General features: G+C 41.7%; 2 protein-coding genes across 2 annotated transcripts in view; both read right to left on the reverse strand.

The window, feature by feature from the left end:
- FGF12 (fibroblast growth factor 12) overlaps positions 1-6,948 on the reverse strand; it is a 561,802-nt gene extending 554,854 nt beyond the window's left edge. The window contains exons 1-2 of the mRNA XM_004745274.3: positions 6,816-6,948; positions 6,508-6,650 (exon numbers count right to left, since the gene is read on the reverse strand). Coding sequence (XP_004745331.1) covers positions 6,508-6,520 — 13 coding nt within the window. The 5' untranslated portion in view covers positions 6,521-6,650; positions 6,816-6,948. The remainder of the gene's footprint in view (positions 1-6,507; positions 6,651-6,815) is intronic.
- A 62,830-nt stretch (positions 6,949-69,778) lies between these two features.
- On the reverse strand, positions 69,779-181,082 carry MB21D2 (Mab-21 domain containing 2). The gene is made up of 2 exons (XM_004745276.3): positions 180,346-181,082; positions 69,779-72,673 (listed from the first exon to the last, which is right to left on the reverse strand). Exons 1-2 carry the CDS (start codon positions 180,554-180,556, stop codon positions 71,409-71,411), a joined length of 1,476 nt encoding a protein of 491 aa, XP_004745333.1. The 5' UTR covers positions 180,557-181,082; the 3' UTR covers positions 69,779-71,408.
- Between the last annotated feature and the right edge of the window lie 107,276 nt (positions 181,083-288,358).

Raw genomic sequence — 288,358 nt, forward strand, 5'->3', positions numbered from 1 at the left:
TAAAATCTTTAAAAGAAAAAAAAAAGTAAATGGAGAGAAGAGCCAACTAAAATTAGAACTATAGGCAGAGATCCTGGGGGGGGGGGGAAGAAAAGAAAAAACATCCACCATGTTCTGAATGCAAGGATGCTAATGAGGAGATGAAGACAAAGATATTGGGGGAAACGATGTGTCTTCTTAGCCTCAGACACTTACCATCTACTGACCTGTCTATTTGCTATCCCAAGCCTGTAGTACAGGAATTAGGTCTCTTGTCTACACGTCACTCTCTTAACACTATAGATAATAATACTCAAGATCCAGGCAGTAGGAGTCCTTAGTGTTCCTGATAAAGGATTCAGGTGCATGTTATGGTTTCATAATCCCCTGTGGCTCATCTATTGACTCATAATGGAAAGTGAATACCTTAATCATCTAAGGTGCTTTGTAAATACCCCAGTCCCGTGTCCCATGCATTCTCAATGACTCTGATGTGTACCTCTGATGGAGAATGCTATTAATCATCTGATTTCACGTGGTCAGTGTCTGAAACCCATTCAAGGTGTAATACTGGACCTAATGCATCTCCATCCCCAAACCCACACGATGTTATGTAACTGCCTCACGACTAAGTCCTAGCAAAACAGAGACAAATGCAGATGTCTGAGAAATTACTACAGAAATACCGAATATGCACAAAAGGAATGGAGATGATTTGTTGAGCATCTTTATGGCATACAGAGTTGGCGAAGGACCAGTTGTTCCCCTCCAGGATCTCAGTTCTCATGAAAAGACAAACAGCTAATAGTACCAAAAGACAATAATTCTAGGGAACTCTACCTGCTTTACTGCTATAAGCTTTATCTCATAATCATGATAGTATGGTATGGGGCTTGGGGTGGCTACAATAATTCTTATTTTATTTTATTATTTCTTTTATTTTATTATTTATATTATATTATGTTAGTATATATTATATTATTTATTTTATGTACTTATTATTTATTTTATTATTAATTAATTCTTATTTTACAGAGAAACAAAAATAAGATGAGTTGCCTAAGTCACTTAGTCTTTCTGAGCCTCTGTTTTTTATCTCTAAAATGAAGTTAAAATGCCTGACCACAGGGTTTGAAGGGCAATGATATATATTAAAAGCCCTCTGAAAGATACAAAGTATCTCGTGAATGTTATTTATGACTGCTAGTATGTAACAAGTCAGAAAATCCAATATACCACAATTGGCCACTTAATGGGTACAGAACACCATGCCTAATAGGGTCAGTACATCAGAAGCTTAAAGGCAATAACAAGACAGAGATAAGGAGATGACACTCCTGACCACCTCTAGACTCATTCCCAATGCTAACAAGCCTCATGATAAGCACCTAAGTCAGACAATAGGTTACTAGCAAGGGGGCTGGTCGGTCAGTACCACTTTTAGAATACTTAGCTTGAGTTCAAATGTTTTCCCCACACAACAACTTTGTGTCGATAAACCAAAGGAGGAACAAAAGGTAGGCACTGTTGCTGTGAAATGTGAAAAGCCTCTACAGAAGCCACAATCACTGGAAGACTTTATTCCAACCATTAGAACTCTGAAAAATGAATGAGGAAAAAACACACCATGTTGGAAATCAACAACTCTTGGGCCTGTCCATGTACCCCAAGACTGGAAGCTTCTAGAAAGCAAACCAATACACTATTTCTTTCCCCTCCCCTGCATTTAACAATGTGCTTGGAACAATGCAGCAGCTAAATAAATATTTTGAATTGAATGAAATGAACTCCCTTGAATATTGAAGAATCAGGAGACTCAGAGAGGGAAAATGATTTGTCCAAGGTTACATATTAGAACCGGGTAGGAACACGGATCTCCTAAGCCCAATGCCTATTCTAGATGCTTTTCACTGCCTTAAAGTTTTGCTTATCCCACCACAATGGCTCAGAATTTTGGATTCTTTTCTAACCACAAAATAGCTTTTCTTAAAATCACTTCCCCTCTCTGCTAAACTAGTTACTTCATATATATTTCCTTTCTCTCCTGCAGAGTGGACCACCCTGGTTTCTAAGAAATGACTGTTCTATGCCTTAAATAAACCAGCCCCTGGTTCGACTCTAATGATTGGTGTGAAACCCAGAACAGAGGTGAATCTTCACTGGGAATACATGCGCAGTTCTCTACAGAGAAAGCAGGTCACGTTACTGAGTTCTGTGGTCTGGAATTAAACCGGTGTTTTTGGTAACCAAACATCCTTCACCTTTTCCAATGTACCATCTCCTGGATGCATGAACACGGCCTGGTAAACTAAGTAAGACCATTCAATTCAACACATGTAACCTATAGTAAACAAAAACATTTTGTCTGAAGCCGGCAGCTGGGTAGCTGCAGGAATGTTAGGTTCAAATGATGCCCACAGGAAGGTTAATCTATTAGTGGAGACTTGAGAGGGAGATCTTTAAGACCGGAAATTGCATCTTCATGTTCTTTTACAGTCTCAGGAGTAAGCACACTGAGAATATACCAGGTGCTCAATAAATATTAATTAAGTAAAGAACACAAAAACTGCAATGCTGATTGTAGGAAATGTCTTACATGGGGGACAAAAAGGTACTTAGGTCATATAAAGTATGCCAACAAAATACTAATTAGGTGTGGGAGGTCAGAGAAGATTTTATGGAGCAAGGGGTACATAAAATGAATCTCAAAAGAGTTGAACAGGGACATATAATCATGGGAAGAGGCTAAGGCTATATTCCCTGTAAGACATACCTTGATTTAAGCAGTCTAACATCATACTAATCTGGGTTAATACCAAGGAGGTGGTTAGAAGCTCAGATTGAACCTATAGAATAAGTGTTTAAAGATAATCAGGGGTTGAAAACAAATGGCTTGAGGAAAAGCAAGAGGGTATTTAAAAATGAGTCCATTTTCTGATCTAACTATGAAGCAAGGAATTTCTTATCATCTCATCTCCATTTTTCCAAAACCAACCAAAGACCTTGAACATAATCACATATTCAGGAGCTTCCGTATTGATTCGAGGATATCACATCCTCTAGACTGATCTGGCAGTCTCAGATACAGTCAGTTCCCTAAGATCTAGACCAGTGCTGCTTAAATTTTAATGTGCATGTGAACAACCAGCAGATTTTCCTGAAAGACCTACTGGATTCAGTAAGTCTAGGGTAGGGCCTGAGTTTCTGCATCCCAGATGATGTTAATACTACTTGACTATGGGCTACACCTTGAGCAGCAAGGGCCTAGGCCAGTGGTTGAGTCTGACCACCCATTAGCATCACCTGGGGAGCTTTTTAAAAATACCTACACTAAGGTCCCACTCCAGAACCAATTAAATTAGAATGTCTAGAAGGGTTCCCTAAGCATCTTTATGCTTTCAGTGCTCCACAGGTGTTTCTAATATGCCAGCCTGAGGTTGAGAATCTAGCTTAACAAAGAAAAGATGTGGTGCAGGCAGAAAAGGAAAAAAAAAACGTAGAAGAGAGAGAGCGGGACAAAGAACCGCTTTCCTGACACTTAATCAATGCATCCCAAACTTAATCTGCATGTACATTACCTGGGGATGTTGTTAAAAATCAGATTCTGACTCAATAAGCCTGTAGTAAAGATCCAGATTTTGTGGTTCTAAAAAGACCAGTTTTCAAATCACATTTTGGTTATCAAAAGTCTAAATGAGTGGCTCCCAAACAATGCCACACCTGGCACCTTAAAACAAACAAACAAACAAACAAACAAACACCTGTGTTTCTCTCACCTCAACATTCTGATGTCACTGGGATGGCTTTGGCAGGGCATAAGGATGTTTAAGAAGCATGCCAGGGAATACTAATGCACAGTGAAGTCTGTGAACCAGTACAAGGCACAAATTCTGTCAAAGTTGGTCAGACTGTGCACCAACCCAAATCTTTGAGGTGATATTAATTACCATGTACATAAAAATCTCTAAAATTAAATCTTGATTGATTGTTCAGTCTATTGATTCATTTTCCTCTCTTCTTTACCCTAGATGATAGGAAGTGATGCAAAGTACTAAGTAAGGGGGCAAACATTTTTTATCTTATTTATAAATGACATGTTCTGCTTGAGACTCTGGACAAGTGTTCTAAGAAACGTTTTTCAAATGTTGGAGGTAACAGGAAGGATGTCAAAGGCTGGCAATGAGATTTAAAGTTAAGTGGGCCATTTAATTCTTTTATAAAATGGAGAACTCTTGAACCTTCAACTGAGTCATGCAATAACACTATTTGAATCTGTGTTAGAGTTTCCAGTAGAAAAAAAAAATTTTTAATGTACTTACATTTGAGAATGTCTTCCTAGAATTAAACTGAAATCTGCTGGGGGAAGAAGTCTGCACATGACAGCATAAAGTATGAAAGACACACAGATTAGAATAAAATATGGATACACTCCTCTTACTATACTCTTTCTCTTTCTTCTCGAATAAAAATTTCAAGTTAGCTACCATTGTTAGCTGTGCCTTTTGCATCAACTGAGAAAGTGAGGACAATGTTTAAGTAATTAGCCATTCTTAATATGATCACTACCTGGCTAATTCAGTGTTATAAGGGAGTCTAAGAACTAAATGTATAACTACTTGCAATGTGTCTTTTACCTGATCCAGGTACTTACACTACCTCTGCAAAATGACCACAATATTGGCTTGGGGCAAATTCTTCATTGCCTTTGGGTCGGTGCTGTGAATCACGCCTGTATCACTGCACTCTGGATTGGCATAGAACTTCTGGCCTGATTCTTCTTAGATATATTTTTTTCTCCATTCCAAATTCCCAAGACTAGCAGTACTTAATAGCTAGAACACTACTGTTATCGATCCGAGATATAAACCACCTGGAAATTTGAGTGACAGGTATCATATTTTATGGGCAAAGAAGGGAAATTTTAAAAAAAAGTATCACCAAGAGATAAATCCTCTTTATATCATGGATCAAGAATTAGTGTATAAATCGGAGGCAAAAGTGTTACTAAGAACCCTTGCCAAATAACCAAATAGCAGGTGTCATCTGAGTACAAAAAACTGCTTTAGAGTAAAATGATACTTTCTCTGTTGTTAACTTATGTGCCAGAAATACTTAATCAACTAGGATATTACAGACCTCTATGAGTTAAAACTGGCTTCTCCATTAAAAATGGATTACAGAAGAGAGTTAATAAATATATGCCTTGTGTATATGGAGACATGGATCCTCTCATGTATGTACATCACTGTCGATCATAGAAATGCCCATCAGCAAATCATAAGAATAATTTGTCTACTTTGAAAATTGCCAACCAGTCTAAATCCATGTCAATTTAGTTCTCTTCACACTGTAAGTCCTCACCTAGGTTCAAATACTTAAGCCTTCTAATGAAATACTTAAAATACTTTCTTGAACACATACCTGCTATCATTCAACACTTCATTTTTATTAATCAGCTCAGAAATAGGTAACCCACCACCACTCCCTGATTCTGAGCACATTACCACGATGACTGACATGCCCAGTTTAAAAATAAAACCTTGTTTCAAATATAGCTTCTCGAGTTCTGGGTAATGAATATAGTTTCATAAAAGTTGACATCATTTCTTCTGATTTCACCAGAATTAAATACATCCAATGTTCCTACTGGATATCTGACCACATCATTCAAGGTTCTTGCAACCTGGTGGGTGTTTTAAGGGGGAGGAAGAAGAGGAGGAGGAAGAAGAAACCTGCATAGATGGAGTTAAACCCAAAGGATCGCCAACCTTACAATTCACAAAAATTACATTCTGTTTATGTGTGTTAAATATGCCATCACAAGTTGATTTTTACAGTTCATTTACCAGTTCGTATGCGTGTAGTATACAGATTTGCTTACGAGGAGAATATTAATGTATACATGTCCAGAACTAGTAAATGCATCATGCATGGGAGCCAAGCAGTACTGATACACTGTTCTCCTTAGAGGTCAGTTCTAACGCACACTGTTTCAAATAGACCCAATTTCTCTGCTGATATATATTCAAAATGCAGTAGGATGTGGTCATACACACCCAGAAATACCATCTTTATGGGGTGGGGGTGGAGAAATCCAAACATTTTTTATAGCAATGCATTATTGGATATCAGATACGAACATGCCTGTCAGCAATCCTAAAGCAAATGAAATATCTGTATTCGAGCCCATCCATTCTATAGGAAAGAAACTGCTTTACCAACATCTCTCTCCTCCCCCACCATCTAAAGACTCTCCCCCCACCCACCCAAAAAGAAAAAAAAAAAAAAAAAAACTCATCACACTTCACTACGCAACTGATGGAGTATTAAACACTGTCTTCCAAGCGGTGGGAGTTAAAAAGAAGTCGCCTTCCTGCCACACTCCCCGGGTGCTGCAACGGACATAGCATCTCCTCCTATCGACCTAGTATGATGCTCTCTCCCCAAGCACTGCAGTCCCCTCGCTGAGGACTGCCCTGGCCACACGCACATGCAGCGGGAAGTCCCCCGATGGGGACAACCACATACCTTTGCTCTCCATTTCGGTCCCTTTCGAGTGCTGGAAGTTCAATGGAAGTTGGCCGGAAGATGTGGGCCCGCTTCAGATTCCCAGAGCTGGGAAGCCAATCTGATGATTTCGCCCGTACTTCCTTCCTTCCCCCTCAGGCTTCCTGAAAGATGGGATTTCTTAAACCTTGAAGCTGCAATCCGCCACCAAAGGACACTTAGCAGCAGCAGCAGCAGATTGCCTTTACTGGGGCTAGGTTGCGACGCGCATCTGGTATTGAAATGCATGCACGATGCCCGCTCTTTTTTTTTTTTTTTTTTTTTTTTACCTGGGTCTGGAAGCTGCGAGCAAGAGCTGTCCTCCGAGCGTGGTGCTGCAGGTGTAGTGACAGATCATCCCACTTTGCTCTCTGGATGTACAGCAGATTTGCATGGGCGCTGGCACGCATGCGCAGGGCCTCCCACCTCCCCTTTTCGCCGCCTCCCGTTCCCCCGCCCCCTCCGCCTCTCTCCCCAATACGGTCCTCAGTTATCCCAGTTGAAGAGCTGTAGCATTCGGTCACAGGGAAGCGCTGCTAAAAATAAACGCCGGACCGGATTTTCCTTTGCAAACTAGAAAATGGATTGGATTGGGATTGTGCATCAATCCCAAACGATTTTCCAGGATGGATTATGGAAGCCTTACAAGAGGCTAGGGTTTCTGAGCTGGGTTTGGTTTTATTCAGAAGCAGAAGGGGGAGAAGAGGAGGAGATTTATGAATCCTATTCAGTGGTCTCAATTTGGGGTTCTCAGTTGCTGCAGTAACTTTCCAGGTGTATGTTTCCCCTTCCTCTACCCACTTACCCGACTTTATATTTCTCTTTACATTCCCCTGTTTGTTTTGTTTTGTTTTGTTTTGTTTTATTTGGGGGGGGATGAGGTGGGAGTCATCCTGGACCTATTAAAGGTTAATATTCTCCCGCTTCTCTGCTACTCAGATTCAGAGTTTGCTGGCTTCCATGAGATCTCTTTGGCCTCCCCTCAAAACTGTTCCAAGAGGCTTCAGCGCTTCTAAAGTTCTCCCAACAAAGCCCCTGAAGACATTGTGAGGTGTTCTTTTTAGCTTCTTTTCAACAATCTACCAAGAAGCAAAGTCCCCTAATATGGGGAGTCACCTTATTGATAATATGTACTTTAAAACTATGCATGTAATCATCATCCAAATGCAGAGGAAGAGAGTGTTTTTCTTGTGTGAGGTTCTGAGGGAAGGTTGCAAAGCCAAAAATCCCTTGAAGTACTACTTTTCTATCAGAATATTTTAAAAATAGTATTTTAAACAATACTATATATTGTTTATCTGCAAAATGTTTAGTAGGGAAAAAATGTTTATTATCTTTTTCTTTCAGTAGTCCAAGTTATCCTGAGAGAAGACTCTCTCCTTCACAATAAGTCTTATTCTCAGGCATAAAAACAAACCTAAAACACTTTGTTATCTGGAATGGTTAAGGAGAGAGATGTGCGGATAAATCACACACTCCAGATTACACAAAGATCCCTCCACAGTTAAATTCTAGTCCCAATTTTCAATACCTTGAAATACAATAAAATATACTCCCAATAAGAAACCTGAGGTAGCCTATAATTCAGGCTTCTGGTGATTCAGACAGCATCCTGGGATTTTCCAATGCCTTAGGGCCATGATTACAAATATTAATCATGAGGGTTCAGCCAAACATGGACATTTATTAGTGGAGGACTCCTGCTGAACGTGAGAAAACCTGCCTGCGTTTAGCACTGGGGAGTTAAAACTTGAATGTGTGGCATTGCAGAGCCCACAACCTAGGGTCTACTAATATTTAGGCTTTTCTATTGCATGCCTAAGTAAATACATGGAAAAATCAGAAAACTCAGGGTTTCTTTAAAATTTGATAGTTTTAGGAAGTAGAGAAGAGTGATAGTAGAGTCAATTGTTCCTTAAGAACAATTACCTATTTCATTGGAATAAATAATTTCTGCTCCTAACACTGTACCCATTACATGTTCTTTCCCTCTCAAAAGTTTCAGGAAAGAAGATACCTTTAGAACCATCTAGACACATCCTTAATATTTACCACTTTACAAATGGAGAGGCAGGAAGAGTACTTGGCTTGGTAAGAGTGACATACTGAAGCTGATCCAGGCTCAGAACCCAAGGGTCCTGCCTAGCTGACCCTCTACTCCAGGATGATTTTTTTTTTAAGATTTTATTTATTTGACAGACAGAGATCACAAGTAGGCAGAAAGAGAGGGTAAGCAGGCTCCCTGCTGAGCAGAGAGCCCCATCCATGCAGGGTTTGATCCCAGGACCCCGGGCTTTAACCCACTGAGCCACCCAGGCGCCCCTCCAGGATGATTTTTGTATAGCCACCTCCCCATTATCTACAGTGAAAGGAAACAAGGAGAACCTCCTAGTTCATGAATTTTCATTATTTTTATTTATAGTTTTTAAAACCCAGATGTTTTATTAAATGGAAAATAAAATCTAATGCAAAATCTGTGGTCTGATTTGAGACCTTTTTATTATCTGAATCCAAACTACCTTAAAGGCTTCTCCAACCCTAACTCCTAGACAATATTTGCTGTTACCTTAAGCAAACTTCAAGATTTTACTTTTTTGTACCTTTACTTACATAGTCGTTCTTATAATATCTTCACCTCCTGACACCAATAACACAAATGGCTACATATGCAAATCTTACATTTTCCTCAAGATTATCTGAAAATGTTCTCTATTAAAAGTAACAGTGTTGCTGTATCTTTACCTGTCTTCAATCACTTATAATTATTTATATACACATCTCATTTCTCTTCCCCACCCTTACTAAAAAATAGGTTCCTGATTCATCTTGGTAGTATATAGTATCTTGAATACTGGAAACACTAATAAATGTTTGATGAATTAATAAGTAGTATACATGTTTCTGTGTATATGACATTGACTATGGGCATTATGATAACAAATAATGATGACAATAATATTGGACTAACATTATTAAAAGCTGCTTATGTACCAGACACTATTATAAGGATTCCAAATGTTTTAGTTAATGTTATCTTTGTAAAACTCCATGAGGTTAGTACTGTTATTATCTGTGTTTTAAAGATGAGCAACCAGAGTCACAGACAGGTTAAAGTATGAATAAAACATGATCTCTGCCCTACAGAAGCATAGAGCTTATTAAAGGTGATAGAAACATAAATGATTTTAAAAGATATGGTAAGGTATAAGGTAGAGATTATCACAGGTGTAGTGGGAGCACAGATGAGGTTGGACAGTTAGCCAGACCATAGCTTTTAAGAATAAGAGGCTAGATGCCTTCAAATACCTCATTGTAGAAAGAGAAAGAAAGAAAAGAAGAGAAATCCAACCCCTCTCCAAAACACAAAGTGAAAAAGGATTTAAGGACAGAAGTGCTTTCTGAAAGTGTTAATAAGAAATCATTTGACCTAGTTATAATGAAATTGTTTGATGATGAACTTGGAAGAGGGGAAATACACAACTAGCCTGACAACTTGTTATTTAAAAATGCCAAGAATTGGGTAGGACTAGATCCCTAATATTGGGGTTTCCCATTTCACCATCAAAAACTGTCCTAGTTCAGACGATACGTGGCCATATTACTTGTATTACACAACTGAATGAGAGTTAACACCACCAATATTGACATTCCAGCCTAATTCTGGTTAACCCATGTAATTGATTGGCTATGTATGCATATTCAGTTTCTCTAGCTTTGGTTCTTAGTAGAATGTACAGAAACAAAATAAATGATTGAGTTAATTAAAAACAATGTAGTACATTACAATTAACAATTAAAGAGCCTTGCTAATATGTCAGATCAATTACTGGTTAGCATAGATTTTCCCCCCCATATATTCACTATGTTCTTCCAGAGCGCTGAATATAAATTGAAAGGAATTTGTGGCCTTTTTTGTGCTTCATTATTTTCTTACTATTCGTCTTTTATAACTCATGATCTATTACAAAAACAGCTGGGGCACCTGGGTGGCTCAGTGGGTTAAAACCTCTGCCTTCGCCTCAGGGCATGATCCCAGACCCCCCCCCAATCAGGTCCTCTGCTCAGCAGGGAGCCTGCTTCCCACCCCCCCAACCCTCCCTGCCTCTCTGCCTACTTGTGATCTCCATCTGTCAAATAAATAAATAAATAATCTTAAAAACAACAACAAAAAAAAACAACTAACACCTGACCCTTTAGAACTCTTTTTGGTGACAATATTGAAGTCAACTCACCATTATAAATGAGTATTCACTGCAAATTGGTTACAGTCTCTATTGAGGGTATCAGTTCCAAACTGCCACCAGAGTGTAAGCTCCACAAGGTCAAAGGCTATGTCCACTTGTTCACTGTTGTATCTGCAGCATCTAGAACAGCATGTGGAACTTAGAAGATTTGATTTAATACCTGATGAGTAAATGAATGAGTTGGATGAAATAATGCTTTTTCCATGGCCACAAAGCCAGTTTACTTGGCAACTGAAAACCATCAATCAGCAATCCTGACAGTGTAAACAGGATCACAAGTGACCGGTGAGGCAGCAAGATTGTCACAAAGCAGTTAACGAATGTGCTCAGTGTCTACTCTTTGGCAAAGACCATAAATAATCAGGTCTAGGTTTAAGTATCTCTTGGACTGGCTAATAGGAGGGCCATGCCTTCACAAAAAGCCTAGGAAGCTGAAAGAAATTAGTTACAAAAGAAGGAGGAATAAAGTAGATGACAGAAATTTCAAAGGACAAAAAAATGATGAGTCAGCCTGGCAAAAGCCATGTGAGAATAACGATGCTATAGAAATTAGGTAGCATCTCTCAGAAGGCAAGCCTTTCTTGATTACCTACTGTGTGTGAATTTTTCACTCTCTTTCTTGGGTGAAGGTGAAGTAACAGTCTTCCTAAGAAGAAAATGGTAAGTGATAAAGTTTCAATAAAAGTAATTCTTGTCGCAGGTGTGTAATGGAGGTAAGGAATAGTCTATGAAAGATGAGAAATGGCAGAAGAGTATATAGGTCATTGGGATGTATTTTGCCCAGGAATCACCCATCCACATGCTTTAACATTGATTTCTCAGGGGACTATTAAGAGTCTAAAGAGAATTGCAGAGTAATGATGCATGGGTAAGGCATCTGGAAGCCAACTGACAAACGTTTTTGACATTTCTTGTTAAGGAGTTTGTCCATTTGACAATATTAGAGACTTATACACAAGCTATCAACTGACAATTTCAAGGACCATCTGTTACACTGGCATAATGCCCACTTAAAATGGGGTGTGCCAATCTCATTAATGTTTAGGTCCCAAGTACACACAGGTTGAAATGATCAGTCCAAATAGAATATTGAAAAACAACACTTTTCAACCGATTGCCTTTTTTTTCCCTTTTGGGGATAAGAAATCACATGGCAAATGACATGCAAAGGTAACTTCTTAAATCTTATTGGAATCATTATGAAAACTAAGCCAATAAAAGGAGACAAAATGTATACCAAGCTTTAGTCTAAAGATGCACAATAAGGGGCATCTGGGTGGTGCTTAATCAGTTAAGCCTCTGAATCTTGGTTTTAGCTCAGATTGTGATCTCAGGGTCATGATCTCAGGATCCTGAGATCAAGCCCCTCATCAGCCCCCTTACTCAGCACAGAGTTTGCTTAAGATTCTCTCTCCCTTCTCCCCTCCCTGTCATGCTCGTGCTCTCTCAAATAAATAAATAGATTTTTAAAGAAAGAGATGCACAATAAAAATGCTACCTCAAAGGCAGGTAATCATTTGCAACAAAGCCATTTCTTCACCCTATACCCACCCCCAAATTCCAAATATATGGAAGGTCAATATTTTTTCTGGTAAATATAGCACATGAATCAGTAGTCTTAAAACAGTCAACCAATATAACCGAAGTCTGTCATTCATTCATTAAACAAATATTTATTGAGAACCTATCAGGTATTGGGGTGTACCTAGAGTCCATTTGTATCATAGCATTTACATTGTAGTTTTGCAACTGAAATATTTAATACATTTTGTAATCCAAACATTTGTAATACAAAATTGGAAAGTAAGTTGAGGCCCACAGTGGGAGAAAACAACTTTTCCCAAGTCCAGTACCAAGCTACAAACAAAATTAGGAGTTAAATCTGTTAGTGCGCCATTTCATGACAGCTTTCTCCATAATGATATGCACATGTGTGTGCAATCTTTGGCTGGAGAACTTGTACTAGCTGTATTAATCTACAAACTATTATTTCAGAACTCTCTTCATTTCACTTGATAAGCACAACCAGAAGATCTTGGTAAAGGGCTAGAAAAAGTTACTAACTATACTAAATGTGTTGCCAGTGATAAACCACCTCCATACTGTGTTCTACATGATGCCGGAGAGATGTAGCACAGTGTATCATTTGTGGGGTGACTAATAACAAATATTTCTCTCACTACTAGTGTTCTTACTTGGTGAAAATCTTTCTGGTTTATGTTTATATTCAAATCCCAATTCACTTAGCAGCTGTGGCTACCCAAGCAAAGTAAAATGCAAAAATAAAGCAATTAGCCATGATACTAGTGCCAAAAAAACTTGCTATTAAAAAGGGAGGAAAAGATTAATAAGTAATTTCAGCCAACTGAAATTAAATAACAGCAAAAGAATACAATAGCACAATGGATCCCACAGGTGTATTAGCCCAAGGGCATTATTAACAGGAACTTAGAGGTTCATGACCAATGGCTGATAATAAGGACACTCTACAATTTGCCAAAAAAAAACTTTAAAAGAAAGGAAAAAGACAAATGGATTTTCATATTTGCCATCTTTAAAAATGTTTTCCAGAATTTCACTTTTTTTTTAACCTCTGTGACCATTTTATCCTGCTGAGATGACTCTACTGAATTAAATGTTAAGGAAGCAAAGACAAGAGTCATAGTTAGAGGTGGACCCAATCTGCTGCTCTGCACAGAGGGTACCTTGTATACTGACTTCCAGGCTATGAGGTTGTAAGACCATGATCCTGCTGATATCCCCAGGCCCTCTCTTAAGTTACTTGAAGTCCATCTTAATTTAAAATTGCTTTTCCCTTTATATATATATATATATATATATATATATATATATATATATATATTATGACTGGCAAACCTTTCAATCAGCCTACCCAATCCCTTCCAGATTCATTGAATAAACATTTTTCCCTTCTCTCTGAAGAACTGCAAGGTATACATAATTAATAATTAATAGCCATTATTGCAATGATATGGGAAGGGTTGAGACATAATCCTGGTTTCTTCCTCTGTGAAACAAAAGACTGGAACAACATAATCTATAAGGCCCCTTCCAACCCCTACTCTGGGAGTCTCTGCATGTGGACCACAGCCTATTAGAAAGCATGCTAACCCTTGGTTATCACACAGGATGCCACATTCCTTTTAGCATTGATGTCAGAGGTCAAAGGACCACTGGGGTTCCTCTAGCCCAACTCCTTCAATTTATAAATGAGAAACTGATCGCCAGAGAGGTAAAGACTCTCAGAACTAAACTTGGAACTGCATGAATCCAAAGTCAGTCTTTTGACCCATTATTATACTGCCACTGATATTTCCTATATTGATGAAATATGAAGTACTTGCATACAAAACAAAGAATATGTGGAAGTGAAGAAAGAGTAATCTACTAGGCCCCATGAATACTGTTCAACCACTGAATGAGAAGTTACAAATCCCATCAAAATAGTCTTCTTCTGGGATGCCTGGGTGGCTCAGTTGGTTGGACAACTGCCTTCGGCTCAGGTCATGATCCCGGAGTCCCGGGATCGAGTCCCGCATCGGTCTCCCAGCTCCATGGGGAGTCTGCTTCTCTCTCTGACCTTCTCCTCACTCATGTTCTCTCTCACTGTCTCTCTCTCTCAAATAAATAAATAAAATCTTTTTTTAAAAAAAAAGTCTTCTTCTACCTACCTCTCTGCCCCTTTCTCCTCTCTATCTTTTCACTTGTTCCATTCTTTTTCACCACCTACATCATACCAGCAACCCAAGTTAGCAGATGATGCAGGGCTATAATAAATAAAGAAGGAAAAATTCAATTTCGTAGAGCTATGGGATTGGACGGATCCTTTGGATTCACTCTTTCTCTGCCTAGGAAACTAACTTATTCTTCAGATTCCAGTTAAAACTTATCCTGAGGAACGATCTCTGAATTTTCATAGTATTTTCAGTACTGTTCATTCATGCCTATCATTTACTAATGTTTGTCTAAAGAGTATTTCTATCATATAGCATAGTGCCCAGTACATGGTAGATATAGAATTATTATTTTCTGATTTCATTAATGAATCAGAGAGTCAATGACTAAATGAATGAAGGACCAGGTTTTTCCTAAAAGTCTCTTTCTTTCTTTCTCTTTCTTTCTTTCTTTCTTTCTTTCTTTCTTTTTTTTAAACTCAAATTAGCCAACATACAGTACATTGTTAGTTTTTAGTGTAGTGTTCAATGATTCATCACTTGCATATAACAACATCCAGTGCTCATCACATCACGTGCCCTCCTTAATGCCCATCACCCAGTCAGCCCATCCCCTGACCCTCCTCCCTCTCCACAGTCCTCATTTTGTTTTCCAGGGTCAAGAGTCTCTCATGGTTTGGCTCCCTCTCTGATTTCTTCCCATTCAGTTTTCCCTCCTTTCCCCTATGATCTATCTGTACCCCAAAGTTCATAGCAGCAATGTTCACAACAGCCAAACTGTGGAAGGAGCCAAGACGTCCTGGAACTTACATTTCAGGTGCATCACTTATTAATTTTACCCCGTGAGTAAATAAAAGTGAACTCTGAATAGCAGAGCTTGTTCTGCACTCAACTACTACTAGATTTCTCAGTGTTGCCCATCAATCTACTTTATTCTTATTCAGTTCTCTCTAAATCTTCAGGCTGTAGAAGCAAAGGTCTCTACTTCTATCTTCTTAAATGTAAGCTTTCTTAACTCTTTATTTCTTCTCCCTGTGGTCTTGGGATTTCCCATCTCCCCAACTGCCCACTTTCCTCCCACTAACACACACACACACACAGAGAGAGAGAGAGAGAGAGTACCTACTAACAATCTCCCTGCTTGGCTCCAGAGACCCTCATAAACTGAACTAGTATCCTGACTCAGTCAAGGGAAGAAGGAATGATTTGCAAAATAATTAGTGAATGACAAATATTCCATAGATTTAGATTTTCTAGTTTCAAGTCCTAAATATAACTGAATGTTACCGTTTGATCCTCTTACCCAATTTCTTTAATTTTGTTCCAATTGTTTTCCTCCTTTTAGGCAAGTAACTTAAAATACCTCAATTCTTGGTGTACTCTCTGAATAGAGGGCTTTTTTTTTTTTTTCTCCTTAAGTGAGATGTTAGCTTCCATGGCTAAATATAGCAATCATCTATCAATAATCCTTCCAGAATACAAAGAGCCTTTCTATCTTTCTAATAATGGATGTGGTGTTTATCTTGGCTGAAAGTAAAAATGTTCAAGATGCACATTTTAAAAGATGATGTATTCTTGCAGGTACATTACTGTGCATCTGTAAACCTGTTTCCACGTTGATGTACATGCCAGATCATTTGTTATTATTACATTCAGCATTATTTGCTCCAGACAATAGTGCCAAAAGACTAATGTCTTGTGAGTACAGAAAGCAGACATTTTTGAGTAGCACAGATGGAGATGGGAGAATCACCAATAGAATCGAGCCTTTTTACACTAGAGTTTCATTTTTTAATTATTTTCAAGGGTAAAGATCATGCAAGAAGTATCGCTCAGGCCCCGAATGGAGGGCCATGCAAGTCTGAATGCAATCAAACTGAAAAGAAATGGAAAAAGAACCAAAAAAATGAAATTGTTCATCCATCTCAATGATAAACTGAAAATCAGAATGCTGAAGAGAAATCAAAACTGAAAAAAAATACGCTTATAAAATTAACTTAAACATCTTTCTTGGTGGATTATACATCCAATAAGATTTAAATGTCACCATTTTATCACTCTAATAAAATTACTAAGAGAGGAAAATGATTTGTTCTTGTGTGACATCAGAGAATTTACCAAAGGACACAGTGTGATAATGCAGGAAAACAAACTTCTTTCTTGAGCCAAAGGTTGCCCCCAAAACTCAGTATAAGATACTTGGCTAGTTCATATTTATATTATGAATTACATACATTGAATTTAACAAACATTTTAATTTTTATCTAACATCATGCTGGTTTGTATCTTTCTACCCACTACCCACTATCTTATTAAATCCCTTAACAACACTGATAGGAACTGAGACTCCCAGGAGGTACATTATTTGCCCAAAATACACATCAAGTGAGCTATAGAGTTAGAAGTCCAACCAGTCACTTTCAGAATTTTTAAACATTTGGCCTTTGTATATGCCTTTGGGACACTAGTTGGTGGGTCAGGCTAGCAGTCTTATCTGGTAGATAAGACCACCATGACCTGTGTTGGGACTAGTGTTCCAGAAGCCCAAAAGAAGGAGTTCATTTCTTCACCAGGGAGAGAAGTGACAGGGAATGCTAAAGGATGCAACAGTCCAGCCAGGAAGAAAAAGCCATTTCTGGCAGAAGTTTCAGCACTAAACTCTAAGTGGGGAGAACATGTAGGGCAGATCTGAGGTGCAGTCTGCTGCTGGAGCAAAGATGAGAGGAAAAGTGTCGCCCTCGGCCCGCAAGTACGACAATGAGCCTGGTATGGTGTTAATGCTTCATTTCCGTTTATTTAATCAACTTCCTTAGCTTATATACAGCAGGGTGACCAATAAGGGGTCAAGCAATGGGGAGAGCCAATGAGAGTCCTGTTACTATGCTGATTAAATTTGATACAGCCAATAACTATGTCCTCCTTTAGGCGGGCTTCACCAGAAAGTTCATTGTATACTTGCAGCATGTTTTGCTAGCAGTGAGCCAAGCACCTTCTTGTAATGGCGGGGACTTTCCCGGCCGGAGGCAGTCCCCGACAGAAAAGCAGGGCTGAATTGAGGGAGGTGCCACAGCCACCCTAGGATTCCCATTAGAACAAGGCCATTATTGTATCTGAGAAGCCAATTTTAATTTTAGCCCCAATGGTCTTAGCCATTTGGAGTGGTTACTACAGTGTCGGAGCAGGAGTATTGCCTAGATGGAAAGACCTTCCAGCGTAATGCATTTACCTCTATGAAACTCTAGACACGGTCTCCCTGTTTTGGCATTGACTGTTTTTCATGTTTACTTACCTTGTCCATCTCAGTTCACTCACTGCAAAGACCAACTCTCACACATATATCTGCCATCAAACCTACCCTTTCCAGTGCAGCTCCTTTGAGGGTCCAACCTTGACTTTCTGGCATTGAGACTGCACAGTTGAAATCTGGGCCACATGCAAATTTAGATCTTCATCTTTTGACCTCATCCCCCACTCAGCAGTTTGATCCTGGATTCTTTCCCTCCACTTTGCTACCAGCCTTGCATCTGACTCGCATTTACATTCTTACCTCTCTGGTCAGCATGATGCACGATCCAACTTTTGACCTCCCAGCTGGGCTTTTGTCTCTCTTCCTTAACTCCATGAGCTCTAGAACAACCTTCAGGATAGCAGCCCTTACAGCTCTACTTCTCCCAGGACTTCTGCTCCCACAGAAGTCCTACTGGTTCACCTTCCCCATCTGTCCTGCTCTCAAGGTGGGTTCAGGAGAGTACTTGGCACAGAGCCTGAAAGTGATAGCACTTTTACTTTTATTTTAAGTGATAGTGCTTTAATTTTTTACCCACTCACTCTATATACTATGCACGGTGTATACATTATTTCTAATCCTTATAACTCTTCTGGTGTGTAAATGATTATTCCTAAGGTTCACAAGGTTATCAAGCAAAGAAAACTAACAAAAGTGGTTGAACTTCACATATGGTTGGAATTACTAATCATTAGTAAACTGAATTTCAACACTTCTCTCCCATTGTAATTTCTTTTTTTTTTTTTTTTTTTTTTTTTTAAGATTTTATTTATTTATCAGAGAGAGAGAGGGCGAGAGCAAGCACAGGCAGACAGAATAGCAGGCAGAGGCAGAGGGAGAAGCAGGCTCCCTGCCGAGCAAGGAGCCCGATGCGGGACTCGATCCCAGGACGCTGGGATCATGACCTGAGCCGAAGGCAGCTGCCCAACCAACTGAGCCACCCAGGCGTCCCCCATTGTAATTTCTAACTTAAACTTTTTCTCCCCTCTTTTCCTGTTCAGGTTTTAATAGGTCACTACTAAAGTAAACATGAAAAATTGTCTCTATTTGAATACTTAGGAAATTGTGCTGAGAAATGAAAAATATCTTGAATGTCTATAGACAAGGGAACTACCTTAGGATAAATACTACTAAGTAGTTCAACTCTTACTACTCTCAAGAATATGTTAATATTCGGACTGTTTATTAAAGCACTTTGGTGAACATTTAAATGAACAGTTGTAAAATTTTATATTGTGGAAGGACATCATTTCCATACTTCTTTATCTCTTGACATTGTTAATAGGTCTCAGTGAAGGCAGCAGATCTTTTTAAATATTTGCTTACATTTGAGAAATGGTATATGTATTTGAAATGACTATTTCGTTGAAATCTAGACTCTCTGCAATACTAATTTTGCCAATCTTTAAAACATGAATATGTTTAACTTGTATTTTTAATTCAATCCATAAAAGATAGTTACTACTAGCAGTAGTGATATTCACAGTTTTGCCTAAAGGACTTTCATCATTTCCAGTCCCATGTGTCACCTCTCCCCATGCTTATCCCTTTCTCCAAGTACCTGATACATGTCATTCATGTCTCTGTCCATTCTTCTGCGCTGTTCTCCCTGCCTGTAAAGAGTTCGTGCCCCTTGTTCTCTTGAATTCACTCACAATTCAGCACCAGTTTCAGTCCCTCCAGGAAGCATCTTTATATCCTCCAGTGTGATTTGGTACTTCCTCACCCTGGGCTCTCATAGAACCCTGGATATTCTTTTTTCATGATTCAAACTCCTGGGGGAACTTAGGTCTCCCTCTTCAGACGTTAAGGTTTAGGAAAAGCACAATGGAACTGTATGTACAATATCCAGCACATTGCACCTCACTTAACATACATCAATAAATACTAGTGGAAGGCAAGAAAGCCAGGGGGTTTTCCTGAAGGAAAATTGAGTCCCAGAGCAAGTGTGAGACTTGCCCAACATCAGAGAGCAGAGGCCCTACAGAATGCACCTGCCTGCATTTCTGGGCCTGGCCTGATCCACGGTTCTATATTGCTCTCATCGCCGGCTGGAGATCTAGGTACTTCAGAAGAAGTGGTGCTCTGTACATACTCATATACATACTCCTTTGGAGAACAATAAAGAATTTGAAACAGAAATACTTAAAACTGAATGCATAATGGAGTAGCAGAAAGAGAAATTAAGAAAACAGTCCCATTTACAGTTACACCAAAAAGATTAAAATGCATAGAAATACACTTAACCAGTGAGGGAAAGACCTGTTCTCTGAAAACTATAAAACATTGATTGAAGAAATTGAAGATGACACAAATGGAAAGATATCCCATGCTCATGGATTGGGAGAACAAATATTGTTAAAATACTCATGGTGCCCAAAGCAATCTACACATTTAATGTATTCAAGTACCAACAGCATCTTTCACAGAACAAGAAAAAATAATCCTAAAATTTGTATGGAACCACAAAAGACCCCAAATACCCAAAGCAATCTTGAAACAGAGGAACAAAACGAGGTATCACAATTCCACATTTCAAGATGTACGACAAAGCAATCAAAACAATAGGGTACTGGTATAAACACAGACACATAGATCAATAGAACATAATAGCGAGCCCAGAAATAAACCCATGCTTATACAGCCAATTAATCTTCAACAAAGGAGACAAGAATATCTGACAGTGTCTTCAAGGGATGGTGTGGGGAAAACTGGACAGCTACAGGCAAAAGAATGACATTGAACCACTCTCTTTTACCTTGCACCCCAAAAAATAAACTCAGCATGGATTAAAGACCTATGTGTGAGACCTGAAAACATAAAAACCCTAGATGAGAGCACAAGGAGTAATTTCTCTGACATTGGCCATAGCAACATTCTTCTAGGTGTATCTCTTAAGGCAAGGGAAACAAAAGTAAAAATAAACTATTGGGGCTAAATCAAAATACACTTCTGCACAGCAAAGGAAATAAAGAACAAAACTAAAAGACAACCTACTGAATGGGAGAAGAATTTTGAAATGACATTTCTGATAATATATTAGTATATAAAATATATTTAAAAAATATATAATTCAACACCAAAAAAACCCAAATAATCCAACTTAAAAATGAAAAGAAGATATTAATAAAAATTTCTTCAAAGAAGACATACAGATGGCCCACAGATGCAGGAAAAGATGCTCAACATCACTCATCGTCAGGGAAATGCAACTCAAAACCACAATGAACTCTTATCTCCCACTTGTCAAAATGGCAAAAATCAAAAACACAAGAAACAAGTGTGAGAAAGGATGTGGAAAGAAAGGAACTCTCGTACATTATTGGGGGAGTTGCAACCTGGTGCAGCCACTGTAGAAAAGAGTATGGAGGTTCTTAAAAAAAAAATTAAAAATAGAACTATTGTATGATCCAGTAATTATACCAATGGGTATTTATCCAAAGAATAAAACCCCACTAATTCAAAAAGATACATGCCCCTATGTTTATTGCAACATTATTTACAATGAAGTGTCCATCAATAGATGAATGGATAAAGAAGGGGCAGTGTATACACACACACACACACACACACTGGAATATTGTTCAGCCATAAAAAATAATTAAATCTTGCCATTTATAGCATCATGGATGGATCTAGAGAGTATAATGCTAAGAAAGACAAATACCATATGATTTCCCTCATATATGAAATTTAAGAAACAAAACAAATGAATAAAGAGAAAATGAAACCAACAACAACAACAAAAAACTCTTAACTATGAAGAACAAATTGATGGTTACTAGAGGGGAGGGGTGAGGGGATGGGTGAAATAGATTAAGAGCACACTTATCATGCTGAGCACTGAGTAATGCATGGGATTGTTGAATCATTATATTGTACACCTGAAACTAATAGAACACTATATGTGAACTACACTAGAAATTTTTTAACAAGTGAATGCATTACTTTGATGAAAAATAAACAGCTAGATAAATACACCAATTCCTAAATCACTGAGAATATTGTAACAACCAAGTAAAGAACAAGAGAAAGCTAACTCTAAAAAAATTACCTATATATTTTCTTATATTTAAAGTGATTCATTGATTCAAAGAAATATAATCAAAAAGAAGATATGGAATTTCCTTTTTTGTTATCTCACCCAAGCCAAAATATTATTTATTCAAACCAATGACCCATCATGGTTATTGAATTTCTGGGGCCATTTTGCCAAAAGCAAGAAAATTATTCGTGGTAGTCACACCAAATCCCACCTAAAGTAGTAATTGGAAAAGCCATTGTGGTAGACCTTTCTAAGCTTTCTTTCATCAGGAATTACAATGTCACTTATTACTTCAGAAGAAGCCAGATTTCCATTGCTCAGAGCACTTTCTGGCATATAAGACACTGGGTGAATTTGAACTAGTAATTAGAGACCAAAGATTTAGGTTGCACACAAGCTATCATTAAATGGCTCCAAACAGCACTTTCAAAGTTGTGCAGCATTGCCTAGCCAATTAAACAGAAGTTAGGTTTGCTGTCAAGGTGACCCACAAGGATCTTTTCTTGTAACATTTGCCTGTTGTCCTCTCCAATCTGTTCTAACAGGACCACTCTGGGTGCCCGGGAACGGCTTCTGCCTCCCTCTCTTGTTTGTCTCTGGAATGTACTTGTCCTATCCTTCCTTCCTTCCTTCCTTCCTTCCTTCCTTCCTTCCTTCCTTCCTTCCTTCCTTTCTTTCTTTCTTTCTTTTTAATATTTAATTTACTTATTTGACAGACAGAGGTCACAAGTAGGCAGAGAGGCAGGCAAAGAGAGAGAGGGGAAGCAGGCTCCCTGCCGAGCAGAGAGCCCGATGTGGGGCTCGATCCCAGGACCCTGGGAGCATGACCTGAGCTGAAGGCAGAGGCTTTAACCCACTGAGTCACCCAGGTGCCCCTGTCCCATCCATTCTTTCTTTAACAGCTTTACTGAGGTATGACTGATCTACAAAAAGTGTCACATATTTAATGTACACAATTTGATGAGTTTGGACATACTGATACCCCTATGAGTCCATCACCACACTCAAGGTAATAAACCTATCCGTTACCACCCAAACTTTCTTTGTGTCCATTTGTTATTTGCTCCTTTTTTTAATGTTAAGGACATGGCACCCGAGAGCTACCTTCTTTTTTTTTTTTTTTTTAAGATTTTATTTATTTATTTGACAGAGAGATATCACGAACAGGCAGAGAGGCAGGCAGAGAGAGAGGTAGAGGGAAGCAAGCTCCCTGCTGAGCAGAGAGCCTGATGCGGGACTTGATCCCAGGACCCCGAGATCATGACCCGAGCCGAAGGCAGCGGCTTAACCCACTGAGCCACCCAGGTGCCCCAAGAGCTACCTTCTTAACAAATGTTTAGGTACATGATACAATACTGTGCACTATAGGCACTGTGTTGTACCACACATCTCTAGAACCTCTTCTTGCAGAACCGAAACTTTATATCCTTTGAACAATCTTTTCTCTCCTAATTTTCTCAGTTACCTAGAAAGCTATCAGAAATACCATATTCCAGAAATAAAACAAAACAAAAATCCTTTCCTGGATCTACTAAATCCTTTTTGCTCTTTGAAGAATATGACTTTTGCCAACAAAATTTTGTCAAGAACTATTTGTTCAATAAGTGACCCCATCGAATTATTTTAATATGCTCTTAATTACCCCATAGCGAGCTTTTGGAGGGAGAAGTTCCCATCATCTTTCTTTCTTTAGGTCCATAATCCCTCAGCAAGTGTGTCAAATTGACCATCAACAATCATATCATTGAAAATGGTACAAATGATCTACGTTATTTTCCTGGACTGGCTAAAACCATTGGAATATTCCAAAACTGTGGAAGCTTACTAAGCCCTTGGGTAGGAAATGTCTTTGAGAGTTACACAACTGAAAATGGGAACTAGGCTTCATGCTCCCTTGTAGCACCTTGGACTGGCCTACCACATCCTTGCTGACTCTCTGCTCTCTGAGTCACCTGCCTGCACATGAAAGGCAAGCTTTTATCCAGGCATCTTAGAAATCCTGCACTTGGAAGAAAAAAGCCTGTCCTCTCTGGAGGATAAAAGGGAAACTGCAACTCTGTGAAATGTGTCTGCAGCCAGGTGCGGGGCTCGGCAGGAGTCAGCTCTGGGACAGACTCAAATCCCTCTCAATCAATAGCTACATTTAACTTTCCTTTCCAAAGTGTCTGAAACTGAGCCGACCAAAGCAGTTCAGAAACCTGACCCATGTAACTTGGGTCACACAATGTGCCTTTCAGCCACTGACATCATTTCTTGTTATGGGCAAATAAGGCAAAGACACAGTTTGCTATAGATGGAGATCCGTGACTCAAACCAGAGGTGCCCAGCTGCGGTTCATGAAATACGATTATGCTTCTGACAATGTAGGCCACTAACCACCCTAAGCTCTGAGCTGCACGCCTGACTCCCACCCTGTCTACGCACGCAGCTGTGGAAAAGTCCCTTTTCTACTATGAATCTGCATTCCCCACAATGCAGCAGGACATTAGCATTATCGATGGCCTATCTGTGTCCAAAATAGCGCCCGACCCCTTAGCAGGTATACAGTAAACATTTGTGGAGCAAATGATGGAATGGAAATTGATTAAAGAATGATGAACCCAGCTTTTAACAGCTCTTGAGCTCAGAGGAAAGGCACTCCGTAAATAAGGACCCAGGTCTATCAGCACTGACTGGCTGTTGTTCAACCCCATATTTGTATTATATAAACTTCTAAATACAGTCTGTACACTTAGAGGCTCAAAGGAGCTCAAGGGACCACATCTATGATCCATGGAAATGACTTCTAAAATAATAATAACGATAATGAGATTAACCCCTCTTACAGGTGGAGTTCTTTTCAGTTTGTAAAGCACTTCTAATCCATTATCACGCTAACTCCTCCCAATAACCTTGTGAAACAGATCTCATTGTCTTGGATTGAAGAAATTAGCATCAGAGAAGTGCATGACTTGCCTAATGTCACACAGCTAGTAAAAAACTCAACAGTTTCTGTAACTGTCCCCAGGAAAAATCCACAGGCAATTTTTTTCTACTACATGGAACCTACCTTTGAATGTTTGTTTGGTTTTTTTTAAAGAAACAGAAATAGTTCAGCCAAAAGAGTTTAGTTTTTGATTGGACAAGGCTCAATTATAACTTTGTAAAATGTATCTTACTTCTAAATAGATTCTTATTAACCTTCCTTCAGAACAGGTGTGATATGACTTTTAAATCATAGAGAGTTCCCGTTTGAAGGGCCCCTAGATCTCATTCATCCCTTTGCTCATTAGATGCTTATTAAGCTCTGACTTCACCAAGCAACAGCTCTGGCCAGGGGACAGGACATGGGGATGTGCTTGTTGATCCCAGTCAGATAACAGCATGAGATATATAACAACTATAATACAAGATGGAAATTGTAGAGAATCAACCACAAGTCAAACAAATGACCAGTGGATTAGGAAGGGGTCCCCACTTCCAGTTGGGGAGTTCAGGGAAAGCATCATGGCCCCTGTGCTGGCGTTAAAAACAGAAGATAGAACATGAGGAGAACAAATCACAGAGAGAGTGGCTTAAAGAAGCAAACGCAGAGGCAGGCTGCCTTGCAGGCAAGAGAGAAAAGCTGGGTGTTTTGGAGTAGAGTGGGAGGGCAGTGGTGTTCCAGAAGGTCAGAGCTAGAAGGCAGCAGGCCTTGAATGCCAGATGAGGAAAACCAGCCAGAGAGGTTATGTCCTCTCCTCCTTATGTCCTCTGTTCTACATTTTGGCCACTGCATAGGTCAAAATCTTCTCAGCTCACAAGGAAAATCTGTGTCTTGACAAACAAAAACAAAAGCACTTCTTGACTATTTTCTCTCCAAATATAATAGAGTCAAGTATAGAAAATGCTGTTCGACCTAAGCCCACACTAGGCTGTACGAAACTCTTGGACAGGAGGCAGGTCAGAAGTGTGTTTTCTCTGGGAATGCCACTGCTTCTCAATTGACCATGGCCCCTCTTCCCACACAGACTTTTCTGGCCTCTGTCTGTTTCCCCCAGAGCACTCCGGCTGAGCATTTCTTTTTCTTTCTTTTTTTATTTGACAGACAGAGATCACAGGTAGGCAGAGAGGCAGGCAGAGAGAGAGGGGGAAGGGAAGCAGGCTCCCTGCTGAGCAGAGACCCTGCTGTGGAGCTCCATCCAAGGACCCTGGGATCACGACCTGAGCCCCGAAGGCAGAGGCTTTAACCCACTGAGCCACCCAGGCGCCCCCAGCTGAGCATTTCATTGGCACTGTCCCATCTCCTATAACGACCCTAAAAACCAACAACTATTGAGGTTCAAAACAAAGTATCAGGGGGCACCTGGGTAGCTCAGTCGTTCAGCCTCTGCCTTTGGCTCAGGTCATGATCCCAGGGTCCTGGGATCGAGCCCCACATCGGGCTCCCTGCTCAGCGAGGAGCCTGCTTCTCCCTCTCCCACTCCCCCTGCTTGTGTTCCCTCTTTCGTTGTGACTCTGTCAAATGAATAATTAAAATCTTTAAAAAAATAAATAAATAAAATTAAAAAAACAAAGTATCAGTAATTTTTCTGTGTACAACCAATCATAAGTAATGTTCTTTCCTATTGTGAACACACAATGGGGGTGCATTTCCATGATACTTCTGAGCAAGGCACCTCTGAAACTAGTGGAGTACTGAGGTCGAGTGGAAAGAACACAGGCAAGCCTGCCAGAGGGTCAGAAGACCTGGTCTAGCCTTTCTTCACTAGACACCAGTTTGTTCTGCGACCTTGGTCAACTAACTTCCACTCTCTCTGAGCTTATTTGGAAGAGAATAATAATACCAAGGTGCCCAGCACATCCTAGTGTGTTGTAAGTGTCCAATGACCTAATGCTGTGAAAGCTGTCTACAAACAATACTTTTTTGGGGTGCCTTGGTGGCTCAGCCAGTTAAGCGTCTGCCTTTGGCTCAGGTCATGATCTCAGGGTCCTGGGATCAAGCCCCACATCGACGTCTCTGCCCAGCAGGGAGCCTGCTTCCTTTCCTCTCTCTCTGCCTGCCTTTATGCCTACTTGTGGTCTCTTGCCTGTCAAATAAATAATGTCTTTTTTAAAAAATCTTTAAAAAAAAAACCCATAATAATTGTTAAACAAACTGGGACTGCATTGTAATTATCATTATTCACCTCATTGTTTGCAGGCTCTGGATTAACCATAAAAGACCGCTCAGAGATCACCAGGTGAAGCCTCTGGTTTTCTACATGAGGAGTTAAGTCTAGAGAGGAGAAGTGACATGCTCAAGGTCACGGTGGAAATTAATATCAAACATGAAACTAAAGTCATGACTCCCAACCCTCACCCCTAAAGCTGCTACCCTGTAACCAAAAGCTATGCTATCAAGTAGCCATCCAAACAGGGCCCGTGTGGCACTGAAAGTCTCTTGTTAATGATATTTTATGTATTGATCCAGAATACCTTAAGAAAAGCTATTCACATCATCCAACTTAAATGAAAGGGGGTGGGGAGGAGGCCCAAAGATCAAGGGATTGGGTCAAGTTCCAACAAAGAGAGATGAATAAGAAGGAAAGAGCAGAACTTCGGCTTCTCCCTGGAGGTCAACCTGCTAGATGAGACAGCATTGCCAAATTCCTGAAACGACTGCATTCTATTGCCATTTCAAATCACCGTGGCTCGCATCCTCAGAAGCCTGTGCACTACACACCCAGATATTTTGACCTAAAGACTTCATCTGAAGAATTCCATGACCCCACTCGCCGTAATTGGAGTCAGGCAGAGGGAGGATTGGCAGGTCCGCACGAATGACTCACCTTCTCATCCGTACCTGTTCTGCTGGCTTCAGTGTCAGCTCATTTCCCGGCAACTTGGGGCACATCACCCCTTCTGCTGAAGCTTGCGCCCTGCCCCTAGCCATACCACACGTAATTTCAGTCCTTGGGACAGAGTAGTCACTCGAGTCCAGACTCTAATTTCCTTGCCTCAAATTTTTGGAATGCATACATATTACAAGAATTCATACTCATTGAGATTTTAGAAAGCGAGTAGTTCACCACCTTTCTTAATATATTACAAACCCCTCAGCAGAATCTGGGCCAGGACCCCATAGTCCAATGCTTTAGCATTTCTTCAGCAAAGCATACAAATATTCTCAATACGTGGGATAAGCAAAGGTTACCTAAACAGCCTCACTTCAGGACAGGTTGAGTTTTGTTACCAAGGGAGTTCACAGCATGTTTATAGAAAACCAATCAGATTTCAGAGCTTTCTGGATTTCAGAAGTGCAAATAGGGCATAGTGGGTCTGTACCACTTCTTAGTTTGTACGACTACTCAGCTCAAGTCAACTAATATGGATGTTTTCTTTTATCTCCCTAAGAGACTCATCGATGTTAGTGGATTGCTCCTGTGGATGTTCTCTGTCTTCATAAGGAAAAGCCACAGGAAATAAAATAGATGTTAGGTGCCATGCCTGGGAGATATTTGTGCGTCCATCTTCCTTTTAAAAGCAGCATCTTTGTTATTGACAGTGAAAACAGCAAGTCCCTGCCTCCGTCTGAATCATCAGCGTGACCATAGGGACTTGCAGAAAGACAAAGGCTTGTCTGAAGGTGATTGTTTCTATGGACCGAATTTTATCCCTCCAAGATTCATATGTTGAAGCCCTAACCTTACAGTGAGACTGTATTTGGAGATAAAGGCTCTAAGGAGGTAATTAAGGTTAGATGAAGTTAAAAGGGTGGGTTCTAATCCAATGGGATTAGTGCCCTTATAAGGAGACACCAGAGTTGCTTTCCTCTCCCTCCCTCCTCCATTCCCTCTTTTTCTCTCCCCATCACATGAAGACACAAAAAGAAGGGAGCCATCTGCCTGCAAACCAGGAGGAGACCTTATCGCCCTCGCCCCGCAAGGACGACAAGACGCCCTGGTTCGGATGCATCTTCTCTCTCTCTCTTTATTTCCGCAAGTCTACACACTTATATACGCTTACGTGACCAATCAGCGAGCAGGGTACAAGAGGGAGCGAATCAGGCTGTGTACCTAAACGAACAACTTCACTAGCAACCAATGCTGTTTACTTCCTCTTTGGGCGTTCTGCTTAGTCTCACGAGGCAATCCTAACCTGGCAACTAGCCAGGCGCCATCTTTTAATGGCGGAGGCCACCCTGGCCAGGGGCCTGCCTCCGACAAGACCTCTCACCAGGAACTGAATTGACTAGCACCATGATCTTGGACTTCTAGCCTCCAAAACTATGAAGAATATTTCTGTGATAGAAGCCACTCCATCTTGGGTACTCTGATGGCAGCTGGGCTGGCTAAGCCAATTGTCGCTAAACTTGTTCTCATACTGGCTGCCTGCTCAGGCTTTATGCAGAGTCATGACTTTATTTAACGTAATTTTGTTTGGGGTACACAGTACAATGCCCTGCTGGTTGCAGAACATTTATTACACACTTAGCTCAGTGCTGGGAGACCCAAATTCTAGATTTAGCTCTGCCACCAACAAGGTGCATGAACTTGGACAAGTCCATTCCTTTCACTGGGGCTCAGAGAGTTAGGTACTAGATAATCTCTAAGGTTTCTTCCAGCACCAAGCTCCTAAAATATGGAGAATTTAACCACACCCAGGTTCTATTTCCCAGCAATGCTTTTTGGCAAAGCCAGGAAACCTCTCAAGAATCATTAAGCCATCCCTCAGCCTCACTCCACCCCAAGACCATTTTATTGTTCTCACATTTACCTCTAGGGTGTTAGTAAGATCGATGGAACTGTTTGTGTTTCTCGGATGGAAAAGCTCCTCACAAGAGTCCTTGCAGCTTGACTGTGGTTAGAGCTGCTCCATGAATTGCTGAAGACATGCTCATCTGAAAGATGCCGAGGTAAATGTAAATTATGGCAGGGTCATTTTGGGGGTAGGAAGTAATCCTTCCCAAGATGCCCATCTGACATGAGCCCATGAGGTCAGGATCAGAGGAATAGCCTCTACATCTGTGAGCTACATCGCCAGCAAAGGCCAAGTCAAGAAAGGAGAAACAGAGACATGGAAATGAATTATTCCATCAAAAGAGCTTTTGTTTCTGCTTTTGCTTTTCCCCTTACTTCGGCCAGAGATGCCTGGTGCTATGTTTGTCCTTGGGAGTTGGGCAGAGGAGTCACTCCATTTCCTCTGCCCACCCTCTACTTCTTACTCCATTCTTACATAACATCTTGTGCTCTGATCTTCAATTCTTTCCCATCCTTCCACCAAACCCTCTAAAAACCCAAGTTTGACTGCACTACGTTCTGTCTTCTCTTCATCCTAGCACATCAGTGGGATAGTAACCCCATAAGGGGAAATGGTTAACTATACTATCAAATCAGTACTCACACTGCAATGTGACTGATGTTTCACAATCAACTTGACCTACAATGGTCTTTAAGTTGCATTTCCACATCTGCAAAATAGGTGTAAAAGCATTTCTGCCAGACATTTCCAATTCTGGCAGTGAAACGGAATCAACTGAACATCTCGTTAAAAAATGCAGGTTCCCAGGCCAAACTGCAGACATCCTGACCTGAAACCTGCAGGAGTGGTGCCCTGGAATCTGGAATTGGCACATTAACAAGCTCCCCAGGACTTCTTAGGCACCTAGCCTAACCTTAGTCCTTTAGGAAATACTAATGTTGGTTTCCTATAGAAGCAGACTTCATGTCTTCAGTCTTGGTGCTGGTATTAATTTTAAAACTTTGCTGCATGTAACAAAGATAAAATTCTCAATAATTCAACCAAAACTGGAGATTTATTGTAAGGATGCTGGATTGGGTCATGAAACACCAAGAAAGAACGCAGCTAGGCTTGAGAACAACTAGAAAGTCACCTCTAGGACTCTGTCTCACATTTGACTGACTTCTAAATAACTACTCATTTTTTCTGTCTTGCCTCAGAGAGGCTTTTTCCTCTACTCCATGGCAGAAAGTGACTGCTATCCTTTTCCAAGTGCTACATGTTTTAGTCCATATACCCAGATAATTTTCTCTTCTGTAAGTTCAAATTCTTGGGGAAAATTGTCTTGGAAGGCATCAGGGGTCCACTCTTCCCAAAATAAATACACATACACATATTCATTCTCTCTCTCTATCTCTCTCATGAATGATGGCACAGTCTATTAAAGTATATCTGAATCTCTTATTTTATTATTAGGTGATTCCTCTGACTAGTTTCCATGGCTGAGATAAGGTGACACGCAAATCACTTCATGCTAGAGATAGGTGCGTAATGGCAGTTCTCAGAAAACTCTGTGAGATTCCTATAAAGGACAGCTGGAGGGGTGCCTGGGTGGCTCAGTCAAGCATCTGGCTCTTGATTTTGGCTCAGCATCAAATGATCTTAGGATCATGATCTCAGGGTCATGAGATCAAGCCCCAAGTTGGGCTTTACATTCAGTGGGGATCTGCTTGAGAGTCTCTCTCCCTCTGTCCCCCACCCCTGTGCTTGCTCAGTCTCTCTTTCAAATAAATAAATCTTTAAATGAAAATAAAGAACAGCTGGAGGAAGAAGTGCTAGGTGAGCTCATTACAATATACCTCTTTTGGTGCCCATTATGGGACTTTGTTCCTAATAAGCATTCATTAAATGGAGACTGAGCCAGAAGTAGTCAGAAGATGTGATTTCAAAGGCCAGTAAGAATACTGACTAGCTATGTGAACATCAAATCTCTAAATCAGTTTCTTCATCTTAAAAGTGGAAATACTATATGGTTATTCAGTGGACAGACAAAAATTAAAAATACTACACACACATACACACTTTTATTTTTTTTAATTTTTTTTAAGATTTTATTTATTTATTTGACAGACAGAGATCACAAGTAGGCAGAGAAGCAGGCAGAGAGAGAGGAGGAAGCAGGCTCGCGGATCCCAGGATCCTGGGACCATGACCTGAGCCAAAGGCAGAGGCTTTAACCCATTGAGCCACCCAGACACCCCCACTTTTATTTATATATAAAAGAACAGTAAACCACAAAAACTCTATAAATACTAAATACTATTTTTAATGATCTAAACTATATGTTTGGATTGAATTCTCCCCATTCGTTGTTAAGGACTTGTATGCTTGGGGTGCCCGGGTGGCTCAGTGGGTTAAAGCCTCTGCCTTCGGCTCAGGTCATTGTCCCAGGGCCCTGGCATCAAGCCCCACATTGGGCTCTCTGTTTGGTGAGGAACCTGCTTCCTCCTCTCTCTCTGCCTGTCTCTCTGCCTACTTGTGATCTCTGTCTGTCCAATAAATAAATAAAATCTTTAAAAAAAAAGACTTTTATGCTTGATTTCATAAGGTTATTTATTTATGGGAATACAAACAGAAACCTAGTATCCACTTTGCTGGAACATCTTCCCTTTTAACAAAGTCATCTAGAGTTTAAATGTCGTACATCAATACAGCCTACTCTGAGAGGAGCCACTGAACTCCTACCACATACTGACCATTATGCTAAGTCCTGTACACATATTCTCTCATTTAATACACATAACAATCCTTTGAATTAAATATAAACAGTATCTCCATTTTACATAGAAGGAAGTTGAGTCTCAGAAAGATTGGGTAATTTGCCCAAGGACACATGGATAATAAGCCCTAGAACTTAGATTTGAACCAAAGTCCTCAATAAAATGAGTGTGTTTGAACTTGTCTTTCTAAAAATGTCATGGAGGAGGAGTCAAGATGGCGGAGAAGTAGCAGGCTGAGACTACTTCAGCTAGCCGGAGATCAGCTAGATAGCTTATCTAAAGATTGCAAACACCTGAAAATCCATCGGCAGATCGAAGAGAAGAAGAACAGCAACTCTGGAAACAGAAAAATAACCACTTTCTGAAAGGTAGGACCGGCGGAGAAGTGAATCCAAAGCGACGGGAAGATAGACCCCGGGGGGAGGGGCCGGCTCCTGGCAAGTGGCAGAGCAACCGCGCACAAAATCAGGACTTTTAAAAGTCTGTTCCGCAGAGGGACATCGCTCCAGAGGCTACCCGGGGCAAAGCCCACACGGGGTCAGCGTGGCCTCAGGTCCTGCAGGGTCACAGAAGGATCGGGGGTGTCTGAGTGTCGCAGAGCTTGCGGGTATTGGAACGGGAAAGCCGGCTACAGAGACAGAGCCAACAGTAAGCTCGCAGCTCGGGGTGACCTTGAACCGGTCGCAGGCTCGTTGAGCTCGGAGCACTGCCGGAGGTCAGGCAGACGGGAGTAACTGGGCGCGGTTCTCTGAGCGCACACTGAGGAGTGCGGCCCTGGGCTCTCGGCTCCTCCCGGCCGGAGACCAGGAGGCCGCCATTTGTATTCCCGTCCTCTGGAACTCTACGGAAAGCGCTCAGGGAACAAAAGCTCCTGAAAGCAAACCCAAGCGGATTACTCACCCCGGCCCCGGGTAAGGGCGGTGTAATTCCGCCTGGGGCAGACACTTGAGAATCACTACACCAGGCCCCTCCCCCAGAAGATCAACAAGAAATCCAGCCGAGACCAAGTTCACCTACCAAGGAGTGCGGTTTCAATACCAAGGAGAGCAGCAGAATTCTAGAGGAGGAGAAAGCAAAGCACGGAACTCATGGCTTTTTCCCTGTGATTTTTTTTAGTCTTGCAGTTAATTTAATTTTTTTCTTTTACATTTTTTGTTTTTTTTTCTCGCCTTCGGGTAAAATTTTTTTTTAATTGTTACCTTTTTCTTTTTTAACGATTTTTTACTAGTTTATCTAATATATATATTTTTTCTTTTTTATATTTTTCTTAGGTGTTTTCCTTTTTTTTAAATTTTTTTTCTTTTTTTTTCTCTTTCTTTTTTTTTTCTTTCTTCCTTTTTGAACCTCTTTTTATCCCCTTTCTCCCCCCTCACGATTTTGGATCTCTTCTAATTTGGTTAAAGCATATTTTCCTGGGGTTGTTGCCACCCTTTTAGTATTTTACTTGCCCCTTCATATACTCTTACCTGGACAAAATGACAAGACGGAAAAATTCAACACAAAAAAAAGAACAAGAGGCAGTACCGAAGGCTAGGGACCTAATCAATACAGACATTGGTAATATGTCAGATCTAGAGTTCAGAATGACAATTCTCAAGGTTCTAGCCAGGCTCGAAAAAGGCATGGAAGATATGAGAGAAACCCTCTCAAGAGATATAAAAGCCCTTTCTGGAGAAATAAAAGAACTAAAATCTAACCAAGTTGAAATCAAAAAAGCTATTAATGAGGTGCAATCAAAAATGGAGGCTCTCACTGCTAGGATAAATGAGGCAGAAGAAAGAATTAGTGATATAAAAGACCAAATGACAGAGAATAACGAAGCTGAGCAAAAGAGGGACAAACAGCTACTGGATCATGAGGGGAGAATTCGAGAGATAAGTGACACCATAAGACGAAACAACATTAGAATAATTGGGATTCCAGAAGAAGAAGAAAGAGAGAGGGGAGCAGAAGGTATACTGGAGAGAATTATTGGGGAGAATTTCCCCAATATGGCAAAGGGAACGAGCATCAAAATTCAGGAGGTTCAGAGAACGCCCCTCAAAATCAATAAGAATAGGCCCACACCCCGTGACCTAATAGTAAAATTTACAAGTCTCAGTGACAAAGAGAAAATCCTGAAAGCAGCCCGGGAAAAGAAGTCTGTAACATACAATGGTAAAAATATTAGATTGGCAGCTGACTTATCCACAGAGACCTGGCAGGCCAGAAAGAGCTGGCATGATATTTTCAGAGCACTAAATGAGAAAAACATGCAGCCCAGAATACTATATCCAGCTAGGCTATCATTGAAAATAGAAAGAGAGATTAAAAGCTTCCAGGACAAACAACAACTGAAAGAATTTGCAAACACCAAACCAGCTCTACAGGAAATCTTGAAAGGGGTCCTCTAAGCAAAGAGAGAGCCTACAAGTGGTAGATCAGTAAGGAACAGAGACCATATACAGTAACAGTCACCTTACAGGCAATACAATGGCCCTAAATTCATATCTCTCAATAGTTACCCTGAATGTTAATGGGCTAAATGCCCCTGTCAAAAGACACAGGGTATCAGAATGGATAAAAAAACAAAACCCATCTATATGTTGCCTCCAAGAAACTCATTTTAAGCCCGAAGACACCTCCAGATTTAAAGTGAGGGGGTGGAAAAGAATTTACCATGCTAATGGACATCAGAAGAAAGCAGGAGTGGCAATCCTTATATCAGATCAATTAGATTTTAAGCCAAAGACTATAATAAGAGATGAGGAAGGACACTATATCATAATCAAAGGGTCTGTCCGACAAGAAGATTTAACAATTTTAAATATCTATGCCCCCAACGTGGGAGCAGCCAACTATATAAACCAATTAATAACAAAATCAAAGAAACACATCAACAATAATACAATAATAGTAGGGGACTTTAACACTCAACTCACTGAAATGGACAGATCATACAAGCAAAAGATCAGCAAGGAAATAAAGGCCTTAAACGACACACTGGACCAGATGGACATCACAGATATATTCAGAACATTTCATCCCAAAGCAACAGAATACACATTCTTCTCTAGTGCACATGGAACATTCTCCAGAATAGATCACATCCTCGGTCCTAAATCAGGACTCAACCGGTATCAAAAGATTGGGATCATTCCCTGCATATTTTCAGACCACAATGCTCTAAAGCTAGAACTCAACCACAAAAGGAAGTTTGAAAAGAACCAAAATACATGGAGACTAAACAGCATCCTTCTAAAGAATGAATGGGTCAACCGGGAAATTAAAGAAGAATTGAAAAAAATCATGGAAACAAATGATAATGAAAATACAACGGTTCAAAATCTGTGGGACACAACAAAGGCAGTCCTGAGAGGAAAATATATAGCGGTACAAGCCTTTCTCAAGAAACAAGAAAGGTCTCAGGTACACAATCTAACCCTACACCTAAAGGAGCTGGAGAAAGAACAAGAAAGAAACCCTAAGCCCAGCAGGAGAAGAGAAATCATAAAGATCAGAGCAGAAATCAATGAAATAGAAACCAAAAAAACAATAGAACAAATCAACGAAAGTAGGAGCTGGTTCTTTGAAAGAATTAATAAAATTGATAAACCCCTGGCCCGACTTATCAAAAAGAAAAGAGAAAGGACCCAAATAAATAAAATCATGAATGAAAGAGGAGAGATCACAACTAACACCAAAGAAATACAAACTATTATAAGAACATACTATGAGCAACTCTACGGCAATAAATTTGACAATCTGGAAGAAATGGATGCATTCCTAGAAAAATATAAACTACCACAACTGAACCAGGAAGAAATAGAAAGCCTGAACAGACCCATAACCAGTAATGAGATTGAAACAGTCATTAAAAATCTCCAAACAAACAAAAGCCCAGGGCCAGACGGCTTCCCGGGGGAATTCTACCAAACATTTAAAGAAGAACTAATTCCTATTCTCCTAAAACTGTTCCAAAAAATAGAAATGGAAGGAAAACTTCCAAACTCATTTTATGAGGCCAGCATCACCTTGATCCCAAAACCAAGCAAGGATCCCACCAAAAAAGAGAGCTATAGACCAATATCCTTGATGAACACAGATGCGAAAATACTCAACAAAATACTAGCCAATAGGATTCAACAGTACATTAAAAAGATTATTCACCACAACCAAGTGGGATTTATTCCAGGGCTGCAAGGTTGGTTCAACATCCGCAAATCAGTCAATGTGATACAACACATCAATAAAAGAAAGAACAAGAACCATATGATACTCTCAATAGATGCTGAAAAAGCATTTGACAAAGTACAGCATCCCTTCCTGATCAAAACTCTTCAAAGTGTAGGGATAGAGGGCACATACCTCAATATCCTCAAAGCCATCTATGAAAAACCCACCGCAAATATCATTCTCAATGGAGAAAAACTGAAAGCTTTTCCGCTAAGGTCAGGAACACGGCAGGGATGTCCATTATCACCACTGCTATTCAACATAGTACTAGAGGTCCTAGCCTCAGCAATCAGACAACAAAAGGAAATTAAAGGCATCCAAATCGGCAAAGAAGAAGTCAAATTATCACTCTTCGCAGATGATATGATACTATAAGTGGAAAACCCAAAAGACTCCACTCCAAAACTGCTAGAACTTATACAGGAATTCAGTAAAGTGTCAGGATATAAAATCAATGCACAGAAATCAGTTGCATTTCTCTACACCAACAGCAAGACAGAAGAAAGGGAAATTAAGGAGTCAATCCCATTTACAATTGCACCCAAAACCATAAGATACCTAGGAATAAACCTAACCAAAGAGACACAGAATCTATACTCAGAAAACTATAAAGTACTCATGAAAGAAATTGAGGAAGACACAAAGAAATGGAAAAATGTTCCATGCTCCTGGATTGGAAGAATAAATATTGTGAAAATGTCTATGCTACCTAAAGCAATCTACACATTTAATGCAATTCCTATCAAAGTACCATCCATCTTTTTCAAAGAAATGGAACAAATAATTCTAAAATTTATATGGAACCAGAAAAGACCTCGAATAGCCAAAGGGATATTGAAAAAGAAAGCCAACGTTGGTGGCATCACAATTCCGGACTTCAAACTCTATTACAAAGCTGTTATCATCAAGACAGCATGGTACTGGCACAAAAACAGACACATAGATCAATGGAACAGAATAGAGAGCCCAGAAATAGACCCTCAACTCTATGGTCAACTCATCTTCGACAAAGCAGGAAAGACTGTCCAATGGAAAAAAGACAGCCTCTTCAATAAATGGTGCTGGGAAAATTGGACAGCCACATGCAGAAAAATGAAATTGGGCCATTTCCTTACACCACACACAAATATAGACTCAAAATGGATGAAGGACCTCAATGTGCGAAAGAAATCCATCAAAATCCTTGAGGAGAACACAGGCAGCAACCTCTTCGACCTCAGCCGCAGCAACATCTTCCTAGGAACAACGCCAAAGGCAAGGGAAGCAAGGGCAAAAATGAACTATTGGGATTTCATCAAGATCAAAAGCTTTTGCACAGCAAAGGAAACAGTTAACAAAATCAAAAGACAACTGACAGAATGGGAGAAGATATTTGCAAACGACATATCAGATAAAGGACTAGTGTCCAGAATCTCTAAAGAACTTAGCAAACTTAACACCTAAAGAACAAATAATCCAATCAAGAAATGGGCAGAGGGGCGCCTGGGTGGCTCAGTGGGTTAAGCCGCTGCCTTCGGCTCAGGTCATGATCTCAGGGTCCTGGGATCAAGTCCCGCATCGGACTCTCTGCTCGGCAGGGAGCCTGCTTCCCTCTCTCTCTCTCTGCCTGCCTCTCCATCTACTTGTGATTTCTCTGTCAGATAAATAAATAAAATCTTTAAAAAAAAAGAAAAAGAAAAAGAAATGGGCAGAGGACATGAACAGACATTTCTGCAAAGAAGATATCCAGATGGCCAACAGACACATGAAAAAGTGCTCCATATCACTCGGCATCAGGGAAATACAAATCAAAACCACGATGCGATATCACCTCACACCAGTCAGAATGGCTAAAATCAACAAGTCAGGAAATGACAGATGCTGGCGAGGATGCGGAGAAAGGGGAACCCTCCTACACTGTTGGTGGGAATGCAAGCTGGTGCAACCTCTCTGGAAAACAGCATGGAGGTTCCTCAAAATGTTGAAAATAGAACTGCCCTATGACCCAGCAATTGCACTATTGGGTATTTACCCTAAAGATACAAACGTAGTGATCCAAAGGGGCACGTGTACCCGAATGTTTATAGCAGCAATGTCCACAATAGCCAAACTATGGAAAGAACCTAGATGTCCATCAACAGATGAATGGATCAAGAAGATGTGGTATATATACACAATGGAATACTATGCAGCCATCAAAAGAAATGAAATCTTGCCATTTGCGACAACATGGATGGAACTAGAGCATATCATGCTTAGCGAAATAAGTCAAGCAGAGAAAGACAGCTATCATATGATCTTCCTGATATGAGGAAGTGGTGATGCAACATGGGGGCTTAAGTGGGTACGAGAAGAATAAATGAAAGAAAATGGGATTCGGAGGGAGACAAACCATAAGTGACTCTTAATCTCACAAAACAAACTGAGGGTTGCTGGGGGGAGGGGGTTTGGGAGAAGGGGGTGGGATTATGGACATTGGGGAGGGTATGTGCTTTGGTGAGTGCTGTGAAGTGTGTAAACCTGGTGATTCACAGACCTGTACCCCTGGGGATAAAAATATATGTTTATAAAAAATAAAAAATTATATTAAAAAAAAAGCAAAAAAAAATAAAATAAAAATAAAAATGTCATGGAAATGTCTACATTACCCAGAAACACATTATTGTTAATAGTCGCCCTATAACTTGCTTTAAGATATGACTAATTCAATACTACCATTATGGCTAAGCCTTTTAAAATATAACACACTTCATCCGCAAGGCTGAAGCTGTTAAGTGTTCTCCACTGAATTATTTCCTGAACCTGATCCTGATGTATTTTTAATTGAAAAACATTCTGCTTAGACTAATTGCAAAAAATCTAAACAGCAAATCTGTTTGTAAGCCAGATGTAAGCAGCAAGATGACTCCTAAAAAACCTATAAAGGCTCAACTTGTAAATTGCCAACAAATAAATCAATTAAATTCTGCTCTTAATTTGTGTCACTTCTGAGTTTTTTGTCCTTCTGGTTTAGCTCTTCTCCTCTCTTACAATCTTTTCTTTCTCTCTTATAAGTAGAACTTCAACTTAGGTTTTCAAATAAAATCAAAGTCCTCTGACATATAAAAACTGCTTACTGATTTTATGCAGCAAAAAAATCATTGAATCATAGACTATTATAGCCAAAGTGAATCTTAGTGGTTATTTGGTATACCCCCTCAGCTTACAGATGACAAACGGAGGCCCAGAAAGGTCATACATCAAGAAGTATCCTTCTTCTCATAGAGAACTCCATAGGAAACACTGACCCAGAACTCAGGAAACCATAGTCACATTGTTAATACTATAAGGCAATTCCCCATTCTTGCCTCAGTTTATCCACCTGGAAACAATGTAAAGAGTGAATTAGGTCATCTCTAAGAAAACTCCAATCTCTAATGTAATTTTTCTTAATTTCTTCTCAGTCCTAAAGAGAAATGCATCTATGTCACACACAGATTCACATCCATATCTATATTTCTTCCTATGCTTGATCCATATCTATATTTCTTCCTATGCTTGGGTATGATATGAATACTGGATAGTGGATAGGTACTATTCCAAGTTAACTCAATATCCAAAATTATGAACTTACTGATTTGTAGAGAACTATTGGTGGACTAGTTTTCATAGTCTTCAACTTCAATCTCAAGCCCATTCTGCAGAGACCATGGATATTACATGATATCATTTTCTAATAACATGGCATTTCATCTAGCTCCATTAGACACTGTTGATAATCAGATACAAGGTAATAAAAGGAAGATGTATGAGATTCTCTTTGGTCTAAGTGACAAAATCCCTTCATACTTGAGCCAAATGAGAATATATTGGAAGAACACACAAGTATCTTAGAAAGTATTTGAACGGCAAAGCCATATCTGGCTTTGGAAATGGCTGGATGGTGATGTTACCAGGGTATTTAGGATGACCCCACCTCTCTTTACAGCTTCTCTCTAGAAATAGCCTCATTCTGTTCAATAGACTACCTCTCTCTATACTTTGCAAAGTACAGCAGATAACACCAATGATGTTCTACATGTAAACTTTCAGCCCATAACAAAACAATGACCTTATTCTTCAACCAAAGATCAAAAATCTCAGAGAGAAATGACCCTGACCTGGCTCATATTCTGTGTGCCCACTTCTGAACCAAACAGGTGGGGTCAATGGTCAGCTATGAGGCACCAATGTAATTATTCTCTTAATAAGCAGATTGATGATAAAAAGGCACTTATAGAAAAGGGGTCCTCAGCAGACTGTCTCTAGGTTTCTACTCCACCAATAAAGTTCTGGATTCCCTGAGTCCAAGGTCGGTATTGGAGATCAAGAGGAATATTATTTTCTGGGGTATCAAGAATAATTTAAAGATAAAACTTAAAAAAAAAAAAAGATAACACTGAGCCTGGGATGATACTGCAATGGGAAATTCATGGTCTGTTTGTGAGCTCAACTCCAAAAACACTTCCACTCATTTTGTACATGCCAATACAGTATGGAGATTGCAAGCAACTTAAACTTTTCTAAACAAAAAATATTAATTCATGGTATTGGAAGCACTGTTTTACATGGCAACATATTTTTCATTTGCAACAACTGACAATGGTGGAAAAATAGAATTTGTTTCATATAAATTCATGTTCGACACTTTCCATTTCAAGTGAATTGCCAAATATTTGCATTTATTCTTGAAAACATGATTACTACACATGTGATAACTCTATATGTCATACATTCCCTCAAAGTCTACCTAAGCTTTCTTTTATATTTTTCAATTTCTTTCCCCTACTCTGTTGGGGGCAAATAGCTCATGACAGCAGGAAAGCATATGCTGTTGGTGAAGGCTATGTCCCGGAGTGTCCATGCTTTCCAGTAATGCTTTATCTTGTTCCTGAGTTTATAGGTTAGAGTAACTACCAACTAGCAGCTTGGATAGTGTAAAGAAGAGATGAGAATACCAACACTATTTTTCTTGTGCCAAGAGTCACAGCAGTACTGTTCCCTGGGGAGTTGAGTGATGAGGAAGGAAGTTTGCATCATGAATATTTACCAGTTGTTTTGAATTATAATAAACCAAACATGAGATTTGTTTTACTTTTCTGGAAATGCGATAAATTAATTTAAAACATTCTGGGTGTGAGACTATATTTAAGAGACTTTTTTAGAGCAGTTTGTGGTTCACAGCAAAATGGAGAGAAAGGTACAAAGATACCCCATCTATGCTCTGGCCACACATGCATAGCCTTCCCCATCGTCAACTTCCCCCACAAATGGGTACATTTGTTACAATTATTGAATCTATATAGAAACCCCATTATTATCTGGAGTCCACTTAGTACTTTAGAGTTCATTTTTGGTGGTGTACATTTTACTGGTTTGGACAAATGTAAAATGACAGGTACCAACCATTATGGTAACACACAAAGGGTATTTCCACTGGCCTAAAAATCATCTATGCTCTATTCATTCCTCCCTCCCTATTAACCTCTCCCTCAAAACCTCTGTTTCTATCATTTTTAGTCTCCATAGTTTTGCTTTTTCTAGAATGTCATATATTTAAAACCATATAGTATAAGTAACCTTCTCAGGTTAGCTTATTTTACGTAGTAAGATAAATTTATTTCCTCCATGTCTTTTCATGGCTTGATAGCTCTTTTCTTTTTAGCACTGACTAATATTCCCTGGTCTGGATATACCAGTTTACTTATTATTCAATCACCTACTGAAAGACATCTTGGTTGCTTCCAAGTTTTGGCAATTTGAATAAAGCTACTAAAATCATCCACATGTAGGTTTCTGTTCAAAAATATATTTTTAGCCTCTTTAGTTAAATACCAAGATTGAAATTGCTGGATCATATGGTAAGAGTATGTTAGTTTTGTAAGAAACTGCCAAACTACCTTCCAAAGTAGCTGTACTATTTTTCATCTCATCAGCAATGACTGAGAATTCCAGTTGCTCTACATCCTTGCCAGCATTTGGTATTGTCAGTGTTCTGGATTTTTGCCATTCTCATAGGTATATAATAGCATCTCATTGTTAGACCCACAAAAATATAGTCAACTGATCTTTGATAAAGGAGTAAAAACAATACGATGGAGAAAAGATAGCCTTTTCAATAAATCATGTTAGAACAAAGTACATCAACTTGCCCAAAAATGAATCTAGACACAGACCTTATATCCTTCACAAAAAGTAATTTAAAATGGATTACAGACTTAAGTTTTAAAGCAAAACTTAAAATCCCAGAAGACAGCATAGGAAAAAATTAGATGGCCTTGAGCTGGGCACATTTTAGATATGACATTAAAAGCACAATCCAGGGGCTCCTGGGTGGCTCAGTGGGTTAAGCCTCTGCCTTCGTCTCAGGTCATGATCTCAGGGTCCTGGGATCGAGGCCCGTGTCAGGCTCCCTGCAGGGAGCCTGCTTCCCCCCTCTCTCTGCCTGCCTCTCTGCCTACTTGTGATCTTTCTCTCTCTCTCAAATAAATGAATAAAATCTTAAATAAATAAATAAATAAAAGCACCATCCATATAAGAAAGAATTGAGAAGCTGGGCTTTATTAAAATTAAAAAATTTCTTCTCTGTGAAAGATGCTGTCAAGTGAATGAGAAGACAAGCCACTGGAAAAAAATTATTTGCAAAGGACACATTTGATAAAAGACTGTTATCCAAAATATACAAAGAACTCTTGAAACTCAACAAAAAGAAAACAAAGAAACCAATTTAAAAATGGACCACAGAAACCTTACCAAAGAAGATGTACAGATGGCAAATAAGCACATGAAAAGATGTTCCCCATCATATGTCCTCAAATGTAAGACTTTTTATTAAAAAAAAAAAAAAAGGAGGATTAAGTTGCTCAGTTTTCAACAACAGTTTGAGATTAGAGTTCTTCATGACAATGTAACTAACATTCAGTCTCACATTTTAAAGTTTATCTGTTAGAGACATTTATCTTACTTGTAAAATGACTATTTACTAGGTACAGCACCTAAAATATATTTTCGTTCTAAGAGAATATATACCGTTTTGGTTATATATTAAGTTAACTAAAGAAAATTGGTCAGATTATTTTTTAAAAATTAGTCGGTTAATTATCACAGTTTTTTTTTTTTTAAGATTTTAATTATTTATTTAGAGATCACAAGCAGGCAGAAAGGCAGGCAGAGAGAGAGGGTGAAGCAGGCTTCCTGCTGAGCAGAGAGCCCAATGTGGGGCTTGATCCCAGGACCCTGAGCTGAAGGCAGAGGCTTAACCCACTGAGCCACCTAGGTGCCCCAATTATCACCGTTTTTGAGGAAACATAAACTCCCATAATAGTTTGATTTAAAATAAATAAATACAGTTTTCTACAACAATATTTTCCCCAAAATACATTTAATTACAATAAACATTTAATTACAATAAAGATCTCAACTAGCTTTGGAACTATTAAAATAAAAAGTGTTAATATTGCAGGAAACTTTCTCACTCCCTTTTAGCAAACTAATGGAGATACAGACTCCATTTTCTTTAATAGGAAGACACAGGTAAATACAGATTTACTTAAATGGTGTAGTAAATGATCTGTAAACATTTACCAACCTTCTCCTCTGTCTATTTAAACATAAGCTTATAACTAACTATTCCATCTTCCATTCTCAAAAGCACTCATATCAACAATTTATCAGACCCAGAAGTTTTCTGCTTTAAAGAAAACAACTTGCAGACTCAGCCTTCAATTTTCATTTTGATCAGGGATAACTTAAAGATATCTTAAGATTTAAAGTAATTTATTCCTTCAGAAATACAGAATTTCACCAGAACTATAAAATGACAGAATTTTCAGAGACCATCTAGCCCAAATCCCTTAATTTTACAAATAGGGAAAACAATACTGGAAAATGGAAATAAATCTTCCTAACATCACAAAGCAAATTAACATCAGAGGTAGACTTGAGAATCCAGGGGTCCCCTGATTCCCAGTCCTCTGACTCCTAACCTGCCAAACTTCTTTCAAAGTCACATTGCATTAGGCAAAGTTGACCTGAGATAAGCACCTATTGTTTTCATTGAAATATGCTAAAATCATTGGTTGCTAGATTTGTTGAAAAGATAGAAAAACATAAGCACTGTCCTCAAAGGCAATATATTCCTATGGAACAACTGAGGTAGACACATATGAAAGATAAAATATCATGTAGTTTTTTCCTAATTATTTAGAGTAACCGAAGGAAACAATGATGCACTTACTTAAAATAAATATAATCCCAAGAAACAGACTTATGTAGAGCCCCTGCCCCAATTTCTATCCCTCTTTAAAAAAAAATTTTTTTTTTAATTGGCTCCATGGGGTCCAACATGGGGTTCGAACTCAAAACAATGACCCTTAGATCAAGAGCTGAGCTGAAATCAGGAGTCACATGCTTACACTGATTGAGCCATCCTGACACCCCTTTATCCGTCTTTTAACAAATACCACATGTAGAGAAGGACAGATACATTAGACACAATTTAGAAGACAGGAAAAGACAGGAGGAGCCAGTGGTTCTAAGCATAACCTGAAAAAGACAAAGCTGTGTCACAGGTATATGGAAAACACTGTTACAGTCCTAGAAAGAGGGACATGAAGAAAGAAAGAGAGGGTAAGAGAGGGAGGGAAAGAGAGAGAGAGAAAAGGGGGGAGAAAAAGAGGAAGAGAGGGAAGGGGAAGCATACATTAGGCTACTAGATTTCAACAATAGGTTGAGATGATGATTAGATCTGGAAGATATGGAAGAAACAATGTAATAGTGTGATACCTTTAGCATGTCTCAGATATTCAGTTTGGCCCACATTTAAATGATTCTTTCCTAGGTGCAGCAGGAGACAAGACTTTTACCAGCCTTACCTCTCAGGGTTTGATCTTATGTCCTTCTGTAGAAGTGACAATGACAACTAAGATTCCATATTTCAGATCCTTTCAGGCTTCAGAATTCATAACCAGTTGCTGGGTTGTACAGCTCTGAAGTTGCCTGACTTATATTCATGGAGGGTAAGGGAGTGGTCTGTTCCTATCAATTCCTATAATTTCTATCAAGAATTATATCAGGCAGGGACTCCTGGGTGGCTCAGTCAGATTAAGCCACTGCCTTTGGCTCAGGTCATGATTTCAGGGTCCTGGGATCAAGTCCTGCATCAGGCTACTTGCTTAGCGGGGAGCCTGCCTCTGCCGCCACTCTGCCTGCTTATGCTTTCTCTCTCTTTCTCTGACAAATAAATAAATAAATAAAATCTTAAAAAAAAAAAAAGAATTATATCAGGCAAGAATGATGTGTAGATATCAGCAAAAATACTACTTTAAATGTTGGGAAAGAAACAAAGGAAAAAAAGAAAAATCTGTATGCAGATCAATCTGGGTGATTAAGCTTTTTATCTTCAGATAGTATCGTTCTTTTCCGTGAAGGGGGATTGTAATTGTTGCATGTCTGTCTTGATCATTTATTCTATTTTAACATTAACTTCAATAGCCCTACGTGTCTCAACAATGATTATGACTGCAGTTGAGGATTATGCCATGGAAGTCGATATCAGAAGGAAATCCAACTGGCTGCTCCGTTCTTATTAGATGATAAAACAAATTCATATCAGATCATACCAGGCAATCTGGATTATCTAATAAACACTATCTTAAATACTGAAAATGAAGCAACTTTGTGATCTTGGACATAAGCCAAGTGTAAAGACTTAAATCATAAGACAAAAAGACGATTCTCAAGGAGGTTAAAAAAAAAAAGTCAGACTGAGTGTCCTAACTAAGTTTCTGAGTCTCAGAAACTCAGAGCATGTTTTCTTCCTATTTTGTGTAGAGGGGCAGATGAACATCTTGGTGGTCATGGCAAGTGATAATATTGTATGACACCCTAAAGAACATTGAAATAACAGAAAGTTATTTAAGAAATCTTTTAAAGGTTTGGTTTTTTAAAAACTGTTAGATTTTCTTTTTAATATATAAGATAAATAAATAATAATTGGGAAATATATTAAATATTAAATCTGATAACACTTATGAATATAATCTTTCCAGAAATTTAAAGAGAAAGCTGAAATTTTGCCAATGAGCATCAGATTTTGAACTCAGGTTTTATGATTGGAATGGTCAGGATGAACTCTTCAGATTCTTGGTAATCATCATTGACGAGAAACCATGCACAAAGCAGAAGATAAAATATTTAAAGCCACTGCTTAAAGCCACTGTTTTCTTCAATAACCACCTAAATATTTAAAACAGTTGAAATTACATTTAAAGAATCAAATGAATTTTCCTTAACTTGCATTAACAAATGTAATAGTGAATTTTCTTGTGATTTGTAAGTGGGATTAGGCTTTAACTTGCAGATGGTACCTGCATTGTTAGAACAGTTGCACCTCAACATTAAGCACCTGAGACAGAAATCCAGGTGGAGGAATACGTCCTCTAGGGGGACACTTGGGGCTTCTTGTCAGAACTGAGAATGCTGGCTTTCGTTCTTGTTGATGCAAGTGGTAAGTTGGTCAGATTCTCACTGCACATGCGTTAAACCGAGCACAGGACCCTGGATGGGAAGCTCTGTTTAGATAACAACTAGCACGCCTCTATGACTTTCTTTTACAAGTATCAAAGTTCTCCATTTTTAGGCAAAGGTTAGGGAGCAACATATTGTTGTCAGAGGAACTCTTGACAACTGTCTTTGTTTTCTTCAGTTCCATTGATTGATGGATGAGTTCATCATGAGTTCATCTATTTATTTGACAACGATTGATCAAATGCTTATTCTTTGCCAGACACTAATGTTAGTCTAACTAGTGTTGCCAATGCAAGTTGGAGAAAGGTTCAGCAATCTTTCACTTAAGCACTGGGAATCTAGAATCTAGAAAACTCCAGAATAAAGCCATTTACCATTCCATCCCACACCCACACCACACCACATCATATACCAAGCAAGCTAACCAGTCATGACAGACACTTTTTCACAGGGTGTGTCACCCTTTCACTAGTTGATTCGTAAGATCTATGTTTTTCTCAGTATTTGTCTGATATATTAAGTGAGGGGGAAGTACCCAAGCATCAAAGACCAAAAAGTCCTGGATATTTTAATAATGAAGCCCCAGAATTTCGAGATGCCTACACCTCACAAAAAAGAAGCTGCAAGGGCAACAATGAGCAAAGGTCGTGTAATGAGTTGACTTATTTTATCTTTCCCCGGGGAAGTCCCTCCTTCCTCTCCCCCATGTCCTTACCTTGTAATGTTGTAGCAAAGTGAGGGCTCTTATTGCTTGTTTCCCTCCGGGCTTTCTGGCTTCAACCTATTAATAAGATCTCCTCATTTTCTGCAAACCAAGTTAATCTCCATTCTCTTAAGGACCCTAAAGAACCGTGAAAACCACTAATACTGACAAAGGCGATTCCTGGTTCTTATCTTCAGAGTATATTAACGTAGATATGCTTTAGAGAAGAGGGGCATGAGGGCAAAACTAACCGCCTTATCTTCCGTACTTCCTCCTGTGGACCTAATATCACACTTGAGCCAAACAGCTCCCCATTGCCCAAATGTGCATTATGTCCTTTAACCTCTCCGTGTTCTTTCTCTTGCTACTCATTCTTTCTCTAAGGCCTGGTCTCTGTGTCAACCACACGCGTAGTCCTCCCCACCCTATAGTCACGGTTCTTGATGTCCTTTGTGCATTTCCTCGAGGCACCTAACACATCATACTTAAGATTTGTTTATATGTCTCCATACCACATTTACCAGAAAAATCCTTGATACACATCTCAAGGGCCTGTCCCAGGTCAAGTACTCAAGCAACACTAGATAAAAAGGTAAACATTACCCTCTGTGGGATTTAATCGCCACAAAGCCAGCTCTCATTTCAAGTTCAGTTAATTCTGCCTTCAGAACATACTTGTATCTATTTCCTGGATCCTGACATGCTGATATTTTTCTACTCTTGTCTTCTGGTCTTCCTCTCAGGCTGGGCTTCCCCACCATCCTGGGACTCCTTCCTTCAGACTCCTTCCATAACTGCCAAGTAGATGGCAGCTGCTACTCTGCTGCCCCCTAGGGGGCCAACAAGGCTTTACTTCAGTGATGAAAGGACCCTCAAGCAATTGATGGATGTTTGAGAATAGAATAGAATAGAATAGAATAGAATAGAATAGAATAGAATAGAATGGAATAGCCGTCGCTGTCAACAACTGCCAGCCGTTGACAAAATAGTAAGTTAAGCCTCAGGTTGAAACGGTCTTCCATGATGGAGCCGATCTCTGAGTAGCTCTGATCCCACAGACAGTGTTGCAATAATGTTGTGTCAGCTGGGCTTCCTGACTGTCTGGATGTTACGTTTCAGGTTAAACTTCAACATTTTCAAACAATTTTTCCAAAAGGCTGAAGCCGAGAAGTATAAATGATAAAACACTAGGTGAGTCTTTCAGCCTTCCTAAGACTTCAGTTTCCTCTGTTCCTGTTGGCTAAAATGAAGCATAATGAAGTTGTATAGAAAGAATCTTAATTGTTAGGGATCCTTTCTAATAACATTTTCCACAAGACAATGCTTATAAAGCACTCTGGATGTCTTTTTTTTTTTTTTTTTAGATTTTATTTATTTAATAGCAAGAGAGAGAGATTGATCACAAGTAGGCAGAGAGGCAGGGGGAAGCAGGCTCCCCACTGAGCAGAGAGCCTGATGCTGGGCTCGATCCCAGGACCCTGAGATCATGACCCAAGCCGAAGGCAGAGGCTTAAACCACTGACCCACTCAGGCGCCCCACTCTGGGTGACTCTAATGAAAGTAATCTCTGTACAGTAATGCAAAATACTTTCTGTATTACTGTTATAGGGATGGGGGCTTTAAATAGATGCATTCCAGTAGCCATCACAGAAAGAACAGAACTCAAGGAACTGGATATAGAGTGGAGACATTTGTAAGTTACCAGAGACTCACAATAAAGCCTGCAGAGAAAGAGGTTGAATGGATTTTTATAATGTTTTAAGTTCTAGACCTGAGAACTTTTTCTCTTCTAAATTTGAAGGTACCTAAATTTTGAATTAGTGTAGGTGGCAGTCACTGAAGAAAACATATATACAGAAAAAAAATATTTTTATATCATTGGTCAAATCCAAGATCACTGTCATTCTCCTAAAATGATGCTATCTTGAATTTTTCGTTATCATAACCCAACTCTTGTCCCCAAAAGGTCACCTTCTATTAATAAAACTGTTAGTCACTGAACTGACTCAAGGGAGTATAACTGAGAGAAGCATACATAAAGAACAAAATAACCTACATCCCTCACACACTTACTTCATAGAAGCACTTGTCATGTTTGGGTGAGGAAAATCTAAGACTTTTAAAAATGAACAGAACTTGGCAGGTCTCATTAATACAAAACTATCATAAGAATGAGACAGAAAGTATGAATGAAAATATTTAGCTAATGAAAATTGTCTACCAAAACAATAGTTACCAAGTAAAGAAAATGTTGGGCTGGCAGAAAGGGCTACTTAAGATGGCGAAAGTTCCCGCCACAAGACCTGAGCTCAGACAGGAGAACAAAGGCCCAAGCAGAAAGCTGAGACCCCCGCCCTGGGCTCCAGTGGACCAATGGGACCCCGACGAGCAGGTGAGATATCCTAATAAGGGAAACTTGCCAAAAGACCCCTGAGCTCCCCTTGAGACCCCTTAAAAGCCCTCTCCTCCCTGCCTAGGGCGCGATTTCCACCACTCTGCTTTCCAGAGTCGTGGAACCTCGCCCGAGGGTGCCCACCTCCTCCTGGCTCAACTTTCCTGGCTCCTCTTCTCCTGAGCCCTGAAACTTTGCCGAAGAGTGTTTTTAATAAATCTTGCCTTGCACCCACTTTGCCTGGTGTTGTGTTTATCTCACCAATAAAAACTTTACAGAAAACTGTACCAAAATGCTCCAATATGAATTCAAAACAATTAAACAAGAATTTGCAGATATGAAAGAGCATTTCAATTCAGAAATTTAAAAAAACCCAGAACAGAAGTAAATAAAGAAAGAAGATTGTGAAACAAAAGTTCACTAAGACTGAGAAAGATCAGAGAAGGCAGAATCTTCTCAAGTCAACATCATATCACAAGGTGCCCAGAGAAATAGATTTCACTGAAAACATAATAAGAAAATAATTACTGGACAGTTGAGTTAAAAAATATATCATTTATAAGCTCATCAAAAATGTCTAATACCTAAGAATAAATCCAATAAAATATGTGCCAGATTGCTAACTTAAAAAAAAAAAAAACAAAAAAAAACTTTAGAATATATCTGAGAGAAATTAAAGAAGGCCTTGTTTTTTTAAAATTAACATATATGTACTATTTGTTTCAGAGGTATAGGTCTGTGATGCATCAGTGTTACACAATTCACAGCACTCACCATAGTACATACCCTCCCCAAAGTCCATCACCCCACCACCTCATCCCTCCCACCCCCTTCCACCCCAGAAACCCTCTGTTTGTTTCCTGTGACCAAGAGTCTCTTAAAGTTGGTCTCCCTCTCTGGTTTCATCTTGTTTCCTTTTCTCTCCCTTCCCCTACGATCCTCTGTCTTGTTTCTCAAATTCCTCATATCAGTGAGATCATATGACAATTGTCCCTCTCTGACTGACTTATTTTACTTAGCATAATACTCTCTAGTTCCATCCACATGGTTGAAACTGACAAGTTGTGTTTTTTTTTTAAGATTTTATTTATTTATTTGACAGAGAGAGAGAGAGATCGCAAGTAAGCAGAGAGGAAGGCAGAGGGAGAAAAGGGGAAGCAGGCTCCCTGCTGAGCAGAGAGCCCAATGCAGGGCTCAATTCCAGGACCCGGGGATCATGACCAGAGCTGAAGACAGAGGCTTACCCCACTGAGCCACCCAGGCACCCCAAGAAGAAACAAAAGATACTATCTTCATAACATTTTTGGGTAGGTGAAGATTTTTTGACAGAACACAAGTAACAACAGTTATAAAAGAAAAGAACTTGAGAAATTAGATTTTGTTACAAATAAGTTTCTGTTCATCAAAGACATTATTAGGAGAGTGAAAAGACAAGGTATAGTCTAAGGAAAATGTTGACATTTATATAATAAAGGACTTGTTTGTGGGATATATAGAGAATGTTTACATGTTAATAGGGAAAAACCAAACAACCCAATTTCAAAAGTGGGCAAATAACTTGAGCAGGTAGTTTACCAAAGAAGATATACAAATATCCAATAAACATGGTAAAAATTATTCAATGTCATTAAGTATTGGAAAACACTATTTCTTTTTTAAGATTTATTTATTTATTTGACAGACAGAGATCACAAGTAGGCAGAGAGAGAGGAGGAAGCAGGCTCCCCACTGAGCAGAGAGCCTGATGCGGGGCTCGATTCCTGGACGCTGGGATCATGACCTGAGCCAAAGGCAGAGGCTTTAACCCACTGAGCCACCCAGGTGCCCCAGAAAATACAATTTTAAATGGCAGTGAAACACAACATACAGCCACCAAAATGATCACAAATAAAAGGCTAGCAATATTAGGTGCTGGAATGTATGGGGAAAAACTAGAAATCTCATCCATTGCTGATGGATGTATAAATTGTCACAACACTTTAGATAACTGGAATTATCTACTCTCATCAGAACCAGAAATTCTTTTCATAGATACACACCCAGAAGGAAAAAATGCATGTGTCCAATAAAAAGATAGGTACAAAATGCATAAAGAAACTTTATTCCTGGGGGGCCTGGGGGGCTCAGTGGGTTAAGCCTCTGCCTTCGGCCCAGGTCATGGTCTCAGGGTCCTGGGATCAAGCCCCACATTGGGCTCTCTGTTCAGTGAGGATCCTGCTTCCGCCCCCTCTCTCTTTGCCTGCCTCTTTGCCTACTTGTGATCTCTCTCTCTCTGTCAAATAAATAAATAAAATCTTAAAAAGAAAAAAAAGAAACTTTACTCCTAACCATTCAAACTGTCAAAAACAGGCAAAATTTGGAAACAACTCTCATGTTGCCAGATGGACTGTAGACATAAACTTGAAAAGAAAAACTATAAACCTTTTAGAAAATAAATGGGAAAGTGGCTTCAACCATCAGGTCAGGAAGAAATTGCTGAATAGGATGAAAATATTGATAAATTTTATATTAAGATAACATTAAGAATGTCTGCTTATCAAACAATATCATTAAGAGAATGAAAAGGCAAGTCATAGAAAGGAGAGGATATTCAAAACATTTATAACTATGTCCAAAAAATATGCCTATAAGTAGCAGGAGGCATGGATAAGAATGTTCATAACAGTGTTATTTACAGTAACTAAAAACTAGAAACAACTCAAATACCCATCAGCAGAAAGAAGTTAGATAAACAGAGCTGTGTTTGTGGAATGGAGTATCAGACATTGGAAATTAGCAAACTGCCGTTTCCTGAAGCAATGTGCACGAATCTCACAAACACAAAGTCGAGTGAAAGAAATAAGACACAAAAGATTGATTCATTTGTATAAAATTCAAAACACAGTCAAACTAAACTGTATCATTTAAAGGTGGAGCAGCATACAGAGAAGCTATAAAAAAAGTAAAGAAGAACTTAGAAAATTAAGCGAAGTTACATTTGTTAGAGCCAAAGGGGGTTGTACTTGGAAAGAAGCACAGAGAGGTTTTGAGGGTATTGGCGATGTTGTTTCCTGATCTGGGCAGTAAACAGGGTTTGTTTTTTTGTTTTTTTAAGAATTTACTTATCTATTTGGCAAAGACAGAGAGAGCACAAGCAGGGGAGGGGCGGGCACAGGGAGGGGGACTCTCTTCCTGGAATCATGACCTGGGCCACTCAGGGGCCCACCCAGCTCATCTTTTAAAAGGAGGGCTAGACACCGCTGGCCAGCATATAGGAAGAAACTTCTTCTAAGTTACAAGGTAACTCAACAGGAAATTTAGTCCCGGGAGAATTTCCGCCCCGTACAATCAGATCATCACTCCTTGTAGTGGAAACCAGGTAAATTAAGACGACTGTCTTCACAGACATTTGCAGTGAGGAGCCTGGATCCCTAACTGCTGGTTTGCAACATGGCCAGGCATGGAGGGTGATGAGAGAGAGAGAGAGAAGGAAGAGCAGACCCCTCCAGATTTGCAGGCGGCAAGAAGCTTAGACAGGTCTGTCTTGGGCTCGGCCGACCAGCAGATCTCCACACCGCGGTCGGAATCTCGGAAGTTTACTAGAGGCCATAAGTACCTGGATTTAGTGGTAGAAACTGTTCCAAAGCTTTCAGCAACACCTCACTCTCTCAAGACTGTGTCCTTCAAAGAGCCGTACTGTGGGAATGGGGGACAGAATGTATATTTCAAGGACAGGGCAGGGGGCCCACTCGCAGGACAACGTAGGTCACGTCCCCTGGATGACCTCCTCCCACATGCCTTTTAGCCAACACTTACTAGCTCTGTGGCTTAGAAAAAGTCATCCTGTTCAAGATCTAGTTTTGTGAACAGTAAAATGAAAGAAGTAATCTTTGCCCTAAGTATCCAGTAAGATGGTCTAAGAAACAAACAAAGTAATTGTGAATTCGTCTTATACATAACAAAAGGATAAACATATATGAAGGATTCGGGCGTGTTTTATAAACTCTGAAAAGGGGATTTACTACGTGTGTTGTGGGTAGTGGGCAATCAACATGGTGTTTCCTACAGCAATTCAAACAGTAACCCAGGGAATCACTGGCATTAATAGTATTCCATAACAACCTTGGGTAAGCTTTGTCCCTCTGTCCCCTTGGGTTGGGACAGGGATTAGACTGACAAATGCTGCTCCAGAAGTTATAATGGGGACTTGAATAGAAAACTAATCAATGACTTATTTTAAGATTAAAGCTTTCAACCTTCCAGAATTAGTTTAGGCAGTGATAACATGAAAAGAAGGACTTGTGAAAAATACTGAAACTCAGATTATTTTGCTAGTTTAATAGTTATTGAATATAAGCGTATTTGCCAGTTTATTCGGTTAAAATAAATTCTGGAGACACTAAGAAGCAAAGAACATGTCTTATGTCAGTACCCCCAACACTGTGCAGTGTCTGGCATATGATGTTTATGAAATGACTGAATTAAGTGGATGGTTTCGTCTCTCTTATGCCCTATAAAATCTATTAAAAACTTTATAGATGCAAATGTAGCCCTCCCACAACATGGCATCAGTCCTAGTTAGGTTTTAATGGAAGTTCCTTAAATATTCAAGGAATAGAAAATTCTTAATATTTAAGCTCTTTAAATGAATTTTTAATGACAATCTTTCCCATTAATTTCATAAGGCTAGTCTTCTTTTGATATTAAATTTTTCTCTATAGCTATAGTAACTATTAAGAAACTATATAATGAAAAAAGAGTAGAAATTACATTTGCAGTAATAAGAATACTGGAAAAAATCAGAATACTTTGCTGATATACTGACAAAAAAAAAATGAATTCCATGTTTCAGAAAGGGTATAAAATAACAATTAACCAATTTAACAAAGTGCCTCAAAAATAGATGGATTGTCTAAGACAAATTTTGGAAAAATAATGGGAGTGAGATAAACTTATTATATATTCATATAATATGTTATATTATAGTAATGTATTAATAATATAAATATATTAATAATATATTATATAAAATATATTATAACACAATATATAAAATATAACATTATGTTTCATATAATAAAACACATATTCAAGATAAAATCATTAAGACACTGTGGATCTCTGGGGCACCTGGGTGGCTCAGGGGGTTAAGCCTCTGCCTTTGGCTCAGGTCATGATCTCCCCCTCCCCCTCCACCTGTCTCTCTGTCTACTTGTGATCTCTCTCTTTGTCAAATAAATAAATAAATAGAATCTTTAAAAAAAAAAAAGACACTGTGGATCTGAAACAGAAACTGAATAACAGATGATTGGAATAAAATAGTACATTGAGCTCCAGAAAGTCCATATTAGAATTTAATACATTTTTTGGCTTCGCATAACAGTGGGGAAAAGAGATATAAACAAATGGTAGAGGGAGAACAGACCAACCATTCATTCATAACAGTAAATAAATTAGACATATAATTTAAACCTTACATAACAATAAATTCCTGTAGGATTAGGGAATTAAATATTTTCAAAATGTACAAAATAAAACATGAAAAGGAAATATACATGAACATTCTTTTTTTTCTTTTTAAGATTTTATTTATTTATTTGACAGACAGAGATCACAAGTAGGCAGAGAGGCAAGCTGTGGGGGTGGGGTGGGGTGGCGAAGCAGGCTCCCAGCTGAGCAGAGAGCCCTGATTTGGGGCTCCATCCCAGGACCCTGAGATCATGAGCCGAGCTGAGGGCAGAGGCTCAACCCACTGAGCCACCCGGGTGCCCCTATACATGAACATTCTTATAATCAAAGGCCTCTCTAAGAATAATTTTAGAATCAAAGTCACAAATGAAAAGATTGGTAGGTTTTAGGTAACAAGCCTTAATAGTTCTGTGCGTGAACACATAAACAATGGCTGAAAACTTGTGAAGGAGTGAAGTAAAGACATCCCTGCTCATTTTTTTAGCCTTCAGTCAAAAGCAACAACTGAAGGGAGAAAAAAACAAAAATCCTGAGACAAAACTAAGAAACACCCATGCCCCAAGTCAAATATATTTGAAGAAGAGTGAGCCGTCAAGCGCAGTAACAACTGAACCAGGGAAGGGAGGTTGTGCAGGGAGCATGCTCACTACAGAGCTCCGGTGGAACCAGCTGACATGGTGGCCTCTAAGAGAGGAGGAGACCCGAAAGGGGGCAGAATCACTGGGAGATGAGGAAGTAGAACCTGGAACAGCACTGAATCCCTCTTAGCACCCCAAAGAGGTGAAGGAAGTAAGGACCAGTAAGGAAAGAAAGAAAAGAAGCTTTCAACAGGCCAGCTCGGCTACCACGTGACAGACCAGGAGAGACTCTGTGGTGCAGGAGGAAGTCTTTAGGGGCTACTCTTTCTGGGCCAAGTGAAGAACAGGGCTTAACCCCTTAAAAACACAAACCATGCTTCACTGTGGGGCTTCATTCCAAACCCGAAAGAATTCCTGGCCTGCTGTTTTATTCTGTTGCAAGTAACCGGCCTAGGAAGAATTCGCTTCTTTCAAAAACCAGGATCCCTGTAGTAGGTTGGCATTGCATCACGTGGCTCTCAATTACACCAAAATTTCCTGAAAAGGAAACACAACCACCAATACAGGGAGGGTAAAAGGACATCATCTTCAACAAGATCCCCCTAAAAGTTATTTGTGACCAAACCATCAACAGCAGCAGGACCTGCATGAAATAAATGTCGTGTGGTGGAAATCCACCCTCGTATCTTAAAAGCTATCAAAATGAAAAAATGACTAAATTCTCATGCACAAGGAGAGAAAATACCATCCTGATGAGAAACTAATATGGATCATTCTGAGAAATACCAATAGGGAAAGATTCTCAGAAGGTCAGAATTTTGGTAAATACAAAAAAAGGTGGGGGGAGCAGGTCATATGGTTTCAAAAATGCTAAGAACATTTGGAACCTTGAAAATCTCAGAAATAACTATCAAGCATTCATTTCCAAAAGGATAAACTTAATCTTTTTAAAAAGACTTATTTTATTATTTGAGAGAGAGACAGAAAAGGAGAGAGGGAGAGAAAGAGAGAGAGAGGCAAAGAGAGCAGAGGGAGAAAGGGAAACTTCAGTAGATTCTTCATTCAGTGCAGAGTCTGACACAGGACTCGATCTCTCAACTCTGAGATCATTACCCGAGCTGAAACCAAGAGTCAGATGCCTAACTGACTGAGCCACCCAGGGGTCCCAAAGATAAACTCCATCTAGAGGGAAAAGTACTGGAAACAAAAACCAAGTTGCACAGAGCAAGACAGTGAAGGTAAAAAAGAGGAAGGACTCAAAGGAAACCCAACCCAGGAAGTTCTGTAACAGCAAAGCACAGTCTGTAGCGTAGAGTTCCAACATGGACACAAAGGAGATTGGAGGCCACAGGGCTAGAGGCAGAAAAATGTTACTGAGTCCAAAATGGCCTTGAATCCAGTATTAGTGAATCCAGCTAGGCTACACAGAGAGGCCATATATTAAGCTTTTCATGGAAGTAACAGAGAAGGGAGTCACTGAGTTCTGAAGCTGGGAAAGATACCCTACTCCAGCCCTCCTACCCAATAGGCAATTCCTTCTAACAGCCCAGAAGGAAACGCACCTTATCTAAACACAAAAGGAAAAAAGGAATACCATTTGACCCCGTAATACACAAATTACAAGAAAAAATATTAAAAGAAACTTTATAATATTCTGACTATGAGAATACAGAAAAATATGCTCACAAATCAGGTTAAAAACTAAGATTCTAAAGGAACTAAAAGACATCAAGAAAATTACTGCACCTTTGAAAGAACAGTACAAGTCAGATAGAGAAAGCTTCAAGAGTTAAATAGTTGGAAATCACATGGAGAATATGAAATAAGAAACAAGAGATCACTAGAAATAATTAAGAAAGAAAAAAAATCTCTTTCCACAAACAATTTAATCCAAAACTACTAGACAAGGCCAAACATGTAGGCATCCATAGTAAGTGTCTTTGTATGTGTCGGGGGGTGCTAGCCGGTGTTAGCCTGGAGAAGGTGCACAACCTGGTAAGGAGAGTGTCTTACTGGGGAGAGAAGCAGCCCAGGGAGCCATGTCAGAACTCAAATGGGATGAGGAGGGAGTCCACTTTGGGAATTGGAAGTGGCTATGAAGTGGCTAAAGGAAGAAAAGATTGGTTATGTACAGAAACATTGTCATATAAATATATTCAGGCCAGTTTTCTCAGAGAATGAAGATACAATATGAAAAGGTGAAAAGAAAGAAAACAGAAATGAACTCTATGGAGGTGGATTGGAATTGGAAATGTTGGGATGACCTCATGGTTTTCAAAATATAGAGAAATAAAAATAAGTGTGTGTGCGTGCGTGCGTGAGTGTGTGTGTGTGTGTATATACCATAGTTTGCTACACTGAGCAGGACTGGGAGAAGTGCCAATTAGCAGCCCCAGGACCCAGATCTTGGTTTCTAATTATCCATTTTCTACTAAAAGGAACCAGAGTTCCTTGAGAAAATGAATGACTAAAGATCTGGGACAGGAAAGGTATAAGATTAGCTTGGAACATGGTGGTGTGCATGAAAAATAAGTGCTCAAAGAGTGATGGGGTCTGGTCAAGAGGACACAGAAACCATCATTAAGTGATTCTCACTGGCCAAATCTGGGATTGTTTAAACATCAAAATAAAGAATGATAATAATGGATTATAGGCCATTAAATAAAAAAACCACAAGTCCATTCTAATGTTAATAAGTGAATTCAGTAGTAATATGATGAAGAATAGGGTATTTACATAGTTTGAAAGAACCTCCTTACAGAATGTTTTAAGAAGTTACCTTTATGATGGAGAAACTTGGCAGATAATAATTTAATCAAGTGGTCAAGTTAACATTACCAGTAATAGGAAAATCTAAATAATGTGCCACAGAATAAGAATGCATTAAGAACTCAGCATAGATTTTATTTAGATACGTGTTTTTACTGCCAATTGTGCAAACATTAATTCTAAACAGGCAGGGAAAACTAACAAGTCTAAATTGAGGGGCATTCTACAAATTTACTATCTAGTAGTCTTTGAAAATGTCAAGGCCCTAAAGCTAAGGACGGAGAAATGGTTCTGAGTAGCAGGAGACTCAAGAAATGTCACAACTAAATGCAGTGTAAGAATTTGGACAAGATCCTTTTGCTACAAAGGACAATATTAGGAAAACTTAAATGAAGTCTGAGGATTAGATGGTCATAACATATTAAAGACAATCTCTAATCAGACAGTTGTGGTTATGCAAGAAAATGTCCTTGTTAATAGAAAATCCACAAAAGTATTTGGTTATGATGGGGCATCATATCTACAACATAATTTCAAAAGGTTCAGGAAATAAAATATCTTTCTATTGTACTTTCAAATTTTCTGTAAGTTTGACATTGTTTCCCAAAAAAGAGGAAAGAGTAAATTAGAAGGAAGATAAGAAAAGACACAAAGAAAACTTTGCAAAGAAAATGAAAACTGTAAGAGATAAAATAAAAAATAGAAAATAAGAGCAAGAAAAAAGATTTTTTTTTTATTTTTAAGATTTTATTTACTTATTTGACAGAGAGAGAAATCACAAGTAGATGGAGAGGCAGGCAGAGAGAGAGAGAGAGGGAAGCAGGCTCCCTGCTGAGCAGAGAGCCCGATGCAGGACTCGATCCCAGGACCCCGAGATCATGACCTGAGCTGAAGGCAGCAGCTCAACCCACTGAGCCACCCAGGCGCCCGCAAGAAAAAAGATTTTTAAGACAATGACAGATATGGAAGACTAGCAAAGGGAATAGAATATGGGTATAGATAAAAACCCAGAAGGAAAAAAATCAAAGCAAAAACAAATATTTAAAACTGTATCTTAGAAAGCTTCTTAAAATTAAAAAAAAAAAAATCACCCTAGATTGTATGCTGAAGTGAATCTCCAGGGAACTAGCAAATATTTCCCAGAACGGTCAATACCAAAGTGTTTGCTAATGTGGAGTTTCAATGCTAGAGAAAGTAAGCAACAACAACAACAAACTAAAAAACAGTGGGAGGGGATAACCTGAACAGAAGACAAATGACATTGAGAGCGAAAATTTAAAAACAAGACAAATTAGTTTGGGTGGGTTTCCTTGGCTCTGGAGGAGTTCATAAGAGTTATTAATATTGCTCAGTTGTTTATTTGAGGAGTCAGTGCAGAGTCTGACATGACTGAAGAATTAGCTTCTTCTAGTCTGTATGGAAAAACTACAGGTGAAACATTTTCAAAGTCAGAAAACAAAACAAAACACGAACCCCCAATCTGAAGTGGAATCTGCCAAGATGTGTGACAGCTGATGGTGGTGAAAACAGGTATGGAGCAGAACCAAAGCTTAGATGGACCGATGTACGAAACCTGTGAAACTGGAATGTTCAAACCTGTTATTATTCATTGGACTACTCATCAGCTGGTACTTTGAAGACAGTATTGGAACTGATCGTGTGTTACAAACACAGCAGCATCAACAGTGAACTTTGCGTATTCTTGTAGACTTACCATTGGCAGTTTGAGAATTTTTGTTCAGAAATAGAAGCTGAATATCCTAAACTGTTCAACCACACAGGAAGTCAGTAACTTAGCATTGGTAAACGTTTTTTATAGCTCTTTCGGGCTGAGATTAAAATGTTTCTGAATGAGAACAGCTCTCATTGGCTATTGTTTAACCTTGTGTGGCTTTGGAAAACAGCTGTTGCTACAACGTGATAATGTTTCTTAATGAACTGAACCAAAAATAACGAGGCAAAACAGTGCTTATATGTGAGACTTATTCAGCAGTAAAGTCATTTCAATGACAATTAATGTTTGAATTTCAAATACTAACTGCTTTATATACTTTCCATGCTGTCAAAAAATAAAGCAAGAAGTTTCCATTTCCATACAAATTTGCAACAGATATATTTTCCAAGTTCAAATTACACTTCCAGCGGCACTTTTCAGATCTCAATGTGTGAAAGAACAGAATGATTTGGATTTCTTTATCCTTTATTCCTATATGTCGCCCCTCCCTACCTCCTTTCTAAGATTCTCCCTCATTCTACACGTTCCCAGGCATCTCTATGGTTTTATGGATCCTCTTATCCTTTGAAGCGTTCCCTAAATGTCTCAGCCTAGGATTCTTAAGTCCAACTCCTGTGATAATTATTTTTTTTTAAGATTTTATTTATTTATTTGACAGAGAAATCACAAGTAGTCGGAGAGGCAGAGAGAGAGAGAGGGAAGCAGGCTCCCTGCTGAGCAGAGAGCCTGATGCGGGACTCGATCCCAGGACCCTGAGATCATGACCTGAGCCGAAGGCAGCAGCTTAACCCACTAAGCCACCCAGGCGCCCTCCTGTGATAATTATTATCTGGTCTTTTATTTGACCTTCCTGTATACTGCTTTTTCTGCTAATATATATCCACTATGCAGTTAATATTTCCCTGTGTGCACTATAGGCACACAGGAGAAGTGGAGAAGCTACAATTCAAAGATAACCCACAGTCCCTGCTCGCAAGCTGTGAAACTTTAGAAAATGTTAGTTGATTACTTGCTTGAGCAAGTATTTATAGTTACGTAGAAGTGCTTAGTGAAGGATTATGAAAAGACTCATTGACACGTTGTTTTTACAAATTTAATTCAGCTAACATTTCCTAGGTATTTACTTGCTTTTGGCTAGTAATAGAAATGAACCTGAAATTATCTCTATCCTCAGGAAGTGAGTGGTAGAGTAGAATTATTTACTCCAGTGGTTCTCCACTAACAACAATTTTGCTCCACAGAGGATGGCAATGTCTGATGACATTTCGTCTTCAGACAAAACCGAGAAGGTCAGGATGCTGCTGGCATATAGTGAGTAGAGTCCAGGGGTACTGCTAAGCATCCTAATACACAGAGAAGTCATTCAAAACACACAATTGTCTGGTCCAAAATGTCAACACCGAGGTTCAGAAACCATAATTTAGTATGCCAGTATGGGCTGAAATATGGGAAAACGGTTTATAATATTTGTTTTCTTCATCTTCTAAATTATGAAATTGTCATAGGACTTTTTAAAAAAATATCTGAGAATCTAGGGCTGGTGTCTTCCTCCTCGTTTATCATCATTTTACGAGGCTTAAAACCTCCCAAAATGGGAAACCAGTTCTCTTTCTTTGAAGAGTCTAGTAAATGTTTGATGAGTCTATGCGCTCAATAAATATTTGTTAAATGAATAAAGTGTTGAGGTGTTATCTGCTCTTCCTTCACTCCCCAATGCATTGGTCTAATATCTGCTTTCTAGAACTACTGTGATTCTTCAGACATCTAAAAGGACATTTAGAGATAATCTCATCACACACTTTTTACTATTCATTAAGATGGTGACACTTTTTCTATAAATACTTTCTCATGAAAAATTCTGACATATGAGGCAGATAAGAATAGAGATGCTTTAAAGGTGAGGAATCTGGTGCCCAACCTCCAGCAGCACATTGCGGTGTCTCCTAAGGTCAGCATTGAAAAACCAATGCAAATTACACTCAAATACCAATAGACAAAACTGAAGTAGGGAGAAAAAGTAACCAAAATAAAGTCACATAGCTAGGTAGTGGTAGGTCGCTAGTTAAAGCTGCATTCATTCATTAGGTACCCTGAGAGGCAGGTGTAAAGCAAAAGTTCCTAGTTTGTTGAATTAACCTAATACCACACTATACTAATGTGTGTGGGGGGGTGGGGCAGGGGTGGTTAGGAACTCTATTGTTTATATCTGATCATCTAGGGCTAGTGTTCTCCCCACCAACTTCTCTTCACAGCAGGAATTCAATACTTAAAACACGTGGATTAACTGGGCTATAGAGATATTTCTTTGTGAATCATCTTCCCCCCAATTAAGACAGGTTCTTTGATGAGGTTAATTAAAGCAGAAGAAATTTAGGAAAGTCCTTCAACATCCATTTACCCTTCTATGTAGAGAAATGATTCTTAATGGAAGAGGGTTGTTGCATAATGGTATTTTGGTATTAGGAAAATGTGTAGTTTGAAAAAGCACTGTCTCTAAATTTATTTTTAACACCCCCCCATACCTGTAATTTTCATAATACAAACCTCAGAGAAAGCCTGTCAAAATATTTTTGGCTGGCTGGTGGGAATACTTAGAAGATAGTCATTCTCTAATGAATAATAGAAAAGTGAAAAGGGGGTGTCTATGGATCTTACAAAAAAAGGTTGAAGCATGAGGTTTTTGTGTTTATCAAAAGATTATGAGATATTTGGGGCACCTGGGTGGCTCGTGGGTTAAGCCTCTGCCTACAGCTTGGTCATGATCTCAGGGTCCTGGGATCGAGCCCTGCATCGGGCTCTCTGCTCAGCAGGGAACCTGCTTCCCTCTCGCTCTCTGCATGCCCCTCTGCCTACTTGTGATTTCTTTCTGTCAAATAAATAAATAAAATCTTTAAAAAATTAAAAAAAAAAGATTATGAGATATTTAAAGGTGGGAGGTAGGAAACAGGGAATTTTATGTAATGACCTGGGGCCATTCAGTGTCCTACATAGCCATTGTTAAAAACAATATAAAGAGGGTTGAGTCTGGGCATAGAACATAGAGAAAACAGACAGGCAATGCCAAAGTTCTGAGAACTTCCAGGCTAGGACCTTCCTGGTAAAGATGAGGAAACCATTCTTGGATAATGTTATTTTGTTCTATTCCCTGTTATGCTTTGCTATGATCCTTCTCCACACTATCAGCTTAAAAAACAAAAACAAAAACAAAAAAACCCTACAAAATGACTGGAAGGTCAATATGAGAGCAAGGAAGGATCCCTCTGGCTGGAGTCATGCTGGGATCCTGTCAGCGTCACAGGGTTATCCTGGGAGACACTGCCCCAAAAGTTTTTATCATGATGTGACCATGCAATAGGTGGAGATCTACTTTACACAGATTATATATGCAATCTAGACTTACCTTCTTCGCACATGAACCACCAAATGTGTTCCTTTCTCTCAGAACTTTTGTATCAAACACCTGAAGACAAAACTGATGTGTGAGTTACCTCAGGTCAATGCTTGAGCTATATTTAGTGATCTGAGAGTCAAAAAAGGTTTCAACGTCCCAGGAAAATCCTTCTGTCAGCAATAGCTTTATAAAATGCCACAAACAGAGCTGCGTGGAGGACCCAAAGGGATCTGTACCTATGAATGTGAGACGGACCTTGGGGAGCTCTCAGAACAATGATATCATCCTGGAGAGCAGAAAGGAGAAGGGAATAACCAAAAGAATGTCCTATCATTAGTCTCGCCTATCTGAGCACTCTCTGCCCTTTCCGTCTACCTCAGCTCATCCCACTGCTGATTCCGTTTAACCGTCACAAACTGTCATTGACTAATCTTCCCTTGTGTCCAGCTTCTGTCTTTGTGTTTTTTTTTTTCTTCCATAGCAAACAGCTCTTCACAGAAGGAGGTGTCCTTAGAAGTCATAGATCTCACTCCTCAATTTACAAATAAGAAGAGCCAGAGTAGGGACAGCCTTTGCCCAGGGTCACACAATAAATGTTCGAATGAATCTAGGAGGTTCAGCTCTTGATCTGGTGTCCTCACTGTTGGTGCCAGTTGTCTCAGCCTGATCCTACCCACCCTCTAAAGCTTGTTGCTCTTGCTTCACCAGCGTCCTCTTCAGAGAACAGTCATTCGGGGCATTTCAGGAAGCATTATAGAAAACACCTGCCAATCACTGCGAAAAGATCAGATGTACTTCATTTTATTATCATGTGAAAAGAAAGACTTCTTTGCGTTAATTTAGTCCCATGAATAAGGAAGAGCTTGGCTCACCATGACCAACACTTGCTTCAGTCTATGAAGCACAGCCCGTGTTGAGGCTGGAAGAAACAAGAATCGGAAACAAACATTTATGTCGTGATTGTTATAAGCAGAAAATGCCATCTTGTCCCTTCGGTCCACCACTGAAGTCATCCTTAAAATCATCTCACTGTCTCTAATTTGGTGATAGCCTATAAAAGCTGGTTTAAGAGTTTGGTTTACTATGAAAAGATTTATAATTGTAAATGAATAACATATTGATTTATAAAATGTAAGTGGTGAGATTTTGTAGTAAGTTTCATCAACTGAAGTTCTAGCAAATGCCCAGAAATTTTTACAAACACCATCATATTACAAAAACCTTAAAATACAGAAATAGTTTTTATTAAGATTTTATTTATTAGTTTGACAGAGAGAAATTACAAGTAGATGGAGAGGCAGGCAGAGAAAGAGAGATAGGGAAGCAGGCTCCCTGCTGAGTAGAGAGCCCGACTCGGGACTCGATCCCAGGACCCTGAGATCATGACCTGAGCCAAAGGCAGCAGCTTAATTCACTGAGCCACCCAGGCACCCTACAGAAATAGTTTTAAAAGTACAAGATGGTCTATTTACACATATATCTTTTATTTTTTCTCAATGCCAGCTGACAGATTCATTTAAGTTGTCACTTGTAGCTAATTTTTAAATATAACTCAATTCCTGACTTCATATATATGTATTTTTCTTTTTGAAGACAATACCTCTCTCCCTACATCTTAGGGAGGTGGGGGGAAGAGTAGTATTCTGCTACTAGTAACAGTTCTTCCACTGCCCAGCTGTGAGCTCAGGAATGCAAATGGTGGGAGGGACATTTGTTCATTCCTTACCTCATTCATCCAGAAACTTCCCCAAAAGTGATTATCTCTCTTCTACCAGGATCTGTTGGTGACAGAAAATTAACTTTCTCTAAATAGCCCGTTTATTCTGCTCATAAAAAGCTCTAAAGGAAAGTTTGCTCAGGTTCTGTTATTTAAGGCTTACCTTTTATCTAAAGGCTGGTCCTCTATAAATGCACATAATGGAATTTATCCCAAGTGACAGACTCTCATATGAGAGCAGGGGGGAATCAGAAAGTTCTTAATTTTAGAAAATGACAATGTGTTCAAATCCTGGCTCTGCCTTACCACTCAATTATCTACGGAACTTTGAACAAGTTGTTCGATTTCTGAGTCTTGGGTTCCTTAGATGTTTAGAGACTTAAATAGGTTCATGAGTACAAAGCACCTAGCAAGAACATCTGTACTGGAAAGTACTCAATACATGTTTGCTGTGTCCCACTATATATGTGGGTACAATTGACAAGATTTTTAAAAATAATATTCTGCCAAAATGAATACACCAGCTTTGTAAACAGGTGGATGTGCCAATCCAAAATTGAGATTATTTCAGAAACAAAGGCAATCGTGGATTGAGAAACCCAGAAAGGAAGAGAATAGCTGCCCAATTATGCATGTTACAGATTAAGGTACAAAGTCAAAGGATGTAAAATCAAAGTTTAAGCTTCACGCACACTTACCACCCTTTAGCTTCTGTGTTTAGTTGGTAGAGAGGATTGTATATGAAAAATGTGTCAATGTGTCCAACCTTACCAAGGTCACAGTAAGAGCCCACTCATCCTGAAGAGGAAAAGTGGTCCAGAAATAAAACATCCTCATCTCAGCTGCTATACTAAGGGGAATATATATATATATATATATATATATATATATATGTATGTATATATATATATATTTATATATATATTTTATTTTATTTTTTGAGAGGGAGTATGCAGGGGGAGTAAAGAGGGCAGAGGGGGAGGGGGAGAGGGAGAATCTAAGCAGATTCTGAACTGAGCTGGACATGGGTCTTGATCCTACAACCCCAAAATCAGGACCTGAGCCAAAATCAAGAGTTGGACACTTAACTGAGCCACTCAGGTGCCCTAAGGGTAAATATGTCTTTAAAGATGGTTACACAACAGCACTTTTATATGGGGGGATAAATTGACTTCTCTCAAATTTCTCCATTATTCTTAACCACACAGGTATGGTCTCCCTGATGTTTGATGAATGTTGGGACCCCAATGTGGATTGAAAACTGTCAATCCAAACTTAGACAACCAGGGTCATGCTATGGTAGTCTAAATGTTTTGTGCCATACAGCAAATGGTGCACTTTATGAACCAGAATGCTTTCGAATATACTGCTAATAGGGTATGAATGCTATGATATAGGCATAGAGAAACACAGTTATTGTAGTTAAACTATTACAAGCTTGATTTGTACTCTATATAATGTATGTATTCTTAAAAAAATAAAAAGTACACTTCATCAACTAATTAACAGAAGGTAGAATTCTAGACATGTTGCCAATAATTCTTCAATGGCCAATACCTATTCTAAACAATGTAGATGTCTTTGTTTACCTACTGAAGAAACTACACACATTCCTAAAACTATTTTTCTCACAGAGGAGCACTAATTACATTGATTCAATTGGTTAAAAAAATACACATTATTTACCTGATTATTAATGAAGTAACAGTAACAGAAATGATCCCCATCCTTCCTGAGTATATGTAGTCATTAGTGCTCCATTTAATGGCAAAAAGCTTTCATTCTCTGAATCAGAATATGGGATGGAAAGTATGAAATAAAAGTCTTTCCCTGACCCCTAAGAATGACCGGTTGGGCAGTCACCCCCTTGGGTGACTCAAGTTAAGAGGTTTTGGAGGACAGCAAATCAGGTGGGAAGTTGAGGTACTTCTCCAAAGAGGAGCACAGAGATCGGAGGCAGCAGGAAGCCACCTAACTCCAGGATTCCACAGCTGCTGCTAAGTGCCAGCTTCCTTTTCCTTCCCAGCAATCTCTTCCAAGGCTGAACTCCAAGTCAGGAAATTTTTCTCAGCAAGGTAATGATCTGATCCAAAATAATCAACACTTAGCTGTGACCAGCCAATGGGCTCAATTCTCCCTGGAAGTGTTACAAAATAGTCTAGAGAAATTTCCAGTCGATGAAGTGAAGGCAAGCCTGTATGCCTGTGTGTGCATGTGCATAAGGGGGTGGTACAGAAGTCACTCGGAGCTCTTCAACTAGCCCCAGGAGGTTCCCCACTGCTTCCCCACATCCCCACCTGAAAGTAAAATTAGCCACATGTACCCACCACTCCTTTCTCCGGAATAATTCTGTATAGTAATTTCAGGGGTATTATTTTTATAATCTCTGATCCTAATTGGCTCCTTCCCCTCTGAAACCAATCCTTATTTGCATCTTTGGATCATCCATGTTCAAATTAGAAAGGCAAAGGCTAGAAAATAACCTACTTTTGGAATATGTGAAACCAGATCTCATTAGGGAATTAAAATACTATTGAGTTTCAGCTTGTAAATTCCCACAACCAAAAAAATCAGTTATAAGCTATGTTGAAGTTATGATTCATCTTAATGTATTTTTTATTGCACGTGAAACAGAAGTGATTTTAACCAATCTTCTGGGCTTCAGAAAGAGAGTTGGTAAGTAATTCAATGATTTACTAAGTTTCAGACAGGAAAGGGTACCTGACTACATTCCATTTCTATCCATTCTTCAACAATGTCTGACCTGAGTCTTAGATTTATGGTGCTGATGGAAAATTCCAGAAACTAAAAAATATTTAAGTTTTAAAATTACTAGATCTCAGGGGGCACTTGGGTGGCTCTGTTGGTTAAGCGTCTGACCCTTGATTTTGGCTCAGGTCATGATCTGTCACTCTCCCTCTGCCCCTCCCCTTTCTAATTAAAAAAAAAAATTACTGAACTTTTTTTTTTAATGACATTTATCCAATACCTTGGAGAAAGTGTTCTTACTAGGACTAGACATAGCAAAAAGAAAAACATGCCAAAAGGATCACTGAAACTAGGTTTTTATCACACCTGAAATGAAATTGTGTCTGCAAACACAGCATCTAAAATATCGTAGATGTTGTTAATTGTATTTGAGAGGCCAATTCAAAGCACAGTTATGGCGGTTTACAGGGACATTAAAGGGAACCAATGCCTTTGAATATGCTTGCTACCTTAGTGGTTAATAACAGTTTCTTTTAATCAAGGAAGTGTAATGTAATGGTCAAAGTATAATAAATTTTAACAGTCTCTTCCAGATGCATATTTACTAGTTACGAGGCTGTGATACTCTTTGGACTTAATTAAATCAGATAGCATAAACCAGTGTTTAGATAAATTAGATAGACATTCCTGATACCTATCCACAGAAAGAAAAGAGACACACAGCAACTGAAATGGTTTGGTATGTCAGTTTAAATATTTTGATGAGTTGGACCAAATTTAAACTGGCTAAAAGAACTAAATGTTGACTCATTTAATAAGAAAATTCAGTATGGGGTGTGTCTTATGGCTCATGGTTTTCTTTCTCTTCTCTCCACAGTATCACACAATGTCAGTTTCATCCTCACGCTGGCTCCAGTCAAGATTGATCTCAGGGTGACAGAGGCCAAGTGCTTCGTCTTCCACATCCAGAGGCCTGCATCTTCCCCAGCATTCCAAGCCAGAATCCTGAGCACGTCCCTGACCGGAATAGCTCATGTTATATGATGAATCCCTAGCTAATCACTGTGGCTAAGGAAATGGTTATGTCAATCAGTTCATACCACGTCTCTGGGAATGGAGTCATTTCATGAGAAGGACATAGATCATGTGGAGGATAGGTAGATACTCGGAGGAAAACTGGGGAAATGGACAAAGGAATACTGGAGGTTCACTACAAATAATACTGGATGCTACTGAAAGACAACAGCAAACCCAGCGTTGTATTTACTGAAAATGATTATTGGTTTCACTAACAAGAAAATAGTTTCTGGATCACAAACTAACAACAGCAACAACAACAAAATTCCAAGGCCAGTATGTTTCTTTTATTATTTTGTGTTTGACTTAAGATGGTTGAATGACTTCATTTTCAGTTATAAGCATTACATTAATTCCCATGCAAAAACCCAAGACCGCATATGCCGGATTTCAATTGGCCAAATTCCAACCTGTGAGTCTGGACATTCGAGATCAAATCCAAAATGTTGCTTGACCTTTCCAATAGTAGATATCATGGTCATCCTTTGAGACATCAGCAGGGCCCCTGACCTCTCAAACACCACCGTTTGCCATGAGTCCATACCAGAACAAGGAGCCAATGCCTTGCGGCACCTAAACATGGCAAACGACTTCACTCATGAAGAGAAGACACCTCTACACGAAGCTACCACTCACAGATATGCCCTCGCTCCTGCTCTGTAGAACACCTGCTTTTGAATAGGCATGCTATCTTCTGTTGGGGATTATAAATTCTTTCTGCCAGTTTTCCCCACAACTCCCAGTAGAAGCAAAGAGACATTACAAAAAAAGCTTACCTCTATAACCCCCAAAGCAGTACATACAAAGACAACTACTCTATCAAGTATGTATTTTCTCCGGCTTCAGATGGTCATTTAGCAGGTGTAAAGCTTTGCAAACCTCTCTCAGTGAGACAGGAACCAGGAATATCAAAGAGGGCAAAAAACAGGACCCCACAATTAAAGGAGAACAAAACAAATGCAAATAATCCTTCTATTGATTGAGAAAAATGGGCTTAAAAAAAAAAAGATAGCATTTCAACAGTGGATGTCAATTTATATTGAAACACCTACATCGGAAACTCTGACAATGGCCGAGATTTCATTAGTGCAAATAACAATTATAATGGTATGTTCTTTCATAGGATTTAAATAAGGCTTCAAATAATTACACACACTAAAACTACCATTTGGAAACCTTAATTCTGTTTGGAGAGTTGTCAAACACAGCCTCCAAACCATCCAAAGTTCTGATCTGAGGAAAATTACATTCAATGAAGTTGCTCCAAAACACAACTGGTAGCATTATCACTTTCAAAGTCTACATCGTTTGGTGGAAAGAGGGAAACTACTCTGGTCGCTGGTCAAAAGAAATAAATCCAGCTAACATACCAGGTAGTTTCCAGGTTCAGATGATTCTCAAATATCTGTAGTGATGAAAGCTCATTGAAAAAAAAAAAAAAAAAAAAGACAAAAAAAAAATAGCATCCTGAAGCATCAGAAAGGTATCTGTTGCCCTACCCTCATTAACAAATTTACACAAAGCATGAAACAGTAAAAAGCAAGAGAATTCATGGGCATTTCATCTATGGCTCAAGTTCTCCTTAAAAAAAAAAAAAAAAACAACAACAACAAAAAACCCCAAAACAAACCCGAACCAAAAACAATGTGACAATAACTACAAAGAGTAAACAACCAAATCAGAGGCAGAATATGAAATAGTAATATACTGTTTCAGAGCCTGCACCGTCCTGCAGAACCAGGAAACTTAAAATGTGTTCTTAACAGATCCAATCTAGGCTGGATATGTAAAAAACGGCAAGTCAGCATCACAAACCACACTACACATTATGAGAGTTTTAGAACCCGGGAAAAGAAAAAAAAAAAGAAAGAAAAAGAAAAAAGGCAGCAGAATGCTCAGAAAAATTTATCATCGATTCTGAAATGGGGCCTCGTGACATCATCAGGGTTAATAAAGACAGAGATGGACTTCCCCGGGTTCTCAGTCACCAGCTGCTGCAGTTTTTTGGCCAAACGGTCGTCGGGCTGGTTGGGGTCCCCTCCGTCAGACTGCGGGGAGGGGATGCTGGTGGTGCTCCCCCGCCTCTGCAGCTCCAGCGTCAGCCGGTTGGCCGCCTTGACGTGCTCGATGGCGGTGCGCAGGTGCTCGGCCGGGTCTGAGCGCACGGAGGAGAGCTTCCGCGCGTGGAGCATCACGGTCTCCTCCGACAGGTGCTCCAGCATGTTGCACTGAGGGATGAAATAATTGGGGCACATCTTGTTGACCAGACAGTGTTGTAGGTCATCAATGAGTCCCAGCAAAAAGTGGGCTGCATAGTCTTCTTGGGCCAAGTAGTTAGCAGGAAGTCTGTCACAGGCCCAAAGCATCATGCTCCGCAGGTGATAGGGGCTGATCGCCTTGGGCCGGGACAGGAGTTTAATGATGATGGCTTTGCAGGCCTGGTAGGCCTGCATGAGGCTACCAGAGATGCATTTCTTCAGCTGTACCTCGCTCCTGGCGAAGGACAGCCGCCACTCATTGTCCTTCTTGCCCTTGTAGGAGCAAGCAGGCACCAAATAAAACCCACTGATGACCTCTTCCTCGGTGATCTTCCCATCCCAAAAGTGGTTCTCCATGAGCCAGCTCTGGGCCACAGCGGGCCAGCCTTTGAAAGAGACCACAGGGACAATATCATACAACATGCGACTGCTCCCCACGCCCAGGATGATGGAGATGATGGTCCCGTTCTTTTCTACCTTTTCCACCTTGGGCATCCCTCGCTGGGGTTTCTTCTGGATCTCTGACAGGACAATGCTGATGGAGTCATAGAACCAGTCCGCCACTTTGGTTGGGGAGAAGAAGTAATTGGTGGCACCATTGATGTGATCCACGATGGTGCAGCAGTCTTTCCACTTACTGATTGTCCCCTCATCAAAGAGCCGGAGGCTCAGCCAAGAGTGGCACAGGGCTGAGTGGCGCATATCGAGTGTCACAGGCTGATTACGGTCATGTAGCTTAAGGGCTGGCACCAGAAGAGTGAAGTCCATATCATAGTCTGTCCCTCGGGCATACACGTTAAGCTCATCTAAGTCCAGGTCCACCACGCCTTCCCGGACTCCCCCAGAGAGCAACAGGTACTCATTGGCCACTGGAAGTTTTTGGTCCAGCTTTTGCACCATTCCTAGAAACAGAAAAAGAAAACACTATTAGAGGAAACACAGACACCAGAGTCCTTTGCATCAGCACAGAACACGCTGAGTTTCTAAGACCCACTGTTTGTTAGAAGTATAAAGTCAGATCTTGTTGCACGGGTCCAGCCAGCAGCATACATTGTTCTTGCTCGTCAGTGACAGAATGCATCCTTTACCAAGTGGGAGAATTATGATCCATTTTCCTCTTGTGGCAAGAGCAGTATCTTTTAAATTTTCTTTTAATTTTTAATTTTTTAATTTTTATTTTATTTTAATTTTAAGATTTTATTTATTTATTTGACAGACAGAGACGACAAGTAGGCAGAGAGGCAGGCAGAGAGAGAGGAAGGGGAGCAGACTCCCTGCTGAGCAGAAAGCCTGAGGCAGGGCTTGATCCCAGGACCCTGAGATCATGACCTGAGCGAAGGCAGAGGCTTTAATGCACTGAGCCACCCAGGTGCTCAGTGCATTAAAGCAGTATCTTTTTAAATCATAAACTGGGGCTCTTCTTCCCCCAGTCATTACCTTGGTTAGTGGCATTGCCATCCACTAGGTCACTCAGGCTAAACACCTCAGTAAGCTTTGAGTCTTTGTTGGCTTCTACTGCCAGATTTTATCTGTATAACCCCTGCGACATTTCTCATTCCTTCCCTGTTCTCCATCTCTGCTGCCATCATATAAAGCCAGGCTCTTCTATCTCTCGCCCATGCAGCCTCCCACCCCTAGGTTCTTCCTGCTTAAACCTTCCTTTATCCCAGGGATTCTCCGTGTGGGCTATGGACACTGAATGTGAGAGGTCACAACTCTCCCCATAATAACGCTAACATATTATTTGCCTTGTTTACTGTCTTGACACTTGAACTGACTCTTGATGGGACAAAAGCAAATGGTGGGTCACAGTGCTCGGCGTTCGTGAAGACAGTGGCACCAAACCACAGTGGCAATCACTGGACTCCTTATTGCTGACATGTACCAGCATTTAAAAAAAAAAAAAAAAAAAGTTCAGCCACATTGAATAAAAATCCCTCATGGAAAAGAAAAATGGGTTAATTTTTCTTAAATCCCAACTCTAGAAGTACCTTTCTAATGTTCTGTGCAACAAAATGGTAAGTGACCATAGAGCACTCTTGCCTCATACTGAAATACAAGAGCTGTCTTCAAGAAATGTGCCTGTCTTGGAGCTGTGGGCTAAGCTAGCGGCTCTGTTCATGGAAGACCATTTTTACTTTAAAGAACAACCGATCAACTATGGGCATCCAGACTTGGGTATCTGGTAGACATTTTCATTTAAAAATGAACAAAGTTAGCCTGTCTTTGCAAAAACAACTAAAATATTTATTGCCAATGGGGGATAAGACAAAACAAAACTGGAGATTTAAAAAAAAAAAAAAGCTGAATTTTACGAAAACTCATCTCTTGCAGCAGGAGCTTAATATCTTCCCAAATGGTATAGTTTTCTGGTAAGATTGGTGGTGACATAAAAAAATGTAATTTTTGGATGTTAATTGAGCTCTCTAAGAGTGCGGACCATGTCTCAAATCCGTATTAAGCATGCATTGGGCTCTGCAACCAGTATCATAAAGCTGGAGCTGTGACTGGATGGCAAAGGGAGAAAAGGATGGAATTACTGGGACTTCCCCATGAAGAGCTGAAATAATTAGACTAAATGTAAATGACTGATTCGTTGATGAACAAATGTCCCCTCCCTGCCAGCTCTCTCTGCGACTTAATTTAATCTTTTCTCCAAAAATTACAAAGAGCTATCACAAACTAAAATTCCCTTACTCACTGCAATTACTTTTAATCAACATAGTTTATTATTCATAGAACAACTCCAGTGCAAATCAATAAGCCTTGTATGTGTGTTTGTGCTACCATTTTATTTCAGAATTTAATACTCAAATGAAATAAAAATGTGCTCTTTTCATTCTTTCCAATCCTGTTTTCCAAACCATATGAACCATGAAAAATTCATACTTAGTACCATTTCCTTACGTATAGATAGACAGACATACAGCAAGCTATCACTTTTGTCTTAACACAATCAAAAAGTTATCCAACTTTAAAGAATCCACAACTAGGAAGCCTGGGTTAAGCCTGGGTTAAGCCTCTGTCTTCGGCTCAGGTCATTGTCTCAGGGTCCTGGGCTTGAGCCCCACATCAGGCTCTCTGCTCAGCAGGGAGCCTGCTTCCTCCTCTCTCTGCCTGCTTCTCTGCCTACTTGTGGTCTCTCTCTCTCTCTTTCTGTCAAAAAAAATAAAAAGAGATGTGCTCGCTTCGGCAGCACATATACTAAAAAAAATAAAAAGAGAATCCACAACTAGTCAGAAAGATAATTCAGTGTACTGGACTTTTGAGGCTGTTTCTCACACGCCTTGTGCTGTGCCACCCAGATTCCTTTCCAGTAAAGGACTTCCTGTCTTAGCTGCTGGGAATCTGTCAGTGTAATCCCTTAAGGACTAGCTGCAAAGAGCCAGCTCAACCAAAGTGATGTCCTGTGTTTGGGGTAAGGGTAGGGGGTACACATCAATGTGAGAATGCCCTGGTTTAGGATACTCTGAAGAATTACTCAAATCCAGAGTTTCCAGGGGGGCTGTGGGCTGCAAAGGAACTGGACTTCTCCCTCTGCCTGATCCTGCTTTGGGTCCCTACTTTCTACCACAGTGGTGGATCCTAGAGGGGTTTCTTAATAAATATCCTAGGGGCACTTGGGTGGCTTAGTCGGTTGAGTGCCCAACTCTTGATTTCGGCTCAGGTCATGATCTCCTGGGTTGTAGGTTCGGGCCCGGAGTCGGAGATTCAAGAGAATCTCTCTCTGCCCCTCCCCACCACCAACTCAAGCATGTGTGTGGGGGTGTGGGGCGAGGTGGGCGGGCGCATGCTCTCTCTCTCTCTCAAATAAATAAATAAATCTTCTAAAATAAATAAATAAATAAATATCCTAACTCCATTCGAAGGCTGCTTCTTGAGGAACCCAATCTAAGACACTACGTTCTAACCAAGCAAAAACAGCCTTCACTGTTAAGTCAGCTTGGAAAATTTATCTTCCTTTTAAAAGTGGTTTTCGAAAACCAAATTTAGTAACCAAGGATTGAAAGTTATGGTAAGCACCAAACCCAAGATTCATTTCTCAACTGTCATGTTTCAGTATTCACCTCATCTTTATGATGTAACAAATCTTACCACTCAGAGTTTTAGCTATAGCTATGAACAGATAAGATTTGTTTCTCAGAATCCAGGGTAGGTTGGGAAAATCATTTTCACAATATTATAAGTTCACAGGCAGGTAGTTACTTTCAAAGATAAACGTTTAATAATGAAATAATTTATTCATCATTCATTCAAATATGTTTAAATTCTAGCACTTGGTGCCATAAATACACATAGGAACCATGTTGAAATGTGTTATGATTAATAAGTAAGAGCTGAATAAATTAGAAGTGGTGTTATAATTTGGATACCAAACCACTGTTCCCTCTTAGGTATCCATGATTCAAAACTCTGTACATTCTATTTTGTCCTAGACAGGATCAAACTAGTTCTGAGCATACTAGCAAGGACTTGTCTAGACAACCAGAATAAGTTGTGCATTAACAGGCTGGGTAGAATTTGTTTACAAAAATGCCGCTGGATTTTGCCTTGGACTATCAATTTTGGTTTGAATCATCATAGGTAAGAAAAGCTAAAACTCCCTTCTGCCCTCTACTGGATTAAAGAAGTTTTAACATGTTTTTCACTAATTAGCATGTACACTAGAACACTCCTGCTAGTAATAAAATATTCTTTTTCCTCCCAGATGTGGCTTTTGCACCTAGTTAAAATGTCGTCCCTCCTTTCGGAAGTCATGAAAGTATGTGGCTAAATTCTGTTATCAGGAATTCGGTTAATTTGGGACACCTACTCCTTTAAAGGACAGAAAGAAGTTTTGCAGCAAAGAAAATATTACTGAGGCTCTTTGCTAAGCTCCTAAAAGGTAGAAAGAAAGTCCCCAAGGCCACGTATTTCTGGAAGCTGATCCCCTGTGACACCCACATTTACCTTTAGGCCGCCGAAGCCCATTAGTCTGCAGTTTCACCAATGATTTGGTAACACAAACCAGAGCCTGCCCAGCATTCTACTCAAATGCCCTTCTTGAAAAACTTTTCTGGGCTAAGTTTAAATGAAAATGAGCTGACATCAGCTATCATGGCAGATGGGTTGCCACGCAACTAAAACACAGCCACGGGCTGGAGGGAAAAAGGCAGAGGAGAGAAAAAAATTCAACCATATACTCCGAACACAGGCACCAGTTCCAACAAGTGCCTTCTCAGAACAGATCCAAGGATTTCTGTGTAATTACAGGAGGGTGACATCAAGTGACTGGCTGTTTAGCTATTAGCAATTTATCCAAAACTGTGAGAACAAAAGGAAGAATCACATATAACAATGACCTTGTTAGCCTGAGAAATGGCTTCTTGCCCTGGTGAGTCTCTTCTTTTTCATGGAATCAAGGGCATATGTTTGCTCTTAAAAACACAAAACTGCCTCCCAGTCTCCCCTCCTGTAATGGATTCTTTGATTTTGCTTTATTTAGTAGTTTCTACTTAAGAAGACCTTAATATTACTGGTGAAACCGGTAACTAATGAGTTAACAGGGCATATAAGCCAGGTGGCAACTCTTTTACCCAAATCTGCTTGTTCTCAGGAATGCTGTCTGCCACCACATTTCTGTAGCCTCATATTCTTGCCTGACACCAAGATAACCAAGTGTTAGTTTTACTGTTTTGCAGAGACTCAAGATTTCATCAAAAAGCCAACCAGACCAGTCAGTGGCCTCCTCTTTCAGTGCAAAGAAAGGAAGTTAACACTCCCCTGCTCAGTAACTTCCTCTGTCCCCTCCTGACACACCATAGCTCCTCTCCCCTTTACTCACTGCCTTCTCCATTTGGCTTTAGAAATCCTGGCACCTGTAGTGGCTCAGGGGGCTAAGGGTCAGCTCTGGTCCTGGGATCTAGACCCGAATCAGGCTCTCTGCTCAGTGGGGAGCCTGCTTCCCCCTCTCTCTCTGCCTGCCTCTCTGCCTACTTGTGATCTCTCTCTGTCAAATAAATAAATAAAATCTTAAAAAAAAAAAAAAAAAGAAAGAAATCCTGGACTCTCTCACATTTCCCCTCCTCCCTGGGGAAGTGGATTTAAGGCTTGCCCCCCAACCTCCTCATCTAGCTGCCTCTTGAAGAGACCCCTTCCTAGCTGCACACTCCATGTCTCAGTGATTGTCCCTCCCCTGGTGCAGGGGACAGAGGGACTTGGGTTCTGTTTACACTGTGGTACCACGTTTAAGGAACGACTTCCATGTCATCCACTTAGTCCTTTGCTGATTATCTTTAGAATATCAAGTGAAAAATGGAACTCTTGTCCTGACACCCTTATATTCTAGTGAACAAAACTTTATCACATCCAACCAAATTCAAATTACAAGCTGCCATCACTCAAGCCCATAATGCCAGATTGTTAAGCACATATGAATCAGGTATGGTTTCCAGACTCACAGCTTCTCTCCAGGAGGTATGTGTGTGTGTGTAATTTAATAAATATTAAGTAGACACAGGAAATGGTACTTGTGCAGATTCCGTAAAAACACAAAACAAAACAAAGCTGTCACCTATGTTGGGGGTGCAGAGATAGATCAAAGAACTAAAATGTTTATATCTCATTATTAAGGCTACAGAATTAGATAAATCTTGTCTCTGTATCTTTGACTATGTACAGCAAGGATTTTTTATTTAAAAAGGCCGAAGTACCTTGACAATATTCTTTTCATTAAAAAATGTTATCTTTTCCACCCAACCCATGTGGCACACTAATGACAGTGCCTTACTATAGCGGTGACTCAACAGTAGGAAGGGAATGGGGTGGAATGATGCTGACAAAGTGCTTCTGTGACTCTGATACATCTCCTTGGGGAACAGTCTATTGGTTGTTAATAAATAATATAAAATTTTCCTATAAAAACTGATTTATACTTCAAAGAAATAACTATTTTTGTCAAGCTTATTGACATCTTGAGAAGTAGGCATGGCCACCTTCTAAGAAAGGCACCAAATCAATGGGATTTTTTAATGACTCCTATTTGGGGAAGATTTTAGTATTTTCCTTTTTTGTGGCCAGAAATATATGTAGAGTCCCTCACCTTGCAGGTAAAAAATCTGAGATTGAGAAAGGAGAACTAACTCATTCACGGTCACACAGCCCTAGACAGAGATTAACAGCATTGTCTTATTCCCACAATTGTTGCAAAGGTCAGAATGGCATATACCTACTGCTTTCCTTAAGACAACAACTGAACTTGACATAAATGTAGAAGAGTCTGAAAGGGAACCAGCAGGGGGTCTCAAGGCAAAGCGTCATCTTTGTGCTTTTATGGGTCAAAGCTGTGCGTGACCTTGGACAAGCAGGAGAACAGGTCCAAGCATCCACAGTTATCATAAAGAGAAAAGACCTTATCTGTCTTGCAGGAAGCTATTAGTATTCTAAAATAAATGGAAGAGAAGGAAGATTCCGATGAAGTTCTCAGCTTTTTCAATAACCTGCTGAATGATCATTAATATTAATAGTTTTAACAATAATCTTAAGGCAAAGAGCCCGTTTTATTTGGCATAATTTCTGAGACAACTGCATGTAACATTATCTAAATCTTTCAGAAAACTGATTAACTCATGTATGGTAATGACCCACTTTTTTTTTTTTTTTTTAAAGATCTATTTATTTGACAGAGAGGGAGCAGAGAGAGAGAGAGCACACAAACAGGGGTAAGGGCAGAGGGAGAGGAACAGGCAGACTCCCCGCTGAGCAGGGAGCCTGATGCGGGGCTCCATTTCCAGGAGGCTGAGATCATGACCTGAGCCTGAGCCAAAGACAGCCATTTAACTAAATGAGTCACCCAGGTACCCCTGGTAATGATCTATCGCCCAAATACATATAGTCACAGGTCTGATTCAAAAGATGACTCTTCACAAGATGGTCTCTCTTGCTTGCTCCTTCCTTGTTTCTATACAGATATGTGTGCAAGAGCGTTGGAGTAAGACAGGCTTGGGTTTAAATCTGGCCTTGTCATTAAGTAAGCCAGACAAGTTATTTAACCTTTGAGCTTCCAATTCATCATATATTTAAAACAAACGAACAAACAAACCATAAAACCGCCCACTTGGAGTTGATGTGAAATGCCTAAGCACATGGTAGATACTTCGCCCATTTTCCCCATATGTTCTTCCCCTTCTCCACCACCTATAAAACTGAAGAGCAAACAACACCTATTCCACAGACTTATTCTGAAGACTTAACTAAACCTGTCTAAAGCTTCCAGCACATGCAAAGTGTACAAAACATGTTAGAGGAAGTGAAACGAACAGAGTATTCTCTCCCCTCGCTGCACTCAGGCTGCTGCTAGCCTCTAGAGGCTTCCTCTGATGAGTGCCATCGTGTGGCATGGCGCACAGCTTGGCAAGTAAAGGGCAGGCGGATTTCGGCCCTTTCTTGTTCCTTCTGAAGGAGTGCCCTGCAGAGTAAATAATCTGCAGGCCCCCATGGAGGGCCTTTAGCACTTTCTATGCATATTGAATAGTGGGCCCTGCTCATGGGTTGTTTTCCCCCCTGAATAGGATAACAATATAGAGCATTTGACACACTAATTGGCACAGAAGCTCAGCAAATGGAAGATACAGTCACAGTCGATCATCCATAAGCTTCCAGAGTCAGGTTTTATGACTGCAGTGACTAACACAGATCTTGGGATCAGAAGGCAACTGCTTGTTGAGTGTATGAATGCCCCAATAACCATTATCTTGGAGATCAAAAATTTGCCACACAATATAATATGAAATACTGTCAGCACATACCTATAAGATCACTTAGTAATAATTAAAAAGTCAGAGTGGAAAAAAAGCTTAATTTTTCATTTAAAAAAGTTAAAGTTCTAAAAATTGGTGAGATTTGTCAAAGTCTGCTAAGCTATTTTGAACATAATGAGTATGAGTTAGGCCTGGGTTCAAATCAGATCCACCCATGACCAACATAATTAACCCACTCTGCGACTCCGCTGGGGAATGAAGTTGGGGAATGACAACGGATTTTAGTGGGATCGTCACAGGGATAAGAAATGAAAATGCACACTAAATTACTCAACACATGCTCCGATACCTACTTGGCAGCCAATAAAGAGGGTTCTAAGCACAGACACACACCCCCCAAAAACACACATTATCAATATATTTTCCCTATCTCCTAAGTCTTGCCTTTTTTTTCTTTCTAGTTCTTAAGGTCGTTTAAAAACTCATGGTTTCTGCCAATCAGAACTTAATGGCAAAACCCAAAGCGACATCTTATTAGTCCCACCTGCCAGCTTCCCACAGCTGCAACGGGGCCTGAAAGCTACGTATTGTCAATTTATAAGGAGTCTTCACTTTAGAAGGCTCATCCTTGAGAGAGAAAAACAACAGCCAGTAGAAAGCAAGTGTAATGCCAATACGGTATTAAATGGCTATCTACGGACACAGAAACGCCTCAGTGATGACCATATCACCTTTCTCCTGATCTGCAAAAGAAGGAATAAGCTTGCGATGATGTTCAGAATCAAGTCAGCTGTAGCCCCCTCGCCTCTGCCTGCGATCCTCAATGGGGGTAGTTTGCACTCCTTTTCCCTCTGAGGTCATCTATGCTATGAGAAACCACTGAATTTCTCTGAAACTGGAAAGCTGGGTTGGACTGGGGGAGAGGGCTGTCTACATTTTAGAAGAGAAATGATGAAGTAAGCCAAGTTCAGGAACTGGCAGAAATGATGGCGATAGGATTCAAAACTCAGGTTTAATTTATTCATGCACGCAGCCCACAGTCTTAGTGTCTCTTCTGAGCCAGAACTAGGCTAGCTGGTGAAGAGAAACACACAGCCTTCACTGCATAATGCTTATCATGTAGCGAGAAAGCCCGATATAACTGTATCAGTGAGGAGAGAGGTAGTTAATGTTGAGAAACAAAGTTAAAGCCTCAGTGGCAGAAAGCAACAAAGTCTTCTTTCATTCAGGCTTTGTGACCATCAGGTGTTGGCTCGGGGGCTCTTCTTTTCTTAATCCAGGACCCAGGTGGATAGAGAACATCACGGTTACTCTAGAGCAGAGAAAGAAAGCCCTGGAGAATCTATTTTCAGCAGCTAATTTTCATTTCCGGCCTAAAAAGGACACCGGTATCATTTTCATTCATAAATCCCTGGCCCAAACTAGTCACATGGTCTCACTCACCTTACGGGAGAAAGTGCAATTCTACCTCTGGCTGGGAAGGTAGAGAGCCAGAAATATTTGAAGAGCCATGTGAACAGCTCTCACACTGATCAAATAATCACACGCTAATAAACATAGAATTATAAGCTGAGATAATAACACTTAAGGAAACAAATAAAGGTCCTAGCCAAAACATAGAAGAGGAAGAGGAGTGCATATTATTAAGCTTGAAGAATAGAACATTCGAGAAGGCCACGGGATCTGCCTTCAAATATTCGATGAGTTGTCCTGGTAAAGAAATGGGCTTTACCTGTGGGATTCCAGGAAGCAGAAGACAAAGAGAAAGAAATATTCTGTCTCATATGTCAGTGAAAGACCTTAGAGTTTTCTGACAATGCTGCCAGTGGAAAGTGGGCATTTCCTGTCCCAAGGGATGATCAATCAGAATCTTGGGGGATGGAGCAGGAGACCCAAAATACAAACATGTGAGGAAGCTACTACTGAGGACAGACGATGACAGAGTCCTGAAGACACCTGTGGCCATGCCATGGGGGCCCCAGAAACAGTGGCCAGAACAAATCCAAGGCGCATATCATGCTCCATGCTGCTATGGTCTCTCACCGAGTTTATTCATCTGTTTTTAACCTGCAGCCCAGCTGTGATCACATCCTCTGACCTCTGCCAGTGTTAAAAGGGGAGAGCACGAAACTAGCAATAACACATAAGGGCAATGGAAGGACTGACTTTATAGAGCACCTTTTCAAAGCACGGCTCCCAGAGAATCAGCTCTACGATGCATTAAGGCATAGGCAGAATTTTTTTTTAATATTTTATTTATTTATTTGACAGAGATCACAAGTAGGCAGAGAAGAGACAGGCAGAGAGAGAGGAGGAAGCAGGTTCCCTGCTGAGCAGAGACCCTGATGTGGGGCTCGATCCCAGGACCTGAGATCATGACCTGAGCCGAAGGCAGAGGCTTTAATCCACTGAGCCACCCAGGGGCCTCTAGGCAGAATGTTGTATCTGTTATCTCATCCAATGCCCTTGGCTTCTTCAAGTACATGATATTGGCCCCATTTTACAGACAAGAAAATCAGGATAAGTAAGAGTGAAATAAGTTGTTCGTGGTCATGACAATCCAGCTGGGATCCAAATTCAAGTTGACTCCATAGTCTTCTCATTACCCTATGCTCCTTTCCATCACTAAGAGTGCTCTTCTAAGAGAACAAACAATTTAATATCTTCAAGCCTTTAAAATCGCCATGTACAACACTACAGGAAATAGTGGAAGCTTATTTCTCTATCTAAAAATAAAATGGATTCTATTCTGGAATGAAATGATTTCCAAAGCAGATGATTAGCTGATTTTAGCCATCCCTGAGGAATGAGTTATATGAGCAAAGTGGGTCATGGATCATAGGAAAGGCATGATTAAAAGTGACTTAAAAAAAAAAAAAGCCAGAGGCGCCTGGGTGGCTCAGTGGGTTAAGCCGCTGCCTTCGGCTCAGGTCATGATCTCAGGGTCCTGGGATCGAGTCCCGCATTGGGCTCTCTGCTCAGCAGGGAGCCTGCTTCCTCCTCTCTCTGCCTGCCTCTCTACCTATTTGTGATCTCTCTCTGTCAAAAAAAAAAAAAAAAAGCCATCCAGTGCTGTAACACCTAGCTACGTGTGCACGCACGTATATGTGTTGCACACTTTAACTCTTAGACCATCTTCAGAGAGTATCCCACAAGTGTTTTCTTCACAACAACATCCATGGCATTCTTTGAGGACCCCAGGACAAACTCTGAGAACATTCCAACCTATTTAGATGCATAGTCCAACCTACATATTTTAATCTAACAGGAAGCCTTCATTTTAAAGTCAAATCCCCTAAATTTCTATGACTAGTTGGGGAGCCCAATTGATAGTCACTGAGAGCGTCATGACCAAAGGAAATCATAACCACAAAGCCATTAGTTCTGAGTTCTGAAGTAGGAAAATCCTTCTCCTCTGACACAGTATCTATAGGAGTCACCCCTCTTTTCTGGGTAAAACTAAGCTCAGACACACTGAGAGCCAGGGGGAAAGAAACATGAGGAATTCTGTGCCTTCTCTAAACACAGCCCTCTCCCTCACCAAAAAACAAACACCAAAAACCATATGGTATCCCTGAGCCTAAATGATATCTTGCTTGTGACCCAGCAGCCTAAGAAAATACAACACTGGGGCACCTGGGTGGCTCAGTGGGTTAAGCCTCTGCCTTCAGCTCAGGTCATGATCCCAGGGTCCTGGAATCAAGCCCCGCATTGGGCTCTCTGCTTGGTGGGGATCCTGCTCCCCCGCCCCCCGCCGCCCCCCACCTGCCTCTCTGCCTACTTGTGATCCCTCTCTCTGTCAAAGAAATAAAGAAAATCTTAAAAAAAAAAAAAAGAAAGAAAGAAAGAAAAGAAAAAAGAAAAAGAAAATACAACACTGTGGCTTAAAACTGAACTCTAGGTTTATGGTCTATACTGCACACTTAGAGTTGCTACATTACCTCAAAATGATCCCAATGTATACAAAGAAGGCCCCTCTAGAGGATTTTAAAATCATCATTTGCTAGCGATGGCCTTAAAATTAGTTTACTTTTGAAAATTTCAAACATACACAAGAGTAGAGATAATACAACAACAAATCACCATGTAGCCAACACCCAGCTTCAACAATTATGGTTGCCATCACTGTTCCACTCATGCCCACTTTTTTTTTTTTCTGTCATATTTTAAAGTAAATCCCATACCACTTCACCCATAAACACTTCAGGACTACCTGCCAAAGACCTTTTTTTTTTTTTTTTAATTTTTAAAGATTTTATTTATTTATTTGACAAAGATCACAAGTAGGCAGAGGCAGGCAGAGAGAGAGGGGAGGAAGCAGGCTCCCCTCGGAGCAGAGGGCCTGATGCGGGGCTCGATCCCAGGAGCCTGGGATCATGACCTGAGCCGAAGACAGAGGCTTTAACCCACTGAGTCACCCAGGCTCCCCAAAGACCTTTTAAAAACCGCAACCACCCGTTCTCCTATCTAAATAAAATTAATAAAAATTCCTTACTTTTGCTGACTTCATTTTACCTCTCTTCTGACACGTGTGAATATATGAGTGTGTGGTGTGCGTGCTCACGTGCACGCGGGCAGCAGACACTGCTGACACCCTGCTCCGCTCCCTCAGCGGCGGGAGGCAGTTTCCCGCAATCTGGAGGCTTCCCTCCTCCAGGCCAAGGAGTCTTCTCCTTTGCCTGAGCGCCGGCTCAACTCTGGCATGACTAGGAAGTACCTGGGACATAATGCACAAGGATGGACACCCCCAGTGGCCGTCCTCACCCACTGGAGGCCAGGAATCTGTAAGTAAATGTCCCAGCTTACCCATACCTGCTGGGACAACTCTAAAATGGGCTCTACACAACTTCCCAGAGGTCTCCCAAGATCACTCTGCTCATTAGCTCAATAACAAACACTTCATTGGCTTTTCTCTCTGCTCTGTTACAAAGGCTCTATTCCCTTCCCTGTGCTTCTCAGCACTATACTGAGGCAGTTCTTGTTTCTGGAGTGGTGTGTGTGCGCGTGTGTGTGTGCGTGCGTGTATGCGTGTGTGTGCAGCAGTGCTAGACAGGCTCATCTCTGATAATTCTGGGTGAAATTATAACACGTCAGATGTGTCCATGAGAACAGAAGCATAAGCCAATGAAAATTCCTTGTTCTTTCCCACAATCAAGGTACAAATCTAGGATATGTGGCTTATAAAACTGCATCTGAGCAGAACTCTCAGAGTTCATCACCTTTCTTCACTCGACAAGCCTGTTTTCCACTGCATTTGCAGTTCGTACCCTGCCTATTCATTTACTGCTCTGCTGATACTCCAAATCTCATTTCCCAAAGGACACACTAAAACCTCTTCTAATTCTGGAAACCTCTGGAGAGATGAAAATTTATATGTTACTTTGAAATGGGCCTTTCTTCCTCAAACTACAAAGAAAATAATGGAGAGTAAGGTTTGAGGAGAAAAAGCCTGGCTTCCCAGTATACTGCAGAAACCAATCTTCAGAATGGAGCTTTGTTCAAGTGCATCAGCCTTATTCATATGGAAAAGGTCAAACCAAATTCACAAACCAAAATAACCTTCTCTTTCAGCCTCCACCTGGGATTATTCTGTCTCTGTTCCTCTAAATTGTATGGAAAAAATTGCAAATGACATATTTAGTCTCTCCGTTCGATGACCTTTGTCCATGCTTTCTTTAGTGTAGGGCTTGGACCAGTTATCAATTATTTGTTGGCCTGTCGGCGTCCCTCCATCTAAAGACCTGTGTGTTTCCTAAGCGAACACAACAGAAATTCAACAGATGCCACTTGAATGAAGAGATGGTAGAGACTAAAGACGGAGTTTATAAGAATCTTCCAGGATGAAAACTGCCAGGGTGTTATGCTTAGACTGATAGAGTCAATCTGACATTGTCATTTCTAGACACAATGAAAGACTCCAGAGCCACTCTATCTGACAGCAAAGGAATCCTTTATCACATCCACAGAAGAGATGGAAGGGGGAAGCTAGGACCCTGTTAATGAGCTGGCCATAAACTCACTATGTTGTATTTACACAAAGGCATCTCTCATTCTCCAAGAATAATTTAAGTAGAGGACATTTTCCAAAGCACCAGTTTTTAGCCAACAATCATAGCCAGAGATTAGAAGAAAAGCTACTATGTAATTACAGTGTGCTCTAAGATCAAAGTCTAATGACTGCTTTTTAAAAAAATGAGAATAGTGCATTTTTCTTTTGATGAGCAAGAAAAAAAACTCCATAAATAAATGGATTGTCTTACCAAGCAATTTCTAATAACTGCCAGGAGATGGCGCTCATACCCTATTCATCTACCAAGCATATACCGCTGGGACCCATCCTCCAAAAATCTGAAAACAGAGGCTTAGCAAGGGGGTAAGATTTGATAAGACTGTATTACAAGCAACCCACCAGTGGGGGGGGGAGGCTTAATTCAAGATACCACCCAGGGACTCCTACCTTTGCCTTTTGGTTTCCCGGAGAAAATCTGTTGGTAATTCAAGAGCTCACAGGCTCCATCTAGGTTCAGCCAAGACTAAAAAGAAGCTTTGTCTGGGCAGGCCATGTGATTGACAACGGACTCTCAAAGTATATTGAAGACCTTGCTGCAAGCTACAGGTTGCAAAGCACATCTCCGCTGAATACAGTTTCAGGTGGCAGGAATAAGGGGTACAGAGAAGGCAGAGGAAATAGTCCTTGATGTTCTGAGGTCAAGGCCCTCCTCTTTCTGAAAATGGATTCTGTTCTTATTATATGCTTAGTCTACAAATAAGTGAGTACACTAAAAGATTTAAGAACAGGTTATTAATAAAAACGAAACTGATTTTTGGACCTGCCTTCAATCGATAAAATCAAAACAAAACTGATTTACACTATGTGTACCGTACACATGTATGTTTTGCAACTTCCAGAGAACGGCCGGTCTTTTTCTCATTTTTTCCCAGCAGTCATTCTGGGAAAAGCATTCAAGTTCTCATTGTGCAGACATGGGAACTGAGGCTCTTGGCGGCTAAGTGACCGGTAAATATAATTGCACAAAATATCTCCATGGTTCTCTGGCTTAAATTAGATGAAAAGCTCATCTGATCACCCTCAATAATCTTCAAGTTGTGGATTCCTTACCAGGTTACTAATTGGTTTGCTGCAGGTTGGGCAGGAAGGTCACGAGAGGTTTCGAAATGTAAAGCCTGCTCTGTTAGGGGCCGTCTACATACCATAAGCCTAGAGGTCTTGGTTATGCCTACACTGTCTGGGTTATTGATAACATGCCCTCCTTTATCTACCAGCAAAATAAACTTAGATCATTCTTAGGAGATAACTAATCTTGAAGTGCCAAGTCAATAGTTATTAATCAATTTTCCATATGGCTTGTTGCTGTAATGCCTAATACATTAATAGTGATGACCCCTTGCCTACATTGCCTTTATCTTCATTTAAATCAATCTTATTTCAAATATTAATACTCTCAATCAAGTTTCCAAGCAACAAAGTAGCAACATCCTAACAATCTGCTATTTAAAAAAATAACTCCGTTAATAAGTCTTAAAAGTTTTCCTGTTATATAAAATCAGAATGTTCCACACCAAAGTCTGGATTAGTATAACTACACCCATACCTGTAATTTAAGGAAGAATATTTCCAAGCAAAACAGACACAGAATAAAAGTACTGACAATGTGACAGACTCATAAGGAGCAGAATCTACTTCAGAGCCACAATTGTCTACCTGATAATTACTTTCGGTATCTGGGTAAAAACACACTTTATTGTTCGCGCTTGAAAACGTTCACATGAAAAGAAGCCAGACTTAAAAAACAACCCATCAAAGCCTTGTGCGGAGGTTGAAATTTGCAGTTTAAAAACCATGAGTAGATAATTTGAAAGAGGGTCAAATTGTTTCAGTGTTTTTAAATCAGTGCCTACACAATAAAGAAGGGAAAGTCAAAGAGAAAGTCAAAAAGTGAATCTTTTAATGATGAAGTAGGAAAGTGATATTTGGGGAGATAGCTTTTTTCTTCTACTTCTACTTGTTTTCCAACAATCAAAAAATGGAGCAAGAGTCAGTAGTGTGGGGCTGAAAAGGGCGATTCAATATTTAGCCATTGTGAACTAACACGGTGGCTGTTAAGGAAGAAATAAGAGATTTTTTTTTTTTAAACTTTGTAGTGTTAAAGATTATTGTTTGAATTGGTTGCCATTTCAGTAACTCTTGGGACTCCTGGAGACAAAGTTTCAGCTGTATAAATGGATCACTGATGACTAGAACCAGAACAGACTTTCAAGGTTATATACTGTTAAGGGATAGAGCAGGTTGCTGAAGCCCAAAAGGCCAAAGTGACACAGCAGGACTCCTGCCACAGTGGTGCTAGGAATGAATCTCAAGTCCTTATCCTCAATCCAGGGCTCTCTCCACTCCCATAGGTGGATCCCTAACCAGGAGTTTGTGGAAAATATGGCTCCCCAGTCCCCACTCGGGACTGATACATAATCTCCAAGGATACATATGTGTTTTAAACTAGCAATATTGAAATGCTTTTAAAAATTGAGATTGTCTGCTCCGTCCCTCAATTTCAAAGCAGACAGTTTAATTGCATGGATTCAGGAAAGACAAAACTGTCAAGGCAGAGGAGGGGGTTTGTCGTCCCAGTAATTCTCTAAAATCTTTAAGAGCTGAGGTTACCTGTTCTCCAAATCAAGAAAGACACAACTTTGATGAAACTTTTGGAAACATGACAGTATTTGAGATTCAGCAAACAGAGGACATCTCTCATACCTCATGTCTGGGGGATTCACTAACGCCTGCAATCTCCCACTTGTTCATTTCGCTTCGAATGAAAAAGGTCTGGGTTTTTGGGGCTAGATTTCTTTCAGTTTCTTTTTTCACATCCTCTGTCTCTCTCCACCCATGAGATAGTGGCTGATTTTGGTCCTCTACTTTAATCTTAAACTTGGACAAAGCAATTGTGTAATCAACAGAGAATCCTTGAGGGCTCTTGGCACATGCCTCTCCTCACTTGGGAGCACAATTGTGGGTCAGTGAGTATGTGCTGTGGGGCCGACTTGGCAGCCAAACAGTAAGACCTATGGTGATGGGCACGATTATAGCTCAGTTCCCGAAACCAAAGATTACACAGTTTGGATAGAAGTGTACAGTTTCCAAAGCTATCAACTGTCCCGAAGGCAAGCTGAGACACAATGGGTTCAATACAGACACTCATATTCATACAGTGGCCCTTCCAAAAAATCCAGTCAGATTAGAATTTATAGATAAGTGGGGAAAAGACTAAATAATAACAATTCTTTTTAAGAGATGGTGTGTGCTTGAGAAAGGTCATTAAAAGACTCAAAGCCAAGTGTAGTGTGAATTTGAGATGCAGAAACCCCATTTTTAAGGTCGTGACAAAAATGATCTCTGTGTACAAACCCAAATCTTATCATGAGAGGAGATTTCAGGTCAGAAATTCCAGAATTCCATTTTAAACATGGCAAGGAGGTAGTCTGGAAGTGGTCTGCAAACAGGAAGTTTGCAGTGTTTCCACTAGAGGTCGGGCATTCCTCATTCCTAAGTTTCTTTCATTCTTTCTTTCTTTCTTTTTTTTTTTTTTTGAACAGTTGGGACAGATTCCAACAAAAAAAAAATAAGAAGAAAAAGGCCTGAAGATTGGATAGATTGGATATAATTTTTAATTCACACTTGATTTTACTGAGACGCTTTGAAAGTGAGTCATAAAATGGATTTGGGTTTCAGAACAGTACTAGTCTCTGATGAATCCGAAATGCCCACATGCTGTTTGCAGCAAGCCTGTTCAAGTGGTGGGATGTCACACATCCACTGACAAAATTCCTTCGCTTTGGGATGAAAAAGGCACACAGAAAAGAAAGATGCTTAAGAGGTAACGTGAATGATGTGACAGGGAGCTTATGAATTTAGGATACAGAAAAGTTAGAATGTGAACACTTCCTTCATGATTTATTAGCTATGTGACATTCGGGGAAGTTACTTGACTTTCTGAAACTTTAGTTTCCTCACTTTTTTTTTTTTTAAAAATGAGGATACCACCACCTGTTTCACAAGATTATTATGAGGCCTGGTGGAGAAAAAGTTTCAAAAAGATTTCAATACAGTTTCCAGAAATTTGCAAATGTTGAGAAAATAGAATTTTCTTTTTTTTTTTTTTAATTTTATTTATTTATTTGACAGACAGATCACAAGTAGGCAGAGAGAGAGGAGGAAGCAGGCTCCCTGCTGAGCGGGGAGCCCAGTTGCAGGGCTCCATCCCAAGACCCTGAGATCATGACCTGAGCCGAAGGCAGAGGCTTAACCCACGGAGCCACCCAGGCACCTCTGGAATTTTCTCTTTAAAATAGCATCATTTCACACTTCTCTCAGTCAGTAAAGGACACTGGTCTTATCTGAGCATGTGACTTTTTAAAAAGAAATGTAACAGGATTTATCTATCTATTCAACCATCTCCCTCCCTCCTTGTTCTTTTCTTTTGATTTCAGTTTTCTGGAGCTTTGTAAGTGTCAAGTAATGTGGGTTGAAGGAAGGAGAGCTCACGACCAACTCTGGCAGCTTTGTAAGGAACAGAAGACACTTTAAATGAAGTTACCACAGTGTCCTTGGTTGACAGGATGACAGAGGAAGGGACTGGAGGGTGCGGTGGGTCGGAAATGGAAGAGAGAAAGACAGATGGACTAATTGTTAGGGTCAGTTTTCACTCAATCCTGTCCCTCCTGTTCTCTGATGACTCTGATATACAAGCGGAGATCACAGATGCCAGACTCTGTCTTCTTACCACAGTGGTTTTCTTTCTTTCTTTTTGCTTTTCAATTATTTATTTGACACACACACACACACACACAGAGGGACAGAGAGAGGAGAGAGAGCATAGCAGGGGGAACAGCAAGCAGGGGGAGAGGGAGAAGTAGGCTTCCCTCTGAGCAGGAAGCCAGATGTGGGGCTCCATCCCAGGATTCTGAGATCCTGACCTGAGCCAAACGCAGAGGCTTAACCCACTGAGCCACCCAGGGACCCACCACAGTGGTTTTCTGACTACCATGGAGAATCATCTGGAGAAATTATTAAGACATAGATTTCTGGACCTTGGCCCTCTGGGTTCCTACTTCATTGCTCTGGTGCAGGGTTCAAGAATTTGCTTTTTGAGGAAGCTCCCAAGTGATTCTGAAGCTGTTGGTCCAGGACCACACTTTGAGAACCAGTGGTTTAGCACAGCACCAGAATTTATAATCCAACTGTGGGAAAAGAGAAGGGACGCACGGTAAGAAACCTAGGCTCTAGTTCTGGATCTTCCATTAATTCCCCATAGGATAGGGAAGGTCATTTGTTGTCATACCTGCATTTGCTCACCTGTGAAAGGAACAATGTTTGTTTACCAGTGAGGTCAAATGAAGGTCAAAAAAGAAACAGGTAAATTAAAACTTTGAAAAGTTAGAAAATACTCTGTAAGAACAAAGTACCATGATCAACAATTCCAAAAAGCACCGGGTAGCAAATCTGCCTTTGTGTCAACCTGAGATCATCAGGGAATGCCCAGATTTCGGGTTGAGTGTTTGTGTGTGTGTGCCTCTGAGTGTGTTTCTAGATGAGATTAGCATTTGAACTGGGCTAAGTAGATTGCCTTTTCCAGTGTGGGTGGGCAAAAGACCAAAAAAAAAAAAAAAAAGAGTGGAGGAAAGAGGAATTTTCCCCTTTTTTCTGCCCCACTGCTCAAGCTCTCATCTTTTCCCATCCTCGAACTAGGATTTACATCATAGACTCCCCCTCATTCTCAGACCTTCAGAGCAAACTGCCAAATCACACCACCTGTGAAAGGAACAATGTTTGTTCATTCCTAGGCCTCCAGCTTGTAGGCCACAGGTAGTGGGGATTCTCAGCCTTCATGAATGTATGAGCCAATTCCTCAAAATAAATCTCCTTTTATCTTCTATCGGTTCCATCTCTCTGGAAAATGCTAACACACAGCCATTACTTCAGAGGTTTTCTAAAAATTAGTGAGTGACAGTCCTAGGTTCTATTCCAGGGTTAGCCTCTGACCTACTCTGGATACACACTTGACCTTTCTGGGCCCTAGTATTCCATACAGCAAGGGATTTAAAGATGATTTCTAGGGGCGCCTGGGTGGCTCAGTGGGTTAAAGCCTCTGCCTTCAGGCTCAGGTCATGATCTCAGGTCCTGGGATCGAGCCCCACATCGGGCTTTCTGCTCAGCAGGGAGCCTGCTTCCTCCTCTCTCTCTGTCTGCCTCTCTGCCTACTTGTGATCTCTGTCTGTCAAATAAATAAATAAATAAATAAATAAATTCTTAAAAAAAAAAAAAAAAAGATGATTTCTAAGGTCTTCCAAATTTAAGGTCTTCCAAAATTTAAAAATGTGTGGTTCTATGGTCAGAACATGAGCAGGGACTGGGGCTCCAGGCAGGTCTCAAAATACGGAACATCATGGCCCCTCCCAGAACTGGCATAGATCGCCCAGTGGTAACCCAAAACACGGCGCACTTTGCCCACACTTCAGTATTAACCCGTGCACAGAACCCAGGTACTGGATGGTACTAGACCATCCATCCACTCAAGAGATCAACACTTGAGAATCTGCTGTAAGATGTCTCGTATCATGCCCTCCCTGAACGTCCCACTGCCACCGTGGGTCAGCATCGTCACCGTGCAGCTCAGGCCCTCACATCTCTCACGGGGACTACTGCCATACCTCTTAATGGGATCCTTCTTCCCAGCACCATCACACAGCATAACCTGCCAAAAGGACCTTCTGACAGGACAGCTCTATCATTCTCCTGCTCAAAATTCTTTGATGGTGCTTACATTCCTCTCAAGGCCTCTGACATTCAGAGGCCAACCTCTATTTCAACCTTGTCCTACTGTTCCCTTAGGTTCCTCACCGGTTCCAGCTCCAAAGTGGAACCCCCAAACTATACCAGTCCCCCAAATATTTCCTATGCTTCCTGGCTCCAAGCCTTTGCTCATTCTCTTCTTTTTGCCCTCTCTCTTCACCTGGTGAAATCCTGCCAATTCTTCTCCCACAAGCTTTTGCCTCCTTGTCCCCCACCCCTAGACATATTCTTTCCTCTCTTTCCATAGCCTTTGATTCACCTGATAGGAAATTTCACAAGATTTAGTGTGACGGGTATTACGGTTCTCTGTGTTCATTTACCTCCCGGTCTCACACAAGATCATGAGACGGATCTTGAGGACAGGGGTGGAGCCTTATTCATCACCTCTATCCCTGAGCTCACTGCCCAGGGGTGAGGCTGCTGAGCCCTGGAACAGTCTGTCTGGATACAGAATGTGTCACTGTAACATGAACTAGCTTGTACAGCACTGGCATTATGTCTGCACAAGGAAAGTAGTGTTAGGTTCATTCGCAGTTTTCCAAGAATGTTAGTATTTTGTACAACCAAGGAATAGCCACTAAACAAAACATGCTCGAACACAGCAGAATGCAGCCATCCCGCAGAGGGAATGATGCTCACGTTCCCCTTCACTCAGACTGGGGTGTCATCTGTCATGGAAATGCTTTTCTTTTGATTATTATTATCCATGATTTTAAGGGCAGTCTATCTTTGTCTCCAAAATACAACAAATGTTATGTATTCTTTTTTTTTTTTTTCCTAAAATGCTCTTTGTCAAGCCTTGAACTTTTTTTCAAGGTAAAGCCCTATACTGGAGTGATATTTATTTTTCAGTATTGCTGTTGCTCTTCTGAACGCCTTGGTTACAAAGTCAAATAGGTCTTGAGTGATCGGCACACAAGCCCTGTCACTTTTGGAAGGCAATTTGGCAGCATGCGAGGATTTTAAGGAATCCTCCTTATTCTGTAACTGCACTGTTACATAAATGTCTAGACTAGTACTCAACCATGGACAGAAGTCAGACTGCTGTTTGTAAAAAAGGAACCATTACCAAGCCCCTGAATATGATTCCTCTGCATGTCAGTTACTAGGCCAGCTCTTAAGGAACGGAAACTCAGAGAGGCAGGAACGGAGCTGTTCTGCTAGAATCCAGAAATGCCAAAGGAAAAGCTCCTGGGGACGGGGACGACAGAGCTGTCCCAAGCAGCCACTAGAATACAAGTGACTCAGTTTTCCTGGAAAGCTGAGCGTGTCTGGCAGACTGCTGGTGCCAGAGGCCTCTGGGCTTCTGAAGAAGGAGGGGACATCTAACGGATAGCAGCATAGACAGTGGGAAGGAAAACAAAACAAAACAAAAAAGATAAAAAGAGAGGTGGGAATCAACACTTACAGTGTATCTGCTATGAACCAAGTTGATTATTTGTTATCTCAATACTTACATGAAAAAAATCCTTCAGTCTGAAGCTTTATACTCAATTTACAAGAAAAGAAAAATCAGGCTCTGTGGTTAAAGCATTTGTCAACAGTGACCAACACAGGGTTGCCTGACTTGCAAAGTTCACTGGCAGTTCATGGCAATGGTAGCTTCCAAACTGAGCAGGGTTGGGGATGGGGAGCAGGCCTCCCACGGAGTAGGTGAGAAGGGTAAGGAAGCGTTCTGCACCCCAAGGGCAGAACCCGGGCCTCCCGCCGCCTCTTCAACCATCTTTTATCTGTTTTACATATCGGGCTTCCTCTGCCATCTCTATTTGAAGTAAGAGTACTGCAGCTTTAACAGAGAGGGAAAGAAGGTTTGAAAACCCCTGCATCACATCCAGCTGGCTAGTCCCCAATTCTGCCTGAGGCTAGCCTTCAGCAGAAAAATAAATCAGTGCTTACAAAAGATCTACTCTATACAGAACGCTGTTGGGGGGGGCTCCCAATTCCCTGCTCTAATCGTTCTAAAGCTGTCTAAAAAAGACTTCACTTTTTGCCAACTTTACTCGTTCATTTGACTATTTCTACCCACACCTTCACAGACCCTGCGAGGCAGGTCAGGGGCTTGGAGAAGCACAGGCAGCATGCAGAGTGGACCCTCCAGCTTCACAGCAATGGTGGGGGGGGGGGTAAGTCAGAGAAGCCAGGGATCCCCAAAGAACTCCAAGTGTGAACCTGGATACTTGACGCTCCTGAGGCACATCAGGGGTCCTCTTTACTTCTCTCCAGCCCACGTCTGCACGACCAAGTGAGGTGGTCAGACCAGATGGTCTTCACTGCTTTTTCGGACTCTTGGGAGCCCAGACAGAGAAAGGGTGCTGTGTGCCCAAGTGGAGGGAAAGCAGAGCTGTAGAAACAGTGAGTTTGTAAAAGCAAGGCAGAGTGAGCAGGTGGTAAGCACATGCCTCCTGGGTCTGCGCAGAGGCAAACACAGACCCTGCAGACAGATGATTTCTCTCCAACTCATGCGTACTGGGGAATACATGGAAACAAAAAGGAAACGAAGATGTACTGAGTGCCGATATAACTTACACGCAGAATGGAACAGAATACATCTTTAATTCGCCGGAAACAACAACTCCAAACAACACAAGAGGTAATTTCAGACCATTCCAAAGTCCTTTCGAAGTCTAGAGGTGAGTGTGTTGCAGGGAAAAGACACGTGCAGAAGTTTCTCTAGAGCAGTCAGAGAGAAAATAGCAGGTGCTGGATTTACAGACAGACTCTGGGCAATGAACGATCTGGCACCTTCTCTTTGGTATTGATTCTCGCCTCAGACAGGCGATGAAGGCCTGCCGAAGAAAGCGTGTGGTCCCAGGGGCTGCTCAGGCTGGGTGCGAGTCCTCTTCCAGCATCCTACCTGGGGCTTCTCAGCCGCCTCTCCCGGGAGCAGTCTAGTCGGCCTCATCTGCACACATCTGGAGGTACTACCCTTGGGCTACCTGCATGGCACGCGGCCTTACCACCCATTTTCTGTTCCCCGAAATCGGTTTAAAACAATCAGAGGGGCCTCTGACATTAGGAACCCTTCAAATAGCAGCATCTGAAATAACAAATCACTTATCTGAAATCTCTGATCACGGCTGCCTTCCAGGTGTTGCTCAGGCCTCTAACCACCCCTGACCTCCTATCAACATAGCCCCTTTACTGAGCATCTTCTTCGGGCCAAAGGTTGTTTCTGTATTAATTTTTGTAACGTCCCTGGGTAGTGTGAAGAAATGGACGCTCTGACGTTAAATAATGGCCCAAAGTTTCATAGCCTGTGGATCTGATCCTTGAACACAGGTACGGGACTTAAAAGACAAAACTGACTTACAGATGTCACAGGGGTAAATGGTAAGGACTGTCCCCATCTGCCTTCCCTAGTCCTCCTGCTCATCCTCATTAACACACCCTCTACCACTGCCTGGGAGAGGACTGAGTAACCCAAGCTTTCAAACACTAAGGGGTCCAGAAATGGACAAAACTGGAAAAGCTAGGGGCAGACAAGGAAAATTGAACCAGGAGACAGACTTCCAGACCAAAATTTTCTGTCTTTTCCCTCTTCTCTTGCCAGAAATTCTACCAGTTAGGTTCATTTTCACAATTATAAAAAGACAATGGAATAATGCTTCTTGGGAGTTAGGGCTCAAATTACCCTGTACTCCTAAGTATAAACATGTTCAATCAGAGTGCGACCTTCTCACTGCTGTGGTGACCACCTGCCCTGTCCAAATGGGAGTTCTGTTTCAGAGGGGACAGAGCCATCTGTTGATTAACAAGGTACCATGGTGGGACATCAGAGTGCTGGGGGGCACGGAGGACAGAAGTTAAGAGACTGAGAGGCTGCAACAGGGGGTGCCTGGGAGATGACTCTTATCAATTTCCAAACTGCTCCCTTCTTTCCCTCTCCCTCACTGCAGAACGAACTCTAGCTCCTCAAACACAAGCTGGTCAGACTAGAATTATAGTCTGGCTGCAAATGGAGTAAACATGGCACTGGTGTACCTAGGCGCTGCTTGGGAGGTTTTTATATAAAATACATAATTTGAGGGATGCGAGGATGGCTCAGTCGGTTAGGCATCTGCTTTTAGCTCAGGTCATGATCCTAGCATCCTGGGATCAAGCCCCATGTCAGGCTCCCTACTCAGCAGGGCATCTGCTTCTCCCTCTTCCTCTGCTGCCTGTTTATTCTTTCTCTCTCAAATAAATAAAATCTTGAAAAACAATAAAATATGCAGTTTGATTCTAAACAAATGAATACATACCTATCATATTGTTAAATGTGAGGCTACTAAGAGACATCATTAGTAGCAAGCCAAAAGATGCTAATTACACATGCCCCAAACAAGCTTGATGGTATTAATCCAAAGGAAAATAGGGAGTGGAGAATCTGCTTAAATTCTTCATTATTTTTTTTTTAAGATTTTATTTATTTATTTATTTGAAAGTGAGAAAGGTATTGAGAGTGAGCGAGAACGGGTGGGTTGAAGGGCAGAGGGAGAAGCAGACTCCCCACTGAGCAGGGAACCTGATGCAGGGCTCAATCCTGGAACTCCCGGATCATGACCTGAGCCAAAGGCAGATGCTTAACCTACTGAGCCACCTGGGTGCCCCTGAATTCTTCATTCTCAGTAGAAGTTGTTTCTAAATGTAGTTGAGAAGAGGAAGAACCCTGAAGAGTGGCTTCTATTGCTTCACTTTAATCTCTGGTTTCTCCCCAAAATAAGACTCAATAGAAAAAGTATATAGGACCCTAATTTTGATCGCATGGTGGGACTATTAAAATGGGACTTTGCCAACTGACTTCACTACTATCACACTTTCAAATACCCACTAGAAGTTATCCTAACAGACACAGGAGCAAATGCGAATGACCAGGCTTTGTAAACAATAAAGGGCCACACCAGGGAGGTGTTCCCAGGGTGGCCGTGAGGTCCAAAGGGATGTAGAGCTCCCAGCCAGCTGAAAGAGCCTGGCCATGCTTACTGAGCTGGTGACTCTTCCAGTCATCGTTGAGGGCTTTTCCTTCTCTGCGTGCATGACAGAAACGCTCTATCGCTCACATTCATCTGTCTCCAAAGTGCGTGGGTCCAGAGAATTTCTAGTCTAACCACTTCATCCAGCATCCATGAAAACTGAATGCCCAACAGGCATGGCAAGTAAAGGAAACTTACAAAGCTAGTGAGTATCTAGATGAAGGTTTCCGAATTCTTCAACCTGTGCTCTGCCGTCCTGGTTTAACAGTCAGGCACTACGATACAGAAGTGGTGAAATGGGCTGTAACTGTACAAATATAAATCCTTTCATGACAGCCTGGCCAACATACTAATGCCAACAATCAACTGACATTCGACGTCTATACTTTCTACTAAACAGAGATGATAGAATATGATAATATAATATGATAGACACATTTATAAACTAGTAGTCGTTCAAAGTTAAATTTGCATTTTTATGCATATTATTTTCACACTGAATATTCTGAGCTCTGGTTTATTTATAGGTGGCCTTAACCAAGCACATTTAAAATAAAGAAAATCAATATTACCTGCAAAGAAATTCTGGTTAGAACAGCTTTAATATTAATTAATGCCATAAAAAAAAAATAGATCCAATTGGCTTTAAAAACACTGAGTAAATAAATGTCTGATAATCTCTAAAATGACTTACAGCTGGAGAATGCCTAGCTGCATCTACTCACAGCTTAACAAAATGCATTTCTCCAAGATAAATCTACTCTTCTGACTAAGAGATGAAGAGAAGGAAAAAGATTATTCATGGCTGGCTTGGACTTCAAGATATACAAATTCATATATGTCAAAGGTTAACTTGGAAAGTCCAGGACTCATGCCAACCTATTTTATTCAAATTGATTTCTGGTTTTGAATAAATTAACAGAGTAAGAGGATGAGAAAATATAAAAATCATGGAAATTATAACAAACATTTCTCCTAGAAGGGTATCCCACAGACATGATGATCTTTGGTGCAAAAAAGACAAAAATCACCATACCTCCTCTCTCTGCTGATATATATATTTAGTAGGAATTTGTTTCTGTGGGAACTCTGGGAGTAAAAGTAGCAATGTTTTATGTTGGCAAAACACCCAGCTTCATCAAGAGAATCCTGGACGGTAAGAATAGGGTCAGATGATTGAGGGACTTGAATCCGAAAGAAAGAACTTAAGAGTTCATCCTATGAAACCATGTCATCCACCTGTCCTCAGACCACAAGCTTGCCCAGTGCAAAAGCAATGCACCCCAGTACCTATGGCCCTCGGTATAAAAGTCCAGTGGAGATCTGTTAGATTAAAGAAGAAAAAATAAATTACTAAAGAATGTCAGGAGGTGTAATAAGACTTCAAATAACTTGGCAAAAACTATGAGGGAAGGTTTACAGTTGGAGTTTGTTAGCCAAGTGGGAAAGAATAGTATATGGGAGAAAACTTTCTAGACAAGATAATATCTTGAGTTAACCTATGACAAAAGAAGGTGGTCTGGTTATGTGGGGTGATTTCTAGAGCTAGTTCTGCTATTAAACTATCTGAATTCTGGGGAAAAGAAACCATGAACTTTTCTTTCCATTAATTGTCTTGTGTATAAAATGAGAACAACAACATATAAAGGATTTTCAGCTCTAACAATCGGACTAAAATAGTTGATGTTCGTAAAGAGGTAATTGAACTTAATTGCAGTACACAGACTACCTTTAAGGAGGGAATGATGAAATAAATACTTTTAAGATTGTCACTTATAATTTTTAACCTTTTAAAAGCATCAGCACTTTGTTAACTTCTGCCGTCTCTGCTCCAAAAAAAAAATCATTCCTTTTTCTCTCTACTTTGTGTTTCCATATCATGCCATGCTGCTGTTTTAGGACATTCTCAAAATCCCCTTCTAGGAGCCACATACAGAAAAGATGTTCAGGAAGTCCTGGGAGAGACTCAGAAGAAAAGTCCATGCAAATACTCCTTCCTCCCAATCTTCACCTTCTTATTTCAAGGGGCAACTTAAGATATTACATGCTCCGAACAGCTTTCCATGAAGATGTCCAGCTTAGGGGACCCTCCTGTGTGCCTGGATACTGCTCCGTGCAACCCCAGGATGTCCCTGACCTGCTCTACTTACTTATCTGTCTCCCTGTTACAATATAAACTCATGTGAGAAGGGGCTTAGTGGTGCCCTGGCCCCCTTCCCACTTTACCAGTTCCTCACACTGTAACTGGCACATCATAAGCATCCCGAATGCTTTTTGAATGAAGAAGAAAATGAATGGGAAAACAGAGGCCTGGATAAATGTGTGTGTAGGGGAATGCAATTCATTTCAGGCAGATTCTCTTGCCAAGGAACGAAAAAAATGGAGCGTGGAAGGGACCTCAGAGATCATCTGGTCCAACCCCCTCATTTTCCAGAAGCCAAGGAATCTTGGCAGTGTGCCCCATGAAGGAGAAAAGAATATTTCAGGAAACATGCAAAAGAATATTAGGAAAAGCAAACATTCTCCCTAATGAATGAGGAGACCAGCCCACACAATCTGCAAATGGAACTTAAATAATTAAAAAAATGTTCACGGCGCTAATTTTATTTGGCCTTTATTAGTGCCTTCAGCGAGTCTACCTACCACCCAGTGGTGTCAAGTCTCCATCACGCAGGCTCAATTACTTAGTATGTAGATCAGGCAAGATTCTCCCTTGTCTCCCTCCTGTATTTCTCTGGCCTTTCAATGCTCATTAGCACCTCCAACAGAAGGCTGAGGAAATGAAACTCCAATTTATCAATGTCAACTGTTGAACCAGCAAATTGCATCAATCCCGCCCCCACATGGAAGTGTTTGGACAATTCTGAATCAACAAGATGTTGGCAGCTGTGTTCCTATGGTTCAGTAATTGCATTGTTTCCTACTGTGCTCTACGGGTTGTGAAATGAATTTATTAAATAACCAACACAAAGGGGATGTGGTGTGGGCTAGCGGAAACAGCTCTGGGCTGGTGTTGGGATTCTGTCTTCAGTCTCCCCCACTTTGACCACCAGCCTTGACAATAGCTTTTCTTGTCCTCAGGCTCCTAACCATTTAAGAAGACAATTCTCCCCTGGGGAGTAGAGAAATCTATGGTACCTAAAATATCTTGTGCTTTTCACCCCATGTACAGATTTAGCATTGATCATATTCTCTATCTGTTGGAACCTCGTATGGTTACTTTCACCTCAAATGATGCCCATTGTGTGTTATATCCATGACACGAAAACGGTACACCATTCTTGACAGGATGTACTAGGATCCGTATGTCTAATAGGCCATGTCACACTGGAAGACAATGGTTAGAGGAGGACAGTCGAGTCCAGGCACATGAAGCACATAACGGAGGCATCTCAACATCCAATTCTACAGTCTTTGGTAAGTTTGCCAGTTGGTAGTTTGCTGGTTGTCTTAGGTGATTAAAACTAGTTGATGTTTTGTAAATCCATGCTGATACTTGCTGTGTGACAGACTGAGAAATATTTCTAAATGAAGAGGGAAAGCTTACTTCGTATATTATCCCAGCTCTCAAAGAAGAAAAACAAACAAGTTTCATAAAATCAACCCTATTCAGTTCCTCTTGAGTCAGCCTTGGACTCTCAGAAGGCAGGCAAGGTTTTTGAGTCCTGAGAATGTCCGCAGAGGGTCACCCTGTGGAGGGGCAGATGGGAAGTCTCCTTGGCTCTCTGGTTTGAGCTGGGCCCAAACTAGCACAAGGTCTCCTCGGTTGCTGGAGAATTTTTTCTGGACAAAGAGAGGAGGCCAAGTGAAGATGAGACCGGGGAGGACACCTTCTCTTCAAGTGGGAGTTTGACACTCGGGGCCCTCATTCTGGCCTTGTTTTCCTGTTCTTTCTTTAAAAGGAAATAATGACAACGACAACAATGTTTTTTAACAACAACAACAACAATACTTTCTTTCAAACTAAGAGCAGAATTTCACTCTTCCCAATCTCCCGACCCAGTTATTTTATAAACAGGGCTCAATTCAGATCCGCCATCACTCAGTGCAATCTACACACAGCCCAGTGGTTCTGGCCAGGAGGTATAATTGCTGGCAGACTATCTACCGTCGGCTGATCGTCTCCACAATGGGGATCGTGGCTGTTAAGGGTTCAGATAATTTATGTAAAGCACATGGCCCAGTGATGAATGTACTAGAGAAGTCTATCACACCCAGGCCTGGAATTCTATTTCCCAATCTCTGATTTACACATCGTAAAAACCCTGTGAAGTAGGAATTATGGTCACTATCCTGCAGGCAGAGAAGTTAAGTGGCTACCCAAGGACACGACGTTAGAAAGGAAAAGATTTAGGAACTAAAATCAGGACTGGCTTCACTCCGAAGCGCACCTGCTTTCTGCAACAAGATGTTGGTGTAAATCTCCAGGATATTTTGTTCTTTCTGGACTGACTGGGTGGTGATGTCCTACAAGGCATAATTCCAAATACATTAACATCCTGTTTTGCCATTTTCCCCCTTTCCCCCAAAAATGGAATGGAATAGGTACACAGAGGTTTATTATTGGAGTTATATATTCTTGGATTCTGGCTAAATGCAATTTACTTTTTTTTTTTTTTTTTCTAATTAGGAGCCCTCCAGCCAAACTGCAGTTCAACAGCCGATTGGGCCTCACAGTAGAGGGTGAGTTTTTAAAAGTCACCCTCAGTGCTGCACTGAGTGCTGGGGATCAGCACTCACGACCTGTCTAGAACATGCTGTGGTCTATGACAGGAGGCCAAGGTTCCAGCTCACTTCAGCCTCAGGGCTGGGGTGAGAAACCTGTATGCCCAACGCACATCTACTTAGCAAGTCATTTTCTCATCTGGGCCAAGTATTCCCATCTGGAAAATGGCAGGTGTGGACTGGTTCATACCGCGTTTACGGAGGTATAACTTACAGGCAATAAAATTTATCCCCTTGATACAGTTTGATGAGTTTGACAAAGGTTTACAGTTTTGTAACTATAGCCACAATTAAGACACAGAAAATTTCCATCACTCTCCCCACCCCTATTTCTTCATGCCCATTTGCAGTCGATTCCTTTCCCAGGTCCCAGAAGTTCTGACCTGACTTCTGTCCCTATAGGTTTGCCATTTCCTAACCCGTACATAAATGACAAGTCATGTAGCCTTTCATGGCTGGCTTCTCTCACTTAGTGTGACACTTTTAAGATTCATCTGTATTACTGAATCCATCAGATCAATAGCTTGCTCCTTCTTATTGCCATCCATTGCATGGATATGAGGCTTTGTTCATCCACTCAACAGCTGACACACAATTGGGTTGTTTCTGTTTTTGCTACTATGAGCAAAAGTATTGCAAACATCTGTGTACAGGTCTTTTTTGCGGACATACCTTCCATTTCTCTCTCAGAAACAGGAGTGTGGTAGCTGTGCAATTTGTTAAGTGAATATGTTTAACTTTCTTACAAAGTGTCACACTGACTCTCAAAGTAGTTGTACCATGTGGCATTCCCACCAGCCATGTATGGTCTGGTTGGTATTTCATGGGCAGCCTCAGCTAATGACTGTGATGTCTACCCACACCACATTCATGTGTGGATTCTTGCATCTCAGTACCCTGCACAGCAGCAAGGGACCAAGGGCAGGTGCAGACTAAGTATATGAACTCAGTGTTAAGAGCCCTTCGGGCTTTGATAGCTGCCGTTCTGTTCTCTTCTCTGGACATCTTATTCTGCGATGGTGAGCACCAAGTAACAGCCCTAGGTTGAAATCACTATAATTTGGAGACAGACTCCACAACTACCATCTACTAGCTGTATAAAGAAACCTCACAGGCTTGGTTTCCCCTTTGCAAACTGGGTGTGATCATTACCTTCCTCTCAGGTCGTTGGAGGATTAATAGTATAAATGCTTGGTGCATAGTAAGTACGCAGGAAACAGCTATTTTCAGCTTCTACAGTTATAGAATTGCATGGCTGATGGAGAAGTGGTAGGTGATACACTTGATCCCCTTCCCAAGGTCCCCAGTGACCACTAGATATGTGAGGATGGAGGTCCCTGTGTTCCATCACAAGTTTCAAGGTCCCCCTTACATGTTAGTATGGTTTATTCACACCCTATTCATTTATAATGTATGCGTATGTGTGTGGTATGACTTAGAGATGAGCAAAAAAAAAAAAAAAAAGACACAGCTCCTCCCTTGGAGCTTACAGTCTAATAAGCTCCTCTTAACTGATGTGTAGAAAGACACTGGGCAGAAGGTTTGCCTTGGGCAAGAAGAAAGGCAGAGTGCCAGGACCAGCATTCCAGATCACAGCAAAGCAGCTTCAAGTGGGAGCACTTAGGGGATTTCAGCTCTGATTTTCAGTTTATTCAGGGAAATACATTGTGGGTCTAGAGGTTTCCTGAGTGCTCACGTGTGTGCATAAGAGGGAGAAGGGAGAGGCGAGCAAGGAGGATGAGGAATCCACCGACGGGCATCTGAGCTCTGAATAATGCATTGACACGTTTCATTTCAAGCACTGTTTGTGTTCCATCCCACCCCAACCCCCCGCAAACTAATTACCTCGCCATTTTGAGCACCCAGCTGTTGCTGTCTGAAACCTGACCTTCAAAGGGAAGAAGCTCACAGCTGCAGTGAGCTGTCTACCTAATAATGCAGGGGCTCACATCGGTTTCGTACCTCTCCTTCCCTCCACCACTTTAGTGGAGGTTCCCCTAGTTCCCCTGCCTCTCAGACAAAATGAAAGGAGGAGACCCAGAAGCAAGGTTATAGGGTTGCTGGTCAGAATGCAAACTCTCAGGCTGCCTTTAAACCTACTGGATCAGAATCTGTGTTTCAGCAAAAGGCCCAGGGAATTTGTAGGCACATTAAAATTTCTGAAGTGCCATAATAGGACATAAATCCCAAAGAGTTTTCATTCATTCCACTTGAGAACCTGACCTAAGCATACGAGAGGGCCAAGCTGATTAGGACAGCATGATATTGGAAAAGGAGTGTGGTGTGAAGGCAACAGCCAGCGTGAGCCTCACTTTTTGATATCCACGCCCTTGAGCAGACCCCTCGAACAGAGTCAGGTCTGTGTGGCAACCTGAAGGTGTAAGTGTTGACAACATGCAACTTGGGAAGTGAGGTCATAAAAGGCACTTAACATTTTCTCACCATGGCCCCTTGGATCACCTGCTCTGGGGGAAGCTGGCCACTACATTATGGGCACTCTGAAGAACTCACGGAGATGAACTGAGGCCCCCCTCCCATACTGGCACCAACTGGCCAGCCATATGAGTGAGCCTGTCTGTATGTGGAACCCTCCGGCCCCAATCAAGCTGGCAGATGAATGTACATCCCAGCTGGTTACTTGACCATTAACAACCACAAAAGGACAAGAGCACTGGGTCTGCTCTTGTCCACCCCAACTGGTGGTGGATCTCCAAGGTCACATTACCTTCTTGGTGCCTCAGGTACCTCCTCTAGAAAAGGAGCGACTACAGTTTATCAGACCTTCGACACCTTTGACTAGAAAGATGCACTGTTATTTTATATATTTTTATATCCCAAAGACCAAAAAAAAAAAGTGCCACCAAATTCCTACATCATCAATTCTAAAACGCATACGGATTTTAGAGACGTAAAATGGATGAAATACGGTATACTTCTTTTGCCTACCACAGGGAGATGTTCTCAGGATCTAGGGTGTTACAGATGACAAGGCTCCTGGAGGGGCTGACAGGCAGCTTCCCAAAGCATCGTAGCTCGAGGAAAGGGAGTCACATTAGGGCTCCAGACCAGCTAATTAATCAGGCTCTGCTGGGCTTCGTCCCCTCTCTCGCATCAGGCTTCTATCACCGTTGATGCTCAAAATGACTGTTTTGGGCTCAAAAGCCCACCCAAGAAGGAAAAAGTCAAGGAAAACCATTTGTGGCAGTGCTCCCTAAATCTGCTGGAGTATAAGAAATCACTTGGTGCATTTGGTAAACACACACCCAGGCCCTTAGCAAGAGACTTTGATTCAGCAAATCTGGAGGAGCATAGAATCCATATTTTAACAAGGGCCCCAGGCCATTCTTGTGAACACACAGGTTTTCAAACCCCAGTGGAAACAGGGTGATATCTGTCCACTTACTGATATTTTCTCCTTGTATGAAATCATAATAGAAAACTGCAAACCTGGACTGCCTTAGCTATGTCCCCATATAAGAAACACCTTCAATCAAGTATAAGATTTTACTGGAGGTCCACCTAAAAGAGCTGTCTCACCAAGCAGTGTTTGCCATTGGCTGGAAAACTTATGGAAGCTACAGAAACTTCTATGCTTCAATGTTTACAGTATAAAAATCGGTGTAATACATATATTAAAGCATAGATCTCCTGACAGGCTGACCTGCTTTCTTTTTTATCAGTCAACGCAAGTTGCTAGGCAACCCTTCTCCCCTTTTTTGCTTAGACTTCCAGGGATCTTTCACCTAAAATTCATGCCCCCAAACAAGAACAATATTAGCAATAGTTCTATACCTTGGTCCCCCCCCCCAAAAAAAAAGGCAAACAAAAGTCCAGTTGCTGTTAGACAAAACTTCTTGTGAGGTTTCAGCTTTGTCCTGTATTTTAATGGTGATCTATATACTCGGGTCTTTTTTCTTTCAAGACCTTTAAGTCCTTTTGGAAGACAGGAAAGGGAACACATTTTACAACCAATCCTGTTAGTTTTGTTCTGTTCCTCATCACATTTAGACTAAGCGACCAAAACCCAGTTTCCAACACCACTGCAGGAACGCTAACTGTGTCTTGGCAGAGAGACTCTATTTCCTGTTCAAGCCAAATACTTAAGAGAATAAACCAAATAATTTTAGAGCATCTCTAAAAAAGCTCTTCTTGTCTTTCTTTCTCTGGTGGATAACAGAATATTCTGACAATCTGACCCAACTAGGAAGCACAGAAAAGCCAGTAAGATCCTTCCCTACAAAGACAAAATGAAACAAACTCAAAAAATCCCCTTTGAAACAAAACAAAATACCCCTTGTACTTCATTTTTAAACGTCTTACTTGTGTGCCTTCAGTTCTGCAACAGAAATTTATCCTTGACCTGCACTTCGAAATATCCCACAAATAATAATTAAGTGGCTAGAACCCTGCTGGGTAAAGGGCATTTTCTGACAGATGGGCAACCAAGCCAGAGCCCGAGAACTGTTTCCTCTTCCCCAGCCTCCCGCAGCAAGGAGATTAGGGGCAAGGATTTCCATAGCCATCCTTGGAAACTGGGGTGCATGCAGAATCCCCAAAGGACATATTATAAATACTTTAGAGTACAGAGTAATGTTACTGAGTATGGTCCCAGTGACTATTTCCAGCCTTCACGGATTGTTCGCTACCATGCCAGCTGCCCAGGCTGACATCGCCCTGCTTTCTGGGGAAAGGTCTTTGTACCAGGTGAAGTCCTTCAGGTTGCCATTCTCCTCCCACCAGGGCTAATCCCGCTGTCATGTGTCTTTCCATGACGCTCACGATACAGCACCACAATCGGCCGCCTCATCTGTCTCTGCAGCTGGGTCGAGCCGCTTAGGATCCCTGATTCCAGTTAACTTCACCTTTGCATGTCAGGACCAATCAGATTATCTGGTACACAGTAGGCGCTCAGGCAATTTGTGTAAATAAGACAATCTAGTTCAGGGACGCTGAGGTCCCTCAGATTCTCTAATTGATGCAAATAAGGACATGCGGCCCAAAGAAGTAAAGTGATTTTTCCCCGAAGTCACGCCGGAAAAAGAAAGAAGACACACAAGAATCCATATTCTCTCCTTCCCTACCTGTGGTTTCCCATTCTTCCTCCTGCCCGTCGGACCCTTGCATCCCAGCTGAGTCTCCCCCTTCCCCACCATTTCTCACCCTACAGTGAGGTTCCCAGGGAAGCCTTCCAGCCTGGGGCAGGCCCCTTGGATACCTGCTCCTGGAGCTCCTAGAATCACGTTCCTTTCTTTTGGGAAATTCAGCCCAACTTGCAGTTTTACTTTCAAAAGTGAAATTATCTTACGAAGGCCTCCCTAAAATAAAACTCCCTGAGAGCAGGAGCAGGTCTCTGTGGCAGCTCTTGGCCTGCTCTATCAATAGTGCCCCACGCAGGAAGCGTCTCTAAATATTCGTTGAATGAATAAATATTTTTGGAATCCTCTGAAAACAGGGAGTGGGTCTGTGGTGCAAATATTGTGTCTCATGAACAGCAGACATACAATAAAAGTGGCAAATCATTCTTGTACAAGACTAAAAGATATCTCTATTTTTGCATTCAGATGATTCACTTTATAAATAATAGGTAGCCAGTGCTTAAACACAGCTGTCCCTGTTTCAGACTCTGGGAAAACCTGGCAGCCTTTCTCTCTGTAGGTTAACAAGGATATATTATTTCATCATGGGAGTAAGACAAATGAGGACCACCAATGGGAGGCTCACAGAATTTCTTTCACAAAACAAATGGAAATGTCTGTTGAATGAGGTAAATGACTGGTTTCTATCACAGATACAGATACTTGACAGGATTATTCTTATCTGATTTACCCATGATCTTTAAAAAAAAAAAAAAATTCCTAAAAGTATAAAATGGTAGTTGTAAATTTTATTCCACTTAACCCAGAGAAGGTGCCAGGTCACATCTCCGATTCCCAAGCCACTTACGGATTCCAGAAAGAAAAAAATAACAATCTGATGTAATTTCTTAAAACATTTCAACAGTCTGCTGGATTCTAAAAGTATTTGACATCAAAAATTGTTCCCAGTCCTGACCCCAAAATTAAGCTAAAAAATTCGGTGGATCACTTCTATTACTGTTCCTCGCTCTTCTTCACCGGTTTAAATATAACAAGACTCTGCCATTTTACAGATTTACCACCCTTGATCCTAGATCTCGTGGTGAGAGACCTGCCCCGCTCAGGAGACCAAGAAGAAAGTGTTGAAAAAAGCCCTCTCCTGGACAAAAAGCTTTTGATTACAGAATGTCACTATTTTTGGAATGTTCTTAGCACATCCCTGGGAAGTACCATTATATCTTCCCCTCCTTGGAGCCTGGAAAAATGTCATACCGCTCCTAATTTGGGGTGTCTCAGAGGTACTGGAGGGAAGCACCAGTGAGGACAGAAGCTATGGTTATGTACTCTGATTTGTCTTCCAGCAGAAGTAATTGGATTATAAACCAAGAAACCTAATTATAAACATAGTACAATCCCTCTCTACCCCTCCACCTCCTCTAATGTTAAATAGGGGCAGTACTTGAAAATCCTCTTTCCTGATCGCATTCTGTGACTTTGACTCTTCTGACATAGAGAGATAATCTCAGAACTTGCTTCCGGAAAAGCGGAGAAAGGACCAGATGTCTTAAGGGGGTTTCCTCTGTCTGTCCTACCTCTGCCAAAGACAGCCAACGGGGCCCCACACCTACCCCCAGCCAGCGCTTCTCTAGTAACTGTGAAGGTAATCTGGATGCTTGTTATGGGCTGAACTGTGCTCCTCCCAACTCATTATTTTGAAGCTCTCACTCCCCAAGAACTCCAACTGTGACTGTATTTAAAGATGGAGCCTTTAAAGAAATTAAGTTAAAATGAGGCCACTAGGGCGGGCCCCAATCCGATTTGACTGGTGTTCCTGTAAGAGAAGGAAATTCAACACATGACAAGACATAGAGAACCCACATACACAGAGGAAAGGCCAAGTGAGGATACAGCGAGAAGAAAGCCATCTGCAAGACAGGGAGTGAGGTCTCAGTTAAACCCGCTGACACCTTGATCTTGGATTTCCAGCCTCGAGAAGCGAGAGAAAATAAATCTGTTGTTTAAGCCACCCAGCCTGCGATATCTTGTAAGAGCTGCCCTCGTCAACCTCGATGATGCTGAACTGATTCACCTGTTCAGATGAGAACTTGGATCATCTGTCTACATCTCTCCCTTCTCCAATGAAAAGACTTGAGTTGTAAAGCAGGAAAAAACTTTTCCAAAGCCACACACTTACTGAGTGTCAGGAGGGATTTTCGACCAGAGCTCACGGGGGAAATAGGTACACTCTCCCTTTGAAAAATGCAGATCAGACAACAAATATTGACACTTGGCATACACGTCCAGATGGTATACATCACAGAAACGACACCCAGGGCACAGTAATAATGTTTGAAGAACTAATTTTATTTGTTTCTTTTGTTTGTTTGTTTTTTGAGGATTGGAGTCCTATTTAGGATCTCAGCCAAAGTTCACATTTTTGTACACTAGATGTTGTCTGCATTATTTCTCCTCAGCTGTCATCCATAGCAATACGCAGGTGCAGACTCCAGGCCCACCTTCATCTCCACCGTTGTGCCAAAGGCCTGTACATCACAGGGCAGAGCCCTACACTCTCCTAGGGCTCCTGGACCCACGAGCATCCACATTGGATGAACAACTGATTTTATATTAGGATTAGAATATTTCATTGAAGAACAAACACACCTCCAGAATATGCCCTGTTTGTGCCACAACTCTGTCGGCATCTAGTGACCAGACGATGGGATTAGGACTTCTTCCTTCATTTTAGAAGGCCAACAAGTTGCACCCCAGAGAGTCCTCACCATAGCGACCAGTTCTCCTCTGCGCTCCTTCCTTTCTCGGAAGGAAACTTCTTAAGTCCCTATCCATGAAGAGATGCTCAAACATACACACACCTGATTCTGAGACTAATCTCAGGCATTAGATTCAAGATTTACACTGGAACCTGTCTCTGTTCTCGCTCTAGGTCCCAAGGAGTGCCTGGACAGGCCGTCCCCTAAGCCTGGTCTGACGTGGGCTCCATGCCAAGCACAAGACGGAACTTCAACTGGGGCGGTGTGGGGGGGGATCAACCTGTAGATCTGACAATGACTCTTCATTCCGAGACACGTTCCCCTACCACGGAAGACTCTAAGATAAGGCCCTGCAAGAGAACTCGACGCAATTATCCATAACAAACCTTGATGATCAGAACTGAAATACGGAGAAAGCATTCCAGTCCAGTGTTTCTCAAACAATACCCCTTGGACAAGTGGAGGCTGGCTGTATCTGAATCATCTTTATTTAAAAAAAAAAAAAAAAAAAAAAAACATAAATTCCAAAACCCCGTCCTTAGGATGTTCTATTTCATGAGTTAGATTGTGGGCTTTTAAATGATCCCCAGGTGAAACCCTCGAAACTGGGAAACCCTCGAAACTGCTGTGCATTTTTTCAGAGTTAAAAGAAAATAACAGAGAATGAGCTGGTGTGTATAAATCACAGTGGGTATCACTGAGTCACTAACATTAACGACCAGAAACATCGTGAGCCTGGAGCTCTTGGGGTGAATGTCCATTCGTTTCCATATTAGTTTGTGCACTATTACATAACAGAACACCCAAAACTTAAACCACACATTTCTTATCTTTCAGTTTCTGTACAGAAGGACTTTGGGCACGGTAGGGCTGGCTATTTCTAACTTAGGGCCCTCTGTGAGGCTGCCATTAAGTAATTAACTGAAGGCCTAATTGGGGCTAAGTAATCCATTTCCGAGTTGTTGACCAGGGGCCTCAGTTTATCACCACATGGGACTCTACATAGGACTTCCTAAGCATCCTCGTGACATGGCAGCTAACTTCCCTCAGAGTAAGCGATCCAGCAGAAAGGGCAAGGAGGAAGCCACAGTGCCTTTTATAATCTAATCTCTAAAGATACGCATTGCCATTTTCACTTTTTTTCTCCTCGTTAGAAATGGGTCGCTAAGTCCAACCCACATTTCAGGAGAATACGCTCCATCTTTTGAAGGGACTGTCAAAGAATTTCTGGACATATTTTAAACCACCATGATTTCCAATGTCTGTCATATTCTGAGCAATGAACAGAAACTAGAAATACAAAAGGATCTCTGGTCTTGACCTCATGAAATATAGGAGCAGAGGTGGAAGAAAGCAGCAGTAATAGAACGAGAAACATATCATCCTCCGTGTATGAAGTCAAGCTAGTGAATGCACAGTTAGCTTAGGGACAGAGACAGATAAGTGTACTAAATGAGAAGTCGAAAAGGCTTGGGTTCTTGGGGGATAAAAAAGGCTTGGGTTTGAAATTCTACTTTCCCAGCTGGAGCTAGGTACATCATTTAGCCGCTGAGCTACTACTAGCGTCTGTCTTTACAAAACGAACAGGACTCAGTGCTTCATGGTGGTGAGGGAGTAGAGCTGGGGGCAGGGATTCTGTGAAGCTAAAGAAGGTAAGACCCATGACAGTGCGGGACGGAACAGCTAAGTGCTTGCATACATATAATAATGACTGCTGCCATGTTTATTATACGTGAAGGTATACCTACTAGAAGGGACTGAGACCAACATACCAGGTCACCTTCATTCCTTTTGTGTCTACCCTCTGGAATAATGTACTCTACCTTCTAGGGACAAAGCAGCCCTTTGGGTGCTAAGGAAATCTTACCTAAAGGGACACTTATCTTGCTGCTCCAAACTGTTTTCTTTCTGGTGGGCAAGTCTTACCTATGGCATTCCTAGGAATTGTGTCTGTGTAGGCCCCATAGAATGGACCTCGACTGACCAAAGCTACCTGACCAGGTAACTTCTCTCAAGGATTTAGAGTTGCTCCCCTGAATACTGAAATGCCCATTTATGTCGGGGGTGAGAGTGAGAAGGAACTGCAAACACATACGGATGTTTCTGGAAATACTGGGCACTTAAGGGTATGCCTCCACATAAATATTTAAGTATTATTTGCATATAGATAGAGATCCCAGCAGACCTGAAAACAAAATAGTGACACACAATTCTACTGTCATCAGAACGGGAACTTTCTCAGAGCTCCCGAGAAAAGAATTTGACTCCTGAGTACTCCGCTCAAGAGAATGTCAGTCTCCGTGGAAAACCACTTAAAATCACCCAGGAATACGAAAGTACCTGAGAAAGCTCATTCCCAATTCTTCTTCAAATCCCCTCCTCCTCCCCAGTGTCTTCAGACTCTTTAAAGAGATCCAAGAAATTCCACAGTTTTGAAGAAACTCAGCGTGGTGAGACATGAAATATTTAAACCACCCCACGGCCGTGACGGGGGTGGGAAAGGAATAAAAAATGAAAAGCAGACCTACGCAGAGATAAGAAAAGAGCTTGAAAAACAATACTAAAAACTTTTCTAGGCCTAAGGAGTGGAGGACATACCTAAATCAAGAATATTATAGGAAAAAAAAAAAAGTACCTTTAGCCAGTAAGTCAAAAATCCAAAGGAGCATTACCCATAAGTCTAAATGCCCCCTGCAGACTTAAAAGATGATCATGAGAGGGAACACAAAAACTCTGAAGGGTTCAAGTTTTCGAAAGCCACCTGCCATGTTCCCCTTTCTGCAGAGAATAAAGGAAGAATGACTGAAATTAGAAACACTTGTACTCATTCCACACTTTGAAAGTCAACTCTGGGGGCCAGAGTTTTGTTCAAAATGAAAAAGAAAATCAAAGCTCCTTTAATTCAACCACCAGAACTTTGTGTTCGAGGGTACAGCAAGGACTTTCCTCTTCCTTTTCCCCTTTTTTTTCTCTTCTCTTCTTCCTGTTCCCCACCCCGCCATCACACCAACCTTCCAGTGAACGGAGTCACAGTATCTAGGACAATTTATCAGGAGATATTCCAGCTTAAATTACGGCTCCAGCCCACCAAACCTAGAGAACCTAGAGTCTGTTCTCATTCTGTTTGAAGCAGATGAGTAAGGTTTTGTGAAAGGCAATGTCTCGTGGTGGAAGATACCAGATGAGACCTAGGAGATCTGCTCCCCCCCACTCACCCAACACCCACCCCCCCGCCAGGAGTGAAACATGGCACTCATAAGGGCCTCTTAAGCTTCCCTGCTCAGTACAACAGTCAGATAAATCACGGGCTGTGATTAAACAGTTGCTGAATAAATGAAAGCACAGAAGATGAGGTTTCAGTTCATTAGGACAACGTCTTAGAAACTCTTTCTGTCTTGGAACTGCTTTATAGAAGAAAGACCCCTGCCTCACTGGGTGCCACCAAATTGTTCCTTTTAATTATCACCAAAGCTGAGAGGCAAGAAGAAGGTTGTAGCCAATATTTTACAGAAGTCAAAATCAGTAAATTATTTATAAAATGCAAAAAAACATAAATTTTAGATCAGGAAGACCTAGGAGTGAATTCACAAACGGTCATATAGTAGCTGGTTGACTTACATTAATCCCTCTGGGCCTTAGTTTCCTGCACATGTTTTAATTAATTAGTTTTTAAAAAGCCCAACAGGTTATCATGAAGGTAAAATAAGCATCTCCAGGAAAAAGCACTTGGAAGTAGGGAAGCAACGACAGTGAATGAGACCAGTCTCTCATCTCTAACAGTCCCCAGGCTAGCTGGAAAAGCAATATATACATACAGAAAGACAAGGCAGGTGCAGTAGTCAACCTCCAGGGTGGCCCCCAATGACCTCACCCTCTGCTAATCCCTTTTTCAAGGGGCCATCTTCCAAAGTTGGTCAGTGCGCCCCACAGAAGTGATGGTTTTTCCTTTCAAGATGAGGTTACAAAAGGTGTTACAGCTTCCATCTTCGTCTCTCTGTTTTTCTCTCTCTCTCTCTCTCATCGCTCGCTTTGGATAAGCCAGTTGCCATGTCACTGAGCAGCCCTATGGTAAGGACCAAGTGGAGAAGGACTGAGGTCTCCTGACAAGAGCCCCTTGAGTGAGCCTAGAAGTGGATCCTCCACGCCAGCCAAAACTTCAGATGGCTGCAGTTCTGACAGCCCGACTACATGCTCCGAGGAGGTACAACCATACACCTAAGCCACTTCTGGATTCTTGACCTAACACAACCGTTTGTTGTTTTAAATTGTGGCGTCATCTGTTACACAGCAATAAGGAACCTGTACATGAGGCCACACTAAGAGCTACAAGGTTTGGAAGAGGAACAAATCCCTGAAGGCTGGGAGTTCTCGGTCCCAGAAGTAGGCTTTGAAGGGAGTCTGTGAATTTGTGAGAGGTGGGTGGTGGCAACAGGCTGCGGACATGAGTGAATCAGACAGAGGGGCAGGGAGGTATCATACAAGGTCATCAGGTACCATGGAGGGTGCTCGGACACCAGGCCTGAGGGTCGTCTTCTCACTCAGACAATGGGGAGCAAGAGAGGATCCTTGAGCAAGGGAATGAGTAGGCAGTAACCAGGACGGCGAGATCTGACTGGTGGGCACGTACAAGATGGATGAGCTATGTACAGCCAGAGAGTCAAATGGAATCCTTCTGTAATGACCCAGGGGAGGAAGTAAAGAGCAGCCCCGGAGTGCGGCTGATGTAGGAATGGAGAGAAGAGATGAACGAGAGGTACGTCGTGAACATGGTCCTGCATGTCCACACTGGCCTCCCACAGCCGTTTGCCAGAGCCTGAGGTTTGTGAATACTCACTCGGTCACTGAATCTGTGTTCATATTTAGTTACACGCCTGAGGACAAAGCTACCACGGGACACATACTTCAAAGCGCCACCATTCCTGTATATAACACGCTGTTTCGCTATACAATACATTGCCTACAAAATTAATGCCATAAATATCATAGACATTACAGACACAGAATTAGAGTAAATGGGTAAGATTTGTTTTCTCTTAAATCACCTCAACCTCAAGAACTGACTCCAAATTACACTGTTATCTTTAATAGAATAAAGTCAAATACTAATAAAAGAGGACCCACTGTGGGAGTGATACACAGGAAATTCAAAAACAATCCTTCACAACAGTGGCAGGTCCAAGGAGGAACTGAGAAACAATATTGGTATTATCCATCTTGTCTGGTCATCCTATGTAACAGGAGAAAAATCAGCAAGATGCCAATGGAGATTCGAAGGACTTTTATTTTTTTATTTTTTATTTTTTTTAAGATTTTATTTATTTATTTGACAGACAGAAATCCGAAGTAGGCAGAAAGGCAAGCAGAGAGAGAGAGGAAGGGAAGCAGGCTCCCTGCTGAGCAGAGAGCCCAACTCAGGGCTCGATCCCAGGACCCTGATATCATGACCTGACCCGAAGGCAGAGGCTTAACCCACTGAGCCACCCAGGAGCCCCATGAAGGACTTTTAGATTGTGGGATCTCTGGGGTCTCAGGGAAGTGGATGCTTTTCAATTGGTCGGAGGCTTTTGAAGCTGCTGCTCATGTTGGATGTGCAATTAGGGCCATTCTAGTGAAACAGACAAAAGGGCCCTGCTCTAAGGCACACAGAATCTTATAGGACTGGAGGCAAGGAAGCCATTGGGGTGGGAAAAGCACACCCAGATGCACAAGGCTAGGGCCCACCTGGCTTAGCGTGCATAGAGGGTCGTCGGGCTCATGCTCAACTCCCAGCTGGGGAAACTGAGGCTGCCCTGGCCCAGGTCATAAAGGCTGCTGTGTAGACCAGAACTAGCATCCTGGGGGCACCTGGATGGCTCAGTAGATTAAGCCTCTGCCTTCAGCTCAGGTCATGATCTCAGGGTCCTCGGATCAAGCCCCATGTTGGGCTCTCTGCTCAGCAGGGATCCTGCTTCTCCCTTTCCCTCTGCCACTCCCCCTGCTTGTGCTCTCTCTCCCTCTCTCACGTAAATAAATAGATAGATGAAATCTTTAAAAAACAAAAGAACTAGCATCCTGGGTTCTCTAACTCCCAGCCCCATACTCTGTTTCACTCAGTCCTGTGGTGGAAAGGAGCAAGAAGACAAAGGAAGATTCTTCCAAAGAGTCTCTAATGAGCGTGCTGTGCTCTGAGATTTATTGATCCCATGCAGAAACAAAACCTGAGTCCTTCAAGTCAGCAAACGCTGAGCACCTACGACACACCCAGCAGTCTGCAAGGTCCTGTGGGACAGGGATCTGAGGGCAGCAAATTGTTACAGCAGACTAACCAAAGGCTGACCATCGAGGCGGAAGCTGAAGCAGACCTAGTGGAGCAGGTGACATCCAAAGGGCAGTGAGTGTCCTGACAGGGGGTGGTGGCAAAAGCCACTCAGCGAGCCTGGGAAGCTGGCTCTCTGTTGGCCTGAGACGGAGATCCCGGGGAGACCAGGGAGGCTCCCGCCCCGCTGCAGAGGCTTGGAATTCCAAGAGAAGTTTGAGGCTTATGTCACAGACAATGGCGGGGGTGTGGGGATGGGACACGGATGCTTTACTGCGGGAGTAATGTGATTCAGCCGTGGCCAAAATGTGGCTTGACCAGCCACAGCTGTAGCTTGCTAGAGGGCTGTCTGCCACTTAGCCAGTCCTTTCGGGAAGGGGGGGCACTACGAAAGACAAAATACTGAATGCAAGCTCCTTTCTGCCTCTGACCTATTGGAGAAGAATGCTGATCAGCTTCCCAGGGAGGGAAGGTGCCGAGAGCCCCGAGAGCGAGGAACCCGTGCCTCTCTCGGCCCACTGTGACAAAGCAGGACTGTCATCCCAGCTCAGGGAGCAGCTCTGCAACACCACACTGTGTGTGTACAACAGAGATACGTCCTTCTCAGTTCAAAAGCAATCGAAGCAGGGACATTAGCTCAGGAAAACTGATTTGTTAAATTCACAGAACTATAAACAGATCTCTATCTGGGCAACATTGGAATCTGTCAAAGGAAGTGTGTCTGTCCGTACATACAAACTAGAGCTGGTGAGGGAAGAAAAGGCTCTGGGCACTGAAACGTCACACCTGTTGTCCCACCCTGGGCCTGCTACTTCCCAGCTCCGTAAAATGCAGGTTATTTTGCTTTCCTCAGCCTTGGTTTCCCCATCAGCAACTAAGAAATAAATACCACCTTCCTTGTCCACCTGCCAAGAAGATGACAGGAGAGAGACAGGTGCCTACACAGTCCTCAGCCCAGGCTTTTAAGCAACCTCAGCCCAGGCCCGCCTCTAAGCACAGCAGATAAGGAGCCTTCTGGAACTTGCTCCCCACGTGCAGATGGAATCCAGACTGCCAGACTGGGACCAGAGCTCTGTTCCCCTGGCTCCTTTCATACCCTGCTTACTTCATCTGCTGATTATGAAATAAGCTCTTAGGATCCAGGGTTTGACATCTGCTCAATCCTATCCTTCTAGTTCAGCCTCCCTTGGCCAGAAACTCACACCCAAACCACCTGAAGGGGTCCCTCCCCACCCAGGGACAGCCCGAGGAGACACAACAGTGGAGCCAGGCCCTCTCACTTCCTGTGTCCTTGCCTCTGCAGTGATGGAGCCTGGAGGCACGATGGCCACCGATGTTCAAGTTAGTTTTTATACGACTTTCAACCTTTTAGGAGGGAATGAGTTTAGACAATTATTCTCTCTGCTGCAGCTCTCCTCGCCTTCCCCTTTCCTTTCCTCTCAATATTAATTTCTTACTCTTAGAATTGACTCTTTGTAAACTAGGAGAAGACAAATACCTTAATGATATCAAAATTATGTTCCAGGAATCAATAACACACATTGTACTAGAGTGAAATATAAGACGAGATCTTTTTCTGTTAAGTTTAGAAATTAGGGATATCTATCTTTTTTGCTATTTTTTTAACATTCTTCTGAATGCTCTAGTCAGTGTCGTAAGAAAAGTTTTTAAAAAAAAGCATACAATTAGAAAAGAAAAGCAAAATTATCTGCAGAGGATATAATCTATATCTATATATATATATATATTTAGGAATCCCAATATAGTTGACCTAAAGATATATTAAACCATTGGAAGAATCAGATATCCAGATATGAGATACATATTTTTTAAAAATCGTGATATACAGCATGGCCATTTGCACTAAGTAGAGGTGACTGACTGATGGGTGAATTAGCAGATGATGCCACAGAGCCCCTGTGACGCCAAAGCTTCAGTTGCAATCCAAAAACACAGGTGAGGGAGGTCAACAAAAGGGCACCAGGCACTGCTGTAAAGCGGGTCTCTCCTGTTAGTTTTCTCCTCTGGTAAATGGAGCCCACTGAGGGAAATTAGGTGGAGGCTTCAGACACCCCCATGACAGGGCTCCCAAACTCCAACAGGTTGGGAACTCCAGAAGGAGAGATGCTTCGATACCCTTCCCCCCAACAGGACCCCGTCCCGGCATGAAGTCCCCATAGCCTGATTCCAGCCTGCTCCTTCACAAGGACACCATTTACCCACACATTTTGCTTGAAAAAGAGAAACCTGAAGAAGCAAAGAGCCTCCTCTCTTTACTCTGCGGGAGGAAGTCCACTTCTAAGCCTCCTGTCTCTGAACCAGGAGGCTGGCAGCCTCTCTTCTTATTTCCTCCAAAGGAACGTCAACGAGACCAAAGCTCTGGCCCGTCACTTCCCACTTGGAACTTGTACAGTCGGTGATTAACAGCCTCCTGAACAAGTGTGATCCTTCACTCACTGCAGACTTAGCTGCTAAGTAAATCGGATTCGAAATTAAAAGAAACACATGCATTCATTGTTCTGTTTCCTTGGGAAGCTCAAAAGTTGCAGAGTAAGTGATGAAGAAGCCTGAAGAGTGTGAGAGGATGGCAGGACGACCTGACTGACTGAGTAAGGTTTTCTCCTTTTGTAATTAAGAGCCAAGGAAAAAGAAACTCCAACCACTTTCATCAGGTAGGAGCCGCAGGAAGAACAATGTACCACTCCTAACTCAGGCAAGTAGTCTTGCCCTCCGAAAAGGCTCTCATCACCAAGTCCCTGGTGATCTTTGTGGTGGAGATCATCTTGTGTCTGTGACCATGACTGCCATTTAGGGCACACTTCCTCTCCATCCCCTGACGTGGCAGGTGTCCTCAGCTATGCTCCAGTCATAAATCTCCATCACAAGACAGAAGGGTCGCAAAGGTGAGGAAAGTCTTGGCCTCCTCAGCCCATGATTCACATCTCAGAGTGTTAGTGTTTTTCAACCCTGCCAGTGTGATCATCTTTGCCATTCCCCCTCCCCGCCACAAAGGCCTCTCGGGAAGGAGGTTCAAATTTCACCCGGGTTACTCACTTTGCCCTCTCCACCACAGACGATGAACAAGTGGCACCCAAGAGTCCACATTTGCTTTATTGTCTAAAATAATGCCTTCAGCCAAATCATTACAAAGACCTCATTGGATACATCCTTCAACTGTCTGGCTTATACCATAATCACAGCAATCATCATCTAACTCTATCAAGTTATAAAACACAGCATATCTTAGTAATTCAGAAGTCTTTCTCCCATGCACATTTGATAAACATATAATAACAGTAATGGAAGCAATAGCAAAAACCTAAAAAACAGTATCTATTGAGTACTTACTAGATGCCAGACTGAGAGCACTTCATATGCATTATTTCAGTAAATTTTCATCAGAATCCTATAATCTAGGCTGTTTTAGCATTTCTTTTGTTCCATTTTAAAAAAATATTTTATTTATTTATTTGTCAGAGAGAGAGAGAGGAGAAGCACGGAATGCTGCAGGCAGAACAGGCAGAACAGGCAGAACAGGCAGAGCAGGCAGAGGGAGAAGCAGGCTCCCTGCTGAGCAAGGTACCAGATGCGGGAGAGGATCCCAGGACCCTGAGATCATGACCCGAGCTGAAGGCAGACACTTAACCGACTGAGCCACGCAGGTGTCCCTTCCACTTTATTTTTATATCTAATTGCCTGGCACGCTGCTCCTTCTCCCCTGCCCCAACCCCGCCACGTGACAAACCACACCAGTGTACTCAGGTGCACACACGTAAGTCCATACCACTGATGCCCTCCCATCCACCCACAGCATCACTTCTGATGGAACTCAGAGATTTGGGACCCCAGACAAATCTCTTTCTACTAGAAACACACCAGAAATATCCTCAACCAGAAGGCCAGGCAATTTCCTTTAAAATCAGAGAAACAGCCATCATGTGACCAAGCTGCACTGAGACACTGCTGGGAAGAGCTCCCTAAAATAACAAAGTCTGCGACCACCTATCATTCCTGCTCCACATATCATGACCTTTAGTCTGAGTCTTCTTGGGGACTTAACTGGTGTTGCTTTTCCATCATACCTGTGTCAAGATGCAAGAGTGCGGTACAAGCATAGGCAAGTATGTGCATGGGCACCCTGATTCTTGCAAACATTTTTATTAAATGCCAATTAATTTATGAGACCCCAGGTGATCTGGTTTCAGGGTTCCCTGAACCCTTTTATTTGGAGGTAGCAATTACAGCTCAGTTGGAGAAGACTTACCACCACATTGAGGCAGACACTCTAGAAATACCCTAGAAGGAGCCTTCATGGTCTTGGGATCACAGAACTGAAGAAACCTAAGTATTTATTCATCCCCAAGATAATCACACAATCATTTGTCAGAACAAGGTCTAGATGGTGGGTCTCTGAACACCAACATTGCTTAGCTGATTAAGTGTTGAAAATAAATTCATAATCAGGTAAAGTCATGGGTTCTCCATTAACTATCTAGAGATTAAGAAACATAAGCTCTATCAGACAAAATCTTTTGGGGTGTGCTTAACAAACATGACCTTGCTGCTTCCTTGGAGAAATCAAGATAATAAAAAGAACATGGGCTTTTAAGTAGATTAGAACTAGGTCCAAATCCTGGCCCTGTGACTGACTTTCTAGGGATCTTGGGACTAGTGTCTCTCAAAGACTAATTGTCCTCATTATAAATTAGGAATACGATCAATCACCTAAGAGATGAATTAAGGAAGACAGTATGTGACAGGACCATTCCTGATGCAGAGCAGTGACTTTACCTTCCTTCGTTTTTAGGGTGGTAACAATGGTTATAGGTTGTAATACCATTATTCTTCCCCATAACACCCCACAATCAAAGTTCTTGCAGGACCAGCGTCTCCCAATTCAACACAGCAGACCGGTTGCCCATACTCTCTGCAAATTCAGTAACCTACCCGCTCGGCCGACAATTTTCTTTAACTACAATATCCGAAAGCTGTTTGCACAGCACTTGCTCCAGGGAACCAGCGATGGAAATGATAATCTGGACACATTCTGGAAAATGTAAACACCTGTATTCATTTGATGTTGGGATAATACATTCCAGCCAATAAGGGCAGGTGAAATGGACACAAATGAAAGCTCCGTCAACAAAATTCAAATAGAAACTCCATTTGGGCTTTGCTTCCAAGTCCTGAACACTCTCAAAATAAAATATGACCAACCAAAGTGTATTTATATCTACAGCTGTAACATTAGTGGCAGCTTGTTTACACTTATCGGCCAAGAAATGCTCTTCCATCTGGTCACATACCCAGCATTACACACATATTTCAAAGTTATTCAAATATTTCCTGTGTGAAAACAGAGAGGTTATTTCATGTAGACAAATTTGGAAGAAGTCAAGTGCTAAATATGCTGCAAAGATCCTGCTTAACCCACAGAAACTGACATTTTCCCTTCAGTCTGCCAGTTAAATGCCTACTCTGCTTTTTAATTCATTCGCCCACCTCTACAAACATTTGCATTGACATTTTGCCAAGGAGCTATCCCACAAATCTCTAATGGGGAGGGGAGAAAGCAGCACAACAAATGTAACATGAATTTCAAATACTGGAGGCATCTTTGAAAAATTCTGGCCCCGAGAAGGCCCCACATGAAGCCAAACAAATAAAGGACATCAGTACTTTTTTACATTTATTCTCTAAGAGGGTTTCCATTCATGGAGCAGATAATGTGACTACTGTCTGATCTGTTTCCTATTCCCAGTGGAGTAAATGGGGATTGCGTAAAAGACCTAGTATTCTGCAGACTAAAAGTACGCTTTTGCATGCATATTTCTAATTTGGAGAAAACCTTATGAAATGGAATAAATCAACCTATAGCAATTTAATACATCAGTCTCCAGGGGCTACGTGCTATATGCATATATCTATAATATCTGTATTTCTTTTTTTTTTTTTAAAGATTTTATTTATTTATTTGAGAGAGAGAGAAAGCAGGAGAATGGGGAAGGTTAGAGGGAGCAGGAGGGAGCCCAAAGCGGGGCTGGGATCCCAGGGTCCTGGGATCATGACCTGAGCAGAAAGCAGACGCTTAACGACTGAGCCACCCAGGCTATATCTGTATTTCTTAAAGTATATGCTTAATGTATGTAAATGATTTAATACTTATTGCTGAGTCTTATTATAGCATACAAAATCCAGAGACTACTCATAGACAGCCAGAAGCAGGAAAACACATACACTACCGCCAAGGCGTGGTAAATTTCTACGTGAGAAAGTAGGCACTTTCCGCCTTGAGGCTCTGACGACAGGCATGAAAAGAAATGTATTTGGAAGGCCCCTGAACGTCTAACAGAGAACTCCAGAACTCCCCAGGCTCTGTACCTATCACAGGCATGATCTTTAATTTTTTGAGTAGTTAATCTGTCTACTCAAAAAAGTGCACTTAGCATATCACAGATTCAATACCATTATAAGATTTTCACTCTGCAGCCATGGAGGTGATTTTAAAGCTCGTGAGCAAATGTGTCACTTCTCCGTTCAGTCCTGAAATGCTATTTTTCGTTCAGAGGGAAAGCCGGAGTCCTCCCAGGGGCAGAGGGCTGATAAGCCTTGCCCCTACTTCTTTCCATCCACGCCCACACTTGCTGTACTCACCTCCCCCACCATTCTGTGAACCTCTTCCAATTCTCCCCTGGGTGGAAGGCTTCCTCTGATGTTCCCACTACTCATCTTTAACCATGTGCAAGTTTTTGTTTCAACATCGCCCTTTTATTCTATTTAACACTGAGACCTCCTCCCAACCCCTTTACTCTTTAAGAACACTTAATGTATTAAATAAAAACAAAATGACCATGTGTTATCAAGTCAATTTTTATAGTCTGCTTCCCCCCCATAGAATGTCTGAGTTCCAAGAGAGAAGGAGTCCTTATGCATTTTGTTCAATGTGTGTCTCAAAGGCCTTGAATATATCTGGGCAGACAGTAGGGCCTCTATATTTGTTGAATGAATAATTGAATTGCCAGGGACAGAAGTATTCTATCACAGGACAACACCGAAGGGCTCCACTAAAGCAAAGACTAGGCCTGGAGATTCCAGTCTCCCAGATGTGCACTCTATAATGTCATCGGAAGGGACATGGATAGTGTCCCCCAGCCAGGTGCTGGACAGAAGCTCCAGCAGCGTACCAGAAATCTGGATGGACTTAGGCAAGACAGACACTGCTCAAGAAGCCAGTATGGCACTGCTGCAGGTTTCCATGCCCCTCAAGGCCCCTATTGCATGGACTCTTTAACTGCATGTTCCAGGCTCTCTGGCACCCACCCACGGTTATCTCTCCTTCATTCCCACACGAGTCACACAGACGGTAAGCTAGATGTGACCCTTTGCCCTGCAAGTCCTCTTCTACATTCCAGCAAAAAAAGAGCTGCTTGCTCGCGAGTTCCTGCCTGCCCAACCCCACCCAGGTGCACAGACTGTCTGAAAACTCCTGGCCTCTGGCTCAGCCCCACCCACCGCCTACATCAGCAGGACCAAACCTGGCAGTGAATGAGAGCTGCACCCCATCGCCCTGTGCCCTAAACGCTTTTGCAGGCCTCAATCCATCGTGTGCCATAATCCAAAGGGCATGCAGGAATGGCTCTGAGCAGAACCCACATTACATCACCGCCTCATAGTGCAGGCCACCCCCAACTCTGAGCTATTCACCCTCACAACAGAGCCCTGCGTAACTTTCTCCCATGTTCATAATCATTTTAAAATATTTCTTATGTTCTCTAATTTGTAAGGTAGTGGGGAAGGGGCATAGATTGAGTGCTGGGTAATAACGCATGATTGTAGTCACATCAAGCCTACGGGGCCAAGTACTGGCTGTGTGGCCTATCTCTGCCTGCTTCTTTTGGTATAACATGGTGATTATTATCATGGTTACCAAGTAGGTTTGATGGAAAGATACATGAATTTAAAAAGGTACAGCTTGGGGGTCCCTGGGTGGCTCAGTCTGTTAAGCATCCGCCTTTGGCTCAGGTCATGATCTCAGGGTCCTGGGATCGAGCCCCACAATGGGCTCCCTGATCAGTGGAGAGTCTGTCTCTCTCTCTCCCTCTGCCCCTCCCTTTGCTTGGGCTCTCTCTATCTCTCTCTCAAATAAATAAATAAAATCCTTTAAAAATATCTAAAAAAATTAAAAGATAAAGCTCATGGAATAATGAGGATAGAAAATATTCAAAGATACTACTCAAGATATTACTCCCATAAAAAATGCGATTATCCACACAATGGAATATTATTCGGCTACAAAAAGTAATGAAGTATTACTACGGCCTACATCATGGTTGAACTTTGAAACCATTATGCTAAGTGAAAGAAGCCAGACACGAAAGGCCACGTATTACATAATTCCGTTTATGTGGAATGTCTGGAATAGGCAAAACCCTAGATTCAGAAAGTAGATTAGTGAATGTCAGAGGGTGTCGGAAGGAGGGAGGGAAAGCGACTGCTAGTGGGGGACTTTGCTCCTGAGGCGATGAAAGTGTTCTGCAGTTAGATTGTGGTGATCCCTGCACAATTCTGTAAGCATCCTAAAACCACAACACGTTTTTTTTTTTTTTTTAATTTTATTTATTTATTTGACAGAGGGAGAGAGAGACATCACAAGTAGGCAGAGAGACAGGCAGAGACAGAGAGGGAAGCCGGCTACCCGCTGAGCAGAGAGCCCGATGCGGGGCTCGATCCCAGGACCCTGGGATCATGACCTGAGCTGAAGGCAGAGGCCCAACCCACTGAGCAACCCAAGCGCCCCTAAAGCCTTTTTTTTTTTAATTTATTTATTTGACAGACAGAGATTGCAAGTGGGCAGAGTCAGGCAGAGAGAGAGAGGAGGAAGCAGGCTCCCTGCTGAGCAGAGAGCCCCCATGTAGGGCTCAATCCCAGGACCCTGAGGTTATGACCTGAGCCAAAGGCAGAGGCTTCAACCCACTGAGCCACCCAGGCGCCCTGAACCACACACTTTAAGAAAAAACCATATCTTTCCTCTTTTTTCTTCTCCAGAGCTATTTCCAGGACTGTATCTTAATTTCATCACTGAATCCCCGACAGTCCCCAACAGAAAGACAAGCTAAATGTCAGAGAAACTAAGTAACCAATGACGAATGTGGAGCCAAAATTTTCTAGGAAATATCAACAAAGATTAGAACAACCAAGCAGCTGTGTGGAAGGACTGGCCAACTTAGGCAAAGTTTTGTCCCCCAGGCATCTGGAGTAGGGCCAGCACACAAGCACACACTCATTCACTGTGACTGAGGGGCAGAGGCAGGTTCTGCCAACAGGGGAAATGATCAAACAGCAGAACTTGGACAGACCAGTTCAGGAGGAGAGAGTGGGGAAGGGGAGCCTGCCGTACCCTTCCCTCTGAGCGCCTGACCAGAGATGGCGATCGGGCCGCACAGCACCAGTTTCCAACACGCAGCAGGATTTACGGCCTCTTTTTAATCTGTGTAATGGCTACAAAAAATAAATGAACTAGAAAGGACGCTCATGAGGAGACGGAACACCATAGGAAACAGGCCCATATTTCAAAGCAATGGTTTCTTTGCCTGAGTAGGCAGGCAGTAAAGAATTCTTAAGTGTTTTCTAGCACTCAGCTGAACCATTCTTGCAACCTGTTCCACAGAGATGTCCTAAGGTTGTGTTCTTAGAAATTTTTAAAGAAGGGGAAAACAGAAGAGGAAGTAAAGGATCACTTCAAATAAGAGGATACGGTCTCTTCATTTTCTGATGGAGGGGGAAAAAAAATCTTCTTTCGTGCATTTCCTAGAATCCAAAGGCTGTAAACATAGAAAATTTAAAATAATTGGAACAAAAGAAAGTGCACCACTGTGGCTGACATAATTCAGGAGACAGCTAAAGAAGCAGGGGAAGCCCAGTTGTCCAGAAAATGCTCAAACCGAGTGTTAGAATCTTCAGAACTTGGTCCCCACCACAGGCCCTCTGCACAGTCTTTGCTGGGTCACTTTAATCACCACGCCCCTGATTCTCCGCCTGTAGCACTCTTCACGACATTTCCACATTAGCCTGGGTTTGCCTATTGCTACTTTGATGACCACCCAGAAATCCAGGCCCTTCAAAGTGCTTTTAAACCATCTTATCACCTTTGATTTCTCTCAGCTACTTTTCTTCCCCATCATCACTGCCCGTGAGTCCCCCCCTCATCATCTCTCTCCCACTGAGACTGTTTTAATCGCCTTTGACGCAGTTTAGCATACTGACTCTGCTCCAACCTCGGCATACCCCGACATCATAAATGAAAGAACGAACGGACGAGTGAACGAGGCCTCAGTTCCTTAGCCTGGACTGCAAAGCCCAGTCATCCCACCGGCCATGTCAGCCCTCCAAGCTCTTCTTCCCATTCAGGCCGCTGCAGTCCATAGCCCTATGCCATCCCACAGCCCCTCTGGTCCACGATGACCCTGCTGGAACTCAACCTTCCTTTCTTTACAGGGCACTTCTGTAACAGCTAGTTTTTCACATCAAGGTAGCATTTAATGCAATGTGATTTTTATCACTTGACATTCAACCAGATTTCGGTTCACCTCAAACTGTAACCACAATAGAAGAATAAAGGCTGCAAATATTTATTCTGCACCATGCTAAATATTTCCTATATGTGTCTGTGTCGGGACTAGGTCTGTCAATGCCAGAACCCATTCCCTTGAATATTAGCCTCTCCATCTTCCCTCCTTCCTCCTTCTCCAAGCCCTTCCATTTCACGCATAAGCATTGGAGCTTCAGAGAAGTCGTAAAGCAAGAAAAAGGGAGCACTGGGGGTCTGCATACTGTAATGTTTCCAGCACTCAGACGAGAGGAAATGAGGAGAGACTCCAACTGCACTTGGGAAGGGCTGCCCCCACCATACCCGATTAGAGGTCAAGTTGGAATACCAATACCCTCCTTGAGCACAGGCTCTACCACTAGCACCAGGGCCTCCACACTTAGGGCTGAACGCCACCCTCAATTCTTTCTGTGTAAGCTCAAACAACTGCTGTCAGCACTTTGAGCCTCAGTTCCTCACAGGTGAATGAGACTCATGATGCCTCCCCCGCAGGAAAAATGAGGAAATACAGAGGAATCCAGACTCTCAGCACCGTGAGCAGAGACTCAGATTCTCTCTCCCACAGCTCTACCCCAGCACCTGGAGTTGCACTTGGCATGTTTTATGAACTTTGGAACACGATTTCCTGGGCGTCTCTCTTGTTCCCTGATAACCTGATGCCTCCTTGAGATCTAAGTGCAGGAACAGACTGACAAAGGAAACACTTTAATCACGATAATCATCGTTATCATCATCATGAGCCCCATCCTAAGGCATAAAGAAAAATACTAAGCCAAAAAAATTTTTAAGAATCATAAGCGTCAGGGCGCCTGGGTGGCTCAATGGGTTAAGCCTCTGCCTTCGCCTCGGGTTATGATCCCAGGATCTTGGGATCGAGCCCCACATCGGGCTCTCTGCTCAGCAGGGACACTGCTTTCCTTCCTCTCTCTCTGCCTGCCTGTCTGCCTACTTGTGATCTCTCTCTTCAAATAAATAAATAAATAACGTTAAAAATTTGTTTTTATTAAAAAAAAAAAGAAGAATCATAAGTGTCGGTGGCCAGACAAGAGAAAGAAATACCTGCATTTCCCACAACTGCATGTTTTTCACTGCGGAGGAGATTTAAAAGGGGAAGAGAAAGGCAAAAATAAATATGAATAAATAGATTAAGAAACCTAACGGATACCCTGAATGCGTAATCAAAAAGAACAGGCCTTGGAATATAAATTGAAAGATCTGCTCAGAGAGAGCCAATTTAAGGCCCAAATTGAACAGCCTCAGCAATTTGTGGCAGCAGAGATAGTCTGAAATGGCATAATGCAGGAACAAAGAACAAAGCATTTTTATCTGGCTCCCGAACAATTAAATGCACCTGCCAATTCCATGTGGAAGACGGGCTTTAAAGAACTGCGGTTGGGTCGGGGGAGCATTCAAAGTCAGTCAGAATTCATTGGTTGCCAGAGGAGAAGCAGCTACAGATTTCTGAACAGGCATCCCCAACCCCGGCCAGAAGGAGCCCAAGGCAGTCCAGAGCCGCCTAAGACTCAAAGGGAAACCACTCTCTTATCATCCGTCCAACATGAATGTCCTGCCAGCTCCTGGACAAGCTCCTCTCCCTGGAGGCATCACCAGTCCACAGTTCTGTGAGCCCCGTGGAATGACAAAAATGAGGCTCACGAGGAAGGAGCCCTGGTTGCAGGTGAGGAAGGCATATGCTTAACTCAGCCTCCTATGCAGAGACAGGAGGAACACTCCTCCCTCCAAGACCATTTCCTCATCTGTGATGTGGGACAAAGAGGGAATTTTTACACCAGGAACTCAGTTCCCAAATCAATGGGTAAGGCAAAAATCATGTATGTTAAAAGCAGCTCTGGAAATCCCTAGAATCACGCCAAAAGTAGGGACCACATGATTTCATGGATATACCATAAAAGGCTCATGGGACCCAAGACCAAAGGAGAGAACGGGCCTATGTCTCCATCCCCACCTCCTGCCCCTAAGGACACTGTCTCATGGTCGGACTCCAGACTCCAGGCCACCGGCACAACTGAAACTGATTGCTCTTGTGTGTGGTCTCTCTTTGCCAAGTCATATATTTGCATTCTTATCATTTAAAAGGGCCCAAAAGATAATTTCGTATTATCAGTTCTGCCTCAATCACAGGGATGTTTGAGGATCAGTAGGATAGCAGAAGTGAAAGCACCAGGAAAAGAACAAAGTGCACTACAAATGCTATTATTCATCTGACATGTTATGAACTTCTAGGGGACTCAAGGGCGAGGTATTTTCGGTATCTATCACCAGGCCGACTGGCCTCCCCAGGCACTCAATAAATAATGGACAGAGAGATGCACGGAGCTATTAATTAACTAACCCTGAACACAGAGCCCACCACTGCGCGTTAGAAACGGGGCAAGGTATGTTCCCAGGCTTGTCACGAGGGTGCTCCCGATACAGCTAGAGAGGACGCTCTCCTAGGGTGCAGGAGGTGCTCCCTACAGGGCACAGACCGCACCACAGGCAGTGGGGCAGTCCGTGAGCTGGCATTGTCAGCCAAGCATCCTGCACACGATACGACCTGAACTAGAATTTCACAATATCAGGTGGAGGGACCTCGGAACTGGGAGTGTGCTGAGGGGCCAGATACTCAACTGCCTTATTTTAAGGTTGAGAAAATGAAGCCTTTGGAAGGGACTCTTGTATGCTGAGTTTATAGAGCAACAGCACTGTCACTAAAGACCACAGACCCAGAGGGATTCCCTGGCCCCTCCTTAAACAATAGGACACAATACAGACTACATCTTGCTTCTAGTTCACTAGGAATGGCAGCATAATAAGCCAAGTCAGCAATAAAGGCTCCAAAATCACTTCAGAAGCACCAAAGACAAAATGCCAGGCAGCACTGGCAACTGCGTGCACAGCTTCCTTTCTCCTGCCCCCCAACACAGTCCCATCCACATCAGAGGAAGGCAGAGGGAGGACAGTCAGAGGAGGAAGACAGTACTTCGAGCTTCAGATCCCGATTCCAAATATGGCCTTGGCAGGAAGGCCTCGCTCATGGACCATTCCACTCCAGATGACCTCCCCATCCCCACTCTGCCATCTGACATCGTGTATACACATATTCTCACTCTCTCTTTCTTCTGAAATAGAATGGGAAGGCCACAGACAGTGATCTTTTTCTGTTTCTTCAGTGCTGCAGCCATAGCACAGAGCACAGCACTTATGAGATATTTAATAAAATGTTTACTGAAAGCAATGAATATATCAATGAACAAAAACAGAAATCAGAGGCGGCTTTATGAAGCAGACAACACTGATCTCATTTTTTTTTTCAAGATTTTTTATTTATTTACTTGAGAGAGAGAGAGAGATCACAAGTAGGCATAGAGGCAGGCAGAGGGGGAGGGAGAAGCAGGCTCCCTGCTGAGCAGAGAGCCCGATGCAGGGCTCGATCCCAGGACCCTGAGATCATGACCTGAGCCAAAGGCAGAGGCTTTAACCCACTCAGGCGCCCCAACACTGATCCCATTTTTAAGTGATGGATGGTATTCAGAAAAAAACAAGACACTGATAGGAAGTGAGGGGCCAGAGCAGACGACATAGGTGGAGGGAAGAGTGTAAGACCAGTGAGGGGTTCCTCTGTCTGAAATGTAGGATGTACAAAGAAAACTGAAGCAGAAATTATGAAAACTGAAGCCCTATGCCTCTGGTAAAATATATACAGATAATCCTGCATGAAATAAGGGCAGAAGGCTATCACCCAACTCAAGAGGCTACTTTGGTGGCCCCCAAAGCACAAAGCCCTGTAAGAGTTTAGCAATCCAGCTGGTGGGAGAGAGGGGCCAGGACTCCTCAAAGCCAGTGAAAACAGCATAAGCCTTCAAGCCGTTGTGCACAAGGACAAGTGGTTTTCTGAGCCCAAACCCCATCTCCCTCTTCACTCGGTCTGGGTCATCCAGGGTCTCTCCAGCTCTGCAGAGCAATGGTTTTTGTACTCTCATCTAGATTCACGCCACAAAATTCCAGGCAGAAATTCACGATGATATAGAGAGGGCCTTTTCTTGTTCTCATTCATTCTTCATTCATTCATTCATTCATTCATTCATTTTAGTGTTCCAAAAACTGATCTGGGAAACAAGTACATTTCAAAAGGAGAAAATCCATTAGCATGCATAAAAAATCAAGGCAGTAGAATACTGATTGTGGCAATTTAGGAAATCTGGCACAATGCACCAATTCACGGGAAACTGAAAAAAAATACAGTCCACACTGCATATGGAAAACAGAGAGAACATGGCCTCAGGATGCTGGTAGCTGCTGGGCATGCAAAGATGGCTGCCAGGGCCGGCCAGCAGAAGTGGGCGACATTACCAGGTCTGGGGCAACTTCTTCACTTCTGTCCCTGTCCCAGAGGGCATCTGTTGTCCGCTGGTGATTGGGACACATCTGAAATACACCCGAGGAGGCTACAGAGGAACTCCATCCACGTTCTGGTGAGGGATGCATTAAGAACCAATTTTATTTCCCTTTCTTTATTCTCTGAACAAAAGCAGATGGGCAGATGGATGATTTCTGAAGTGCTGGAGAGGTTTAGACCAAAGAGCCTGGTTTGCAGTGGCATGCACTGAGCAACCTTGGAGAAATCATTTGACTTCTTTGGGCCTCAGTTTCCCTTACTGACAGCAGCTTAGCGAAAACTATTTGGATCCTATTATCTCATTTAATTATAACATCCCTCTGAGTGGATACGATTATTAATCCTATTTTACAAAGTCATATTTTCCAAAATCACAAATAAGCTGGGATTGCAAATCTGCCTGATCCAGGCTCATGTACTTAATCCATACCCTATAGTGCCTTTAGGTGAACAGTGCCAAGTCCCTTCTGGTTTTGACCATCTATGGCATTCATTTATTCTAATTCATTCAATGTAAATGCAAATTCATTCCAAGAGAAAGGGTCAGGACCACCAGAGTCTACTTGTATCCAACTGGTACCTAAGTACCAGAGGAGATCCCCCTCACCCCATCCAATGGTATGAAGGAGCTGACCCCATCTCAGGAGCCTAGAGTGACAGGTGGAAAGCCTGATGCCTTTTCTACAGTTAGCGCCAAATCATATCTAGGTTCTGCGCTGGTCAGCTGCCTAGGGATGGAGAAGCGGTACAGTGGCCTCTAACACAAACCCATTTCTAGTGATGGTCCCTCCCTCTACCCTCCCCCAGTGTGATCCATCATCATCCCATGTGCACTGACAACTCTGATACAGCTGTTTCAACAGGCTGGGGCTAAGGGCCAGCACAATAGGCCAAGTGCAGCAAAGAAAAGTAGAATCCCTCGAAGGCCAGGTCCTACTCGTGGACTCAAGATGGTAAATGGGAGGAACAGGGCTTAGCAGCATCATGTATGACCAAAAGTCCATGTTTCAAGGGTGCATGTTGGCTGCCAAGACAGTGTGCCTGAAGTTACATGAACAGAGGTGGATTCCCTGGAAGCAGATGATCTGGGCTCATATCACACCCGGAAGATTCTCATCTAGTTTCACCACCTGACATACAGGAAGCTTGGTAATGAAACTACAACCTGGATGAGGAGTGACAGAAACGGAGAATTTCAAGAGGAAAACCCTTGGAGGACAAGAGCACCATCTCCAACAGCCGAAAGTGCCCCTTCCTCCCCATCAAGGAAGTAAGAGCATATGCCATATTCACCCCAACTGCAGAGTGATGGGATGGCAGGCAGGTAGAGTTGGGCCCCATTAGAGGAAAAACTCCCCCAACATTGCCACCTCTATACAGAAAATCAGCCCCTGAAGGAAGTGACTCCCCAGTATCAGAGATGTTGAAGCAGAAGCCAGACAGTCGCTGGAAGGAGAGGCCAGGGAGCTAAGGAGTCAAGATTCCGTGACAGAAGCTCCAAGTGCTGTTGTGGCTGAACTGCTCAGTCCTGACTCCCCAACCCCCTCACCTGTGAACATGACCTTATGTGGAAAAAGGGTTTTGCAGATGTAATCAAGTGGACGTCATCCTGAGTTAGGGTGGGCCCTAAATCCAGGGCCTGGTGTCCTTTAAAGAAGAGGGAGATGTGGACACAGGCATGCACGGAGGGGAGGCAGACGTGTTAAGACAGAGGCAGGCACAGAAGTGATGCGGCTAGAAGACAGTGAAGGCCAAGAATCAGAGGCAAGCACCAGCAGCTTGGAAGAGGCAAGGAAGGCCTCTTTGGTGCCTTCAGAGGGAGCACAGCCCTGCCAGCAACTTGGTGTCAGACTTTTAGCCTTCCAGAGCTGTGAGGAAGAAGTTGGTTTTCAGCCATCCAGTGTGTTCTGTCCCTGTCTTAGGGAAGGAGAGTTGCTTTCCAAGTCGGAATTTGGATGGGGCACTAACATTACTTCTTGAATCAGAAGGAATGTTAAGAAACCAATTTAGCTATTTTTCTTTTTAACTCACTCATATACTTATTAAAAATCTGCTGAATCCTTAATATGTGGCAAAAATTCTGCTAAGCCTTGAGGACAGGGACAGGTGACGTGATTCCTGTCTTCAAAAAGCTCACTGTCCACTTTCTGCCATAACCTGGCAGATATCTTCACATCAGTGATGGGTGCTGTAACTGAGGCATTTACATAGAGGTAAGGAAAAGACAAAATGGTCATCTGTGACAGTGGGAATCAGGGAACACTTTATGCAAAGGTTACAGCTGCACTGGATCTTTAAAGTTTGTATTCTGGTGACCAAGATGGAAGCGCTTTCTGGACGTGACAACCCACGTTCAAGGGCCTTGACTTAAGCTCGAGATATGGGTAGATGTAGGGTATGAGGAAGGACAAGAAATGAAATTCAAGGTCTACGAAGAAGCATCTCCAATGGTACACAAACTAGTCTGGGAAACGTCATGGGTGGTTGCACAACTCCAGCTCTGGTTTTGAAGAGTCCTCTTCAGGTCCTATGTGGATATCCAGAGCACCATGTCATTTTCCTGTTTGACCCCTCTATGTCTTCCCCAACACTGGATCTATACTCCCCCTTAGAGCTTCAGTGGGAATATCAAAACTTAAAATACTCACTGATGAAAAGCTAGACAGAAGACATCAGATGGTTGGTTCCCCTACCCCAACAGAGTTTTAATCCATTCACTTCTCCTTGCTCTGGCATATGGAGAAGGGAGCGGCAGAAATGAAGCTGACAGCTGCTTCCAACAGTGGAGGACCAGGAGAGGATGTCAGTGTGTCATACTTGACAGCTGGGAGCGTTCTCAGAACATAATTATATAACCTCTTGCGTATAGTGCTTCCAGAGCCCTCTCGCATGTCACTGGGTTTTCTTCCTACAGCAGTGGAGGGAGCTGGCAGCGTGGGTGGGGCCAGGGGGTGGCCCAGGGTTACGTGAACTGCAAGTCAGAGGCTGACCCAGATTAGATCTCAGTTCCCCGACTTTAGGACACCGCTGCCTTCGAGGTTTTATGTATTCTTCTTATGCAGCGTGTAAACAGGCTTCTGGGATTCTATTCTACATGGAGAAAGGGATTCAGAGGGAATAAGTGGCAATTACTCAAAGACATGAACAAAGAGTTCACTGGGAGGGCAAAGAGAGCAAATCCTACTTTCCCACAAGAGGAGGCATTTCCTGCACAGAGTCAAAATACCCACAGCTTGGAATCTGGGGTCTTGAGAAATGAGTTGAGGAGTGACACAGGTAGTGAAGCTGTGGGATGTATGCAGCTGGGATGGCACCCAGGGAGCAGACCTGGCCTAGAGTCCTCTAACTCCTCCTGACACCGCCCGCCATCCAGTATGTGACCTCTCTGTCCAGTGTAACACTAGATATGGTCCCTTTAAAAAAGTAAGGGCCTAGGAGTGTCTGACACCAAGGGTGACAATGAAATCAAGTCATCAGAAACGAAGAACTGAGCCAGGGACCCTTGTGCCCCATGAACTTTCCCTAAGTAACATTCTATGAAGCTAATTATTTATCTCCAGGGCTCAGAACTTCTCCCAAATGCTCAGGTGGAGAATGCAACTGCAAACTTTAAATACGATTGAAACTATCAAGTATAAGCAGGAGCCACACTCTTCCCGAAGAACTGAAAACACGGTCGGCCCAGTCCCTTCCCTTTGTGAGGATTAAAAAACAAAAAAGGGGCTCCTGGGTGGCTCAGTGGACTAAGCCTCTGTCTTTGGCTCAGGTCATGATCCCAGGGTCCTGGAACCAAGCCCCGCATCAGGCTTTCTGCTCTGCAGGGAGCCTGCTTCCCCCTCTTTCTCTGCCTGCCTCTCTGCCTAATAAATAAAATCTTAAAAAAACAAAACATGAAAAACAAAAAGAACATCCAGTAGATTGCATCTTCTGATTATAGCTGATTAAGGAAATGAATGCAAGGAAACAATCAGGGTTGTCTGCATGCAAATAATCTCCTTACCTCCTCCTACCCCCGAGCTCAGTGCGTATTTGGGGGATTTCTTTGTGCCCTATCTACAAAGTTAAGGACGGGGCGTATCTCTGAGTGCAGGGGTGCGTGCATATGTACACACATACACATCACATGGGATTCACAACCAGAATCTTTGCCAGGTGTCCCAGATTGTAAATAAATTCTAAACTAACCTAATTATCTTCTATTTCCATGAAGACGGCGCCTGCTTTGGAGGTATTCTGGGTGATCACATGAAACAGAAGGCTATAAAGAACAGTATGTCCTCACACCAGGTACAAGATTTCTCCAAAATGGGAGAAAGCCCACATCCTTAGAAGAGGGGAGTTCACTGGTTTCCTGCTGAAACCTCCACACACAACCACGTTCTAGACTAGTGTCCTATCCCCTTCCCTCTCATCTCCCAGAGTTTCTGCACACACACCACATGGGGCACAGCCACAGGCTGGAGGGAGACAATAAAGTCAGACCACACTGACATGATTAAGTTTTGAAACGAAGGATTTCATGCAGAAATCACACTAGGGAGCAGGAGAAGCACTGGATGAGGAGAGAAGAGGCCGCTCAGACACGCAGCACGCTGGGAGCGTCTTACTTGCAAAGGGGAAGCTAGATACCCGGCCACGGAGACAGCACAAAAAAAGGTGGCAAAATAGGGTGAGTGCGGGTGCTCTGGCCGGAGAGGGTATAGACTTTTTCCTCAGTTGTCGTTGGTTTTCATTTTATTTCTGAGAGGAGGGCTCTGAAAAATTAGGTCAATCACGGCTTCTCTGGGGGCTTCCGGTAATTCCATCTGGGAATAGAAGAGGTCCTCTTCCCCTGGAATCTAGGCGGGCTCTCCGACTGCCAGGTCAACCGAGTATCACTGGAGTGATGCTTCACAGATCTTCCGGCCCAGGCCTTAAAAAGCTAGCAGCTTCCCCTTGCTGTCTCTTGGAGCATTCTCTCTCGGATCCCTGATCATCCATGCCAAATGTCTGACTTACACTGAGGCTGTCCTGTTATGAGGAAGGCTACACTGGTCACATGGGAAGACTGGGGGTGTGGGGGAGACCAGAAGGAGCAAGGGAGAGAGATGTCTGGCCAGCTCCCAGCTGAGGTACAGAAACCAGAGAGCAATTATAAGCCATCTTCTGGATGCTCTGCCTGAATTCCTGATTCACAGAATCATCAAATATAATAAGCTGTTGTTTTAAGCAACTAGGTTTGGGGGGTGGTTGTTGTGCAGCAATCAGTAACTAAGACAGGGACCTGAAAAGCCCTCCCAGCTCCAACTCTGTGCCCTTCATGCATCTCAGTGGCCTCCACTTCTTCCTCTGTACTCCCTATGACAGCCAAATTCAGAGGCTAGTGGGACTGGGTGCCAAGAAGGCTGGAGAAGAGGCAGAGCTTTGCCTACCCATCCCCTGCACTCAAGCCCTGGGCTTCACATAGATAAAAGGCAGGTAGAACAAGAAAATGGAGTCAATGCAATGGGAAACAGCCACAACAAGGAAAGACACAAGGCCTGATTTGGACTCAGGACAACATTTGACTCTTTTCATGGAGCCAGCTGTCTTGGACTTTTCAATGACACAGGTCACCAAAAATGCATATTCCGCTGAAGCAAGTCTGTTGTGTTTTCTAACCCCACTTTGCTGCTGCAATGCTAAACTACCAGCTAACAGAGACAGGACTCTCACCGGCCCTTGCTGTTTCCCATACCACGCCAGTCATCAGTGGCAAAGAAAGAAGTCATTAGGGGAGACTGATGATGGGAGCACCCACAGGCAAAATTGTTAAACACATCAGGGCTCCATTTCTCTGGTCTTTAAAATGAAAAGATGGGACTGAGCTATTTCCGGGGAAGGAAAGATCCTAATGTCCCTAGGACTCGGTGGCCGCAGCTTTTCCGTGCTGTGGCAGTGGCCACAATAGAGTGGTGAAGGATTGAGGCAGCCGAGCAGATTGGCACTAGTGGCGAGCTAAGGAAACCACCATGGAAAGCTCAGCGCGAAATGGGGTCCATGAAATGTGAGTTTGGGGACCAGGCTACTAACCAAAAAGGCATCCGTCAAATAAAACACTAAAGGATTCAGTAGGCCACAGACTAGTTGCTAAAATAAATATACTGTATTTAGTAATGAAATAGGAGGAGGAAGAGGAGGAATAATGTGGCGGCACTGGGTGCTGGAGACAGACAGACATGGGGAATGGAACAATCCAGAATCTAAAAAGCTGGCTCTGGCTGGGGTCTGAGGCTCTAACCATCCTGTCTCCCCCCCATCACTTGAACGAAGCCCCAGCACCATCTAGAATCATAGGGTCCTGGCGGACCCTCGCCACACTCGCACTGCAGTTGAGTTTCCGGCTGTGCCATGGGAGAGCGAAGACTGCCAATTACACTGGTGAGACCTCTGCTCTGCAAAGCCCGTATCCCCAGCAGCCCTTGACCTCAGCTTGCGGCAGGGCTGCGGCCAGCTCCACAGGAAGCAGCTGCACCTGCTGCCATCAATGAGCCCATTCCAGTCTGCCCAGGCCAAAGCCGACAACCCGACACTAACATCATGAATAATGGAGAAGACCCCTGCTCTCTGGGCAGCCACCACTGCGCTCGACAATCGGCTGAACTAAGGAGGGGAACTGAGCAGCAGGCAGCGAGACGGCTGCAGCCTTCACATTATATCGGAGGCATGTGGAGCAATTCCCAGAGGAAAATAAATTGTACTGCAATCGTACTTGGATGGATGATGCTTGACTGCAGCAAGGGCCTGCAATTTATCAGAATGGCTCGCTGAAGAAGGCTAATCATCATCATCGTGGAATAAATCACACAACCAAATAGCGACGATCTTGGTCCAGGACGGCTCAGACACGGTGATCCCTAAGCCACGCATTCAAGGCTGCCGCTCATGGTCAGTGCACGGAGAGAACCTCCCTGACGCAAACCAGGAAATCTGGGTCTGAATCCCGACTCCCGTGCCCAGCTGAGCCTTCCTGGTTAATGGCACCCTCTGACTCTCAGCTTCTCATCTGTAAAACGGGTGAATAAACCAGAACATTTAAAGCATCGTGAGCACGGCGGGGAAGCACACCAGATCATCTGGGCATTTCGGTGATGTGACCCTGGTACTTAAATACGCAAACGCATGCTGGAACAGATAACCACTCATCACATGCTTTGCTTAAGGCAAAAATACATCCGAACTGAGAATGGTCTCCGGCGGCTACTGGAATTCTGTGCTGCTCTCCTTCCAGTCAGTGTGGCCTGACGTCGGCTCCATTCTCAGAGCCAATGCCCGGTACAACTGCTCAGCCACACCCTGCTTGGGTGTTGTTAGGCACGTCTCTTAGCTTGTAGGGTGAGGATAAAGACGTCTGCTCTGCCAAGTTCAGAGGTTATGATGAAGCCATCCAAGGAGACGGGTTGCAAGGGAACGTTTTGTATCGTAAAGCTTCACTTCCCACGGACCGTGAGCATGTCATGAAGCCAGGGGCCAAGCCAATCACTTGCACACACAATCCACCTTCTGCCCGCCTGCCCTGTGCCAACCATCACCTAGCATGAAAAGTTGCCATTCTGTGCAGATTGAAGATATCTAAGCTTACTAGAAAAGGAAGGCTGTAATTGGTTAAAAATGATAGTTATCTACAAGTTGATAGTACTTGCCAAATACAGCTTACTGATGTCAACAAAACTTGACTACTGTAAAGGACACATTTCGTTTTTTTCAACAAATCTTTCTTGAGTGTGCAGTTTGCCAGGCACTGAGCAGAGAGCAGAGGACATGGCAGTAAACAAGAGCGATGCAGCATCTGTCCACATGGGGACTATCTTCTATAAAGAAGACTGACGTTTTATAAGGGATGGTAAGTACAGGTACAGATGGGAGTGTAATGAACAAAGCCAGCCAGCCTCACCTCTGGGCTGAAGAATAAGAAGGGGAAGAAGCCAGAGAAAGTACGTTCCAAGGTCTCAAGTCCAGAGTGAGTCAGGCCAAAGGACCTCAAGGGAAACCTAGAGTGAAGAGAGCCAACAGTGTGGAAGGGATGACTTTCAATCTGATGATAATGGGAGCCACAGGAAAGCTTCAAACAGGAGTGACAGGATAGAGACAAAAGTGTCGGTAGGGAGAACAATTAAGGAGACCCTCTACTTCAATAACTAGAAATACCTTTGGGTACTGCACAGAGATAGTATAGAATGCTGAAGTATAAAGAAAAATAATCCAACACTGTGATAGATTAAGGTAGAGCTGACTTAATCATTTCCGACATTTCATTTTTTTTTTTTTAATACTCATGATCCAAGTTTGTCTCTCATAAAACTGAGGTATGGAAATAATTCTTGCCTAGCTTTCTGACTGTTTAGATTTAGACAAAGGAAAACAATTTACTCGTGGATTAGCCAATAACTGAGTAAAGTTCCACCTGTTTCCAAAAAGGATTTGAGGTACTTTACAATATGAGGTAACGAGAGATGGACAAACAAACCAAAAGATAACCCAAGGTCAAGCCGAGCCCAGGGGCCCCAAGGATCAAAAGCAGCAAAGCTTTGACTTTATGGCTGAACATTTCAATACTGAGAAAGAATTATGGATAAGGGGATGGCTGAAATTAAGGAGCGGAATCAGTTTCCAGGTTCCCCCTAGGCTCATCTCTGGACAAGCTTCTCTGCCTCAGGAGAGCAAAATAGCACAAAACAATGGATAATCAATAACTTAACAGCAGTAAAGACCCTACACTGTGTCTTTGAAAACAGGAGCCACAGCCAAGGTTTCATTCATTCAGATACAGAAAACACACACACACACACACACACACACACACACACAGAGTTACAGCCCTAAAGATGCTACTGGATCCTGACCGTTACTCCCTTTTCCCTTAGGAGGTTCCCCATAACTGATTCATTAGCTCCCCAAAGCCAACAGTTCCCCCAATTGGTGATGCTTAGCAAAGCACCCAATGCAAAATTCACAAATTTAGAAGACACACAACCCTCGTAAGCATACCCCCTGCTCCTTGTCCTATACCTCCATCAGGGAGGGAAGTGCTTATCACATGCTTCAATCCGGACACTCTCCAAAATGAAACCCTTCCCTCGGCTCCATCAGCCTCCAATGTGGACAATGGGAAGGCCACTGTACACACAACTACTACCGGTATGATTACATTTAAGTTGAGTAATGTCACCAGTGCTCTAGTGTATAGCTTTAAACAGTCCAGGGAGAATTTCTAGAATGACAGTACTTGATAACCCAAAGATAGTACTTGGTACTTCCCAACTGTCATTGTGTCACAACATACAAGAGAGTGCTGATATTTGTATGACACCAGGGTGAAGGGGAAGAAGCCTCCAGGTCCATATATAACTGAACCCTCCCTGTTCATTCCCCTCCCCAAAGAGAACCCACCCAGAGCCCCAAACTGAAAAGTTTGGGTTGAGAGCTCAACTGAGCTCAACTCAGTCTTCCCACCTGCCCTTCTTCCCACCCCCTCCATTTAGCCAGTTTCAAAGCTGGAGAAACCACATGGTCTCCTTCCTGCCTCTTCCTGTGAGCCCACCTCTGCCTGTCCTGCTCTTCACTCTCTGGAGGCAGAAGAGCCCCCACCAGTACATCACTTCCCTTCTGGTCAGCACTGAGTGCAGCACCTACCTAACACACTGAAGGTACTTGTAAAATGTTTACTTTCAAAATGTCTCCTCCTCTGGTCCTTTAGGTGAACACGGGTTTGAAGTCCCTAGCCCTGCGGCACTGCCCCATCCTGGTGTCAATGTCCCTATATGGAATCCCCCTCCATTTATCCTATCAGAGACCCTGACTGATACAATGATAAAAACAATGATAAAAAACAAGAAAAGTAGTTATATTACATCTACAACATAAAAACAACGTGTTTATTTGATTAACACGAGTATTCAATCAATTGCAATTGTTTCCTGTTAGGTCTTACTTGTCACCTATGAATATATTACCCACCCAACCGTTCCTCAATTTTCCAAATGTTAGCTTGGTAAGGACAGACACTACTATAACCCCTAATACCATGCATCTAGAAGATACTTAGATGTTTGCCAAATGGATGAATGAACGAATAAACGAGCAAACAAATACGGCAAAATATTTGGTGGGAGAAAACAGTTAGAAAAATGAATGTAAATTAGAATTACCATATGGATGTGGAGAGATAGTAAAAGAACATAAAGCTTGAATTTTGTTGTTGTTGTTATGAAAAGACTGTGGGTGGATTTTTAATTTTTAATTTTTCATTAAATTTGCCGTGTTTATATAGCAATAATACTTCAAAAAGAAAATATTTTTGTGCCACTGAAATCTGGAATGAAAATGGAAATGGAGCAAATATGCATTTATATATTTTATGAGTACACAAATGGAATACCAAAATAAACTTTTTCAAGAGAACCAAATGATTAAACATTAAGGTCGACGTTCCCTCTGTACATAGCTATTAAAGAGTAATTAAGACTTTCCACTGTATTAAGCAACTACTTGCCTAACAAAGTTGCCATAATTGTGTTAAGACAGGGCAGATGGAACCAAATGAGATGCAAATGGGGCACAGTCCCCACGTGGATTTATGGCCCACATTTTTACTATCAGCAGTTCTTCTCAAGCAAGGGACAACATGATTACACAAATAGATCTCTACATGTTTTCCACAGGCTACTGAGCCAACAACAGGAATGGAAACACACCTAGGCAAATGTGGAGACTTAGCTGTTGGACCTGGGTTAACCCGTAAGTAGCTCTGTGACCCGAAGTGGGTTGCGCCACCTCTCTGGGCTCTACTTTTCCTCATGAGTAAGACTACAGTTCTGACGAGCTGCACCGACCACCACCAGGGCCAGGCCAGCCGACAGCAAAGGTGGAACGTCCGTATCATCCCTGGATGTTTCCTAGGGACAGTCACCTCAATGGAACCAGTGGTGAGCCGTTTCCTTTTGCTTTCTGCACTCTTCCGTGAATGCTCCAGGATATGGTCTTGTACCCAAAAAAGCAATCGAGCCATCATCTTGGACTTCTGCCCCTTCTTTCCCGCCTACATCGACAACACTCACGTGAACAAGTGTACCTTCTAATCATTCTGGAAAACCTGCCCTGTATTCTCCATAACTGCTGCTCCCACTCCAGTCCAGCTCCCATCAGCTCACTCCTGGGCTACTGCAACCCATTCCTACCTATCTGCCTTCCTTTAGTCTGTCGAGCCCCTGCCCAGCCCTGTGCAACAGTGCTCTTCTGGAAGTGCCTTCCATTTCCCTGCTTAAAGCCCATCAACAGCAACTGCGTTCTCCTGAGGATAATGTTCTACAATAAGGCAGGTGCACAAGGCTCTTCATTCTTCAGCCTCTGTTTACCCTGAAGCCCTGCTTCTGGCCACTTCCTCCATTCGCTCCAACTGTCACTCACACTGAACCACTTGTGGCTCCTGGGAGGGCCAAGTTTTCCTTGGGCTCAGTGGCCTTTGAAGAATTTGCCCTCTAGTTAAATTGCTCTTCCTTTCCCCTTCTTTCTTCCTCCTTGGTCTGCTTCTTCCTACTGGCCCTTCAGGCTCCAGCTGTCTCCAGAAGCTCTCTTAGGGCACCAACCCGGGGTAGGTGCTTCTCCTGTATGTGTTGTCATAGCACCTGTTCAGAACTGTAACAGTCTGTTTTCTGAGGGAAACCTGTGGGCAGTAGCTTGCTTGGCATTTATTTCTGGGATCTAAAACAATCTCTGCCCACAATCATTAATATACGTTTGTGCATGAATGCAAGAAAGAGAGAGAGAAGCAAAGAGGAAGAAGGAGGAAGGGAGGGATGAAAACCCATCAATGTTTCTTCTGTAAGCAAGCCCAGTGCCATGTACTGCACAAGATGTGTGCTAGACAGGACCCGGGGATTCCACTAGCGCCTTAGTTGCACGCCTGCATCTTCTTAGTTTTCTAACTAAGGAGATGGAATGAATTCCAGAGATTACCATATCTATTATTTTGTATTTAAACTGTGGAACTTTCAAATCATTCCAGATGATTCCAAGCTCATCTTTAAAAGAGCACCCATAACAACATCCTTCATAACTGAAATAAATAGGACCATCATCCTGAGTACTGAGAACCGTTTCAGACAGGTTACCTCCATCAAGGAGGTCATGCATGTACTTTCCCAATACCCGAAACTTAATTCACACCATTCCCACTTCTCTACTCTAAGCTCTGCCCACTTCAAATAGAAACTCATCCATGAAGCTTCCCTGGCCACACATGTCAGAGCCGCTCAAGGAGGAGTTAATCTTGCTGACCTCCCACAAGGCTTCACAGGCATCGTCCCATGGTGTATCCTGTTCATCAGTAATGACTCACATATGCTGTTTATCTGTAGGTTTATATTGTACATATATATTTTGTAACATTTATCCATACTCAAATGTCTGCTCAAGGAATCTTGTTCAAACTCCTAACCAAAGCATATATTTTTAAAATATTTTATTTATTTATTTGGGAGAGAGAGAGACAGAGATAGCAAGAGAAAGCAGGATCAGGGAGGAGAGGAGGAAGCAGGCTCCCCACCGAGCAGGGAGACTGATGCGGGACTCGATCCCAAGACTCTGGGATTGTGAAGGCAGACACAACGGCCTGAGCCACCTAGGCACCCCCCAATGCATCTTTATTAACAAGAATAAGTAACCACTGAGTGACACCAGCTACTCAGAGGTGGGGGCTGAGGGTCTGGTAAGTTCACAGGCAGGTATTCCAGTCAGATGCATGGTTTCCATGTCTAAATTTGGATGAGGACTTTATTGTCAAAACTTGGAAGGGCCAAAGATACCACCTGTTGGGAATTTGGGGATCCTAAGTAAACCACAACCTTCCTTTCATGCAAACCTATTGTTGGAAAAGGAAGGGAAAAAAAAAAAACCACTGGGAGAGAACATGGGGGTAGGAAGAAGACACGAGATAGGTAGCCACTATCCCTAACAAAAATTTGCCTTTAAGCTGTACCTCCCCTTCTTCCCACTTCCCAGCACCCAAAATGAAAAGTGAACTAAATGACTTCAAATGGCTTTTTTGACTTCGTGGTGTATTATCTACTTATGAGTTCTCTTCCCCCAGGCAAATTCAAAAGCATGACTAAGTTATTAAAAAGGTGGACACAGATGAGTGGCTTTATAGACCTTTTCCCCCCACAGAGAAAATTGGACAAGAAATAAAAAGCTTAAGTTCTTTGATATCAGGTCTTTACTTATTACCGTCTATAGAATAAAGATTTATTCAGCAGCATCTTCTGGTCTAGTTTGCCCTTTCATGAAAAAGTAACTTTTTTTTTATAGCTTTAAAAAGCATCCATTAAGTCAAGCAAGGCTTTTGAATTTCTGCATTCATATGAACTATGACTTACAGACCTTACTGCAAGAGTCCCAATTCCTCCTACAGTCCTGGCTAACGTACGTGCTGATCACGGGGCCGGGGCAGAGGGGGCACGTGGTGCTGAAAAAGAGCAGGAACCCCGTGTTAAAGGAGCACCTCCACTCCCCCACCCCAGAAAAAGACAGAAAAAGGTGCTAAAGAAGCAATGGCCAAATCTTCTGCAGGCCTTCTTATCTCCCTAAAATATACACGGATTCTGAAATGCACATAGCAGGTCTGGGTAAGGCTAGAGGTTAAAGGCAAAACACACTCCGTCTTGGAGACTAGGGGAGAGCAACCGTGACTCTTTCAGAGATGGGAGATTGTGAGAAGCGTCAGAGTACCCATGGCTCTCCTTAGGCCAGATTCCACCAGCACAAACAGCCTTGAATCAAAGGTCTCCACAGGAACCTTGAGGAGAGGAGAGGCAGGGTCCGTCCATCAGAGCTCTGAGCACTAACCAAGGTGACTCAGCATTTTGAGCACAGGCCATAACTGGAACAAACCTCCTTAGGCCTCAGAAAGGCCTCTGCTTCCTGTACCTTCCATCACCATATTTCTTTCCAGCTGATTAGTGAGATTATAGGATCTGCTGGAAATAAAAGCACAATCGGAGAGGTTGTGCAAACAGGGATCTTCCGGAGAGGACACCGTTCATCCTGCAGCAGTTTGAAGTGGGGGAAGCCAAAGAAGGGGGTAGCTACTGGAGGGGAAAATATCTTCATCAACTCTTAGGCAGGAACTTTCAGTGGTTCCGGAGAAATTTCTCCCAAAGCAGATAAATCTTCAATGATTAATATCATAAACAACTAAAACAGATTTTTATTGTACAAATACCATTAGCAAGAAAGTCTTTAGAACTTTCCTTAAAACCACAGAGCTATCAGCTTTAGCCCCTGCCTAAGGCCAAATTCTTCCAATCCCACACCTCTGACGAGGGGCAACGAAGGAGAGTGTGAGCTCACTGAGAGGAGGAATGGATGGATCCGGACATCCTGAGCACCCTAGGATTCCACCAGCTGCCAGGAGGACATCCCAGCAGCAGGGATCCCTGCATGGCTCAGATGGTTATATGTCTGCCTTTGGCTCAGGTCATGATCTCTAGGTCCTGGGATGGAGTCCCACATCCGGCTCCCAGCTCAGCAGGGAATTGGCTTCTCCTCCCTCTGTTTCTCCCACTGCTTGTGTTCCCTCTATCTCTCTCAAATGAATGAATAAAATCTAAAAAAACAAACAAACAAAAAAACCCAGTGCCCCAGGCTGAGTTCCTCAGAAGCAGAAGTTATATGAAGTTTGGAGTTCAAGGTATTTATTAAGGATCAACCCTTGCAAAGGGAGGAAGAGGAAGGAGACTGGGCAGAGGCAGAGATGGAACAGGAAAGCAACCAGAAGGCTTCAGCTTCTCAGCGGGGCCTTTTGGTATCCAGGGAGCCTTCATATCCCATAGTGCCAGATGTCACCAGACATCACCAGATGCAGATGCCCCAGGGAGCGCATGGCCTAGGGCAAGCAGCTCTGTGCAGCACAGCCAAAGGGGACTCCCGTGGAGCTGAAAGCTAGCACAAGGCTGTCTGCATGCTGCCCTGCCCCCAGCTGTCAGCAAGCCCTTCCCTCCAAGAGAACCTGCGAGGTGCATCTCGACAGCTAGCCCACCCGCCGCTTCCGAAGACATAACCTGTCCTTACATTTATGATTAAGTAACAACAGTAAACGTTTGTGTTCCATTCCTAGAGATGCATTAATACAAGTAACATACAATCCAAGAGGAAAATACTTCCATGTGTACTTAAAATAAGTTGAGTATCATCTTTCAAGTTAAAGAAGAAACACCTGCAAGAAAATGATGCTCTTCCCATTTACTGAAGATTAGAAAGAAAAATACACATCTATACCTAAAGGCAAATATAGATACAGATGTAAATACTGAGAGGACTGCCTGGAAGGAAGTTCCCAAAGATGTTCAGTAAAATTATTGCTGGAGGCCATGATTTCGGAGGATTTTTGCTTTCTTCCTGATATCTTGAAGTATTAATTGAATTTTTAACAAGCATCTCGCACTGGGGTGCCTGCGTGGCTCGGTTAGTTAGGCATCTGGATCTTGGTTTCAGCTCAGATCATGATCTCAGGGTCGTGAAACAGAGCCTCCTTTTGGGCTCCAAGCTTAGCACAGAGTTTGAGTTTCTCTCCCTCTCCCTCTGCCCCTCACCTTCTCTCTCTCAAATAAATAAATAAAATCTTTAAAAAAAAACCAAACCAACAACAAGCATCTAGCATCTATCTTTGTAAACCAATACAAAGACCCAAACTCAAAAGAAACACATCCTTTCTGGAAGACTTAAATGCCACCAAAAAATGCAGATAGGAACCACCACTATAAAAGAAGGAACCCAAAACTAAACAAAAGCTTCAGATCTAGCTGTGACTCATCATGAGAACAAAGGTTAATTAATATCCGGCTTCTCTGGTTTTTATTTCCCGGTGTTAGCTGGGAAAGGGGCAAGCCAGAAAGCTCTCTGAGGCTCCTTGCAACTCCATGTTTTATGGTTCTAAGACAAAAGTCAGCCACACCCACACCCACTATTTTTTGAAAGAAAGAATTAGATTAAACTGGCAAACACCTCAAATATCCTAAATAAATGCATATATATATATATATATGTATATGTATGGTGTAAGAAAACTGTACTGACAGCCATGAAATTTGAGCCATAAGTTACCTAAACCCTTCTGGGGAAAAGCAGTCAGGTCCTTGCTGCTCCAGAAGTTCCTTAAATTTATGTCACAAACTGGTCTAACCAGTTAGGAGCACATCTGTACCTGTGGAGGCAAAAAGAGGGAGGTCTCTGGAGAGAAGTGGCGGGACAGGCCACGGGGGAGCCCTTCACATCAGAAGACGAAAATTTTATCCCTGGAAAGGTATATGCCACACGAACAAAAAGAGGTGGCATGGATATTTGTCCGGTCTTACCCCAAAAAGCCCTGGCTCTGGTTGTCATTCTTGGTGATACAGGCATTTTAAACTAGCCTTTTAAGCACTGAAACCCAAAAGGGACGGGAAACAACAACAAAAAAATGATTTCCACTGCTTCCCCCACAATGAAACTGATTCCTGGAAAGAACTCCCGGCCTCCCTTATAGGATGTGAATGGAACAGCCTCTGAGCTCCTGGAGAGCAAGGATCATCTGACTCATTCAGTTACAGATATCTCAGTGGCTACGTACTCCCTGGCACAAAACGGACATTCAGTAATTATTAAACAAAAGAAGAAATGAAGGAATGCACACACTCCTTGGCTAAGGGCAACCACAGAGAAGACGTGAAAAAACATGATGCAATACCTGGAAATAAGGCAAAAGGAAGGAGGGATGTATGTTGGATCCCATACTAGAGTATTATCTGCGGGGTGCCCTCAAGGATTATTTTATTTTCTAAGAGTTGCACCTGTGTTTGGTTTGCTTTTTAATCAATATGGGTTCAGACTTCGTGAAGTTACAGGTGAATCTGCAAATTCTTTTTTCCCCCACTACAGAGCCATATGACTTCTGATAGGTGGAAATGAGAGCCGAGCCGCAAATGTTATTGTTTTATTGCCCTGTAGGGTTTCAGATCTAATCTAGCAATCTTACTTCAATAGTCATCAGCGCCTCCAATAACACAGTTCCTCAAAGGCTCTTTGAACCAGCTTTAACTTCCTGTTGGTTCCCTCCTTCATGAGTCAAGTATTTCTTTGACATGCACTCATTTACATTTGTATGGGAGTCATGTTTACAACCCTAACAAAAATTATACATTGACAAGAGAAATACAGGAGAAAAGGTCTAGTTTCTAGCCTAGCATGAAAGCAAAACATGTATGTAAACATTTATATTTCAGGTTGGAAAGAGCAGTAGAGGATATACATATAAAGAGATACCAAAGTGCAGGAATGAGAGAGATGGCCTCTAGTTCGGGTTCACAGCTAGGTTTGGTATTTATTGTCAGTGAGGTAAATTTTCAACCATTCGGTAAAAGAAGGGGGGAAAGGAAACAATCCACTCGAAGTTACCTTAAAACACTGCTTAGTAAGTGTATCTCTCCTACAGTCCAGCGGGGAGAGTCGCAGACTGAAATCTCAGTCCCTGGGCCGCGACTGTAATTCTAGGAAAAGTCACTTCTCTCTCAACACCAGCTCCAGCTACAAGGGTATATGATCTTTAAATAGTTCCCAGACTAGGAAGAGTTAAATTCACATCCATTCCAGATACCACCATTCTCCATTAGAGGCATGTCCTTAAAGGACACCCAGATAGGAAAGTTCCATCTGCTTAAAAAAAAAAAAATCAGTTCTAGTAATTTCTCAGGCTTGGTCAGTTGGCTGGGTTGTGTCTGTCATAGCAAAGGGGGTAGCCATGACTCAACACTACTTCGATTCACAGGGACACGGTTTCACACACAGGAAAAGCCAGGCCCAAAGTCCTTGATATAGGAACACCTCAGGTATATCCAAAGAGACATCCCCTTACCTTTCAAAGTCAGTGTCCATCCTGTATACATGCAATGATGTTAATGTGGGATTGCACTGCATTTCTGTAGCTGCTAGTTCCTACTGTAAATCAGTCATCCCCCTGACGTCTCCACCTTTCAGACACAATCATTCTGCAATTTTGCACTCACCCTCACTCCCTATTAACTATCTGCAACCGAAAACGGAAGTGAAGGACTACAGTGTGAGGAGGACCAGGCTAAGAGAGGGACACAGGTGACTTTCAAGCCCGGCAACTGCTCCATTCCAACCACAGTCAAACAAAAATGCAGAGGTTGCTTCAAGAATCTCTCTTAGCGTGCAGATCTAGGTGTACATTTCCCCCTTCCTGGGACTCTGTCTCCCTGACAGCATCTGCCAGAGCTCCCTACACAGAAGAGACGCTCAAGAAGCATCTGATGAACACCTGGAGGAGAGGACAAATGCATGAATCCTGGCGAGAAAAGGACGGAGTGTTGCTCCCACTCTAAGCGGGAAGACCTGATACAAAATGATTTAATGTTGTGCGAGAGCCAGGAAGCCATTCTTCTGCTACATCTGGCACGATTCAGACCCTTAAAAGATAATTATATATGTTTCTGGGAGATTAGAGATATTTGAGAGTTGAGATAAGAGCAATAAATATGATTAAGGGGACAAAAATCGGTCTGTGAGGGAAATAAAATCACAGTAGTGAGGGTTACATTAGACTAGAGGCAGACCTCCGGGCTGTCTTCAGGTACCAGATGTGACTACAGTTGTAGGCTCCATTTAATGATGAACAATAAAACAACCACAACTCAGGGAGCTTGATGCTAGACAACCTGAATAAGTAGCACATACTGAAGCTCTTGGCATGACCTATTCCATCATTCATGTCAATGGGGCTTAATTAACATGTCTGCTCCCCACCCCCAGCACATCTACTTTGGTTTAAAAGCCCAAATCTTCCCCATTGCCAGAAAGAGCATCCCTGATGAATGGTTTCCAGTCTATACTCATGAATAAATATCAAATGTGTGCCCTTTATCATACCCTCTAGGCAGAATTATTATAATGAGACCACTGATCAGTGGGCTCCATGGGCACAGCAGGAAAACCCGAATGTAAGGAAAAGGTGATTCAAAACCCACAGTTCTCCAAGAAGCCCCTTTCTCACGGCTCTTTGAAACCACCCAGGACTCCCAGGACTCAGAGGACTCCCAGGACTTGGAGTCCTGCTGTCTACAGATGGGACAGCAGCAAAGGGAACTGAGGGCAAAGTGCACGGTTTGTGGGCACAAGATGCTTTGGAGGCTACCTAGCCACAGGGGAGCTGGTACTCTTCCACCTTGAACCTTCCTTGGAAGCAGCAGAGCTCTACATTCCAATGAAATAAGCAATGGCTCTGGTCCACTGTTACAACGCTTCTGTCCTTTACCAGAATCCACATAGATGAAACGAGTAGGACACAGAAGATGGACTGAAATTTTGAACGACCCCACACACTTCACAAGTGGCTCTTCCTAATTTTTTTGAAAAATTTTTTTTCCTAAAGATTTTATTTATTTGACAGACAGAGATTACAAATTGGCAGAGGCAGGCAGAGAGAAAGGAAGGGAAGCACGCTTCCTGCTGAGCAGAGAGTCCAATGTCCAATGCAGGGCTAGATCGCAGGACCTTGGGATCATGAGCTGAAGGCAGAGGCTTTAACCCACTGAGTCACCCAGGTGCCCCCTTTTTTGGACATCTTTAACACCACCAGGAGCCCCACCAGTTAAATCATTTTTATAATTTTTGTACCCAGCATCAAATTATTTTTCAGCTTCAAATTTTTGTGATGAGCTGAGAATATAAATAAGACCTACTTAATAACATCTTTGAGTGCCTGAGTCTACAAAATATTTGCACATAAACTGGCCAGTTTTTAAAATGTCTTTCTTTTGCAGTATATCCAAACATACATAACAGAAATAATGCCACAGATAGCCATCAGGCAGCTTTTGCAAATCTTGACATTTCACGATACTTCCTTCAGATTTTTGGATAATAGAAAAAAATCTACAGATACAGCTATTCTATGCTACTCTCCCGTTCATTGAGGGAGGGGATTGCTATCCTGAAATGTGCAGCTGTCATTCTGAGGCATGTTTTCACGCTTTACTGCATGTGTGTAATCACAAACAATTTATAGTATTGGTTTTTGTTTAACATTAAATAAACGGTGTCAGGCTGTACAAATCATTCTGCAACCTGCTTTTCTAAACTGTTTTTGAGAATTATCCACACGGGTAATATGACTCTAGTTCATTCATTCTAATGGCTATACGGTATTGCAATTTGATTCAATTTTCATAGAAATCTTGTGACTTGAAAATCCTGAAAGAGTAAATATTTTGCCCAGTTCTAAGAAGCAATGAGTGACACAGATTTTGCTCTTCTTAATCAAAACTCCATGCTCTTTTTACCTGAAAAACTCTTGATTTCTGCGTGTTGGAAATTACAAAAGCTTCATAGAAAATCCTAGCTACTAGGTGGGAAAGCACAAGGCCCACTCTCTCCACTGTCTCTAGATTCTTCATTGACCAAATAAGACCACCAGCTTTACAGAGAGAAGTTGCGGAACCAAATGCCTTTTTTTTTTTTTTTATGATTTTATTTATTTATTTGACAGATATCCCAAGTAGGCAGAGAGGCCTGTGGCAGGGGAGGGGGGTGGTGGGGAAGCAGGCTCCCTGATGAGTAGAGAGCCCAAGGCAGGGCTCCATCCCAGGACTCTGAGATCATAACCTGAGCAGAAGGCAGACGCTTAACCCACTGAGCCATCCAGGCGCCTTGAATGCCTTGAATTCTTTAGGCTAAACTATAATGTGGGGACTTGCAACTCTGATTGGGGACTGGATGCTATTAAGAAACGTAACTTTTTTTCGGGTGTGATGGTACTATGATTATGTTAGGAAGGAAAAAGATATTTAATGTTCATAGAGTTTCAGTTCTGCATGATGGAAAGACTACTCGAGCTTGGTTGCACAAAAATGTGAATGTACTTAACACCATTGAACTTGCACTTCAAAATGTTAAGATGGTTAAGTTTTATGTTATGTATATTATAGAACTAATTTTAAAAAGGGAAAAAGAAATATTTGTGGATAAATTATATGGCTGTGATTTGCTTTCAAATAATTCGGGGTGGGGTGGGGTGAAGTTGAGAAAATGAGTTGGTTGACAGACATTAAAGGTAGGTGATAGGTAAAAAGGAGTTCATTCTACTAGTCTCCCTACTTCTGTGTATTTGAGGTCCTCCAAAATAAAAAGTCTTAAACGAAGGTTTACCCCAACCAAAACACATTTTATTTCATTAGCAAGTTATTTTACTTTAAAGTAGAAATAAAAAGCAGCATATATTTCAAAGGCTAACAGTTCTGAGACCTGCTTCGCTTGCCGTTGTCTCTATGAGCGGTGCTTCTCAAACTTGAATGTGGGTATCAGTTGCCTCGGGACCTTGTTAAAAATGCGTGTTCTGTTCAGCTGCAGGGTGGGGGCTGAAATGCTGCATTTCTCACAAGCCCTAGGTGCTGCCTCAGGCCCATGGGTCACACATAGAGGAGCGAGGTGATGGTGGACTTCCTGGCAGCAAGCAAGCCTTTGCAAGGGGAGAAGCCAGCTAAGCGTTCTTGACATTGCTTCTCTGGGGTTGAGAAGGGCACCAACACTGCCATGTTCTGGAGAGAGGTCTTCCCACCCTTCTGCACCCCAGGACCAGGCATCCCTGTTCACTCAGTGGTAACCACCAAAACAGAGGACAGTATACAAAAACAGAAGTATCCCAGCAATCAGGTAAGTTTTTTTCACCGCCAGCCCTGGACCTGTAAGCTCATTAAGTAGCAATGAAAGATTACTGCCCTGATAGATTTGTTCCTGAATCTTTAAGTAATGACTAAACCAAAACAAAACAAAGTAAAATGCAGCACCTGGGTGGCTCAGTGGGTTAAAGCCTCTGTCTTCTGCTCAGGTCATGACCCCAGGTTGGGATCGAGTCCCGCATCGGGCTCTCTGCTGGGTGAGGAGTCTGCTTCCTCCTCTCTCTCTGCCTGCCTCTCTGCCTACTTGTGATCTCTGTCTGTCAAATAAATAAATAAAATCTTTGAAAAAAAAAAAACAAAAACACAAAAAAATCCCAACCATGTCTAGATGTCAAAGTTCAGAAGCAAAGGCAAGACTTGAGAATCATTAACAAACTGCAAGAAGGTTAAGAGAGCAAAATAATATCTTGGAAACTCTAGTAAATTCCATCTGATGTAAGAAATAAAATCCATTTAAGCATGAACATTCCTAAACAGCCATCAAATCCCTGAAGAATAACAACAACAAAATCTCTACTCATAAAACATCTTGTCCACAAAATACTGTTAGTTCCTCTAATGTTTTATGGTCGTCCGCGGATGTGACCAAAGTCTTCTGTCCTCAAAGACTGCTCTATTATCTGTTAGACTAGCCATGCCCAGAGGGAAGGGATTATAATTGAGGATTCCCTCCTTTAGCTGGTATGATACGTGATTAAGCCATTCCTATGGGATTGTAGGGTTCCCATTTGTTGAGAGCTTGCTAAGTGCGAGGCAAGCACTAAGCAGTTTATATGAATTACTTGACTTAAAATGCTTTGTCTTCACTCACTGTCTTTTGAAATCTAATTATAAAAGCTTCTAAATCCCTCCCTCTTTGCAAATATGTTTCCTAAAGTGTTAATTCTTGCTTCTCTCAGCAAGGAGTGATATAAGGAGAAGGCACTTGGCCCTCTGTCCTGTGTACTCCAGGTCCAATCTCTCCAAAGTCTAGAGGAACAGCTCAGACCACGCCCCCTCCCTCAGTGTTTGCACAGGCAGGACAGGGACCAGCTACAGGGAAGGGAAGGGGAAAAATCCACACGGTCCTGCCTATCACAAACCCAGTGGAAAAATCAACAGCAGAATAATTAAAATACAGTTTATGGATCTGCTCAACACACACAAACACACATGCACATACTAATTCCATTCAGAGCTGGCAGACTCCTGCACAAAAGGATTAAGGTGAGGGGCACCTGTGTGGCTCTGTCGGTTAAGCGCCTGCCTTCGGCTCAGGTCATAATCCCAGGGTCTTGGGATCGAGCCCCACATAGGGCTCCTTGCTCCATGGGTGCCTGCTTCCTCTCCCTCTGCCTGCTGCTCCTTTGGCTTGTGCTCCCTCTCACATATTTTCTCTGTCAAATAAATAAAATCTTAAAAAAAAGAATTAAGGAGTTCTTCACTAAAATGGCTTTCAGGCTGGGCCTTAAAATACTGGTGCTTAGAATCCACGAAGGAGAAATACAAACGAAGCCAGGGAAGAAGCCACGGAACCATGGGAGAATCGAAACCAGTAAGCAGCTTGGAATGGCTGGAATGCAGAGGCCCAGACTGCTGGAGCTCCCTGGAGAAGAAAATTCAATGAATTGGCTCTTCCAAGAGGTTTCTTGGCTCTGAATCTCTCATTTCACACTTAATACCTAATTTTTACTTAACACGTGTTATTCTTTTTCCAAGTTTGTGGTCCTAGAAACATCTCCTTGAGATTGCAGCCTGCAAAGAAACTACAAGATCCCTGCCAGGCCAGGCCCCATCTAGCCCTACCGTGGATCACAGGATGGTAAGAAAAACACACCAAAAAACAGTTTCTGGAGGCTTGTGCCAGGGTGGCTCAAGAGCTAGCCAAAACTGTCACCCCCAAAATGAAGAGAGAAACAAAAAACTAGGCACCCAGAGTACCGGAACTTGAAAAGTATTTTGTGGATTCTGTGCAAAATGTACAATGTGGCAGGGGCGCCTGGGTGGCTCTGTGAGTTAACCACCTGCCTTCAGCTCAGGTCATGATCCCAGGGTCCTTGGCTCGAGCCCCACCTCAGGCTCCACGCTCAGCAGGGAGCCTGCTTCTCCCTCTCTGTCTGCCCCTCTCCCAGCTCGTTCTCGCTCTCTAATGAATAAATAGAAATCTAAAAAATAAAATGGACAACATGACAGTAAAACATTATGGTAAAAGTTTTCCCCCACCCAAGAAATCACTCTACCATTTGTAAGATTAAATCCAGTCTAAAAACCTCCTCTAAAAAGACATTGGGTCCTGATCACCCGCAGTCAGAGAGTCATCACTCAGTTTCATAAAATAATAAAAATGCTGCTCGGCCAGTAAGAAACCCAAATAATCTGAAGTTTGACTTCAGAAATGTCTTTTCTGTGAAGGGTGGATTTTAAGATATAAGAAATGTCTAATGGGATTTCTGAAACTACAGCTAGTCAGGAAAACAGTTCTTTTCACTTTTCTTTCTTCCCAGCACACACAAAAACAAGAGCAACCTTTTCTTGACATGTTTGGTGCTTCTGGAAAAAACGACTCCTTGGAGTAAGTAACTAAAGAATGTTCCTGCCTCCATCACAGGAGAAGGAGGACGATCAAACACACAAAGGTAGCTTGGTTAACGGTACAGTGATGTGCACACAAGCACGAAGCCTCATCACTGTGTACTTTATTTTCACAGATCACACTCGCCAGGGGAAATTCCCATCAGAAATAAAAGAAAGGAGAATTTTCCTAGTGTTTTCAACTCTCGAGACTTTGAGAAATCATGATGCAAGTGAACCTTGAAAATTCAAGACACTAGATAAACAAAGAGCTTGTACTCGTCCTTTAAAGAAAGCTTGGGTTTTAGAGGGTGGCAGCCTTAGCTTTAAATGCCTGCTGGCCCAGCATGACAAAAGGTAAACCTGAGCCTCCTGCATGATGGTTTTCTGGGTATAAAAAGTCTGATGCAGTGTGTTTTGTAAGCAATGATTAAAAACAACACACCTTACCTATAAAGTTAACAGTTGGCATATCATGCCTCTTCCTGACTGCAAGAGCACGAACTCGCACATTTGGAAAGCCGTGAAGCCAAGTGATTGTCTTGTAAAAAACCTCTGGGACAAGTGGATTTCGACACAAATGATATATGGTGTGAGGCTACGGCATGAAGTCCTAATGGCTACCCTCACAGCCCTGGCAGGGGGTTACTGACACAGGAGGCACACACCTCTCAGAAGTCTCTAAATATCACGCCTAGGCAGAGCAGTGGAGACAGCAGAAAGCACGGTGACTTTAAAATATTAATAAAAACGCAAAGATTGTCTTGAGTGGGGGAAAACGATGGTCAACGTGCTCAAAGTTCTTGCATTTTTAGAGATAATTTTCGGCACTTCTTAACACCTTATCTCAAAGAACGGGACCACCATGGAGCAAAAGGTGAAACTAGAGATTTATTGGGCATACAAACACACCATCTTCTCACTTGTCAGAAGCTTTTCTGGAAGCCCCCTGCTCAATTATCTCGGTGGACCATTTTACCTCCAGGAAGTAGGGAAGGTGATGAGGGTCAAGGAAGTTAAGACTCACGCCAACAGTCAGATCGGAAAAGGCACCACAGGGATTCAGACCGAGGACTGAGCAACCCCAGGTCCTTGTTCTTTGCTCTCACCACATCTCTACTGAGCATTAGGAACGAGGAAGTGATGAGCCTGATGGACTGCCAAGGGCCCTTCTAGATCTGACCTGTTATTTCTAGTAGTTTAATCTCTCGGTCCAGATTTCCATGCGTCTGAACTCACGTTGCCCCTGCTTAATTGTCTGCCTGTAGCAAGATCCGGATGAGAAAGGCCAGCGATCCGAGCAGAGCAGCTCGCCACTTGTATGAGTCTGCTTCTGTCCATCCAGCATCCCACACACAGCTTAGGGCTCCGTGGCTTCCTGTCACCTGCGTGCCACATACCTGCCAGCCCTCTGTCCTTTTCATCCAAGAGCAAAGATCACCCCCTAACCCGTGTCCAGGAGAAAGGTTTAGAAAACAGTCTAAACTAAAAACTGCAAGCTAACATATGCTGCCTCTCCACTCGATGTTTTATGTGCATTAGCTCAGTAAGGTCGCAAAAATCCCCATATCTACTTCTTTATTTAATCATTTATCGAGCATAAATATTGAGCACCTTCTCTATGCCAGGCACTGTCCTGGGTACTGGGAGATAACATAAGCTAGTTGGTTTTTTGTTTTTTTTTTTTTTTAATATACCTACGAAAAAGGCTCAGAGAGGGTAAGTGGTTTGTCGAGCAAGGTACAAAGTGGCAGAGAGCAGAGACTTAAATGTCTGTCATAAGCCTGAAATGATGATAAGGCTCCCAAAACATCTCCAATAACTTACTGGCTGAATACTCAATAACATACAAACCACTTCCCCATACATTATCTCATTTAACTCATCAAGTCTGCGATTTGTTTTAAAGAAAATAGTTTCCTCATATTCCCAAATGCTGACTAGTCCAATAAAAGTAATTTTATCAAAAGTAGGTCTAAGTACATCTTTTAGCTTTTGATGAGTCATAAAGCTTCAAACAGAGGGATAGAGGCTTTCCTTCCTTAAATAATAGATTAAGCCTAATATGCCCATCTGCCCAAAAAGTATCATGAAAGCAAGTCAGCTCGCAAAGAGCAAATATTCTCTTACCAAACTAAGACTATTTCTTAAGCTACCTACTTTAATTCGATTCAGCATACACTTCCTAAATTTCTTCTCTATGCCCAACTTTATTTGCTTTCCTATCTTACGTAAAGTATACACTCCCAGCTACCACAGTCTGATAGTTACATGGGGGTGGAGAAAGGAGATAGGGAGGAACAAGTGGAGTCCCTTTCCAGTCTAGAGGGAGTTGTCTGATGTTGGCAGGTAGATAAGCAAATCTCATACTGCCACAGCTTTTCATAAGAAATCCTAAATCTAGATTTTTTTTTAAGATTTTATTTATTTATTTGACAAGAGAGAGATCACAAGTAGGCAGAGAGGCAGGCAGAGAGAGAGAGAAGCAGGCCGTCTGCTGAGCAGAGAGCCCAATGTGGGGCTCGATCCCAGGACCCTGAGATCATGACCTGAGCTGAAGGCAGAGGCTTTAACCCACTGAGCCACCCAGGCGCCCCTAGATTTTTTTTTTCCCCAGTCGCCTGAATTTTCAGATCTAACTCAATTTCGTATTTGTCTTGAAGACAATCAGGGCCACGTGTGAGAGGTCTACAAACCAAATTCAGACTGCAGACAGATGACATGTACCATGTGGATGAGGAGAGGAAGAGAAGCCTCGTGAACAGGTGACATTTCCAGGTCAGGAAGAGCAAAGTAAAAGGGAGATGTTGCAAACGGGCGGCGAGGTGAGGAAGGATGAGAGGAGTTTGCTGCCGGCAGAACACAGCCCGGGGTCTCCTCCGTGGGGAGCGGGCCACCAGATCAGATTCTGAATGGGCATTACTCAACACGGGGCCTGGCACCAGTGACCCAGTCAAGGCTTGTAGGCACTCTTTTATTCCCAGAAGTACAGAAGTGGCTCAGCTGGGCCGGCCACGCTAGCTGTGTGACCTCTGGCAAGCTCTTCACGTCTCTGGGCCTCACTTTCCTCATCTGTAAGATGTGCTGGCTGAGGCACATAATAACGCAATAAACCTCAGCTGTTATTGTTACAGAGGCGATGGAAGGTCAAATGGGACAATGTGACAAATGAGAAGAGAAACGCTCCCTGTGAACACCGTCCAAAAGTTTGCAAAGTATTTTCGAGCAGTTGAATCTGATTTTAGGCCTGTGACGTAACCCATCTGCCCCTGAACTCCACGGTGGGCTGTTTAAAAAAAACAAAACAAAACAAAAAAATCCACTTGCCTCAGAAAGTTTTGGGGTTACAGATACTGTATATGTGAGGATGTATCCAGCCAATATAACTATTAGCCCGAATATTAAGTATAAAATTTCAATTCACAAAACACACATGGAAGACTGCCCAGAAGCCCAGGAAAAAGTGGCAGCCACCTTGTTGCTCAAGGAACTGTGCTAAAGAGCGCCCTCCACCGCTTGGCATTTGTCCACCCGTCATCAGCTTCCAGCGTGCTCTCACACCCTTCAGGCTCTGTGGCTCTTGCGTCCACTGCGAGTTTGTGTCTCCCCCACTCAGAAACTGGGTCTGTGAACTCCTAGCCCAAAGCGCACCCCCCCATGGATCATCCTCCCCACCTGTAGTGAGTAGCCCGTAAATGCGAGGGAGAAAGGCTTGGAAAAATCTTACATTAGGAGCCTGATGAATTCTTTTTAATTTTCAGTCATTACTCATTAATATGGCCAGTACAGGCAGACTGAGGGCTAGTATCATAGCAAATGAAAAGCAGAAAGTAGCTCTATAATTACCCTAATGTTTCTAACGGAGTCACACAATGGGCACAGAATTATGTATGGGGGGAGGGAACTGTGTTAGACACCTTTGAATCTCTGAAACGGTGTTACTTGGAACCGTGGCAAATGAGCAGAAAGTATTTAAAGAAGATAAAGATGAAGTCTGTATTTGGTGTCCTACTTAAATTGCATAAAGATACCCAGTTGTCACCGTCAGTGTAAACTGTCTTCTCTGTACCTTCCACGCTGCACTCAGTGCACCGAGCCCGCAGCCTCGAGCTTTTGTAACACTAATAGCATCAGGGGCCAGGTCACCAACCCCTACTAGGGGCCACACTGCTCTAGAGTTCAGGGAGTCACCCTTCAGGGGGCTACAGGGGGGGATCCGGGCTTCCCTGTTGAGTCCTAGGACTTGATGCCATGACTTCCTCCAATGAGAACAAAAACGACTCTCCATACCTCCCCTGGAGAAATAAGTACCCCCAAACCAACTACCCCGACAAACCTCCATGTTAAGCCCAGGAATCTCAAAAGTATAGCTATCTGATGCAAGTTTTTAGTGTTAATGAGAAAGATGGTTCCACTTCCGGAATCCTAAAATCATAGACTCGGGCCACCCAATTTCCTCATTTATTGATGAAAAAGTGAGCGCTGGACATGGGTAGCGGCTTACTAAAGACAACACAGTAAGCAGGTAAGCAAAGTCTCAAATGCCTATGGTATCACAGGACAATCCTCCAACTCCTGATACACCTGGGAAGCATCCTTAGCAATTTCTAGTCTTGTGAAGCAGGCTAGGCTGTCCCATCCTCAGGTCCCCACTCAGCTCTTCCATCCCAGCTGGTTTTTGAGTAGAGCTTGGTCTCCCCAGCTTTAGGCCCAGCCCTCCACTTGGCTGCCGCTGGTGACAAGTGCATCTCTTACCTCAAAGATCTCTACCACTCATAACAGGTGAGAGACAAACAGGTAAAGGAACATTTAAAAGCCACCAGAACCTTGCAAACTTGTTGCCCATGACCTATAACGTTCAGTCTCATTTCTTTTCTGAGGAAGTTACTAGAGTTTCTGCTTCCATCCCTGAAAGCTTCTATTCCTGAAATCAGAGATGAAGCTCTGCCCCTCCATTCCTTAAGAGGCCATCTTCTCTGCCCACCCAACACCCCAACCCTCCCTCCCCTGGACAGGAGGGAGCATTTTGGTGAGGGGTCGGAGGACTACACAGGACAGCTCTTCCTCAAGGGAAAGACTTCCTTCCAGCTTTTTCTCACCCAATTATAAGACAAAAAGGTAAGATTAATAAGAAAGAATACTGGTAAGAAATCTTTTCTTTGACATCTCAGAGAACATTCAGAAGCTCTTCTCAGTCTCTTCATGATCCCTTCTGGTATCCAACTCATCATGAACTCAAAGTTCACCAACACTCTTCACAAAATGAACCAGTCACCAAGTCCTGGAGGCTGGGTGATGGGTAGGTGAGTGTGGGATCTGCTAGGACCTCTCTGCATGGCCCCCACTTCTCAAGAAGCCTGGAGGAGCAGAAGTCTCTTCTTAATACCCTAACTTTGGGTACAGGGCCCACCTCCTTCATTTCACCAGCAGGTACCCTGCCTCTAGCACCACCCTAAATTCTCAGATGTGTTAGTGTAATCGTAAACTCCTATGCGGACTTCTGAGTGTGCGAGCTACATTCTCCCACACCTCTGAGCATGTATCCCACTCAACTCCATGTTACGTCTCCCCTACATATGTCCCTGTTCCTCTCTTCTGGGTGAAAATCATTATGGATAGAGAATTTAAAATCTCCACTTTATTTCAATTACTTTAATCCAGGCAGCCCATCAGCTGTGGCATTGATTGGGGAGGGGGCCCTCAGTTCCCTTCCTGAAGGCCCCGTGCACTGGCTTTACAGAGTGGCTGGAATGAGCATCCTGTCTGGCCAATCCTACCCTTTTCTGAAATGTCTGGAAATGGGCTCCTGGGTGACTCAGCCGGTTAAGCATCTGCCTTTGGCTCGGGTCATGATCCCAGGATCATGGGGATCCAACATAGGGCCCAACATGGGGCTCCCTGCATGGTGGGGAGCCTGCTTCCCCCTCTGCCTTTGCCTGCCACTCTGCCTACTTGTGATCTCTCTGTCAAATAAATAAATAAACAAATAAAGTAAGCTGGGGGAAAAAAGGATATTTAAAATAAAAAAGAAATGTCTGGGAAATTATTAAAGGAAGAAAAAATTTCTTCTGGTTTCCTGGAAAATCTACCCTGGTTTATTTACAAACCTTGAAAAAATCATTAAGAGTTCCATTCTACCTAGGCAAGAGAATGCAGAACCCAAATGTTTGCACAAAGAATCACACTAGGTCTCTATTCAGACAAATTTATGCTACTTCTCTGTATACAGGCTGACCCACTAATCCTATTTTAAAGGAGGGGGGCGGAAAAGATTTTCAGTGGAAAAAATGGATGAGAAGGACAGTTTCATGTACAGGCACATGTTCTATTGTACTTCCCTTTACTGCACTTCGCACATACTGTGTTTTTTTGTTTTTGTTTTTGTGTTTTTTTTTTATAACAAGTTGAAGGTTTGTGACAACCCCGCAACAGGCAAGTCCATGGGTGCCATGCTTCTAACAGCATCTGCTCACTTTGTGTCTGTGTCCCATTTTGGTAACTCTTGCCGTATTTCAAACTTTTTCCTCATCACTATCTTTGTTACCATGACGTGTGATCAGTTACTTCCACTCGCTGGAAGCTCGGATGATGCGTAATTTTTTAGCAATGAGGTATTTTCTAACTAAGGCATGTGCACTGTCTTTTTAGACATAATGCTTAACTGCACACTTCGACTGTAGTATTGTGTCAACACAATTTTAAATGCAGCGGGAAACCAAAAAATTCATTTAACTTGCTTTACTGTAATAATTCCCTTATTACAATAGTCTAGGACCGAACCGGCAATATCTCCAACGCAGGCCTGCATAAAATTAAAAGATGAAACACATTCTTTTATCCCTGTTTGATTAACAAAGAAACAGGCACCGAAAGGATAGTCTGCTCAAGGTCACACAGCTATCCTGTAACAGACTCCGGTTTGCCCGACTCCCAACATTTTTTCTTTCCCCCATGTCACCCTGTTTCATGTAAGCCCAGAGGCTGACACTCCTATTTCTTTCCTCTTCTGTGGCATTGAGGCCTACCGTCCCTTGAAGATCCAGAAGGACAAAAGCACCAGTATTTTCCTTTCAAACTGTACAATTTACCACAGAACCACAGATCTTGCCTACAAGGACAGCCTCACTGAAAAACTAAGTCCTCCTTGCAAGCCTGGTATAGGGTTTTACAGGTGTTAGCAATGCCACAGTTGGCTCGTTACAGAGTATCTCAACAGGCAATAATGCAATGATTTAATTCTTTGCTATTTGGAGTTCAACTGAGAGGTGTCTTCTGTGTCACTGCTGCAGCTTGCTTATGGCTATGGGACCCCCTCCCTTCCCCGCAGGAGCAGAGGACATGGGATGAAAGGAGTGGAGCTGCTCCGGACAGGACAGGGGTAAAAAGTGGCTGGAGAGAGAAAGCAGGGGAGAACCCACAGCTCCCTTCTAGTATTCCTAAAATGAACATCAAGGTACAACAATAAAGGATAGATCCCTCCATGAGAGACAGACACAAGGAAAGAGAAGATGGGGGAGTTAACAGCAAACATGCCCCATTGTACCAATAGACCACACAACTCTGCGGGGTCCAGGTGGTATTAAGTTGGTTGCAGACGACCAAACTGAGGCTTGGAGAGATCGCCCATCTTACTCAATATCAGCAAGCTAGTCAGTAACAGCAGCAGGACAAAGACCCAGGTTTGCTGACTCCAGGCCCAGGGTTCTTCCTGATCACAAGCCTCAACAGAGATGGTCAGGAGGCCTTCTTCACCTCGGGCTGAGGTCCAAGGTTTCTAGGCCCCATCCTACTGGTCACTTGCTATACAGCAGTAGAGAAAAGCAAGCACCATGACAAACAGAAGAAAGCGTGGCACTTCTAAGGAGGTACTTACTGCTCAGTACCTGGTGACAAAGGCCATATAGGAAATAGGGCCCAGGTCTTCTAAGTTTTTCAAGCTGGAAATCTGATTTTGTGAAAAATCTCCCAGCTTTTTAAATGTTTGCTCTAAATTTGTAGAAACACTAAGTCCAATTAAATACATGTACAGAGGGACGCCTGGGTGGCTCAGTTGGTTGGGTGGCTGCCTTCGGCTCAGGTCATGATCCCAGCGTCCTGGGATCGAGTTCCGCATCGGGCTCCTTGCTCGGCGGGGAGCCTGCTTCTCCCTCTGCCTCTGCCTGCCTCTCTGTCTGCCTGTGCTCACTCGCTCCCTCCCCCTCTATGCCTGACAAATAAATAAATAAAATCTTAAAAAAAAAAAAATACATGTGCAGAGAGGCACCTGGTTGGTGCCTTAATCAGTAGGTTAAGTGTCTGCCTTCGGCTCAGGTCATAATTCCAGGGTCCTGGGAATGAACCTGCATCGGGCTCCCTGCTCAGTAGAGAGCCTGCTTCTATCTCCTTCTGCCTGCTGCTCTGCCTACTTGTGCTCTCTATCTCTCTGTCAAATAAATAAATAAAATCTTAAAAAAAAAAAAAAAGTGCAGAGAAAAACTGAGCTTCACAGGTAACCAGTTCTAAATCTGATGCAAATGTAAAATAAGGAGCCAGCCTGGATGCTAGTTCCTGAGAGATCACAGAAGCATGGAGCTATGGGTGCTACAAATCCATATGCTCACCAAGTATTCGCTCTAATGCCTACACGCTACTATTTTTCAAACAACATGTTGATACGATTACAAAAAAATTCAAGGTAATTTGCATGGTTAACTAGATCCATTGTAGCTTTCCATAACTACTCATTTTTCTCCAACAAACTGACAGGAAAACTATAACCACTACCATTTAAAGCATTGTAATGTTTTTCACTGGAAAAAAAAAAGACCCTTATGTTTAGAAAAGGTTGGAAATGACTAGACTAAGTAATTTCTAAAGTCCACATTTTTTTTTTTTAATTCCATGCCTACATGCTGCAGAGAGGTGGGAGACAAGGGGAGGAAGGAAGACAAGCCCCCAACCACACCAAGGTATACTCTCAAAACTCACTACCTATGGGGCCATCACGAACTCCTCATGCACGGTATGCCCCCTAACTGCCGGAAGGAAAGCAAAAGAGCCAACACGCTGCCAATACTTACTGAGCCCCTCCCAAATATGTCTCAAACAATCACATTCCAGGCAAACAAAAAAAAGAGGAAGAAAACCAGATATCCCAGGGAGAAGCATCAAGCTTTTATGGCAGTGGGAAAAGCCAGACATCTGTCACGAATAATTACAAATTCATAGCCGACCAGTGCAACTAAGACACCTGTGAAGGCAGAATGCCTGCTTAAGAGAATTTGGCTTATTTGGGGATGGCCTGAAAGGCCTCCCTAGAAAGAGTTGATTTGATGGTGCTGAGATCTTCCGGGTAACAGAAGTCAGTGAACTGTGTGGGCATGTGGTGGGAGGGATGGGGCATTCCAGCAAAGGGCCTCCGTGGGTGGCAATGTGGTATTTCCCAAGAACTGAAAGGCCAATGTGACTGCAACCAAGTCAGGGAGGACATCTGAGGAGATGAGGCCAAAGAGGCCATGGGAGACATGGGAGGCACTGAGGCCTTCCTGTCACACTCAGAATGTTTGGGACTTTACTTTGAGAGAGGACAGTGTCCGTGCCTCATACAGGGCCCACCTCACAGCGGGTATACAGGAGATAAATGGTAGAACTGGAAGGGGATGAAGCCAGAGATGGGAGTGGCGGGGTCTCCCAAGGCCTTGTGAAACAGGAGTGTGAACTTCAAGTAAAGAATGACAGGCTGCCCCCGAGGAATTTCAGCACATTTAAAAGATGACTCAGCATGGACAGTGGATTAAAAAGATGCAAGACTGGAAACAGAAAGCCCAGTGAGCAGATTACTGCAGGATTCCAGGAAACAGATGGTAATGGCCCCCACTAGGGTGGAGATGAGGGGAATGGAAAGAAGGAAGTGGGGTCCTAAAGGAGGCAGAATTGACAGGCCTCCGTTCCTCGTCCGCTCTGGGACAGGAGGACGAGCCAGGGAGCTCAGGATGACTGCCAAGTCCCTGTCATGGGCACTTGGGTGAATAGTGGTGTGGTTGACTGAGGAGGAGCTGCTCTGGAGCATAAATTCACTTTGAACACTCAATTTGTGGCACCTTGGGGTCACCCAAGTGGAACTGTCAAAGAGGCAGTGAAGAGTTCCGGGCTGACCAAAAAATAGCACCGAGAGACTGCTTAGAGACAGCGAAGGAAGAAGAGACAGAACCAGTCACCAAGGGTTGGACAAAAGAATTCAAGTCTGTCCCTCACCTGGAAAACTGAGAAAAAGGCAAACACCAGGAAGAGTATGTTGCCACAGACGCCACAGGAAGAGAGCTCAGGAGAGCATGGCCAACCTTGCCAAACTGGAGAGGGAACGACAAATCACAGCAACAGGTTCTGCTTTGTCTGCGTTCTTCCTTCTGGACTTTGGTCATAATCTGTATGGTTTTTTTTTTTCATCGTCCATCTCGTCCTAAAACTTGTGTCAACAACATGAAGGTTTGTTCTGCGTGGAGTTCTAATGCCTCACGGAGAACTTGTTGTAGAGGTCTTCCAAGATCTCCGGTGAAAAAACAGAGAGCACATGCACGGATGTCTCAGAAGGAGAAACTGTAGTTGAAGGGGGCAGAGATCATCCCTAGGGCAGAGAGCTGAGGCGGTCCACAGCGAGAATGGGATCCAGGAGACAGGAACAGGGGTCGGTCGGTCTTGAATGACAAAAATACTGAGTAAAATCATTTACCATCTGTCCTCTCTTCCTCAAGAATTAAGGATGATAAAATCCTCTCCCAAGAGCTGCTGCATTGTGCAGATGGGTTCACCAAACTAGGATGCTTCCGTTCCTACCAATTCTTCGTTGCAGGAAAACCACGAGTCAGTGGGCTGGGAATGAGGCTGCCCTGAGGATTCCAACTGCAATGCTCTGTAGCACGAGCGCTAGGATCTCAAGAGGTTGCTTCATCCCGATGACTGGCTTTGTAGCACGATGCTGAAGACAAGTCAATGTACAAACATCTGCCCTGACAGAGCAGGGAAACTGGACAGGGCTATTCTTTACCTTAATAAATAATTACTCGCTTTTTAAGAACAGCCCAACACTAAAGAGGCAGATGCTTTGGTTCACATAAAGCCGAATTCAACGTATAAATTTTTATTTCAAAGTAACTTTGTCGAAAGCACATATGGCATCTGCCTTTCGCCGAAGAAAAGATCCGCTCCCTATTCTCCCCACAACGATAGACTACATTAACTATGTCCTAATTAAATGTTCTAAATCTGGAACGAAACCCACCGGGGAGGGGGGTGGAATCAGGAGAGAGAGGGGAAAAAGGCTTCACAAAACCGCCCTAATTTACTGAATATCAAGGGCCCAGTTGACCTTTATACAGCTTTACGTCAATCACTTAGCTGGGACACACCTTCCTTCTTTCAAAATGAGGAGACTGGGGATGAGATGAGATTTGATACAAAGGACTTTCCATAAATACAAACTACAAGTATGACTGTTGCCCAGGAAGGCTAAATGGCAGAATGACGAGTCTCTGGACCAGAAACCCAAACAATGGTAGGAGCCACCAGTCTGCAGGGTAGCGCGATCACTATTTTCCCCACCCTGCCCAGTCTTCCCTTCTTTCCAACCTCCCCACGCTTCCATGCCAGCAATCAACAAACAGCCTGGGAAAGTAATGCTCCTTGACTTTTGGAGAGGTGCAAGGAGTGGAAGAGGCAGAACTCCTGGATTGGAATGGCGCCCCCATTGCCAGCTTGAGCAAGTGACTTAACTGCTCAAGTTTCCTTACCAGGAATCTGGGGATGGTAACAGTTCCCTCATCACAAGATCGCTCTAAGGATTCAATGGGTTAATGATTTTAAAGCACCTGGAACAATCGCTGGCCAACAGCGAGGGCATATTTCCCACCACCACTACTCTGACCTTGAGCAAGTCACCGTCCACCATGGGGTTAAATTTCCCCACTGGCAAAATGCTGGGGTGGGTGAACTGATCTGAGGAAGATCCCCACTGGCTTAACTCGTCTATAATTCTTTGAATCCTATTACAACTCTCTAAATCCTCCTAAGGCTCAGAGCCCTCAGTCCAGCAGCGGGAAGCAACGGTGGTGGTGGTTCTCTTTTAGGCCCCAAGAAGACACCCTAGCCCCTGGAGCCTCCCCTCGTCCCAACCACAGGCTGGCCCGAGTCCTGGGTTCACCGAGCCAGCCCCTCCCTTACTACACATACAGACTGTTCAGAGAGGACAACGTTCATGGCGGCGCTCAAAGCTGTGGAAATAGCACAGATGTGACAAAAGGACACACTCCACGGGAAAGAAACCAGACAGGAAAAGACAAGGAACTGTCAAAAGACAAAGGCAAACACAACAGACCTTACGTCCTTCCTCTAATAGCAATTAAGAGAACTGCAAATGATGCAAGGGAATGTTCCCTACCTTGAAGCACAGCGCGTCTTCAGTGACTCGCCCTCCCTTCACACCCAGATGGACCCTTCCTTCCGGGGGAGCAGAGGCTACCAAGTGACCACGCTCAGGGGTACCTTTCTGAGGAAGCAATTACTTGCTGGACACTTACCTAACCTACAGTCTGCCCAAAGGTAAAAATCAGCATTCGCAATGTTCAAATCCCCTCTCCTTTCTGGGGCTTGTTTCCACTTCTGAAAAATGGAGGGAGGAACTTGGGCTAGGTAGCTTCCAAGTTTTCCAGCAGCATTAATTCGAACTAATATTCCATCATTGATTTCCATTTTGCAGGAGGGTTTTTTTTGTTTGTTTGCTTAATGAGATACAAAAGAAAGTTTGTAATTATTTGCTGCTTTTGCCTGAAACTAGATCTCTGGGGTTCAAATCCCCATTCTACCAGTAACTCTGGGACACTGGGTAACTGTCTAACCTCTCTGTGCTTTGGAATGCTCATCAGAAAATAAGAATAGGAAGATGACCTTTCTTCACAGGAGTGTGGTTAGGACTAACTTAGTCAACATATGTAAAGTATGAAGTATTTAGAACTATGCTTGGAGCATGGTAAAAAAAAAATCAATTTCAGGGGCACCTGGGTGGCTCAGTGGGGTAAAGCCTCTGCCTTTGGCTCAGGTCATGATCTCAGGGTCCTGGGATCGAGCTCCACATCAGGCTCTCTGCTCAGCAGGGAACCTGCTTCCCCCTCTCTCTCTGCCTGCCTCTCTACCTACTTGTGATCTCTCTCTCTGTGTGTCAAATAAATAAATGAAATTTTTTTAAAAAATTAATTTCAGCATAATTATTTTCAAAGTTATACAGACAGCTTTCCATTCAAAGGGAAAATTTATTTGGTATATTAGAATATACAGTGTGCTAGGACTAACACACACACACATTTGGCTAGTGGACAGAACACCTGCGTTCTAGTGGTGACTCTGCCCCCAAACTAACCGCATACTGTTGATGAACTACTTACTGCCCCTTCCTGGGCCTCCGTTGCTAGAGCAGACAGCACAAGGATGTCTCTGAAAGTATTCAGATCAGAGGTGATACACCGGGAGCCACAGTATACTATGTGACCTCCAGTTTTAAACCACATGATGTTCCTTAAATATTTTTAGTAATGTTCAAAAATCAAACATTCATGTAATGAATTCGTGTAAAATCCAGATCTACTGGGTCTCTTAAAACGTCCAAAGTCAGATCAGCCCCGCCTCCTCAGCAGTGGTTCTTCAAGAGTGTGGGCTCTGGACCAGCAGCAGCAGCAGGGCATCCCCTAGAAATTCAGTAGGAATGCAAATTCTCAGGCTGGACCCCAGACCTCCTGAAGAAAAAGCTCTGGGAGCAGGGCAGGCCGTCTACTTAAACAAGCAGGAGGCTGGTACACCATAAAACACAGCAGTGAGGAACGGCTGGTGGGCTGCCAGGCACAACGCCCCCCCTTTAGACAAGACGGGAGAGTGATGGCTGGCAGCCCCAGTGCACTGCCCACTCCACGGCATCCCTGATTCGGACACCAAGGACCAGCTGGCATTGCTCGAGCTGCCCACCGCACTCACTGTCCTTACCGCCCGGTCCCTGGTGGGCTTTTGGCTCACCAGCCCTGATCTCGAGGGACCGCCCCTTCTGACAGCAGGGTGAGGGGTCCTTCCGCACGGTGCACAAGCAGGACTGCGTTGTTCCGAATCCCAAACAGAGCCCGTCTGGGAGCGGGGCTGTGCACACCAAGGGCACAGTTGAAAGAACAAACTGTTGAGTTTCCTTTATTAATCACAACACAATCCACACAAGCAGCTGCTATTAAGAACAGCTGCGGCTGCTAAAAGGGTGATCTTGAAGCAGCCTAGAAAGTGCTTACAAGTTGAATATCGGGACCAGGCACATGCAGACTTGCAGTCTATTGGCTGGGTTCCTCCCCACCGTGGGAGCCTCTCTCCTGACCAGAAATCCTACTGCCTCCACTATCCTGGGAGGAAGTGGGGTGGGGGAAGGGGAGAAGGTTTTTAGAATTAGCATAATCCAGAGAATTCGAGGTGAGCCTCAGAGGGCTGGAGTTGGATCCCACCTCAACCCTGCAGTAACTGTGAGTTACTTAACTTCTTTGGACCTTGGGTTTCTTCCTCTGTGAGAGGCAGAAACAACACCTACTTCAGAGGGTTGTTGTGAGCAGTCAAAATGAGATTAGGCACCTGGAAGTATTTTGTAGACTATGCAGGACGAGATACAAGTAAAGCCTTATTAGGATCCCATGAAAACTGCCTGTTTGACCCATAAATCATCTAAGATAGGACTCACTGTTTCCAGCCTGGGGCTATCAAGGGTGAAATCAGAAAATCACAAGACTACAAAGGGCCTTTTGAAGACCTGTAATCCAACCTTTCTACATTGTCCTCCTCCCCCTAATCCCTGAACACTGTGAGCAAGTGCCTGGCCAAGGGTGGAGCCACCTGGAAAACCTCGACCTGCGGGAGTTCCTCATAGTCCAAAGTAGGCAGCCCATTCCCTCCACCTCAAGCCGAATCTGCACACAGACCACTCCTCCTTGGAGAGGCCAAGTCAGACTTGCTATCATTTAAACAGCAAATTTACCCCCACCTAAGGGTCTCTGGATATGTTCTGTCTACCTAGAATACTCCTAATTTACTTCGTCTTTGCTTCAGATGGTTGGCTCCTTCTCACCTTCCCATTTCAAATGTCTCTGCTTCACTCCAGCCTATCCAGTCACATTCTCTAGCATAACTTTCTGTGCTTCTTCAATAGTGCACGCCCCTGCTTATTTGCATACTGAAATCTTACAAAATCTCCCAGTGAACCCAAGTCCCGTGGAGGCTGTGACCTTGCTTCTCTCATTCAGCACTCTGCACAGTGCAGTAATGAACACGAGCACACAGTAGGCACTCCCAATTGTGTTGAATGAATTCACGAATGGATGCTTATACGATTCTACACACATTGTAGCTATACAAACGCTAGTTGGGAGAACCAGAAACAAAAACAAAACTTATACCACCTCCCATTACTGACTCAACTCACCAATACTAATAATGTCTTCTTGCATTGAGGGAAAAATACGAAAAATAAATAAATTGAACAACAGCTCCCCATGCTAGCTTTTTTCATAGCAGCACTGTACCTAGTTATCTGTCCCTTTATTTTGTGCAGAGGGCACTTATGAAAAGACACTTAGGTGGACAAAAAACCAAGTAGCTCTTTCCTAGAGACAGGGCCTCACATAACAGCATAATTACAGAAGTCCTTAAAGAGATCACACAGCGGCAAAGCATCACCCAGGTCCATTGTGAACACCATTACAGACCCTAAGAAGAGCTGGGCAAGGCCTAACAATCAGACCTGGAGAATGCAGACCTATGGGGCAAGTACTTACCCATCCCGATCTCAGCCAGGATCACTTACTAGCTATCCTCGGCCCAAGGGGAGAGCAGAAAAGCCCAAAGGGGAATGAAAACTGCTACCCTTGCCCTTGTTTGGGAATCCAGACTCAGCTCGACAACCCATGGAAGACATCTAACAGTGGAAAAGCCCACTGGCTCTTTGCAGACCATGCGCTGTAGCAGAAGACACTAGAGATCTGGGTTGAGTCTTGTTCCATGACAACGTACTCCATGACCTCCAACTCATCACAGAGTCTCAAGCACCCCCACCTGTGAATGGAGGTTAACAGTTCCTACACTACTTCCGAAAAGCCTGTCCAGAGAATACCATTCCACATCAAATGCAAACATGATTATAATCTATAAAGCACTGCACAAAGCTAACTTATTATTACTGATGGCGAGGAACAGTGGTCTATAATAAAGAATTGTTGGAATTCAATTTCAGAGTAGGCATCTGGAAACTTGGAAGCTGCCTGATAAGCCTATAAAAAGCCTTCATGGGAAAGATAATTTATGCCCTCTCTGCATTTCATGAAGCCCCAAAGGTGGAACTTCCATGCAGGAGTTCCACCGAGACCCCCACTGGCTATGAAGGAAAAGTGAGGATCTACAAGAAAGGGGACATTCCCACAACTCACTGTTTGCTGTTCTTGGTCAAAAAGCTACAGCAATCTGGGTGGCTCAATGGGTTAAGGTTCTGCTTTCTGCTCAGGTAATGATCTCAGGGTCCTAGGATTGAACCCCTGCATCGGGGTCTCTGCTCGGCAGGGAGCTTGCTTCCCCCTCTATATCTATCTGCCTGCCTCTCTGCCTACTTGTGATCTCTCTCTCTCTCTCTATGTCAAATAAATAAATAAAATCTTAAAAAAAAAGTTACAGTAATCAGTTGGCACATTTCTTAAATAGCCCTATGATAAGCCTTAAGGTTATTATTCCTGGAAGGGAGAAAAAACTAACAAATAAAAAGACTGGATCAAGATTTTCTTGATTCCAGAGAAGACCATTATGCTAGCATGGCTTTCCAGAAGGGAAAATTCTTAGAGACAATGTCAGAAAGTGCTCACTCCTGAAATTGAGGCTGAAATAAGAAGCTTCAGATAGAAAGGCTCTTTCAGAGTGAATCAAAGAACTTAACACTCTGTGAGCACCGTGTACCCCACTGAGTGCTGGAAAGATAAATAAGCCTTAGATTCTTTAACCTAGCCCAGGGAAGAATGTGCTAAGGGCTATAAAAGGGGGAGATGGCAGGTGTTAGAAGAACACAGAAGCAAGGTAAATTTTTTTTCTCCTTGGGAGAGTTATAGGAAAACTTCATGAGTCGAGTGGCCTTGGAATCGGAGCTGAAAAAGGCAAAGGAACCAGAGGTAAGGCATCATTGCTTAGCAGCTAAAATGCTTAACTGTCTCTGTGACAGAGTTTATCTTGACAGGCTGGTGAGGCCTATGGGCTTCTGCAAAAAGAACGGTATATTTAGATGAAAATGATAAAAGTACACAGGACTTTAAAGCAAATCAATATTAAAGCAAAAACACACATTTAAAAAGTACATTTGTGATAGAATACAAGTGATTCTTTACTACTGCATTACATGAAATCTTGCAGCAAGTCTAAGAGACACCATCATTTTACAGCAGCAATAAACAACTTTATAATGTAAACTGAAAATATCTGATTTCTAGCAAGAAACGGAAAAAAGATAGGTACTGCTAATACTCCTATGACTTAGTACCTCATTTTATAATGGAAGGAAAGTACTATATTTCAGTTAGGGATTAATAAAAATAAAGCTGTCATTTTTCCCATTCAAGTTTACTCAGTCCATGTTATTACTGCCATAGACCTAGGTTAAGAAGTTCTCATAGAGAAAACAGTCAGAGCAAAGGAAGGAAATGGGACGTGGGTAAATTCTGTAACAGTCCAGAGCATGCAAAGATACAGCTAGGAGATGGCCCTGGAAGGCAGATAAAACCCTCAGGAATCAACAGTGTCAAGGTTCAACAATTATTAAATCAGATTATTAAATCGATTATTAAATCAGATTATGTGCTCTAAGTTCTGGAACAGTATCTTCTTTTGGAATAAGAGATGAATGAAAGAAGCTAGGAGAACATTTGTTTTAGATTAGAGCTCCTTTTTCTAAAGTGTGGGAGATGACAGCATATCGATAAATTTACCAAGAGAAATCATGCATCCATATGATGCAAAACTGTGTGCACGTAAGTATGAGTGGGTTTACGTGTGTGTATAAACACAGATGTCTAGGGAGAAAAATGCATGTCAAAATATTAATAGTGATTTGAATGGGGGAATGATTTTGCTTTATTCTTTGTATTTTCTATAATTGGAAAATGGGCAAAAAGAAGTCCCAAAGAGGCTAGGAGACTTATTGTGGGCAACGCACATCCCACACAGTACAAAACAGAGCTGGTACTACAGACATGTCCTTCGCTTGTCCCGCACAGAGATTTTCAGATTTAGAACTTAATGCACCCGAACACACAAGATGGCTATAATTATTCACCCCAACTTACATATTCAGAAATTGAGGCTCAGAATCTAAGTGACCTGCCCAAAGTCATACAGCAAATAACACGAACAGTGGGGGCCGGAATCCAGGCCTCCTTCCACTCCTGACAGCAGAGGAGTGTCTTTGTCAAAAGCAACGGTTTCATCAGCCTGACCCTGGTTAAGTCCTAGCTCTGCAACTTCCCTGCTGGTACACTTGGGAAGTTCCTGAATTCTGCCCTGTAATTCTTTTTCCAAGGGTTATGGTGCCAATTAAATGATACAATGTTGTAAAGACCTACAACAACCTCTGGTGCAGTCGCCATGCCTCCCTGCCTCTGTCCCAGGTGGAAGGACTCTGTTTCCAAGAACTAGGAGGCATGTCTGTTCATTCGGCTCAGCAGCCTGGTTGTAGGCTCCATGTCAACTGGAATCATATTCGTTGCGGAAAGGAGCAGTTCTGTTGGATGGGAAATGCACGGCATCAGGCCTAACACTGGACAGGATATCAGACTGCTGATCAGACAGTATGGGGAGCTCCCAGAATTCGGATTCAATAGGTTTGAAAGGGGATCAGAGATTCCAAATTGATTAAAAACAAACAAAAAAAGAGCTGCAGGAGAGTCTAAAGAGCTAATATTCAATGACAAGTTCTCAGCTTAACAAGAGAGAATCTAATGTTTCTATGTAAGCAAAAGGGGGCCCAGTCTAATCATGAGCAATGCATTATCCGATGGGCAACAGAACAAGGCATTGTGGGAAGACCCAGAATCAACAGTTCTAGGATTCTTCTGTCAAGGGCGAAGGTCAACAATGCCCAGAACCACCAAGGAAGTATTGAGACCAACTGAACGAGCAGCAAAAATAAATATCCAGAGGGCTCTCCCTGCCCTAGATGCATAATACTTTCAGTGCTGGAGTACACTTCAAATATGTTCTTGCCTGTTATTCAGATACAGCACATTAGTGACTAGAACTCTAAGGGGCTTACCAAGACTTGGAGGCCCACGAGGCAATGACAGAATAAATTCCCTCAATAAATATTGCTGGATAAATTCATTAAGAGAAAAATGGCATTCAAACAAGAGAAAGGCCGGGTCTCAAAACAGTCTACTCGGAAGACACAGAAAGTGCCTAAAAATATGGTAGGTCTAGCAACTCTCAGAAGCACCCCACTCTAGGATTTGGAGATGGCTAAGATGTATTTATGGACCTAAATGGACACAGAAGCCAGCAAACTGCTTTCAGGGAAGTTGTAGGCAAAGGAGAAGAGGGAAGGGTCTCCAAGGGCCTATATGAATTTCTCCAAGTTTCTGCTCACTATGCTATCCTCGGGACCCTGCATCTTGTTCGGCCACCAGTACAACATTCAGTAAATATTTGTTGAATGCAGAGGCAGGGGAATACTTATCTGCACAAATTTTTGGAAGAAAATGACAAACACTGATGGATTTATGCAAAGTGGTTAGCACAATGGCCAGAGCACGGTAGGAGGTTAACAAACGGCAGTGCAAGGTAGAATTAGCCATGACTTCCACGGCCAGAGCCCATATTCTCTTAGGCTGCCTCTAGTGGTACTCCCCAGTTCTTTCTGAAACCAACTTACAGAAGTAATCCCAGCCTAAATTCACTAGATGTTCTAATAATGCCCATTTCTTTAAATAAATAATAAAATCATGTATACATTCCTTTTCCGTTTACAAAGCTACCCATATTTAATAGATGAAAAAACTAGGATCACACAACTGGCAAAGCAGCAGACTAGGACTAGAACCACAGATTTCCACATTTTATTAGAATGACCATTTTCTCAACTAGAAATTCAAACAAGTGCTTTTATTATGGAATAAAATACTTGAACTCGGGTTGTTCCAGAAATCAGCTCAGATGCTTCCTGGATCACTCTAACAGTGATCGCTGAAATCAGAGACAAAATCCTGAAACAAGAGGTAGCATTTTTTTTTTTTTTAACCAAAGCCCGTCCTTGGATGTAATGCATTTACTCTTAATAGTTTCTCAAGTAGGAGAGGAGGAACATGCCTGAGAGGCAGGGTATTGTGAGTTTGAGCAACATCTGTACGATTTATTAGCCCTGAGACCCTGGGAGGGCCTTAACCCCAGGAAATTTCAATATCCTCATCTGTTTAATGGGAAAGTAATACCTACTTCTAAGACCATGCAAAGTTCTTGGCACTAAGAAGGCAATCATAAATAAGAGCTGTCCTAATAACTATGCCATGGTATCTACCATTTGGACTATAGGATAAGTGACTGCTTGTCTCCTCCCTGGCTTCTAGTTTCTGCCTAGCTCCTGTTGTGCATCTGTCCAATGGGGACACAACCAGGCTCCCTCCAACCTCGCAAGGGAATGAAGATAACAAAAGAACTGGCAGAGACATTATGCAAATACCAAATATTATTAAAACATTAATGAACTCTGGCAATTTCCCTGAATTTTGATAAATGGTGTTTATTATGCACTGCCAGCCTCTCACACAATCTGGGCTCTCAAATATTAACTAGATAATAACAGCAATCAGTCTCCTAAAAGACCAAGGTATAGAGAAATAAAGAGTGAGTCTAGATGTTTCCAGCCAACATCCGCCTCAAAGGAATCAGAATATCTGTACAAACACAGAACGTCAGGACAGATCACAGTGACCACCAACAGCCTCAGACCAACCCACAGCCTATCCAGAACTCTGCTTTGATAGAACAATGGACTTTCTTGGGGCTGACAGGTCACTGGTGGTGACAACTGTCTACCATCAATTTACACTCTTCTGCACAAAGTTGCCTCCAAAGTAGACCCTTCAAAAAAAGGCCTGAGAACAAGCCTTCAGTCCAGACTAACAATTTTATACAGAGAAAGTAGCTGCTCCCCACCACCCCAGCCGCCTGAAAACAGAGGTAGCGTTCTCCACAGCTCCATTAAAGGGACTTCCACCAAATGCCTCTACCATTTCACTCCATGCGAGGGGATAATGTTTTTAAGCTGCAGACAGTCCTCAGGTACACACAGCTCAGACAGAGGAAGAACAAAGCCAAGATGAGTTGTGCCTCCCTGCCCCCCCCAAAACCTCCCAGAAATGAGGGTCTGGTGCCACCCCAGTGACACCTTAACAAGCTGAGGGTCATTAAGACACCTCATTTGCATATTCATGAAAGACTCAAGGCTGTGGCAAGTGAAACAAAGTGCACAAAAAGAGATTTTGTTTTTTAAGCCAACGAAAATCCGCTTTAGAAAAAGTAAATCCACACGGGGACCCTAGCTGTCGCCAAACCTTCACTTGTCTAGAGCAGCCAGCACCTCATTAAAGGAAGGCAGGGAACTCACTAATGAATGCAGCACCACACACAGGCAAAGCCCATTTTGCCATCTGCCTTCTAGTGTCCAGAGGGGCAAAAGGCTTAAATGACACTCTCCTGAATTTTCTCTCCTGCAGGTGGAAATATCAAATTCCCAGGGGGACAAGAAAGCCTTCTCTCACAAGGTCAATTGGATAAAAAGGGATAGAAGGTAATTTAGCTTACCTGTCAACATAATACCTCTGGTGACATCAAACGCAGGTATACATTAAGCACCCTGGAATAATTCACCCTTCATATGTGGGTGAAGGTTTGGCTCAATCAGTGTCTCAGTCATGGGGTTAGCATAGAAGTTCCTAATGAGCTGGGTATCTAAACTTACTCCTCCTCCCCTCCCCTCCCATTTTCTGTTGCATGATTATCCTGTGTGATGGTGACCCAGAACCTTTCTCTAGAAAACCACCTAGAGCAGAAGACACCAGGCCTGATGCAGGGGGCTGTAACAACACAATGGCAGACTTCCATTATTTATGTCAAAGAGGAAGGCCATGATTAAGCAACTGAAATCACTGCCCTGAGCCTTTTCTGCGTATCCCCACCCTTCTGCCAATCACTGAACCGGTTTCCAGATCTGTAAGCTCACTCCCACCAGGTTTGGGAGTTGTTTAAACAACAACAAAACATTTAATTCATACAGACGGTTGAATGGCAGAGTAGCTCAGAAGAGAGCTTTTCAACCCCATACAGGATTTAGGACAACTTGGGCAGTGTGGAGCAAAAGGTAAAATCCAGCCCCAAGTTTTCACATACTTTTTCCAACTTCCCAAAGCATTACTATTACCGGCCCCCAAACGTTCAATCTGTAAAAACCGCGACTTGGACTAGGGCTTCGGGGAGGAAGAAAACCCAGAGGAAAGAAGGTAGCCTAACGACAGAACCAGCAACGACCAACAGCCGGCTGTAATCCAAGTAAACTGTAGCAGGAAAGCAAAAAAATTCTGTCTTCCTCTGGGGTCAAAGCCCTTTTTCAAAAAAATTTTCCACGACCTGGAAAACTGGCTGAGGATGGATTTGTAGAGGGCACAGAGCCGCGTGTTAGGACAGCTCCACACTCGAATCCCAGTTCTGCGCAACGTTAACGGTCAGGCCACGTACTGCATGCCCCCAGGGTTGCACTAGTGGAGCCACAAGCTACGTGGGAGGGAGGCTCCCAGCAGCGGACACTCCTACACCCCAGTAGCAATCATTCGAAGGACAGACACTTGCGGAGGGGGTGGGCTCCAGGTCTGCTTAATTATTTCCCTTCACACACCATCCGACAATCTGTTGAAGGACCTGTAGGTGCCGGGCTCGGGGGTGGGAGTGGCGCCGTTATTCTATCCCCCGCGGCGTCTCCGGGATTCGAAACTCAGGGCGCCTCCCCGGGCCGACGCATGGACAATACACAAAGAGGAGGAGCCCGGCGCTTCTTGGGGTCCGAGCTCTCAGGCTGGTCATTTTCGAGCTGGGAATCAGAAATTCCGAGCTCAGCGAGAGCCCTGGAAAAGCACAGGAAATGCTTCCGAGCGCTTCAAAGGGAAGTCGATTTGCAAATCAAAGTTGCACGAACTCCAGGCGCCCAGCCTACTCGAGCGGGTTACTAGGGAACACCCAACAAGTTTGGTCACCGGGGGCTTGGCATGACAGCGCCGCGCCGCAAGACTAGAGAAGCAACTTGTCGCTCGGGCGCGGAGCCAGAGCCCCGAACTGTCTCCGCGCCCCAAGCTCCGGACGGGACCCGACACTCGGCGCTCATCGAAAGGCGCAGGTCCGAACCTCCGCAGCCAAACCCCTGCATCGAAAGGCGCCTCGGGGTCTCACCTGAACCGCGCCGCTTCCAGGGGCTTCCCTCCGACAGTGAGATGTTTCGCCACGAACACTTCAGCAGCTTACGAGCCCCCCGGCCGGTGAGAAATTAACAAAAGAGCCAGCGAACGGGGGTAAAAGGACCCGGCGCAAAGTATACTAAAGAAGGGAGCTCCGCTTGCGGCGGAGAAAGAAGGGGAGGCGGACCAGGGATGGGTTCTACCATAGGTACCCGGCTCCGGGAAGGAAACCAAGAAGGAAAGAGAGCATGAGAAGGGGGAATGGGTTCTCTACCCCGCTTCCCATCACACACACACACACACACACACACACACACACCTCTCCCCCTTTTTCCTTCTTACCCAGCATGGAAAAGATGAAATCCTTGGCTGTGTGAATCTCCAGCGCTCTCTGGTCGTCGTATTCCCGCTGGTCGTGCTTCGTGAATTCTTGGATGAGTTTGTTCAATTCCTCCACCCGAGCTCCTGACCTGAAATCCAGCTCCGGGAACGCTGGCTTGTTGTTACAGCCCAGGGAGGCTGCCTTGCTGGCGGTGGGAGCCGCCATCTTCATGCAAAACGCGCCGAGTAGCAGCTCCGCGGCGGCGGCGGCACCCACCCCCGCCCCCCACCCCGCCCCCCCGGGCCTCCTCCCCTCGCCGGCTCCCTGGCTGCGGCCCCGGCCCGTGGGCGGGCTGGCGGGCGGGCGGGCGTCTAGGCGGGCGGTCCCGGCTCGGTGCGCCCCGGGCGTCCCGGCTTCGGCAGCAGCTGACTGCAGCGAGGGTGCGTGTGTGGCCCCGACACCCTTCCCTGCGGCCCCACACCGGCCTGGATGCTGCAGGTCCCTGTCCTCCCCCGGCCCTAGCCGGCCGCGGCGACAGCGGTCGTGGAGCCTACCGAGCCTCCCTCGGAGCGAGGAAAGTGAAGTGGAAACAATGTGAAATTCACCAGCTCTGAAATCAACAAGCTGCCGGCTCCGCGGTTACGGAGCCAGCACCAGCGTCCCCATTTAAAGGGACAGCGCACCCAGTGGAAAGAAAAATAAATAAATGACAGAGGTCTGCGCGCCTATGCCACTTGCCAATCTGTACTCGGGCAGACGGGCGAGTTGTGGACGTATTCTTTCTCAACCTCCACCCCCTTTGGGGGCAGGGCTTGCCAAGCTCATTCAAGGAGACGGGAGTCTTTCTCTGTCTGATTTTAAGGGCGGTGTTCTGAGCGAGGGCATCTCTACGGGGAGCATTTCCATCTCAAAAAAACCAATCTTCTGACCTTTTCTGCAAAGATTGCCAAACATGATAGAATTAAGCATATCAAAAATAGTGCCCACCACGTGCCATATAGATACTCCCATTAAGCACTACAATATCCCTATCTTTGCCCTAGGTAATGAATTTTCCTGGATAACACCTTGTTCAACTTAACATATAATGAGTTAATGAGGCACAGCCTGCTCTTTAGAAAAACTGAAGTGTGGTTGAGGGGTATGGGGGAACAGAATGAATTGCCCCAGGTTCACAATGAATGTTGAATGTCCAGATGAGAATTCTCTCATTCACCAAACACCATTTGAGCACCCACCATCTGCCAGGCAGACTGCCAGAATCTGGGTGGATGGACAGGGATAAGATAAAGGATTTCTTGCAATGGAGTTATACTTATTTGACCCGGTAGTTTCCATCTGAGTCATGGTCCTTTTAGAATAGGATCTTACAGCTGTTTTTCATGTTTATGATGTTTCTGAGGCAAACATTTAGAAGGCGTGTTGGTTCTCAGAAACTAGTTATCTTCCTAATTCTCTAAAATCCATCTCTTCTCTATTCCACAGTCCCCTATTCAGATAGGAGCTTTTTCATTTTCTCACAAGTTCTCACTGCCAAGAATACAAACTGTTTGGTTAGTCCAGGTTCTGCTATGCCCTTCCCCATAAAATGGAGATGGTAATTCCTATCTCAGAAATTGTTTAATGATTATGTAAAATAAAGTGGGTCAATTTCTGACACAATAAGCAATTAATTAAATGCTAGCTGCTATTACTGTTGTTATAAAATTAATTATTTCCCTTCTCCAACCTGTTCTCCATGTTGTTGCCGGGAGTGATGTTTACAAAACACAGATCTGGCCACTGACATTACCTTGGAATTAATTTCTCTCCCCTCCTTACTCTCTTCTCAACCTTACACCAAAGCCAATTCCATACCTGCCGCCCCCCACCCCAAAGCCTTCCCGGACCCCTCTCCAACCCAGTGGCAAAGTCCCCTCCTTAGGACCTCCACTGCACCCTTTCAGAACTTTCAGATGACACTGATGAATTTTGACCTTGCTTTATCACTGTTAATGCACATTTCAAACTATGAGATTCTTTAGGATAAGGATTACATCATATCCATCTTCATGTTTCCAATGGCATTTAGCCCTGTGGGAAGGTCCTCAAAGTTTTTTGACTCGAGTAATGAATGAAGAACTTTGACAGAACCAGTTAATTTCCTTTGGTTTCCTTCTCCTTGAAACAAGCTCACCCACTCAATATTAAAAAGGATGCATGCCCAGATAAATGCTGGCTTTTGTAGGTCTGCTATGCTGCCCTGACTGACTTCTCATCTGAGACGGTTATTACCATTACCTGGGCAGTGGTATAAACTGTGCGAGTGATTGGAACTCCAGCACAAATCGATCCGCTCCCATCTGTCAGTGTTTCTCTCATGATCAATGGTAGGCATCTGTGAGTCAGCTGACTGAGGTACAGTCAGTCATTCCATAGATAGGAAAGATCCTAGTGCACCCATGCAAGTAAAAACCTCCAACCTACATAGTAACAGTTTGAAATAATCCCGGCAAAAAGTCAAGACACTTGTTCTTCATTTCCAAAAGCATAAACAAGGCATTGCTCTTTTCTTGTTTCTTTTCTTCTGATACTTCTATTCACAGAGAGAAAACAGGTTGCTAGCAGAAATTGCTCTGAGTCTTAGCCCTGGGCCTTGGGTGTTTTGAATGAGTGAGTCAATAATTGGTCTCTCAGTTCTTCAGCACTGTCTGTTCTATTTTACATGAGCCAGATCAGACTTCTATGAATCACTGACCTTTAATGAGCCTATATGTTTAGAGGATGTCCTGAAGAGAAAATGAATACCTTTTATATGATCTTATAGAACTCTGATAACATGGTATAAATATCTCTTGTCGAATTGGCAAAATAAGAAAGAGGATCAAGATTCATAATTTCCTGAATTGGGCTCTTGGGAGGATTTTTTTTTTTAAGATTATTTATTTATTTATTTGACAGACAGAGAGATCACAAGTAGGCATAGAGGCAGGCAGAGAGAATGGAGGAAGCAGGCCTCCCGCTGAGCAGAGAGCCCGATGTGGAGCTGGATCCCAGGACCCTGGGATCATGACCTGAGCCAAAGGCAGAGGCTTTAACCCACCAAGCCACCCAGGCGCCCTCTTGGGAGGATTTTTAATCTCTGGGCCCCAGTAAACTCATGAGCTCCTCAAGGGCAAGCTTTGTAAACACTGTAAACACTGCATTTAATACAGTTTAAAGTGTAAACACGGCATTTAATACAGTTCCTGGCCCATCTTATGACCTTAATTAGTATGTTTGAATGAATAAATAAATGAATGAATGACAAATTAATATCTCTCAAAGTCTGGGAAATCAGCATTTAGGTAACTTTTGCTACAGTTTCATGCCTCAGTGTAAGCTTTCTATGGTTTCCCAACAATCACTGAAGAGTTGTTATAAATATAGGTATTTCTGCTTGAATTTCATCAAATGCTTCTATTTTTCATGCCTCACTCCGCCCCCCATACCATGTATGTTCCCTTCCCTAAAAGAAAGAACGGAAATAGAGGGGAAAGTGAAGTGAGAGAGGGACAGATAGAGAAGTTTTGAGAAAATATTAAAGAATGTCCCAGTTCTATAACAAAAGTGCACATTCCAGAGTGTTGACAAATGACCCAGGAAAGGTCAATGGAGTCTGCCATCTAAACAAGCACTAAGGAAGGTCATTCTTCCAGCATCAAACTGAGCAAAGAAACTCACTGCCTTGCCACGCTGCTGTCCCACTTAGAGGTAAAACTTGCCCCTCTACTTTCCCACTCCAGAGTTTTATTAGCTTGTGAAAGCAGCGTTCTTATTGCTTCTCTGGGGCCGTTTGCTTTTAAATTCAGCTCTTAAGTTCTGTGGCAAACTCTCAGCCCTGAATAACTGGGCTGTTCAGAGCATGTATTAAAAATAGCAAGCTCCACATCCACATGATGGATTAACAAAATATAATTTTAAACAAAGTTGCTCTGGTCTCACAGAGATTTAAATAGCAGCCCAGGCTATAAGATCTGGCCTTCTAGGGTGGTTGGATTTTCATTAAAAGTCTAACACATGGAAGTGGCCCAAGCTTCTTAGATTTGAAACTGTAGGCAGCAGGAAGAGAGGCAAATATCACAGACATGCGGAATGTTGACGGTGGAGGGACTTGGGGAGAAATCCCAACCACCATCTCTGTTTTGCAGGTAAGAGAACTAGGGCACAGAAAGGGAAAGCAGACCTTCCCAAAGGTAGAGATGTTGTGGTTTCTATTTCTCAAATGAACTTTGAATTTAGTAAACATTTAATATATTTCCAGGCCACCGGAGGGGGCATGGAAAATCCCCTAAAATTTGACCAAAATTAATAAAACAAGAAGAGGAGACTGACCCCTGGGCAAAATGAACTCTTTGCTCTTTAAAGTTAAATCTCTGTCAACCAGGAATTGTTGACATTTGGAACTGCTTTTGCCCGGATTCAGGATGAGCTGAGCTGAATCTCCTGGGCATCTCACAAAGTTGTTGAGAGGCACACAACCCCGCTGGGGAAATTTTATCTCTGGTGAGACTGGGCCACAGAAATGTTAGTGAGGTCACCAGAACAGTGTGAATAACCATTTGACTCAGACTGTTCTTTCTAACAAGGTGAACCCCAAGTGAGGTGCTCCCTCTCTGACCCATGCACCTCGTTCCACCTTCAGCTCCCCCCTACCCGGCCCCGTGCCCAGTAGGCCTGAGGGCCTGGGGGCTCTAGCGAAAAAGTAACTGTCACTGTGTAAATCTCTGCACCCAAATCTGTCCTTTTATTCTCTGCTTCTGCTGTGCCCAAGGAGCCAGATCTGTACATGCGGAAAGAAAATAGAGTCTAGGAATGGTGATAACACAATATCTGATAACAATTATTAACAATTGTCATTTCTTACAATGATAGAGCACTTTACAGTTCAACTGAGCACTTACCACAAAAATCTGTTTGTGGAGCCTCACAACCTCCCACTAAAGCAGGACTGTTATTCTCATTCCAATTTTAGAGATAAGAAACTGAGGCTCAGGGAGACAGGGAGATGGTGATTTCTGAGAGGCCACCAGCTAGTAATTGTCATCCTTCAGCTCTCTGGTTAGATGTCATTTCCTGCAAATGGCTTTTCCGCAACCTCTTCCACTTGCACACCTCCAAGTCTAGGTCCTGTGGGCTCCTTACAGCCACTCACTGCCTTTGGTTCTGTCAAACGCTGTTGTCCCCTCCTGACAACTTGTCTGTCTCCTCCACAAAAATATACACTGCTTGTGTGCGCTGGCTGAGTCCATTTTGATCACAGATGCATCCCTAGTGCCTATTGCTGGTGCTGGCACATAGTAAATGTTCAATAAATGTTTGATAAATGAAAGAGGAAATGAATAAGCTGGTAGCTGGTTGCAACCCCAAACTCAGTATCTTTATGTCAAACCTCAGACTGTATTGTTACCAATCTCTGAGCACCCAGAAAAACAACAGCAATCTCTTCAGTCTTAGAGAGCCTTACATTTTACCCAGCATTTCCTCCCATGGTCGGATCCCGAAGCTCCATTTAAGTTTCATCATGGCAAACAAAATATTTTGTTCCCCTCTCTCTCTACCTTAAAATCTGAGCAGAGGCCGTTTGTTCAATAAATTTTCTGACAAGATAATTTTTAAAAATTAAGTCAAAATTTTCAGTTCTCCCTTCTTTTGGGGGAAACCCACTCTGCTTGATCTCATACCTTAGGCAAGAAAAAAGCAGCTGATTAATTGCTCTAGAAATCCTCTTTCTACAAGTGCCTTAACCTCATTAGCTGTTCTGGGGAAACTGTGGGGTCCCCCTTAACAATCTCTGGACACTGTTCTATCTCCTTCTAGCTCTTAAACTTGCCCCAGAGCCCAGCCCCACACCTTCCACATCAATCCTGTCTTATATATACCTTGGGTACTGGGTCACTGGCTAAGGCAGGAGCACAATACCTTGTCAGTGTAGACTTGGAGATGTTTGTTTTGTTTTGCTGCTAATGATCAAATGAAGGGCTATCACAGGGAAACTTAATTTTTTTTTTTCTGGATGTCTATAGAAGGTGGAACAAGGAAAAAATGTGTGGTCATTACAGAAATACAAGCTTCAGCTTAGGATATAGAAGCGTTTTCTAATGAGAGCCACTCTGCCCAGAATATGCTGCCTTATGACTTCGCAAACTCCCCATCAGGGGAGGTTTTCGGTGCCATGTTACCTACTTGTCAGAGTTATGATACAGCAGGTTCCTGAGTTGGTCAGGAGCTTAGACTCTGATCCCTGAGGTGCCTTTAGGCCCTGAAAAGCTATGACTGGATGACTTTTTGTCAGTTACTGTAACAACTGAAGATGCTTTTCCTTCAAGAATCCACCTCACAACAGAACCATGAGTTCTGAACTCTTCCCATGAAGTATTTTATGTCCATTTTCACATAAGGACCCAAGATTGAGGATTGTGTCTTTCTTTTTCTTAAAATGAATTCGTATTTCATTGTTTCTGTCCAATTCTAGCAGGCTATTTTTTCCACCCCATGGTATAGACATGCCACAGACATCACACCCACATCCCACACCCAAATCCCCATTCCAGAAGCTCTCATGGGAAAGAAAAAATAGGTATTGCCTTTAACACATTTATTTACACACTTATTTTATAATGATAGAAGCCGCCTCTCTGAGCAACCTAAAATTGAGCAGGGAATGGTAGTGATGCCTGTTTTGTTTTCTAAAGCTTGTAAAAAAAAAAAAAAAAAAAAGTTCTCTAAACCCTGCAGTATATAACAAGCTTATTTGAGAAGGTTGGCTTTTCCCCCATGCCCAGTGCAGTACATGAATAGAAGGAATTATTTCTCCTGATCCAAGACCTGGTGAGTTGAGCTGTGGTCCAAAGCTCATTTTAAATTTCAAGTTGCAAAACCCGGAGAAAGGGCATCTGATGGGAGCCCTGACACTCTTCCAGATCCGACAACATTATCACACACAATCCTAAGTACACTTCCTGGACCTTGCATTCAAATTATGCTTTCTCGATTAGTAGTTTCTGAACATAAACACATGCCAAAGAAATCCTCAAATCCTCCAGTGCGTCTAAATAGACTAGTGGGAAAATAGGAGAGAGAAGAAAAAAGTACATGAAAAAGGAAGAAACACAGAAAACCCCTCAGCCCCCTCTCTCTATTTAATTTCTAATGATTCATGTCTATTTAAACTGCCCTGGGGATGTGAGTATGTGCATTTTATTATGATTTGCCTCATAAAATTTTGGGGGAGAAGCAGGGTATATAGATATGCATTATGAAAAGATACATTTAGAGAAAATCAGTGGAATGGAAGCCAAGAGACTGATGGTTGCCTGGCTCTTGCCCATTAGTTAGTTCCCTGATCAGTGGAAAAACCTCTCCTCATCTTCGAAACTCCTTTTCCTCAAATGTCAATGTATAGAATATGGTATCACCCAGGCGCGACATTCTGGAAATGTGACTCTGACATGAAAAGACAAATAAAGCAATCCTGTGCTGGGTACAATTTCTTGGTACATTTTGTTTATTTGTTTATTTTTTCACAGTCTACCCTTGCACAGTTTGACATTCCATGGTAGGATGTTCCAGGGATTTTTTGCTTTTAGGACCCTGGCTCTGAAAGAATTAGCCTGAAATGAGGAGAGGAGAACCTATAAGTGCATTGGGACCCCCTCCTTGGCACCTCTTGGCTAATAGCCTCTTATTCTCTGCTGGTGGGGGTTGAAGCAAGACTCGCAGCTGAAATTTACTCAGCAGCTTGGCCCCAGGGCATAGACATATGACCTCTGTGTTCTTAGGGCCCAGCAAGGGCCCAGCAGGTACGTTCAGACTCCAGAAATCCTTTTCCCCACAGGATGAGAAGAAACAAAAGGTACCCAAAGAAAGCCCTGCAGGAAGTATTTCTAACAGGCTGCAAAACAGCTATAAAATAATTTCCTGGCCCTAAAATTAGAAGCAATGGTTTGAAGATCTGAAACCTGGGTGCAGGATAAATGAATATAAGGGCCTTTATAGCTGACTTGTAAAGCACTTGTGGACAAGGAATTACAGTTCTGGTAAAGACCTTAGGGAGTCTATTTATTGCCTTACAACTAAGATATGGCAGGAGTCCAGTCTTAGAAATGGAGGCCGAAACTGTCTTTAAGTACTCTGTAAAAGAGCAACTTTATAAAGCTCAGGTGGTAATTGATGATAGTGTGATTCATAATGAAAGAAATGACTATCATGCAATAAATAATATTCCAGTGTGATAGATGACAAAAGAAAAGATGCAACATTGAAGATATAATAGCCATGCATCAAAATGAAAAATGTCAAAGAAGGGGGTGGGGGGAGTTGAGAATTCTACCAGATCAAATCCTAATCATACAGATGAAGAAGATAATAAAGTTCAGGGAATGGAAGTGATTTGCCTATGGGAACACCCAGAGAGGAAGGACTGGGATTTTTTTCTGCCATGCGCATCAGCACAAGAGGCAAGGTATGTGAGGGTAAGTTCAAACCTAGTCAATAGCCAGCAGTGGTGTTTTCCAGAAGGCTGTCTTTTTTATTCCTTCATTTATTCAGCAAATATTTACTGAACTTCTATTACGGTTCAGACACTGTCCTAAGCACTGGGATACGGCAGTCAACAGAGGAAAGTTCCGTGTCCTACTGGAGCTTATGGTCAAGTAAGTCCCTTCATTTAAATGATAAATAGGATATATCGTGCTGTCTCTATCATTCAATGTTCTCTGGAGAAACAGAACTAATAACACATACGTATATATGTGTACATAAAGAGACACATATGTATATATGTGTATATAATAATATACATATATAATATATGTATATTAATACATTTGTATATAAAGAGAAGTACGCAAGGAAAGGGCTCATGTCATGGAATTGAAAGGGTTGACAAGCCCCAAATCAAAGCAGGCAAATCCAAAATCTGTAGGGTGGGTTGGCATACTGGAAACTCAAGCAGGAGTTCATACTGCAGTCTTGAGGCAGAATTTCCTCCAGAAACTCTGGGTTTGTTTGTAAGATCTTTCAACTGATTGGCTAAGGCCCACCCACATTACGCTCAAGCGTAGGTGTCAACCACATTTACAAAACACTCTCTCTGCAATACTAGATTAGAATTAAATAAGTATTATAAATGACTAAATTAAATAACTAGGTACCATAACCTAACCAAAAGGACACATAAAACTAACATAATACTAACCATCAGGGGCACCTGGGTGGCTCAGTGGGTTAAAGCCTCTGCCTTCAGCTCAGGTCCTGATCTCAGGGTTCTGGGATCGAGCCCTGCATCAGGCTCTCTGCTTAGCGGGGAGCTGCTTCCCCCTCTCTCTGTCTCTGCCTGCCTCTCTGCCTACTTGTGGTTTCTCTCTCTGTCAAATGAATAAATAAAATCTTAAAAAAAAAAAAAACCAACAACAACAAAAAACTAACCATCACTCAATCTATCCACATACATTAATTAAGTTCTTATTACAAATTAAGTTCTATGACCAATCATGCTGAGTGCCTGCCTTCTAAAGGAAGGGCATAAGTCATGTACTCAAGGAAATACATAAAAATATGAGGCTCTACCGATCCATAACGGAGGAGAGAACAAGAGCTCTCTTTGAGGGTTTGGAAGAAGAAACGGTACTTCTAGGTAATGAAATCAGGAAAAGCTGAAAACACAAAAGACAGTTGACCTTGTCCTTAAGGAATGGGTAAAATTAGAACAAGAAACACAGGAGGGTGGATTCCTAGTGGAAGAAATGGCAAAAGCAAAAGTGTAGAGTCAGGAAAATGTGTGATGTATATAGAAACACTGAGTGGTTCAGTTGGGCTGGAAATATAGAACGTTCATCAAAACCTCTTTTATTTAGCCAGTGATTACTCAGTGCTTGTTCAAGTACTCATTCCAAGATATTAAAATATTTGCTGATGAAACAGAGAGATCAAGAGCCTCCTCCAAAGTCACACAGAAAATCTTCACATACAAGTCAATGCCATTTTCTTTTGGAAGCTAGATACTGTTGGCTCTTCAGAAATGAGTTTTACCGTGCCTGAGAAAGGAAGCTATGCTTTATCTTTGTTGTTTCAGTTTAACTACCTTTAAAAGAAGTCATTTTATTCCTTGATACATGGAAGAAATTTATTAGGTCCTAACTTTCAAAGCACCTATAAGTCTCCGTGCCCTAAACAAGATGCTCAGAGCTTTATATATCATAAAATTAAAACCCTACTGCTTTTACCACTCAGTTGAGGATATTTCTTGGGGATTTTTTTGGTACTATAATTAAATTACTAGGGTCAGGGAAATGGCATGCACGGAGAAAGTATACACAGGAGCTACAAGGGTCACAAGAAAGTAAAAGTCATTCATTATGTCTTTTATTTCACAATTGTGTGCTTTGTATACACCACTAATTACAATTATTTCTCCGCCATCTTGTTTTCAAGCCCCACGTCCCTCCCTCCCTTTTCAAGGAATAGCTGTTGGTCTAGAAGTCATACATGGGCTGTGACTTATTCCACTACTGGCCTTTCCCATCCCTGCTTTCAACTCCATCATCATTTGGCCTACATAAGAATTCATGTTTTCGTGCGGTGCATAAACAATGGATTCTGGTACACTGAAAAGAAATTAAAAAAATTAAAAATTAAATAAAAAAGAATTCATGTTTTCCACTACTCAACTAAGCATACATGGGTTTGTTCCCCAAATTGATGGTTTTATGGCTCTCAAAAAAATGTGCTTGGCTTTGAGGCTAATGCAACATTTTAAAAAATTAAGATAATTATAGGCATTAGAGGATTTCAGACACTTTCCAAACAAGTCTTTATTCTGTTTCATACCACTGTGAATTGAGCAGAAGCAAATTGTACCTCTCCTTCCCGCTTTGTCCCTCCTACTTCCACTTTATGAAAGAGAAGCTTGAAGACCCAAACCAGGAAGTGACATCAGCAAGTGCCTGGTTTCATATCTCCATAAAGTGCATTAGTTTAATTAAAACTATCAAAGAGGCTATTAAAAGGGAGACAGGGGAGACATGAGGTTATTGATCAGAGGTATTACGTAGATGGACATCACCAAGAAGTGGAAGTTCAAAGAGTCATGAATTCCTCAGGGAGGATCAAAGTTCAACTTCCTCAGTGATAGATAAATATTTGTCTTGTGGTCATGTTCTTCTATGATTTCCAAGGGTGAGGGGATCTAGAAAGTGTCTGAAGGCTTAGAATCATAACTTTACTCCCACTTTACAGAATGCTTTAGATTTATTCTATACTATCTAGTTTTAACACCAATCTTTATAACAACCCTGTAGGATAGGCTGACCATTGATTCATAGACTGTTGGAACACACATCAGTTTGGCCCTTCACAGCATGTGAATGACTCCTGGCACGTGTCTAGGGAGGTTTCTGTATGTATTTCAGATGGACAGATGTGGAGAGATAGACCTGGAGCATCTTGGGGAAGATAAACGGTAATCACACCAACTAACTAATGGTCTTTGTTAAATAAAATTTCTCCTCCAAGAGTGTATTAACCTACTGTAATGGGTTTAGTGTATTGTGTTTTACTTAATACAGGATAACGTCACATCCCTTTGGATAGGTAGAGAGCAGAGTTTCCCTTAAAAGAGGAAAACGTTCTTAGAGACCATCATCAGGGCAGAGGCAGAGCCTCACAAAAGGACCTGAAGGCAGGTGGAGGCGGTAGAAAAGAAGCTTCCCTCAACTGGGATTGGGACTTGAAGAATATCAGAACTCAAAATTCACTTCCAGATGGTTCAGACTCCCTTTGCCTATAATCATAGGTGATTATCAGCAGGGTGAGGCATCTGTTTCTTCCAGGATGTGCCCGCAACACAAAGTAGGGTGGGAAAAGCTGCAGGTGTAGCGGATCATTAAAGGAGAAAGTTCTGTGAAGATGTGCAACCAGTGATTCAGCAAGAAACGTCCACGGGAATAGGAAATCTCCAGTGGCACAGGATTAGCAGAGATGCAGCTTCTCCACTCTGGGATCCTAATCCTGCCATCACGCTCCTTAGGTGATCTTAGTCCGAGTTTCCTCGGGTGGGGTCCCTCGCATATTCACCCAGGGATAATCGTTCAAGAATAGTATTATGGAGCTGGGGCCAAAGGCCAGCAATGTCTTCTTGATGTTCCCCAAAGAAAGAGCCTTTCCCATAGTCCTAGCCCTTCACAATACATATAGACAATATAGTCTATTTAAAGAGAGATTGAAGTCCAGCTTTCAGAGCTGCAGTAATCACTCCATGTACCTGGGTAGCTCTCCATTTCCCTGACAACTTTATCCTTAATAGCTAGTATTTTCAGAACACTTGTCAAGTCTCAGCCATTGGGTCATTCAATCTTTACCATCTCTATAGGAGGCTGTAGGAAGATTCCTATTTTCAGAGTAGGAAACTTGAGGTTTGAATCTTGTAACTTGTTCAAGGTCACATGGTACTAAGTGACACACCTGAACTTTCACCTATGTCTGCTTCATTCCAAGTCTGTGGTCTTGACCACCACCCTGGTCTGCCTGCCTGATAAGCCTCCCAGAGCACATGATTATGTAGTAGGTAGGATATTGGGTGGTGCTGACACCTTGGGTCTCCTGCTTGTCAGCTGTATGAACTTTAGGTTTCCTAGCCTCTCTGAGCCTCAGTTTCATCCTCTGAAATATGGAAGTTATTCTTCTTTTTTAGCTCCAAAGTCTTTATGGAGGGCATGGGAAAAAATGGAATATGAATAAAAACTAGAAAAATACTTAAAGATATGGGAAATTATACCACAATTTTATACCTTGATTTTATGTTTTCCTAATATTTATCAGGAATAAATGATGTCCGGGGTTGGGGGAAAGAACCCGAGGGAAGGAGGGGATCATCTATTCATTTAACAAATACTAGACACCATGGCACACCAGGAGTAGTGAAGAACACATATCTGACAGCTTTGGGATAGCTGAACTGTGAAGATCATTTCACATTTAAAAGGGACTACCACTTAGATCACTTCCTGGGAAACCCTGTCTGAATTGCTACCTGAGCTATAACTGTGTTGAAAATGAAATAAAGAAAAAAGTGACCTTAATGCTGGCCTCCAAGAAGGCTTTGGTCAATTCAGCACCTTTTTCAAGCTGTAAATTCACTTCCTAAATTGTCTGCTTAGATAGTTTTTTTCCTTCTCAGAAGGAAAAAATGTAGACTGTTCAACATTAAAAGTCTGCTTCCCAAAGAAATATCACCATGGAAATGTAATTCAACAAGTATTTTCTGAGTGTTTTATGGGTTCTTTACCATGCTAAGAATTGAACTGTTGCAAGGGAGAGGGGTATAGCTAGTGATGTTGACTAACCTAGTCTGTGAGACCTGGTTCCAGCCCCCAAAGCAGTAATAATTTCCATGGGAACCTTGCTAACATATGTAAAATTTTAGAAGTCGAGACAGGTTAAGATAGAAATGGACTAAAACCAGCTGTCAATGTAAGAAATAAATGCTTGGGCATTCTAAGGTTTATGTTCTTGGATGAGGAAGGCGCACCCTTTTGGTGAAAGGTTCTGAAAGAGAAGCAGAAGAGCTTTAATTCAGCTTTGTGGGCAATTAATGAGCCCATTAAAGGTTTTAGAACAGAACAGTAAACATGATGTAAAGATATGAAAAATTCAAACCAAGTGTCCTAGTGGGGACCTTTTTAATTTTGAAGGTTTTATTATCAGAAATAAATCAAATTAAGCAAAGATAAAAAAGGTATAAGTGGAAAAATTTACTGCCTCATATATAACTAGAAAGTTCGAATAGTGGACTTCGGTCTTATTGTCCAGGCATTCAAACAATGGCATCAGCTTTCTGATTGGCTTCATTTTTGGGCTCTCCATGTAGTCACAAAATAGCTGTCAGTAGCCTCAGGCTTACAGGTTTTAGAGATGATGGCTCTAGAGAAAAGTGTCTTTAGATAAAAGGCATCATAGTGAGCTCTGATTGGTCGGGCTTAGGAGGAGTGCTTATCCCTGAAAGCTCACTATGCTCAGAGGCATGAAATGTTTGGTTGCTGGGGACTGATATGTAACCCTGAGGAAGGGAGGTGACCCTGGTCAGTTCCCACTCCCCCCCACCTCCTTTAGCTGCAATTAGTAAGATATTTGCAGAATGAGGGTGAAGTAATTTTTCAAAGCAAGAGATACTAGACACAGACACACACACCCAGGAACACATTACCCAAGCTTGGCTTTAAAATATTTATAATCTAAAGTAGATCATCTCGGGATGCCTGGGTGGCTCAGTTGGTTAAGCGGCTGCCTTATCATGGCTCAGCGTCCTGGGATCGAATCCCATATCAGGCTCCTTGCTTGGCAGGGAGCCTGCTTCTGCCTCTGCCTCTGCTGCCACTCTGCCTGCCTGTGCTTGCTCTCATTCTCTCTCTCTCTCTGGCAAATAAATAAATAAATAAATAATCTTTAAAAAAAAAATAGAACACCTCTCCTTTCTTTAAACTATAGTTTGTTCCTTTAAAAATTGCTTTTATTCATTCATTTCATAAAATGAAGGCATTCAGTGCTATGAGTCATGGTTCTTATTTTAGAGTACATACCACAGAAGTTAATCTATTTCTCTATATGCAAATAGGTTAGGTTCTGAAAAGTTCATTGCAAATCCTTTTGTTCGTAACTGGGATGAACAGGTGTGGCTGAGCGGGACAGGTGACCTCTGCCAAAAACTCTTTCCTAGCATAGGGTTGCTGTTAGGATGTGATGCTCAGCCTGGGGTTGTCTTTCCTGCTCCTGCTCCCCTGTATCTCAAGTGGGAGCTATCTGGCTAATTCTTGCCAATGGGAGGAAGTGATTATGTGTCCCTTCTGGGTGGGATGGTGAGAGGTGGATGTGCCTTTCCTGCACAACCCTTTTTCCTACCTTTTAGGACAATGGAGAGACTCCTGGGACCAGAAGGAGGACAGGGCCATGAGACAGAATGCTCCTGGCTTCCTGCACATAAACTGTCAACCCCCCCCCCCCACCATGCATCACCCACATTGAATTCTTACGGGAGAGAGAAATATACCTTTATTATATAAAGTCAATGGGAGTTAGAGTCTTACCTTAACAAATACAGAATGGTTTCATCTTATTGTCCATATCCTCATTTCTACCACATAGAATTGTGAATGTGACCTTCAAAGTTTTAAAACCAAGTATTATTCACTCTTCTTAAAGATATACCTTTTCTCCATCTTTTCCAAAAATAACCAATTCATTTCATATGCTGACAATCTGTTGAGTCAGGTCCTCTCCCTCCTCTAAGTATGGTGGGGAAGTTTGTTAGTAGTTACAGTGCCTACACTCACTCCCTCTTCACTGACATCCTTAACCCCCCACAAACTCTTCAGAGTTTATCATGGTCCACCTTTAAATTCTTTAACAAACTCATGAACATACTTTTGTGAATGCTGGTGTCCATTCAAATAGTATTCTGGTTCATCAGAATACTTTTGCTCTTAGAAATTATTGCTGATGGCAGAGGTATAGACATATCTTTGCACCTGCTTCATGAATAGCTCTTTGTCTTTAGAAATTTCCCTGCAATCTCGTGAATCATGCCACTTAAAAATTTAAAATACACCCTTCCTTGCTTACCTAATTACCATATATCTTTTCTTATTAGCACTTCTAACACTTTCCTTGCTTTTGCATTTGTTGGATATTATGGATCAATAATCTTGGGAAAATGACACAAACCTCAGCTACATGGGGCAAATATGTCATAGAATGTGAAAAAAATACAAGTGTTGGCTCCATGACCAAAGACTGATGTCCCTTGTTGGTGAAGATTATCTGATGTATTTGTACATTACTCTTAGCTTTATGAACGTGGATGCATGTCCTTAAGTTGTACAATCTTAGAGCGCCAGACCTAGAAGGGCTTATCTCCGCAGTTAAATACCTGCAGTTTACACATGAAAGAGAGAGGGGTGGTGAGATTGAGAGAGGGGAGTTATAGATTCTTGGTCACATGACTAAAAATTTAATGCAAATGTGAATGAAACGGAATTCAGTATTATGTGAGGGTTTTCTAGATTTCTTCTAGTCGACTGCATCAACTTTTAATAAAGATATTTCTTTTTCCCCAGCACAGCTGCTCAATCCAGTAATCTATGAAAATCTTACCTTTGCCTCACTTCCAGAAGGGAGCAGAGAGAGCCAGTGAGCCACCTGGAAACATGTAGCACAAGATCTGGATTCTTGTATGTTTAATCAATTATTAGGCTTTAGGAAGGAGTTAGGGAAAGCAGAGAAGCTGAATAGGTTAAATGATTAAGGAAAAAAAAAAAGGGGGGAAGATTTTGGTTTGGGAAAGACTGAAGAACTCTGAAGGATCTGATGCTTTGGAGAGAATTCAAAACGTGAAACCTATCATTTTCCCCTTTGCTCTCGGAATCCAGTGCTAATTAGTTTGAAAGATAGCCATTTCTGAATGAAAGCCAATTATTCCCAGTATGACTGAATATTCCAAATATCATTGAACAAATTAAACTATGCAAAGGGCTCCTTTTCAAACTTTTATCTCTTCGATATGAGGAATTTGAGAGGCAGGGCGGGAGTTTCCGGGGTAGGCAATGAAAAAACGAAACAAGATGGGATCGGGAGGGAGACAAACTGTAAGAGACTCTTAGTATCACAAAACAGAGGGTTGCTGGGGGTAACGGGGTAAGGAGAGGGTGGTTGGGTTATGGACACTGGGGAGGGTATATGATATGGTGAGTACTGTGAAATGTGTAAGCCTCACGATTCACAGACCTGTACCCCTGGGGCAAATAATACATTATATGTTAACAAAAATAATTAAAAAAATCCCTCATGTCAATGGAAACAGAAGTTTTATTTCTGGGTCTGGGATCAAGCCCCTATAAAAGCATTTCTGTGGCTTTTAAAATACATAGGTTAAACTATGTGTAGCTGCCAGTTTTTAGGCCAAAAATGGTTGAATATTGGTAATCACATATCGTTCAACCAAACACAGGAACTTTTTCTCTGTTCACAATATGCACGTGTTGATTTTAATATTAAGATAGGGTTTCAAATTCTTTATCTTTGAGATTTCATGGGCAGAAAGGTAGATCATCTTCAGCCTGTGGCTTTGGGGGCCCTCTGGCAGCTCATGGGTAGGAGAAAAGCAACAAACAAGCTTCTCACAGACACCAAGCCAGGCAGCTTAAGAACCAGCAGGAAGGGGCCGGCTTGATTCAAAATCAAAGTATGATGGGCTTTGCAAGATATTAAAAGATCGAGGTATATGTGAGCAGAACGAAGTCCTCCCAAACAATCTGACCCCTAAGTTTTTAGTCTTAACGCCTCCACCACACTGAGGATGCCTTGTGTCACTCATTCCAGGACAAAGTGCAGAGATGCCCAGTGTGGAGTTTTCAGAGACCAAAGGTATATATACTCTTAAGAGCCTGGAATATCTGTTTTGTCTTCCTTGCTTCTTCTGGTGTGTGTATGAATGAGTGTGTGTGTGTGTGTGTGTGTGTGTGTGTACATGAATGAGTGTGTGTGAGTATAAATGTGGTAGGGGAATTGCCCTGTGTAAAAATAGAATAAATCTTTGCTGGAATAATGAAGGTAAAGGGTGGAAAGCAGAGGGGTAGAAACTGGACACAGGCTCTGGACTCTGCTCTACTTGGTAAGATACTAGAAACTTTCCACCTTCCTCGTGTGGTTTCTGTTAGTTTCTATCTGCTCCCTATTCTAATTGGTAGTAAAACTTTTAAATTAGAGCCTTCGTGTCATATGCAAGTGATAGAGTGGGAAGTGAAGGTAACATCTAGAAAGAGAGAGACAGTAGGCTAAGTTATTTGAGGTCTAAGGCAAAGAAGATGAAAAGATCCAAGGCTGAGAAATAGGCCCAGAAACATACACATGGGGGAGCAGGATTCCCAAAAGCCCTGTGAGGGCCTGAATACTTTTCCCTGACACTAGCCATGAACATGCCAGTTGTGTGGGTGGAAAGCCCAGGACTCACAGGCCAAACCTAGAAGGAGCCCTTCCCAGAAATACCAGAGCGTCCCTATACAGTACTCTTGGTTCCTATAACCCCACATGCCAATGCCCATAAAAGAATAGAGAACAGAGAAGGGCAGCCTCATGAGAGAAGAGAGAAGAAGAGAAAGACGATTTGAAACCCAACTAGCAAGAGAAGGCAGCCACAGTTTTCCTTTTAAAGACCCAAATGAATTCAGGAAGTGGGTCTTTCTATTTTTCAGAGTCATCTCCTGATGTTAGTTTTCACCCAGATCTTACAGGAAGGGGACCGCGGTCAAGAAAATATTTTGTCTATTTCAGAGAGTCGTACCGAACACTCTGTACTCAAGTACTTATTTTATTTCCAAATGAGTTTTTCTTCATTCTTGGATAAAAGTTGATGCTTCTTTTTCACTTTATTTTCCTGGTCACTACCAGGACTTTAGAAAGAGCTCTCATTTGATTTTTAAAAGATAATTAGCAAACTGGATATCTATACAAAAGTAATTTCGTATGTCCACCGAAGAGTGTAGTCAGCAGATAATTCACTCTTGTGGCTTTTCATTAGCTAGCTCTCCCTCGGGGCAATTTAGAGGTTAAGGCCCTAGTCATCTGTGTTCTCAGCTGCTGTTAAAATTATCTCCGCAATTCACCAGGCAAGTCAAAAAACCAACCTCTCACCAGAGCTAACCCTTGTAATGAGGTAGATGCCACTCATTTCTTCTATGTTATTCCTTTAATTGTAGGCATATTATTTAATCTTCTCAACAATCGCATGAGTTAGACTAATTTTAACGAGAAACAGGTTTTGAGAAGTAATACCACAAATCACACAGTTAATAAATGGCAGAGTTGTCACAGTCTTTGTGACTTTGAAGTCCATTATCTTTCTGCCTGGCTTCTTGGCCTTACAGCATCCCTCTCCTTTAATCTCACGCATGAGATTAAAAAAAAAAAAAAAAAATCTCAACCACCATTATGGCTCCTGGGATTAAGAGAGTCTTAAAGAGGAAATGTAAACACTGCATCAGCCATGGGCAATACGTGACTCCATTGCTATAGTAGTTTTCATATACTTTAATTCTGTAAATCTTACCCAGAACTTGCTTATAAAACAGAAGCACATTTTATTAGTGTACATTTACTTGGTAAGTCCAAATGAATAACATTTGCTTAGTATAAAGAAGGGAGCTATTTTTGTAAATATGAAAATTTGAAATTGGGGTAAATGTGGTATTTTTACTTTTTTATAGACTTGACTATTAATGAAATGCAAAATATTTGCATACCTCCAAAAGCACCTTCTAAAGATCATTACTTCAGAATCCTTTCTTCTTTCCTTCTTTTCTTCAAAACATACCAACCATCTTTCCATAAGTACCCAAAATTGGGGGAATGAGGGAAGACATCCTGCTCTTAAGAGCTCATGTTTTGGTCAAAAGAGACATAGCATGATCAGGTAACATAAGGATAAAAAGTATCAAGTGAAGTACAAAATATTCTGGGAGTTTGGAGCAGGAGTGACCATTCAGAAGGGCATGGGCTGGGGTTCTTGGTAGACTTTGGAAACAATGTAGTTTTTCAAGAGTGGTGGGAATAATACATGTGGTGATGGAGAATGGCTTTTGGATGGAGGAAGGAACATGATGATGGAGGAGAAAAAGACAGATGAAAGAGGAAAAAGACAATCCAAGTCTTAAATGTAGGACTGCAGAGGTGAACTGGAGTCAGTGTGAAAGTCTGTGAATGTCTTCCTAAGGAAGTGTGGCCCATATGTGGTTCTTATGCTATCGGTAATAAGAGCCATCAAAAGTTTTTGAACAGGAGGTACCTGGGTGGCTCAGTGGGTTAAGCTTACTGCCTTTGGCTCAGGTCATGATCTCAGGGTCCTGGGATCAAGCCACACACTGGGCTCTCTGCTCAGCGGGGAGCCTACTTCTCCCTCTCTCTCTCTGTCTACCTCTGCCTACTTGTGATCTCTGTCTGTCAAAAAAAAAAAAAAAAAAAAAAAAAAAAAAAAAAAAGAGATTTTGAACAGGGAAGTGAAGATATAACGGGGCTGTCCTTTTTTATGAGATTAACCTGACAGGAAGCTCTTGTGGAAAATGGATGGAAGGAGGGGGCCTATTATCAAGGAGAACAATGAAGATGATTATCAGGACTCCAGTGAGGCAGAGTCATTTGAGGGGGAAGGATTGTTCATAATGAGGGCAGGAGATAAGGTCCAAAGATGGGATCAATAGGGCTGGAGATGTCCTGGTGTGCTGAGCTGAATAGTGTTCCTTTGAAATTGATATCCACTTAGAACATCAACTGTCAAGGTAACCTTATTTGGAATTAAGGTCTTTTCAGATGTAATCAAATTAAGATGAGGTCATACTGGATTAGGTTAAGCCCCAAATCCAAAGACTTGTTCTCTTATAAGGAGAAGAGAGATTTGGAGACATGGAAAGACACAGACTGAGAGGGACAAAGCCCATGTGATGATAGAGGCAGAGATTGGAGTGATGTCAACAATGATCAGAAGGTAGGAAGAGGCAAGGATCTATCCTTCCCTGGAGTTTTCAGAGAGTATGGTTCTGCAGACACCTTGATTCTGGACTTCTTACCCCCAGTAGCATGAGAGAACACATTTCTATTGTTTTAAGACATCACATTTGTAGTAGTTTGTTACAGCAGCTCTAGGAAACTCATCCACCTGCACAACCTTGGAAAGAGGGGATAGTAGTAGTCACCCTCAGGGACAAGAAGAGATAAAAATTTAGTATACTAATGAGGAGAGGGCTCCCTCTTATGACAAATTCCATAAAGAGCTTTTGAGGGTGCATAGAGATAATAAACAAGGCACAGCTACTAACTCAGACATCTTGCACCCCAGTTAGAGGAGCCTATGAAGAATTAGTAAAAAGGATTGTAATGATGGGAATGGATGAAGAAACTTGGACTCAACAAGAGAGTAACTTACTAAAAACCATAGGAGTGTCAAGAGCAGAATGGGGTTTGAACCCCTTTCTCCTGCCTCCTACTTTGGTTCTGAAGACAGATTTTTATAGGAGTAAAAGTGAAGAGAAGGAGGCCTCTCCTTTTTGGAATATAGAAAAATGCTTAGGAAAAGGAGGCTAGAGATTTTCAAGATTCAGTCCCTGGGTTTTTGTTTTGTTTTGTTTTTTTGCCCTGTCCAATATGGAAATATGGTAATCTGCTCCCTAGCTAGTGTCTCAGAGTGTTATCATCTTTCTTTTAAATGTCCAGAAATGACAATGATGACTTCATCCGTTTGGCCATTTTAATCTCAACTGCTGAAAGATTAAAACTTAGAATCAGTAGGTCACCATGAATTCAGAACAAATCTGTCAAATATTTCAGAAGCTTCAGCCTTAGAAGACAACAAGATGTGTTCCCCAATTGAGATAACCGCTGCCTTGGGAGAGACATTTGACGTGTGTTCTCATTATACAAAATATCACAAACTGTTCAAATTGCGGGGGAAACCCCACCAGGTCATTTAAGTTCATCTCTCCTCCTTTTGGGAAGGACTAAAACATGAGCCATCCAAAAAGAAGAGAATTTGTTGACCAAGACATTTCTTGGAGTCTCTGATCAAGGAGCGTGCTTATTTGTTTCTAGACTCATAGAAACTCAAAAGATGTAAAACTCTCACTGACCTATTTAGAGAATTGAGGTAAAACTCCTATAGGTACTGTCTCAATGCTCAAAACCGCCTTAGAGATCTCAGCTTACCTGTTCATTTGAGGCATGATAAAGCTGATCCCCCAGAGAGGGGAAATAACTTGCTAAAAATAAAAGTAGCACAAGAGGAAATCACATTAAAAACACTTGGAAAGATGTTGGACTTACTTAGTCAGTAAAAAAATATTTTTAAAAAATTTTGTGACACTATTTCATATCTATCAAACAGCCAAAAATTAAATACATTATACATAATTTTATTTTTATCTAATGGTGATCAGGGAAGGATAGAGGTGCACACACTCACACACTGAAGATCTGATAAATGCATGACATTGGTAAGATTATTTTCAAAGGCAATTGTTAATTTCAACCACAAATCATACAAATGGTCCTACTGTGTGATCTAGTAGGTCTAATTTCTGGGTTTACATTTCAAGGAATTGTAAGTTAAAAAAATAGATAATATTTGTTCCAAAAATTTTTAGGATAATGTTATTAAAAATATGAAAGCTCTAAGACTATGTAGTCTGAGCTCTTACAAAAACACACAAGCAAGTCAAAACTCATACAGAAATGATTTTCCAAGTTTTTGAGCTATGTCAGAATCAAAGATTCCTGTACAGGGGCATCTGTGTGGCTGATTCCTGATTCCTGTCTGATTCCTGATTTCAGTTCATGTCATGATTTCAGGGACATGGGATCGAGCCTTATGTCGGACTCCATGCTGGGTGTGGAGCCTGCTTGAGATTCTCTCTCTCCTTCTCCCTCTGCCTGTCCCCACAGTTTCTCTCTTTTTTTCAAAAGAAAGAAAGAAAGTAAGTAATAAAGAAAAAGGAGATTCCTGTCCAGGAATGCTCTGTCCAGGTTATGCTCTGAAGCATTTCATTGAAAACCTGAAAACAACGCAGATGTCCCCAGATCAAAGGACTGGTTTAATGTAATTATTAAGAGTCTGTCTTTCTGGCTTCAAATGTGTCTCCGTCAGTTACTAGCTCAGTGGTTTAGGGCAGGTCCTTCACTTCTGTCTCATCTGTAAAACCAGTGCAGTAATAGCACCTCTTGTCTCTTCCAGCCATTGCTGCCACACCGCGTTAATGTGGGTCCTGATCGTCAAGCCAGTGACTGTGCAGGCAAACTACAGAGTACCTCACCTCAAACCCTCAATCCTGAGGCTCCCCTGCTGATGCTGAGGTGTGCCCTGTGCCAGCCCAAAAGAGTGTGTGGATAAAAATTGTCATAGGGAAGAGGACAAGTGGTAGGTAAGCAGTTCCTCCCTACTCCTTCTGTATAACTGTCCACAAGGGAGTTGATGTGGCTTTTGGCAGGATGGTCTCATGAGAGGATAGCCTTGGGAGCTAGGGCAATTGATCACACTTGGTGGTAACCAGCTTGATAACACAGCTTCAAGTCGACTTCTTCTTTCCCTCTTCCCTCACCCCTGCTTCCTTGGGATGGCACCCTGAACAAAGTAGTGAGTGGAACCCTCTGCTTCAGGCTCTGCTTTATTTTGAAGCCAGACTAAGACAGATGGTACCCACCTCAGAGGGTTGTAAGGAAGAAACATTAAATGAGTAAAAATAGGTAAAGCAATTGCCTGACATACAGTAATTACTATGTAAGTGTGAGCTATTCTTATTCTACTGTAACACTGTGTAATTCTGTAAAATGGTAAATATTTAGACTCTGCTGCTCCATGGAAAAATGTATGTGAAATAATGTTAAGCAAAAACCAGAACACTAGGAAGCAAGCATCACATGGATTATAACTCCATAAAAATTATATATACACACTGATGATAAAGGGATGACATAGAGCTGGAAATTGTTACTCTGTAATGGGGAAGAGGTGCTATGTTTATGTTTCCCCAGAGGTGGTTATTTACCCAAAGTGGAGTCTAAATAAACAGAATGAACACAGTCTTTTGGAGACTCTGTACACACCTCTGATCAGAAATACAAAACAGGGTTTATAACTCCTCATAGTTGGAAAATCCTTTCATGTAGGACTTTCACTTTCTAGACTGCTATGTTAAGTCAATTTCCTTTAATTCACTGTTTATGAAGACTGGAAACCGTGGAGAAGTAGCTGTAATGAAGCAACTCACTCTCCCTGCAAACAGATGTACGTGTCTACTTTTCATGGAGCTATGACATAGCAGGCTCCTATCTGCTGCTCAGGGCTCCCCACCAGTCCAACAAGAGACTGAGAGTGACCTCCTCTCTCTTCTCAGTCCCCTGAGTCCATGTGAGGAGAGGTGATATACAGATTATGAGAATTGAAGCCCTGAACTTGGCTTGTGTACAGAAAAGCTTAATGTGGGCAAGGGGTATTTTTCCATGGGGATGAGGCCTGGGCAAACTCATTCTACTTCCCTGTCCCCACGTATTTGTCTGAGAGCCCAGTAGATGTGATGACTCGTCTTGGTTTAAACTCTTTGTACATGGGGTGCTTGGATGGCTCAGTTGGTTAAGCATCTGCCTTTGGCTCAGATCATGATCCCAGGGTCCTGGTATTGAGTTCCACATCCGGCTCCCTGCTTAGCAGGGATCCTGCTTCTCTCTCTGCCTGCTGCTCCCCCTGCTTGTGCTCCCTCACTCTCTCTTTCTGACAAATAAATAAAAATCTTAAAAAACCACAACCTCTCTGCACACTATGAAGATAATGAAAGACAAGCAGCTAACTCTATTAAAATATTTGTGAATCATATTTCTGGCAAAGGACCTGTATTTAGAATATATAAAGAACTCCTAAAAATCAGTTGTAAGAAAGCAACTCAATTTAAAAAATGGGCAAAAACTTGAACAGACATCTTGCTTGAGAGTAAATATTAAATGGCAAATAAACACATAAAGGAATGCACTAGGAGAATGCAAAATAAAACAATAGGAGACACAACTATGAATTTCTTAGAATGGCTAAAATTTTAAAGTTTTAACAACAACTAAGGGGGTGCTTGGATGGCTCAGTCAGCAAAGTGTCTGACTCTTGATTTTGTGTCAGGTCATAATCTCAGGGTCGTGAGGTTGATCTCTGTGTGGGACTCCACACCCAGTGGAAGATTCTCTCTCTCTCACCCTCTAGCCCTCCCACCCCCCTACCCCCAACCCCACTTGCACATACTCTCTCTCTCTCAAAGGACAACAAGGAGGACAACAGCACACAACAACAACAACAGCCAACCATATCAAATGCTGACGAGGGTGTGGAGCAACTAGAATGCTCTTGCCCTGCTGGAGAGAAGGGAAAGTGATAAAGCCATTCTGGAAAATAGTTGGGCGGTTTCTTATAAGATTAACACTTACCTTATGAGTGGACAACCCAGTCCTCAGTGTTTTCTCTAAAGAAATGAAAACTTACATTCAAACAAAAAACCTATAGATGAATGTTTATAGCAGCTGTCTGTATACATGGTCACTTATTCATCATCTATTCATATAACTGAAAATAGTGCAAACTTTTTTCAACAGTTGAATGGACAAGCAAATGCAATACATCCATAAAATGGAAAACTACCCAGTAATAATAAGCAACATTATGGAAGGAAAGACATGGATGAAGCTGATCAGCATGACACTGATTGAAAGAGACCAGTTTGAAAAACATTATATACTGCATGATTCTACTTATATCACATTCTCAAGAAGATAAAACTACAGTAACAGAGACCAGATCAGTGAGCACAGAGGTTGACACGGGAGGAGGGTATGACTACAAAAGCGAACTATGAGGGAACTCTTTTTCAGAGCAATGGAACTCTTCTATGTACTGACTATGGTGGTGGTGATGTGAATCCATACATGTGCTAACATTCATGGAGTTGTATACCCCAAAGCTCAATTTTATTATATGTAAATTTCTAAAAAATAAAATTAAGAGAAGTATGAACTGATACTGGGACCTTGAATACAGATTCCATGATTTTCTAGTTGTGCTCTCCTGGACCGGGTACTACTTTCTTTAAACCCAATTTTCCTATTACCTAAAATGCATATACCAGAAATGTCCACACCTCATAGGCATGTTTAGTGAACTAAAATGAAGCAATGCATATAAAGTTGCACTTGCAATGGCAAATAGTGAACACACAAGAACCATTAGCTATTAATATGGAGTCACTATTATCGGAAGAAAAAGTCTTCAGAGGAGGCTGCGTGACAGGATAAAAAAATGTGCCCTATGGACAGTCTTTCTCGGTGTTGAATTACTTATTATCTTGGACAAGTTAATAACCCTCTTGGAATTTCAGTTTCCTAATCCAAAGAATAGGTATCATAATATTCACTTTATAATATTGTGGTAAGCATGACAATTAAGATATGTATAATACCTGATACTTAATCAGTTCTCAATAAATGATAGCTGTAATTATGACTTAGAGTGTTTCCATAAGTAACACATAATTTCTTCTGACATTGAAAAATTATGCTTACAAATAGACAATCCTAAATTATTAATTATGCAACCAAAAAAAGAGATGATGTTATGCAAATGTTTAGTTTGTACTGGACCGGCCAGTCACACATATTTTCCCATTCATAGCCAAAGTATTAATTGATTGAAATGAGCTGTTGAATTTTAATGAACTCTTAAAAGGGCAAAACGATTCCTCTAGCACAATGCAGAATAGATTTTCTATGATAATGTGTATTTTCCCATTTTGTTATTTTAATCTGCAAATGGAGTCCACAGATCTATAGAGTGGCTTTCCTCATTTTATACTGCTTTCCATCTCTCCTTTCCAGGGTATGTTTAGAAGTAAATTAAAGTAGGATTGAAAGGAACCTGGAGCCAGCTAGAAGGGCCTAGTGGCCTTTGTGAGCTGGATATCCAGATACAAGCTGAACTCTTCTGGATTAATGTTTTTCTAGTTTGCTGTCATCACCATCATCATCATCATCATCATCATCATCATCGTTGTCCTCCTCATCATCAACCTGTGGTTATCTAAGAAGGGCTCTTTTGTCCTACAGTAACTCCAGTCCTCCCAAATATTATTTAAGCCTGCTTTCTTTCCCTTTCTTTCTTTCTTTCTTTTTTCTTGCTTCCTTTCTTCCTTTCATCCTTTCTTTCTTTCTTTCTGGTCCTCCTTTGTTCATTGATCCATGAAAAGGCAAACTGTTGCTTTAAGATGATAAACACAGCACATTTAAAGAAATGATGTCACTCTTTCACCCAGGTGTATAAAAGTGCACTTTCAGTAAAAGACATTTTTCATAAGTTAGATTATTTTTCAATGTGAGTAAAAATGTTCTGAAATGGGTGATATGGTTTTATTGTTGCTGATGACATTATGGATGTTATTGATGGGAAAGGAAGAACAGAGTACATGAAGCACAAAGCTGGAAAATATCTTCAAAATCCCAGCCTAATATCTTACACTATCAAAGAGGGAAAAGGAAATCTAGCAAAGAATGTCCCAGGCTCATGTGACCAATAGATGACAGATCAAGTCAGGATGGAACCCAGGTCTCCTGCCTCAACCCACGTCTTTGCCCCCCACCCAACCGGAGCTGGGTCACTTGCCTCTATGTCCCATGGCCTCTCCAACAGCAGTCCTTCCTGTTTCCTTTTCTGTTCCTCCAGGGTTTATGAATCACACTCATTGGTTCCCAGAGTACTGCGGTCATCAGTTCGTGCAACTGTCCTTGTTCTGTTACTATGTATTTTTCCTCCTTTCATGACTGTCATTCCCAGTTCTTTCTCTCCCTTAGGTAATCACTCTGCTGTATTTGGTGAGTTTTTAACCATGCAAATATTGTTTTATGTATACGTCTTCATTCAACATTAAGCTTTTAGGTCTATTCATGTGGTTATATGTTTAGTTAATTCTGACCATGGCCCAGTATTCCAGAGTATTAGCATATGAAATTTTACTCATCTATTCCCTTCTTGCAGGTCCAATTAACTTCTATATGGGATACCACAAACAGTGTCTCAGTTAACTTTTTTGTGTGTGTCCTTTAGTGAACTCATGGGAGAAATCATCTGAGCATACTCTTTAGCAGGCGGGATTCTTGGGTTATAGAATACATTCATTCCTGATTTGACCAAGTATCACCAGATTTCTTTCCACAAAGCTGTATGTTTTATACCCAAAGCAGCAGTACCAGATTGTTCCTGTCTCCTTGTAGTTTTGCCAATATTTGGTATTATCTTCCTTTCTTGTTTTGCCATAATGATGGTGTGAAGTGGTATTGTATTCCTCTAATTTGTATCCCTCTGATTATTAGCATCTTTTCATATACTTCTTAAATTCCTTTTACAAATTAACTTTTCATATCTCTCGAGTACTTTTATATTTATTTCCCTTTCTCTTTTTTTGTTGGTTTGGAGGAATTCCTTATATATCCCAGATAATCATCTCATGCCTGTTAGATATGTTGTAAATATATTCTTCCAGCCTGTCCTCTGTCTTTGACTGTGTCTATTATGTCTTTTATTGAGCAAAAATTCTTAATTTGGGTAGAGTCAAATTCATCAACTTTTAACCTTCTGGTTTGTGTTTAGGGATGTTCCTTTAAAAGACTTTCTCTATTTTCACAAAGATATCATATATTTTCTTCCGACAGCTTTATTGTTTTTACTTTAATATTTAGGTCCGTGGTCTACGTGGAGCCCATGTTTGAATATGGTATACGGTTGGGCTACAGCTCTATATTTTCTTCATATAATATTAATATTCCACTTTTCCCAGTGCTATCTAAGTAATACACTTTCACCTCTGTTCCACCCCATCCCATTTGAAATATTTCAGAGTCTAAACATTCTTCATTAAATCCTGAATCATAGGTATATTCTCCAAATCCTGAGAGGAATAATGCTCATTTTAATTAGGTATTTTGTTGGAAACTGAGGCCAAGGACCATGAGTCAGGAAACAGGGTTTAGAGTCTACAAACTCTAACTTCAGCTGCTTCAGTTAGAAAATGACTTTTATTTGATGTAGTGGGCTCCCAATTAAAATTTTATGTGAAGACTTTTTGAAGCTAAAGAACATTTTAGAAAACCACTGGTATAGATCGTCTCATGAGTTTTTCTAAATTTTCCTGTTAAGGTCCTACTTCTCCATAGGATATTAGTTGCAATTCATTATTAATATAAATTCATTTTTTAGCACTATTTCAAAGTTGGCTATTCAGAACAATGGATAGAACCAGTGCAGTGTATACTGTGCTCTGCATGTTGGGGTAAATAAATATTTGATGAGTAAAGGAAGGCTGGTAATACCAGGTAAAAGGAAAGAATGATTTTCATTTTTTATTGTCAGTAAACCATGGAGGAGAAGGGCACATTTGGGGGAAAAAAAAAAAGGTAAATCGGTTATATTTATTTTTTCTTGACAAATTAAATAAGACTGACATGCTTTCTGGGAATGGTGCATTAAACTAACTCAATTCTTGAAAGTTGATGAAAGAAATGCTTCATATAGTTACCCAAAGATGCATATTGTGCTGGGCATCATCATTTTACTTACAATTGTATGAAAATCACTTGATCACTTGAGTGATCTTTAGATGCAGCTGTTTTTGAAACAGATGATAGAGTGAGTGAGTGAATGAGTGCACTCATGTGTGTGTGTGTGTGTGTGTGTGTGTGTTTTCTTTGGAGGAAGAGAGTTGTTTAATAGTCATGTGGTCATAGGTAGTTGAGAAGAAATGAAACCTTAACCTGACCAGAGACAGTAAGAGTTCTCAGAAGGAAATAAGGGAGGTTGTCAAAAATGGGTAGTTTCAGGGGTGTCTGGATGGCTCAGTGGGTTAAGCCTCTGCCTTCGGCTCAGGTCACGATCCCTGGGTCCTGGGATCGAGCCCCGCATTGGTCTCTCTGCTCAGTGGAGAGCCTGCTTCTCCCTCTCACTCTGCCTACTTCTCTGCCTACCTGTGTTCTCTGTCTGTCAAATAAATAAATAAAATCTTAAAAAAAAAACTGTTTAAAAAAAGGGGCATTTACTTATCTTGGGTGCAGGTGATAACCTATATTTATTCACAAAATCAGACCTTGTAGTAATAACATCTCTTGTGGGAGATCTTTTGTGCAGAGATTCCAACACTCTTTTCACAGGACACAGACATTCTTGCATGAGGGTGATCAGAAGAAGCCTTCAGGGAACTGAATGGCCATGGTTGGGGTTTTTTGTTTTGTTTTGTTCTGTTTTCAGCTGTACCTCGGACGCCTGCTCCCTATCTTCATTTCTTAGCTGAGTCCGGAGTTTTCTGGACATGGTGAGGAAGAAACAGTTACTGTCATTTCCCCACCAAGCCGAAGGGAAATGAGTGACTCACTCTGGCATCATGGGATGTCTGAAAGGGGATTTCTCTTTTTATCTGTAGGAAATTTGGGCAGGGAAAGTAGGCTACAACTATTCCCCAATCTAGGCAGCTCTGGTAAAATAATTTATTCATTTACTATTTCTGTGAACTTTATTAAATACTCACTGTGAGTCAGAAACTGTGGGCTACAGGATGAGAGTCTGTATTTATCGATCACCCCCTGTGTGCCAAGTACTGGAGAAAGTACCTTGCATATCTAATCTAATGTTCCCAACGCAACCTTACGAGATAGGCTCATTATTACGCACAGGAAGAAACTGAAACATAGAGAGGTCAACAAATAACTTGTCCAAGGTTATATAGCAAGTTAAGAAATGATAGAGCAGGGATTTGAACTTGGGGAGAAGAAGCTGGGAGCCCAAATGCCTAACCACTATGTTTCCCTGTCTCAACAAGACATAATCACATTCCATGAAGAGCTTTCATTCAAGTGAAGGAGCTAGAAAAGTGAACATATAATTAATATACAGTGTAATCTGAGCTCCATAAAGGTGTGAACAGAGCACCATGGAAACACAGAGGAAGGAATGAATTAGTTGCCTGGGAGAATCAGTTTTAGCTGTAATCAGCAAAGTACTTAAGACTGTATACAATTTCTAAAATACGTACAAACCTGGAATGATGAAAATCGGTCTCAGTGAAAGAAAGCTTAAACTCTAAGATGACTAGAGACTATAAGCAGACTAGGTAATCAACCTCTGAATGAGCAAGAGGCAAACTTCAATTTTTAAGAGTCTGTTGTACCAGGAATTATATGCTTACTTCTGATTTGTGTGACAGAACCATGCTTCACATTGCCACTGTCAAAGTCATGTTCTTTAAGTTCCAGCTCAAGTCCTATCTCTTGGAGGAGGGTAGTGGCCAAGATTCCTTCCTCTTTATTTTAACCCCCCGTGTACCACCCACTCCAGGTGCCTAGCTCACTGCCCAGCTCAAGGCAGGAGCAAAAAAATATTCATTCTGAGTCTCTGAGAAGTTGATTATTCTATTTGTGGTTAGTCCAAGACCTTATTTTTTTCCTCTCACCTTTCTCTGTTTTCATTTCACATCTCATTTATATTTCTCACAGATCTTACAGGAAGGCAGACTCTAAAAGTCATTGCTTTGAACATTTGAGAAAGAATATATCAAAACAAGAACCCGAGATAAATTCTGGTGGTAACTTTTGAGTTTTCTTCATCAGTCATCAGAGATTATCTTTATTAATTATCCTATGATAATTGATAGCTAATGGTTAGCTTAGACTTAGTTAGTGGGGGGGCCCTCAACTGGTCCTGTATTGTTTAAAACATATCTTGAGTTCCTACTCAGGTCTGATTTTGTGAAAGGTGGATGGAGTGGATGTGGATGGAGGACATTTTCTTCTAGCCCTTGGCATCGCAACTGTCTGTGGAACAAAAGGAAGGAGAAGGAGAGAAGAGAGAAAGAATGTGGAAATGGATAAATGTGGTGAAAAAGAGTCCATTAGTCTAAGCTCAAAAATCCAAGGAGGAGGTAAGAATGAATGTCCTGCAGAAATTCTGCGGTCATGTTGTATCTCCATCTCTCATGAAGCCAACTGAATTGGATCCCTGCAGAGAGGAGATAGGATTAGAGGACAAATATCAAGCTTCAGTAAATTTTATCCTTTCGAGTCTGAATCCTGGGTATCATTATATCTGATGGATTCCTGATCGTGATGTCCAATCATTAGGTCTGGTGGAGTAGCTGAGAACTGGCTGCTGTTCCCCATACAGTAGACATCTGGTTCCCCTGAGTCTCTGCTCAGGTGCTTGGTCACTGCAGAGCTGCTCCAGGAGCACAGACTTTGATGCTGATGTCCTTCAGAAGCACTTCTCAGACATCCAAGAAACCTCCATTAATTCAGATTTCTCTCTGTGTTTATAATCAACCTCTGCTGCCCAAATATGGCCCTGGACCAGCTGCTGTCATAGATTTTTCTTAGGTTTTCATAATTTTCTAGTAAATTAATGTCAGACTGGCAAAGTAGGGTCACAGCATATCTCAGCATCTCATAATAAGTTGTAAGTTTATTTTTTAAGTATTGTTACAACATTTACGGCAAAGAAAATTATTTTCAGCCTGTGATTTTTTAGAATCCAAATTTGTTAATGTAATTTTGTTTGTGTTTGAAAATATTTCTTATAGCTCTTTAATGCCAAGATCTTTATTTACAACAGCCCGGATTAGAGTACCAGCTCACAGGCAATTGTGTTGAAAAGATGTTTGTTTCTTTTGAGTGTTTTTTTTTTTTTAAATCAATGATTAATTAGGAACCTTTAAAAACGTAGTTGAGATTTTAGAATGAAGGCCCAGTTTTTTTTTTTTTATATAAATTGAGAAGAAATTCATATAGCATGAAATCAACCATTTTAAAGGAAACAGTTCATTGGTATTTAGTACATTCACATGGTTGAGGGACTACCACATCTCTCTACTTCCAAAACATTTTCATCTCCCCAAAAGGAAACTGGGCACACATTAAATACTTCCTCTCCATTCTATTCTATCCTCCCCCCCAAAATCCTGGCAAATACCATTCTACTTGCTATCTGCATGGATTTACTTATTCTGAATATTTCATGTAAATTGAATCATACAATATATAACCTTTAATATCTTGCTCCTTTAACTAAAAAAGTTTTTGAGGTTCATTCACATCATAGTATACATCAGTGTACTTCGTTCCTTTTTATGGCTGAATAATATTTCATTGTTTGTGTATACCGTAATGTGTTCATCTCTTTGTCTGTTGATGGACATTTGGGTTGTTTCCACCATTTGGCTATTGTAAGTAGTGTTGCTCTCAATATGCCTGCACACGTGTGTGTTTGAGGGTCTCTTTTCTGTTCTTTTGGATATATACCCAAAAAAGGAACTGCTGGGTCATAAGATAATTTATTTTTGAGGAACCATCAAACTGTTTTCTATAGCAGCTGCATCATTTTAAATTCCTGTAAGGGCCTACTTAGCCAGAGAGACTCCACCTTGGTTAAACAGCCATTTTGTTGTTTATGCAGTAAACTTAAATTGACTCTGCCCCTCAGAAAACCAGTAAAATATGTCGGCCAGTTCCTGATAACAGAGCCCAGAATACAAGGACGAGTCAGGCCAGGTGGAGACATCCAATCAGTAAAAAGCACACATACTATCTCCCTAACCACCAAAGAAAGTAAACCCCGCCTTTTGGGTGCCAAACTTGGGCGCCAATTCTGACCAGAGTAATAGGCTAGTTCAAACAGCTACTATAGGGTAAACTGTAATTCAATTGGCCACCTATGTGTGGCCTAACATGACTATGCAAATTTCTGTGTATGTTACAATCTCATTGGCCACCTGTGTGTGGCCAGGCTTAACCACATGGCCTTTGCTCTATAAAAGTTAGTCTGTGAGGCTGGGGGGTGGTCGCTCTCTTTAGAGGCGGCCCTGACCGGTCAGTTGATTCTTGAGCCTGTAAGATTGGGAGTCGTCACTCTCTTTGGAGGCGGCCCTGGGAGGTCAGTCTGACTTCTAAGGCTTGGCATAGAATAAAGCTTTGCATAACTTTCACTTTGTCTCAGTCTCATTCCTTTGATAACGGACCCCAACATTTCTACTAGTAGAGTATGAAGGGTCCAATTTCCTCACATCTTCACCAACACTTGCTATTTTTCTTCCTTTTTTTTTTCTCATAGTCATGCTAGTGGGTATGAAATGGTATCTCATTGCAGTTTTGATTTGCAATTCCCTAACGGCTTACAATGATAACCATCTTCTTATGTGCTTGTTGGCTATTGCATATATCCTCTTTTGAGTAATATCAAAGTCCTTTGCTCATCTTTTGTTCAGTTGTTCTTTTGTTGTTGAGTTGTAAGTGTTCTTTATATATTCTGAATACTAGATCTTTACCAGTTATATGATTTGTAAATATTTTCTCCTGTCCTATAAGTCTCTCTTCATTGTCTTGATAATGTCCTTTGAGGCAAAAATTTTTAATTTTGAAGTAGAATTTATTTATTTATTTTTTGCTCTTGGTGGCATATCTAAGAATCCTTGCCTAATCTAAGGTCTTAAAAACTTACCTCTGTGTTTTCTTCTAAGAGTTTTATTGCTTTAGCTCTTATATTTCGGTTGATTATCCTTTTTGAGTTAATCTTTGTACGTGGTATGAGGTAGGGATCCAACTTTATTCTTCTGCATATGAATGTCCCAACATAGGACTTTGCTTTTGTGTACACATAAATACTTTTAGAGAATGATGATTACTGAAATGATGAATAAAACTGATAAATTGATAAAAATAAAAGTTTAATGAGAGGCATCTGGGTGGTTCAGTCAGTTAAGCATTGACTCGTGATTTTGCTCAGATCGTGATCTTGGGGTTGTAAGATCCAGCCCTGTGCTGGGCTCCAGGATCAGCAGGAAGTCTGCTTGAGATTCTGTTTCTCTCCCTCTGCCCCTCCTCTCTCTCTTTCTCCCCTTCTTTCTCTCAATAATAACAATAATAATGAGATTCATGCAGTAGACAGAGACCTAGCAGGTCCGAACCAATGTCTTGTCCTCACCTATAAGTAATAGGCCTCTCCTTGGACTCCTCCCCACCCCTTCTAGCTACAAACAGAGCACTGAGAGAGAGAACCTGCCTCCTTTGAGAGAAGAGAAGACAGCTACATCAGACAAACCTTTGAAATGATCTCTCAACCTAGTGCCTAGGGCATATATGTCAGAACTTCGGTAATTACTAAACAAAACAATGAACAAACAGAAATTCAAAAAACAAACCTAAAAACAAATGCACTTCTGCGTGGTAGCCCATGATCAGAGTGTTGGATGAAAGGGGGGAAGAGGAAGGAGATCTATGTCTGGCCCGTTGCCCCACCTAGACCAGCAGGAACCATTTTCTTCCTAACCCTTTAGGAACTAAGCGATCACCAGGAGTGTGTGTCAGATGGAGCGAATCCCTCCAAATGGATGAAACAGTTGACCTAGGCTCATTTTAGCACCTGTGAATCACACCACAGAAACTAGAATGCGATATGTAGAATCTACCTCCCAAGGATTTTGCTGAGACAGGGGATTACTGTTCTCCTCATGGAAGTAAATTTCAAGTGACATTTTCATGCTAGACTGTGAGAGGGATGGCTGACTGCCTCTCAAAAGTTTGTATTCTCCTCCATGGGACAGCATTATTGCTGAGGACCAGCTGCCCAGTAAAGGGCTATATTTCCCAGCCTCCTTACTTAGAAATGGGGCCACATGACTGGTTGTGAACTGTGGAATGTGAGCAGAAGTGCAATGGGTCACTTCCAGGCCATGGTTCTCGAAGCTCGGCATGGTCTTCATGATCTTATTTTTCCTGCCTCCACTGGATCCCAAAGTTGAGGGCAACCCTGGAAGCCACATGATGAAGTTGGTACAGTCTTGGTCAGCCTTGGTCCCTGAATGACTTTGTGAAGCACCCATGTTGGACTTCTACACAAGTGAGAAGCAAATTTTCAGAATGATTAAGCAATTTGGGATTTGGGTGTGTGGGTTACTGAAGCTGATGATATCCAAGAACAGTGGTTCTCAAACTTTGGTACACATCAGAATCACGTGGAGGCTTATGCAAACACAGATTGTTGGCTTCATCTCCAGAGTTTCCGATTCAGTAGCTCTAGATTGGAGCCCAAGAATGTGCATTTTTCACAAGTTAGCAGAAATGCTGATGCTGCTTACCCACCATCCTAAGACGATCATTACCTGAGATAATGCAATAGAACATAAAGAAGTCATGTGAGGAATGTTTTCCAAAATGGTCTGAGAAGTGAGAAAATTAAAACAAACCTTAACTGGGCGCCTGGGTGGCTCGGTGGGTTAATCCGCTGCCTTCGGCTCAGGTCATGATCTCAGGATCCTGGGATTGAGTCCCGCATCGGGATCTCTGCTCAGCGGGGAGCCTGCTTCTCTCTCTCTCTCTCTGCCTGCCTATCTGTCTACTGTGAACTCTCTCTGTCAAATAAATAAATAAAATTAAAAAAAAAAAACCTTAACTTAGCAAGTATTTTGTTCAAGTATTTTGTGCTAGGCAATATGCTAAGTCCTGGAGATGGACAGGTCAGCTCCCTGGGGGACTTCCCTAGGGCACTCCTCTTTATGGAGGAGACATAAATTATTCAGGACAGATAGAGATCAGTGGACTGTGAGATACAGTGAAGGATAAGGATATGGAAATATGAGACCAAATAATAGAGAACTTCATCTAGTTTGGGGTGGGGGGTTGCAGTGCTCAGAAAAGGCTTCTCTAAGGAAATGCCATTTAAGGTAAAATTTGAATGTCTGTTAAGATAAAGATTTTATTTTATTTTTACTTTTTAGGAAGGAGGGAGTGTTTCAAGGGGAGAGAATGCATGAAAAAAATCAAGAAATACTGGGATAAGGCCAATATATCTGGAACGGGGAAGCAAGGGGGAGAACGATGAAAAATGAAATTGGAGGTGTGGAGGGGAGCCAGATCATGCATAGGATGGTAAGCAAGGATTTTGACTTTTATTCCAAGAATGGTGTAAAATTATTTGAGTGTTAAAGGAAAAGAAACCGAGTTTGCATTTAGAAATATTTTTATTACTTTCTCCCCATTTCCTATTTAATATTTCTTATTAATTTATAAGAGTTTTATAAATTAATAAAATGGTCGTTGGTATTTTGCTTTACTAATATTTTTCCTTGTTGTTTGCTTTTAATCTTACTTACGTTATTTTTTCCACACCCAGAAATTTTAATTTTGATATACTCAAATTTGGCACTCTTTTATGATTCTGGGTTTTATTTCATGCTTAAAAAGACCTCCCCCATCTCAAAATTATCTTTTACATGATTGCCACGTCCTTTTTTTTTTTTTTTTTTAGTACTTATGTAAAGGGCACAAGATTTGAAAACACAATGAAATATAAGTTTTTACTTACAAAAAAGGCAAAAATTGTAATGTTTGATGACATTCTGTGTTAATGGGTAGTTAAGGGGTAGACATTACTGTATTTTTGGTGGATATATAAATTCAAATGACAGAACTTGGTAAATTGACTTTGGGGTGTGAGGGCAGTGAACCAAGACTGCTTTATTTTGTTCTGATCAGCCTCCCATTGGCCTGTATCTGATCTTCAGCTACCCCCATGGACAATTTATTTTTCAAGCCATTCTTGCAAGGGCAGTTTTGCTCCAGGGGCTGACTCTTGTCGATCTAACACACAAGAAACCTTATTCAGATCCTTTTTGTATTAATGATTCCAGATGATACTTTAATTGGTTAATGAAGTCGTAGGTTCTATTAATTTGTTATTGAAGCCATAGGTTCTAGACATTATTTCAGATAGTCACAGGCAATGGTAAAGGGCTGAAAAGAGGAAAGACTCCTCCAGACCTCATTTCTTCCTAATGGGGGAGCAAGGTCCACTCCACCCAGGCAGGGCATATTCCCCCCACTCAAACTCCCCTCCCACCTTGCCCCACACCATGTCTTTTCTGAAAGGTTGTAAGGCTTTGGTAGCACTTCCTGCATATGTTGCAGCTCTGGGATGGCAGGTACATCAAGCACTACAGAAGCTGTTTCCATGAACTTCCCCAGGACTGATGCTTCACCCTCTCAGTTTGTCTCCTTGGAATGAGAAGGGTTTTATGACTTGACATACCTTCTTTAGTACTTTTTGATTTGGGAGAATGGGGCAGGGAAAGGACCCACACCATCCTGTGCTTTGCTTTGCCAGAAACTTGCTTCTCTCCTTGGCCATCATTTCTTGAGTTAATGGCATGGAGTCAATTTCCCTTTCTTGTTTTACTCATGATCATAAACAGTTCTTTTTATTAAAAAAAAGACTATTAAAAAATGAGTGGGTAAGACAACATCTGTTAACTGGGTTCATTCAACTTCCTTTATAACCAGTCAATTCCTCATTTGTAAAATAAAGATGTGTCACATACATAAGAGACAAAATAAATATTGTTTTTCCCCTTCTCTTCCTTTCCTTTCTGCCTTCCCATATTTGATATGCTGGATATATTTTGGGATCAATTTAACTACTTTATATATTATAGATATAGCACATCTCTTTATTTAAAATATTATATACATCTTATGTACTAATCTATTTTATATATGAAGGATGATTTTTTAATCCAATTAACAAATCGACTTATTTGTTAGGTTGGGAGACATAATTTATCAAATTTTATAATGAAGTTTCCGTGGCATGTTTGAAAAATAAACATTGGCTACATCTGAGACTTCATAAATCAAGAATCCAAGAAAAATAAAAAGAAATGCCATCTGATGATAACTGAAGCTTGAAATGAAATAAAGTTGAAAGAAATAGAAAAGACAGAGATATCCCAGTAGAACATTAAACGTATCCTGCTTTCTACCCTGATGCACAGGCAGGGCAGTCTCTGCCAGGACTAGTTAGAAATCTCTCTGGGGAATCTGGCTCTCCAGACTCTTGGCTCTATCTGAAGCAATGAGCCCTGCTTTTTATTTTACCTCACAGATGCAGTCCTAAAGACCTTCAAATGGATATGGGAGTGAAAGCCCTACAAGCACATAAGTTTTGGCACTGCTTTTATTAATTCTACAACTTTCTCTGGTCTATCCAGCTTTTTCCAAGGACTCAAAATTCCTGTCACTCCCCCTCCCACCACCCCTTTTCCACTTCATTCTACACTAATCCTGGCTCTAGTTTGTCTTTTGATCATTGGAAGATGGAATGAGATAGAGAGTAGCTCTCCCAGAGCGGGGTGACAATCACTTTGCCAATACCAATATTCCAATGGTATCGATTTTTACTTCAGTTTTCACATGGATGTTGTGATAGGGGCATAAGAATTAAGTCCTATGAATAAAATTTTAAGTTTCTTCCAGTACTGAGATTCAATTATCCTAATCAGTTGAGAAAAAAAAATAGTTTTTTTTTTTTAACTAAGTGTTGTATGAAAATTTGAATCATTAGGTAACCTAAAGAAAATGTACATTTTCTCAACTTGGATTAACATTTTTTTGAGGTATACTAGTGACGGCAGTAGGAATTGAAGGGAACACAGACCCTGGTAGGGAACTTATAGTTCAATGAGAGAGGTAGGAGCATATCTCGACACTCTTATCTAAAGCAGAAATGTTGTGATTATAAGAAATTGACCAAGAAAGAACTGTGGGACCACTGGAGAGAATATAACAGTTCAGTTTTCTTGGCTGCTTACAACAAAAACTTTAATCAATAAAGTGGATCACTTATTGAGAGAAACTGGATAGTTCTCCGAATTGAAGGAGAAAAGGTCTTGGAAAAACAAGAACAGGAAGGCAACTCCTGGGAACCTAGCGGCCCAGGGTCATGGAGAGTATCTTTAGGATTGTACTACTGAAAGAATTCAAGGCCCAGGAGTTCACAACAGAATGGCCTTCTGCACTAGGACTCCATTCCACAGTCTCAGCAGAGAGCTGTTTGGCTTGGCTTGGCTCATATGTCCAACTTCAATGTTTGCCTGGGTGGTAGCATACAGCTTGGGGGGAGGGTGAGCAAAGAGGGGGAAAAACTGCACAGAGCATTTGATGGTCCTACTAGGACCATTTGGAAAAGAAGGTTTGTTAGTACCATAAGAAGAAAAAATAGATATGAAAGAGGCAAAAACTACAGCTTTCCTTACAGACACCTGCTAAAAAGGCCTGGAGCAGCTTTTGGAAGGGAAGAGACTCAAGTTAGGCCTTGATAAATGGATCGAACTTCAAGGTCAATTTGGGGGACCAGAAGGAAGAAGGCATTCTAATCAGAGGGGAGAACCTGAGCAAAAGTATATTTGGAAAAAGGAAGAGCACAAGTACAAATCAGGATCTAGGAGTGAGAAGAAGGCTGATGTGTGGAGCATGAGGACATACAGTGAGTGAAATGGGAAAGACAATTGAGAAGGTACAGAAGGAGTTTTCACTCATCATGCCAGTGACAAACAGAACTGGATGAGATGATGGATATGAAAGGGCTTTGTAAACTATGAAGTGGTTCAAAGAAAAACTATAAGCATTTTTCATATCTATGAATAGTTTCATTTTAATAAATACTCTTTTGGGGGCACCTGGGTGGCTCAGCCTATTAAGCATCTGACATAGGTCATGACCTCAGGGTCCTGGGATCAAGCCCCATGTCAGGCTCTGTGCTCAGTGAAGAGTCTTCTTGGGGATTTCTCTCCTTCTTCCTCTGCCCCTTTCCCTGCACATGTTCCTTCTCTCTCAAAGAAATAAATCTTAAAAAAAAAAAAAAAACCTCCCAGTAAATCGAGTTTTTTACACAAGCATTCTCTTCTGTGTGTCATCATTTGCAAAATGAGAAATGTTAAGTGGAAAACCAGGCTGTAAAAATCTGTAATTGCTAACTTGTGGTATACATTACAACACAGTCACGAAGGGATTCAGTTATGCCCATTCAGAATTCATGTTTCTGAAAGACAACTTTTCAATCAATCAATCTGTTTCCTGGGAAAACAGTTGCTGTGGGGTCCAGTACTGTGCAGGATACTTTATCATAGCACTTCATTTGATCCCTATAACATCCTTGTTAGGTTGGAATTATTCTGCCCATTTTGCATATAAAAACATTGTCATAAAAGTGTGCTCATTGTTCAAAGTAGGTAGTAGATCTTGTTGTTATTTTGTCACTTATTTAAAATATTTATTGAATATTTACTCTGGGTCTTTGGGATACACTTGTAAACCAAGCAAAGACTCTTGGTGGAGCTGACATTGTTGTCCGGTAATCAGGTAATATGAAATAAGCTAAATAAAAAAATTACACGAGGGGCGCCTGGGTGGCTCAGTGGGTTAAAGCCTCTGCCTTCCACTAAGGTTGTGGTCCCAGAGTCCTGGGATCGAGCCCCGCACTGGGCTCTCTGCTCAGCAGGGAGCCTGCTTCCCTTCCTCTCTCTCTGCCTGCCTCTCTGCCTACTTGTGATCTACCTCTGTCAAATAAATAAATAAAATCTTAAAAAAAAATCACGTGAGGTAAGTTAGAAAGTCCTAAGTATTATGGGATGAAAAAAGAGAGCAGAGAAAAAGGAGGTTAGGGAGCAAGAAGGATAGCTTGGAAACTGGATTTTTTTTTTTTTTAAGATTTTATTTATTTATTTGACAGAGAGAAATCACAAGTAGGCAGAGAGGCAGGCAGAGAGAGAGAGGGAAGCAGGCTCCCTGCTGAGCAGAGAGCCAGATGCGGGGCTCGATCCCAGGACCCTGAGATCATGACCTGAGCCGAAGGCAGCGGCTTAACCCACTGAGCCACCCAGGCGCCCCTGGAAATTGGGTTTTAAATAGGATGGTTTTATCACAATATCCAGAGGCCAAGAGGTTGATTTGCTAAGGAATAATCTAACTTTTACTTCGAGGAGCACCAGAGTCTAAGTCTTCCTCCCTTTATAGGGACAACGAGTAAACTGACAGAATTGGAGGGTCTTTTTCACGAACAGTAGCCTGCATGTATCGGAATGTCAAGGACCTAGAGATCCCACGCCCCACTTGGTCATTGCTCTACCACACTGATCTTGAAGATTGCCTGGAATTCCTTCTTTAAGTCAACAACAATAATGCGAGAGGCGATTTGATGAGCTGAAGAAAACTGTTGCCTGGAAGCCATGAAACCCAGGTCTAATCCAACCTGATGTTAATTAAAATTTGACCTGAAGAAGTTTTCTTCTCCACCTGGAGAAAGTTTTCTTTCTCCATCTGACAAATGAAAGTGTTGGCATCTAGGGGCAATTCTAGGTCCCACACTTTGTGGCTACAGATTATCTGCTGAAAGTTTTCTGGGACATTCCACTTAAAATTGTTTTAGCCGAATGACAGGAGCTCAATGACGTAAATTTGTCTTTTCACAATGCCTAATAAGATTTCAGCATCAAACTTCTTTTTTAATATCACCCAGAAATGTCATTTGGCCTGGATCACGGCCCTGCCTTCTTCTGGGTGAGCGCTAGGAGCAGGTGCTCTGCCACAGACGGAGCGGCCTAACAGGACTGCCTGTTCATTTCCAAGGGTAGCTCAAGGTGTTGGAATGACTCTGCAAAGCCCCATATGGCTTGGGACCTGGTTACCTTAGCAATCACTTCCCTCCCTATGCATTGTCAATTAACAGGCAATTAAAACTCTTGGCTGCTCCAACTAATAGTTCCCAGATCAGGGTACCAGAAAATGAGAAGAAGGAGATTTTCATTCTTTGTTTTTAATAAGATTTTTTTAAAGATTTTATTTATTTATTTGACAGAGAGAGATCACAAGTAGGCAGAGAGGCAAGGCAGAGAGAGAGGAGGAAGCAGACTTCCCATGGAGCATGATGTGGCGCTCGATCCCAGGACCCTGGGATCATGACCTGAGCTGAAGGTAGAGGCTTTAACCCACTAAGCCACCCAGGCGCCCCGAGATTTTCATTCTCTTTCTTTCTTTCTTTTATTACATTTTAAAATTTCTAACTTGCCCTTGGCTCTGGGACCTGCCACATTAAGACTTCCAAGAGAGATATACATTTGATCTTTATTATTTATTTGATTTGTGCATTTATCATATTATGTATGTGCTTAAATAGCCTTCGATGGCTTCCAGTCATTCATGGAAAAAAATCTGAAATTCTCCACTTACCTTTCCCTAAACTGTCCTTAACATAGTCACTCAGTTACTGTCAAATAACATTCTCCACACATCATTTTGAACACACATTATTTGTTTTCCTTCTACCTAAAAGTCTTTTCTCTTGTTTTCACTAATCAAAATCTGCCCATTTTGTAAAGCCCAGTTTAGAGCTGATGTCATGATCACTCTTGTTATCAGTCACGCTTTGGAATATCAGGTGCAACTAGAGTTAGAAAAATTTCATTTCCCAAGTATTTGGGCTAGTTATCCTGGTCAGTATTTCTCTCCATAAATAGATTAAGACTCCTGGAGGTCAGGAACCATGTTTTCTATTTTTCTTTATGTCCTCACACCTTACCAAGCACAGTGGTGCTTGTTACTGGGGACCGCTTTACCGGGAGTTTAGACTTGCTGCTGATTTGATAAATTTGATGCAATTTGATAAAATTGGACATTCAGATATTTTAGATGATAAGCTTGGAATCATGCAATCTCAGAACTTTAAAGCATAGGAACCTTTGGGATTAACATACCAAATTCATTTTTTTTAATTTGAAGATTTTATTGGCTTAATTAAGTGATTTTTGAATTGGCAGCATCCCATCTACCAAGAAGAGGGCAGATCCCCCCAGTTCTTCATTTCACAGATGAGTAAATGAGATTTGGGTGGAGGCAGTGACCTGCCTAAAGTTAAGCTATAAAATGAAAATCCTGGAAATCATCCTAAATCTTCTGACTTGAAGTCCACCCTCTTTCTCCTTGTCCAGTGTCTGGGAACATTCCCCCACCCCTGCCACTCCCCAGCTGTGACATGTTTGACCGCTGATGTTCACCTGAACGAGTTCCCTCCCAGGAACAGAACCAGGCTGGCACAGGACATTGGAGAGCAGGTGGCCTCTCCATCCCCACCATGAAAGAATGCTGTCATAATGCAAATGAGAGTCACATTATATTATATTGCCTCTTCTCCAATTTTTGAAAAATTGCAGGTGTCAGCATTAAATGTTATTAGTATCCAGTGACTTGTTAAAAGTCCCCCCCCAAAACCCATTCGTTTGCTTTTGCAACACACTGCTCTGCCTTAAACGGGTATCTTCTGACCACCTTTTAATATTATTTTGAGGAATTCCCATTGTTAAGATTCCTCTAGATGGGTGTTGAGAAGGTTTAGATAAGATCAAGCCTGGATCTTGCAGAGCCTTTTGATGTAGAAATCTCAGAGGGTGAGGCAACACAGAAAGATAGAATTGCAGGGTTATGGGGGGGGGTGCTTGGGAGAGGGAGCTTGTGGTAACATCAAAGGGGGTTCCTGGGGATCAGACTGCATGGTTGCAGATTATCACTGCAGCAGTAGGTAAATGGTCTCTGAGAGCAGATGGGAAGGGAGGCAGAGGAGTTTAGAATCACTGGGTAGAGATGCACAGCCAGCTTGGCGGTGGAAGTTAAACATCACTTTTAGGTAGCAAGTGGTTAGAAAGGCAGAAAAGAACATAAATATGAAAGTGGTGTTATTGAAAGGCTGAGTGTGACAGAGGAAGGAAAGACGGAGGGAGGTAACAAAAGAGAAAGGGGATTTCTTGAAAGAGTGTAAAATAAGCAGGTATCTATGTTAGACACTTCCATATACTTCCATTAAAGAGAAGGCAGGAAAAAGTGTAGGTGCTGGAGACAGAAAGGACATTAAGGGGCCCCCACTGGTTGCTCCGTTGTGTGTGTGTTTGTCACTGTGACACAGAAGCCTCCCGGTGAGTCTCCCTGTCTCTGGTGATGACTGCAGCTGTTCTACCCACACAGAAAACACATCCTACAAAACTGATATCATACCTACGCCGGCAGTAAACATCCAAAGACTGTATAAATCACTCAGCAAAGCCAAAGTAAACAAATCCTAAGTATCTCAAGGGCAAAATATATCTTAAATATTCCAAATGACCTTGTGCCTCTGTTTCATCCTCTGTAACGGGGGTAGTAATAGTTTTATTATGGGGTTAATGCAATGATAATCTCAGGGATAATAATATTACCAAAATAATAAGATTGTTATGAGGAATACATAAATTAATGCCTGGCTCATGGTGCTAAACACATGTTTGTCGAATAAGTGAAAAATAAAAAGATCGAAAGAGAATGTAGAGAACATGGGTCAAACCATTTCTTTTAAGAGGAACAGCTGGGTCCCAAGGAGGGCGGGTAAGGATTCACCTGGAGTCGTCACAGTTGATTAAACTGGTGGCAGAGGGAGTAGAAATAAAGACTCTTGATTTCCAATCCATAGGACTTTTTAATAAGAAAGACCTAAGAGGCACCAATACAGGGCAGATTTGACAAATCCTAACTTTAATATTTAGCCAGATTATGAGCCCTTAGAGGTCTGTGTCTTGTCAATCTGTGCATTTACAGTGATAATCTGGATGTCCCATTTACAGTAGCATTGTATAAATGTTCACTTAAACCCTGGGTAATCTGATGAATTAATTCACATTGGAAGCACTCAAAGCTCATCGAGGCTTAGAGCTGATAAAGCGAGAGTACATACCATTTAGGTACCGCGATTCTAGTCCCTTTCAAGCTTTGTATGCAAAATTCATGCCCAGTGTATAACACACACTAAGTCTCAGCAAACACTAGCTATTCTTCTGGGAACTTGCTTCATAGGCCAAAATATGATGCTATCACTTGACTTCTAGCACAGAAGCATGGCCAGGTCTGATCCTCTTTCCTTTTCAGATGCTGGCAGAGTGCAGTTTTGGGGAAATGCCTAACATGACAGAAGAGGGTTGCAAGTAGGTGATAAGCCATTATCTGATGTCAGTCAATGTTCCATTTAATGGTAACTAATTACCTCCATATTAAGGAAAAGTAATCAGTTCTGCAGGATTTTTCAACCCATTTCGTTCTCTCCCCTCCTTTAAAGGTTTATGATGTTTGTTTCCTGTCAGCACTATTTTTATTTAATTGGTTCCTGTTGGGGATTTTCCTGTTTATTTTTCTTCCTGTTTCTCAAAACAGGAATTAAAAGATAAAGATGAACAATTATAAAGCACTTTGTCATGAGCTTTACAAAACTATTATTACGTCTTTCAAGGTCTCCCTCCTTGGCAACCCGTCATCATACAACATGGAGTGGGTGAACGAGAGGAACTGGAAAAGGTCCTGAGGCTTGGGGTTGCCACAGAAACTTGCTCTTGTCTGGTCTGGGTCCTTCACCGCCACTGTTTCCTCTACAGGAAGCATTTGCCTCTTGATTCTGGCCTTCAGCTCTTTGGCATGTTTCTCATCCAACCTCTTGGGTCACGGATTTCCACTTTCCAGCTGTGTGGTCTTAGGCAATGTTTCTTACCCTCCCTGAGCCTTAGCATCCTGTCGTGCTTGTAGGAAGCATTCTGTGGTGAGGGATGGAGGAGACAGAGGGGAATGGGAGGAACAATGGCCATAGGACAGACAAGAGCTCAGCCCCAGTGGTGACTACAGCATCGCAGCCAGATGGACGGTAAGGGAAACTGACTCCCCCATTAGGAAGGTCTCAGGGAAGTGACTTAACTTAGGCCCATTCTTTTTGTTATTGTTCTGTTTTTATTTAAATTCCAGTTAGTTAACACACAGTGTAATATTAGTTTCAAGGGTAGGATTTAGTGATTCAACACTTACATACAACACCCAGTGCCCGGCCCAGCAACTGAAGCCCATTCCTTATCACTTCAATATCTCACATGCATTTCCCTCTCGGATTCAACCTTGTAGATTTGCACCTTACTCATTCTAAGACCCCAACTCTAAATGCTAAATGCTGAATTTTCCACTCCACTGAGCTTTACAGTTATTAATTCTTCTGCCTTTTTGCTTGCCTTCATATCTTCTTCACCCACTTTACTCAGTTTAGTTTCCATAGTCCATTATTTTAACTGTCTCTTTACCATTATCTTCCATTTCCTTTTCCTATCTCCCTTCATCACATTTGCCTGGTAAGACCTCCAAGCTGACTAAATTCAATACCCCACCCACACAGTGACTGCACACATGCAGCTGAATTTAGCTGGAAAATAACAATTACCCAGGCTGTCCTGTATCCTCTAAATTCATGATGACACATTTCAAAAGGGCTTGTGTTGAAGCTAGGAAGTACTGTTAAGTTTCCCTCATCCATCTAATCTATTTATTTGTATTTTATATTCTCTCTTAATTCTCTAAACTTCCAAGACCTCTTTTGCCATCATCTCTCTGTTGGTGACCTTACTTCTTACTTTGCTGGGAGAAGAAAACTTTTGAAAAAGAAAGAAACCGCCATATGTTTCTACTACTATGTCTACCACTTCACCGACATCTGTCCCCATATGGTTCAGTCTCCTCCAGTTACTGAGGCTGAACCTTCTCTCTTCCCTTCTGAGGCCAAGTTTCAGACTCGTGCTCTAGATCCCATCGTTTCTCACCTACATAGGGACACCGTCTGGTATTTTTCCTTTCTCTCTCTCACATCATCAGTTTTTCTCTTTCTACTGGATCGCTCACAGAAGTACACAAGAATGCTTCAATACTCTCTTCTTTCTTAAAATTATTTTTTAAAGATTTTATTTATTTATTTGACAGAGAGAGACACAGTGAGAGAAAGAACACAAGCAGGGCAAGTGGGAGAGGGAGAAGCAGGCTTCCTGTGGAGCAGGGAGCCCAATACAGGGCTCAATCCCAGGATCCTGGGATTATGACCTGAGCCGAAGGCAGATGCTTAATGACTGAGCCACCCAGGTGCTCCTCAATACTCTCCTCTTAGAAGCAAGCAAACAAACAAATAAAACAAACTTCTCTTGAACTCCATCTACTACCCCATTTACCTATTCATTTTTATAGCTGAATTTTCCAAAGAGTTTTTCATAGAAGCTGTCTTTGATTTCTCTTTCCTTATTTTCTCTCTGGTACTCACCATGCTTGGACTTTGTTCCTACCATCTCACTGAGAAGGAAGGAAGGAAGGAAGGAAGGAAGGAAGGAAGGAAGGAAAAAGGAAGGGAGGTAGTTCTGAACTCCATGTTGTAAATCCAGTGTTTCATGTAGATTGGAGTATCAGGTGCTATTGACCCACTTAATCATTGCCTCCTCCTTCAACACCTTTCACTTGGCTTCTGCAATATCATTCTCTTTTATTTCTCTTCCTATATCACAGGAACATCCTTCATGGCCATAGGACAGACAAGAGCTCAGCCCCAGTGGTGACTACAGCATCGCAGCCAGATGGACGGTAAGGGAAACTGACTCCCCCATTAGGAAGGTCTCAGGGAAGTGACTTAACTTGGGCCCATTCTTTTTGTTATTGTTCTGTTTTTATTTAAATTCCAGTTAGTTAACACACAGTGTAATATTAGTTTCAAGGGTAGGATTTAGTGATTCAACACTTACATACAACACCCAGTGCCCGGCCCAGCAACTGAAGCCCATTCCTTATCATTTCAATATCTCACATGCATTTCCCTCTCGGATTCAACATCCTTCACGGTTTCTCCTCATCTCCCTAACCTCTATATACCGGACTGCTCAGGGGATTCCTCCCATCCCTCACTGCTCTCTTCTGTATTAATAATCACTTCCATGGTGATAACCTTCAGGTTCAAGGCTTTAAGTACCATCTAGGTACTGACAGTCCTCAAATATATATCTTCAACTGAGCTTCCTACATGAACTCATGCCATCAAGTGCTTATTCAGCGTCCACTCGAATGCTAAAAATCACCTTAGGTTAATGTGTCTTAAACTGAACCCAGATCCCATCACCCGACTGACCTGCTTCTCTTTCAGTTTTCTCCTTCACCGTATACAGAATTGCTATCTTTCTAGTTGCTGAGGTCAAAAATCATCATTACATGTCCCCTCCCTCTCATTTCTGACTTCTAATCAACTAGTATATTTTGTTAGTTTCAGCATCAAAATTAATCCCAAATTTGGCCGTCTTCTTGCTACTCTGCCATTTTCCTCTCAACACAATAGGCAAGACAGATTATGTCCTTCGAGTCTTAAAACCTTTGGATGTCTTTCCCTCTCACTCAGTGTAGGAACCTGTCCTCGGTCGTGGCTTCCAAAGCCCCAGGCCCCCACCAGGTCTGACTGTTTGCCCTCCTGCTCATCCTCTCCTGGAGCTCTTTCTTGCCTTCTCTGGTAGAGCCCTGCTACCCTCTTAGCTATTTCTTGAGCACACAAGGCACATTCCAGCCCAAGTTTTTGCACTTGCTGTTTTTCTGCCAATAATGCTGTTACCACATAGCTTCATGGCTTGTTCTTGCAATTCCCTCAGAATTCAACTCAAATATCCACTTCTGCACAAGGCATTCTCTGTTCATGCTACATAAAATAGTCACGTGTGTATACTCATCAACCCCCCCTCCCAAACCCTCGGTCTTAACCCTGATTTGTTTTTCCTAGGCACTTACCAGGGTCTGCAGTACAATACATTCCCTTGTTCATTTACCTTTTTTGGTCTTCTCAGCTTATTTGGCTCACTGTTGTATCTTCATGATCTAAAATAGGGCTGAGAATGAAGCAGCATTCAGTATACATTTAATGAACGAATGAATAGAGCTAATATGAATGTTAAGTTAATTCATATGTGTATACAGGATTCAGTGTTTTGTCTAAGCATTTCCCATCTTTTTCTGGAACTGCCCCGCCCCCCCGTCTGTAGAAATGTTGGGAGCAGCCATGTTGTGCAGTGCTGTTCTGACCCCCTCCCTACTGCTGATGAGATGGGACGTCGTGGGCCACTGTTTTCTCCTGGGGAATTTGGTGCTGGCAGTGTGGGAGCTGGGCTGTTTCTCGACTGTAATACATCTTTCCATAGCTGCTTCTGGTCTTGTTTCCAGCCAACAGGACCAGATGCAGAGGTATCTATTAAAAAGGGAGAATAAAATGATGCTCGGAGAGCAACAGAGATGACAGAGGGTGAAAGAATCCCGTGGTGCCCTAGTTCCCCTCACCAGTTATTCCTCAGATCCAAACCGACTCTTGCCCTTCCTGCTACATTAAGGAGAACCACAGCTCAATGTCTGTCACTATGATAGGTGGTTAATAAATATTAATGAATATGAATCACAAGGGGAGGAGGATCATCATCTGCATCTGTTGAAACTCAAAATATTCACAATAAATCAAACCAAGTGAAGTTGCAAAAATAAATGTTTTATGAACATTCAGCCTCTTACCCAGTGTGACAGAGAAGAGATTCTGTTCTTCTTCTTGGAAGGTGGCATGATAATGCAAAGACGATTGACACTACAACAGGAAACCGGAGTTCTGGTCCAGCTATGCACCTGGGCTGGTGATCATCTATTTTCTCATCTGTAAAACAAAGGGCTGGATTAGGTGACTTGTAGTCTACTTTCTAGGTCTCAGTTTTAGAAGTTTGAGTCCTTAATGATATGTGGCACTGTATGGAGGCATGTTCTTTTCCTATTGATAAATACCTCATATATTTTAAACATCTGTATTTTTTTGTGACTGCAATGTATCTGAACCCTTCATTTGGGGGGGAATTTTCCACCTTGTAAATCTTGGAAGGAGATGGCACTTGTCTTCCAATATACATATTGAAAATCCCAACTATTCACTTCCCTATTTCTTCTATTTTTTTAAAATTTTTTGAAGGATTTTATTTATTTATTAGAGAAAGTGAGAGAGAGAGAGAGAGCACACACAGCGGTGGGGAGGGGCAGAGGGAGAGGGCAAAGCAGGATCCCCCCTGAGAGGGAGCCTAATTCAGGGCTTGATGCTATGACAATGATATTATGACCTGAGCCGAAGGCAGATGATTAATCAACTGAGACACCCAGGCACCCCTTACTATTTCTTTTATGCCTAGCACTAGGTTACATGGGGACCATGGGATCCAACCACCCAGACTAAAGCAGGAACTTATGACTAAGTGGGTTCAGGAGCAGCCGAGAATCATTCCAGAGGCAGGTGGTGGCAACAGCTGCTGCACTTCCGGTATTAACCATTGTGATGTCCTCTGTCAAGGATACAGAGGAGCAGACTTGGCATCCAGCTTTCATGGAGGGAGTGTGGAGTCCCCAGGGCACAAGATTGGTAACAGGATGACTGTGGTCCTGGCTGGTCCTCAGGTCCCACTTCCCCTCTGGCTTCTTTAGGCTTCTTATGAGTCTATTAACTGCTATCATTTCAGTGAGCTCTTCTGAATTGAAGTCACAGGTCACAGGTCACAAGTGGTATTCTTCTTCCGCCGTGAACTTCGGCAAGTCAGAGCCCTGATTGAAAAACCAAATTAAACAAAGGCAGGAGAGCCTTAAGCCCACTTCCCCAGTGCAGTTGAGGTGATGAAACAAATGTGGTCAAAGTCTCCTTACGACTCCTGACTCTGTCACTTTCACAGGAAGAATGTATGTGTTTCACAGGAATAACAGAACCAGAGAGGACCTAAAAGATCATTCAATCCAGGTGTCTCATTTTTTCTGAAGGGACCAATAACTTGTATAGAATCACACAGTGAGGTCCAGAGCTGGGACTCATTTCTCTCTGACACCAAGAAACCAGGATTTCCTTACTGTCCACATTGACTCTAGTTGGGTTGAACTTTATTTTCTTTGCATTTTTTTCCCATTTGGGTCTCTTTTGGCACTTATAAATCCAGGATTTTTACTGTGTCCTACTACATCTCCAGCAGTCCTTTCTCTGTAAGTGACATTTTCCCAGGTAAGGTATTTAACCTTCCATTTTCAAGAGAAAGCCAGTTTCCTGATGGCAAGCCTCAAGAATGCAAGGAGGTGAATGAGGTCTCGTAGTCGCTCCTGCATCAAGGGCTCCTCCTTCCTCAGCATTCATCGCTAGCGTGGCCTCAGTACTATCACTTTGTAAATCCAGAGGAGATCTGCCAAATGTGAGCCCTTCGAGGAAAAACACAAAGTCATCAGAATTCTTTCAATGTGTCTAGAAGTATGCTCCTTGACTGCTTATTTCCCTCAGAAATAAGCCTGTTCTTCTGAGGGAAAGGGGAAAAAACATCCTTCATGAAAGCCAGCCTGTGAAATTATTACCCGGGAAGCCAAGAGGAGACAGACCTCAGTGTTAGATCTCGGCCTGTCCAGGCAGGCAGGGTAGGATTCCTTCTGGCTGTTTAGACTGTGTCCCTCCTCTACAAAGTTGTCTTTGATCAGCCCAGCCCAATTTAAGCTGTGTTCATTAACCAATCTGCTTTTAAGTACCCAATTAGCATTGAACTCTGAGTTGCATTGCATTAAAAATGACAAAAACATTGATACCTTTATACCTTTGAATGGGTAGTGTTTCAGGGTGGTTTTTTCTCAAAGAGTTCTGTGAGGCAGGCTGGGTAGGAATTACCCTCCTTCTAATGTTCCACTCATGAACTCAACAAATAGATTTCCAGTGTTGAGTACGTGCCACACGCTCTTGGCACTGGGGTACAGAAAAAAACTGAGAAGCTTCCTGCCCACGAAAGCTTATACATGGTCCAAGTGGTAACTTTTATATGATGTGTATTTTGGCACAACTTAAGAATGTTTAAGCGAATATTCATACCCTCTGTAAAAGTTGAAATGCTATAGGGAGACGGTAAGCATATAAACAAATTGTACATGATAATTATAGATGGTGATGGGCCGTTAGGAAAGAAACAAGGGATATGATGGATAGTAACTAGGAGTGACATGGGATGGAGTGGGATAAACTTCCCTATGGGGCTCTGGGAAGGCTTCTCTGAAGAGGTGACTTAGAAGAAGTGGTCAGTTATGTGAAGGATACACTCTTCCAGAGAGAGGAAACTCTATGTTCGAGGCCACTGAGGCAAGAAAGAGCTTGATGCACTGAAGGAATGTGGACAGTATGCCTGGAGGGGCATCGAGGAAGTGGGGACACGGAGGCACAAAGATGGCAGAGGACTAGCTCAGGTTCCCAAGGCTTGATGTGGTCTTTCTCTTTAGTCCATTGTATGCAGGGTATTACTGACCTGAGCTACCTAGATGGGAAATTCCACGGCTTTCTTTTCCTCTCCTTCCCTTCAACATGACTAGAGTAGACTCTGACATAGCCCAGTGATTTGGCTATGGAATTGGGGATATGCGTGCAGAATTCATTGAATGTAAGGTGACGTCAGGAAAGTTGAACGACTTCTATGGGCTCCTTTATTCCAGTCTTCCTAGCAAGCTAATACACCCCTCACCGCAGACTTGCCCGGATTGCAAATTGCCCAGGGTACTTTGCATCATGTGCGGTCTTTTCTGGTGTCAGGGCAGGACGGTTTAACAGTTTCTGATCTTATTCTCAGGCAAGGGCTGATGTCAATACACACATACAGGCAATTGAAAAACAGAATTTATTTCACACACAGTTGAGAAAAATTCTCAGAAATATTTTACTATTATTACTGTCTGTATCATTCAAGAATGAAATTTCCTTAGTAATGAGTAACATTCACTTAAATGTTGCAGATGCAAACAGGTGGTCTGAGGAAAACAGAAACTAGTAGCTCAGCTGTGTGAGCCAAACTGAAACACTTGTTTTATTCTGTGTTAGCACTTACCTATGGCAGTCCTGTTATTTGGTTGATCTATTCCATAAGTTTTCAACTTTGTCTGATATTTATATATGTATGTATATATGTATTTATAGAAATAAAAATAATATTCAGTAAACTGTACAAATATGAAGTGGATAATTTGGTGGCCACCGTACGCAGGAAAAAATGTTCCACATCTCTTGGCATCAGGGAAATACAAATCAAAACCACAAGGAGATACCACCTCACACCAGTCAGAATGGCTAAAATTAACAAGACAGGGAACAACGACTGTTGGTGAGGATGTGGGGAAAGAGGTACCCTCCTACACTATTAGTAGGAATGCAAGCTGGTGCAGCCACTCTGAAAAATAGTATGAAGGTTCCTCAAGAAGACCTACCCTACAACCCAGAGTTTACACTCCTAGGTATTTACCCCAAAGATATAGGTGTAGTGAAAGAAGGAGCAACTGCTCCTCAATGTTCATAGCAGCAATGTCCAAATAGCCAAACTGGAAGATGCCAAGATGTCCTTCAACAGATGAATGGAAAAAGAAGTTCTGGTGCATATATACAATAGAATATTACTCAGCCATCAAAAAGGATGAATACTTAACTGTTTGTATTGACATGGATGAAACTGGAGGGTATTATGCTAAGTGAAATAAGTCAAGCATAGAAACACAATTGTGACATAATTTCACTCATATATGGAATATAAGGAATAGTGCAGAAGACCATAGGGAAATGGATGGAAAACTGAATGGGAAAGAAATCAGAGAGGGAGACAAACCACGAGAGACTCTTGGTTCCAGGAATCAAATTGAGGGTTGTGGAAGGGAGGGGTGTGGGGGGATGGGGTAACTGGGTGATGGGCATTAAGGAGGGTATGTGATCTGATGAGCAGTGGGTGTTATATGCAACTAATGAGTCATTAAACACTACATCGAAAACTAGTGATGTAGTATATGTTAGTTAATTGAATTTAAATAAAAATATATAAAAAATAAAGTGGATAATTTGGTAAGTTTGGACATATGTATACACGTATGAAACTATCACCATAATCAAGCAAATGAACATTCCTTACTCTCTAAATTATCTTCATGCTCCTTTGTGATTCATCCTCTTGCCCCACCCTGTCCCCCATACCCATCCATAGGCAACTGCTGATCTGCTTTCTCTCTACAGATTAGGTTACATTTTCTAGAATTGCATTTTATGTAAAAGGAATCTCATAATGTGTACTCTTTCCTGTCCAGCTTATTTCTCAGATTTTGTATTTTGAGATTCATCCATGTTTTTGCATGTATCAATAATTCATTATTTTTTTAATAGCTTACTAATAATCTATTGTATGGGGGCACCTGGGTGGCTCAGTGGGTTGGGCCTCTGCCTTTGGCTCAGGTCATGATCTCAGGGTCCTGGGATGGAGCCCTGCATTGGGCTATCTGCTCAGTGGGGAGCCTGCTTCTCCCACTCTCTCTGCCTGTCTACTTGTGCTCTCTTTCTCTGTTAAATAATTTAAAAAAATCTTTAAAAAATAATCTATTGTATGGATAACTCAACTTTGGTCTAATACAAATAAAGTTGTGAGCAGTTGCATACAAATCTTTGTACGGACATATGTTTACAATAATTTGATGTAAGTATCTTGAAGTGAAACAGCAAGATCAAAAGGCAAAGTATGTTTATTGCATCTTGGTTTCCAAATTTGTTATATCATTTTACATTCTTACAGCAGTAGGTGAAAGTTATTACCCTGTATTTTTTTTTAAGATTTTATTTATTTATTTGATGGGCAGAGATCACAAGTAGGCAGAGGCAGGCAGAGAGAGAGAGAGGAGGAAGCAGGCTCCCTGCTGAGCAGAGAGCCTGATGCGGGACTCTGTCCCAGGACCCTGAGATCATGACCTGAGCCGAAGGCAGAGGCTTTAACCCACTGAGCCACCCAGGTGCCCCATTACCCTGTATCTTTGCCAATATTGGGTAGGTTCAATTTTTTAAAGTAAGCTATTTTAATAGGTGCATAGAAATATTACTATGGGTTTAATTTGCATTTCCCTCATAACTAATGATGCTGAACAAATAAGCACTTGGGTGCTTATTTGCCATTCATATAGGTTCTTCAATGAAATGTCTATTTAAATAATTTGCCTATTGAAAAAAGTAGGTTGTTTGCTTTTTTTTAAGTTTTAAGAGTTCTTTAATCTGTATACAAATTGATAATCAGATATGTGATTTGCAAGTATTTTTATTTTTGTTTGTGGTTTGTCTATTTATGAATACTTTTAAAAAGTACAATTTTTAAATTTTGATAAGGTGACTTTATAAAAAAAAAAACCCTACAGGTCCTCCACATTGTATTATAGCTAAGAAATCTTTGCCTCTTTCAAGGTCAGAAAGATTTTATTCTACATTTTTCTCTGGAAGTTTTTTAGTTTTAAGTTTTACATTTAGGTCTCATTCATTTGGAGTTCATTTTTGTATATGTTGTGAGGTACGAATCAAAGTTCACTTTTTTTTTTTTTTTTTTTTGCCTATGGGTATTCCATTTTCCTGTACTACTTTCTCCTTCGAATTACCATTTCTTCTATGTAAAACATCAATTACTATATATGTGTGTGAGGTATGAAAAAATGCCACTCTATTTATCCATCTTTGTGCTACTACTATAGTCTTGATTCTTGTCAGATACATTTTGAAGTCAGGTGGTATGAGTTCTCCAACTTTACTCTTTCTCAAAGTTTTGGCTATTCAAGCCTTTTGCATTTTCATGTGAGTTTGCTTGTCAATTTAAAAAGAAAATCTTACTGGGACATTAATTGAAATTGCTTGTAATTGACAGAACAATTTGGGAAGAATTAACAACAGTATTGAGATCTCTAGTCCATGAACATAGGAGAGAACTCCATTGATTTATGTCTCCTTTTATTTCTCTTAGCTATTACTTTGTCCTTTTCAGGGTATATATTTTGCACATCTTTTATTACAAATATCCTTAACTGTTTCATAAATACTAATGCTATTGCATGTGATATTATTTCTTTAAATTTCAATTTCCTATTGTTTATATCTAGCATGGTGAAGTGTACTTTATTTTTATGTTATGATCTTGTAGCTTGAAACCATGAAAAGCTATGTATTTTCTGTAGATTCCCTTTATCAGATTGAGAAAGATCCCTTCTATTTTTGTTCAGAATTTTTATCAGGAATGGATGTTGTATGTTTTTGTGTATCTATTAAGATGATCACGTTTTTAAAAAATCTATTACTATGAATTTGATTTTTAAATGTTAAACTTCCTTTCATTCTTGGAATAAATTTCACTTGATTATGATGGATTATATTTTTTATATGTTCTTACATTTGACTTGTTAAAGTTATATTTAGAGTTTTTGAAACTATGTTAAGGAGGGCTGTAAGTCTGTTTTTTTCTTTAGTTAAAATGGCTTCACCTGGTTTTGGTATCAGACCAACAAACGCTGGTCTTATATAATAGATTAGGAAGTTTTCAGTTTTCTGGAAGAGTTTATATAAAGCTGATATTATTTTATAACTATCTTATAGAATTTACCAGTGAAGCTAGCTGGGCCTGAAGTTTTCTGTGGCTCTGGTTTTTCACTACAAATTCTTTTTCTTTAATGGATATAGAGCTATTCAGTTATTACTATTATTATTGTTCTCATTCATATCATCTGAGTTGTTGAATTTATTGACATAAAGTTCTCTGTAATATTACCTTGTCATCATTTAATATCCCTGGGACCTGTAGTTACATCTTTCATGCCTGGTATTAGTATCTATCCTTTCTCCTAATTAGACTTGCTAGAGGTTTATCAATTTTATTGGTCATTTTAAAGAACCACATTGGGTTTCCTTGAATTTATTGTTTCTGTTTTACATTTTTATTGATTTCTATTCTAATATTTATTTCTTTTATTCCATTTACTTTGGGTTTTATTCGCTCTTCTCTTTCTAATTTTTAAGATGAGAACTGAAGTCACTGTTTTGATACTTTTCTTTTTTTTCTATTAAGTTTTTCAGCACTATAAGTTTCCCTTTAAGTACTGCTTTACCTGAATCTCGCATGTTTTGATGGGTCATATTTTCATTTTCTTAGTTCAGAACAATTTATAACCTCTAGTTTTATTTCTTCTTTCAAGCGTGGGCTATTTGAAAATATGTTTCCAAATATTTAGAGACTTTCCTGGAATTTTATGTTATTGATTCCTCATTTCATTACAGTGCAGCCAGAGAACATGCATTCTTTAACTTAACTCCCTTTATATTTATTGAAACTTTGGTCATAGCCAAAGATATGGTGTGGTCTATTTTGGCAAATGCCTCATTTGCATGTTAGAAGAATGTGTATCCTACTATTTTGGATGGAGTAGTCTGTAAATATCAATTAAGTCAAATTGATCAATTGTGTTTTCTGAGTCTTCTATATGTTTACTGATTTTTTTGTGTGTACTTGTTGAAATTACTAAGAGAGGAATGTTCAGTCTTAAGCTATAGTTGTGTATTTATGTTTTCTTGCAGTTCTATCAGTTTTTGGCTGTGTTATACATGTGTAAACATTATTAATGTTTATTATTAATTATTAATTTAGCTTGATAGGTTGGTCCATTTATTGTTATGAAATGATCCTTTTTGTTCTTGGTGATATATATTCTTGGCCATGAAATATTTCTGGTCTGCTATTAATCAATCTACTCCAGGATTTCCGCCCTCATTTAGTGTTAGCATTGTACACTGTATGTTCACTATGACAGGATTAAAATAAAAAACTTAACAAAAATAATGTTAAGATTATATATTTTTTTCATGCTCTTACTTCTAACCTGTATCTATTTTTATATTTCAACTGGTTTCTTATAGGCAGCATATATCTAGGTCTTGCTTTTTTAATCAAATCTGACAATTTCTGCCTTTTCACTGGATGTCCCAATTGTTTACATTTAATATGACTATGAACATAATGGAGTTTACTCTCTTGCTATTTCAGTTCTACTTGTCCTTCCTTATGTTTTCTTTCTTTTCTTTTTCTTCATTCTTTTGGACTACATGATTATTTTTTAGAAGATGTTATTTTGTTATACTTTTTGTTAGCAAATTAGCTATAATTCTTTGTTGTTTATTTTAATGGCTGCTTTCGGGTTTATTGTATTCATCTTGAACTTCTTCCAGTTACATTATGCCAATGCACATCAGGTATTTTAATCTTACAAGAGTGTATTTCTGCTTCTTTTCTCTTGGCCTTTGTGCTATTATTGCCATACATTTAACTTCTACATGTATTATAAACCTTAGAGCTTATTGTTATTGTTTTTGTTTTAAAACATCTATTATCTTTACAGAGATTTAAGTATTAATAAAAATGTTTTATATTTGCCCCTATTCTTATCATTTCCCCTGTTCAGAACCCTGCCTGCTCAGCATCTCCTTCAAATCAGTCTTAGAAGGAGTACAATTTAAAAACTATAGCTAACATCTTCTCTTCTCATTGTTGCCAAAGTTGGTTTATGTTACCTTGTCAGGGAAACTGGGAAGCAGCTGGCTACTAAAAGCACACTGAAGGTCGTTAATAAATCAGTATTGTGGAAGCAGTAATAGGACAACATCCTTTCTGAAAATTATTGAGCTCTCCATAATTTACTGAATCCGTGTGGATCTCCTCTGTTTGCTGAAATACATGATGTTTGGAAAATGCAACAATACCACTCACCTGGAAAACTTCTGCTTTCCTTCAACACTAGGGTGTTGAGACCTCAAAGAGGAGGTGACAAGATAATTTGGACACCTATCAACTCCTCAGCTCTTGGCATTGTCATTGTACTCTGGGAGTGCCAAGATCTTACAACATCTGGATTTGGCTGTTTGAGCTGCAGGTGCTGTGGACAGACAGCCCAACAGATGACTATTATGAAACTGGCATCAGCTTTTGGAGAGGAGAGAATATATAGTCACTCTCTATTCTCAAGGTAGGCCTTGATGCAAAATGTGGAGCTGGCACAGAAAGCTGATCTAAGTGGGCCAGGTGCCTGGTACCATCTTTTCCACATTTGCCAGCTGTTTTTTCTTGGCTGATGTCCCCAGAAAAGCTAACCTTGATCCCATAAGACACATGGAAGTGTGCCGACATGGTAAATCTGTAGTACGAGTAATATACATAGGCTGGCATAGCAGCATGGGTGTAGGTCAGGGTGCCCTTTCCTTGTCGTTCCTGCACAGTGAAAGCCACCAGACTTCTGACTGTCAATTCTAATACTATAGTTTCCAAATAGGACATCTACAGTCATGCAGACACTGAGGTATATAGTTCAGGTTGGAGCTTGGGAAGAAGCTGTACCAAAACCAGTTGACGTTTACTGATCGGCATATAACATTGTGACAGGAGCTAAGAGTAATTTCAAGAAGTGTGATCCATGTCCTCATCCTCCAGGTATTCAAACTGGGCGGTGAGATAGGACATAACTAGCAAAAGATGATCAAGAGATAAATGATAATAATTAAGTAATGACTTAATGAGGCAACACATTCACTGCCAAATGAGAATTATAGATGGTGAATTTATGGAGATCAGAGCAAATGCAGACTAGCTGTACTTTCATGGCTTTTAGAAGGCAGAGATGAGCTGACTTTTAAATGGGACAAAGTCCTCAGCATTGGTCAGTTAATACAGAAATAGTGAACTAATTTGAAGGAGCTAAACTTAGGTACTTAGGACCGTGAACCAAGTGTTTAGGGCACAAGGAGGCTAAGAAGGAAGCTTAGCATCGCCATATTGGTTTTGGTCACTGAGACATTATAGGGTTATCACAGTTGTGAAAAACATAACATGGATTCCAACGTTCTGTCTTTACTGGCTGATGTAAACGTGAGAGAGTTATTTCCCTCATTAATCTCAGATCCTTCATCTGTAAAATAGGAAAATAATATTACTAGATTTCTTCAAAAGGGTTTTTTTTTAAGGATTAAATGAATGTATACATAACGATTAAACACGTAACAATGTGTGACACAGAGGAAATATTTTATAAATATTAGCTAATTATGGTAAGTGTATCAGTTGGGATCCTATCTTAAGATAAAGTCTGTGACCTGCAAGGTATTAGCAGAATCTTCTCTTCGCATGAGGTACCTGAGGCTGAAAGATTATACGAGTAGCTGGTGGCTGGGTCCATGGGCTAACTCAGTTGTTCTGACTTGCGGTCTTGTGCTTTCCTACTTACCACACTGCATCATGACCTATAATTAAAAAGCCAGGATTGGTGGATGTGGCCAATTAAGGGTTGAATTGGGCAGATTTGAACTCAATTTCACCTTAATTTGTTATCACTCTTTTGATTCTGAGTAAACGGTGGTATTTTGTTCGGGGTTCTTCATGCAGTCGCCTGCCAGCATCTGATAACCAGCTGGAGGGGCAGCAGGGAAAGTCTGGCATTTGACTGTGAAAACTGCCTAGTACATCCCACAAGGTTCTGGCAGCCAGCCCACACCATGGCCTGGGCCAAGCGCTCCCTGGCCAGGCTTCAGGTCAGCAGAAAGTGATTCATTTTTGTTATGCATTTGAAGAAAGCAGGAGAATCACAGGACTTTAATGAGCATATTTAATTGGGGCTTTTTCTCAGGAGAAGAGAACATGTCCTCTTGATATCTGTCATATGAAGAGGCAAGATGAGAACCCTAATGACCTGAGCACAGCAGGGCTCCATTTCAACCGCAGAAGACAGAGCGGTGGGGAAGCGCCAGGCTGTCAGGAAGAGACATTTTCAGTAGGAAGGTTGCCTAAGAAAGAAGGGCTCTATCCTTACAAGAATCTGGAGAGGGAAACATGGTCAGGATAGCTTTTCTTGCAACCAGGATGTATTACTTGTGTTTGAGGTTTTCCATGGGACCAAAAAAACATGGTGGAGGCCTCTTTTTCGGTCATTGGATACTGCAACATTCTCAGCTTTGTCTGGTAAGCCTGAATCAAGAGAAACCACAGATCTAATGCATTCAAATCCACTGACACTCATTGGATGTTTAGTATACACAGAGCAAGGAAAGTGCTTGAAAATACTTTATAAAGATGAAATTGCCATAGTCCCTGTCTTCCACAAACTCACAGTCTACTTGGGGAGACACAAGTGAAATGTAATACACACCTTTTGGGGTAGCTTCTTTGCTCACACTGATTCCCCATTTTCCAGATAGAGGCCCTCATGTCCAGGGGAGGGAGGTCTCTAGCAGAGCTACACAAGTAATCTTCCAACTTGTACACGGCGTTTGTCCAAAGGTAGACACTGGACCTAAGCTGTACCCATCTATACCCTCTCTGTCTCTTGGTCCAACTCTCTGTCTCTCCTTTAAAACTAAGAATAAAAAAGACAAAGACTGGCTACCATTGACGTCACATTGCATTAATGGCAGTACTCTAGGCAGAAGGTCGATAAACCCCAGTAGTTTCTTTCCTTTCCAAAGTCAAAACTTCTTTTAGCTCCAGAAGACACTTAGCAGTCTTTTCAAATAATTACCCTTGCCTTAATTAGTTCAAATTGGTTTTCTGCCATCTGTATTCAAAGAGGCCTTATTCAAACAAGTGATATGATTTAAGAGGGTGATCAGTAGAAAATCTGGAAATAACTAGTGGGAGAAAGGATAGCAAGCTTCTAGCAAATATGAACAGAGACTATGCATTCACTTACCTTTACAGAACAGAGCTCAGAAATGCCAAAGACATCACACATTGATGAATTCCTTGGTATCTACTAGCAGTATCATAGAGTAGGAGGAATTCTGTCTTGGGAGTCAGAAGTCATTTTCTGCTTCTAGTTCTTTTACTAAAATCCTGGATGATCTTACCTTGGTCATATTGCTCCCTCTCCCTAGGCCTTATTTTCAGTATATGCAAAGTATAAATTAATCTCCAAGTTCCCTTCCAATTCTATAACCATTGACTGCTCGATATGATGGATTCTGCTATCCATCACATAACCAATATAAAAATAGGTCCAATGTCCCAAAGGATCTAGAAAAACACCAAGTACTGTGTTATACGCAGGAGGTTATGAGCCGACCAGGACAGAGTTTCTGCTATCAATTGGAGGTTTCCTATTGTTCTCTCTCAGCGGGCTATTTTGTACATTTCCTTTCTGTGTATGTGTCTGACAGTTTTCAGTCGAAGAGAGCATTGCCAGAAATAATTGTTGACGGTACTATTAATAAAACTAAATATTTTGAGTGCTTCCTGTCAGCCACTGTACTAAGTGCTTGCCTCGCACGATCTCATTTAATCCTTTCAAAACTATAAATTTGAAGCAATTATTTTCCACATGTTATGGATGAGGAAATTGAGGCTTAGAGAATGATTTGCCCAAGGTGACACTTTGCCTTAGGCTTGACTGCCTTCAACATACATGGTTTTAATATCCCACAATGAACCACTGTAGGCTAGTTTATTATTTGGCGAGTATTTACTGTCTGTGAAGAGGTGGATGAAGAGTTTATAAGTTAGTAACATTTTGGATTTGAACATTTTGCATATAAAATCCGAGAAGACGAGGATGCCTGGGTGGCTCAGTTGTTAAGCGCCTGCCTTCAGTTCAGGTCATGATCCCAGGGTCCTGGGACCGAGCCCCATCTCGGGATCCCTGCTCAGCAGGAAGCCTGTTTCTCCCACTCCCCCTGCTTGTGTTCCCTCTCTCACTGTCTCTCTCTGTCAAATAAACAAAAATTTTTAAAAAATCTAGAAAATAAAAATAAAATCTGAGATGGATTTTAGATTCATGATTCTTTTTTTTTTTTTTTAAATTATTTATTTGAGACAGAGAGAGTGAGAGTGAGAGCATGAGCAAGGGAGAAAGGCAGAAGAAGAGGGAGAAGCGGACTCCCCAAGGAGCAGGGCGTCCAATGCTGGGCTTGATAACAGGACCCCGGAGTTCATGACATGAATCAAAGGCAGACACTTAACCATTGAGCCACCCAAATGTCCCTAGACTCATGATTCCCAAGAACTTCCTAACCACCCGAGCTATCTAAAAATGAACATGATGGAGGTCATGAGTTGCTTGCCACTTAGATGTGTTTCCCTAAGTTGGATGATATTTAGAGAAGTTTTGAGAAAGAGTGAACCACTGTGCTGGATAAGGAGGGTTAATGTGCACAAACTATGAGATCTCTTGCATTCCTGGGCTTTTATGGAAATGCTGAGGTTGGCTGTTTAAGATACGGCCTAGGGGAAAAAAATAACTCTTAGACCTATCATGAAACCTGTCAAGGAACATGGAGTATTATCAGGGCTAGCCATGCAATCACATGACTTTTATCTCATACAGACTATAAATCAATAAAATTAATGTAATGAGTTTGAGCCAGTTTCTCACCCAGAGAAGAAAGGGTGCAATTTATCACGTGTGTGAATTGCGCCATGGATAGGCCTCCTGCAGCTCAAGTCAAGGGGGTTGATTTCTGCTCCTTTGCAATGCAAACCTCAGTTCTATTATTCCTTTTGCAACATGATTTTCACTGAGTGTCAGATAAAACCCAGTGCTTTAGTATTTTTCTTCCGCCAAGGAAAAGATCATGGCTTTTTTGTTTGGTTTACTGAATTTCTATCACAGGTTTGTATGTTCCACTAGAAAGAGTAAATGTTACCCCTACTTAGTTTTGTTCTCAGCCCCTGGCTTTGTCTCAGGCAGTAGGCGAGTATGTGGCAAGCTATTTTCTTAACTTAAAAGAATATGATTGAGACTTTTGACATTAGTATTCTTGTGTTTGTATAATTTAAAATAGGCTCAAGCTTTGCATAATTGAGCATGGGTCCTGTCTTAATGATCAAATGAGATTAAACTAGGACCAAAAAATTAATATTTAGTATTAATATTAGATAAGCTGTCATGTATTCTTAGTATGACAATGTTATCTTCAGGTGCAACTATTTTGTAATCAGATGGACAAAGAACAAGGGGAGGGAAGGAAGGGAGGAATTTACTCACAGTCCCAAGATCCTATGCATGTAGCTGTAAGTCTAGGGCTAGAGGGATGGACCATGGATTTTATATTCACCGTGGACTCTTATCAATGCTCTTTCTTTCCTTCATCAAATCCCCCACTCCACTGTGCTGATGAAAAGCAGAGCCAGGTAATGATTTGCCAATGTGAACACCGAGATGGAAATGAGAGCCAGGTTTCTCAGCCCCAGGGCTCAGAGCTGGATGAAGCGTATGGTTAATTTGGGATGACTTCTCAGGGGCTTTGAGGCTCCATGCTGCTTCTCTGGCCAGTCGGTACAGGATAGACACAACCTGAAGCAAAGGATCCCTGAGGTAGGTAGAGTTCTTATTGAAATGCTCTGGGGCCTCATTGAAGTGAAAGCAGGTTCTCTGAGCATGAATTTTCATGAGGGATTTTTCTTTTTTCTGAGACAGAACAAGGAAGTCATTTACAAGGGACTCCAGGCAGAAGCTGGGGGAACAGTTTCCCTAACGTTCTCCAGGAGACAATGAACATAAGCATCCCTCCTTCGAACCCATGTGATGTGATGTGAGGAAGGGAGATAGTTTCCTCAGCGTGCAGGAAGATCCCATGATTCCCATAGATATCTGGCAGCTTTGGGACCCCTGACAGAATGGGCTTAGGACCCTTGGTCAAAGATGGAGGCAGCTGTGGCAGAGTGAGATACCATGTGACCCTCCGGCTTTGTGGGCAAGAGACTGCATTTTTAAAAAATTCGATTAGCCAACATATACTACATCGTTAGTTTCAGATGTAGAGTTCAATAATTCATTGGTTGCATGTAATACCCAGTGCTCAGAGGCTACATTGATATGGGGATGCTTAGGAATCATGTAAGATACCCATTTGGGAATGGTGATGGGCAGGGGAGAACCTTATAGGGGGGGCGGGCCCCTGAATCATGTTGATAGAGTGCAAGAGCCTGAGAAATATGGATTATTTACGTTGAGAGATACTGAAAGTCATAAAATCACACAGGACAAGAGGCTCTTTGTACCTTTCTCAACTGCCCAATGCTGCTCTTCAGGACATTCTTCTTTCCAAGACTGTCCTTGATGTCCACTGATTTTTAAGTATGTAATTAAATGGCTATAAAGAGGAAAAGAACATGATATGATTTGCCATCAACTCTAAGCCTTTTGGTTTATGATGTGCTTGCTTTTAAACATTTTAAAATTGCATTTCCTTGCTATCTACCAACTGCAAGTCTCTATAATAGATGTCTGCGAATCTCATAGCCATGAATAAGATAAGGTCCCTGGGCTGCAGAGCTCACAGCACTAGAGATGGGAGAGAAGACATATTCATAACTGTTGCCATAGAAGGCTGTTTGTGGGACGTGGCTTGAGTGACACAAAGGAAGTATTTTAGGAGTTGAGGCAGGAGGAAGCATATCTTGCAGGTGACAGCAAGCCAGACTCGATGGATGAGCTGACATTTTTCTAAGACTTAAAGTCATCCAGGCAGTCAGATTCATTTTCATTGCAATAAAAATATTTTAATTACATTAAGTGCATACAAATCTCCAATAATAACTGAATATTTATTTCTATAGTGACATGTATTCAATAAATGCTAAAAAATGTGCTGATTTCCTTCTGACTTGGATACTTCTTGGGGGACTGGTGTCAGGCAGTGTGACCCCACAAAGTCCCAAGTAAGTCATCAGTGCCCAGACCATTTTGAACAGAGGACTGTTCCCTGCCATTCCATGTGGAGTTGTTTGGAGATGGGAAGGCCTGATAACCAGGCCCTCTTGTCCATTTTGGTTCTGAACCAAGGAGCATGTAAGAATTTAGAGTAAGGCAGGTTGGTTATTGTAAATGAAGCTGATGTTAGAGAATGTAGTTTCTACTTACAGACCAGCTGGTTAACTAATACTGAATCCCAGATGTAGAAAGACTTACTCTACGAACCCTGCCCTGTTAGGAACATCTGCCATTGTAAAACTCAGGGCATGGAGAAACAGAGCAGAAGGCAGGCTTCCTTCAGAAAAGATCTCAAAGTATAAAAGGAAAGATAAGGGGTAAAGATGATACAAGTTCAATTTTTAGTCTTCATCACTCAGACATGGCACCTCTCCTCCATAGGCAGGAGGAAGAGAGGTGGAGAGGAAGGGGTCAGGCTGTTATAGTGGTGGAGACTCCACCAGTTCTCTCTGGCTTTCTCTAAATTCCTTGGATCCATTCTTTCTTACTTCCACAGCTGGAAAGAAATATACATCCATTCTCTATGTAGAGAATAACTGCATACATTTAATCCTCAAAATACATACATTATTGCCAGATATATACTTAATAAATGAAATTAACATGCAGAAATGCTGGGGCGCCTGGGTGGCTCAGTGGGTTAAGCCTCTGCCTTCGGCCCAGGTCATGATCTCAGGGTCCTGGGATCGAGTCCCACATCGGACTCTCTGCTCAGCAGGGAGCCTGCTTCCCCCCCTCTCTCTCTGCCTGCCTCTCTGCCTACTTGTGATCTCTCTCTGTCAAATAAATAAATAGATAAAATTAAAAAAAAACATGCACAAATGCTAACAAAAGATACTAATATGTTGTTAGGGTTGAATGGTTGTGTTCCCCTAAAATAATGTGTTGAAATTCTAAACTCCAATATGAAGGTATCAGGAGGTGACGAGGTCATGAGGGTGCAGCCCTCATGAGTGAGATTCGTGTCCTTATAAAAGAGCGAGGTCTATCGCTCTTTCTGCCAAGTGAGGAAACAACAAGGAACTGGAAGTCTGCAGTCTAGAAGAGAGTTCTCACTGGAAACCAACCATACTAGCATCCTGATCTTGGACTTCTAGAATTATGAGAAATAAATTTCCTTTGTTTATAAGCTACCCAGTCTTGTGGTACTCTGTTATGGCAGCTTGAACTAAGACACATCTCTAGGAGCCAAAGAGCCTCACGTACCAGGAAACTTGCATTCAGTCTCAATGAGCTTTAAGATTTTGATAAGTGGGGCGCCTGGGTGGCTCAGTGGGTTAAGCCGCTGCCTTCGGCTCAGGTCATGATCTCAGGGTACTGGGATCGAGTCCCGCATCGGGCTCTCTGCTCAGCAGGGAGCCTGCTTCCCCCTCTCTCTCTCTCTGCCTGCCTCTCCATCTACTTGTGATTTCTCTCTGTCAAATAAATAAATAAAATCTTTAAAAAAAAAAAAAGATTTTGATAAGTTACTTCAACTTCTCTGTCCTTGGTTCTCTATTCTGTAAAATAAAGGAGCAGGATTCCATTGTCTTTGAGGTCAATGGGCAGGACTTATGGGTGTATTTCTTAAGATATTAAAATTATACATTTTTCTTATAAAAATTCCAACCTTACTTGAGTAGAATAAAGAATCCAAGTCCTACTTCCCACTCACTCTTCTACTCCCCAGATTTGATTTTATGGAATCACATCTTTATGGATTTGCTTATATATGTATTTATCTTTGTATAATACTACTTTCCCCCATAAATGAGATATTATGTATAATTCTATAACTTGGCTTTTTCTTTTTACTTAAAAATATAGCTTGTGGTCTTCTCATTTCATAATACTTGAACTCTCCATCAGCTACTGTCAGAGATTCCGGGTTATGGATGTACCGTGTGATTTATGAGGCTCTGCGTGTGTCTGTGTGTGTGTGTCTGTGTGTGTGTGTGTGTGTGTGTGTGTGTGTGTGAATAGTTAGGTTGAACTTAATTTTTTGCTATCATAAATGGGGCTACAATAAATGCCTTAGTAAATTCCTCTTTGTACATATATGTCAGTATTTCTTGGAAGAGCGATATCCAGAAGTAGAACTTTTGCTCCGAGGGGATATGTATTTAAGTGTAGAGAGAAAACCAAAAGTGTGGGATTTCATCAGTGAGATTGGAACTCGGTTTACTTTATGCTTTATTCTCATCAAAACTGCTGCTTACCATCTCCACTTGGATGTATCACAGATATCTCAGTATCCAAAATATGACTCCCATTTTTCTCCCCAAATCTTTTTCTTCCCTGGTCTTCCTTACTTCATTAGATGGTTCCACCATCATCTCAGTATTCAAGTCTCCAAACCAGAAGTCGTTCTGTATTTTACCTTTCTCTCATCCTTCAAGACCAAGCCTTCTACAAAAGCTGTTGATTCTACCTTCAAAATATAACTAGGATCCATTCACTTTCTTTCAGGCTGCCATTCTCCCTGATCTGGTCTAAGGCAGTAAATTCCTAGCAGATCTTGCTGTTTCTAGCTTCATCCCTCTCCCCCAAATTGAAATGCTTTCTCCATACTGCAGTTAGAGCAATATTTTAAAAATATAAATTTGACCAAAATATTCTTTTGCTCTAAGTTCTTCAATGACTCCCTATCTCACTAGAAATTAAACACAAACTTCCTTCCATGGCCTGGTAGATCCTACATGACCCTATGTAATCCCACCTCTCTGACCTTACTTGGAATCTCTCATATTCTGGCCATTTTTATTTCAATTCAGTTGCCTGAGTTTACCAATTCCGTTCCTACTGCAGAGCCTTCACATTCTCTCTCCCCAATTCTGGGAAGCTCATTTCCTGTTCTTTGCATGGTAGGCTTCCTTTTATCCTTCAGTTCTCATTTTAATGTCCTGTCTTCAGAGATGCCTTCCCCAGTGCCCCGTGTAAGTAGCTCTGCCTCTTGGCCCCAGGTACTCTTTATTATGTTGCTCTATCAATTTTCTTCATAGCTCTTAGTAGACTCCAGAATGATCTTGTTTTATTATTTGTTTGCTTATTTTGTGTGTGTGTACCCCTCACTAACAGTTAAGCTCTATCAAGGCAGGAGCCCTGTATATATATATATTTTTTCCCCTGCCCTGGGCAGACAGCTGATGCTCAACAAAGAGACGTGAGTGAGTGAGAAAGACTTTCCAGCAGAGGTTAATACCAGCCGTGGGAGAGGTACAGAGAAGGGAGAGCACTGGGTAATATAGCTGGAAGAATGGAGGGTAATTGAGTGAGGAGAGTTGGGCAAGAGATAGCAAGAGAGAGGCTGGAAGGAGAGTGTCTGCAAGGTTCCAGAGAGTCTCCACTGACAGAGTTGGTTCTCTAGGTCCCTCTGAGCATTCTAGCTTGGCTTCCTGTCCCATCACATCATATTGCTGCCAGTAAGAGTAGCATGCATGAGGGGGCAGCTCTGTGCATCCTGGCATCTGAAACGTGGTGCAGGATTTTATTTTTTGAAAGTAGCTCTTGGCACATTTGCTTTATATTTCACTTTCAGGAAGGCTCAGTATCTCTTTATATTCACCACTTGTTTTTCTAGATTCATTGTGATTTGGCTTTATTTGAGCACTTTGAGTTGGAAGAACTTAATAAAGTAGTTTTCCAATAACCTAGTGGAAAACTATCCATTTTTTCTAAGTCATCAAAGGTACAGATCACCCTAACAATTAAAAAAAAAAAAAGTCCACAGTGACTCTAGAACCATTATGGTATGTGATAATCTCATTAAATTTCTTAGTATAATTAGCTACTTCTTTTTCCTTAAGGGATATTCATATTCTTTTCAATTAAAGGATATTTTTAGGTTTTTCTAAAGTATGTAATTTCCTTTGTAAAAGAAAAGGTTCTCTCTCCTTTTTGTTGTTTGAACAAAACCCATTTATTCCTTTGAATAATTTTGGATGCATATTTCTTATTTACTTAGAAATATAAATGATGCCATCTAAAGATCAAAGGATGATTTATTTGCAGCACTGGTAGCTCACTGAGAAGGTATTAAGGGCTTTGAGTTTCAGCATCTGCCTATTTTCTAGAATGTCAGTCACTGAGGGGAAGAGCAGGGAATACGTACCTCGGGCTCTGGTTCAGAATGAGGCCTGAGCCTGCTGTCAGTCCTTGGGGGAGCTTTTAAGTGCCCCACTTCTCACGAGCAAGAACTGCTAGAACAAACATTTTTGTCGTTAACATGGAAGTCAAAGGAAAGAGGTGCCTTGCTTTATAGGTAATTTCTCAAGAGCACTACGGCAGAGGTGCCTATCTTTATTAGCTATATATGAACAAATTTTAAGCAAAACATAAAATGTCAGTCTGTAATCAACTTTCTAAATAGATAAATATTCTATTTTTTGACAAGATTTTATTTATTTGTCAGAGAGAGAGAGAGAGTGAGCACAAGCAGAGGGAACAGCAGGCAGGGGGAGAAGCAGGTTCCCTACTGAGCAAGGAGTCTGATGCGGGACTCTATCTCATGACCTGAGCTGTAGGCAGGCCTTTAACCACTGAGCCATGCAGGCATCCCAAATATATAAATATAAATATAAATATAAATATAAATATAAATATCCTAAACTCCCTAATTTAAGCTGCATTTTCCTTCTCATCCCCAAAGTTTGTTTTTTGTTGTTAATATGTCACCATTAGATTAAAGGAGCTAAAGTGGTTATAATTGAGATGTTATTTGGTTCTTATTTTAGCCTGAAGTTAGCATATTAATAAAATAGCATATGAGTTTCCTGCTGTGTAAATTATAAACTAAATTTTCAGAATGCACTTGTAGACAATAACTACTGAGACTTACTGGAACATCGCTAACTTTTTTCTATCATTTAAGCACCTTATTATTTTTTTCCTCCTTTCAGTTGTTTGGAATAATCTGAAAATGTATTCCTCAAGCAGTAGTTTTGGAAAAGAGATTAGGAAGGGAGGAAAACAGAAGAAAAAGAAAAAGGAAGGAAGGAGGAAGAAGGGCAAGAAAGGTAAGGAGAAGAGAAACAAGGAGAGAGTAAAAGAACAAAAGAAAATTCAAGAATTTTTTGGTCACTCTTTTCAGGGTCCTAAACTGCCTTTTGAGTCATAGTGATATTAGAATTGTGGGGTTTCCTTTGTAATGATCTTATTTTATTATTTCATTAAAAAATATTTTGAAATAATGATAGGTCTCCTGGAATTGCCAGTGCATGCTTCCCTCAGTTTCCCCCCAGGCTTGCATCTTGTGTAACTGTAGGACACTATCAAAACCAGGAAACTGACACTGATGTGATGGAAGTGTACAGCTCCCTTCCTTTTTAATCTGCTACCTCTGCAATTAAGAGACCGACCTAGTCTATCACCACGATGCTCTCCCTCTTTCTCACACCTCCCTTTCCTCTCCACCCTCCCATTCTTAACCGCCATGCATCTCAAATCTATTCTCTGGCTCTATACTAGTGTCATTTCATGAATGTTATACAAATGGTATCATTCAGAATCTAGTGATTTGAGTCTGCTCAGCACAGTTCTCTTGAGACGCATCCTTCTTGTATGTTCATCAGTAGTTGGGGCCTTTTAGTTCTGAGTAGTATTTCAAGGATTGTGTTTAAATGGTTTGATACGTGCTATTATGTTCTCTATTCCAGATAACATTGTTCAGACGATTCTATGGTAATTCTGACAATGGTAGTAATGCTATATCTGATATGGCCAATTCCTTTCATGTAGGCCCCCGGTCCCCATGCCTGTACCCCATCCTCTAGAAGTTCCCTACTCCCCACAGCTCCACGTCAGATATCACCTTCATAAAACCTCCTGCTGCATTGTGGCGTGTTCTGTTTTTATCCCTCTTTCCCATTCCCTGTCAAAGGAGAAGCGGCGTAGTTGTCTTTTTGTGCTCACGGCATCTTTTTCTTATGCTTATTAACTTTATGTTGCCATGTGTTCCTTCTTCACAAGACTGCATGCTTCTTGAAGGTAGGGAGAAATCTCCCTGCAGTTCCTGACACTAAATGGACTGTTCTTCTTTTTTTTTTTTTTTAATTAATTAATTTATTTTCAGAAAAACAGTATTCATTATTTTTTCACCACACCCAGTGCTCCATGCAATCCATGCCCTCTATAATACCCACAACCCGGTACCCCAAGCTCCCACCCACCCGCCACTTCAAACCCCTCAGTTGTTTTTCAGAGTCCATAGTCTCTCATGATTCACCTCCCCTTCCAATTTACCCCAACTCCCTTCTCCTCTCTAAGACCCCTTCTCCTCCATGATATTTGTGATGCTCCACAAATAAGTAAAACCATATGATAATTGACTCTCTCTGCTTGACTGATTTCACTCAGCAAAATCCCTTCCAGTCCCATCCATGTTGCTACAAAAGTTGGGTATTCATCCTTTCTGATGGAGGCATAATACTCCATAGTGTATATGGACCACATCTTCCTTATCCATTCGTCCGTTGAAGGGCTAATTGTTGGTCACGGTGCTTTTGAGTTTAAGAGAGTTAGGTGAGGGTTCTGACTTTGTTGGGACATGAAAGTCCCCTGGGAAAATTTCTAAAAACATCTGATGCCTGGGTCTCACCCTCAGAGACTCTAACTTAACTGATTTGAAGGACAGTAAGGGCCATTTTCAGAGCTCCTGGGTTCTGATGTGTTAATATCTAGAACCACTGCCAAGCCAAGATTAGACAGAATTTAATCTATGAAGGAGACATGGTATTAGGCTATTCTTCTCTTACCAATCCATAATAGTTTTGGGGGGGTCAAAACTAAGCATTTGCTTGAATCTTGATGTTTAGATGCCTCATGTATGTTAACAGAATGGTTTTGTATATGAATCGGAATAGGATTTTATAAATTTTGCCTGTCATGTTGATTCTATGGCATACCTTCTGCAAATAGGAAAAGTGTGTTCTCAACTCTCCATAAAAGTTAAATCAATTTGAAACACATTTCTGAGGCTTCTCAAGTAGGCATTAACCAGCGGTTTTCAAACTTGACTGCACATTAGAGTCAGTTAGGGAGTTTTAAAAATCCCAGTGCCTGGGCTGCACCCCACACGAATTAAATGAGATTCACTGGGGATGAGATCCAGGTATCAGGACTTTGTACAGCTCCCTGGGTGATTCCAGTGGGCAGGCAAGTTTGAAGACCATCACCATCAACCAATATAGTTCCTTTTAGACATTCCTGGTTTGTCTTTGTAAACATGTACCTTAACACGTTTTGTTTACATAAATTAATTTTTATATTAATTGGGTGAAAAGTAGGAAGTATTTATCCTACCCTCATGCTTTAGAAAAGTCTTAGCTGTCTTAAATGTTTGTATAGTGTTTTATTGTAGACAAAGAAATTTCGTGTAACTTTCTTATGAGATAAAGCAAAACAAAAAGGCAAGGTAAAGAAGAGCAATGATTATTAACTTTATATTCCAATTTTTCAGACAAGAAAACCAAGGCATAGAAAGACAAAGCGATGCAGGGCCTACAATAAGGCAAGGAAGGCACTTAGGGCTTGAAATTTCTGGAGACCCTCGCTCACAGGGCATCTGAATACAGGCCCTGAGCCTGAGTGCCACCTTACCTCATGCTCCCTTCAGAGTCTCAACCTATCCTCATCCCGGCTCTGAAGATAAGCTACCACATCACACAGCCAGGCAGTGGAGGAGAGAAGCCGAGGCCAAGATCTGGGCTGCCTGTGCTTTCTTCACCTTTCCCTCTTTCTAGGTCAGAGAAAAAAACACACCTATATTAGAAAATGCAGAAGTACACACCAATATTAGAAAATGCCTCCCTGTACCCCAAGTTTACATCTGCATCCTTGAAACCTGTGAGCATGTCCTCTTAATAGAAATGAGGGACCTTGCAGATATGGTCAAGAATCTTGAGATGAGGAGGTTGGCCTGGATGATCCCAGTGGGCCTCATGTTATCACAAGAGGTAGCATTTAAAGAGGTGATGGAGCTGGGGAGACGATGAGATAGACTTATGCTGTGAACCACTGAGACTTAGAACTAGGGCCAGAGGGTGGCAGTTGGAGGCATAAACTCATTCTGTGTAAGGACTTTCCAACAGCCCAAGAACTTCAAAAATAAAGCAAAATTTTTTTGGAGATAATGATCTCCTTAGTACCCTGAGTGTTCAAGCAGAGGTTGGGCAACTATAATGTGGAGATGAGATTAGAGCATCGGATAGAAGATGTAAGGGGTTTTAGACACTTTCATACTGAAATTCTCCACTGTGAGATTTGCACTGCTTCATTTCCTGAGATTTGGTTCTCTCTTTCCAGAGATAAAGTGGCCACAAGTAAAAGAATATTTATAATTCTCTCACATCTCACTCTCCTGGTAAGATTTGATCTCCATAGGAATTCCAAAATGCCACAGCACAATGCTTCTTCTCATGGAAGATACAATGCCTTGTTAAATAAGTTTTTCCGTAGTAGGAAATTTAATACCAGATGTTTTTGCTGGCCCATCCAATGGAGTCTTTTGTGAATTCCACCCAAATCCCCTTGTTTGTGAGCGCTAAATTTGAGTACATGGGGTGCTTAGGAAAGTGTGACAGTGAGATTATTGAAGTAATCCCTATTTCTTTCCTTTAAAGTAGATGCCACAACATTTTCCAACCACTGGGTTTTGTGTTTAAGAGACCGTGAAGGAGAAACCTCCTCTAGAGCCCTTCTGGGGCTGGCTGCAGTCCACGTCTGCCAGGGTCCTGCCATGTGTAAATCACACACCCAAATACGTCCAAATCGAGCCTATCCATCACATGCTGGCGGTGACGTGGGCTGCGCTGTCTGTAAATCTGGTGAAAATAATGTATTTGTGCTGTGAGATGACATCCCATAATGAGATTGTGATATCCTATAGCATGTGGTTTGCTATTTGTGACAAAGATGAATTTCACAGTGAGAGCAGCTGCTGAGAGTCTACGGGACCTGGTGGACACATGGGAAGGAGCAGGTCCTTTCAGGCCGTCCAGGCACCGCTCTTCTCTACTGGAAATAATTTCTTAGGACTGCCAAGAGCAAATTTCCAAACTGAATTTTCTCTAAAGAGTAGCTGAGTATTTAGGCAAAGCAAAAGCTCTGAAGGAAAAAAAAAATGTAGAGAAGACATTCCTCAGTATTCTTTGATTGCATTTGTGGTTTATGGTAACACAATCCAACAGTCCACAATTGAGATTATGTGACAGACTCTTATGCCCTTGGTGCACGCAATGAGTGCAAAGCAAAAACTGCCTTTATGTTCAAAATAGAATAGACACTCTGAGATATTCTGATTCTTACTCCCAGAGTCACATATGGAAACCTTGTAGATAGTCATCACTTTCAAGGGTCCTAAGTGGTCTTGAATGCCTGCCACATAAAGTATGGTCCCTAGAACAGTGCTGTTGGCATCACCTGGGATCTCATTAAAAAAAGCAAACTCTTGGGTCCCTTCCCAGATCTACTGAATTAGAATCTGCATTTTAACAAGTTTTCCAGGTGGTTCTTGTACACGTTAAGTAGACTCATCAGCACTGTAATAATGATGATAATAATATAACACAAATAATTCCAAGTATGTGTATATAATTTTTTGCATTTTATGAAGCTCTTTCACAATCATAACCAAACGAGCTTTTCAATAATCTTGTGAAGTAGGCAGTAGTCATTATCCTCATCTTACTGTTGAAGCAATCTGAGTTCATTGTGATCAATGGTTTTGTCCAAGAGACATGCAGGTAAATAGAGAGACTACATTCAAATGTCTTTTCTCCCAAAACCAGGACCCCTTGCTCACCATTGGTAGAGCACATGCTCTGGGTTCCTTCTGTCCCCAAGAAAGAGGAGAAACTCTATGAAGCCACTCATACACTCCTCCCCTTCATGAATGAGAACAGACACTTATAAATGACCAGCTGAACCTAGGGTTTTTGTGAGTGAGTCAGTTACAGAGCTTGGGTGATTCCAATAGAGTCAAAGCTCACCTCTATCATATTAATTCTGAATTCTGATAGGTCCAGCCTTAGCCACTCCATGTTGTGACCCGATTTAGGATTGATCACAAGGTCAACTTGGTGATACCTAGACCTGTGAAAACCTATTAACTCTACAATTCCTTGAAGAACACTACTTCTCCAAAAAGAAATTTCCCAGGCTAGCCTCTGAAACAGACTAAGACTGCAAGCATTCTCTGTGATATATGACCTCTGGCCAGAGATGCTCAGGAATGCTTTTGATGATGATGGGGTGACCTATTAGTCACTAAATGTGGTGTACAATGTAATATTGCTCTGGGGACTTTTATATACTGGCCCTAACATTCATGGGGACCTTGTGACAGGATGAAGCCAGCAATCAGGGCTACTCAGATACAGGCTGACAGAGCTGTCCAGCTTCTCTTGGAACCCTGTACTCCAAGGTACATGAGGCTGTTTAGAACCTCCTGGGCATGAGCACATGGGGGCAGTGGAATTAGGGGGAATGTTTCAGGGCGGAGGGGCCAAGGCCAGGCTAAGTATATCAGACACAGGTCTTTTGTTCTAGTGGATAAGAGCTTAATATGAAATTTTAAATCAAGAAGGCTTTGTGTCAAAGAAAAGAAAGTGATACTGGCATTCGGGGGATTTTGAGCAGAAAAGTTAAGTCACTGAACTTCTCTTCTCATTTAGTATTCTCAGTTAACATTTTTGAAAATTAGTCAAAGTATCTGTACAATGGGCTAGATAGGTCCTTAAGGAGATTTGAAAGTTCAAAAAGGAGCTGAGGACAATGGTGAACGTTTTTCCCAAACTGACTGAGGAGTGCATGTTGCAGAGTACACGAGAGCAGTCATGGACAAAGCAAACTGATACTAACTCAGAACTTAGCCTGCGTTCTTATAGAGCAGTGATTGAGATTTTGAAAGATTCCGTTCCAACATGCATAATTCAAGTAAGGTACTTCTGTAATTGTATACAATCCGTATGGGTTTTTCTACCCCTAAAGAATTCCCTTTGGGATATTGAACACGCCTTCTTAGGCTCTACTGACATACCATTTCTTCCCTGTAATTCCAAGATGATAAAAATCAGATTCTGCCTGCATTTCTATCACCTTCCTTCTTCCTTCTCTAAAAGCCTAATCATGCGTAAACCCACCAGCACAACCTCTCCGGTTTGTGGAATCACATTTGGTAATGATGTTATTTATGCCTGCATCCGTGTTAAAATATTAAACACGGTTACTGACTTCTGTCTCACCTGCAGCCACGCTGAGGGAAAGGTCTGCCTTATCTGGAAACGATTTTTTTCTTTGGAGGCTGACTTGCGTTCTCATTTATCTTTTTTCCCCTTATGTCTTTCACTGAGAAGAGAAAGGGCCCAATCTATAGCAAATCAGAAAGAAAAGTAGTAATGCTGCGGAAGCTCTGTTCTTGTGACCTTTGACCGGTCCCCTGCTCAACGAAATGTGTGTTTTTCTGGCCCAGATTCTAAAACACACTTGGTCCATTAACATTTTATCACATGGCATCTCAGCAAAAAGAGGCCCATAAAGATACCATTCGTATAAAAATAGTAATGCTTTTCATGACAGAAAATTGGAAAACATGGTGTTTTCCGACGGAAGAAAAAATTATCCAAATTTTGGAGTAGATGAGAAGAGCTAAGAAGACCCTACAAGGGCCTTTTGATTCTCTGGTTAAGATGTTACCATAAGTCGGGGCACCTGAGTGGCTCAGTCTGTTAAGCATCTGCCTTTAACTTAGGTCATGATCTCGAGGTCCTGGGACCAAGTCCCACATTGGGCTCCCTGCTCAGCGGGGAGTCTGCTTCTCCCTCTACCTCCGCTCCTATCCCCTGCTCATGCTTGCTCTCTCTCTCTCTCTCTCATTCAAATAAATAAATAAATAAATAATCTTAAAAAAAAATGTTATCACAAGTCAGGTGTTTTTATGAGTCCATCTTTATAGACAAGGAAGTGGAAGCTCAGGGAGGGTAGGTAACTTGCCCCAGGTTGTACAGCTAGCTAGAAGCAGAGCTGGGACTTGAACACAGAACTGATGCTTTTAAACCACTGCGTTATAGTGCCACTCACAGGAGACTCTGGGTGAAATGTGTTCTGTCAACTCTAAATTTGCAAGGTGCAAATGGGCCATTGTCAAACTTCTGTCCCCTTCATGTTTATGCTCCCATTCCTTTCCTCACGGTTTTTCCTTCATTCTGGAATACTTTTGCTACCTGTCTCCCCCCTGTTGAAAAGCATCTTCCATTTTTCAAAGGGCTATTCTAAGACATTCCTCTCCCTCATCCTTCCTTCACTTTCCTCATTGGTACTAGTACCTCTTGGTTATATATTGCTAGAAGAAATTCTGAGAAGACAGGGAAAACTAAATCCCTTCCTGTGCTCAGTCCCAACCTTTTCCCTGGGGTAACCAGATTAATTTTTGCTAGGCATTTACTTTCATTCATGTACTTAGAAATGCCCAGGTTTTTTTCCCCTTTCACATTATTCTGCAACTTTAAAAAAAAATGTCTTGAAGGTATTCACATGCCAACATGTCACCCAGAACTGCTATTTACAAGAAGTCTCCATTTATCCAGGTCTTTGTGCATTTTAATAAATCATATCATCTTCACATTTCTAGGAATTTTATAGTTTGGTTTGTTATTGTGATTGCCATTTTTATTTTATACTTTCTAACTGGTATATTTAGGAAAGCTATTGATATTAAATAAAGCATATTAAATATTAATGTAATAAAATATTAAATATATCTTAATCTATAATTTCAAAAAATGGATTCTCATGGATTTTCTAGATAGATGATCATATTATTGGCAAATAATGAGACATTTTTTAAAAAAAACTTCTTTTTCCATAGTTGATGGATTTGTTTGTTCCTTTATTTTGTCTTATGTTATTGGTAACATCTCTGAGAGGGTTACCATGGTGTACACCTCTAATTTGTTGTATTTAACTGGGGACATTTCTAATGTTATGAATGACATTTATCTTGGGTTCCTGGAATATGGCATCTTTCTAATTTGGAAAGATTTTTTTTTTTTTAAAAGATTTTATTTATTTATTTGTCAGAGAGAGAGGGAGAGAGAGCTAGTACAGGCGGACAGAATGGCAGGCAGAGGCAGAGGGAGAAGCAGGCTCCCTGCTGAGCAAGGAGCCCGATGCGGGACTTGATCCCAGGATGCTGGGATCATGACCTGAGCCGAAGGCAGCTGCTCAACCAACTGAGCCACCCAGGCGTCCCGAATTTGGAAAGATTTTTTTTTTAATTTTTTAATTAATTTTTTATTTTTTATAAACATATATTTTTATCCCCAGGGGTACAGGTTTACACACTTCACAGCACTCACCAAAGCACATACCCTCCCCAATGTCCATAATCCCACCCCCTTCTCCCAAACCCCCTCCCCCCAGCAACCCTCAGTTTGCAGCCATCAAAAGAAATGAAATCTTGCCATTTGCGACAATATGGATGGAACTAGAGCGTATCATGCTTAGCGAAATAAGTCAAGCAGAGAAAGACAACTATCCTATGATCTCCCTGATATGAGGAAGAGGTGATGCAACATGGGGGCTTAAGTGGGTAGGAGAAGAATAAATGAAACAAGATGGGATTGGGAGGGAGACAAACCATAAGTGACTCTTAATCTCACAAAACAAACTGGAAAGATTTTTTAAGGGTATTTTTCTGATGGCTTTTACTTGCAGATAGCTATTTTATTCCCGCACTGCTTTCTTGTCTGTTGAGATTTTCTTCTGGTTTAACTTATTTCCTCTGACTTACATGGACATTGTCTCTGTTCATGCCATTTTGTACTCTTCTCATTAACTTATCAGTTTTAGTCTTTTTTTACATTACTCTTTTTGCATGCCAGCCATACTCTTGTTTCCCTCAAGGGTCCTTAAAAACTGTAACACTTTCCTACTGTGAATTCTCAATTAATGTTAAATGATACATCTTCATGAAAGTTCACATCTATTATGTCACCTGATGAACACCGTAGCCAACACAGTCAGCTGTTATTCTTATATTTCAAATTTGTGTAAACTGAAGCTCAGGTCCTAGGACTCAAGCCAATATCTGGACCAGAGCTAGGTCTCAAATGTAAGCTCTCTTATTCTAGGGCAAGTGTTCTTTTTTGCTGATCCAGTGATGATAATTGCCCTAGGTTGGTGATATTCATCAATCGAGGCAGCATTCATGTTTTCCACATTTGTTGGAGGACGTAGGCAGCTCTGAATGGAATTTTTCACTACCTGAATGGTGCTTCTAAACCGGAAGGGGAAAGGGTTGATCTGGTGGACGAGTTTACGTGTGAAGCCCCATTGTTGATCAGGGGCCAGTCAACCAGCCAGTTCAGATACTGATACAAATATGCACAGTGAAAAGAATTTCACTAAAAAGACCCTCCCTACTTATAGGAAGGGGCCTGATACTGCATCCTAGCCAACTACCAGAACTTGACCTCTCTCAGAATCACAGAAGGTCGAGGCTGACAGGTACCTCAGACACAATTGATGCCATCTCCTTCTTTTACAGATGGGTAAAATGGGATTCAGAAAAGAGAAATGACTTTCACAAGTCAACAAGTGTGTTAGTAACTGTCCTCTGTGGTTTAGAATGATTTCTTTTGGTATGGATTAAGAATTTGTTTAATCTCACAGACAAAAGAAATGCCTGGCTAGATAAATCCTTGCTTATTCTGTGATCGCAGGCCATTTCAGTTGGATCTTGGGCAAGATCAGATAGATTTTTAAACAAACTTGGAAATGAAACTGATGGCAATGGGTAATTATAAGTGTTATGGGCTGCAGGAAAAATTGTAGAGACCTGGAGACTTTCTCAGTTCCTATCACTGAGGCACAATGATCACAGAGATTGAATCATGACTGGGGTCCTGGGCTCTTTCCTAATGAAACCCCGTCTGATGTACTGTCAATTTTGGATTCCTAGTCCAGGCTATGCACCTCATGCCACTCTGTAAATAGTTCCTAAAACTAAAAACCAAAAAAAAAAACCCAAAAAACACACCTCATTGTTTTCACATTGGACAAAACCAAAGGGTAAGGATCAATTGAATGATACTTCATAGTCAACTTGGCTTTCATTGTCATACCTACATATTGTGCTATCATCATTCTTGAGGCGGGAAGCAAAACCAAGTCAAAGGAATACTTGATATTCAAGGTGATATCCAAGTAGAGAACTGAAGGCAATTTTTTTTAAATTAAAGATTTTATTTATTTGACAGAGAGTGAGAGACAGTGAGAGAGTGAACACAAGAAAGGGGAGTGGTAGAGGGAGAAGCAGGCACCCCGCTGAACAGGGAGCCCGATGCGGGGCTGGATCCCAGAACCCTGAGACCATGACCTGAGCTGAAGGCAGACGCCTAATGACTGAGCCACCCAGGTACCCCCTGAAAGCAATTTTTAAAAATTGTTAAAAATAGTTAAAGAGGTTCCTAGGTTTGATATATATATTCTATTGCTACATTATCAACAAAACTACTGGCCACAAGCTATTTTATTTTACTAGACACACTACAGAGATATTCAGATAAATGTCATAGCCCCTGTTGTCCAAAGCCTTAGTTTTACAGTATATCCAGCTAACTGTCTTATATTGTTAATAAGAAATAATAAGAAATAATATATTTTTAACAAAGTCCAAAGAGAACATGATCCTAAGAAGATATGTATACATAAATAGAGCATTGTGGGGAATGGTGGTGTGTGGGATATGTTGGGTCTTCTTTGGGGATGTGTGCAGTGGAAGAGGTTGTGAGATGTCACAAAAAATGTTTTTATTTGAAATAACAGGTAGAATACATTTCCTCCAAAAATGTATCACCACCTGTCTTACTCAGACCATATCTGTATTTTATAGGGCCTCTACAATTCAACCAATAGCTCCTTTGTTCATGTCGATATATCATTTCTTAACTCTTTTCAAATCCTTTCATGCTTGGTCTTCCCAACAAGACTGGCTGTAAAATCCTGAAGGATGTGACTATTTTTGGAATTATCTTCAGTTCATCTCTATAGTCAGAGGTGTTCAGTGAATGCATGTGAATATGCTGATGTAGATTAACTGGTAATCAGATAAAAGCATTCATCAGATCCATAAAACCAAAGCACAAGTGCCTGCTTCAAACACCAGGGAACACTGAAGGCATTTTAAGAAGCCACAAATAACTGTGGGGCCTTGACTCTCACAGACCCTGCACGCTCTTTAGCTGAGCTTCTAAGAAGACTTAGAATTGGCTTCCAGTGAAGTTCCTCTGTATTAATCCCCCTATAGTCTGAAACAAGACAAAATCAGACAGAATAGAAGAATCAGGGTCTTCAAGCTCATACGCCTTCCCATGAGAGTTTCATGGTTGCTTGAAGAAGTCTCCAGAAAATACCTCCTAGATTTAAAAGATAGAGGGTATGCCTAGCAAACAACATGCTGCCACCTTCTGGTAAGACAGTACAGAATAATTCCTCCTTCATTCCCATCAAATAGAAACCAGAAATACAGAATTATAATAACAATAATGTCTATGCTACTCTTGATAGCTAACAACCCCCCTGATGTGCATTATCTCATTTAATGCTTACAAGGTCCTTATGAGGTCTATAACTATGCCCCACGTTAGACAAAGGAGAAAACTGAAGTTCATAGAGGGTATGCAACCTTCCGAAAGCCACATCAAGACGGGCTGATGCAAACTGAATCTTTGTAAACGAAGGTGTGTTACGCATTGACACTGTGAAGAGTGAACCATTTTTTCCATGCCTTGACAAATATATAACGTATCTGCCAAGCACCTGGAAGAAACGTGTGGAATCTTTTGTCTGATCGCCTCATATCACTGCCTTGTAGTGTGCGACTGACACATAACGCCCACGGTCTGGCTCTGCAAAGGGCAGCAGCTTCTTCCCAAACTGAACCATGGAAGGTAGGGTGGATTGGGGTGGGGAGTGAATTTTTCTCTTCTGTCACTCCTGAACCAGGCATGATATATTTTCTTCTACTCTTTTCATCCCTTACAATTTTCACAGTAATCTTGAAATGCAAATTGAATAAAAAAAAAAAAAAAACTCTTGGTGGCTTCCTAGTTATCCCAAACCCATTTTACAGTATTCATGGCTCCCACACCCAGGTACACCACCCCATCACACATCCTCTGTACCATACCTCCCCAGCTCCCAGACATTCCCTTCAGATATGGGGTATTTTTAGCAGCTTTCCATCTGACTCTGCCTAGCAAAACCCTATTTGTCCCTTAATGCCACCTCCTCTATTATTGATGCCCTAATCTCTTTAATGCTTAGTCAGTACTATTCCAGCTCCCAACGGGTTTCTTTCCTTCAATGTAATGACAGCTTGTTGTTTTCCTATTAGTCTGCCTCACTAGCTTGTCCACCTAGAGGGTAGGAACTCATCCTTATTAATTTCTGTAACCTCTAACAAAGCTTTGTATACATTAGGTGCTTAGTAAATATTTGTCATTAATTGAATTATCTCACTCCCAGAAAATCCCAGGGAGTACCACCCGGATTATAAGAGCCAGGGTAAATCTTTTCATAATATGGGGGATATAGGGAGACAAGTATCTATGGTCATTGTCCATAAAATTAAGGAAGAGACCACCAACAGCTGTGATCCTACTGCCACTCCTACATTTTGCTCTTCTCTGTGTGGAAGCAATAACTTTTAGAAAGATACTTTCTGTGGAATATTTTTTCCTTCCATTCCTTTTGTGCCACATTGTCAAAGTCCTACTAGTGGAAAGCATTTATGTTAGAGTCTCTGTTTGATTGATGGTATTTGTAATCAGAATATTGATCTCCAAAAGGCTTGTCTGGTCTTGTACCTAAATAATAATGGCAGCAGATAATACTTGTATAAATATTCTAGACATATTCTATCCTTGTTATGGGCTTTCTCTCTCTCTTTTTCTCTCTTTAACTTTCATTTTAAAGTATTTTTTAACTCAGAAAAGATGCCAAAATAGTACAAAGAATTCCCAGAGTTTAGTCCCATTAATTTATACTACAGTCATTTTGGAGAGCATTTTGCACCAAAAAAAAAAAAAAGTTTATAAATATATATGAATATTAGAAGCATTATTTGTTATGATGGAAACTGGGAAGGACCTAAGTAATCAGAATAGAGGAATCATTACATAATTATATCATAAGAATGAATCCATGGACATGAAAAAGAAATTCTTTAAGAATGTTTAAAGAGAAACGCTCTACGTATTAGTTTGCCAGGGCTGTTATAACAAAATACCACAAACGTGTAGCTTAAACAACAGAAATTTATTTCTCATGTTTCTGGCCTTGAGTTGCAGAGGGACACCTTCTCCCTGTCACTTCACAAAGCCATTTTCCCGTGTGCACACATCCTGGGTGTCTCTTCCTCTTCTTATAAAAGACTTAAGTCATTTGGGATTAAGCCCCCACCCTTATGACCTCCTTGATCTTATTTACCTCTGTCAGGGCTTATCTCCAAATACAGTCACATTGTGGATTAGGGCCCCCACATATGAATTTCAGGGAAACACCTCAGTCCATCATACACAAGATATCTTCAGTGAAAAAAAGTACATCCACAGAACTGCGCTTCTAGACCTCAATTTTTAAAATATATTCACATGCACATACAGAGAGCAGAAATAGAGTGGAAGATCACATGTCAAAATTATAACAGGAGATGCTTTTGAATTGTGAGATCATGAGCTATATTAACTGACTTCATACTTCATTACATTTTGCAGTTTTCCATAATAAACTACCATTACATTTATAACCATAAAAAATGTATTACAAGTAATATTGCAGAAATTTAATAGCTTGCAGGTTCTTTCATATACATGAAAGCATTTGATCTCTTTAACTATGTTATGAGGCAAGAATTATTTTTTCAATTTATAGATGACACAGTTGAAGCCCGGGAGGCTTAGGTCACATAGCCAAACACTCAGTCTCATCATACGAATTTTTTTTTTTTTTTTTTTTACTATTAATCTAATGTTCTCTCTACTATACCACAGTCCTCCAAAATACCTTCTTTTGATAATACCTTTCTCTGATAAAGAAAAGCCTAACAATACTCCATGATTATCCCTAATTTGCTAATGACACTGATGAAAGTAGAAGGACAAAGAAAACAGCAAGCGCGGTGGATCAGAACAAGGGAGGGGTGGGGATCCTCGGCGCTGACTTTGTCTCCCATCGAAAGATTTGGGATACAAATGTGTATCAGGAAATAGTAACTTGGCTTGAAAATCGTCCCCGGCCTGCTTTTCTTCCGCACCCCCCCCCTTTTTTTTTTTTACAGCTGTTGTGCATTTGTGAAAATGAAATGTAATTGTAGGAACAGAGAATCCGGCAGGGATTTCAGCAGATTCTGCTACCTGTAAGAACACACACGTGCATAAATACACCCAGTGGGCCAGAGGCTCCTAACCTGTGAGAAACTTGGAGAAGGAGGAGGGAGAATTGGGGAGAATTTAGGACAAGAATTCTAGAGATCTGCAAGTATATAAAGGTCTTGCTGTTCCATGAGCACTGAAAGAATGGCCATAGTTATGGTTGGAGAGGCTCCCGAGCAGGAGGTGTCCTTTCACTGGAAAAGTTGTGAATCATTGCTCTGTGTCAATAATGGTAAAAAATATCATTTATAACATACTCTTTCCCAGGGTGCCTGGGTAACTCAGTCGGTTGAGCATCTGTCTTCAGCTCCGGTCATGATCTCGGGATTCTGGGATTGAGCCCTGTATTGGGCTCCCTGGTCAGTGGGGAGCCTGCTTTTCCCTCTGCCAGCTGCTCCCCCCGCCTGTGCTCTCTCTCTCTCTCTCTGTCAAATAAATAAGTAAAATCTTTTAAGAAAATAAAAATAATACTGTTTCTCATGTCAGTCTTTATTCCTATCATAGAATCAGTGATCACAATAATTACCATGTAAATTGAAATGTTCTAAGGTGAATTCTATGCTGTATCTCTGAGCGGGTTGAACTTAACCAAGACATTGAACAGTTACAGCCTGCAAGATGTGGTGCAAGAGCATTGGGCATCGGGACATCTGGATGGCTCAGTGGGTTGGGCGTTTGCCTTGGGCTAAGGTCTTGATCCCAAGGGTTCTGGGATCACATCCCGCATAGGGGCGTCCTTGCTCAGCAGGGAGCCTGTTTCTCCCTCTGCCGGCCACTCCCCCTGCTTGTGGGCTCTTTCTCAATCTCTCTGACAAATAAATAAAATCTTTTAAAAAAAGAGAGAGACCCCCCAAAAAAGTACTGGGCATCCCTCTGGGAAGTGGACATGGTAGGGAATGAAGAACTCTATTGAAATGTGGTAGAGAACCTCTTCAAGAAGTAATGCTTTTCTAGCACCTACTATGGAATCAGGATCAGAGGTGGTGAAATCCTTTTACATGTGGCCTTTAAACAAAGCTCGGGGGCCAGACGCCAGACCCGTTTGAATGGCCAGTGCCTCCTTGTTCTACGCCAACTAAACATCATCCAAAAGTCGTGCATCTCTGTTGGTTTGTGGAATGACAGACAACCAGGGTAAAAGGGATGACAAAATGTATTTCAAGACATTCGAAAAGGTTCTATCTCTTGGTGCTGATTGCCTTGAGACAAGTGGCCAGACATTCCCTTCCAGGGAGGCTCCTGAACAGCTGTCAGGCCTAATCTGGTTGAGAGATGGAAGAGTGACCCAGGGGTTAAAGGCTCTACAGTCTGCTGCAAATCCCCTGAGTTATCTAATCTGTCCAGCAGTGCAGGCTTTCAGCAAAGGAAGTGTTATTTTATAGCTGACCCTTTAACAAAGGGGAGATAGCAACTATTAGAAAATGCAGTAAGTAATGGCCTGAGATCAGGCTGCCTGGCTCAATCCTGTGGAGAATTTCTTTTTAACTTTGAAAGGCCAGATAAACATCTGGAAAGCCCATACAGACTATGCACAGGAGGTATTGCATTACAATGGGGAGTAGTTCTTGGGTTGCTAAGGACACACACACACACACACACACACACACACACGGAAGGATCCCACCAACCTCAAGTCCTGTACCTTGGCCAACTGCCTCCACCCAAAATTTTGTTTGGGAGAATCTGTGTCTCTGCTGTACTTGTGAAAATATAGGTAAGTCTGTTTCTGGGCTTCAGTGTTCTCATCTGTAAAAGAGAACAGACAGCCAAAAACAAAAGAGGGGATTTGGACTAGATGGCACATCCTTGGCAAACCATCATTTTTCAACCTTGTACTCATAACAGACCTAATTAATTGGTGATGACATTTCCTGCAAACCTTGATGCAGGCTTGGGATTCTCAGTTGGCCTGAGGCAGCACCTGAGATGACCCATTTGATCTCTTTGCCATTAGTGATGCAGGTGGCCCTCTCCCCAGCAGTGGGCTTAGTGGCTGAGACTCATGGTGATACTGCTGGCAATCAGGGGATAATCGCCATCAGCAGGATGAAGTGAACAGTAGCGCCAACAGTTTCTGGAGGAATTCTTGTGTTTCAGAGATGACACACGTGTCACTCCAGGGAGGAGGGGGACCTGAGCAGAAGCGCAAAATACACTTGTAACTGAAATGGAGTGTTTATGATGCCCTGGTGAACCCCCAAAATACTGGGAGAGAGGGGCATTAGAGTTCTGCAATAGCAGGAAGGGGTAGAATTAGAGAAAAATGGTTTACATGGTTAGTGATACTCTCCCCCATCCCCACTTTGAAAACTTAAGCTGGTATATTATGACAAAAAGATTATAGTTACATGACTTTTTGTATTATTCTTAAGATGAGAATCACAGAACCAAATTCTGAAATTGAATTTTGAGAGCCGGAGAAGAGGGAGGGCTCATCTAGTCCATGGGATCTCAAAAGCTTCTCCCTGCACCTGACCAGGCTGGCTTCATAAGATCACTTGAGTTTGTTCCTAACCTGATTCCTGAGATTTGAATTTGGGGGGTTTGGCTGGGTTCGAACCAGTTCCCTCAGTGGAACTTGTGCAATGATTACCCAGGTTTGAAAATCAACAATTTAGCCTAATATCATCATTCTGAAGGTGAGAACGCTGAAGTAGACTTGGAAGAAATGGCTTGCCCAATCTCCACTAGCCAGTGACACCTCTGCAAATAGGATCTAAGTTTTTCTGACTGCCAGTCCCAGAACAAGGGGCGGGATCATTCTCCTGGAGTTTCTTGGAACAAATGACCACTCATGTCAATGATGCCAACCCCGCTGGTAGGGAGCAGGGTTGCCTTAAGGCAGTGAGGGCTTGGCCCCCGGAAGTGCTCCAGCACAGACCACATGCCACCTGGAAGGAAACCCATAGGTCAATGCATCAGATGCATCAGTGATTTCACTTTCTAGTTTTATGTAAATCTGATTTTTCCGATTCTTTTGTTGGAAAAATAGTGAGGAATGGAAACTGAATGAACTTTGACACAAAAGTTTAATCTCTGGTTAAATTATGAAAGAGAAACTGAGGCAGGATGGGCAACCCTCGCAATGATTTGCACCTTCAGACAGGGGCTGCTCTTTAACTGCTCGGCCCCCCAGGCACTGGCTCTTGGCTCCTCCCACAGACACAGCCCCACAGCAGGCCCCACATCTGCTGCCAGAAGGTTCTTCCTAGGGCCCTGATTCCAACTCCTTGTTCTGCTACAAAAGCTCCAGCAACTCCTCAGGAAAGAAGGTCAGTCACTCCGGCAGTCAAAACCATTTCATAGTGTGCCTCTCACCTTACCTCTCACATTTTCTCCTGCTATGTTGATGACAAACCCTGCTGGAGTTGAAACAGTTTTGTCCATTGTTTCTACTTTGATTCACATCGCAACATACTTTCCAATCGCCTGTTTAAATTCCAATCTATCCTAAAATGTTCACTTCAAATCACTGATCCATTAGGAAATACTTCTTGTGCACCGATGACGACACGCTAAGCACTGGAGAGTCTTGGGTGAATAATTCAGATACGATTTGTACTTTACCATCTGGTGGACAAGCTTGACATTGAATGACTAATTTCTAATGATGTGAAGAGCGTTCCAAAGAAGAGAACAGGTGTCAGGGAAGTGTTTACCAGAAAGAAATGACCAGCATTAGGCCCTTTTCCAGGCAAGTGTGACCTTAGCATCTTCTGGAGTCTTGTCTGCCCTCAATATCTACACGTTTTTGTATATAGGTAAATATTTACCTGCTGTTAAGGTAATTTAGGTATTTATTTGTTTCTCCAGTTAGACTAAAACCTCTTGTATGACCGTATCATATTTTTAGTGCTTTCTATACTTCAATGGGTACTAATGTAGCCTAAATCAGAAGATAAGCACTCTTAGAAAGACAGTGTTTCATTATGGTTTCTGACTAAAATGTTTTCACTTCCATTGTTTTACTTGATACTCCCAACAAGCCTATGAATTAGGTATCATGATGACTGACTTATAGTCAGAAAACTGAAGCTCAGGGAATTTGAGTGAGTTGTTGAAGGCCAACCAGCTAAATAGGTCTGGAGTCCAAACAAGGACCTAGATTCTTCCATTCTTATTTTAAACCTTTTCCAGTGTAACATGGAAGCAAGTGAATACGTGATTCTCTTCCCATTTCTTACCATTCTTTTTTCTCTTTCCTTTTCCTCTGTCCTGTTTTCTTCCTTCCTTTCTTTTTTTGAGATTTTATTTATTTATTTGACGGATAGAAATCACAAGTAGGCAGAGCAGCAGGCAGAGAGAGAGAAGGGGAAGCAGGCTCCCTGATGAGTGGAGAGCCCGATGCGGGGCTCGATCCCAGGACCCTGGGATCATGACCTGAGCTGAAGGCAGAGGCTTTAGCCCACTGAGCCACCCAGGTGCCCCTCCTCTGTCCTGTTTATAAGCCCATCTGTATGTTTCAGATTCGCTTTAGCCCTCCTCACAATGCTTCCTGTTTGTTGAGGACAACCCATCTCACCACGGGGCTGTGATCAGTTGTTTTTTCAAGAGGTTCAGGGGGAAGGGATTATGGGTCTCATTGTGCTGGCATACTATAGGCAGTTGTCTTCTGGCGTGTTCTCCAGAAGGAGACCCGGAGACCAGGACTACTGTGTGAGTTAAGAAAGCACTCCCAGAAAAACCCAGGGAGTTAAGGAGGGAAATAAGATGTGGAAGGGGAAGCAGCCAAGCATTGTCTGGCAAAAGTCCAACTCCATCCTGTTCACAGGCACACTGGAGTATAAAACACCCATCAGACTGTCCCCACTGGGGACAACATACCTGGTTTTCAGATTTTACCATTCTGTCCTTGGCCAATGGCCACCCGCAGGGCATGTAAATTCCAGGTATTCAGCTTTCTGTCTGAGTAAGCAACGAGTCTCTGAAAAGTCACAGGGGTGGGCCTTTCCAAGCAAAAGCAATATGGAATTGGGGGGAAGAGTGTGCTTGAAATAGCAGAAAGAATCTGAGGGAGTCTGGCCAGAACCAACAACAGGGTGTGCTATGGCAGGTCAGGAGTCTATAACATAAGGGGGTTTTACCTCTTAGGGTGCCCCAAACCTCTTTGAGGATTGGATGCTCGCATTAGACTCTGGCCTTCCAAAAGATGTAAATGCTTATCGTGGCCCGCACTCCTAAGTCCCCACACTGAGGGGGTCTGTGTTAAACATAGCGAGTCTAGTAGACCTGAGAGGCCTCAGTGAGGCTATTCTAACTAAAGACTGAGTTCCTAGGCTTCCATTCCTAGGATTCTGCTCTCCAAGGAAATGCCATATGCTGAGCTGCACAGCCTCACGTTATTTCATGACTCAAGTAGTTACAGAGCAGAAGGAGAAGGCATTTTTCCAGGCGGCCTCATTCAACAACGGAGCAGCACTGCCATGTGACCTCAAGAAAACCTCAGCCCTATTAGCTAGAATGACATGAGGATAATGAATAAGAGCCTCCGTGAGCTGAGAAGCATCCCTTGGGAGAGAAGGCACACAGGCTCGAGCCCTGCAGAATATGGATAGCAGGTCTCCTTGGATAGGAGGGTGTAAACACAGAAAATCAAAACCAAGCCTGTGGGGCCCGCTCCCACATATGTAGCAGCTTTTCAGCGGTTGCCTCTTTGCAGCTCACTTATGGACTCCCTGGGCTCACATCTATTTAATTAACACAAAAGGCAACTTCTTCCTTCCTCACTGTGGAGAACTCCATGGAGCCCTGTCTTGACGGGTCAGGCGCAAAATGACAGATGGGGCTAACGTCCCCTTCCCCCACACCATCAGAATTCCTCTCTTGCCCTTCCTCCTGACCTTGGAGGACACAGCCTTATTACCAGGCTGCTGCATTTAGGAACTGTGGAGCTCCACCTGATTGGAATCTTGATGGCAATCAAGGAAAAGACTGTACCTTGTCCTTTGTCTTTAAACCTCTAAGATTATTTGCATTTAAATTGATTATTTATTGTTTATTGTTCAAAGATCCTTATAAACTTCCGTTGTTTTCACTGTAAAAAACACTATTGATCTTAAAAATAAAAAAAGATGTAAAACAGAACACAGAACGTGGTTCCATTTATGGAGAAATGTGTGTAGGTATGCTTTTATATGCATTGAAATCTGGAAGTTTTCCAGCGTTCTGCTAAAAGTCTGCTAAATCTTACTCCCTGGGGAGAGAGATTATGTAGGGATTTTTATATTTTCTGTGTGGTGTGGATTTTTGACAACAGTAAGAAAAAATACCATGATATATTCATTAGAAAAAGAATTTATGATTAAATCGGTTTCACAAGGAATTATATCTTTATTCCTTTTGCTTAAACAACTATTTTCACCATTCTTTTGCCTATTTTAGATCTTTCCATGTGTAACCATTATAGTAATTACAGAGACTATGTAATAATTTTTACTTGACTTTTCCACTTAATGTTATTTCATTTGCACTTTCCCGAGAACAGAGTCTGCATATTTTTATTAATGGATGCTTAATTGTCCATTGATTTGATGTCTATTTTTATGGCACAGTTCCCTTTGGAAATTGTACAGTAACTTTTTGCCAATGAAATGTGAAAAGGGTGGTTGATGGGAGAGAAAGTCTCAAATCCCTAGCAGGGACCCTGAATTATTATCACCATGAAAGAGGTGCTAGATCATTTGGAAAACCGCCCTTGGCTTTGAAACCAGTAACCAATGAGTTAACAGGACTGATAATGACAGCTCCCACTTCTACCCAGACTCTTTTCCTTTGTCTTTAAATTTCCCTGCCTCTTCCTCCCGTTTAGGACAGTGGATTTGAGGCTTGCCCTATTGTGTCCCTGTTTGGCTGCCTCTCAAATAAACCCTTTCCATGCTGCACACCGTAAGTCTCAGTGCTGATCTTTGCTGTGCATTGGATAGACAAATTTGGGTTCTGTTACAGTCTGTTTCAAGCACTTCTTTCTTCACTTCCAGTAGATATTTACTGGATCCCTACTATGGCACTATCTTACTATCCTACTATCCTACTGTCCTACTATCCCTACTATGCCAGATATTTACTGGATCCCTACTATCCCTACAATGGTACTTCATCAACTTTTCTTGAATTGTAGCATCATGGAAACTTCACAGAGAAATAGAATGGGCGGAGGTCATCTGAGTCCAGGCAGCCTACCAACCAGCTCCCCCACAACCAAATAGCCTGAATTTGAAGACCAGACTCGAACCCTTTTACCATGTAAGTTAAAGGAAAGGTAAAAATCACAGACCCCCAGAGGGTGAGAGCAAGACTGACATCAAGCATTATCTTCTTATGGCTATGGTCAGGTTCTTCTCAGAACCAGGGATTTCTCTGGGCATGTAGAAGAGATTCCATCCTTTCTCAACTTCCTTCCTTTGCAACCGTCCCTCAAGAGTCTGTAACAATTCTCTCTTTCTTCCCCTGGATTGCTTCTCCCATTGGCAACCAATCAGAATCCGAATACAGAGCCCTGGAATGTGGCTCATGTTTGTCCTACAGGCCGCTCACTTTAATTTATAGGTAAGGAGATAGGGCCAAAGAGATAGGTAAGGAGATAGTGGCTCCAGCACACACAGCATCAGCTAGCCCTGTAGATCATGAAGCTGGGGGAAACTTCTAAATTAGATGGCTAGGTAAGGTTTCCATACGCACCTGTTAGTATGTATTTCTACTTTTACATGTCTGTATCTGGCTATAACTGGCCTGTATTCTAAGATTCTCTGATCCTCCCAGCTGCCAGCCAGTTCTCATCTGTACTTCGTTTGTGATACTTACCACTTTTTTTGCTGTGTTATGATTACTTTTTGTTTCTGTAATCTTTATCCCTCGATTCCAAATTCCTTGAGGAAGGGATCCGTGTCTTAGGTGTACATTCCCTAGAGATCCTCATAAAACAGCCGAGTTAATGCTGACCCAAGGAAAGTACATATAGTCTTTCTTCTAGAAAGACTACAAAATATTTTTGTAGAACAAAATAATGCAGAGGTTTAGGACCTTGGCTCATCATATTACAGCAGGTAAGGCATTGACGTCTCTGGCTTCTGTACTGGGATGACGGTTCCATGCACGCGTAGTTGTCATATAGTGTCTGGCAAACTGTTTAACTCTCTCCTTCGATGATCTCATCTGAACCCTGGAGGAAGTAACCCCTGCCTTATGGCTGTTTAACTGTTCTAGATGAAGTAATACATGTAAAACAATCAGCGCGGTTGTTTGCAGAAGGTATTCATTTATTAAGTGATATTTCCCATTATTAGGGAGTAGTCGTGTGAGTAATGTGGTTTACAAGCAAAGAACATTAGGCTCAAATGATGAAAACACAGAAAAAAGAAAAGAAAGCAAACCGCTCCTCTTTTAACTTGCCTGCTCCTCCCTATACCTCCTAATCCCTTGGATTCCGATCCCACTCTACAAATTAACACCTTAATGCTGATGATGGTAGATACTAAAACAATGCTAGAACCAAGAGCTAGATTGGCCACTTGATAGGAGGGACAGCTAGCTCTCTTTTCTCCCCTCCCCTCCCTTCCCCTCCCCTCCCTCCCTTCCTCTCTCCTCTCCTCCCCTCTTTTTTCTAGCATGTAAAAGGAGTGCAACCTGGTATATGCTACCATGGACAGAGATCCAAACTGCTGGAAAACTCCAAGAAGTTGGGTTGCACAGCAGGGTTTTTTCCTTTCTCTCTCTCTTTTTAAGTGTTAGAAGACAGACTAGCTGCTTACTGATAAAGAAGCAGGCCCCTCCTCACTGCGGTGTGAGAAAAGCATACGTTTAATCCTAAAAATACAGGCAAAATTACCAAAGTGAAAATGTATTCCCTGGAGGAACAGAGATAAGAATGCTGATGTTTTCTGAAGTGCTGTTGCTTGTAGGTTTGTGAGGCTGATGGAATACTGATGTTTACATTAAGAACAGCTTGCAATTGTATGGAAAACAAATGCTTACCCTTGCGTTACTGAAATGAAGACACATGCAGTAAAAATGTTCTGCATAGGAACATACAGACACAGAGCAATTATTGTCACTGTGAGTTTAACTGCATGATTATGAAATTCTAAGTTTTAATAGACAATGAGAGTAGGAAGCATTGTCATTATTTAAATTGCAATAAGCAATAATAATAAGTACTAAAACCTGAGAGTAAAAAGATTCCAGTTTAGCTAGCATAAATGCTACAGAATCTTCTATTATAAAACAATTTTTTTCAAAGCAATACTGATATTTATATACAAAATCTAAAGCCATCCTAACAACTTTTGGTAGGAGAAAGGAAATGACCAGAAACCCAGGATCCTTAAATCCTGAACTCCTCTCCCTCCTCTTTTCCATTCTCTCTGAAGAAGTTCCTCAGGGATTTGCAGACAGAAAACAAAGTCACGTTGTTTATTACCAGGAGTGTTTTATTCCAAAACCCAGGGTAATTCCTTGTGATTTCATTTATCCAGATTTAAAGTAGAATGTCTTTGTAATCTTAGCATTAGCAAGCTTTTATGGGTGCTGGAGCACACATAGTGTTCCGTAAACATCTTAAGGTAAATGTGATATAAGGATATTTACAACTTTTTTTCCCCCAAAGATTTTATTTATTTATTTGACACAGAGAGATCACAAGTAGGCAGAGAGGCAGGCAGAGAGAGAGAGAAGAGGAAGCAGGCTCCCCGCGGAGCAGAGAGCCCAATGCGGGGCTCCATCCCAGGACCCTGAGATCATGACCTGAGCTGAAGGCAGAGGCTTCAACCCACTGAGCCACTCAGGTGCTCCCGATATTTACAACTTAATTATTACTGTTTTGTACCAGTATAATGGATAATACAGTTTTCCATCTTTCAACAAAGTACTAGCGTAGGGGCGCCTGGCTCTAAGATGAATATGCCTTGAGCTGCCAGTTATGTTTCACATCTACTTGGTTAATGTTCTTAATTTTTGGACAAAATAAAAATAGAAAATCGTAATTTACAACTATAGGTCAGCAGAAATGGGAGTAAGTGTTTGGTGACTGTCAGATAATTATGGATATCAGGATCAGTGAAGAGCCTGGCAAGATGGAGAGAGAGTTCACTAAAGGTTACTTTCAAATTTCTGGCACATACTACTGGGGAATATCATGTCCCAAACTGGAAAACTAAATGTTTTAACTTGAGAAGCAGCAGGAAGTCAATTAATAATCCACTCTCTGGTTGCTTTAATTTTTTTAAATTATTAAATATTATCTATATTTCTAAGCTTTAGAAACCTAATGTCATGAATTGCAATTTTTCACAGGATCTTAAGTTTGGGCAAGGGTTAAAGATAGATAGATTAATCAATTGACCTCTAGTGTGGTAGATAAGATTAGATAGAGGAGATTAGACAGATGAGCTAATCCCCTCCTTTATATGAATTCTGTGGTTCCTTTAATTCTTAATGTATTTATAGTCTCCTGCTCTGGCATTTGGATGTGTTTTTTTAAAAAAATGCTCAATTATATATTTTATTGATTTGTTTTTCTGGAGAGAAAAAGAATAATCAAATTTTGGGAAAGGTCCAAATTCTTGATGACAAAGCTGCCTTCACCATAATTCAGTCTTCTTTATAAAGGTGATATATTTTCCTAAACATCAAAAATTGTATTTTATCTCCCGGACAATGGATTCAAGGTATTCAGCTATTGACTAGAATGTTGAAGCATTCCATTTGAGCAAGTCACTTAACATTGTAGTGATGGTCTTTGCTGATTTGAACAGTGCCATGAGAAAAAAGTTGTATTTCATACTTTATTCAACCACTCAGGTGTAAGGACCTTTCCTCACGAGAGTCTGCAAACTTATGTAACCAAAGTCCTGTACTTGCTGCTTCCTTCATTGAACAGCAGGCTGAAGAGACATATCCTCAGGGTTTACAATCAAATCACAGTCACTGAAGGGAGATCTGGAGGTATCTTGTTGATTGCCATCTGTTCTCTGTGAGTAAGCTGGTGTCTGCACTGGCATCCAGGAGCAGTCTCTTCTATCCTTCCGGTAAAGCCCTTCCTTGTGGCCTCTGCAGTTGGTGCATCTTCAGTTCTGACCCCAATGTGCCATTTCCCATCCACCTCACGACCCCCAAGAATAGGTGTTATCTATGAAAAATCTCTCTTCTGCAGTGTGTGTTTTTAGGAAAAAGCGTAATAAGAAATTATTGGGTAATTTTCTTCATTTAAAGTACCTTTACCGAAAGCGGATCTATATTCTGCTCAAAATAATGTTTCCATCTCCCTGTAAAGTGCAGCATCTCTTAGCATGCCCGTGGGACTCTGACTGCTCGATCACATCATATGCCCTTGACAATATGTAACATCTAAAAGGTGTAATTTAATAAGCTTGCCAAGAACTCATTCTGTTTCTTCTCCAAATAAAACATTGCTAATGACTTTGTTTCTGGTTTTAAATTCTTGGAAATAGAGGGACATACCTATTTTTGCTAAATGTACTGAAAATTACTCATTTTGATGCCTGCATAATTTAGATGCATGAGTGATATTATCTTATGTCTAACTTTAATGACAAAATTAATCAGTTCGCTATTCCAAAACATTATTTTGTGCTCATTTCAAGAAAATGTGATTGGTTTACCAAAATGGCTGCTGTTCTGTTTTATTTTTTAATTTTTTTTTTAATTTTTTTTTAAGATTTTATTTATTTATTTGACAGAGAGAGATCACAAGTAGGCAGAGAGGCAGGCAGAGAGAGAGAGGAGGAAGCAGGCTCCCTGCTGAGCAGAGAGCCCGATGCGGGACTCGATCCCAGGACCCTGAGATCATGACCTGAGCCGAAGGCAGCGGCTTAACCCACTGAGCCACCCAGGCACCCATGCTGTTCTGTTTTAGAATGATGTGAAAATCTTATGGCTTCATGCCGCTGAATGACTGTTTCAGAGACAACAAAATTTTGGACAGGGAGTAGATGGGTCATTTGTCCAGTAATTAGTGATTTTCTGATATCCACTCTTTACTTCCTATGTGGATTTTTCTTTTTCCAAATGCTTGTATAAAATCAGCACACCTTCAGATTCATTAAAGTTATAGTCGCATTACTTTTTAAATGACTACCTTAAAGCTTTCTACAACCCATTTTTGAGTCACTATGTGACTCAAATGTGACTATGCCATTATGAAAGACATAATGTAACATGGCAAAAATAATTAAAGCTGTAAATTTTATTAAAATAAACGTGGAAACAATGGGAAATATTCTTTAAACAATCTGTGCACTGTTAATTGAGATGAACAACCAACTTTGCCTTTTTAGAGTACATTATGAAGAGACTGGGAATAATTTGAAGGATGTTAATGTGATCTTTGAGAAAAATAATTGACAACATATGAAAAGTATATTGTTTCATCTGTTTTCCTTTGAAACTGCCAACTTGATAGATCTAAATAACTAGAAGTCACCAGTGGCCCAAAGGTCATATTTTGTTCTGCTTTAAGTCCACCCTGCTTGCTGTTCTTGCATGGGGAGGAAAAGGTGAGAAAAGCCAGCAAAGGGCAGGAATTCTAAGTTCAGGAGCAGAGCTGGCTGGAGGTGTACCGGGGCCTGGGCCGCAACAGTCAGTTTGCTCCTGCCAGGTCAGGAGGAATATTTGATATAGGCATTGCTTAGAGCTGCTGGTGTGGGTTGGTAATAAACAGATTTTAAGTGGTTCTATTATTGCTTTCAAATTCTCTCCATGTGATGTGCACCTATATGTCCCACAGAGCACTCTCACCTCCAGCACTCGGTAAAGTCACTTAGGCTGGCTGAATAGAAGCACACCAGATAAAGTAGGATGGAGAGAACACTGAGGCAGGAATAATCCCAAGTCTGTCTGTCTTTGGTAGACTTGTAAATGGAGAGAGAGAGAGAGAAAGAGAGACTACCAAGAGGGAAAACGCACACACACTTACGTATGTTAAGTACATACATACATTCATCCCTGTCTTAATTTCAGCACTATTTTTCCTTTTAGAGCAGTGGGATGGGGCATCAGGGCCCGAAGCCTCCAGAAGAGAGAAAGCAGGGAGGAACCTGGAGAGTTTCTGCAAGACAGCTGGAGGGAGTCCTGTGTACTCTGAATTCAATGTGATTCCCAAACAAAGTGCAAGCACTGATTCATTTTTCACATGATTTTAGGGATGCAATGCCAACTTTGCTAAAGTTTATGGTGGTGAGGATGTGCTTAGTCAACAGAGTGTATCAAAATTCTGAGCTTAGATGAAACGGAAAGTCAGAACGCCAGTGTTGAAATCTGGGGGCAAGGCTGTGTATTTGGGAAGAATAGCCATTTTAAACATGGGTTCATAGAATCACAGATACACCCCACCCATCTTATCACATTACCCCTTGTGCCTAACACAGTGAATCTGGCCAGCACAATTAGTGGACCGCTCACAATGCACTACAAATCCAACTTGTAGAATTCTCAGTTTTTAAAAAAGATTAATTTATTTATTTGAGAGAGAGAAAGAGAGAAAACGAGCACAGAGAGGGAAAGGAAGAGGCCCACCAAGAAGGGAGCCTGACTAGGGGCTCGATTCCAGGACCCTGGGATCATGACCTGAGCTGAACGCAGAGGCTTAGCTGACTGAGCCACCCAGGTGCCCCTAGAGTCCTCATTTTAAAAAAGTCTTTTAAATCCAGCTACTCCACATTAGGTTTTCCTAAAGTGAGACATATTCATACACTCAGAGCATTCGCCAGTAAGTGAAGCTAGAGCAACCTGCACTTTTTGTATTTTCTTGTGGAAAACTGATGACCTGGGCAATTGCTCAGTGATTAATGGGCAGGTGTTCTGCCTCCTCTGTGGAAGTGTTCCAACCCTGTGGTGAGCAGACATTAAATCAGAGCTTTTGAATACCAAGTATCATCTCCCCAACAGTACTCTGTTTTAGTTAAGGAAATTCAACTAATTCAACAAATATTCACTGAGTGCCAATTATGAGCCAAACCCTAGACTTGGAACTGGAATTATGAAAATGTATTGCACAGTCTTTGCGACTGTATTAGAAGGCAAAAATCTACCAGTATAAGGAGAAAGGAATAAAGAAGAGCTACTAGAGGGAGGTCTGGGTACATCACTTTCTAGCTTGGGTCATTTCGGTGAGCAACATGTGACCGCCTTTATAAATATGCAGGAAAGTTTAACAACTTTTATGAGGCTTTTAAGTAAGAGAATAGTGGTTGGTAGTTACAGGATCTTAATGCATTACTTTCCCTCCCCCCTCCTTTCTCCTTCCTTCCTTCCATACTGTAAACCTATTGTAGGCAGGGACTGAGTCTCACTGTTGCTATGCAGTTCTGTGTATTTACCTTACTGCTTTGCCTCAATTATGTTTAATAAATGTAAATGTGGATGGACTACTTCACTAACTGTGCTTAGGGAAGGGCCAAAAATGACCCCAAAATAAAAAAAAGATAAAAAAATAAAAAGCTGACCCCAGCACTGTTGGCCAAAGACAAGTAGTCAGATACACACAGCCCACTGAAGGCACTTAAGCAGATGGAAAAAGACAGATTCAACAGAAGTACAAGGCAACTGTAAGTTATCAGCGTGAGTTACAATGATGCACTCTTCTCCTGTCTGTGTTTGGCCAGCTGGTACTACTGAAAGCACACTAGTGATGTGTAATCAGAAGTGACATTTTACGGCAGCTCCGGAATTTGAAGTGTGCGCCCCGCCACATTTATCAGTGATACTCTCTACCTCTCTTAGTCCTAGTCTCCTTCCCTTGAGGTTCTAAGTGAGTCTCAGTCATTTAAAGTCACGTTTCCTAATGTCACCAGATTACCCAAATAGAAGAATTTGCAAGAGTTAGAAAGGGAAAAGTTTTAGCTCAACAGTTATTTTTATCATTTTTAAAAAGAATCTATGATACTAAGTAGTAAATCTGGTCAATTTTACCTCCAGAACAAACTCATCATAGGTCAAGTATTTACAGACCAGGTTTTTTCAGTGTTGTTTAAGGAACAAGAGTCTTCACTGACCTAATCTAAGAGGATATTATCTTTCCTCTTGGCAAATACTACGACCATTCTAAACCCATGCCCTCCTGGAGAACCCATAGCTATCCTTATGAAAAACCCATCGAAGCAACTCCAAATTGAAAGGCAGACTATAATTAATCTCTCTTTCATTAGACTAGTGTCCTAATTTTTTTGAGCCAACATTCAACTCTTTCAAGTTGTGTTTTTTTTTTTTTACAAAGCTGTATAAGCTGTTAAAAAATTTGTACTAATAAGACCAAGACCTGAAATCTTCCCCTTTTGGGGGCAGCATTAAGCCTGTATTCAGTCTGCAATCATGTCCCAAACCTGGATAGACCCGCTAACACCCACTAGATCACTGGGTTAGAATCTTGGAATAAGGGGCGCCTGGGTGGCTCAGTGGGCTAAGCCTCTGCCTTCAGCTCAGGTCATGATCTCAGGGCCCTGGGATTGAGTCCCATGTCGGGCTCTCTGCTCAGCAGGGAGCCTGCTTCCCCCCCATCTCTCTGCCTGCCTCCCTGCCTACTTGTGATCTCTCTCTCTCTGTTAAATAAAGAAATAAAAAATCTTAAAAAAAAAAAAATCTTGGAATAACATCCTTGCTTCCCTCCTGCCCATCCCCCAACACACACACCTTTACTCTGGATCTGACCTTGACCGTGCTCAGTACCCCTGGCCAACCATTCAGCACTCCCCTTGCCCAGCCGCCTTGAATTATTTATGTATTTGTATTCCTGACCAGAATGTAAGTTCTTTGGAGGGCAGAGACCATGTCTCATTCACCTTTATATTCCCTAATTGCCCTTACACAGAGATTTTGAAATATGATAAGCATTTGCTAAATAAATATTCAATAAAGTAGGCCAAATCATTTATTGTGAGCGAACATCAGATTCCTAATTATACAGTCTACTGTTCATTGTCGACTATTTTGCCATTCCAAAATTAATCCTAATTCAAGTTGGTAGTATAGTTTGGAAAATATTCAGTATAAAAACTAATCTGGGACTGTGTGTGTGTGTGTGTATTCAATTGAACTCAAAAGAAAAATATTTTTAAAGAATTTGACATTTGCAATCTGTACTAATAAGATAAGATTAAACTACTATAAGCAAATTTCATTAGGTAGAAGTAAATCCCTAATTAGTTTAACACTGTAACATGTTAAATAAATTATAATATTTATATTGTCAGATAGTACCATACCGAAGAAAAACTACCCATGTTATGTACATAAAAGTACAGCATGTATTATTCAACCTTAGATATTCAAGATATGAGAATTGAAATATTCCTTAGCATTAACTAGTACAGGAATCAGAAATTCACATTCCTATGGAGGCCAGGTCAGAGATCTAAATGCTTCTCTGTGGGTCCATGGGGTGTGAAGGGAGAAGCAGGGCCTCCTTCTCTAAAGCAAAGAGCTGTTAGCAACTCCAGGCTGTGGCTGGAGGTAAGGGCTCAGTATTATCCTAAAAGAAGAGAGGTTGCCAGCTTACATACTTGTGGGAAATATCTTGAGTTTTTAGTTGCCTCAGATTGGTGGGGGGCAGGGGTATAAACCACGTGTCTGTTAAGGAAAGCCTATGTATAGACCAGACTTAATTCTATAGGCTGTCAATTCCTACATAAAGCACAAAATCCTTAAAGTACCTTTTCATTTGGAGATTTTGATCCTATTGCTTTGCATGTAATTTAATTAGCAAAAATTCTTCCTTATTTTCTGACAGATATTGCCTATCTTACTCTTTACTGATATTATCAAGACATTATGTAAATAATACTTTGTAAGCTTTAAAAAAAAATATATTCTCAGAGCACAACTGATGGGCTTATTAAGTATGTAAAAACTGCCAAATCTCAAGACCTTCATGGAGTCACTCACAGATTTTCATGTCGATTTGTTGTGTCTTTTCTGGGCTAGGTCAAATATTGTGAATGTTCAATGACATTTGAAAAAAAAACACACCTTGAAATGGTATCCCTTATTATTATTTAGCACTTACATGGTCTTTGCATTTTTGTCAGAGATGTCACACTTAGTGGGCGTGCACCTGGAGAAGAAGTCTTGTGGCTTTGACCCAAGAATCTTTCATTTGTGGGGACTCATTTGTCTCTCCACACTTAACATTGATAACATTATATCTAAAAGCAAATGTCAAAGACCAATGGATGACTTTTAAATGCAGTTATATTCTAAATCCACACTAACATCTGACCACTCGGATAACTGTTAGTCCTTGAACATCTATGTAAAGTAATAGCAAGTGTTTTCTCTGACATCTTGGGAAGTTTATATGCCAGAATCTGGAAGAAGATCTGAGGCTAGAGCTGATAGCATGAATTAGCTTGAGTTGTTATGAATGATTTGACTAGTTGAGTTAGCTTCGAAAATAGCTAGATGTCAAAAATGTCTTCAGTCTTCCTTCAAATTCTTCAAATCATGCTTCCTGACATCTCTCTTACAATACAGCGGACTGTCACAGCATCTCTACGCTTTCCATACCTTCCACTGAATCAGTGTGATTCAGGAACTACATAATTCACCATGTGCAGTCAACAGTTCCTGGGGACCTACAGGCAGAAGGCTCTGCACTGGGCACTGAGGAGAATGAACTGGATGTGACATCTGTCATCCTGTGTTTAGACAGTGATGGGAGATTTCTGGAATGGAACACAAAGCCCTTGATGGCTTCACCCTTCTTCATTCAAGATGCCTACCATGTGCTTGACTGTGGTGAAGGCAGTCATGCCTTTGTCTTTATAGGACATAAAATGTCTCATAAATTGAAAGAAATAATACATTCCCATATACATGAAACTAAACAAATCACAGATTCCTTTTCAGTTCTATAAAGGGGTTACAAAGAAAGGCCTCATCTCCTGTCATTCCCCCCTTAAATTTCATGTTCTGTCAAACTAGAACTGCAGGTCAGTCTTTGAACACAACTCATTGTTTCGTGGCTTGGTTTCTTTCTATGTGTTAGTTTCACTACTAGGAGTCCCCTGACCTGTCACTTGTCTGCTTGGCAGCTCTTACGCATCTTTTCAAAGCCACCCACCTGTGTTAGCATCTCTTGGCCACCCCCCAGCCACCACCTCTCAGCCCCCCTCCCCACCCCCATCTCTCTTCTCAGCTGCTGCAGTGCCTTGCAGGCTTTGACCTGCTTTTTGAACCTGCCAGGGTCTTGCCTCCGGTCCCCACTTGCACCTCTGGCTTCCAAACACAGTGTCCACATCTGCAGAATCCCCAAATGCCACATATGCGGAACAAACCTTGGGTAATCCTGAAACACTTTGCCCAGCTCCTCGGGGGATCATCCGGGGAAACAGGAAAGGAGATGGAAAAGGGAGGGAAGAAGGGAGAGGGACGAAGGGAGGCAGAAGGGGAAAAGGGGAGGAGGAAAAAGGCATGCATACAAATAACAGTAAGGCGAGGTGGCTGGATGTACACGGAGCATTGAGAAAGAAATCGAAATGCAATAATATGAATCCAATGTGATAACAGTTGTTAACCAAACACCGCAGTAAAATAAAAGTGACAGTTAGTAATTAGTAAGTGTTACTGCCCGGCTACAAATTCTTGGTCTAAGACAAAAGCTTTCATCCTACTGGGAGTGCATCTAGCCTGGTGGAAGGATCAGAGAACAGGGAAGATATAAGCATCATTAGTTTTGGGATTTGCACAAAATGGAAAAATGCCTTGTTCTTCTTCCTTGGGAGCTATTGCAGAGATGGTATCATGGTAGAAGGTAGGAGCCAGGGATGAGGCATAGAGATTAGCAGGGGTTACTTAGGATTTAATCTCAAGTGAGATCACAATGTTGTAAACTGGGGCACACGTTTCATAAACAGGCAGTAATTCAATTGAATTCAGATGTTTTTACTCTCTTGGTTAAAAAAAATTTTCTTCTCCTTGTATTTTTCAGATTTTGATTTTTTTTACATTTAAAAAAATAACCTGACTGTTTTAGCTCTGAGCATCTACAGTGAGTAAAAAATCTGTGAATTTTTTAAGTAATAAATGTCCAACATATGGAGGAGCCTCTGGCAGTGATTCTCGAACATTATTGACACAATAAACGCCAACAAGCTTGTGAACATTCTGATTTCTGAGCCCTAGACTTTTCCTTTTGAATCAGAATTTCTGGGAATCTGAGAGAAGAATCTGTATTGTTAATGCTTACTGCACATTGTGATGGTACAATCTGAATCCTTGAAATACTGAAAAACATGGACTTAAATAAATGAGCAAAAGTACTGTTAATCAAAACTATGCCTGTGTGTCTGTGTGTGCATGTATGAGTGCTAAAAGTAAACGTGGAAAGACCGACAGCTGATAACTTTTACTGTTCATCATAATTAGTCAAGGAAAGCAAAATACCTCTTATTCCAAAGAAGGGAAATAATCTCCTTTGACTTATATTAAAAAACAGCTATTTGTTTTAAAATATCAGTCTAATCCAAAGGGATGTAAATCTGAAAATAATCTTCAATTTTAAAATAAAAATTGATCAGTGTGCTGCAAGACAAAACAGTTGAAGTAATAAAAACTTCCAAAAACATCATGAAAAAAAAAAATCATTGAGTAAGTTTTTTTCTTTTATTCTGTAATTTGCTGTTTAAACTGAAAGCTCCTGTATTGTGTTCTTTAAATATCCTAGAATTCTCCAATCTGTGAGGTCACAAATCAGGTTATCAAAGGTCTCTATTACATCTGCCAAAAGGACAGATCTGAAGGAACCCGCCCTTCTGAAGGCGTTCTGAAAACTCCCAGGGAGTTCTTAGGTGTTCCCTCTCCAACCAGGTTGTTGTCTGCCACTCCAGTCACCAGACACCTGTCACCTGTTCTTACTTTGGAGCACTGCCTCTTACAGTCCCGAGAACACTTTGCTCAGATGTTCAGGCCGTTGCTGCTCTCCTAGCACCACTTCAGCCAGACCAGCGAGAACTGAGACCACACTAGAGCAATTAGAGAATTTTATTAAAGTCTTGTCAATAACTGGGGGAAATTACATTACAGAGAGTTTGTTTATACCTTAATACGCTGCTCTTACTTTGAAAGAGACTACAGTCCTAAGACCATCATTACTGATCCCCTACTTCTCAACTTCTTGTTTAGCTGTCTGTGGTCTTGCTGTTTTAAAGATCAGCCAGGCTAATTAATCTCTGAATTGTAGCCGCCTGCTTTCCCCCAATGGGAGTCTCCATAATCTTATTTCCTTCTCCAGAATCCTAACTCCATCTCCTTGAATCCCAGAAAGAAAATAGTTTTCTCTCTTTCCTCAACCTAATCCCATCACCCATTCTTCCCTCATCCAGGATGACTGTCATTGGAGAAGTAATTTCCCTTGAGAGGGAAACCCAACTTTATATACACTTCTCATACTCTTAGCCCTTTTGACCCCAAATAAATAAGACCATAAGATGTCTTGTAATTCCTGTAATTTTTACAAATACATGTCTCAAATACACTTATTCACCATCAGTATAATTCTTGAAGTGTAGTTTATTTAGTCTTGAATACAATCTGTCTTTAGTCCTTCAGTTAGGATCAACAACAGAACACTTTCATTTCAAGACTCTTTTCCAGTATGATGCCAGGACGGGGCCCACACAACCTTCTAAGTCTTTTGAGATTTTAACATGGTCTCCTGTGAGCAACAATTTGAATAATAGCATTCACATCTACGAGACCAGCAATAATACATGAGCAAATCCACATTTACATGATTTAGAATGACAAAGATCTATTAAAATTAATCTTGTTTATATTACTAAACAAAACCTTAATTTCTTGATCTGAATCATCAGTATCTGGGTTACTGAACTACACATGAGGGGCATCTGGGTGGCTCAGTGGGTTAGGCCTCTGCCTTCGGCTCAGATCATGATCTCAGGGTCCTGGGATCGAGCCCCACATGGGGCTCTCTGCTCAGCAGGGGGCCTGCTTCCCCCTCTCTCTCTGCCTACTTGTGATCTCTGTCAAATAAATTAATAAAATCTTAAAAAAAAACCCTACACATGAAAAGTCTTACCTCATAATAATGCATAATAATTCCTATCCTGCCTAGTGGTGGGTTCTCAACATAGTCCCTCCCAACTATGGAGATACTCCCCGGGGAAGTTCAAGCCTCCGTCCTTTAGAGAGCAGAAATACTCTGCATCTTAAAAATAACAGTTTTTTTTTTTTTTCCAGCCCCTCTTTGTCAGATTTTTTTTTAAAGGTCTGTATATTTTTTTAAAGGATGCATATTTTGTTTGTTTATTTACTTCGTTGGTGTGCTAATTCAGTTTAGCTTTGGCCTAGAAAGTACATAGAAGAGGTGGGATGATTATCCAGACAAATTTCTTCTTTAAGCTACTGCGCTAATTCTGCTCTACAGAGTTAATCTTTCTTTGTCTCCATTTTCCCAATTGTTAAATGAGAACAAGATAATACTTGCCAAGTGCGGATTAATCCATGTAAAGCATTAGTCAAGTGCTAAGTAGTTTTGCTCTTGCTACTTATCTTCAATAAGAAATTATCTTAATGCTGTATAGGTAACAGTAATTTGTTGAAGTCTAGTGAGAAATAACATAGCAACACATGAAACTGACATGTAACAGTTATAAAACACCATGGTCCATTTCTTATAGGTAGCACATTGGGACTGGATATACATTTTGGAACTCTCTGATATTATGCTGAGAGTGGTTTGACATTTAAATTAATGAGATTATTAATGAGCTAAAAAAACATTATCTTCAAAATTTTGTAAATTTCCATACTTCGTAGGCTAATGAGTTGAAATTTGAAAAATCCTTTTATGGTTCAGTTCATATCTCTCTTTATATTTTCATTCTATTTCTCTCTCTCTCTCAGTGTAGAATTCTGATTTTGCAGAAACAGGGAAATGCCAATGTGGAAAAAAGACTCTGAACTCCAATATCTGTGGTCTTGCTACTCACAACTGATGTATTTTCAGTTTTTTTCTTGCTTCATAGAGATGATATGAAGTAAGTGTATCTTTCACAGTGTAGTTTAAATTTATTTTTCAACCCCCTTGTTCTATTTATAGGACATTCAGTAAAATAAAATTAAGAATAAGCGTATAGTTTGGATAAGTAGAATCTTACTGATCAAATAGTTCCCGAACGAAATTAAGTTAAAGGTGAATGAGAAAGGAATCAACATTATCTACTTCTGAATTCCTAGAGAACACAGAGAAGCTCTGCTAATCATGAAATCTTATTCCCCAAAAGAATCTCTTTCTTGAATTTCTGTATTTTTTCTCACCCATGCAATTCAGTAAACAACATACTACTGTTTACAGATAAAAAGGAATGTCTTCTATCAGACTAAAATATACATTCATTTCCTGCTTAAAACAACTATAAAAACTGAATAAAATACACAACCACAGCTGTTGCAAAGCACCACGGAGCAATAAAAGCAACCATGATATGAGGGGTCATGCTGATGGAGAAAAAGAAACTTTGGAGAGGCCCAACACATAGTTCCACTGAGGTATTTGATGACTGCCACGTTGTGCATGTGTGGGGAGACCAATCACAAAGCAGCTGCTCAAAGGCTAAAATGCTACCCAGAGTGTCTGACAGCCTTGTTGGACTGGGGCACACTATGGACTCAAAGCTTGTGTCCCCTCAAAATTCATATGTCTAAGCCCTAACACCCAACATATTGGTGTTGGAAGAAGGATCCTTTGGGAGGTAATTAGGGTTAGAATAGGTCATGAGAATTGGGACTT

Source organism: Mustela putorius, unplaced genomic scaffold, assembly GCF_011764305.1.
Source record: "Mustela putorius furo isolate JIRA1106 unplaced genomic scaffold, ASM1176430v1.1 tig00003834_pilon_pilon_pilon, whole genome shotgun sequence".
Classification (NCBI taxonomy): Eukaryota; Metazoa; Chordata; class Mammalia; order Carnivora; family Mustelidae; genus Mustela; species Mustela putorius.

Bases quoted from the DNA above. Each gene is read 5' to 3' on its own strand.
- MB21D2 (XM_004745276.3), bottom strand. From the start codon at position 180,556: ATGAAGATGGCGGCTCCCACCGCCAGCAAGGCAGCCTCCCTGGGCTGT. The intron at 72,674-180,345 runs GTAAGAAGGAAA...TTCTGTTTCTAG, and splicing joins TTTCATCTTTTCCATGCTGG to GAATGGTGCAAAAGCTGGAC.